The sequence below is a fragment of the Megalops cyprinoides genome, chromosome 12, assembly GCF_013368585.1.
Source record: "Megalops cyprinoides isolate fMegCyp1 chromosome 12, fMegCyp1.pri, whole genome shotgun sequence".
Taxonomy (NCBI): Eukaryota; Metazoa; Chordata; class Actinopteri; order Elopiformes; family Megalopidae; genus Megalops; species Megalops cyprinoides.
Genome location: NC_050594.1, coordinates 20,881,040 through 21,165,793, shown reverse-complemented (window position 1 = coordinate 21,165,793; position 284,754 = coordinate 20,881,040). Strand labels below are relative to the sequence as shown.

General features: G+C 42.1%; 16 protein-coding genes and 1 non-coding gene across 33 annotated transcripts in view; 13 read left to right on the top strand and 4 right to left on the bottom strand.

Moving 5' to 3' along the window:
• The window catches only part of map4k5 (mitogen-activated protein kinase kinase kinase kinase 5), a 43,538-nt gene extending 10,473 nt beyond the window's left edge, over positions 1-33,065 (top strand). For 3 of the 5 annotated variants that reach the window (XM_036541773.1, XM_036541772.1, XM_036541771.1), the window contains exons 4-34: positions 7,029-7,119; positions 8,577-8,641; positions 8,874-8,929; positions 9,042-9,089; positions 9,797-9,839; positions 9,941-10,013; positions 10,529-10,660; positions 10,950-11,012; positions 11,432-11,513; positions 12,267-12,383; positions 14,936-15,014; positions 18,552-18,610; positions 18,920-18,987; positions 20,615-20,659; positions 20,742-20,784; positions 20,870-21,080; positions 21,506-21,594; positions 22,321-22,362; positions 22,648-22,732; positions 22,906-22,985; positions 23,318-23,378; positions 24,170-24,172; positions 24,783-24,897; positions 24,990-25,048; positions 25,285-25,388; positions 26,085-26,262; positions 26,347-26,415; positions 27,883-27,975; positions 28,127-28,197; positions 29,701-29,756; positions 31,260-33,065. In XM_036541773.1, coding sequence (XP_036397666.1) covers positions 7,029-7,119; positions 8,577-8,641; positions 8,874-8,929; positions 9,042-9,089; positions 9,797-9,839; positions 9,941-10,013; positions 10,529-10,660; positions 10,950-11,012; positions 11,432-11,513; positions 12,267-12,383; positions 14,936-15,014; positions 18,552-18,610; positions 18,920-18,987; positions 20,615-20,659; positions 20,742-20,784; positions 20,870-21,080; positions 21,506-21,594; positions 22,321-22,362; positions 22,648-22,732; positions 22,906-22,985; positions 23,318-23,378; positions 24,170-24,172; positions 24,783-24,897; positions 24,990-25,048; positions 25,285-25,388; positions 26,085-26,262; positions 26,347-26,415; positions 27,883-27,975; positions 28,127-28,197; positions 29,701-29,756; positions 31,260-31,347 — 2,468 coding nt within the window. In that variant the 3' untranslated portion in view covers positions 31,348-33,065. Of the gene's footprint in view, positions 1-7,028; positions 7,120-8,576; positions 8,642-8,873; positions 8,930-9,041; positions 9,090-9,796; positions 9,840-9,940; positions 10,014-10,528; positions 10,661-10,949; positions 11,013-11,431; positions 11,514-12,266; positions 12,384-14,935; positions 15,015-18,551; positions 18,611-18,919; positions 18,988-19,506; positions 19,546-20,614; positions 20,660-20,741; positions 20,785-20,869; positions 21,081-21,505; positions 21,595-22,320; positions 22,363-22,647; positions 22,733-22,905; positions 22,986-23,317; positions 23,379-24,169; positions 24,173-24,782; positions 24,898-24,989; positions 25,049-25,284; positions 25,389-26,084; positions 26,263-26,346; positions 26,416-27,882; positions 27,976-28,126; positions 28,198-29,700; positions 29,757-31,259 lie in introns of all 5 variants that reach the window. The other 2 variants (XM_036541775.1, XM_036541774.1) reach the window with 2 other exon arrangements.
• Positions 33,066-35,306: 2,241 nt separating this feature from the next.
• On the top strand, positions 35,307-45,630 carry cdkl1 (cyclin-dependent kinase-like 1 (CDC2-related kinase)). Of its 2 annotated transcripts, none has more exons than XM_036541791.1 (10): positions 35,307-35,364; positions 36,757-36,988; positions 40,211-40,332; positions 41,844-41,916; positions 42,335-42,425; positions 43,003-43,203; positions 43,561-43,643; positions 43,982-44,038; positions 44,484-44,645; positions 45,263-45,630. In XM_036541791.1, the coding sequence occupies exons 2-10, from the start codon at positions 36,788-36,790 to the stop codon at positions 45,362-45,364; spliced, it is 1,092 nt and encodes a 363-aa protein (XP_036397684.1). In that variant the 5' UTR covers positions 35,307-35,364; positions 36,757-36,787; the 3' UTR covers positions 45,365-45,630. The 2 variants fall into 2 exon arrangements, with proteins under 2 accessions (XP_036397684.1, XP_036397685.1); XM_036541792.1 differs by lacking the exon at positions 35,307-35,364 and adding an exon at positions 35,847-35,909.
• Positions 45,631-45,730: 100 nt separating this feature from the next.
• Positions 45,731-49,788, bottom strand: dmac2l (distal membrane arm assembly complex 2 like). Its single transcript, XM_036541803.1, has 5 exons — positions 49,742-49,788; positions 48,972-49,097; positions 47,332-47,540; positions 46,875-47,046; positions 45,731-46,729 (listed from the first exon to the last, which is right to left on the bottom strand). The coding sequence occupies exons 2-5, from the start codon at positions 49,076-49,078 to the stop codon at positions 46,615-46,617; spliced, it is 603 nt and encodes a 200-aa protein (XP_036397696.1). The 5' UTR covers positions 49,079-49,097; positions 49,742-49,788; the 3' UTR covers positions 45,731-46,614.
• A 117-nt stretch (positions 49,789-49,905) lies between these two features.
• On the top strand, positions 49,906-55,625 carry l2hgdh (L-2-hydroxyglutarate dehydrogenase). Its single transcript, XM_036541786.1, has 10 exons — positions 49,906-50,146; positions 51,318-51,433; positions 51,907-52,058; positions 52,391-52,522; positions 52,698-52,860; positions 52,988-53,022; positions 53,174-53,341; positions 53,436-53,593; positions 53,870-54,001; positions 54,441-55,625. Exons 1-10 carry the CDS (start codon positions 50,049-50,051, stop codon positions 54,634-54,636), a joined length of 1,350 nt encoding a protein of 449 aa, XP_036397679.1. The 5' UTR covers positions 49,906-50,048; the 3' UTR covers positions 54,637-55,625.
• Positions 55,626-58,433: 2,808 nt separating this feature from the next.
• Positions 58,434-92,152, top strand: sos2 (son of sevenless homolog 2 (Drosophila)). Its single transcript, XM_036541755.1, has 23 exons — positions 58,434-59,435; positions 71,871-71,996; positions 72,425-72,556; positions 73,212-73,376; positions 73,758-73,964; positions 77,059-77,202; positions 78,111-78,221; positions 82,168-82,266; positions 84,884-85,011; positions 86,313-86,968; positions 87,273-87,354; positions 87,622-87,744; positions 88,076-88,188; positions 88,542-88,764; positions 88,893-89,012; positions 89,096-89,258; positions 89,373-89,490; positions 89,605-89,777; positions 89,899-90,015; positions 90,552-90,810; positions 91,068-91,109; positions 91,255-91,358; positions 91,635-92,152. Exons 1-23 carry the CDS (start codon positions 59,352-59,354, stop codon positions 92,133-92,135), a joined length of 3,990 nt encoding a protein of 1,329 aa, XP_036397648.1. The 5' UTR covers positions 58,434-59,351; the 3' UTR covers positions 92,136-92,152.
• A 2,678-nt stretch (positions 92,153-94,830) lies between these two features.
• On the bottom strand, positions 94,831-103,382 carry LOC118786609. The gene is made up of 15 exons (XM_036541779.1): positions 103,168-103,382; positions 102,844-102,893; positions 101,436-101,600; positions 100,858-100,982; positions 100,653-100,762; positions 99,641-99,742; positions 99,089-99,209; positions 98,792-98,930; positions 98,606-98,701; positions 98,057-98,146; positions 96,854-96,999; positions 96,543-96,641; positions 95,362-96,121; positions 95,162-95,262; positions 94,831-94,967 (listed from the first exon to the last, which is right to left on the bottom strand). Exons 2-15 carry the CDS (start codon positions 102,883-102,885, stop codon positions 94,850-94,852), a joined length of 2,214 nt encoding a protein of 737 aa, XP_036397672.1. The 5' UTR covers positions 102,886-102,893; positions 103,168-103,382; the 3' UTR covers positions 94,831-94,849.
• A 1,291-nt stretch (positions 103,383-104,673) lies between these two features.
• Positions 104,674-108,720, top strand: cdkn3 (cyclin-dependent kinase inhibitor 3). Of its 3 annotated transcripts, none has more exons than XM_036541799.1 (8): positions 104,674-104,695; positions 105,838-105,923; positions 106,665-106,720; positions 106,828-106,872; positions 107,182-107,404; positions 108,155-108,186; positions 108,309-108,412; positions 108,513-108,720. In XM_036541799.1, exons 1-8 carry the CDS (start codon positions 104,675-104,677, stop codon positions 108,600-108,602), a joined length of 657 nt encoding a protein of 218 aa, XP_036397692.1. In that variant the 5' UTR covers position 104,674; the 3' UTR covers positions 108,603-108,720. The 3 variants fall into 3 exon arrangements, with proteins under 3 accessions (XP_036397692.1, XP_036397693.1, XP_036397694.1); XM_036541800.1 differs by lacking the exon at positions 104,674-104,695 and adding an exon at positions 104,705-104,768; XM_036541801.1 differs by lacking the exon at positions 104,674-104,695 and adding an exon at positions 104,747-104,824.
• Positions 108,721-110,019: 1,299 nt separating this feature from the next.
• cnih1 (cornichon family AMPA receptor auxiliary protein 1) lies at positions 110,020-122,483 on the bottom strand. The gene is made up of 5 exons (XM_036541806.1): positions 122,281-122,483; positions 120,944-121,012; positions 113,250-113,362; positions 112,327-112,470; positions 110,020-111,998 (listed from the first exon to the last, which is right to left on the bottom strand). The coding sequence occupies exons 1-5, from the start codon at positions 122,359-122,361 to the stop codon at positions 111,971-111,973; spliced, it is 435 nt and encodes a 144-aa protein (XP_036397699.1). The 5' UTR covers positions 122,362-122,483; the 3' UTR covers positions 110,020-111,970.
• Positions 122,484-125,879: 3,396 nt separating this feature from the next.
• Positions 125,880-130,713, bottom strand: gmfb (glia maturation factor, beta). Its single transcript, XM_036541807.1, has 7 exons — positions 130,488-130,713; positions 129,302-129,398; positions 128,946-128,995; positions 128,358-128,407; positions 128,101-128,183; positions 127,730-127,803; positions 125,880-127,651 (listed from the first exon to the last, which is right to left on the bottom strand). The coding sequence occupies exons 1-7, from the start codon at positions 130,488-130,490 to the stop codon at positions 127,580-127,582; spliced, it is 429 nt and encodes a 142-aa protein (XP_036397700.1). The 5' UTR covers positions 130,491-130,713; the 3' UTR covers positions 125,880-127,579.
• A 2,060-nt stretch (positions 130,714-132,773) lies between these two features.
• lgals3a (lectin, galactoside binding soluble 3a) lies at positions 132,774-142,334 on the top strand. 2 transcript variants are annotated; one of them, XM_036541789.1, is made up of 6 exons: positions 132,774-132,910; positions 133,609-133,626; positions 133,875-134,657; positions 140,087-140,175; positions 140,720-140,876; positions 141,286-142,334. In XM_036541789.1, the coding sequence occupies exons 2-6, from the start codon at positions 133,612-133,614 to the stop codon at positions 141,439-141,441; spliced, it is 1,200 nt and encodes a 399-aa protein (XP_036397682.1). In that variant the 5' UTR covers positions 132,774-132,910; positions 133,609-133,611; the 3' UTR covers positions 141,442-142,334. The 2 variants fall into 2 exon arrangements, with proteins under 2 accessions (XP_036397682.1, XP_036397683.1); XM_036541790.1 differs by lacking the exons at positions 140,087-140,175; positions 140,720-140,876; positions 141,286-142,334 and adding an exon at positions 134,959-136,564.
• A 1,806-nt stretch (positions 142,335-144,140) lies between these two features.
• On the top strand, positions 144,141-148,548 carry LOC118786626 (synaptojanin 2 binding protein). Its single transcript, XM_036541805.1, has 4 exons — positions 144,141-144,711; positions 146,723-146,859; positions 147,560-147,655; positions 148,331-148,548. The coding sequence occupies exons 1-4, from the start codon at positions 144,648-144,650 to the stop codon at positions 148,478-148,480; spliced, it is 447 nt and encodes a 148-aa protein (XP_036397698.1). The 5' UTR covers positions 144,141-144,647; the 3' UTR covers positions 148,481-148,548.
• Positions 148,549-154,504: 5,956 nt separating this feature from the next.
• Positions 154,505-171,206, top strand: LOC118786630 (deubiquitinase DESI2). The gene is made up of 5 exons (XM_036541809.1): positions 154,505-156,015; positions 166,596-166,668; positions 168,052-168,145; positions 168,650-168,791; positions 170,330-171,206. Exons 1-5 carry the CDS (start codon positions 155,977-155,979, stop codon positions 170,570-170,572), a joined length of 591 nt encoding a protein of 196 aa, XP_036397702.1. The 5' UTR covers positions 154,505-155,976; the 3' UTR covers positions 170,573-171,206.
• Positions 171,207-174,661: 3,455 nt separating this feature from the next.
• Positions 174,662-174,733, top strand: trnad-guc. Its single transcript has one exon. It is a non-coding gene; the product is annotated as a tRNA-Asp (tRNA).
• Positions 174,734-175,410: 677 nt separating this feature from the next.
• Positions 175,411-181,394, top strand: srsf5a (serine and arginine rich splicing factor 5a). Its single transcript, XM_036541795.1, has 8 exons — positions 175,411-175,473; positions 176,430-176,573; positions 176,680-176,750; positions 176,938-177,054; positions 177,432-177,501; positions 179,368-179,441; positions 179,621-179,728; positions 180,101-181,394. The coding sequence occupies exons 2-8, from the start codon at positions 176,448-176,450 to the stop codon at positions 180,378-180,380; spliced, it is 846 nt and encodes a 281-aa protein (XP_036397688.1). The 5' UTR covers positions 175,411-175,473; positions 176,430-176,447; the 3' UTR covers positions 180,381-181,394.
• A 6,446-nt stretch (positions 181,395-187,840) lies between these two features.
• Positions 187,841-240,222, top strand: pacs2 (phosphofurin acidic cluster sorting protein 2). Of its 4 annotated transcripts, none has more exons than XM_036541762.1 (25): positions 187,841-188,156; positions 224,010-224,097; positions 224,377-224,466; positions 224,754-224,879; positions 226,393-226,555; positions 227,111-227,184; positions 227,637-227,717; positions 228,645-228,701; positions 228,827-228,978; positions 229,371-229,461; positions 229,614-229,685; positions 229,811-229,935; positions 230,071-230,203; positions 230,319-230,423; positions 230,793-230,899; positions 231,280-231,434; positions 231,534-231,644; positions 231,984-232,092; positions 232,757-232,789; positions 235,686-235,728; positions 235,913-235,955; positions 236,200-236,335; positions 236,604-236,836; positions 236,972-237,085; positions 237,929-240,222. In XM_036541762.1, the coding sequence occupies exons 1-25, from the start codon at positions 188,038-188,040 to the stop codon at positions 238,045-238,047; spliced, it is 2,679 nt and encodes an 892-aa protein (XP_036397655.1). In that variant the 5' UTR covers positions 187,841-188,037; the 3' UTR covers positions 238,048-240,222. The 4 variants fall into 4 exon arrangements, with proteins under 4 accessions (XP_036397655.1, XP_036397654.1, XP_036397653.1 ...); XM_036541761.1 differs by having other exon boundaries at positions 228,642-228,701; positions 236,607-236,836; XM_036541760.1 differs by having other exon boundaries at positions 228,642-228,701.
• Positions 240,223-240,710: 488 nt separating this feature from the next.
• Positions 240,711-256,281, top strand: dcaf5 (ddb1 and cul4 associated factor 5). Its single transcript, XM_036541776.1, has 9 exons — positions 240,711-241,157; positions 243,514-243,657; positions 243,921-243,957; positions 244,371-244,510; positions 245,112-245,241; positions 245,797-246,010; positions 250,369-250,435; positions 250,572-250,699; positions 254,066-256,281. The coding sequence occupies exons 1-9, from the start codon at positions 240,950-240,952 to the stop codon at positions 255,515-255,517; spliced, it is 2,520 nt and encodes an 839-aa protein (XP_036397669.1). The 5' UTR covers positions 240,711-240,949; the 3' UTR covers positions 255,518-256,281.
• Positions 256,282-262,891: 6,610 nt separating this feature from the next.
• The window catches only part of actn1 (actinin, alpha 1), a 36,848-nt gene continuing 14,985 nt past the window's right edge, over positions 262,892-284,754 (top strand). For 4 of the 6 annotated variants that reach the window (XM_036541765.1, XM_036541770.1, XM_036541767.1 and 1 more), the window contains exons 1-5: positions 262,892-263,246; positions 280,210-280,324; positions 280,625-280,744; positions 283,733-283,819; positions 284,124-284,211. In XM_036541765.1, coding sequence (XP_036397658.1) covers positions 263,145-263,246; positions 280,210-280,324; positions 280,625-280,744; positions 283,733-283,819; positions 284,124-284,211 — 512 coding nt within the window. In that variant the 5' untranslated portion in view covers positions 262,892-263,144. The remainder of the gene's footprint in view (positions 263,247-280,209; positions 280,325-280,624; positions 280,745-283,732; positions 283,820-284,123; positions 284,212-284,754) is intronic. The other 2 variants (XM_036541764.1, XM_036541766.1) reach the window with 1 other exon arrangement.

The following is a 284,754-nucleotide window of genomic DNA, read 5'->3' as shown; positions in this document are numbered from 1 at the left end:
CGCTCAAATTGTGATTTACGGGCCATTTTCATGTGCTTAGGGATATTCAAATCATTTGTCCATGTCAGACCTTGCAAGTGTAGTTATTACCCATATATACCCTGCAGTCATGATAATGATTGTGGGTAAAAACAGCACCATAATTCTCAGTCATTATTGGCACCAACGATGCTCTTCCATAAATCTGCCCCTAAATGTCTGTTATATTATAATTAATCAGTAACCACAGGCTTGATCAAAGGTTGAAAGTTTGTGTAACATACTTTTGTGGCAGTTATAATTCCACCCTGTAGTATTTTAAATAAAAATAAATTAACTATGGCATTAAGGCATTAAAAATATGGGGAACAATGACTTGGGGTATTCCTGTTAAACCCATTGCAGAACTGGTGAATGGTGTGTTTTTTCCACAATAAATATCATCTTAACCAGCAATGCCCTAAATATGCTGTGTCAGTTCAATAGAAGGGTCTCCACATGGGACAGGTGAATCTCTCAGCCACATTCGTTCATGTGTCGTGAGGAATGTTCACCCTTTCAGTCAATACTGACAGCATCTAATTCAAGCAGCAATCTGCTGTGAGAAGACGCAGCGTACTGAGATGCGTGCTCAGACATGAGGTGTGCTCAGACATGTTCTAGCGTACCTATTTAAGATGTTAACATTCCTCAAATTAAGTAGGTAGTTAATAGCATTAGGAAAGCCCTTACTAATTTGCCAGTAATAATGCCAATACTTTTGCGGCAAACAGATTTCATATCAGTTTCATATTCAAATATGTGTATAAATGTTGTGTGTTGAGTGTTGTTTGAAAGCAACAAAGCTGACAATATACATTTACATTTTCTGTGTCTTCGGCAATAATTTTTGTTTCACTTTTGGTTATTAATAAACTGTTTATTAAACTGAATTACACAGTTCTTATTCAGTATATTGACAGGTCATTTCTTCGGCCTCACACTATGCTTTGTAAATACACTTGCCTTGTCAAGCAATTTGCACTTTAAAAGTGTGTTGTCTAAATGTACCCTGTTCAGCTCAGAGTGACTGCAAAAGCAGCGTTGATATATTTGAATGGCAGTAGGTATGTTTTAGGAGTCCTCTGCAATTATTGGTTGCAAATGAGGTGTGATTATTGTAGGGGAAGGAGAAGAATTCATTCCAGATTTAAACTACCCCAGGGGCATGTGTTTGCTAAAGCTTGACTCGCCCTTACCAAACACCTTTGTTGTGTTTGTGAGTTGTTGTTTGTGGCGTTCACTGTCTAAAAGTATGATTTTTAATTGAATTTTGGGGTCTAAGAGGATACAATACAGGGTTACTGTATGGGCTACTGAGTGGAGTGATGTATGGGAGAGAGCAGGACCCTTGGCAGGCTGTTCACTCTGTGACCCAGTGACAGAGTTATGCGGTCCAGATTAGTGGAATTAACCGAGAGCTTTGTGCCTTTAGCAGATCAGACAACGCAGGGGCTGATTAAGTGTCACTGAAGAAGATTTTCTGTTGTTTTTTTCTGCTTTCAACATAATGTATCAGTTTCCTTTTCAGGTGTGCAGGTCAGGTGCAGTCTGGTCTGGTTTGAAGGATTTGGCTGCAGCACACCACAGAATGGTCCGCAGCCTTTTCAGATCAACTCATTTTACTGCAGCTGGGGTTTTGGTGCCACAGATTTAGGCGGTCTGTGAATATTTCCCAATAGTGCGGTTTAAAGCGCTTATGTTTATCATGTTGACAGATGACCGAGAAATCCCTGCTTCTTGATCTCCCATCCAGATTTGTTATCAGGAATCCTAAGACAGGATGTAATACAATGAAAAGCAGGGATTAGAGACTCTCACTCTGGATCACGTACCTCGGGTCTGAAGTTGCACCGGTGAATCCTCATGTCTAGACTGTACAGTTGCCATGCAAACAGGGCACGGATATTGTGAAATACTGACATTGAAGAAGCATTTAGTTCAACTGGCAGCATGCAAGACATGCAGAGGCATTTGATTTAGATTGTAGGTGGCGTGTGGATTCTGATGTGTGCGTTCAGTGGGTTTGACTTGACTCACTGCTGCAGCTCCCGACATTCCATTTTTGCTTTTTGTGCCCTTTGTCAAAACTTTAATCTTTAAGACAATATTTTTGATACCTGCTGAAACTATGAGGGATAGTATAGGCCTGTATAGGCCTGTGCCCAGCTAGAGTGAAATGTGTTTTGAAAGGGTGAGATGAATATGACACATGAGCACACAGATGAGGGACGTGCAGGGAGTGGAGAGGGCCTCAGCGTTGACACTCCGTTACGGCGTTTCCCTTTGCGTGCGTGATGCGTTTTTGTTGCTGGAAGAAGTGAGTGCTGCAGCTTACTGTCAACATTGCGTGGCGTATGTGTATGTGTTAGGATGCATGAAACCGAGACGTCTTAATTCGCCTGTAAAACAAACCGAAGGTAATGCTTTTACTCTTTGCCGTCATGGCACAGAGCAAGCAGCCTTCTGTGGTCTTAAGATTTGGTTTTTACTGCATACCAATGCAGTCTCATTGCAGCCATCTCTTCTGCTTGGTTCTAATTTATCCACAGCAAGTTATTACAGAAATATCAAAGGTATTTTTCCACAAAACTTGTGCAAGAGAGTTTTTAGGCCATGCAGAAGCAGTTCCCCTCCCCTTGCGCAAATACCATGACTACAGAGTGCGAGACGTGTTGATTCAAAGAGGAAGTGGCTAAGCTTTGAGGCTTCTTCTTTTCATGAGAAAATTGTACATGGTCTATTTTATTTTTGGCATTTCTGTACAATAATTTGTGATTAATTTTGGTGCTGTTTTACATGCCATATGCAGTGTAGCTGAGCTAGGGGTTATTAACCCCATTATAATAAATATTGCATTGTGGTTTATGGTAGGAAGGTAAACACAACAGGATACTGGCATTTCCTCATTCTCAAACACGGAAATCTTTCATATGTGCTGCTAGTGGCAGCCAGTTTGTCATCTTGAGGTATTGTTAATGAACTGAAAAAAAGAAACATTAGTTATAAAATAAAGATGACTCACCTTGCAGGAAGTGACCACCTACTTTAGCGTGTAGTAAATCATATGTTTAAAAGCTGTCTCCTTTTATCCTGAGGGATTTAGCAGGCCTTGGGTGGCTCGCGGGAGGGAGACAGAAAACTAAGTAGATTTGCCTGAAGTTAAATCGAGCTTCTTCAGGTGACTGTAAAGGACCTATTTTTAGCAATTCATTAATGTCCATTACTCTCCAGTAATGGACAAGGCAAAACTGAGAGTGAAATGGATGAAAGTTTCCCATCTGCCTAAATACGCAAGTGAAATGCTGAAACTCGTTGTGGGTAATGCGTTTTGCAGAACCTGTGAATTCTGAGAAAAGTAGCAACCGCACATCCACCATGAATTACAATGTCTGATTATTTTACCAAACAACAGATAAATGTCTTGCAGAAAGGTGCGAGTAGGGGTGTTTACATCATGATAAACCTAATCATGATGTAAGCAAATTCTTGAGGCATTTTTTTCCTTATGCACACCTTTCTTTGCAAGGAATTGACGTTGTTGTTTGTGATTCTCCGTTGACATTTCTGTTGGTGCACAGCTCTGCGTACGCAGCCCGGCGGGTCACGCATGACTCCAGTAATCCGGGCGATTCTTGTCATTGTCAATCTGCGCGCTGATCAGGCTAATTGTGTGGAAAACGAGATGATGCTGCACAGTCCATTCAGAGGATGTCACCGCTCAGCTGGCAGCGGCACAGAGGCCCGTGAGTCAGGCCCCGCGAGCCGATCCACCGAGCTGCGAACTGCGCCGGCACTCCCGCGGAATATCGCATTACTCCTCCGCTCTGCGCCTCCCGTCAGGCCTGCCCATTTGCCCTTTCCAAAATAAACCTGTTACCTCATGCCCCGCGGCCCGTGCCGCCAGCTCGAAACTGCTAGGCCAGTCTCTGATGGGGCGTTCAACCCTGCGCGTCTGCTCTTCAGGGAATTCTCATCGAGCAACAGGAGCCTCTGGTCTAAAGTTGTAACGTAAAGAAAATAAGTAAGACTACAATGGGCGTTTGTTGTAAATGTTTATAGTGAGTTGGTCCACGCAGTGTCCACAGAAATCTCAGTAAGAACAAAAGAGGAGACAATGCAGTCATTGTGCAGGTGCTGTCGAGGAAAGCCCACGCTTCAGCACTGAGCTGCGGAGTGGTGCAACACTGGATCGTCTATTTCCAGAGACACTACGTTTATTGGGAAGAACTCTGGTCAGGAAGGAGTGTCGGGATGCTCTGACCATTCCCCCTGGTTGTGAAGTGAAGAAGGCTGTCATTATACTGTTTTGCAGTGGATTTAAAATGTCATTTTATGAATGATTGCAAATGAAATGTTTTTTTTTTTTTGCAAATGGAGCATGTGGAAAATCAGACTGTCAGAGAGAGGCAATAGTAGATGCAGTGTATGTCTGAATACCTGTTTCAGCCTCTGGTTAAAATAAGTTATTAGATTCAGTAGCACTTTACCCATTCCCTACCTTAACATAAGCTTGTCCCAATGTCTCAGAATGAATCTAATATGAACTATTTTTCAGTGAAAAAGTAATTGTGAATAAATTATTTTAATCGGGCCCGTTTACTGTTGCTGTTATTTGCTCTTCCACTACTGGATTCATGCAGGATGATGCCAGCTGTCTGCTGTAACCATGGAAATGGTACTGATGAAGGACTGAATCACACTACGCTTTTAGGACACAACTGCCCTCAACCCCTAACTCAGTGCTTAGATAAGTGGTGTGTGCAGGCCTTGGTACACAAGTGCAGTGTAAGACATCATACAGTAGGATTTACAACATAGCTAACAGAAAAGCTGCACCATACAGTAAAGGTAGACCGTTCTTCCTTTCTGTTGTGAGCAAATGACGCTGAGAGCCAGGAAGTGTCACACATGTGCATAGGGAAAAGAAGTACATGGCTCATAATACTGTGATGGAGAGTCTGGGGATTGATTTCTCATTTCAGAGTCTACACATATTCCTTGCTCTGTTTTATAGGTTCTACAAAATCAAACAACACTTTCACAGGACTGTAGGTATTATCACTGCATCCTCACAGACACAATCAGTATTGGTTTAGCTGTTGTAGCTCCTGGACTATGTCCTATTGAGAGATGGACAGGAGGCATAGTAGCACATTTTGTCTGTACAGTGATTGTGTCCATTTAGTCCTAGGCAGCTGTTTGTGGGCAGACCCTGTTGCTTACAACCATACATGACACCACAGCGAGGAGATAGAGGGCAAAAAGAAGATTCTGCAGGGAAGTCTGGCACCCACAATTATAATAAAAGATAAAGAATTAGAACAGCTGGCAAAATTACAGGTGTGTGCTAGGTTTAATGTCATACAAATCTGTGAGAAACACCTGTGTCTTGGTAAATATTTCTACAAGGAATGCTACATAAAATAGAAAAGAGCAGACACTAACGTCTGAGCTAGGTCCAACCTCTGTCCTGCAAACACAACTGTTTATACCACAGGCATAACAAAGCGTATTAGCAGAACGTCCGCGCGTGTTATGCTTGGACGCAGTTTTAAGGAGCGCTGTGATCTTGTGTCCAGGGCTCAGCTCTTCCACCTGGCCTGCGCTGTGTCAGGTCTAACAGGTCTTCTGTTATGACTGCTGCAGAAATTGTCTTAGGCTGCTGGAATTGGCTGCTCCCCAGGCAGGGGTAAAACCAAGGAGCAGGGCTGCACAGTAACTGGGTTTCAGTCCAAGGTACACAGTGTGCGAGTGGGGAGTTTCTTCGGTCTGAAATCCTAATGGAATGTAGGCAGCGCATAATATAAAACTACCTTATTTAGTTAAACCCACAAGCAATGGGAAGTCCCAAACAGCCTCATTAACAACATTTATCAGAATACATCTTTAATGACTCGGGTTTTGATGTGTTTCTCTGCAATATTTTCATTCTTTGTCCTTTCAGGGGGGAAAAAAAAACATAAAAACCTAAGCTTATTGTTTATGCTTTCCTTGCATATATTGAGATATTCACTCTCCTCTCAGAGAAGTACTAAAAAGTAGTGCGCTGGCAGAATAATGCCAGCAAACCAGGCCAGGTCCTGATTGATCTCGCTCTTAGACTAATGGGTTCCAGGGCAGAGCCTTGCTGTTGAATTGGTAGCAGATGGCCCTGCATATTTTTGCCTTTTATTGCCTACTGTGGAGATGTATTGAGCACACACTATGTGAATGAATGGCCTTATGGTGAGCAAAGTGATATACTGCTGGCCCACATTCAGTACGTACTCAGCCATTCCTCTTTTGATGACTTGAATCTTTTTCAGTAAACTGAATGTTGAAGTATCCCTCTTCCCTTGACCATTGCAGTGCATGGCGGCGGTTTGTTCAGTGGTTTTAGTTTGGCAAAGTAAAAGGAAAGAGTTACTGTTCTCTCAAAATTACCAGTGTACAGCATACTTTAAGTTCCTTCCCTAGTACTAGGAATAATCACTTTAAGAGTTCTGCCTGACACTTTTCCCTGGAATGACACAGCATTAGTCAAGCTATAATTGTGTTAATTATACATGTGGAGAGCATGGGTGAAAGCAAAGTTAATTTTTTTGTCACTAATAGCCATCTACACAAGATTTGTTCTGAACAGTGCTGGAAAATAACTTGCTCATTGTCATATTTATGCCACAGTTACTGTTGTTTTTGAATGACACCGAAAATATGTGTTTCTTTTGAAATGGGATTGAAGTGTATGAGGTAAGCAGCTGTACGGAGCAGGGGAACTCGAGTTGAAATTTATCCCGTTTTCTGTGGTGTGAAACAACTCATACATATGCAAATTGTGTTTTCTTTGTGTTTGTTCTAGATTTTTCAAAAGCAACTAGGCACAGCTTTGCTTAAAACTAGGCTCTGGGGTAATATCCCTTTAGTGTCTCTAGCCTATATCTGACTGTGCGTGCATCGTCTATGACCCAGTGAAACGTGATGGTTTGGGAAGCGCTATCACCTTACAATCTGTCTGTTCTTTCTTGCAGGGGATGACTTTTCCATCATCCAGCAGGAAATCTTCATGGTTAAGGAATGCACACACCAAAACATTGTGGCTTACTTCGGGAGCTACCTGTGGTAAGAGCCAATTCCGACCCCACGGGGGACAGTTCAAGTCAGAGGTGGAGAGAGAGACAGGAAGCAGAGAAGTCTGATATAGAACAGCGGCATCAAATAAAAAATGGCTCCCACACTGGGCTTATTTATCATATTTATCTGCATAGTCCCTAGCGGTGGTCGTTATGCAGTCCCCTTCACTCTGGGATGAATGTTCATATATTCTCTAGAGTGATGGTAAACGTAGGTAGTCTAATGTTTATAGCCCGTTATGCTGGTGTTTACCTGGAGCAGAGCATTGTGGTAAACCATGAAACAGGATTTTCTTTTGTAATTTGATCGAAAGTAAGTTTGAAGGTCGGAGTAACATTTGTCATTAAAAATGATTGTGTGATTAGTTAACAAGACTTTATTTTCTTTTAAGCAAGAAAATGTTTTCCTAGAAAATTAGATCATCTAGACAAAACTGCCAGGGCACTCCTCCCTTTCACCTTCAACTGGTTTTACTGGATGGAGTGTGTGATCTGTTACGTATATACTACAGAGAGATGGTGACTCACAGTAGACAGTGTGGGGCAATGGCTTCACATTCCGTCCTTAGGCAAGCTACCAAATAGTCATCCAATCACATGACCTCTCACATTAGCCGTGTTTAACTATACAAAATTGTGATACAGTGGTACAGTGTTTCTGAGTTTGAGTTTTGCTGTTACACCGTTTCTGGTTTTGATGTGTAAATATTTTAAAAGAGCAAATATTTGATGTGTCTTCAACACATTGTGTTCTGTGAGGCCTGGTAATGTTGGGTCATTAGGTTCATGGATGCTTTATTATAGGAGGGGCTGCATACATAGTTCTCTCTGCTGTCTCTCTGCTTACATTTTTCATTACTTATAACTGGTTGGGAATTAAACTGCTCTCCCATAGTTGTGCTGGTCAGCCAATAGGCTGAATATTTATGCATATTTAAGCTCAATCAGCTGTACGTCACATATTTTAAGTGCAATCTGCCTGTATACATGCCACCATAAACCATATTCAAAGTAATTGCACCATGTGGCAGTTACTTAAGCATAACCGTATGGAAATACACTAGCCACATTTTTTACATGTCTGTATTGCTTTTGTAGTGTGAGTTTACTTTTTCTCCATTGCTGTAAATGATGAAAAATATTGATTTTCATTACCATACACATTATTATTTTGGTACTTGTATGTGCTGTTTCATAGTTTGTGTGAGGTGTTCATCTGTGAGTTAATTATTTTCTTTTATGTTCTCCTTATATCATTCAGTCCTGTCTGGGTCTGTGAAATACTGAAGTTACTGGCATGTTGGCACTCCCACCTGCTTAGTGTACTTAAACATTTGGCTTGTGACAGCATTCTGGAGACAGGCCCTAGACCTTGCAAGTAATATAATGGGGTAAATAAGGTCACTTGTTCCCATGTGTAATTGTTCTTCTCTGTCCTCATGCCAGCCGAGAGAAGTTATGGATCTGCATGGAGTACTGCGGTGGGGGATCCCTTCAGGACATTTACCATGGTAACAGCCCCTTTTTTCAGCTAAGTAAGCTGCCAGGTTGACCCTGCTGCAGAGGGATGTTTCCAATTCTTGCGTAATATATGCAGAATGTTGCAAGTCTTAAACTGCCTTTGTTTCTCTGGGGTTTATCATCAGCATGCTCTTGCCATCTACTTCCTGACTTGTTAATTAGACAAATGCTTTTGCCTTAGACACAATGTATATTCATAACGTATTTGTTTTTCTTCTGTAGTGACTGGCCCTCTTTCAGAGCTCCAGATTGCTTATGTCTGCCGGGAAACCTTGCAGGTATTACAAAGAACATCTTGTTTCTGAAGTTAAGAAACTTTAAAAAATGGACAGGTTTTACAATGTGTGAATTTGCCTGGTGATTCATTTTATGTCTCCATCGCACCTTCAGGGCCTGGGATATCTGCACAGCAAGGGCAAAATGCACCGTGACATCAAGGTACCACAGACAGCTTTCCCTTTTTCTCTTGCTTTAAGCAGTGCACACAAGCAGCAGATAACTTACAATTGGTGGCAATCTTGATCACATGACTAAGGACAACATGGGTCTGTGCTTGCTGTTCTCATATCAGTTTCATTTGTTTTTGCTGGTAAACTGAACATAATGAATTAAAGGACATTGCTTTTGAGCCATTCTTCATTTCAGGTTAGAGAGGTTTTAAGTTCACCCACAGATGAAAAAGGCTTTGAATGTCTGAACATGGGTATTTGTGACTGGTGCCATTTAAGGTTTTGCATTCTGACCTTGTAGTTGTTCAGAGCAAACATTCCTTTCTTTGGTTGTGTTCGTTTATCACATAGTGTGGTGTTGGTCTGCGCTGGCCTATATCTGCGGCCCTGTACACAGAGAGCACTTCCTGTTTCCCTTGGCTGCAGGATGCGCGCAATCAGACCTGTCACTCCGCACCCCCACAGCCCAAAAAACTGAACCTCCTTTAGTCTGAATATACGACTGCCTTAAGATGCCTTTATACTAATTCACGTGTGGTCATCTTAGTGGACGTATCCCTCGATGCTTCAGTGGAAAGTTTTTCGACGGGCACATATATTTAAGAAGATAAAAAGTCATACAGATTGATACATCCCCACCCTGGCTCAGGCTCAGAGGTGTGAAATTCTTTTTTGTGTTTGTGGTCGCCCCTGCAGGGTGCCAATATCCTGCTAACAGACAATGGGGATGTGAAGCTAGGTGAGTTGTTGAACCGTCAGTGTGAAGTAAGTGGATACTCAGCTTTTTTGTATTAGTGTAAGAAACAAGATCCGAAAAGGTTTGTTGTCTTTTCTTTCCAGCTGATTTCGGTGTTGCAGCCAAAATAACAGCCACCATTGCCAAGAGGAAGTCCTTTATTGGAACTCCTTACTGGTGAGGGTTTTTTTTTTGGAGGGGGTGGGGGGCAGCTTTTGATAATTTATGTGTGGTGTGTCATGCTCTTGGAGACACTTACCCCCAACAGGAAGTATACATATGAAATTTTGGAAAGATTACTAAGTGAGAGATTTTCTGTAAAATAATCTAATAGGAAATGAAGGGCATCATAGACATTTACAGAGTACACTGGGCCTTTTAAGGTGTTTTTGGAATGATTTTACCAAAAGTGTGTGTTTAATTTTTTATTTTAATATCTTTACATGTAGATTTCTGCCAGCAGATTGAAACTTTAATATGGAGACTCTTTCAATTTAGTTTAACTGTAACAGTGGATATCTTACGAAACATGATAATAGGGAGATGCTCTGTCTGGAATATACTGCTCACCTGGCATACTTACCAGAGGAATTTGTATAAATCACATATTACCCATGTAGACATGGCTAATCACTGACGTGTGTGTGTTTGTGTGTGTGTGTGTGTGTGCGCGCGCGCGCGCGCGCATGCAGGATGGCTCCTGAGGTGGCAGCAGTGGAGAAGAATGGAGGCTACAACCAGCTGTGTGACATCTGGGCAGTGGGTATTACTTCCATCGAGCTGGCAGAGCTGCAGCCCCCCATGTTTGACCTGCACCCTATGAGGTACCCGCCACCACTTTCAGACTGCCTCGTAATTTCGCTCCAGGGGGACTTCCTGTTCAGGCCTGTTTAGGTTTTTCATTCACTTCCTGTTTTCTGAGCTGTTACATGCTCTCTTCTGTGTTATCCTTTGATCTCTCCCCCTAAAGAGGCTAAATTGTATAATTAACATTAACACAGTAATTTGAAGTTTTATGGTTTCTGCTGTGAAGTGAGCCGTGATGATATCCACAAGATGATAGCTAAATTGGTCAGATAATCAATTTCTTATCTAAAATGTAATTTCTTTCAGGGCCTTGTTTTTGATGTCAAAGAGCAGTTTCCAGCCTCCCAAGCTAAAAGATAAAACAAAATGGTGAGTGTATGAATATTTTTCCGAACAGGCATTGGAGCACATCATGAGCTTTTATTTAAAAGGCTGACAGAGGATTCAGAGAGGGTGTTGGAATCTGAGGGCACAGTTTTGGTTTTGCGCGCTGAGCACATTGGGCGTACCAGGAATGGGTGGGTTCGGGATGGCCCCGGGGGGGGGGTTCTGCTGGGTATGAACAGGGCAGCTGCGAGTGGTGCTAAATCAGCTGTGTCACGCTGGAGCCCGGGCATCCTGCAGAGCACTAAATCGGGCTGGGCGGCTTTTTTAACCACCGATGGGACCTCATCTCCACTCGTGACTGATGTGGGCTTGGCAGGGGTGGCGCAGGGTTCTGCTGCCACCACACCAGGCATTTGTTGGACGTGATCCATTCAGTGACAATAGGCTTGTGTCCCTTACAGGTCCACGGCCTTCCATAACTTTGTCAAAGTGTCTCTGACCAAGAACCCGAAGAAGAGACCTACAGCAGAGAAGCTCCTCATGGTAACCAGGCCTGAATTCTTCACACATACCGGGTCTTTTTAGACTGTAGGTCTGGAAGTGGGCGGGGGAAGAATTGCGGGGAAGGGGAAGGGAGGGGGAGGGTGCTGTGGTTCTCGGAAGAAGGAGCCGGGTGGTCTTGTTGGCAACATTAATGCTAAAGGCAAAACAAAACTGGCCATGAAACAACTTATTTTAGTGTAATGCTGAATTTTAGCCAGCTGTAAAGTGCGGCCACCTATTTTAACAGAGTGCGGAGGTGGTTACTCTAAAAAGGTAATTTCCCCTAATCCTGTTAAATGAAGAAAATGTAATACTTGCTTATGGACTTTCCTATACCCTTTGGTTGTGCTTGGTAACCCTTTTAAACTGAGGTCTGCCCTGCCCAGTGCTGATACCAGCTCCCACAATACCTGCCTCTCACAAGCATATCATATTCTTGAACCAGACATTTTTAGTACAGACCAGTCGCATGCCTCATGAAACATTTCTCTGAGAAAATTGACTCAAGACTAATGATGCTTAAATTATTAACTCTGTGGTAAAATTAGGCTTTCTATATCAGGGCATATCGTGAACTTCCTTGTGAATTCTGTGCTCTGACTTGGAGGGCATTTGTTTCAGTTCTGTTGCCACCCAAATCTGCACCCTTAGACACTGTAGAATGGCTGTAGGCTTGATAAATATGAAAGATCAGGGGTACCTGTGCTCATCAGTCCACAGACTGACCTCCTTCTCCTGCTCTCTTTATGAAAGCATGTGTTTGTGGCCCAGACTGGGCTGAACAGAAGACTTGCTGTGGAGCTCCTGGACAAGATGAACAACCCAGATAACCATCCCCACTTCAGTGAAGTGGATGATGACGATCTTGAGGTACCTCAAGTGTTTTTTTTTTTTTAAGTTGTTTCTCTGTTTTGTTTGTCTTGCTCCGCACCTTCCCATGTTCTGTCAGCCTGGATTCACATATACGCTACAGCGGTTTGTTAGCATTCCATCAGCCAGCATCAGCCAAACTCCCGTCTTTACGTCAAAGGAATGAGCCCTTCGCCTTCTCTCCGCTCCAAGGCTCTGCATCAGGCTGGAAGTGAGGAAGCCTGAGATGCTGTTGCAAGGCCTCATTTTCGTCCCCGTGCCTTCGCTTCGCCTCAGATGAATTAATGAGGCGCTGTCCTTTGTGCTTTGTTGCTCCCTGCCAGTGGCTGGTGTCAGTGTGTGAGATCTCAACTGTGTGCCGGTGCATGAGAAAGTGATGGTACCAGCGACCTTAAAGAGGCGCATTGTCTTTCTTCACCGCTATACGACGAGCAGCACTGTGTGGGCAGCAGTGGAAATTGCCCCAGGTTTACCCAGATGCTTACAGAGAAATAATCTTTGCATATTATGAGTTTGGGCATTGTCAGTTGTCATTATTTTGTACCATACATTATACTACCAGTCAAAAATTTGGACACACCTGATTAAGATAATGGGAAACTTGCATTCAAAGGCATTTTGATCTAAAGACTTAGGCTTAAAGGCTTGAAATTTGTTTCTTAGACAAATATAAATCGTGAAGTTGATGCCTATGTATGAATTTCTTTCCAAAAAAATGTAGTAATTTTTTTTTCTGCCTGTTTTGAAGAATCTACAATATAAGATGATTTTGATTTGTTTATAACACTTTCTTGGTCGCTACACAATTCCATTTGTGTTGTTTCATAGTTTTGATGTCTACTATTATTCTAAATCATGGAAAATGGTAAAAATAAGGAAGTGCGTGTCCAGGCTTTTTATTGGTACTGTATATCTGTCGTATTGTAGATGCCACATGTGTGTGCATGACTTGTACAGTCATACACGTCAAAGTAACGCAGAGGACGTGATGAATATGGTTTATTGGGGTCTTCCCTGCAAGGTGGACACTGTCATATATTATCTAACTTATGTGAAAGAATTGACTACACAGTTTCAGTATAAACTTTTAGTTTATTTTAAATCTGATCTTTGGTATCAAGAAATATACTGAGCAGTATTAATAAAAACACTAGAAATGATTTTGGCTCAGTTTGGAACAGGATTCAGATTGATTTATTACTTGGGCATAAAAAATGAACCGCAGATAATGTTGGGGCGCATTAGAGTTCTAACCCATTATGTTAATTAATCATGGTATAATTAGATCAAAGGAGACTAAAAACCAAGTTGGGTCCTGTTTCTTCGGTGAACGAGTACAGTACCTAATGTGTCCTCAGTTTGCTATCAGCTATGCTTACATGTGGAATTGATTTTACAAAAGCTTTTATTTCTCTCTGGGAAATCATTGTCCACTCGACAATAGATGCATACGGCTCAGCCAGTATTCCTGACAGCACACAGAGACACTGGTCCAGGCTAACCCACAAGCGGTCTTATGGGTTTGTAGAATAAGAATAATAAGAATAAGAAATACTTTATTAATCCCGAAGGAAATTTGAGAAGGTGAATAGGGTGGCTAAACTCATTATTCTGTACTAGGAATGTCTGACAGATGGAGGCAGTGTTTTTTTCACACACACTAAGATGCAGTGTGTGGTGTGGGAATGTTGTCTCTATAGTCTTCCACAGTCAAGAAAGCAATTAGTGAACACTAACAGTGGTGTCCATCTATTTTATATTTGCACGCTATGCTGTCACATGTCCACAGAGGTTCACTTGCACAAAGTAGCGTGGATGGTAGTACTTCGCATGTTTGCAGTATACTCTCCGTCTGCTGTAATGCTGGAACAGACTGAACAGCGATTTGTCACTGCACTTTGCATATTTCCAGTTTCTGATGGAATGTCTTTATGTCCAGGCAAATGTATTGCCCTGTTCCAGTTATTCAGAACTAAGCCAATCGGTACAGTAGGTTCTTGTTTCTTTATGTTGAAGATTGTTGGTTGATCGATTGTTTTGAAAGGAAGTGAATTAAATTATTTTTACTGATAATTTCTGATTGCATATAGTCTACTTATACAGAAATATTGGAGCCAGTATCATTTGTTGCATTGTTAATACTTTAATACATATATGGGTAAGCGTGTGCATCTTAATTGCATTCTAATACGTTGTAATGGGTGTTTGCATTTTTTGTCGTTTTTGGCCATTGTTATCCAACAAAATAAACATAGAGTATTCTTTAATTTTCTTTCCTCCTTTATGGATTTGTTAGGGTTTCCCTTTCATTTGCACGTAAAGTCCATTAAGATGGTCCAGCTAAAATGAGTCAGTTTAAGCCGTCCAGCTTGTTTTGTTCAATTTAGAATATGGTATCTTTAGCTTACAACCATGCGATGATGTGGTATGCGTGCGATATGTGTAAAACGAATCCTTTTGTGCACGGCTGAAGTAGTGTTGTTTGTTTTTGTGCAGCATTTTGTGGTGAGGATAGTGTAGCTGATCAGATGTGTGACTCATTCTGTCTGCAGCCCCTCTCTGCGGTGAGGCATACCATCCGCTCCACCAACAAGAACTGCAGAGCAGAGAGGACGCGCTCTGAGATCAACTGTGAGTACCACCCCTCGACATGGCACAGGCCTCAAAGGTCAGCCGGTTCTTCAGTGGCTCGCAAACCCTGAACGCACCAGTCTACCGCTCGCTCTTGAAATCATCCGTTGTTGCGACTTGCTACACCAAATCATCCTAGCGATCCAGCAGAACTGGCAAAGTTTCGGAGCCCATATTTTGAGCTGGTAAAAAGGAAAGGTAGATATTGGGCTCCGGAATGGCTGAGTTGGCAGGGCGCTCATCTTGAGTGGAGGCTGAGCCCTGTGGGCCAAATTCGATCTCACCCATTTCATCCAGCCCACAGTTGCACAGTACATTTGGGGTGAGTGGGTCAGCCATGGTTTCCACCTTGTTTCACCACACATACGCAGCACGCAGTTCATCACACACCCGCAAGTGCCTCAGATGATGTCAGCAGGGTAGCACATATCTTTCATTGGTCCCCAACTTAGCTGTGGTGCACTGTGTGAACAGTGGTGCAAAAAATAGGGGTTTGCTGTGTGCGAGCGTACTGGAGGATTGCATTTATCTCACTTCAGTGCTCCTGCACAACTGAGGTTGTCATAGTGAGATGAGCCTAATATATAATTGGCAATTCCAAAACACGATTGCCTAAAGGAGAAAAACATAACAAGTAATAGACAGGGACTGAGTGAGTTATGAAAGGGCTGATTGCAGTCTGGGCTTGTACACATGTCAACATCTTTTACCTTTAAAGACAGCTTGCGCTAAGTTGTCACGGTGCCGTATTTTTCTCATTGGTCACAGTCTTTTTCATTAGTTGTGACAAATTGAATAATCTTTGAAAGATCTCCTGCCACCAGTCAGCCAGCCCATGTACAATTGGTATTGCATGAACAAATTTAATTTGATTTTAACTGATTAATCAAGCTGAGTAGTGAGAGTAGGTGTGTGCCAGGTAGACTCACTCAAAGTGAACATCCTATCAGGACTGTTTGTTTAATGTCTTTGACACGGTGAAGCCGAAAGTGGGCCGAATCCAGGAAGTCTACTGCACAGAGGAAAGGGAGGAGACGGCCCATTGGCAGTGTGGCAAGATAAAGCACTTTCACAAACATAGTGTCACACTTTGTGAAAAGTAGATGAAAGCGAATAGCAGGAAGTTATGTGCAGAATGCATTTAATGAGTGATGAATAATAAAATTTTGTGGTGCTCTCTTTCAAGATATTGTCAGTGTGAGCTATATTCTGTTATCTCTGGTTGAGCTGTTCTCACAGCCATTCAGCACGTTAATGTTTTGCCTCAAGGAAGGTGCTTCGTTTTATGTTGTACCTGATTGGGGGGTTAGGTAGTCTTACGTCACTGAAGTGCAGATATTGTGACAATTAACCACTGATCTTGAGAAAAATATCCTCCCATTCACACTTGGTCTAGGGTCAGTTTTAATGGTCAAGTGAAAAACTGTGGTCAGTTCTAGTTTACATGTTGTCATATCCAAGTGTGAAAGTTGCATGATTTAGAATCATAATTAAGTAGATGTCCATGATCTGTTCCATTTAATTCCAGTGATGTTTTTGTATATCTTTGCTTTTTAGTCATATATCACAGATACAGGCGCTTTGTACTATATCAAATAATTTATAAGCAATTCATTTAATAACTGAAAAAGAAGAATGTTATAGAAATGAAGCCCGGTTGTAGTATTAGCGACCAGACTAAATATTGTGTTTTAAATATTTTTTATTCCTTATGGAAATCGTATTGTCCTTAAGATGTGCAAACGTTCCTCTGTTCTGAGGCAATAAATATTGTGCTCCAATTCTGTGAAATTATAAAGGACAAAGAGTAGATAAACACATTGCATCACTGCAAATTGTCATGGCTGTCTTATATATCAAGTAACGTACTTCTTTTAGTAGGGGTTTGGAATGGAGATGTGTTGAAATTAAATTGCAGTTGTGTAATCCTTCATTTTAATTTGATGCATTCATGACAACATCATCCGTTTGGAACTAAATAGAAGAAAAAGATTTTTATGAGGAACCGCATTGCCTCCAGATTTGTCCGTGATTATGGAAGATCTGAAAAGCAAAGCAATGTAATGAAATCACTTTCCATATTTCAGATCAGTAGCTGTGTGAATGCAGTTCAGTGAGACACACTACCTTTCAGATCTTCACCACCTTCACCTTTTTTCCTTAAATATCCCTGTATCTCAGACCTCCCAGTTCTCATTTCAGCCCTGGGCTTTGTGGAATTCTTTTCTTGTGTTACTGGAACTTAAGATGACTGTTCAAGTTATATTTATATAATAGTTATAGTTATATATATATATATGCATTTGTTGCTGCAGTTGCTGGACTGCTACACCTCTGAAGAATAATCTGGTTCATTTCCCATATGCATAGCTGGTTAGGCACAAATGACTGCTATTAAACCAACACTTGCTCAATAAATGTATAGGCAGATGGCCTTTTTCAAAATAATTTGCATTGGCTATTGTTAGCTCTGCTGCCAGTAGATGGAGTAGAGATTATATGACAGTTTTTCTCAACAGTTATCTGACAATAACTGGAAAGGTTATGAAGCAGTTTGGTTGAGCTGCTTGCCTTTTGTATCAGGAAGGAATTCACACATTTTAGGCCTGCTGCAGCAGCTGCCGTGGCTGCCAGAAGTATGTCCTGTCTGGTTCAGTCTAGTTCATTTTTTGTCACCTCTGTCCCTCTCTGAGGTGACATTCTGCTGTTCTTGTGCAGACTGCTCAGCACAGCATCCTTTAACACTGCTGATGTCAAGTCATGCCCTGTTTCCTTTTGTCAAACAGAGAAGACAGCTGGCTAACACTGCACAGATCCAACGCTTTCATCTGCTTTGGATTTTTCACTGTCAAGACAGAAGTGTCTGTATTGGTTAATTTTGTCTTGATTTAATATGAAGGAGGTTAAAAGGGTTTGTAAAGCTACATTAACGAAATATGTAAGCCTGTGAGGTCTACAGTGCAAAGGTTCCCATCTACAAATCAACATGTTTGCACTGTACTGGCCAGGTTCCTTATTAAGAGCAAAAGAAAGATCACAAAGGCTGTGTTTACAGAAATGAGCTCATGGTTTCAGGTCATAAAGGTGAGCGTACAGTCGTCTTTCTCCTGGTGAGGCCTGAAGGTGTGCTAAAGAGTGGAGACTGCACTGGTTTCACTCAGTACGAGTCAGTTTCCTGGCTTGGCATAAACGCCTCCACTGCACTCTAGCTGGGTCAGATTTAGGATGTTGCGTTGAGGAGCAGAGCTAACATTAGGGACGTCCTCGAGTGTCATCGGAGGCTTCCAAACAGTGTATAACCATTGCCAAGGAGCAAATGTTATATTGTAACATTATTTTTCACCCTAGATATCATGAAAAAAACGGCATTAAAAAGTCCACTCTTCCTCAGGCACTTTGTAGAAGGAAGTGTTTGTGGTCCCGGCAACCCTGTGGTTTTTCTCCTGCTCCTGTGAGGTTCTAGCATCCTCTAGTGTCAGAGGAGTGACATAGCAGTATGACGCTGATATATTTTTTTTGCTTCTTTCGTCCTCACAGTTGATAAGGTGCAGTTTGAACCTCCGCTCCGGAAGGAAACTGAAGCTCATTCTGAAATGGTAATAGTACATTCTTTCTCTGTCTAAGCAACTGAAATTTTAGTTATGACTGCACAGTTTTATTTTGTCCATATAGTGTTCCATAATTAATTTTTAGAGTTTTTTTTCCTCATTGGGAAATGTAAATGTTGAACATATAACAAGCGCACTCTCAAAGGAGATGTGAGTAGTGTTGTTATTATTATTATCGTATTTAAGTACACTCTACTGATGATTCTTGTTCAGTACTTGTGCGTGGTGCATGTTGGCAGTGACAGTGGGCTATCTTTGAAGGGAAGCAGTGACTCCATATCTGCCTCTGCTTTCCAGGACGTGACCAAAGAGAATGACTTCCCCTCCCCGTGGAGCCCTTTCTCTGAGGGAGGAATCAGTACAAAGTAAGTCATGGAAACCATCGACATGGAAATCCAGCCCGTTCTCATTAATAGTCTTCCTGCTGGGCCTCGTGTACCACTGGAAAAATCTGTAGCCCAGGGAACACACAAGTGCAGGGAGAGGCTCTGTGGTCTGCCAGCTTCTGCTTCCTGCCTCTGGGTCTCTCCTGCTCTTGGCAGAATGCTCGAAAAGTTTGTTGTGTTGCTAACTCACATCAGTAGTGCAAGCACACATCTGGTGGGGCTTTTTACTAGCTAGTCAAAACGTGTGAATTTCGTTTCGCACACCAGAACTAACCCGTTCCATTCACCTGTACTTCGGAGCTGCCTTGTATCTGGTGCCCCCTCCCCTGTCTAATTCGGAATGCTGATTGTTGTAGCATTCGCTGTGGAGGAAAGTTATCTCGTTGTTCTTTGATCGAGGTCCGCCTCCTGCATCCTCTTCTTCTGCTCCTTGTTCTACCCGTTTTCTTCATCGTCTTCTCCTCTTTTTTTCTCACTCCTCCACTGTCCTCCCCAAAGGAGCCTTCTCAAAAGCGTTGAGGAGGAGTTGTTCCAACGGTAACACTCTGTGTCCTCTGGCTGCCATCCACTCCATCCCCACTAATGGCCGTGTGGTGGTAGAGAGGCTGTGCTCGTGCAGTAATGTGTGCTGTGCTCCAGTGAATAATCATTGCACCCTCCCATGTGACATGTGATGTGACCAGTGACTGTCAGTGAAGCTTGTTTGCTTATTTACATGGCCAGACGGTAACTCGGACTGACTCAGTCGGACTGACCCCCTTTTTTGGCAAGCGTTTTTCCCCGTCTGGCGGCTCCTGCATGCTTAAATATGGCCCTCAGAGTTTAACAAAGAGTCCCGGCGCAGGGCATCGCCACAGCGCAGCTCTCGCTACGCAGCAGGTTTTCTCTGGGTTTCTGGGCACCACGAATAGGCCCATGGTGATTGACAGCTGCAAGTCCATGTGTAATTCAAAAGACTTCATAAGCAATAGTGAGGCACAAAATGTACGGTTTTACACTGAGCAAGAAACAGATAAGCCAAGAACTTTTCACTTCTGGAGAGAGAGTTGTTTTCTTCTCTTTTTACTGGGAACAGTGTGCTCATTTGCTCCTTTACTGGCATGACAAACTGCTTTCATTTATATTAAGGAAATAAGCAAACCAGTCCATCTCATGTAGCTAGATATACCATTGAACATTTTGTATTTTGTGTGTTCAGTCATCTTGGATGTGCTTGTTATTTCCCCATGCAAGCCACTTCATTTGCAAGACAATAAATACATAAACGTGGGAATGCTATCAAAATAATGATTATTACTTAATGCTTTCCTGACAAACTAGATGCTGACTACCTGATTTGACCTAAGGTATTGGAATTTAATTTGAAATTATCTGAATGTAAGAACCCTGGAGAGGCTGTGTACTTTTAAAAATGAGTTAACATTTCTTGGTAATGACGTTGTCAGCGATGTTCTCTAAATTAAACCAGCTGTGTCAGATGATTCATGGAACAGGTTTACTTCTTGTACCAAAGTGTTGACCCCATGACCACACAGCCATACCTAATTGTGCCCGTCTTCCCACCGACCCCCACACCACCATTCTCACGCCTACCATTCTCCCCCAGGGGACACATCGCGCATCTGGAGGATGCCTTTGAAGACGTGGAGCTGTAAGTAGAACCTGTAGTCAAAGGGCCCAATGAAATATGCTTCACTGCTCTGTTCTTGCCTGACTGTTATTTTCTGTTGCAGCAATACCCTGAAGCAAGGACTTCCTCCCCCACTACCTCCGAAGGTAAGGCCGGCAGTTCTGACCTCCGGGTGAATGCTTATTAAGGCTGGTTTTCTCTGTGGGAGCTAATGCTGGCTCTCTTTGACAGCCCCGGCTGAACAGCTGTTCGGACGAGATCGGCCTTAATGATGAGAGGTGTCTGACGGTGCGGCGCTTCCCAGGCTCTGAGAACGGGCCCGCCCCCGGGCAGCGCAGACAGAGCACGCCCGAGCAGGGCAGCAGGCCCGAGCACTCACCCCCCGACTTCCTGTCTGCCAGTGTGAGCAGCCCCGGCCTGCTCTCCCACTCTGCTGACCAGGGTAAGACCCCACTCACCTACTCTGTACACACATCTCCCACTCTGCTGACCAGGGTAAGAGCCCACTCACCTACTCTCCCCACACATCTCCCACTCTACTGATCCAAGTAAGACCCCACTCACCTACTCTCTACACACATCTCCCACTCTACTCACCAGGGTAAGACCCCACTCACCTACTCTACCCACACATTTCCCACTTCATTAACTAGACTAAGAGAGTATTCACCTTCACCCACAACATTTTAGTTTGTTTTAATTGTTTATAAAAATCAAAGTAGGAGAAGACGTCCCAGTACAAGTGAAGATATGGTAAAGACTGATGATTGTATCTTTTATATTGTGAAATCTTGTTCTAAAATGAGCTCTATTTTTTGATTTCATCTGCTGTGTACTTACTGTGCGTAACCCCTCATCTCCGCTCAGATCATGAGGACTCGGACAACAGTGTGAATGGGGACAGTGCCAAGCAGCCTCCAGCCCCACCCCAGAGAAAGGAGAGGAAGGAGTTCCCGGTGAGCCTCTCCTTCAGCCGGGGGTTACCGGGTTACTATGGCAAGCAGAGCTGGGTTACCATAGCAAGCACAGCCAAGTTACCATCGCAAGTGCAACCGGGCTACCTTAGCCAGCGCAGTTGAATGACTGTAGCGAGCATAAATGAGTTACCATAGCTGGTGGAGCTGGGTTGCTGTACGAAACGCAGTAGGTTTACTATAGTGATCACAGTTAATTTTACTGCAACAAGCATAGCTAGGTTTACCACAGAAAGCAGGGTTGGGTTACCACAGCAAGCACAGTTGGGTTACCATAACAAGTACATCTAGGTGTGCCATAGCAAGCACAGTCATATTTGCTATCATGATCATCGCAGACTATGTAACTGATCATACATTGTCAAAAAATGTAAAGATATTGGTTCTGCCTTCAGAAAAATACAAAAAGACCATTTAAAAAGTAGATATTTTCCATCCATTATGTATTTATCACGAAACTGATTGTATAAATAGGTCACTGAGTAATTCCTCAGTGAAACATGCAATTACATCTGGAACAAGAATATCCATGCTTTTATTTGAATGCCAGATTGACTTAAAATTGTTGTGGTCTCGGATGGTAAAATAGCTGTGGTTGTTTGAATGTAGAGTATGGACTGTTGTTTCCACACAGCTGAGGTTTGAACAGCATTTGACCTCAAAACCAGCACTCAAGCAATCTTGTGTGTTATGTGTCTCTTCCTGCAGAAGCCAGCAATCAATGGTCTGCCACCAACACCCAAAGTCTTGGTGAGTGCTGTCTGCATCCCTCACTCCTTCTTGTCTCGCCTAACATTCTTGGGGATTTGTGTGGATGCAAACAACATTTTTATACTTCGCTTGACCCCTGGAACATCAAAGATGTCTGCTCTTAGGAAATGCAGCGCCATCTTCCTGCGGACACAAAGTGGTTTGATGAGTAATATCCTACTCGCTTAATCCTGTGGCCGCAGTCAGGAACAGTGATGAGCTCACGCGCTGCGTGAGTCCTCCCATGCCTCTCTGACCTCACTGAACCCTATGTCATTACTTCAGATGGGGGCCTGTTTCTCAAAAGTGTTTGATGGCTGTCCCCTGAAGATCAACTGTGCCACATCATGGATCCACCCAGATACAAAAGGTAACCCCCCTGACTCTGGTGAGGAAAGCAGATGTATACTATGAATACGAGCAGATGCACACAGATGTAAGGAGGAGCAGGTCGCTCGTGAGAGCCGTATGCAGATGTGCATGTGTTTATGAACTCTCAGTGACAACTGACTGACAGAGCCAAATGCTGTTTGGACTTTCCAGACCAGTACCTCATTTTTGGGACTGAGGACGGGATTTACACCCTGAACCTGAACGAGCTGCATGAAGCCACAATGGAGCAGGTGAGTGTGATGAGATTTCTGGGATTTTCTGATTCACTGAAATTTAAGACAACCCAGGGGAAGTAGCTTTAATGGTATGAAAAATGAGGTTGTTCATAAAGGTAATACTAAAGTGGTAATGTTAAGCAACCTTTTGTAGTATGCATGGTTACGAATGTTGAGCAGTGGTTGTGGTTTCAGGTCTCAAAGTAAGAATGTTATTCTTGGTGAGGCTGATTCATTCTGTCTGAGGAGATTGGATGGAATGTACTTAATACTGGCTTAAAATAAAAAAGACATAAGTATGTTCAGTATGACCTCAAAAGCTCATGTGTTTCCGTATTCCCTTTCAGCTGTTTCCAAGGAGGTGTACTTGGCTCTATGTTATCAACAATAACCTAATGTCTTTATCAGGTATGTAGGTTTAGTTATCAATACTATCCACTCTATTAGATGCACAGTTAAGCCTGTTACAACTTTCTTTATTGTATGCACTGTTATACCTCATGCGACTTCCTTTATCTGTCTGTACCTGGGAGTAAAGCAATTACTTTTATCTATGTCTCATAAATAGCTGCATTTATAAGCTCTTACAAGCCCTGCTACTATAAATGGCCCTCTGTCTGGCGTGTAGTGAGCGGTAAATGCTAATTCTGTTTATGACCTGTAATTGTATGGCACAGTTACAAAGAATTATAGGCCATTAGTTATAGAACCTGACAGATACAGTAGTAATATAGAACAGTGAACATTTTTCAGCTTAACTTGTTTAAAACGAATATAGTCTAGCTGTGCTTTCATTAAAAAGTGTGACACACTAAGTTAATGCACCATTTAGTGGATGTAATTTCAGTGGTGTCCAGCAGGTGTACTATATCCCTAGTCAAGATTTTGGATTGGTTGCTTGTATATTCTGGAGAAAAAGTTGTTTGTCTTGTCTGCAGCGTTGTTATTGTGGATTACTGAGTGACAGTATGAATTTTTTCGCCTGGTTTCTGTGTTTGTTAGTGTAAGAAGAAATCATTGTGAAAATTGCTGCAGCGAAATAATATTTGTATACTGTATCATCTTTCATAATACACAATCATTTCTGTCAACTGCTTGAATGGAATGCCTGATTTCTCTTTTCTTTTGTGTGACTTGTGTCCCTCACGTCCTGATCTGGCTTGGCTTGATGTCCTGCTAACTGTCTTTTGCTTCAATAGAAGGTAAATGTGCTTTCCTTTTCCTCACGTCTGTCCATCATAATTGCTCCATCTTTCTTCAGCAGTCAACTGGAATTATGCCAGAACATCATTAATCCTCTAATTTCTAAACAATCACTTAAAAGGTCTTTGATCATATGACCTGCCACAAATTGCTTCAGTCCATGTAGAGTATAACCCATGAGACCTTCCTTAATAATGAAGTAACCTTTGAGCTTAGAAAAGTTTTTCCGACATTTATTATAAATATTTAGCAGTGTTTTCATAGTTTGAGTGGTAGGCCTAGAGTTTTGTCTTATTTGTGTGTGTTTAAAGACAATTCCTTGTCTCTTTCCTCATTTTTCTTTCTACATTGTTGCAATCTGATCTTGTCATTTTCAATGATTTGTTTATTAGAGCAAGAGTACTCACAGTACTTGGTTGTGGTGATTTCAGCCTTTTACTTTATTGATAATTGAATGTTGTGTTTTTTTTATTATGACTGTCATTGACTGTGACAAAAAAATTAAGCTTTTTACTTCTTAATGATTACGAAGTGTGCCGTTGTGCCGTTGTAGTACCGTAGTACCGTTGTAGTAATGTCTAATCTCCATCTCCTGTGTGGTTGTTCCAGGAAAGACCTTCCAGCTGTACTCCCACAACCTGATTGGACTCTTCGAACAGCTCAAGAAACCGGGATTGGCTGCCCAGTTTCAGACCCACCGTTTCCCAGACAAGATCCTGCCAAGGTAAAGAAATGCTCGACATGCAATCCCTGCAGCCAGAGGTCACCTGTCCTGGGGCATCTTTTCACAAAACCTCTCCTTATTCTGCCTTGTAGGAGGTTCGCCTTGACAACAAAAATCCCAGACACAAAGGGCTGCCACAAATGCTGTATAGGTGAGTTCTGAAGGTCCTGATTCTCTCAGTATCGTTTTCTTTTTGCTTTATCACAGTCTCTGTCTTATGGTTTTTGACCTTCCTTTTTTTTCAGATCTGACAGGATAAATGTGTTCAGTTGCGCAGCACTAAAATGCAATCCCTGAACTGAGTGAAAGTGATAGGCTGTGCTGCTTGCTGGTCTCAGGACAGGTTTCTATCTGTGCTGACAGAGCCTCCTTTGTCTTCCCTTCCAGTGAGAAACCCCTATACAGGACACAAGTACCTGTGTGGTGCACTGCAGTCTGGGATAGTCCTACTCCAGTGGTACGAGCCCATGCAGAGGTTTATGCTCATTAAGGTCAGTATGTCTCACCATCTTTCATGCCAGCTGCTTTGCTCCAGCCTATTCTATAGGTCCTATCTGTCCTATAGGCCTTGCCAGCCAAAACTGTGAACAACACTGTTTTAATTGCAGTATTATGTACCTAATAGTGATAGTAGTAGTCTTAAAATTGTAGTTGTGCTGCTTGTCAGAATTCGGTCTATATCAATAAACGCTACTACATATCGAATCTTTATCAGCCTTTTGACTCTGAAAAATGAAAGTGATTTTCGCTCAACTTTACAGGCTCTGTGGAAAGTGTGATAGAGTCCTTTCTTCAGTGTTGATTTTAATCGTGCACGAAATCTTCAAACAGATAGTGTCCTTGACAGAATTGTTCGAAACATCTTCACCTGGAACACACTTTTCTGATCTGTCTGTAATAGAGGCTTTGTGCAGCAGATGGGAGGAGTGAGCATGATAACATGCTTATCTCCAGATGAATGTGGCACACTGCAATTCAGACAGTGCAGAATCAAAGAGGCGGATGTGACTGTTCTTTAAAAAAAAAAAAGCTGACTTCTAAACCCCCACTATTCTTAATGCAGATAAGCCTTACGTGCCTAGGGAGCTTAGGGATTTCCTCAGGCTACATCTTAACACCAGTTTTCTCCCCAGCCTTCCAGCCTGTTTACTTGTCCGTTTTTGTGTTTCATGTCTTGTTCTGTGCAGCACTTTGACTTCCCTCTGCCCAGCCCCCTGAAAGTGTTTGAGATGCTGGTGGTTCCGGAGCAGGAGTACCCCATGGTGTGCGTGGCCATCAGCCAGGGCAGCGAGCCCGGACAGGTGGTCCGCTTCGAGACCATCAACCTCAACTCCTGCTCATCCTGGTTCACCGAGATAGGATCAGGTACAGATCAGAGGCGACCACGCATGTACAAACGCACAGCAGTCAGGAGAACAGCTGAGTTGATGTTTATTTTTAACTCTACAGGTGGTCACCAGGTGGATGCCATCCATGTGACCCAGCTGGAGAGAGACACAGTGTTGGTGTGTCTGGACAGTGAGTATAATGTTGTGAAAACACCCTTGGCGTGGATTGTAGGACTGTAAATATTTGGACAGTTTGCTGTCTCTGAGACTTCACAGAGTGCTTTCTAAGGATAGCGCACCACATTTTTTCCACACTAGCTGTTGCTGTCCTGTCAAATGAGCATTGTAACAGGAAATGCTTGAGTGCAGGAAATGACTCATTGGCTCTTGTACACTGCTTATTGATGTGTTGTTCTCAACACTTTGTTTTTAGGTATGTGGTTCTCATAGCAATTGTCTAGCAATGCCACACTTTTTTTTTGATAAGTCTAACAGTTCAGACAGCTGTGTAAACTTAGTCTTCAGTAAACACAGCCTGGCCAGCTAATATAAAGGCAGAGTCAGCCCAGTGTGTTAGAATCACTCAACTTCATACGGTACATCATCCGCACCACACCATTTGAAGTGTTGCAGAGTTGTTAAAATAAGACAGACCCATTCTTCACTTTGGGTAATAATCTGTGTCACACTGATGTCTGGTTTTGAATAGGGTGAAGAGGGGGGTCTCTTAAGTCTGTGTATTAGTCAAGGGCTTAGCCTGAGGCCACCAGCTTTTATTGTGCTTATTTAATTGATAAAATACTGAATTGTTCAGAAAATGTCACAAAAATTAATAAATTGGATCCTGTGGTTAATGCAATCTTCCCTGTGTTTGACACATGTTTGCATAATCTACCAGTTCATCCATTTTGATGAACTGGTTGTGAAATAAAAAAGGGATCTGGAAGAAGAGGAGACAGGTGTTTTCATTTAACTGCAGTGCCCTTCTTGAATTGAATCTGCTTACTGCTGTCATACAGGTGACTGTGTTGCAGGAATAGCATCAGGTGGCTATCAGGGAATGTAAATTCCCAGATGACTTGCATTAGAAACTAACTTCCTGAAATATTGGTATCAGAATCAGAGCCAATAGACATGGTTGGGCATACACTGGCTATTAGCATTGGCTCAGAGTGCTTCTTTTATCATGCATCTCTGTTTATGAGTGGAAGGATACATGAGAAATTGGCTTTACTCCTTGATGTTGCCTTTGGGTTGGTTCACAACCCATTGCTCTATACCTTTTATAAAGGAATTGAAATGTGTTTTATCAATGATCCATGTGAAATAAGCAAACCTGATTTTGTCAGTTGTGTGTTTTGGAATTTACATTTCTAGTGCTTTAAATCCAGCAGCAAAACAGAGAGGGAAAAATGGCTACAACCTGCACTAAAATAAAGGTTCAGCACATCATCTTGATGTGCTCTTCATACAGCAAAGCAGTCACTTTTTACAAGAGCAGCACAGTTTGTTAATAAAATATATGGATTTTATGTATCATATGCAGCTTTAGTGCCCCTGATAATGTACTGTATATCTGAAATCCCTCATCAGGCATTGACTGCTCTGTTTTTTGAGTATTTCAAATAACTGTCTTCATAATCTTTTTTTGTTGCAGAGAATTTGAAAATTGTCAATCTCCAGGGAAAATTGAAGTCCAACAAAAAGCTTGCCTCTGAACTGAGCTTTGATTTCTGCATCGGCTCTGTGGGTAGGTACTGACAGCTCAAAACATTATCGCAGTTTGCTCATGTCCTTCTTTCATTTTGAAAAGCAGTAGTTCTTTGTCATAGAAGAGTAACAGCTCCATGGTTGCATGTTTTATGACATGGTTGACCCTGTTGTTATCTCTATCCTCCCAGTGTGCCTTCAGGACAGTGTTTTGGCCTTCTGGAAGCATGGCATGCAGGGAAAGAGCTTCAAGTCGAACGAGGCGAGTACAGCACCACGCCCTGCTGGCCTGCACTCCTCTTGTTAGAATGGTGTTCTGCATGAACCTGCTCACTGTCAACACTGACACTGACTCCTGTGTTCATAAACACCCCTGTCTAAAGATTAGCCCGCAAGATTAGCCCTGAGATGAAACATAAAATGAAGGCGCTCCATTTTGGTATGGTGTGTCAACCTTTCACAGGACCTCATGTAAACTTGATCACAAGCCGTACACAATAAGTTCAGAGATCAGAGCGAGGTGAAGCTTTCTTATTTTTGAAAAGTGATATGGGCCTGCCCTTTTGAGTTGTCAGCCCGTCAGATGAAGCCCAATGGTGATGTGAAACAGAAGTCTGCTGGCTGGAGTCCTGACTGTCCCGGCATGACAGCTCTATCATGGGCGCGCTGCGGATGACAAAATGTCAGCGGCCATGCAAAATTCATGCCCAATCAGAAATGAAACAGCTGCACAGAGGGAGCGGCCCTAAATTATTCAGCGTTTTTCATATGATTCTTTTGAAAGGCCGTCAGTGAAAGCACTCGAGGAGGGAACCTATTGATATGGGTCCGCTCGCCCGGGCGCCTGGTGCCTTGTTTTTCGGCAGGCTCAGATCAGGTCTTTTCCAGGTTAAGCGTTTATGCGGGGGCAGGTGTCACGGGTCGCCTGTCCGCTTTGTTCGTTGCCACGCAAAGCGCGAGCATGTTTTGGGGGAGCCCGTGCCCTCTGTCCTGTGGACAAGGCAGCACCCCCTGTTCCACACACTGGAGGAGCGTGATGGATCAGCCACGGAAACAAGAAATGTCATTATGCGTATTTGTTCAAGCGCACAGTGGCACAGCCACCGCTACCTGTCTGAGCTCAAACAGTGGCTCTTCAATACCCTTCAAGCTCAATTTGCCTTTTCAGTCACAGTCCTTGTGGAGCTCACTGTGCCAGCCAAGGCCCTGAACGCCCAGCTCAGGACTGTGTGGTTACACTGTTGACTTTCTGTTGAGGACTCTGAGCATTCAGACGCTGTGCTTTGTGGTATCACTTGGCCTGTTTTCATCTGCTTAAACAGCAGTTTCAGTGATCTGAAAAAAGACACACATTCCATACGGTTTTCTCACTTTTACTCCTTCTTGTTTTGTCTTGTTCTCTCTTGTTGTCTCAGTCTTTGCCTCTTGCGCTTTATTCTTCCTGTTTGTTTCTTCTTCCATCACAGGAATCCTGCTGTAACTGTTGAAACTGTAAACCTGATGAGTGCGTGCGTTTGCTTAATCAGTATAACGCCCTCTTCTATCTTTGTAAAATGGAAAACGTGTGAGCTTGGCCAAACAGTGTGGCCTTCTAATGGTGTTGTATGACAGGCCCTATGCAAAGCAGTGTCTAGACTGCCTCAATTATTAAAAACCCTTTATATCCATTGTTTTTCCTTCTACTTGCACTTTAAATATCAGAAGCTTCAGGCCCTGTTTAGCATTCATTCATAAAATAATGAACGTTTCTCCTCTTCACTCGCAGGTAACCCAGGAGATTTGTGATCAAAGCCGGGTTTTCCGTCTGCTGGGATCTGACAGGTAGAGAATGAAAGGGATTCTCTCTTTCTGTTTGTCTGCTGGAATATTCATGCAGCCCCGTCTGACGAATTTGTTAACCTGGCTGGTCATCGTGGAGCAGTGACTCCCTAGCCCACACACACAAGACCAAGTCTGGAGACTTTGCAGTCCCTGGTAAACAGCAGTGTGTCTGTGAATGGCTGAGGAGGGAGCTCTCCCTCAAGGTTCCCATGTTTTTGCACTGCCTGGCAACAGCTCCAGCAGACTCCTCCTCTGAGACCTGTCCAACCCCAGAGATCTGACTGAATGAGACATCAGGGAACTGGGAGTTGAGTGGCTGAGTCTCTGTGCTGATGAAGGGAAACTACTACTGTTGAGTGTTTTGGTGCAAACCTGTTTTAAAGCATTGGGAAGCCTGGTGTAGAGTGTGTAGTGAATGGATTTGTTGACTGAGGTCTGAGGACCTCAAAATATGGAGCAGAACTGCTTTTATGCGATATCACAGTTCATGCTTTGAAAGAAGATTACAGCATTGATTTTTCTTTCAATTAACAACTACAGACAGATAGGGCTTTACAGAGGCATTCAGCTTTTCACCTGTAATACAGCTGCTCCCTATGCAGTACTGAAAACTGGGGGCAACATTTAGACCTCATTAGCCCATTGTATTTGTTTGCATTCAGCCTGGCAATTTGAAAACACTAGCCCACAGAGAGATTAATGATGGTGATGTCATCGGCCTTGCAGGAGCACCCACACCAGGGCTGCTATTTGTGACTCTTCCTCGGGGAGGGAGGGTGTTTGTCAGAGTCACTCCCCAGGAAGCTCAAACACACAGAGAGAGGCCCGTAAACCCGCCGATCCTGCGGCGCCTAGCACCACTGCGGTGATTGTGGTTGTCAGGCAGCCAGGCGGTGTGGCAGTAAATCTCTGCCATGGAGACAGAGGGAGGTGATTTATACGCCCTCCCTCCCCCTCCCACGCCGATGCGTTATACACCTTGCAGAGAGATCTCCTAGCAATTCAGAGAGACGGGGAGCATTCTCCCAGGCCCCAGGGGCCCTGGACCCGGCTCTGCCACAGGGCTGGAACGCCCTCTCGCTCTGCCCAGTCACATGTTTTATTCACTGTATTTGGGCAGTGCCAACCTGACTAGGGTGTCTTTCTTGTGAGCCTCTGAAATTTCATCTGATGGTTCAGACAGTACAGAATAACAGACTGTACCTTTAGTGTACCCCTCTCATCTGTCACAGTTATGGGATGGGTCATATGCGGAACCCCGCCCCGGGGTGAAGAGTTGGCTTTAAGTTTGCGATTGTTAAACCCGTTCTCGATTGTTGTCATTGACCGCCTGTAATTGTGATATTCAAATCTACTTTAAATGAACGTATTGTGTAATATCTACCAATTCCAGTTCCTTGTCTTTACCACCCCTCTTCTTAAAAAGTAGAGGAAAGGGAAGGGGACACAGTGAATGTCTTTTTGTGTGATCTTCTATTCTGATGGCTGTTTTCATTCTGACAGGGTTGTGGTTCTGGAGAGCCGGCCAACAGACAACCCCACAGCCCTGAGCAACCTGTACATCTTGGCTGGCCATGAGAACAGCTACTAACCCAAGTCAATGGCGTCAGGAGGAACGGATGCTGGCTGCAGACGTATGCCGACCTGCGTCCACCATGAACGCGGCTTCATGGCAGCAAAGACGGTTACGAAGGGCGGCCCGCCCACTCCTGACGCTCTAAACTATGACAAAACAACAGCAGGGGACGTCTGGGAGAGGGGCTGAACATCGCAAAGAGAGAGCGCATGTGGTTCGCCCCTCCCCACATATACGCCCCTCTCTGTCCTCCATCCACAGAGCAGCCTTACAACGCACGCCCTCTCAGCTTAGAGACGGGGGGGCAGGGCTGGGACACCAGTCTTGGGCAATATGCGGACAGTGGACTGTCCAGCCCAGAGCCATTGTGTGGATAGTCCAGCCCCATGGTTTCCCACGCACACCTCCAAATGTAGCAGTGACGCCACCCCACAAGCTAAAGCAATAAAACGCCTTTTAGGGTCAGCATTCACTTTTTATTTCATTTGAGAATGTGCCATAAAAAATTGCTTTGGTTGGTTTGTTTCCTTGATGTTTGCAAAAAAATGGACACTTGTATTGTAGAAATGTCCAGCCGAACAAGAGACTCTGAGGGAAACAGGATTCATTGCAACTGTGCTGAGCCTTGAATTATGGGAGATATTTTTCCACTCCGTAGAAGTTTACCAACTGATATTGAATGCATAAGAGTAAATGCCATAGAATTTGCTTACGTGGGCTATTTAAACCTTATTTATTAATCCGCGAGTAGTAGAAGTATTTTACGTTAGCTGTGTTAACCAATGACAGGCGCAGTCCTGCGAGATGTGGGACACAGCTCCTCCGGGGTTTAACTACCTACCGAAAGGTTGCTGAGCAGCTTTGGGTCATTTTACCGCTCTGTAATATAGAATTGCTTCTCTTTGCTTGGGTCTTTTTAGATTTTGAATATAATGTAAAGTGGTAAACTTTTTTTATTGTTACTTTTATTCAATATTTGCACCATGTAAGCACTTTTGTACATTTATTTGTTGTTTTGTATTTAAATATGACAAAAAATGGGAAAAGTTTGGTTTTATAACATCAGTATTCCCTTAAAAAATGTAATGAATGCAGTTTTTGTAATAAAAAGCTATTCTGTTAATAATAAAAAGTGTAATACTAGGTTTTGTTGAGTTGTTAATGATTGGGCCTTTAGGGTCAGTTAGAGAATTGACAGTTTTTGGCAAGTGTTCAGTGCTTCAGCAGTATTGCATTGGCTCAGAACATAAAGGCAGACGCAGCAGGGGTCTATGTGCTATCCACCAATAGCCGTAAGTCCTCATTCCATGTTGAAAATAGCGAGTGCAATTTGCATATTGGCTAGAGCCCAGTACAAATCCCCTGGTAAGGATGAGCTCGATATAAGATACTCTGATAAAGTTTCTGTACCGGGGTCTGTTTTTTTTTTTTAACCTTTTGCTGTGTGGCAGAGATCCTGGCTTATTGACTTGCTGGCTGAGGAGGAGTCACACGAGTCGCCAACCTCAGAACCACGCTGGTTCGGATCCAGATCTCCTCCACCGCAGCTCATATTTCCCGCTGCGATCCAGCCAAATTAACAAAAGAAAAGAATGCGCTGAAAATACCTGTTATTAGCGCCAATTTTCCCCGCTGTGAGAAAATAATGGGACCGGTACAAATGTGAATAAGGGGCATGAATCTCCTGTGATCTTTCTGTACCAATTACAACAGCTGCAATTTTGCGCTACAGAACATGCCATTCAGAGGTCTTTGTGACATTTGAATAGCCAAGAACATTATGGGTGTCTGTTTATCTGCCCTTTCACATTGCTAACCCATGCACTTGTTTGTGCATAGAGCCTTTCGTTGATCCTTGGCAAATCTGAATGCTGGGTATAATGTGTGACATTTGTTATATTCGTCCAATTAACTTATTGTAATAAATTTTTATATACATTTTAGACATTTGTAAAAGGAATAGACTCTGCATTTAAGTGAAGAGAAATCAGTTATTTATGCATAACTGATCCTTGATTTATCAGACCTGTTTATCACATGGTACATTAATAAAGCATATTCTATGATATCAGTTTAAATTCCCTTGGTTGATAATTTTGTACAGTGACAGTCCACAATGTAAACCATTGGAGTATACTGTAAAAGGAAGAAAAAAAATAGCTTTTAGTAGAAAGGAAGATAACCTCCATGGCTGTCATCCCTCAGTCTTCAGGGGACCAACAATAATTGGTTTCACAGAGGCTGCTGTCGCAACACAAGCCATTATCACCTTTACTGTACCGTCTTTCTTTCCACAATGAATATGAAACTGTGTCTACCAGATGCCAGAGAGGGACAATGTGTGTGGCTGGGCATGGAAACAGGTGTTTGCTACACCTTTGTTCACCCCTGAAGGGAAACTTAAGACAAATTTAACAGTGTCAAGGCTTCAGACAACAGTTCCAGGTATTTAATCAGCTATAAAAGATGTACTAATGTTTCAAGGTTTTGTGTTTCTTGTATGAACAGCACTATGTTCAACTTGGACGTGTTTGTTAAACAAAATCTTCGAAAGGAGAGACACATTTGAACTGCCAAATATAAAGTGAAAAGGACAAAATTATTTCCCCATTTCTTTCCAGACAAGATGCAAATGTCTGCTTTCACAGTATTGTTACAATCTAGACAACGGGAAATGTATTGGTGCCCAGAGGTGCCTGTGTCTTCCTCTCCATCAGGGAATAGACTAACTGCAGTGCCTGATGTAGCCATTGAGGCTTGCATAATTCTTTCTTATTGTGTTCTGTTAAGGGCATGTAGGTAGTGTTGATGTTTTTCATTAAAACCTCTGGTAGGGCAAAGGAAATAATAATGATTGTAACTATTTACAAACAGAATAGATAGCAGCATACTGCATTAATACCCTCAATTTATGGTCATATGGTCAACATATCAGCAGTAAAAGGTTTTATAGTCTACATTAATTTACACACTGACTGGTAACAGAAAGAAAAAAACATTTTCCGACTGGTCGAGAATATCGGGTTAAACCTGTTTGCATTTAAAGCTTATTTGTAAATAGCCGCCCAGTGCATGCAGAGGAGTTTAACTAAAGCATTCAAGGTTTTTTTTCGGTCAGTGCTACGTATATTCACCAGCCTATATAGTGTAATGGGTAGGCAATGTCATGTGATTGAAGAATAGGATGAGCCATCCAGATGATTAAAAATCAGTGAATGTGGAGCTGATTATGAAGCCCACTGACATTCTTGCAGTCAGTACATGCCCTCTGCTCATTTCAAAGTCAAGGCATTTTAGTTTGTGTGTCTAAACTGAAACTTTGTCCGGCTTTTTATTACCCATGGTCAACAGTGCGTAACCAGAAGAAAAAAACACGTGATGCGTGTGCCTCTACTAGGTGCCTCTACAAAGACAACATCATTATGAGGAGTTTCAACAATTACCAGTGACAAAGGCTGCTTTCATGGATTTAGTGAATCTAATATGAGGGGTTGTAAACCTGCACTGCAAGTTGGTCAGTGTTTTTGCTTTGTAATGTTTTGAGATCATACAACACACACTTGTGGAAACGGTGAAAAGTTTTATGCCCATGCAGGCTTCAAAAATATTTGGCTACCTTTAATTTCATAAACAGTCAGCAGCTGTTAACGAGAAAGACGAGTGATAAGTGGCAGGGTTTTAGACCGTTTCTTATCGATAAGCGCACAATTATTTGTTTGAAAGGACGTCCGTTCCGCTAAGCGACCACCTGTGGCCCCCTCCTAAATAGCTGCTCAGGCCAAGTCTGACGCTGAGTGTTTAGATTTTGCTGCGCTGTGTGAGGGGGTGGAGCCAGCACTGTAGTTCCTATGGGGACGAGTCAGTAAAAGCTGAAGCACTTGGTCTGCAACATTGCCACCCGTGTGAGCATAGTTCTCCGGAGATGCACAAATAAGCCTCTTTTATTCTCCGGATCTGCATTCACACCACCATCAGCACAGTGACGGCTCAGGAACTGCGTTGCTTCGTAGGTTGAGAAAGACCAAGCTCAAGGTAGCTATCCAACTTACCTCTCTTGAATTCAGATGTTGTCTTTTCGATCGATTTTTTGAAGGCGAACAAGAACAATACCTTCCCTGTTGTTTTCTTTTACCATTACTTAAAACGTCATTGAAACAAGACTAAATGTGTTCTTTGTTTTAGTGTTTTTGTATTACGTAACAAAATGGGAAAACGTTAGCTTTATATATGGTCTTAAATTTAGGGTAACAGGTGCTCGGTAGATTCCAGACAAGACTTGAAATCTTGTTTTTAGTCTTAGAGGAGATCATTGGTAACACATTGACTATTTTGTTCATGTCACCATCTGAAGTCTGACTAACAGCTTGACTGCATAATTTGTAAATAAGGACGTTACATAAGAGTCATGTCCCACGACAGGTACAGTTTATCCTTCAGTTCATCCTTTGCTTCGGACTTGGGAAGGTGTGATTTCCGTCAAATGTTACTGCTGCTATACGTGGGCTAACCTGCTTTACCACGCACAGCTCTGCCGCTGTGTGTACCTTCATTTCACGAAACGGCTACAATTACTGCAGGTAATTGTCTTTTAAAAGATCCCAAAGAGGACAGAGGAATAGCCATTTGTACAATTCACATGTGTAAAATATTCAGCAAGTGCAACTGCGAACATGTTTCAACGCTGCCTGTAATTCAACTCGTAACAATTGAAAGGATGAAATTTGCTATCATATGAGCCGGTTAATTTGTCGCTAGATTGAAACAGAAATACGTTTAACAGTTCCCAAAAGGTTTTCAAAGAAGGCTGCTGCGAAATCAAAGTAATTCAGTCTCAGATACATTCAGAGCTGAGCGCGTTCACTTTATATTCAAAGAAGTAAAATTTAAATCTCAGTGTGAACGTTTTTTTTAAATGAAGTTTTGTTGTTGTTCATGAAAAATCGTACATTAAACTGAAAAACAGGACTTTTGAATTTTTCAGTGGCGAAAAATATTTGAAGGCTAACTCCGTTCGAGGGTTTAGCCTTATGGCAGAAGAACTCTGATTTTCTGTTAATTAGGTGAAGCTAATTAAAATTTTTAGCGTGTCGCTAGTACTTAAAAATCCTCTGTGACTGGAGTCTAGCGCAGCCATAGCACTTATATAAAGGGAGACCAACCAGTGCTTCAGTAATAAGATATGGCTGCAGCCCAGGCTTGCAGTTGACCGGGTCAACTCACCTTAGGCGTGATTGCTTTCACCTCACTAAAAGGTGCAGAATCATTAGAATCAGTGTATGAACAGAGCACAGAATATAACATATATCTACACTTAAATGCTACTTAGTGTGAATTCACCAATTTATTTTCAAGGTAAGATATTTTGAAAAGAGTAAGGTTGGCCCACATGTAGAGGGTTTGATGCTGATGGTTGAATTTTCAAAGGTGCACGAAGATCAGGAGAAGGGGCTCATTGATGCATGCCGAAAGCTCCCTGTCCCGTGTCAGGATGGAGAAGTACGAGAAGATTGGGAAGATCGGGGAGGGCTCCTATGGCGTCGTGTTCAAGTGCCGGAACAAAGACACCGGACAAATCGTAGCCATCAAGAAGTTTGTTGAGTCAGAAGATGATCCCGTAATAAAGAAGATTGCACTGAGGGAAATCCGGATGCTGAAGGTAAACACAACTGCACCAATGGACTTTCCTCATCTAGTTGAATTGTGGGGTAATTGGCAGCTTTCTTGTGGGGGCTTATACAATATGATCTGGAGGCTGCCCTGTGTTTCATAATTGTTCATATCTTATGTGGATCCTCCACAACCTAAATTCAGTGGTAGCAGCTTGATTTTTATCATGTGGGAGTGTCTAGGACCTTTTACACAGTTATTCATGTCCTGTTGGAAGATATGTGTTATGTGGTAGCTGTGTCCTCTGCTTTATTCCTTTGTGGCTGAGTAATGAGCTTACTGTATACCACAGTTGCTTTATAGGCTGTTATAATTGATGACACATTTTAAATGTTTATTCAAAAGCTGTGACACTAATGTACTATGTGTATGAAAACTGGCACATTATATTCACAGCTCATCCTGTTATATCCATAACTGTGTGTGAACACAAATATATCTCTCCATGATGCTTATGGTAGATAATGGCAGTATGTGTAAATGCCTTCCCAGTGTAGCATGGGAAGTGGCATTCCCAGGAAACTGCAAGGGAGAAAGAAAGTTCTATGCAGAATCATGTGCATTTCCTGGAGGAAGTAGCTTCTCAGTGGGTGTGGCAGACAGTCAGTAGTTGTTTTTGTGGTAGGAATTAAATAGGGAAGCACTGGGACTAACTTAAGAGACTACCTTAGTAGTTTATTATTATTAATAATAATAATAATAATAATAATAATAATAATAACAACACACCTCTTTGTGATAGACAGCATTCATTTTGCAACAGAATGCTTGTCATATGCGGAGATGGAACAGGGAATCAATTCAGCTACTTACATAGGGTAACAATTAAATGAAATGACAATTTTTCCCAGGACACCTGGCAACCCCTAAGCCTTAGCGAGAAATACCATGGGATCCTTAACGATGCCAGTCTGTCAGACCCTGGGTTTGCTATTTCATTTGAAAGACAGCACCTGTTACAGCGCAGTATCACTGCACAGTGGCATCAGTTTTATACTTGGTCCAGGAGGAAAACTGTTGCCTATGGGCCGAAAAGCACCACCTGCTGCAGCAACCCTTTTTTTTCAAGAGGTCTTCTATTCCAATTAAAAACCAAGCCCAGGTACACTTAGATTCAGCCTTTTGAGTAGAGAATGTTACAGGATGTTATGTGTGCTTGCTGGATTCAAAATGAATCAAGCTGTCACATTTCAGACAAAAGTACAATCTCAAAAAAACTCTTACATCATCATCCATTTCAGTTAATGCAAACCTGCACATTGGCTAGTCCTGATTCCTCATCTGCCTACTCTAGGAGCATAATAGCATAATTCATAATTTGAATGCTGAATGCACTGTAAAGGAGAAAAACACGTAATGTATATGTGAATTGTCACCACATTGCTGTGAGAATGTCCCTCAGTCTGTGTGGTCATGTCTCTCCCAGTAAAAGAAGCTGCCTAATGACTGTGCAGTAGAGGGCTGAGGTTAGGTCACTAATGGGTCTTATAGAAAGAACACAAATGATCAGAGAAGAGGAAGAAATTCTTTACATTACAGGTTACCATTTTTAGATAATACATTTTTGATCCCCATGGGGATTTTAAAATTAGTTCATTGTCTGGTTATGTTTTAATTGTCATTTGTAAGTTTTTTTTTTTTTTTTTTGTATTGTGCTCTTTGATAATCAGTTTGCAGATCAGGATCTGCATTTAAATTACTTTAATTTGGAGCATCTGTGTGGGTTTTTAGCTGTAGCAGAAATGTTGATACAGTGACAGTCTCACATTCAAGGTTTGCACCACCCATTAATCTGAGGGAAGATTCTTGACATGTTGTGTTTAACACAATAGGACATTTCAGTATCCTGAGGCAGTGAGTGGTGTCACACAAAGAAGATTGCCTCGGGGGGCAGGTCTTCCTGCGTTTGATGGTGATGCATTCATAATGTCTACTGTGACTCCTTTAAATGCTGTGAGGGAGAGCCATGCGAATGCTCTCTGATGTGGTGCTGGCAAACACTGTGCTGTATATATTCTGATCTCCTCTTCTGATCCTTCTCTAGATATTTTTTTTGTGAATTGAACACTAGAATGTAAGTATAATCATAATAATGGCTTTATTTAATATTGAAGTGCATATAGCATATAGCATTCATTCATGCAGTTCAATTCAATTCAGTTCAATTCAAATGCGTGACAGAGGATAAATCATCCAATTGACTCCTAGTGTGTACCCTTAGCTGTAGCAACCACCTGGGTGGGGGAGGGTTGCAGTAGGCTAAATTACTCCTCCTATCACTTGAGGTGAAGAGGACAGTATTTTTGTTAATACACAAAAGAGTCAGACCAAAAGATTGGTAATGTGTCTAAGGTGAAAGGTGTATTGTTGTGGGGTTGTATGTTGGGGTTATTAGTACAGAATATTATTTGTTGAGAAAACATCCGCGTGCAATTAGAAACGCATGAGTCATTAGTCAGTGGGGAGAGCCGAACATGGCCAAATTGTTTTTCTTCATTGACAATTGTATGAGCTGAGATGCGACGGTGATTGGCTCAGACCTCCTGTTTTCCAGTTGTGAAGTGACTGATTGAATACTCAGGGGTTAAGTGATCGCAATGACATTGCTCAGCCTTTCCATTACTGCTTACCTTTCTGTAATGAGACCATCATGGTTATAAACAGGTCCAGGTGACGACAGGTTGCCCCTGGAGATGGGAGCATGTTTGCCACTGTTTGTTTGCGCCGTCTGTTTGATAAGACGTGTGGTAGCTTGCCCCGCAAGTGATGCTGAGCTCCAGGGTAAACCAAAGACACCAAACAGAAATCAATTTCATCACCAGGTGCTTTCCAGTCAGCCTCAACTGTATGTGTATCTTGATGGAGTAGGGGTATATGTATAATTTTTTTATACTCAAACTAGCATAAGGGCAAAAATCACTTTCACAATGTCCCTTAGAAAGACCTGTTTCTTGGGTTTTAAAGTGCATATTTAATACTGATAATTGAAATAAATAATAATGTATAATACAGGATAAATAAATCAAAACACACTTTCTTTACTCTGGGCACCATATTGTAATGGATAAAATACAATTACATTATTCACACCAGTACAGTTAGAGATTGAGATAAAGACAGATTTATTTCCTGTGAATGTGATTGACATGTTGTTTCTGAAAAGCTAAAGGTCTTCTCTGTTTGTAAAGAGCCGTGTTTTGTCTCTGTGCAGCAACTGAAGCACTCCAACCTGGTGAACCTGATTGAAGTGTTCCGGCGGAAGCGCAAGCTGCACCTGGTGTTTGAGTACTGCGACCACACTGTCCTCAACGAGCTGGACCGCTACCCGAGGGGGTAAGGCCGGCCTTGCTGTAGCACACACAGCCGTCACCTGTCCCCAGTCGTGTTTTCCCTCTGACTCGGCATATACTGAATTATGCCTTTGAAGTTGGTGCTACACAGTTGTTTTGGATTTGAGTAGCCCATCCACCCCAAAAAAAGACACGATTGCATTGGTACCACTGTTTGACACTTTAGTTGGGGGGGGGGGGGGGGGGGGCGGCATCATGTGCAGTCTGCCCAGCACTGGCTGCTGATTTGTTTTATTGTCGTCTTGGAGTTAGACCTGTTTGTTGTGGAATGTTGACAGCGATGCTGTCCCAGAATGCCGAGTACCTGGCAGGAGTTGGGACCAATGAGCCCCTTTCCTCAGAACTGTTGTATCTGGGTCCCTCCAGAGCATTAGGCCAACCATTCTCTGCAAGGAGGGGGTATGGGTTGCCATCAGGGGGTGGAGAAGGGTGTAAATCGCTGATCGCAGGATCCAATGCAGCCATTTCCCTGGCAGCAGTGACAGATGGGCTCTGAGTCAACAAAGCCACACTGTTAGACAGCACAGTTTAAGATGGATACGTCAGGCTTGCTGTTGTCTTCTAAATACACTGAGAAGAGAAGCGAGGAGAGAGAAGGAAAAGAATACATTTTCAAGTTAAATTTCCAGTGTCTCTGTCAACATCCAGATTTCTTCACCTTGTTTAATTATTATAATAAAGCTGGGTTCCATTTACATGTAAGAGAAATATATTCTTTGACACTGAACTTAAATAATTTTTAAAGCGCAATTTCAGATAAAAATTTGCTTCAACTAACATTACAAGTGTAGTGTAAGTGTGTACTTGTGAAGGTGCATATCTAAGCATACTGTAAGCGTGGGCGCATATGTGCATCCAGTGGGGTCTGTGCGTGCGTGTGTGTGTGCGTGCGTGTGTGCGTGCGCGCGCGCGTGTGTGTGTGTGTGTGTGTGTGTGTTTGTGCCTGTCTGCCTGCCTGCTCTAAGCTTTATTTTTGTATGATATCTCCTCCCTGAGCCCCAGCTCTTAGTGTGGGCAGATTTTTGAGGACTAGAGACAGCTCCCTGAAGGCTTTTTACAAGGTTTGTCTGGGAGGGCTCAGAGAGAGCTGGAAATGACTACTGTGTCAGACTGCCTTTCACTGTACAGCTTTTCCCAGAAGAAAAAACACACATAAAAGTTTACAGCCTTGAAGACTTTCTTATTTCCTGTCTGGCCTCTTTAGAGTTTGGGTGAGGCAGAGGGGGGTCTATTTGTAATTGCAAACAGTTTTTCTGTCCTGCAGTAGGCCAGCTGGGCTCTTATGTTTGCGATTCACCCTTTGAATTCATCTACTGAATTGGTGACATGTTGTTCAGCTCACATCTGACCTTGTATTCTGTCTTTATACCTGAGCTCATATGGGTCTGTGCTTTCTTCTTATCTTTACTTGATTCTCTTGGTCTTTTTCCTTTCACTCAATGGAGAAGGCCTCTCTCCTGACACCTCGGGCTTAGTGTACGTTCTCATCCTCAGGGTTCCAGAGCATCTGGTGAAGAGCATAACATGGCAGACTCTCCAAGCTGTAAACTTCTGCCACAAACAGAATGTGAGTCCTTTCTGCACCAGTGCCTTCTCTTTCCACACCTGTCCTCCGCTTCTCTCTGCCAATGTTCTTTTCAACCAGTGTGCTTTCCCAAAGGCCCACCCCCCCATCTCTTCCCAAGTTGCTGGTTAATAGGTTTCTTTTACTGGAATTCCTTCTGCACAGTTAATGTAAGACAGTGACACAACAGTCACCGCAGGGCCCCTTTAACAGGCCCATGTGTAAAAGTTACAGTCTGGCTAGCCTGCAGCCTCTCACACACAGATTTAAATGGCCAGCTCTGTTCAGGGAACTGTTAAGGACATTGCAATGTCTCATTGCAATGCCTCTTACCTAAACTGTAATTGGTTTGAACGTTCACATACACTGCAAGTCAACTGTAAACATGGTTTAACAAAGTGTTATTCCTGGTCCTGTGCAGTGCATTCACAGGGACGTGAAGCCAGAGAACATCCTCATCACCAAACACCAGGTCATAAAGCTGTGTGACTTCGGCTTCGCCAGGATCCTGAGTAGGTGTCTTTGTGAAGATGCACTCTCACAACATTTGCCACCTGTTGGTCCCCTCTTGTCATTACGCAATGTATCTGTGAGTAATTATTTTAACAGGACTTTAATAGGTGGGATTTGATTTATATTCCTAAATAATGATGCTCCGACTGCCCAGCGGAAAACATATGCCATTACTCTCCATTGCTTTCCACCAAACTACCTGTTCAATTATTCTCACCTCTGAATGGAATAGCCCTAGCATGCAGAAACACAATTTGATTGAGTTCAGTTGATTTGATTGGTTCAGTACAGTTGTCTTGATTTCATATATTGACAAAGTTGAGCAATGAGGGAGCTGACAAAGATTACAACCTCCTTTTCTGTAGAGTTACATAAGTTTCCAATTTGATGCTTAGTTGTATGTAGGGCACGGTCTGGGGAATTGAGATATTAATAGTTTGTTCCCCTTTGATATGGAAACAGTACCTTCTTCAAACTGTATGAACCTTTCAAGACTGACAGCTGATAACCTAACTGTTGAGGTGACATACTGAATGTGGGGGAGTGTCTGGACTCTGATTTTCCTGTGGTCCCCAGCCGGACCCTGTGACTACTACACCGACTACGTGGCTACGCGCTGGTACCGGGCCCCCGAGCTGCTGGTGGGAGACACACAGTACGGCCCGCCGGTGGATGTCTGGGCTATCGGCTGCGTCTTTGCTGAGCTGCTGTCCGGCGTTCCTCTGTGGCCAGGAAAATCAGACGTGGATCAGCTCTACCTCATCAGGAAAACACTTGGTATGGCAAATTACTGTGCAGTTCGGGAAGAGAGTGTTAAAGACTGAAAAATTTGTCTTTTCTTTATTTTCACCCTCAAAATTAAGTTAAAAATTGTTACAACTAATACACTGTTTCGAAGATGTGACATATGCCACCTGAGATATATATTGCACCATAGATTTATATTTAGCCACATTTCCGATAACGTGAGCGCTAAATTGCATGGTTCAAATGAGGTTTGCTTTTAATTTTCTAGGGAATCACCTGGCAGAGGTTATTGTCAGGATTGTTCATCACGCTCTCCCATGTGTGGGAAGTCGTGGGCGTAGCAAGGCCAAACTGAGATACAGTAAGAGCTAATTCTGTCCTCCACAGGAGACCTCATTCCCCGGCACCAGCAGGTCTTCAGCAACAACCAGTTCTTCAGTGGAGTCAGCATCCCTGAGCCGCAGGAGATGGTGAGAAAACAGCCCTTTGGTGTCCCCTCTCACCTCTCATCATGGAAAAACTAGCTCATACAACAAGTGCAGGCAATGTGACTCTTGAGTGGCTTAGCACACACATTTTTTGATGTGAGCGTCATCATCACATGATGAAGGATCAGAAAATTGCAGTTAATGAACTTGCTGGAAATATTTCAGCATGTTCACATCCTGAAATAGTGGAAAGCAGCTGTTCGGATCAGGTTGTGTGAAATGATTACTCATTTACCTTGCTTTTAATTAGGCAAACAAAAGAGATGCATTCTCTGGTCATCTGTATTGACTCAGAAGTCTTCTCCTCTTTGCATATGTAGGAACCACTAGAGCAGAAATATCCAAACCTGTCACATCAAGCACTGGGGCTGATGAAGGTAAGCCACTGATTAGCCTGTAATATTTATGTATAGTTTATAATTACACCTGAATAACATTTGAATTGTTTTGATATATAATGTTATAATATTACATTGTTGTCATTTAGCAGATGCTCTTATCCAGAGCAGCTTACACACAGTAGGTTACAATTTTATCCATTTATTCAGCTGGATATTTACTGAGGCAATTGTTGGATAAGTACCTGGCCCAAGGGTACAACAGCAGTGCCCTAGTGAGAAATTGAACCAGCAACTTTTTGATTACAAGCCCTGCTCCTTACAACTACACCACACTGCTGTACACCACAATGTGTATTACTTATGTAGTAATACACAGCAATAGTGCCTCTCCCAGGACTGCAGGTGTGTTCCGTGTGGGAAATGTATTTCACCAATGTGTAATGTCTCTTTCTGTGCTCTTTGCCTTGAACTTTGACCCCAGGGCTGTTTAAGAATGGACCCATCTGAGCGCCTCACGTGTGAGCAGCTGCTGGAGCACCCTTACTTTGACAGCCAGCGAGAGGAGAGTGAGAGCACATCCCGGGAGCAGGACCGCGCCTCCAAGAGGAGGTCCCGCCAGCCCCGCAAACACCTCCCACCTGGGGTGAGTTATCTCCCTCCTGATCCCCATGACAGTCACACAGCACCTCCCCGAGGCCACCTGTTCTCAGGAACATATATGACATCACATCATTTCATGAACATTTTATAAGTGAAACACATTTCTGCAGGAACTTACACAAATGTATATTCATGGAATACTTTTGGACCAAAGTCCAAATGTTGTCCTCTGATTTCATGCAAAAATGCCAAAGCCAATTTCCTCAACTTCAAGGTAAACTTATTAGTATGCTATAATGCTATGCTGATTGATTTATACATGATCATTCATGCTGTGTTCTTTGGGAAAACATTTTTTTACCCCATATAGAAGTCATATTGATTGATTTTTACAGAATTTGAATGCTTCTCCAATTTCATTTCTGCCTGAAATATATCTATGGAAAGCTCACAGTGGCAGGACAGTTTGCCAAAGTTGAATCCACAAAAGCATTCAGAATTCTAGAGTAAATTGTCTCTGACATACATGGCTCCGCTTCACTTAGAATATCCAAATCACAAAGAAATATTGGCAATGCAGGTGGCACATGAATTGAAGTTAATCTGAATTTTATAATCAAGACCTTGATTGTAAGGATTGTCTCATGTTTTCTCCTCCAGTATTTGCCTCAACTTACCAGCAGCAACATTTTCCCAGCCCTGGACAACAAGAAGTACTACAACAACTTGCGAAAATTCAACTACCACTTCCCCAATATCTAAACTCGCATCTTTGGATTTGGAAAGGCAAAATGTTTGCAGTAATCCGTATTTCCTGTGCAAAATTAAGGAAAAGCAGCCATTGTGGAGGTCCATGTTTTCCCAGTGGACAGGTAGACTGAGCCAAGGTTTCAGTCATGTGACCAGTTGTGATGTCCTTCTATGCACTGTGGCAGCTTTTCCACTGAGACACTTTTGTCTGTGGTTTTGCTTCTGTTTTGTTTGACTTTTATGTCTGTATATTATGACAAGGAGCATCTTGTAGCTCCGCAGGTAGACCCACATGCAGAATGGGGGAATATAATTAAGATATATACTGCCTTACCCAGTTTGCCAAATACATTTTTAATAGTGAATATATGCATTGGTTGTGTTTTGTTTATTGTTGCTACTCTCAGTACTAGTTTTGGAATGTGTAAAGACATTTTGTTAATCTCCATTAGTCAGCCTAAATAGAGGTGGAACAGAATATAAGAAATGATTCAGCCGAAGTTTTATTTGCTTTTTGCTGTATGCGAATGTTTATGAGCAGTTCCCTCCTCCCTTGTTAGCTTGCAGCAGTTTCTCCAAAGGGCCTGTTGAAGATGTCGAACTAAGAATACGGATACTTTCCTCTTTGTGGTGAATAATACAGTAGCACACATGCAACAGTCCATACAATATGACTTCTTGGCTTTTAGTCCCCAAATTCAGTTTACATTGTTTTTCTCTGATTATTTCAAGCCATGATGTTGGTACTCAAAACAAGAGAAAGAATATGAAAATGCAGTATATTTATGGAAGTAGCACAACTTTAAAAGGAACATAATATATTTATTATGAATAAATATTAAAATAACAACTATTTCCTGGGACTGGTGCTAAGAATATTTATAGTTATTCCATCTCCCTCTTTCACATATACCAAATGCCAAATTATAAAAAAAATTGAAATCTTAACCAATGAACCACTGAAACTCTCCACCTTCTATGTGTGCACAAGTGTACATAAAGTAAATATAGTGTGTCTGTATTTTGTTGTACTTTTCTATGGAGTAATATTTAATACCTAGAATGCTGGAAGATAAATAAACTGTAGTGGAGAAAATCACAAAAGTTTTTGCAAATGGTCAAAATAAACTGCTAAAACAACATTGTAGTTTTTTGGGATTTTGAGTGTCTTCCATACATTGCTGTCCTTGGCTGATGGTACTTCTGAAACGCCAGGTGTCTGCCATGATGGCCAACATATCCAGTCCACGATCATGGCCCTATCATGGCAGGTCAAGCTCAAGGACCAGCTGGGGCAGGGCTGTCTGTAGTCTCTCCACAGTTTTCTCCTTCTCCTTCACCCCTGGCAGGTCGCTGAGAAACAAGTAGTCCAGATTCCTGCAGCCAGCCACATGAGTAATGTCTTTTAATAATTTGTTCCTCCTCACACCAGTGTTCAAAGGGCATTTTTAAGTCTTTCAGCAATATAACAGTTGGCAGTGAAGAATCAACAAAACGCCTACAACCACCAGGCTGCACTCACCTGAGATGGTGAAGGGCGATGACACCCCTGTCTGTCACGTTGCCGCAGGAGATCAGCTCCAGCCGCCGCAGACTGGCCTGTAGGTTCTCAATTTTACTCAGTCTCTCCATACACGTGTCTTCTATGTACATACACCTGTTGAACTTGATCTCTTCCACATGTTTCAGACCATCTGAAGAGAAAATATAAATAGGTTGGACAGGGAAAGTAGTGTCAGACTGCAGCGGGTGGATATATTTCCTACCCTATGGATGCAGTACAACATGCAAAAGAAGTATTACAATTAAATACAATAAAGTACTCTTAATTGTTTAAAAAAAACCCAATCATAATTCAAAAATGAAATGGCAGCAGGTACTTGTCTGCATCAAATTACACTCTGTAATGACACAGGCTTTAATCATACTACCCAAGGCATGGATAAAACCCTTGAGACTCCAAACTCCTGTGTACTCACCCAAGTGGTCAAAACCCCGGTACATAATGCAGGACTCTGTAGCATCAATGGCTTGGATCTTGTACCTGCCCAGGGGGCCAGTGGGCAGCCCGTTGTAGTCAAACTGCCAGCGGTCAAAGCCCTGGTACCGCACCTTGGCCCCACAACGCAGAAGCCACTCTGAGGCTGCCCGGTCAGGACCCACTGCTTTAATCCGCTCATAGTCCACTCTGGAAAGGAGGAAGAGGCCAGAGTTCATCTTAAACATCCTAACCACCACATATGCAGTTACTGTTGTATTTGATCACCATGTCATTCCAAAATTCCACTTGAATACTGAGAGCACCCACAATAAGTTACAGTAAGATGTGTTCTTTCCTCAAATAGTATTTTTATTAGCAACAAGGCCCATACTATACATATATATATATATGAATATATTTTAAAGAATATAGTTTTAGCTCAACTGAAAATATGTAACTATGTAAATTATATTTTAAATGTATTTGAAATATATTTTTGGGTTGAACAACATATTTCTCAATATATCACATAAATTTTCATATGGGGGGGGGGGTTCCCACAGACACAGATGAGCACAAGTTGTGATTTACAAATTTAGGTCATCAAATCCACGAGTAATGGCAGTTCCTTGACTGAGAGATGGCTGCTAAATTACAGATGTGACCTAGTCCATCAATTTATCATTACTGAGCCTGTACATCGCCTTTTGAGGACAGACAAAATGTTGTTATGCAGATGCTTAATTGAAGACATTTCTTCTACCCGATTATCACGATTATCATGCGATTTCCTTATTCATGTCAAAAAAATAATTAAACGTCACGCATTAGCTCGCATGACATATGTTACATGAGAAATCAATGCAATTTTGCTTAGCTAAATGGCTTGACCACCTTCAGAGATGCCACATAAAATATGGAGGGCAACTATCTTGTTGCCAGCGATCACCTTACATTAATTTTGAAATGTACATGGTCATAGGAAATAAGAGAAAAAGAATCACAGAACACCATAATGATTGCCAATACACTATTACTACGGACTGTTTTTTATATACATTGGACATTTATGTTTCTCAAGTTTTATAATTGGAAGAATTGCGCATTAAGTCTTTTGAGAAGGTAGGGGGGTAGCCAAGTCATTTTAATGTCATCGTAAAATGAATCTCAGAATGCCCAACTAAAACATAGCAAGGACTGCTTCTGTTTGACCAATTAAAGCCACAACAAGAATATCTCCATGGAACAGAGCCAGGAAATACACCCAAGGAATATTCACGTAATTGTGAATAATAACCCTGCCCCCTTCCTTACAAATTTTTCTAGCTTGCTCTCTCCTCCATCCTTTTCTAAAGATAGGAAACCTCAGTTGGAGTCATCCAATGTGTAGGTAGTGTGAGACCTCAAATTGACTGGCTTTATCACCTAGGATGGCCCACAACTGTCCTTGAAACCAGCTGTGCCTGCCTTCCTTAAAGAGCTCTAGTGCCACTGTGACCTCCACCAGACTATTTACCTTTTCTGGTACTCTGTCTTTCAAATGTCTTAAATCTCATAACTATTTACATGTGATACATGAGTGGTTTTGTATTCTGAATCTCATATTTACATGCGAGCTAAATATTTTGGACCGCTTACTTGTTGAATACAGCATTAAGCCATCCCCAGAACTGTCTGCTGCCTCCTGGTGACGGAGTCTTCTGTAAGGCATACAATGTTTGGGCAGTCTTTGCCAACAACTTCATGGTTTCGCCCTGAAAAACACTGCAATGCACAGCATTGAAGACTATTCTCAGCTGACCCCGACAAGAATTTGGGAAATGCTGCACTGCACACTGTGTACATCGTCAGTGTTTGTGTAAGACACAAACTCTGATCGAACGAAGTAGGCTAGTGTATCAATGGCTGGCCTGGTTTAGTGCGTCATGTGTGATAAATTACTAATCTGAACTGACTTCGCGTTGTTTTTTTTGTTTTTTGTTTTTTTTTAAGGAGACAAGTGAGTCCTCTGTCATTGACTTCACAAACTGTATCGTTGACATCCATAGCTATTTTTTTTTATCATGGTAAGATGTACGTCTTTCCTGATATAGGTTATTGCCCTCGACACAATGGTCGTTTGCTTGTTGACAATCAACTGTAACCAAGCTTAGGTGGCTTTAGAAAATGACAATTTTGTTTTCATTGGGGAGTCGCTTAGCTAGCGAGCTAACCTATTTTGGTGATCATCTTGTCATTCAGCTATCTAGCTTGCATTAGTTAAAATATACATCCGCATTAAATAACCAAACAAGTAACCTCAAAAATGTCATTTAGTTGGTTAATATGCACTTATTAGACTAAAAGTTTTCAGGGAAACAAAAATAGCTTGCTAGCTATATTGCTGGTTTTAAGCAATCTACACTCACCTTGCCTTTTCCTCTTGGTGAAAGGCGTTATTATTTACAAGTGTACCCATGCTGCCTCAGCGACCTTTCACCCTAAACGCCTCACCATGCTGGTCCGTCATTGGATTCCAAAGCGCTGTCACGGTAGGTAAAGGGTCACGGAGGCGGAGATTTGTAGTCTGCTACCTAACTAACTAGCCTAGCGTTAATTCTGTTCCCTGTGTGACTGTAGAGGAAAGTGGAAGCGCCGTGGAAACAGCAATCCGCGATATGTTTTCATGACAATCAGTGAGACACAGCAAGACAAAAGCAGCCTCATATCGTGATAATGATACGAACTGTAAAGAGCGGTTCGAGCTGTGTAGCGCTGCTCGCTAGATGCACAAGGAGGACCCCGAAGTTCATTGCTGTCAGACATAAACACAGGTGAGGCATTACGCTCAGACCGCCTGGTAAAACAGTTTCTTGCTCGGCACAATGCCAGCTTTATTTGCTGATTACAGTATTTATTTGTCCCATGCCGTGAGAGATTCTAACCGAAGAAGTTGCTTGCAACCCAACCAACGACTGCCAGCAATAACAACAGCTATTTTGGTTTCAGTGGTCTGTAGAACGGTTGCTTCGGGGTCATTGTGGGCAAGTTGTTTGGCAGACCGATAGGTTTATTTGCTCTTTTCGAAACTATCAATGAATGTTAAAGATCAGCTAGATTTGGCGAGGTACAGGATAGCGCCTTCCTGAAAGCTGTCCATAGTGTCCCATCTGAAACAGATTTGACGCCCAGTGTTTTTCCACGTTAATGTCAATATTTCGTGAATGCTTCACCAGCTTTAATAACTGATTGCTGATTTTTGTGAAATTATTTGGAGCTGTAATTAGATATATATGAAGATATTTAACCAAGACAACTATGTGTTTTTCCCTTGAGAAATTTAATGTGAACGATTCAATAAAGTTTTTTTTAGTGTTTACAAAGCTGTAACTTTGCTCTTGTTTGAGTGTCTGATATGCATTGCACTTATAACCATTTCTGTTTTGCTGGGCCTGTTTTTTGCATTTACCCTACAGGGCAAGCTCAGCTTGCTCAGCTAGAAAATGCTTGCCGTGGTAACAGGTGAAGAATATTAGAGGGAATGGGTTAGAGGGTATTCATGGTTCTGTCTAATGGGAATAGGCAGTGTAAAGTGGATAACCAAATGTCTTCATGTTGTCTGGCTATTAGGGAAGACTAACCTGAGTTCTGGAATGCATTCCTCTAAATTTTACAAGAACAAATATGGTGAATATGGTCGTAAGTCTGGTTTAAGAATCCATGAGTAGAGTCAGTTTGTCTTTCCTGATTCACACAGATAATTACTGGATTAGTTTAAGGTGTTTCCCGTCTACAATAAAGTGTATAATGACTGTATATCGATTTAAGCTAGATCCCAAAATGGACTGGAGTCAAACTGTGTTGCTAATCCGAGGCAGTGTTTGCGAAACTTAAGAGGAGCTTTCGTTCCCACTTTTTACACACAGTTGCCTCTGTGACAGTGAGTGCTTTGGATCTCCCAGCCACCGTAACTCAGCTGGCAGTAATGGTGTGTTTGTCTTGCAGCTCGTACGATGTGGCCATCGTGGGAGGCGGCGTTGTGGGCCTGGCCACGGCGAGAGAGCTCATCCTGAGACACCCCTCGCTGAGCTTCATTCTGCTGGAGAAGGAGAAAGAACTCGGTATGAGGGCTGGAGGGGAGAGAGGGGACCGTGGGGCTATGTGAGCAGATTTGCACGGGTTTCTGGGTTAATGTGTGAAGAAGTGGTTTGAACTTGTTGAAATGTGGAGTCCAGGATGTCAGTCAAGGCATATGCCTGTCCTTGTATTAAGTTCCTGATCTACGGCTGTCCTGGTAACATGTGGTAATCTAGTCAAAGATGGGTTTTTGAAAATTACGACTCTGTATGTGAATAGATTAATCAAATCCTTGGAAAACTGGTGATCACACGCAGCTCTGGCAACAAAAATTCAAAAAAAATTCTCAGAAAACCTTTCATATATTATAGTCAGAATCTCCTGTTTTTTCATTGCATGAATTTTCAATACATTTGTCATTTGACAAGAATGGAATCAAAGCAACGTACGTTAACTCAACGTCATACTTCTCATACCCTTTGCACCTTTCCGTACTGTGGCTCTGCCTTGTTTCCAGCTCTCCACCAGAGTGGACACAATAGTGGTGTAATCCACAGTGGGATCTACTATACTCCGGGGTCTCTGAAGGCCCGGCTGTGTGTGCGGGGAGCCACGCTGGCCTACGACTACTGTGAGAAGAAGGGCATCCCCTACAGGAGGTGTGGCAAGGTGCGTCCTATCAGCAGCAACGGGGGTTTGCCTGAAAAAATGCCTCCTGAAGCATCATCAGGCCAGGATTTATTCGTCTGTCTTCCATGCTGATTGTAGTGCTCAGTGGCTGGACTGTCCCCATTTGAATAAGCCATAGCCATGTTTACCTGTCAGTGGACTGTGCATTCTTGTGCTGGGAGTTAACCAAAAAGGAGAGTGTGTGTGTGTGTGTGTGTGTGTGTGTGTGTGTGTGTGTGTGTGTGTGTGTGTGTGTGTGTGCACGTGTTGGGATATATGTGTTTGAATTCGATGTTTGTGCTCAGCATTAATCAGGCTATGTTTGTTGTCAGCTCATTGTTGCAGTGGAGCGGGAGGAGATTCCAAGACTGAAGGCACTCTATGAACGCGGCCAGAAGAACAACGTGCGTGACCTCAGCATTGTCGATGCTAAAGGGATCCGGGAACGAGAACCTTATTGCAGGGTGAGAGAGACTGTAACAACATCCACTTTAAATCCAGTATCATTATCTAAAGAATGGAGTTACTTGAGTGAAAAATTTCTTCTGGCTAAGAAAAAGTTACATATAATCTTTTTGCACTACAAGGGCTAAATTTGAAATGAAGGTTTCAAGCCGGGTTACACTCTCTGCTTCTCAGGGTCTCATGGCTCTTGACTCGCCCTACACTGGCATTGTGGACTGGCGTCTAGTTTCACTCACATATGGAAAGGACTTCCAGGAAGCAGGCGGCACTGTGGTCACAGAGTTCGAAGCCAGTGACATCGCTGGAGTGACAGAGAGCCCTGCTGGCAGTGCTGATGGTACTTGACTGTTGTGCTTCTTGTATCTGTGTTATCCGTGCTCCATGTTATGTTAATATAGTGTGGCAAAACATAGGGCCTCTCTCACGTACTTTGGAGTGAAGTTCCTCTTTCCTTGCTTTTTCAGGAATGAAATTTCCTATAGCAATCAGAAGTTCAAAGGTAAGACAGTCTCAGGCCTCTTGCGGAGGTATGTGGAAACAGGATATGATGATCCATTAAGCACGGTTACCTACTCTGTCCAGTGGTAGGTGCTGTGCAGTCCTTCCAGTGCTGATGGAAAATAGTGACTCTCATTTGCTGTCATTCATAGGGGGAAGAGGTGCGCTGTCGCTATGTACTTACCTGCGGAGGCCTGTACTCTGACCGCTTGTCACAAATCTCGGGGTGCAGTCCTGAACCTCGTATCGTCCCCTTCCGAGGAGACTACCTGGTCCTGAAGCCGGAGAAACACTACCTTGTAAAGGGCAACATCTACCCTGTAAGTCTTTTTGCAACAAAACTGTAATATTTGTGGTTTTCTATTTCACTTCAAAAGCAATTTCCTAAGCTCTTGATGCCCTTGTAATTTTTAGGTCCCTGACCCTCATTTCCCCTTTCTCGGGGTTCACTTCACCCCTCGAATGGATGGGAGTGTGTGGCTGGGACCCAACGCTGTCCTGGCCTTCAAACGTGAGGGCTACCAGGTGTATGACTTTGACACCAGGGACTTTGTAGATGCATTGTCCTTCAGGTACATCCACTTGCTCCTCTGCCACAGTTGGTTAGCTTCTGTTTGTGTCTCATGCTGTGTCAATATTTCTGCTGCTTTCAGTACCTAGCATACATTTTTTTCAATCCGTCTATTGGGTGTTGGAGAGGACCAATTGGTGATGAAGCTTAGGTGGGTGATGCTTATTTGATGGGAAAAATGTCAAAAACTCACCAAACATAGGGCTTATTGGGAACTAGAATGAGAGATTTGAAGGTATTGATAGTTTAAGATCCAGCCTCTCCCTTTACCTGACAGGGGTCTTCAGAAGCTGGTGATGAAGAATATTGTTTACGGAGTTGGGGAGATGTACAGAGGAGTCTTCATTAGTGCCCAGGTGAAAATCCTGCAAAAGTACATCCCAGAGCTGTCTCTCAGTGATGTACTCAGGTAAGCAGTAGGCCTGGTGAGCTCTCCGTTTAGTTCACTCTTTGATCCTTGTTTTTATCAAGAACTTTTAGGGCTTTGCTGCAAATAAAATAATTTGTGGTGATGGTATCAAATCAGCTGAGATTGAGATCCTCTAGTCCTTATGAGAAAACACAGTATATTATGTTTGCAGACATGTTTACCTTTTTTACTTCTTCGTGGCATTCATACAGCTGGGTTTGTACTAGAGAAAGATGAAGTACCTTGTTCATGTGTATACTGTATATAACAGCAGTGTCCCTCCTGGTACTGAACCTGGGTTTCAATTGAAGTTTGCTGTCCCTGAGCACTAGACTCAGTCTACACTACAGGGCACGTGCCTATGTTATATTACATTTTTGTCATTTAGGAGATGTTGAGTATGTGTAGACATAATTGTATTGTATTGTGGTTTTGTCAGGGGTCCCGCGGGGGTGAGAGCGCAAGCTCTAGACCGCGGCGGCAACCTGGTGGATGACTTTGTGTTTGACGGAGGTGTGGGAGATGTGGGCAGCCGAGTCCTTCACGTGCGAAACGCCCCCTCTCCTGCAGCCACCTCCTCCCTGGCCATCGCAGAGATGATCGCTGATGAGGTGGAGAGCCGATTCTCTCTATAGAGATGCCCATTGGGCTATGCTAGCACTACTACTGCCTTCAAAGACTTCCAACAAAGGGGGTGTCACATAATCACTCTGACACCCCTCCCTATACTCTGAAGGAAAAACCATGACACATGAGCTCAGGCAACACAAGTCTGTTTGTAGTGTCACCAGTGACTTTGTCCAGCCCTTAAGACACGCCTCCTAGAATTGATGAAGTCACAATGACATTTTAAAATCTGTTCTATAATCAAAAATGATGACTGAAATAAACCAAAAATATAACTGTATTTGTTTAGCTGTGGCTGTGTAGCTTAATACCTAATTAAAATGGCACTTTAGACAGTGCTCATCGTTACTTTTCAGAACAAAATTTAGCGTTCTATCTAACTAAGCCATTGCTTGGCAGCTTTTACATTATAAAAAGTTTGAACTTTCTCTGTCGTATTGTGTTTAATCACCATTGGCCAAAAAAAATTGTATGAAAGCAATTTTGTTTGCAACAGATGCAAACTAATTTGTAGTTTTCTTTGTAAGGAGCATCATTTCATTTATATTTATCATGGAAGAGAAACCCCTAAATTCATAATATGATCTACCATGTTTCCAGATCATTTGTAAATGACTGTAGTCATGTCCAAGCTCTGAGGTAATATTTGCTGATTGCAGATGTTATTAAATATCTTTAAATAGATTAGAATTTTTACATGAAACAAGCTGCTAAAATGTATGAAATTTGTGATGTTGAAACTTTTTGTGAATGTTTTGTATTGTCTTCATATACAGTTTTAATTTTGTAGAGATGCCCTATTTCTGTGTATATCTTTTTGATAGCCAGATGAATGAATCTCTCTCAATGATGCCTTAACTGTACCATGCAGCATTTAACATGGTCAGTCCAGTTTCTACCACAAACTTGAATCAACTGTCTAGAAACCATTACTGATATGTTAACAAGGTGGTTATCAAATAAAAAATTAATAAAACAACTTGGTTTACATAAAAAATCTAAATCTCAGTATTTTGGGTGAGCTCTTGCTAATTCAGACCATAATTTTACATAACTGTGTTTGATTCTATTCACTGAACAGTTTAATGGAGCACCTTGTCATGTAGGCACTTATAAGTAATTACTTCTTGTCTTAATATAAATGAAGAATTTTGTGACATTTATTTGAGTTTTTTGTAGTAATGAAGGGACATTGCATTGCGTAATCAAAATAAATTACAGCCGATTGCATCACCTTCAGTAGCAAATTACAGTCATTCACCGTAAGAAATAGAGAACACTTAACTGTCAGCATTTTAGCTCACTCAAAAGTGCATTCTTTTAAAGTCCACATGAGGGCAGTGTCTTAAAATGGACAATTCCCCAACCTCACGCAGGCATGCACAAAGTGACTTCACTTCCTTAGCAAGTGCTTGATGACTACATTTCCGTGGATCTACAGCCCTTTCCCTTTTCCATTATTTTTGCCAGTACCAATGTTTTGTTGTTACAACTGTGACAGAATATAGTCTGCCTCCCTGCCCTGTCTGGAGAGGGTTGTGATGTTAACATTTGGCCATCCTGCACTCTGACCATGCTTTTTAACACAAGCTGTCTGATTGGATATAGTCCTATCAGTCACATGGCACTGGGCAAGGGAGGGAAAAGGCAGAAAATGGCTAAATTAGCCATAGCAATTACACCATGGCTTGGAAAGGTAATCCTATAAAGGTAAGCAATGCCCTCAGGCTGAACTATGAATATCCAATTTATGTTACAAAGCAGGGCAAACTGAAATTGGTTGACCCTCCCTAGACTGAGATTTAAGTGTCCTACATCTTCTGGGAATTTGAGGGTTGCACTTTATCCATATATACACAGAGGGAAATCACCACTGCAGTATCATGTACTGTATCTATAATGATTTCCAAACCAGTCAGAACCACTCATCCTGAAAAGGTTGGAGCCAGGTTATAAGGTTATGACACCTTATAAAGGTTCTTCTTTAAAATTCAATATAGCTACACCATAGTATATTGTATGATATAATAAATTAATAGGTAATACAATTCTGTATGCTAATGTGTCACCCAAACAAATGAGTATAACAAGAATTTCAGATGACTTCGAAGCAGCAGTGGTCTAATTAATGGAATAGCTGAAGGGTGGTTGGTAAAAAGCTGCTGGACATAGCTTGCAAGCTAAGTTTGACAACAATAACAAGACCCTCGCCAGCTAAGTTCAGAGGAAAACGTCAGTAGGAAGGACAACAAAGTAGCCCATTGGCTACTGTAGTTGCCAGTTAGTTGCTAGCTAGCCAGCAAACCTTCCTTTATTCATTCACATCCAGTTAACTCAAAAATGTTTACTGTTGCACTAAATGTACAATCAGTTGCCAGTTAGCTACAATTTCACAATTAACTCAGTGTAGCCTGTAAATGTAACTGACCAACTATCTAAACTGAGCCACAGATTGTTTTTAGGCTACTGTCATAGCAGCTAAAGACATTTTTCACTTCATGTAGCAAAGCCATTTATGAATGGAAGCAGCTGATTATCTGTAAACAGGTTCCAAGGCATTGATTTAAATGTAGTCACTTTAGGTCAGGTTGTTGTTTGCTTGGTTTTTTTATTATTTGTTTGTTTGAGGTTTTTTTTGCATATACATTCTCCACCCAAGGTTGTGAGGTTTGTCCACAGGCTCACATCTCGATGGAGTTCCTCTTTCTCATGTGCTGTATAAGTGGGTGTGAATGCTTGCAAGACCATTTTTTTTACATCCAGTTTCAACAGGTTTCTCTGAAATCAGTCAGTCTGAACCGGTTTCAAGTGTCAAATGTGAAGACATTTTCTTCTACACCATATTTGCTAACATCTGTCTCCTATGCAGATCAACAAATATGAAGTGTGACTTTTAAAAAGTCATTACTCAGTTTTTTTCTCCTTGTTTTAGAGATATGGTATGTGATTCAGTGGCCAACAAAAATCAACAACTTTGCAATTAATCATTAGTGAACTACAGCTCCTGCAATTTTGTTCAGAAATCAGGATTGCAGTGTAACAATCAGTACTGAACTTACTCATGCACATTTTACATTTTACTTAACAGTGACTATTGTAAAGAAAAAAAGTATGCCATGTAGTGTAAGAAAAAAAAGTAACGTATGATGGTGTGTCTGACATATATTACTATATTACACACTGGTACTGGGGGGAATTAATGAAAAGGGAAGCAACGGTGAATTCTAGGGGTAATAAAATAATTGATTAATCCTGGGGGAGTATTGGCACCATATTGTTGCTAAGGAAGCTATCAAATCACTTACAGGTATCTCAGAAATAAAATAAAATATGTTAAGCAAATTCTAAATAACCACGACATAAAATCATTCATCATACAGTGCTCAGCGGTGAGTTAGATATTTCTAGAAGTGAAAGCTGCCATTGCTGAAACTTACTGTTCTGAATAGTAGGCCTAAGTTCAAACAGTTAACGATACCATATTTAACGGAAAATAAAAGTAGACACTAAATAAAACAAACACTCGTTTAGCTGTTTAGCTCTGTATTTTACATCTGCCTAACTAGAAAGACTACACAGTGCAGCCACCTCTGACATGAAGTTACCTCAAGCAAGTGGAGCTATTCTAATGAATTAACAGGTATATTTCGGGAATTTTAGCATCGATCCACAGATGGCCATAGCACACCCAAGAGCGAGCTGTGCATGAGTGCATCAGACTGGAATCCCTTCGCCCTCTCGGCGGTGATCCCTCCCCTGCTCACCACCCCCCACCCCCCACCTTCGCGTTACGCAGACGCGGAAAGTGTGGCGACGCTGGAACGCAAGTGAGGGGCCGAGATTATTTCATACATGGATACTCAGACGTGAAGTGGTGGACCGAGAGTCGGGGACAAACAACAACAAAAACAACGCACTCTCGATTCGCGGGACCTCCGCCGAATTTACGCACTGTACGCGCTTGGACGTTTCCTCGGAGTGCGCGATTGTCCGACGCGGAAAAGATGACAGCCTCTTACATAAACAGAACCGAAGAAACTCTTCCTCTGGAATTGAATGAAGAATTTTTTGCCACATTACATCTTGGTGAACACCAAGGCCACAGAAACAACTAGCTAGATACCTTGCTACTGCACACATAGTCTATGTGTGTGTGGCTAGCTAGCTATTCGACGCGCAGGAAAGCAGTTGCGTGTTAGCGATCTAGCTCGCGGCGGAGGCAAATCTGACGCAAATAAATAGCAACTTTTTTCAAAGACATGGCATCCTGTAGAAATCTAAGCGATTTCTGAGAAGCTAGCTAGCGAGCCAGCTAACTGGCTAGCGATCGCGACTGAAGTAGTCAAACACGAACTAGCGAGCTACCTAGCTAGTTTCGACAGCTAGGCAGCTAACTTAGACTGGCTGTTAACAAGTTGTAATACAGACATCTTACTGGCAAACTAAACCTGAAGTTAAGGCCGAACAAACAACAACTGTTGTAGTCGCTAGGTGTAATATCTATAAAAATACGAAGATCTGACGTTCTCATTCGGAGAAAAAGGAGCAGTCGTGTGTTTTGATTCAACTGCGACTCCATTCGCTTTGGGGTGTCGTATTCGGGTAGCTGAAGCCCTATTTTGCACAGTACTGGGACTGATCGACCCACCCACAAGGACTATCCGGGGCCGATGCGGACAATCCAGCCCGGTTCACGGCAACGCGAGGAGCCGCCGCAGCAGCCATGCAGCCGCAACAAATATACGACTTTTCCAGCGACGAAAACAGTCACAAATGGAGAGGCCTCTTCGTACAAGCGCTGCGAAAGGTAACGTCAATTCTTGTTATGTATACAGTGCGACTTCGGGGAAAAATCTAAAAAATAATGTGATATTAGTTTAATGTTGATATTTCCTTGTTAAATAAGTTGGCTAGGTTTCAATAATGTGGTAACCATAACGTTTGCTATCTGAATTTGTGTCTAGTTGGCTAAGTGGGTAATTAATGATGGACGCAGTGGTTAAGCTTTCAAGCTCCATGTTAAAGACCCTGAATAATACTATCTCGTTGACATTTTTTAATCTTTTGAACTGGAAGAATGCATTTATTTAACCAACAATACGTGATGTCTTTATCTGAAATTGATCACTTGTGTGTCGTTCAGTTTTCACATGAGACAGCTATCCTATAGCGTGTATTGATCAAAGGTGGCCAGGGAATATCGCAGTGTTGGTAGGTTGTACAGTACAGAACAGCTGTAAGTATTCGCGGGTCATATGTTATCGCGAGTTACACTGTTGTAAGTATTGTTGCTTCGCAAATAAGTATACTGTTTTCACTTCATACGTTTAATCACTTTTCGGATAGCAATTGACAATATTAACAGTATTTACGTAGCCTACTTGTAGCCAGTTAAGTAGCATGTGGCTTACTGAAGGTAAGCTCACATCTGTTTGAGGTAGTAACAATCTTGTCAAGTCATCCTAAAATGGGTGTATTTCCCTTATTCTGGACCTTGCTAACGCGTATTTAAATTCTGTATTTTCAACAGTAGGCGTAGCCAACATTTTCTCTAAGGCGACAAGTGAAATGAGGCAAACACGTTGAACTACTGTAAATTAAGATTACAAGAATGTGGACAGTCTTGAAAGCAGAAACGCTATATTACTTGATTAACATTGATAGACAGTGTGATTGTAAAGAATTCCAAGAGACATGTCTGGGCTACGTAATGTCTTGCCAGATTACTGACTAAATTATTGTTTTTAACAACAATGTGTGAGCCTGAGCGCTGTTTTTTTCTGCAGGTGTACTGATGTTCCAGGAGATTACTGAGATTCAAATTATGTCGGGGCTTTAAACAAACACGGTGTGGAATAGGAGACATGCCTTTGTCGTTATTTCATGCATCTTCACCTTCTTATGGTGGTGTTGAGGAAACTGGATGAAGTTCATAATGTTTGCACTTCACCAATGGCATAACAAAGAGAAAATGATGTTACCAAGAGCTGCTCAGCTATTGGCCATTTTGTCTCACTGAAAGACAAGTTGGGGTGGGGGGTTAGTTAAGGGTTAACCCTGCTTGTTAAGGTTGTAATACCTTCTACTTGTGTCATTGGCAAGAAGAAAGAAAGAATTCCCCGTGTAGTCCAAAGACACTTCATTTCCTCAGTCTCCCTGACCACCCCCTTGACACACCTCTCTAATTTGAGAAAATCTTGTCTTTCTGCCAAAAGCTCTGCCTTCCTGAGGCTTTATGCACAGAATTTGTTGGTGCCTTTTTGTGTGGGCCTTTTTGCATTGTGTATTTGTGTGTATATGTTTGTGCGATTTCCAATTAACAGTCACCTCTTTGTCCTTTTCCGAATGTTACCTTCTCAGGCCCGCATACCTCAAACGCAGGTCCAGCTTGCACCAATGTGAACTCGGTCAGGACAGTCTTCATTGTTCCTTTACATTGTAGAACAAGACTTTCATTTTCAGTGATGTTTGCAAGCATGGTTTCAGTGATGTTTGATGTTTTGGTATCAGAGAATCACTTTTAGCAGCGGTGTGCGGGGCTTGAGATTCTTCGTACATGAAGTCACCAGTGAATGCACATGCCCTGTTTTAGACCCCCTCCTAATTGAGCAGGAAGCATCAGCTGTCCAATTGAGGAGTTATGTTGGGTTTCCCCTTTTCTAAATTAAAAAAAGCAAACTTGATTTTTCCAGCCTAATTCAGGCTGCCGAGGGGGGGACAATGGGGCCTGCAGTTCAAGGTAGGACTTGTCTAGTCTCCCCCCCTTGACGATGTCCCGTGGAATCTCACCAGAGTGTCAAGGTCGGGCCCGAAGCAGTGTCTTGCATATGTGCATAGCCGAGGGAAGCTCCGCACCTAAGAAAGGTGTTTTTATGTGTTTGTCGTCTACGCTCACGGGTTGCCATGGTATCTTGGCAAAGTCACAACAATGGGGCGAACGCAAGTCGGTCATCAACAAAGTGTAACAGAAGCCATGTCCCTCCTCCCCTCTCTCCCCTTGAACCTGTGACCCATGAGTGCTCACAGCCCAGCTGAATAAACAATGGCCCCACTGTAGTTTGCTACTTTCATTTTTTATTTATCCATCTATGTTTATTTTTAGAAATGCAGAAGCTGGATTGTAATAGTGTTTGGTAGTTTGTTGATTGCTTAATAACTTCACTGCAACCTGCCGTGTTGTGACAGAATGACTCAACAGATAAATTTGTGTGAGAAAAGATGCATACACATAGTATTTTTTTTTTTTTTTTGTGTCTTCAACTTTGATAAAGTTTGTCTCGTATGATGTGCCCGTTGCCTGTAAGTGTACACCTTACTGACAGTGAGTTCACCTTAAAAATGTTGGCTAAAATAACTGCTATATTTGTTAGTATCCCTCAAGACTACTGAAAGACTTAAGTGCCTCAAATTGGTTTAGTGTTTAATTGTAGTCTTCCAAAGCTGACTTATGCTACACACATTTCTCGGCCTGTTTGGTTTTACTGCTTTGTAAATTTTTAGTTCTAGAATTTTCCTCTGTGCACAGATCTAAATTGGCCACGGATAACATGGTGTCATTTCCCACTGCCAATAGGAAGGGGTTGTATGACCAGTGCTGTCCATATTTTGGCATCTGTTTTGGCTAGCACTGTCCTCAGCCCCAGGGCAGGGGATGCAGAGCTGGCAATGTGTCATAGCTTGTGCTGTGGCAGAATTTACTCTGTCTTCTCTTAGCCACATTAATAATATGCCTCTGTTCACACAACTTTTTTGGAATTACTGAAATTCATGGAGAAATAAAGGTACATATGTGTTCTACTAAAGGAATATATTTATGCATTGAATGCCCAATTCCCAGAAGAGCTCTGCAGCTCTGTTACAATCATGAAAATGCTGATGTGAAGACTGAAGTGGCCCTTGAACGAGATGCACATGTAGGGCGAAGTTTGCCCAAAATGATGGTGTGTGTCATATATTGTCAAGATATGCATATTCTGATCCGACACTTAAGTAAAGTTTTACTGTGTTTGTACTCTACACAGAAGAAGTTACAAAAACCGCAGTTGTACTGGTTATGATTGTTGATAAAAAGATCAGATGATATTTTGAGATTTTTCCTGCTTTGCAACAGCAGAGTCTGCCAAAAATACCTAGAAAGTCACATACATCTGCCCTCAGTTATGCTGAAAATGACCTGCGTTCTCTCACTCTACCACTGGGTCATTGGGTGATTGCTGGGGCACATTGTCAGTTGTCCAGACCAACTTGTCCAGACCAGTACATTGGTTGGCTAGCTAGTGGTCTGGACCCTTTTTCTGCTTGCTCAGAAAGCTGAGTGGTCCTAGTCAGTTCTCTTGCTTCGATGTATGTGCTCCCCCACATCCTACAAGCATTTAAATATTTCCCCTTTACGCCTTACATATACTGGACTGTATATTTATGCAGTTCATATCTCATTCATCTTAAATTACACCTGTAGATAATTTGGCTATTTGAGAATGTACTGGTTTAATTTATTTATCAATACAAAACTCGTAAAAGAATATTTAGGCCACACTCCTACACATTGCAGACACATTGTAATTGTATAGACCTATTTGACAGACCTGCTTGCAGCCCACTCATTCTTTAGCATTCTCAAGCTTTACGAAGAGAGATGTTTTTTTGCAGTGAGAGAAGCTGACTGTAAGAAGCTCCAGTCTGACAGATGAGTCACACCATCTCCTCTCTACTCCCTGTGCTGTTTGAACAACCTGTTTTTTCTCCTGCACCTACATGAAGAAGAGGAGCACCAGAGGGTAGTCATCTGAGTGGGAGGTGCTTACCCTCTCTCAGCACCCCTCAGGTGGATCCTTGGTTGCTGTTTTGGAAGGGTGTCCCTATTTTTGCTCGTTTCCCCCCTTGTGTTTCAAAGTCGTCTTTGTCACCCTAAGCATCTTACCTCTGCTCTGGTCTGGTGTGTCGTTGCAGTGAGGAATAGTAACATCCCTGTTCATATGTGATGCTTCATCACCCTTCACTCTGACATAACCCGCATTCCTGCAAGTTGGATCGTTTTCTTTTAAAGGTGCCTGGCAAGCAGGCTTGTCCATACAGATCATGTGTCCTCTAGTGAAATGGGTCTAATTTCATGTCTAATGACATACTACCCCTCGTTTCAGATAGCGCGTAAATGGGAAACCATGCTGCCGCAATGATGCACACGTAGTCTGCAGTGCGGAGAGTTTGTCAGCAGTTGACTCCCAGGCTTTCGTATGTTATATATTTGCTTTTAGCGGTTCTGTGCACTATCCTGATGTGACCTTGCCTAGTTTTACTCTCCACAATAAAAAGCCTGTGAGGCCGCTTGAGTGGCTGAGATGAGGGGAATCACTCTGCCTCTGGCCTCTGTGGAGCCTCCCGCCACAAACTCTCACTCTAAAAGGCCATTACTCACTGAAATTCCATTGTTGTCCAATACATTCTAAAGACCCCATAAAAAGCACACTGGATACATGGGTCCCAGGACATTTGCACAATTTAAAAAAAAATAATTGGGGGGGAAAAAGCCCTACATGGAAGCAGCTGTTAAGTAAATGAATTACTAGAACGGTGATCTTTTTGGAGGGAGATGAAGGCTACACACTGGTCTTGGATGGGATTCTAAGCTGAGATCTGAGGGAAGATGCCTTTACTTGCCTGCATAATGTGGTCAGTGTGGCACTGCTTCCCAGTTGCCTAGGCGTCACTCCACAGGCCCTCGACTCACTCAATGTCATGTCTTATTCAGGAGAAAATAAAAGGTAGCCAGTGACATCAGCCTGCATGCATTAAATCTTTATTACATGTGGAGTACTGCTCCTGCCTGATTGCTTTCCGAATGATCACCTGAGCTGTGTGGTCTTTCTGCAACTTTTTTATTTTACTACCATGTACATTTGTGTCTCTTAAAAAATGTTTTGCCTACAAGATGCACGATCCATCTAAGATTTAGTCTGAGGTAAATTGCAAAGGTAGTGACTCAGATCATGCGATGTACAAAGAAGGTTTCTTTTGAAATATCAGTTCAGCCTGGAGATCACGTGACTAGATGTGATGTTTTTGAAAGGAGAATCATAAATCCAGGAACAGGTGGGGAAGAATCATGTTTTTCTGAAACTTGTTACTCAATTACAGTGGGTAGGACATGCACAGTATTGTCAGAGGGGTTGTTTTTGGTTTGACTAATGATGAATCACAGTTTTTACTGGTGTCTGGAGGGGTTTTCCTAGTCTGTTACCCGAAGGAGTATCAGCTTGGTTTCCTTGTCCCAGTTCACCTGCGCACCTTTCCCACTGGAGAGAGTGCCCAGCTCCAGACCTTTGAGGCACTGGCCCTATGACATACTGTCACCCTAAAAAAGAACACAACTACATGAAATCCCTCACTGATGGGAAAATATTTGGCAGATCCCAGAATACTTGACCTTATAAGGTATGTGAAATTACCCACTGGTGCGTTTGGCAGCAGGAATATGCTACTGAAGACCTTAGGCCCATTGGAGAAACACAAGAAGGCCTGTGGAGTTTCCCCAAACATTCTGGTACAAGCAGGTATTATGTACACCAAACTGCATTTGCAGTGCCTTGAGGTGTGTGAATTTATGGACTCTGGTATTTTACTGTGCAAAGCGCACGATGGAGGCAGGAAAGTGTCTGGGGCTCCTGTCTATTTCTGACCCTGTGGCTCGTGCCTCGCTCTGAGCCACGGTAACATGGAGACACTGATGTACTGCTGTTAATAATAACTGTGCATTCCATGCGGCTGCCATTTCAGCTGAGTGGACCGAGTGTTGAAATCGTTCACGGGTCTGGTTTCAACCTCCAGAATCGAATGTGCTCAGTGGGTCACGGGCTGATCTGCCCCTCCCTCTCCCCTTTTAATCTCACCCTTAATTTGGTGTTGGAGGTCTCAGTGACGTCAAGCGGAGCGAGCTCAGTGCATTGGTCCCGGTCTGAGGGGTCAGCAGCACAGACCCCACAGAGGCTCACAGCTGCGTCATCTCCTCGCACGCAGTGACGGTGACCTCAGGGTCTTGTCCAAAGTTAGATGCTGCTGGTGACTGCTGAGTTTGTGTAATGTGCAGTATTTGCAGAAACGCCGTAATGCCACACGGCCAATCAGAGAGGGCACAGGGAGTGAGCTATTCTCACGCAGTTCTCTGGTTCTCCCAATGGTAAAAATCAGACAGATGCATTCACAAACACGCTCACAGCTGTTCAGTGGTCACCTTTGTCTTTTTGATGCATTCTTAGAGGTTGATGGATCAGGATGTCCTCAGTAACCCTGCACTTTCCTTGTCTCTCTTTCCTGTACACCTGCCATGGAAGTTCCTCAGAGAGAAGAAGAGATTGGATTTAATCAAATGGGTCTGTTCTGTGTGCATTCCTCAAGCCCTGGCTGACCCTCTGCCTCCAGGTGCACCTCATGATTCTGAAATAGAACTGACCTGGACGCAGGGGGGTCAGTTGGTCAGGGCAGAGGTAGGCGTCTGGCCTGCGGGACCATCACCTGTGTTTGAGGTTGTCATAGACTGTGTCCTGCTGTGTTCAATGAGGTGGGGTTGATGTGTGAGATTTTTGCATTGTGGATGAATCCCATTGCTATGTGTAGCTACCCTATGCAGTGATTCCCTAGACAGCTTGGTCCTAATGGCTCGGTGATGCAATGCTCTGAAACGCAGTGGGTGACACATCCTAGAGGCTGCCCCCCCACTCAGCCCCTCAATACGACCACATTACCTGTAACCTGAGCCTTTATTCTCCTCCTCCCCACTGGTTCGGGAACACACTCGGTTACACTGAGCTGTACACTCACACCCCTCCCTCCGCTCCTGAAACCCCCTCCTCCTGCCCTTGTGGGCCAGCACAGACGGGACTGGCTATAAGCCAACAGATGGTCAGCCAAGAGAATCCGGCCAGTCTGTCTCGCGGGTCGGTCATGGAAGGATATGGTCCTGAGCCGCTACCCCTGATTCTGACATGCAGAATTTTGGTTGCCTGTGGTCAGATGGTCTTCATCTGCTTAGCCAATCAGAGAGCAGGAGGACACTCTGTACTTCAGCTGGAAGTGGACGTTGTACCAGGAGCAGTACCGGCAGAGCCTTCAGCATTAGGCTATTTCAGCACTATTCAAAAATTACAGGAAGCAACCGCCACAAATAATTGTAAACATCAGTCTCAGCAACAGTACATTTGCAGGGCTTATGTCATCAGAACTGTAAAAATTAATCAGATTGACCTGTTTAAAAAGACTGAAATTATATCTCCCCATTTTGCCATTGATTGTCAGTGTCTTATTAAAAAGGGGGACCACTATCAATAGGCATGTGGGTGTGTCCTAAAAAACTTGCGTTTGAGACAACATAAACATATTCGTCAGTATTTGTTGTCACATTCATATTCATTGGCAGGTGGTCCCTGTGACTGAATCACAACTGAACAGAACTCTGTTACAGTGTTGTGTGCAAACCCCAGCTCTTTTTTGTATTAATTTGGCAGTTGTGTGAATATTTTAAAGATGTGAAACCATTGCTGGTCTCATGAGCTGCATTCCCTCCCCGTGTTACAATCAGTCATTCTGAGGGCCTGGGCCATTGTGAAACCTGAGTGAATCGAAACCATTTGATTAAAAGAGCAGCAATAAAACATTTGCTGATCAAGTTACTTAAACAGATTCTTATGTTAAACTACTTTCCACGTCATTCTAGTTTGAATGCATTTTCGCAATGCTATTTCTGACAGCTGAAACATGTAAACTGTTGTGGTGATTATAGCACTGTGGACGTCAGTACTAAAGCATAAAGCGATGGAATGTGTTCAGTCGTTTTCCTCCATTCTTATATTTTTCCTGCATTTATTAATCACAGTTGGGTTCCTGTGGCCATTCTTGAGAGTCTGCTCAAGATTATAAAACAAGTGGAAGCACTAATGACAACACAATTATGCTGCACTCCATAGGCCATAGTTCCATAATGGGCTAATAGAGATAAATATCAGATTACATGTGGGAAAACTACATTTTAGTTGCTTGTTGCATTTGCGCAGCTCGATCACAACAACTGTCAATTAATACAAAAAGTATTATTAATTCCATTACACGTGTCTTTTCCGGAACAGTATTCAATCTTTCTGTCGCCCTGGCAAGAAATACATACATTGGAAGGCTAAAGAATTCTCCATGCTCCAGAAGCAATCAGCGCATTTTTCTGTTGAAAATGTAATATTTCCCTTTGTAATTTGACTATATTACCGGGGACTGTGACCTGAGACATGATTCTGGAATCTTCCAACAGACATAATTGATTTATGATAGCTGAGGCTGTCATTCATATGTGTTCATATAGCAGTTGTATTGCACAAGTGACCTCAGGCCATGTCAGTGGTTTGGTGCTCCAGGCATCAGACCAGGCTAGACGATGGCAGTATTGTCCCTTAGCGACACCAGGGGCGGTGTGGGAGACGCCACTGGTTAAAATGGAATTTGACATTGTTCTTTAAACGATGAAAAAATGATTTATTTGAGAACTTTCTCCATTGTTATATGGCAAACTTAAATGTTTTTAAATCTGTTTATATTTTTACATTTATTTACTACAGCTGTCTTTGTTATTTTTAGTGATATAATTGTTCTTGTTGTATACTAAGCACCATAGGATGTTTTGAGGTTATGTTAAATACCAGCAAAACAAAAGGCCAAGATCATGACCTGTTCTCATCAGTACAATATTAATATGTTCTATGTATTGCAGATTACAGTGTGTTTAACTTTACTGCTGATGTTTATTGAAAACAGTGCAGTTGCATTGTACTCTCTGTGTGGAAAGGAGTAAAGCATACATTCTTTACGTTTGAGGTTGTAAAAACCTTCCCCCTCCACGATATGATTGAATGCATAAGTTAATGTATAGCCAATTGGCGCAGCGTGTGGAAGGAATCCAAGTACATGTGGTCCTTTGCAGTGTGTGGCCGCGCTGTGGCTGTCGGAAGCCTGGCCCTGCTGCCAGCGGGCCCACATCAATACCTCTCAGCCTGCTGTCATGCTCGCGGGTCCTGGGGGAGGAGGCTGCACCGTGTGCGGTGGGCAGAGTGAGAGCACTGCCGGTCCCTCTGAGCTGGCTCCTGTTTCCTAATGGAGGGGAAGGAGGGAAACCGTACACCCCGCGGTGGAGGGGGGCTGACATCCCAGCGGCGGTCAGAAGGGAGGGGGTTAAGCAGCCCCTGTCAAAGGCACAGGTTCTCTCTCTCTGCCCTGTTTGCTGAGTCTCCTCCTTGCACCCCCCCATCCTCTCCCTGACACCCCGCCATTCTGCCCCCTCGTTGTTCACTCCTGGTCACTCTCTGCCATCTAATCTCCATTTCTCTCTCGTTCCCACTTTCCTCTGCTCTTGTGCATCCTGTCCGTTATCTGTCTTTCATCTGTCTCTCTTGTGCTCTCCCTCGTGCCCTTCTCGCTCTCTCCACTGTAGTTCTCATGGCGCCAGGCATCCTTGCCCCGCCCTCTCACCTCCCCACTGCCCCCCCCCCCCGCCCCCCCCATTGGCTGTCATGTCCTGTTGAAAGCTAATAGCGCATCAGCCGCGGATCACCATCACCACTCAATATAGGGAACAGTCACAACCAGCGCTGGTGTTCCCCAGACCCAAAAGGACAGATATACAGAAAATGATAGGAAGATTGACTGGTTGCTACTTCACTTGTTTTCTCTGCAGATATATTTCATTATTTGATATTACATTTCAAGAACAATGCAAAAAATGTAAATGTATTTAAAAATAATTTCAAATTAATTATACTGTAAGCATAATTATTTGGAAATAGACTGAGGAGTGCTGAAACATACCCTGTTGAACAGTAATCTGTGTGAGTTACTGTGTAGCAGAGAGTATTGGAGGCAGCGTTGCTATTGATTTCAGACGTCCATAGTGTATCAGATGCAGGCCAATAACTTATTGTCGGGTACATACGTGTATATGTACATCATAGTCTGGAAGTGGAATTGGATAGCACTGTTCCTGTTACTGTGAATGTCATGCTGTAGCTCTGCTTTGTCTCGTCATTTCTTTTTTATTGCGTCATGCAACATAGATATATTATTAATCTTATTAATATATTATTAATAATATTAGCCTTCCCTGGAATGTTGATCAACAATAACGTGATGCTGTGAAATTAAAGGACAACTCTGATCAGCCATAGGATGATATTTAGATAAAAGAAGGAAATGTAATGGCTTATTTAATAGCTGACCTACATTCAGAAAGCCACATTTGAGTGCAGTTGAGAAGAGGGCACAACCTGTGTTATTTGTACAATGTTTTTTTCTGTTCTTTAAATTTCTGTCATATATATTCATATATTTCTTCTCTTGTGCTGTGTAGTTTTAAAGGCTGATTTCTCACTGTCTGTGCCATCATGAATGTGGCATGGGTATTAAAGAGTGGTTTAAATAAAAGATGTGAGGGAACCATCATCATTATCATCACTCTTGTGGGGTTTCTTTAGTTTGTGCTGCATGAGAAAAGAGCCTCTTACATGTTGTCGTTCTGTCCACTGTAAATTATCTTGTTCTTTCTTTTTCGCGTGGTTCTCAAGTTTTGTTTGAAAATGACCAACAAGAGAGCAGAAGTGTGCAATATGCAATTAGCTTTTAAAAATGGGAACATGCGCCTATCCCTGTTGTAATCTTTGCAGAATCCTAGTACAGTAGTAGTTTTGCTTTCTGTTCTCCAAAAACAGAGGTGCTGTCTGTTTTGTAATGATTTCCAGTAATCAGAATTTTGCTGGGAATAAAACAAATGTTTTCTTCTGTTGTCTTTTTTGGAAGTACAACAGTTTTCTCTCGGAGGAAGTTATTTTACTTTCCAGCAGGAAACATCCAGGAAGAGTAGGAAAACTGTAGATGGGAACAAAGCAAACATCAGATGATTTGGAGAAGCATTAAAACATTGATGCTATTTCACCAGTTAGCTGAGGAGAATAACACTTTGTCCATTTATCTCCGGGCCCAGACCGCAAGAATGCTTAAGAGCCGGTCACCCGACCTCTGAACTTTCCTCACACATTCCGCAGCCCGGGGGCGACGCATTGTCATCCGAGGGGCGAGCGCTCGTCCCGCACAGGGGTAATTCCAGTGCAGCCGTGTGAACAGCCCGGCTTTGTGCAGGCCCGCTGTCTCCAACACGGTTTCTGTTGCTTTTGCATGGCAGGCCTCACAATAGCATCTCAACAGACAGCATTCCAGCAAAAGCAGACAGCCTGACAACAAGCCACCGCAGTGCCCTCTCCTTTCACTTTTACCTCCCCTCCGCATGCCGCTCCAACATGCGGCTCCCAACGCAGACCGCCGGGGCCACACAGAGGATATGAGAGTAGACCTGGAGGTGCGACATGAAGTGTTATTCTTAAAATAGGATTAAAAAAAAAAAACACCGCTGTAAAGTCTGGGGGGAGTGGTGCTGTTTGTGTGTCTGTTGTTAGGCAATGATGTCATGTCTGTGTGTGTGTGTGTGTGTGTGTGTGTGTTTTTTTTTTTTTCTCCACTCACATAGTTGGAGTTTCACAGAGACTCGCCTCACCTCGCCTCATTTGGAATGTATTGAATTAGCGCTGTTTGATGTATCTGTGAGGCTGGGACAGGCTGAGTCTCAGAGGTTGGGCCATACATAAGGTGCCTTGGCTCGTTTCTGTAGGGTGGTAAACCTCAGTTTGAATGTGTGTAATTATAAGGCCATCTTAGTTGACGTGCACTTTATGTTCAGTTAAACTTTGTCTGGAGTGCATTTTCAAATGCTTTACAACAATTTCCACCAAAGAAATTCATTTCAAGTTCAAATCAGATGTGCATGCTAAATGATAAATGTATGCTGCAATATTTTTTGACGGACGGCTCTAAGTGCCCTTTAAGATGCACAGTCATTAATGGTGACACTGACAATAAATATGATGAATGAATGAATATGATGATGAATGGTATGACGGATCTCAGAGCCCCATGCTGTGTGGAGCATGCAGCTTTGAGCCTGTAAAATAAGGCTTTCTTCCCTTTACCTTTCCACTCCACAGAGCATAGTTCAGCTGAGTGTTCTCGTGACATCACTGGGATAATACACTCATCTGACAGCGAGATCAGTTTGTGATGTTAGAGTGCTGCGACTTCCTGACACATCTGTGGTGGCGGTCGCAGCGTGACTCTGCCGTCACCGTGACGCGCGTCTGACGTGTCTACGCGGGGGTCTTTTCTGCAGGTGCAGCTCCAGGTCCACCCTCAGCTGTCTGCGAAAGAGGATGCCCTTCAGCACATCGAGGAGCTGATCCTGCAGCTGCTCAACATGCTGTGTGTGGCCCAGCCGCGCTCCGTGCAGGACGTCGAGGTAGCACACGGCTTCTGATACTCAGTGAGGTTTCTTACCTCCCCCTGCGCTGTCTCCTCCTCCTCCTATTCTCTGTCCTCTACCTCTTCTCTCTCTTTTGCTCTCCTTTTTTTTCCTGTATCATTTTCTGGACTATTGTAGCCTGTACTGTAGACTATTTGGGCTGTTTTGACCACATTTTCTCACAAATTGTTTGTTGTACTTTTTTTGCAGAAATATAAGGATTTTATTGTAAGCAGTGCATTTCTGAAGCGTGTGAATAATTAGAGGTTGAGTTGTAATGGGCTAATGGCTAGTTTTTGCCGTTTTAAATGGTAGGACTTCATTCTTCTGCAAAGACGTTCTATGCTACCTCCTCCCAGTTAAAACATCCACTTTTGGGATGAGGTTTTTGGGGTTACCGCTGCTTTTTTGTGTCCTCCCCCCAGGAGCGCGTACAGAAGACCTTTCCCCATCCTATTGACAAGTGGGCCATGGCTGACGCCCAGTCGGCCATAGAGAAACGCAAGAGGAGGAACCCGCTTCTGCTGCCAGTGGACAAGATACACCCCCTGCTGAAGGTACACCTCAGAATGCAGCCATTCCCCAGCGGGACAGCCACCGCCAACGCAGGCTGCTTTAGAGGTTCCATCCCCACAGACTATGATCAGTAAAGTTAATGAAAATAGCATGCGTTCCCTCATGATGTAACTTGACTGTCATGGAGGTAGCCGGATCACTGAATTCAGATTATTTTATTAAAAAAGAGAACGGACGACACACCCCCAAAAATGGAGGGGGGAAAAAATCACTCAAAAACTGCAGTTAAATGCAGGCTTTGTACAAGCTCTGATTTATGTGTCGGAGCATGAACAGTATTGCTATAGGTATGTCACGGAGGATTTAGGGGTGTAGCAGTACTGCTACAGCTATTTCGCAGAGGATGTAGAGGTGTACCAGGAACAACATCACCAATCATAAGCGAACTGTAAATAGATGAAGCACATTTTATTTAGTGTATTCTTTTTTGTCTTCTTTATGTTCTTTATGTTATTATTGTGAAGTTATTCTTTCAATGATGCAAATACAAGACCTCTCACAGACAAAAAATGACCGATGATGGAGGAGCTGCTGTACCCAAAGTGGTGGTTTATACACCACCTTGGTAAGACATGTTAATTAACAGGAGATCACTTTCCAAGAGAATAATGTGAATTACCCTTGTTTTGCTCCCAGGAGGTCCTCGGTTACAAGATTGACTACCACGTGTCTCTGTACATCGTGGCCGTACTGGAGTACATATCAGCCGATATCCTCAAGCTGGCAGGGAACTACGTGGGTAACATCCGTCACTACGAGATCAGCCAGCAGGACATCAAGGTCTCCATGTGCGCAGACAAGGTAGGCTGGCTGGCTGCTGCCCTTGTGCCTCTGCATGTGTGTATGGCGCCTTACATAGTTAATATTTGTCACATAATACATAGCTGGAATTTTACTGAAGCCACTCAAGTGCCTTGCTCAAGTAGATAACAGCAGTATCCCACCTGGGAATCAATCCTCCTGCCTTTGGTTACAAATCAACTTTCTTAACCACTACTAATTACGATTGGAATTTGATCTATATAGACGGGCAGTTGGTTGTTCAGATGGCTTGTTGCCCGGAGGCGGCAAACTCTCCTCCATCTCTCCCCCAATTAAGCTCTGCAGCTCTTGACCGAGTGAGAAATTCATTGAGGATATATGTGTGTGTGTGTGTGTGTGTGTGTGTTTGTGCGCTCACAGGTGCTGATGGACATGTTCGACCAGGACGAGGACATCGGTTTGGTGTCTCAGTGCGCAGATGAGCCCTCCACCTCGGGGGAGCTCACCTACGATGACCTGGTGCGCCTGGAGATCGCTGAGGAGAGGCAGTACCTGCGGGAGCTCGACCTCATCATCAAGGTGTTCCGCCAGGCCTTCCTGTCCAACAGCAAGCTCTTCACAGCCCACGTGAGTCCTGTCAGAACTGTCCATTACAACACAATACAGCACAACAGCTAACAGGCTCTCTTCAGCTGTTTCATCTGGAACTGTCTGCCCATTATCTCCCATTACATATTTTTACATCTCAATTTGTATGTTTATATTCTTCTTTAATGTGTTTACTGAACTGCAACTTTTTTTCCTTGTACAACATGGTGCTTTGCACATCTGCTTATACATAGTGCTGACAGAGCACTTTTTATTGAAGTGAAAGAGAAATATACAGGCTTAGAGCCAAATGGAAGTTTGAGGCACAGAGAATAAGTTTAAGCTGAATGATCAACGGCATACCTGCAGCAAGGTAAAAACAGTGAAGCTGCTTGAGGAAGGATACATAGAAAAAGATAAAAAGGACAGGAAGACGATAAGAGAGGCACATTCAGTGCAACAAAGTGAATCCTTAACCCAACTCCGCCTTCTGCGCTGGTTCCAGTTAGCACCAGTGGTGTGGTGAGACCATCATGTGGTTCTCATTCAGCCCAACAGTGAAGACAGCGGAAAGGCACTCAGACCAGAACTTCTGAGCACTTCCTGGTTCCAGTTATGGCTGTGGTGGAAGGGGACAGAGGCTTCTCTTTCTGATTCCATGTTACCAAGCTGTGGAAGATCAAACCTCTCACCCATACATAATGATCTGTACTGGCAGAAAGCGGCCTTTTTCGAATGTTTGAATCGGCTCCACAACCGCAGGACATTAGAAATGGAGGCAGAGCATCCTGTCATTAAGATGCCACGCTGCTAGATATCTGTCAGGCCTGCAGATTTACAGCTCTGAATTTTTAGACACGGGAAGCGATGTTTGCCAAAGCATTGCCCTGCCACTTACCACAAGAATTAAACAAACTTTGGCTGCGACAAAGAGTGTTGTTGTTTGCATTTCTGGATATTTCAGGGAGTAGAAATGAGCTGAGACATGAAATGAGGTGTGAGATGATTTATAAGTGGGCAGGGCTCTTGCGTATTGTGGTTTGGTGGCCAGTAACGTTGTATGAATGAGGTGGGTAAACTGTTGGGGCCCATCAGAAGCTACAACTGATAATTATGTTGTACAACAAACTGAAATGACAGGAATGGGTTAGTTGACTGCACATACCTAATGATGTCAAGGAAGTAGAAGGTTAAAGAGGATAACCAGCAATTACGCCTAGAGAAAGGACATGTATTATCACTGATTATCCAGTAAGTTGTGGATGTTTCTGTCGGTTTCCGTTGTGAGTCACACAATGTCTACTGAACCCCTTGTATTTAAAATGTGTAAAGTGTCTAATTCAAGCAAAAGTGTAGTTTTTAAAGTCCCTAATCTATATTCACCAATAAAAAGCTTGTTCTGATTTCATCTTGAACTTGTAGACATTGTGAGTGTGAGAAGACTGCGCATAGGATTCATCCTGTTACCCACTCATTCTCCACATGCAGTTGCCATTGTCATTGTACTCAGGGAGTGCATGCAGAGTAGAATCTGGAGGAATCCTAATGAGTTTTTAAGAGCTCTGAGTGAAGCGCGTCCGTCATCCTCTTACAGAGACAGCAGCCATTCCTCTGCTGGCCTTTGTGTAGGACTGGCTCACAACTTCCATCAGTGTAAAAATAGACTAATGGAGCCTGAGGTGACACAGAGCCCTATCATTATTCACACAGAGCCCCCTTCTAAAATCTTGGGACGTTGAAGGTGGGTCATTGTGCGAGGACACATACATATTCAGTTGTAGGCATGTGCGTTATTTGTTTGTCAGTTTGAATATTCAAATAATGTTGTTTTGTCCTCTTAAGTACTGCATACTTCAGCTCTCTGTAAATAATGTCTCACTACAAATACATCTGCATGCAAGGCTTCTGAGTGGCTCAGGCTGTAGGGTGCTCATCTTGAGTGTCAATAGCTGACAATACCTGGGAGCCCATGACAGAAACTGGCTTCATTCCATGGTGGGAGGGGCTGGGGCTTTTTTTAGCAGGGTTTCCTCATCTCTGCTCTTATGCATACCGTGACTCATGAGGCACCTATGAGTCTTTCAAATGACGTCTGTGGAGCTACATCTGTCCTCCGACTGGCAGTTACCTCACGGCAGTGCACCGTGGGACTTCTGCTGTGAAAAATACTGGCGATTGGCTGCATGCAAGTATATTGGAGGGTTTTATTCAGCCTTCAACACTGCTGCACGAGTGCGGTGGTTGTCATGGTGAGATGAGCGTGTGCAATTGGCAATTCCAAAAAAAGGGTGTCATAAAGGCTGAAAAAGCGTAAGAGAGATCTGCGTTCACTCACAGTAGGTAAAAGACAATCTGTTATTTTATTAGATAGTTTAGAGCCTCCATAAACATTAATGAAAATTAAACATATTAAAATCCTTTATAGTTTATCAGCATTTGAATACATATTCAAGCTGATTGGTGATCTCATGCTCCGTTATTGGAATAATTCACGTAATTGGTTTTGTCCCTTGTTCCTTAGATATGTACTTGCAAGTACATAGCAAGTCTTCTTTTCTGTCTCAGTCCTGCTCATTATCCATACAGCTCTGAATGTAGACAGGTACATGCATGTCCTTTCTGTGGATAAAATATGGTGCATGTCATCAAAAAATTCCCCAGCTTTGGCCAAGACCGGTGTAGCTGAAGCAGGCAGTGCAGCCCTCGCTTAGCCGCTGCTGCGGAGACTGCCGCAGAGGCTGCTGGGAGCAGCGGAGCCCGGTGATGAATGTCAGAGTCAGCGTGTGTTGCGTGTGAGGCTGAGCGCCCCGGGGCCTCTCACACAGATACACACGCCACGGAGCACCTGGCGCTCCACATCTGTGGGAGTGACGTCACCGCCTCTCGCTTCCCCCAGCTGCACTCGTGCACCGCAGAGCCGTTTCCACATGCTGCAGTCAGCGCCGCTCACTGGGATTCAGCACGCAGTCCAGCGCAGGGTTCCCTGCACCCCGCACGCCTCAGGGCCGGCCCCACATTCATCTTTCGGTTCAGTTAGAGGAGTTCTGCGGAGGCTAAATCTGGACGCACGGGTGAGCCGGAGGGCGGCTGCAGTGCTGTGTGTGTGTGCGTGACATTACGGTGTGGCTTGCAGGACGTGGAGGTGATCTTCAGCAACATCCTGGACATCCACGAGCTGACGGTGAAGCTGCTGGGGCTGATTGAGGATGCGGTGGAGATGACCGCGGATGGAAGTCCTCACCCGCTGGTGGGCAGCTGCTTCGAGGACCTGGCAGAGGTAGGACCGCAGTCACCCATGCACTCCCTGCTTCTCCATCACCAGCAATTTTTACCTTTAACACCAGACAGAACCCCTAAACAGTTAAAAAAAAAAAAAAACCTGTTGCTTATGTCCCGAGAGGCTCAATCAGCAGTGCATTTGCTTTAAATGCAGGTTGAGCCCTATGGCCCGGGTTTAAAACCAGCAGTGTCTTTTGCAGACAGTGACTGGGATCCCAGCTACAAAAATTAACTTTGCTCCACTGGGGAGCAGGGTGGGTCAGTTAGCCAGGGTTCTTCGTCTCACTACTGTCAGGCACCCTGCAACTCATCATGCCCCCGCTGGTTGCATTGATGACATCAGTGGAGTGGTGCCTTTGCCCGAATGAGCATCCCTTCCATTGTGGCGCAGTGTAGTGCAGAAAGAAGCCATTGGCTGTGTGCGAGCGTGTCAGAGAATCGATTTCCTTTTCCCTCAGCACTCCTACACAAGTGCAGAGGTTGTTACGGTTAGATGAGTCAAAGGTACAGTTGCTGATTGCAAAAGCAGTGTACATGTAGGGGAAAAATCATAAAAACCTGTTGCTTATTATGTTAAGTACACTTCCAGTCACCATTCACAGAGACATGATTTTCTTCTACAATTTTAATGTTTCACAGATGCTGTTTTCACATCTTGCATTAGTTGAAGGTGTCCGTTCATGCATGTATGTACTACGCACAGTCAGTTCCCGTGAGGCTTCAAACCCACAGTTTTACTGACATACCTCAGCTGAATCTGTCTGAATACATTCAGATTAAAAGACCTAAATAAAAAATGAGAACAGTTTGAGTACAGAGAAAGTATAGTTTCCACATTTAGGCTGATCCCAGTTCAGAGACTGCGTAGTAGGACGCCTCCCTCACTTACCATTTGGGTGTTTGCAGGAGCAGGCCTTTGACCCCTATGAGACCCTGTCCCAGGACATCCTCTCCAGGCAGTTCCATGAGCACTTCAACAACCTGATGGCCAGACCAGCTGTGGCACTGCACTTCCAGGTGGGATCTACAGTCTTAGTCCTGATTAGCTGCATAGCTGTCCAATTTATTATTGCCATTGACTGGCTGTCAGCTCACATGTTTTGATGTCCAACAGGTCTGTGTATTCAGTGTTACCTTTGTATGAAGCTGACGTGAAGAATATCACTAAATATGTGAATATTAAAATCAAGGACACCGTTGTTGGAGTCAATGAGTGCTTGCTAAGTACATGGTACTTAAAAGGCTGATCTAGCTGAGGCTATAATCTGGGTGCATCCAGCCAAATACATTTTTTGGCTCTGTGTGGACTCAGTTTAGAAGGCTCCATGCAGTAAGATGGTTAGGGGATGTTTTCATAAGAAAATATTTGTTTTAACTATTTAGTAGTTGCCATGATTCAGCATTTTGAGCGGAACCAGGAGGAGTTTATCCAACATTGTGTATGTCTCAATCTAATGTGATCAAGTTTCACTTGCACAAAGAGCAAGGAAAAAAGTCAAATGGGTTAAAAAAAAAATTAAGGAGCAGGTAGAATGAAGATGGTGGTTATTACAAAAAATCCTCATACATTTTTTGAGTGAATCCGCTTCAGTGGATTTATCTAGCATCTTCATAGCATTGTTCAGATATTGCATGTTTTTATTGAGCTACTACTTACTTTGATTTGATTCATCCAAAACCAAGTTGGTTTAGACTAGGTCATCATGGTAAATGATATTAATTACATTTTCTCATCGCTTGCACAAAACTGGCAAGTTCTGTTGGCTTAGCTAACTTTTCCTGGTGTGTTATTGCCTTTATAATGAGTTTTGAACAAGCCAGGGCAGGTGGTTACATGTCTGCTTAAAAACATTCAGGCACTGTTGTAATAGGACGTCACAAACTGAAACCAGTTATTTTTGGTTTGAAACTGATAACCAGTTCATATGACGTTTGCAGTTTTATTTTAGAAATGATTTCATATTTGCATCCATACTGTGACCATGAGTTCATATTTTTATACATCTTCAGATTTTTTAATGTGTGAATTTTTTGTCTACTTAACCAAAACATACTGCATCAGTAGCTTTACTTGTTCCCTTGTCATGCATGAATGTACAAATGTAGTTTGTACTAGAAAAGCCTCTAAACCCTTAAACAACCTAAATGTATGTAGACAATGTTGCTTAGGATGTTTGTTACTGCAGAGTTGGCAATCAGGCCTTCATATATAACACTTTAACTACTTTGTAGATGCTTGGAAACTTTAATAAGAGTCAAATTAAATGGAATTCATTTTCAAGCACCATTCTGACTGTGTTTGTTCAAAGATCAAGGCAGGGTTTAGGTTTTATGGGCTTCTCCTAAAACACCCATGAACATTGTTGTTTGTAAGGGAGGGTTTCAATTGCTGGGTCAGCCCCATGGTTGTGCTGGTGTTCCAGGGCCAGTCAGTGCTAATTTTGTGAACTCATTATCCCTGTGGTAACATCCTTAGCTTAGCTCTGGGTGCTGATTGTTTATTTTTGTGTCCCTCCACCATGGTAAAATAAACAGTCCAAGCACAACAGCGTCTCAGGGCTGATTGCACGTAGGTGATGTTTATTGGAATGTGATGTCATTCAGCTTCCAGCAGAGAATCGGGGGCAGTGAAACTCCTCCCCTGGACCCTTCAGTAATTCGTCATGTTTTGTGGTACGCGTTGTTTTGTCCAGAGTTTATGTGCTGGTGTTTTTGAATTGGATGAGGTTTGGCAAAGTCAACTTGTCTCTAAGCCGGACATAATATACCCGTTTGCCTGTTTACCCATTTGTTATTGTACTGAAATAATTTATAAACCATTTGTATATCTTACATCCCTTCTGCACTATGGTTTGCAGTGGACTCAGTGACAATTGTGAATGTCAGTACATGATACACAGTACTTAATTGAATATTATATTCATGGTTCAGATGTCTGTTTGAGGGCCCTTTTGGTCTAAGCTTGTTAAGGCTTGTAAAATCTGTCTTGAGGATAGTCCATGGTTTCATTTCTGAATGTGCTTTCATATGAAGATGGCCATCTGTCTGGAAGCCCTGGTGTACATCCATCACCATATGTCACTTTTTGATGTTTCCCAATATGCAACCCAACCTTGTCAGCCTTCACCCATCAATTATGCACTGTTATGCATAAAAATGAATACAGATCTTCCAATGCTGAGCGTATGCCAGCTGGATAGATCCAAGTGTGCAGCAGAATGCTGTGCAGCTTCTGTCAATACGCTGAAACGGAGAGATGGAGAGCTCGGAGAGGGACTCCTCTTTCCTTCAGCCACCCCTCCTCCTACATGTCCAGAGCTCTTTGTTTTAATACCCTCTCCCTCTCTCTCTCCCTTTCTCTCTCCCTTTCCCTCTCTCTCTCTGGCTCTCTCTCTGCTAGATGAATATGTCTGCAGAGCCCGCCGCTGCACTTTGCAGTGTCTGGTATTGTGGGTAAATTACATCGCTTTTTAAAAATAGAACAGGCCAGGCTTTTTTTTCTCCCAGAGAGGAGGGCCTTGGCTGGAAACATTTCAGGATTAGAATAAGCTGTAAATTAAGACAGCAACGGAACATAGCTTGCATTCAGTCAGTTCAACACAGTACCACAGAATACATTCATACAGCTCTATATGCGTGTATTATTGTTTTCAGTAGTATTTTTAGCAAAATGATGATTGTTTCTTACCACGTTACATGTTTTGTAATTATGAATCCAGTCATAAAAAATTACAAAAAGAATTCCTTCATAAAAAAACAAATTCCGCAACCTGTTCCTTTTCAAGTAACTTCCCTGTCCACAAGCCAAAGTCAGTCTCCATAAATAATATATATGACTGTACCTTACAGTGCAGTGTTCTCTGCATTATGGTGGAGACGACTGCCTGACTGTCTTTCAGGGTTCTTCTGACCCCAGGGCATAACCCCCACCTCTCCCCATGGCCATCTTGGCCTTGACTCTGTGGGACTGTTTGAAGCTCACAGTGAGATATGAGGCAGAGATATAACCATGTTTTGGGAGAACCTGAGTGCGTGAATGTGTCTCCACAGCATTGCAAAGATACTTTTCAGGATTGCATGCGTGTGTGTGTGTCTGTGTGTGTGTGTTTGCGTGTGTGTATGTGGCTCCCTACACAGACAGAATAGACTGGAGTGTGGAGTCTGTGCAGCAGGGTATTGATTATCTGTCGACTGTCTGAGCAAGGGAGGGGAGTTTTTAAGAGATACAATGACCCCTCTTCTCATGTTACCTTGCAGTCTGCAACACCCAGAGAACCATTGCACACTCTCTCCACCTCCTTCTCTCACTCTTCTGAATATGAAAATCTTAGATGAATATTCCAAATATACTGTTTCAGTGCCTATGAAGTTACTGCTGTATGCTCATTTATAATCTCTATCCTAAGGACGCAGCAGCCATACATTTGATCGTTGGACAGTATTGTTTCAGTGTGGTCATACACTGCACTCCAAACAACTGAATATAGATACTGAAAGCCTGAATTTGAGGCTTTTATTGCTATTATGACAAGTATCGCTAAAACTAAGCATCCTGTGTTGCTGTCCTGCAGGTGTTTTTTGTGTGGAGTTATTCACAATGTTCTCTGTTTCTTAAGAATTCCAAATATGGTGTTTGCATGGCTAATGTCCTGTTGTTATCAGGAATATTAATGGAATGCACCACTTCTGTTTTTCAGCATTGTCTCAATTGGAATACAGCCACATGCTGAATATTTTGTTGCAAATTAGCAATTTATGCGTGCCGGTCGAATTCATAGTCCTTTAACGTCCTGAATAACAGCAAGAGTTCTGACATGCGTTCTCTGGCTATGTTTGCAGGCACCGTAATACTGTCTACATTGGTGTACTGTGTAAACACGGCCGTTGTGTCTGTTCCCCTGTGTCACACGTTGTTCCTTCCACGCCTGACCCACTCTCTGCTCTCCGCTCTTCTCCCCCTCAGTCGATTGCCGAGGGCTTCAAGGAGGCTGTCCAATACGTCCTGCCCCAGCTCATGATGGGCCCTGTCTATCACTGCTTGCACTACTTCGAACTGCTTCAGGTGAGTGCTGTTTTCTGCACACACAAACGCACACACCCGCCAGCATAATGTGTGTGTGCGCCTTTCTGCCCTGTCTGCCTGTCTGTCTATCTCATGCATGCACACACATACACACACAGTAACGGCATCCGCTGGTCCTAGCTCCTGTGTTAATGATGATGATCTCCTGTGTATGTGCACTTACATTTCTCTGCTGAATGGAGGGAGCTGGAAGTCACAGGGAGTCTTCAGCACCTTTCTCATAGCAGGGCAGTGTTGGACAGTGCACATTTACTTCCTTCTGAACTGGGGTCCTCTCTTGAGAGGGCTACAATGTGAAACTCTGCTCTGTGACTCTCACTATGTCACCATCTAGTGGTGGGATGTAGAAATACTTTGTTACTTTATTTGGGAAGTTTGCCTAGCAGGCACTCTTATCCAGCAACTTATGCAGCTTTTTCATTTTTACAGCCGCATATTTACTGAGGCAATTAAGCGGCTTGCCCAAGGGCACGATAGCAGTACTCCACCTGGAACTGAGCCAGCAACCTTTGGGTTACAGACATTGCTCCTTATCTATATCTCTGTATATCTCTTACCTGCTCCCTACAGGTGAATTACTTTTGTCATAGCTCCATCATACTTTTAAGAACTGAAAATTGTCACTTACTTTTTCACATATGGGGTCTAAATGATGTCAGATTATAAAGAAAGTACAGTTTTCACATGTTAGAGTATAGACCTGCATCTGTCAAATGACATTGTCAACAGTATAGAACTATACAGTCCACTACTCTAGGAACTACACTTAAAGGGTTTTTTTCCACTATCTGTGTTTAATGTGTGTCATTTAAGTCTATTTAACTAAATATGAACAGGTTGTATCATGATAGTTGCAAATTATGACTTAAATTGATACTGTAATGTACACATACCTCTTCCATGTATGACTTGAAAGCGGAAGAGGGCGGAGCTATCTGAACTCTATTAGATAGCAGTGGTATTCCTCTCCTTACCACCCAGTCCCTCAGACACAAACACAAACAAGAAAATGTGTTCAGGTAGTTTTTATACTGTATGTACAGTCTACAACTCCTATAAAGAATAGGTTGGTGCCGCAACATAATTTCCCCAAGAGGATTAAAGTCAGAATAGTCTGGTCTGGGTAGCCTTTAGCCTTGATGGGATGGACCTTTACATGGTCCTGAGTCTAGTCCTGAGTTTAGTTTGAACTGTAGGTGTATTTACAGTGAGTGGCCAACCAGTTCAGCGACATCTGAGTGTCCTCTCTTGTTTTTAGTAGCGCACAGATTTCGACGGGAAGAACGGAAAAGAACAGAGAGGTCAGAGAGTTAATGACAATTAGAACAGATACATTTTATTTACATAGTCTCAAAATTTCAGAATACTAAATAAAAATAACAGAATTGTGAATTCCCTCCAGATGAGATCCAGATGCTTTCAGGATGAGGTGTGTTTGCTTTGGAGGCAGGGGCGTCATTTAAATAATGCAAAATAAAGGCCACCTACATTGTGAGATGTGTATAAAATGAGGTTATGTGCAGGATTAAGCATGGAACCACCAGTGAATTCTGCTAATAGGGTAGAGTCGAGAGCTGTCTGAGTATTTCGAGCAAAGCTGGGCAATGGCCATTATCCAAAGTTCAAAGGCATTCGGTCGCTCCCTACATTGCTAGGAAGTGGACTTAAGTAAATTTTACTCCAACATGTTGAGAGAGAACTCCTTCATGGAAAACTCAGACCTTAGGGCAGCGATTAGAGGACTGTGTTTTATGGACATGCTTATCAACAGTGTGTTTGGGACTGAAAATCTGAAGCTCATGTCTGGACAAACATTACCGGCTGTTTGTATGAGCCATTCTGTGACTGTGTGTGTGAGTGAGTTATTTAGTGTGTCAGTGTGTGAGTATGTGAGTGAGTGCGTGAGTAAGTGAATGAGTGTGTGAGAAAATTCAGTTTGTGAAACTAACTTTGTTCTGAGGTAGAGGTTCTGCACCAGGTGTGTTTTGCCAGTATGCTTGCTGCACCTGAGTGTTATTGTAACATACAGCACCTCCATGGAAACATGGCACAAGTGAAGTGGGTGTTTGTCTGTGTAGTGCTCTGTGTCTGTGTTTGTCTGTGTCTGTCTGTGTATTTATGTATATGAGAGAGAGAGTGGTTTAGGGTGGGTTGTGCTGCTCTTAAAGTAGCAGTTGTTATGCTGCTGTTCTCTCTGTTGCAGGCCTGTTGCACTCACTGCTTTGCTACAGGACTGGGGGAACTGGGAATTGAGTGTTTTGTGAATTTGCATGGTTGATATCATAAAACTGGCTACATTGTTACTTAACGCTGCAGTATTAACGCTGCCATCTCCATGCATCAACACTCTACACTGCCGTCTCCATGCATCAACACTCTCCATCAACACTCTACACTAGTGTTTCCCAGTCCCCATTTGAATCAGCTGTGTTAGAGCAGGGAGAGATCTAAAACATGCAGGACAGGGGGTCCTCCAGGAGAGGGTTGGGAATCGCTGCTCTACACGGCCGTCTCCATGTACATGCTGTCTGTGCTGCTGTCTCCGCGGCTCTGCATTGTACTCTGCTGCTTTCTCAGCCTTGCTTCTTCTCTATAGCAACTGCAGGAGCGCAGCGAGGATCAGGATGACCGGGAGTGCCTGAAACAGGCCATCACAGCCCTGCTCAACTTACAGTGTAGCGTGGAGCGCATCTACAGCAAGCACCTACCGCGCCGCAAGCCAGGGTAAGTCTGCACAGTGCCCCCTGGCTTCCCTTAGCCGACTAGCACTGCCGCTGTATCTGCGTCACTGCAGCGGAAGGCCCTGCTCTGTCTTTCTACTACTGTTATAGTGATCGAGCTGTCACCTCTGAAGACATTTCCTGCTCTTGTGACACCACTGGCCTGTGAGCTATTCATGCTGCAAAGCATTAAGCATTACATTACATTATTGTCCTTTAGCAGGCACTCTTATCCAGAGCAACTTACATAGGCTACCATTTTTACATGTTATCCATTTATACAGCTGGATATTTACTGAGGCAATTCAGTAAACCTTTCCCAAGGGCACAGCAGCAGTGCCCAACGGGGAATCAAGCCATCAACCTTTCAGTTACAAGCCCTGTGCCCTACCACTCTACTACACATATGCCCACAGCAGTGCTTCAATACATTTTTGTAGCTCTGACCAGTAAACTTACACAAAAAATTTGGCAGACCATATTTAAATAGAACCGTACCTGTGGGTGTGGCTTTTATATGTTCAGACATACAAGTTCAGAATGTGGAAAATAGGGAAGCATGTCTTACTTCATTCTCTATTATCTACATCTACATTGCAAATTCTCTGGCGAATGTACCAGAACAACAATAACCTGTTACCATTTAGCATCCCAGCTAATATTTTTACTAAATTTGATATTTCCGTGCAGACACAATTACATGTGTTGGTAGATAGAATTTCTCATATGAGTATGCTGCAAGTCCTCATACTTGTCTTCCCCAAAAACATAATGCCACTAGACCAGGGCTGTGTTTCTACAAGCTGAAGTAAACCTGACAAGAGGCATGTGTTCTTGTCGCATGCTTTTGCTGCTGAATGAGTATCATAGGCCATTAGCATGTTGCAGTTTGAACTGCTCAGGTCTCAGATACTGACTAAACATAGGCATTTGTACCCACCTAAATCAGAGAACGCACAGAATGCATGTCAGACTGTCAGCAGTGACGTGGCTACCTACACTATGAACATTTACCTGTACTAAGTAGCAATAGTGCATATCGCAAAAATGTCAGTAACAACTTTCAGCAAAACTGACAGTGTATGACAGTGCTGCAGTAGCCATAGTGCTTTTGTGGAGAGATTTTACAAGACCTTATAAATGATGATCCAGCAGGCGTTATGCATAATTGAAACTTGAGACAGGAGTGGCAGCCAAGCCCTTGTGGCTCAGTAATGGAGAACTCCAGCTGTAAAGCTTCTGATTTCCTCTCTCCAAATGGGTCACGTCTCATTCTAACCCCTCCCTCTCTCCCCGCGTCTCCAGGGAGCCCATGTACCGCCTGTACAGCCGGCAGGTGCGTAGCAAGCAGCTGGCCATCAAGCGCATGAACGAGATCCAGAAGAGCATCGACGGCTGGGAGGGCAAGGACATCGGCCAGTGCTGCAGCGAGTTCATCCTGGAGGGGGCGCTGGTGCGCGCCGGCGCCAAGCACGAGCGCCACAACTTCCTCTTCGACGGGCTGATGATCAGCTGCAAGGCCAACCAGAGCTCGCGGCTGCCGGGCGCGGGCAGCGGCGCCGAGTTCCGCCTCAAGGAGAAGTTCGTGCTGCGCAAGGTGCGCATCGCCGACCGCGAGGACACGGCCGAGCTGCGGCACGCCTTCGAGGTGCTGGGCAAGGACGAGAACTGCGCCGTCTTCTCCGCCAGGTCGGCTGAGGAGAAGAACGCCTGGATGGCGGCGCTGGTCACGCTGCAGTACCGCTCCACGCTGGACCGCATGCTCGACACGGTGCTGCAGCACGAGGAGCAGGCCCAGCCGCTGCGGCTGCCCTCGCCCGAGCTGTACCGCTTCGCCGTGCAGGACTCCGAGGAGAACATCGTCTTCGAGGACCGGGTCCAGTGCAAGACCGGCATCCCCATCATCAAGGCCGGCACTGTGGTCAAGCTCATCGAGAGGCTCACCTACCACATGTATGCTGGTGAGTTCACCTGGGAGCAACACCCCAGGCCTGACACCTGGGCAACCCATCATGTGTTGGCAAGTGCAGGAATACCATCTAAGCTGCAGATAGATGGTCTGGCACATTGTACATGTGTGTAATGCTTTCAGTGCCCAGCCACAGACAGAACTCTGGAGTTGTTGCTCTATGAACACATTCATTTGTACACAATAGTATAGAGAAGCCAGTGCTTAACTCAAAGTTATATATACAGAATTATTTCTAATAGAAAATGACTGCAGTCCTGTGATCATCTTTACTCTGCTTAACCCTTTGTTTCTAGATCCCAACTTTGTACGCACTTTTCTGACCACATACCGGTCCTTCTGTAAGCCACAAGAGCTGCTGAGCCTGCTGATTGACAGGTACGGAAGAGCTGGCACACATGCATGCTAACGAAGAATAACCAGCAAATTATTCTGTCAGCAGTTGCACTGGGGCTTTGGCTCTCTCCAGTCAGTGGGTGTCTTCACTTTTGGTACCCTTAACTCAAATGCCTGGATTGAGCTGGGGAGTATGAGCACCCTTACCAGTTAGATAGCTGCTGGCTATCTCTGATGCTGTGGTTTCCTCCCTGAAATGAGTGGGAAGTGAAGTGACGTGGTTTCACCTGTGTTCCCATGATGCTGTAGGATTGAAATCCCAGAGCCGGAGCCCACCGAGGCAGACCGACAGGCACTGTGGAACGGAGACCAGCCAATGGCAGCGGAGCTCCAGAGATTCCGCCGGGAGTATGTGCAGCCAGTCCAACTCAGGTACTGCCAGCCAGCATTCAAACAGTCCTGCTCAAATCACATTCCCACTGCACAGGCCGCTCTGTGTTCGCAGCCCCTCTGCGCAGATGCTCTCTGCTCACTGTCCCGCTGCGCAGACACTCTCCACCTGCAGTTCCTCTGCACAGACACTGTCTGTTCGCGGTCCCACTGCACAGACAGCAGTCAAGCAGTTCCACTGTGCATATACTCACCACTTTAATGTGATGTTAGTGTAGACCTCAGCAGATGCCTGCAGTAGATACCTGCTGGTCTTTGTGGAAAACTCAGAAAGGTCTGCAAATGAGGTCTAACACTGGCATCTCCATCACAGGGTGCTGAACGTGTTCCGTCAGTGGGTGGAGCACCACTTCTATGACTTTGAGAACGACCCAGAGCTGCGCACCAAACTGGAGGAGTACATCACCAGTATCAACCAGCTCCGAGGTCTGTTTCCGTGCCTGCGTCAACATTAGCATACATGCATGAAGAAGTGTTCAGGTTTAATTACATTCACTCTTAAGTGTTTTTATTCAGCTTGTACATAATTTAAACTGGAATGAAATCAAAAATATTAATTAGCCCAGATCATCACAAAGTACAGACTTTGTGTTTATTGACTGCCTTTTAACATTGTATAGAAGCAGAATTCAATTCCAAATCATACCACGTCATGTACAGTTAACATGGACGTTGGATTGGTCATGGTTTTGATATAATCCTGTACTCCACGGTTGCTGGTATTACTGTTAAATATTTGTAGCCCATGTCCATTTTAAAGTGGTGTTTTCTTCTGACAGGTAAATCAATGAGAAAGTGGGTGGAGTCCATCAACAAGATCATCAAGCGGAAGATGCAGACACAGGCCAACGGGGTCAGCCACAACATCACCTTTGAGAGCCCGCCCCCTCCCACAGAGTGGCACATCAGCCGGCCGGGGCAGGTGGAGACCTTTGACCTCATGTCCCTCCACCCCATTGAGATCGCCCGCCAGCTCACACTGCTCGAGTCTGAGCTCTACAGGTGCGTTTGGGTGTCAGAAAAAGGCATACCGTGTGGAATGAGTGTGCTGAAATGGCACAGAGGGGTTATTTTATCGGTGCTTTAGTGGTGCTGGTGTGATTGTGTTGACCCCCTCTGTTTCCCTGTAGGGCGGTCAGGCCATCGGAGCTTGTAGGCAGCGTCTGGACCAAAGAAGACAAGGAGAAGAACTCCCCGAACCTGCTCCGCATGATCCGGCACACCACCAACCTCACGCTGTGGTTTGAGAAGTGAGTGCCTTCATATACCCTGCAGCGCTTTCCCAAGGCTTCCCTTCAGGATGCGTTACATTCCCCCTTTCCCTGCGTTTCAGGTGCATCGTGGAGGCCGAGAACCTGGAGGAGCGAGTGGCCGTGCTGTCCCGCATAATCGAGATCTTGCAGGTGTTTCAGGAGCTCAACAACTTCAACGGCGTGCTGGAGATCGTCAGCGCCATCAACTCTGTGCCGGTGTACAGGCTCGATCACACCATCGAGGTGAGCGCGGCACACGCGTCTCCCTTTGATGTGCGTGCTGGATGTACTGCCTTTTGTACCTCCATTTCCTGCCTTTCCCCAGCGAGAGTCCGAGCTGTAATCCTCTCTCTGCAGGCTGTCCCAGAGCGGAAGAGGAAGGTCCTGGAGGAAGCCGTGGAGCTCAGCCAGGACCACTTCAAGAAATATTTAGCGAAGCTCAAGTCCATAAACCCACCTTGTGTGCCTTTCTTTGGTAAGGCCCTTGGTGCGATCACACGGTTGGATGGGGCCTAAAATATGCATTTACGACGCACGGTCTCCATGCCTGCAGTAGTGTCAAGTCAGCTCTGTCTTTCCATCTGCTTAGGTATTTATCTCACTAACATCCTGAAGACCGAGGAGGGGAACCCCGACTTCCTCAAGCGCCACGGCAAGGAGCTCATCAACTTCAGTAAGCGCAGGAAAGTGGCAGAGATCACAGGAGAGATCCAGCAATACCAGAACCAGCCCTACTGCCTGAAGATCGAGCCCGACATTAAGGTAGGCGGGATCCAGTCTCTGGCGTCGCTGCGGGATGCACCACGCTGCTGGCGAGATGAACGACTGAGCATCACTAATGAGGCTGTGTGTGTGTCTGTGTGTGTGTGTGTGTGTCCCACAGAGGTTCTTCGAGAATTTGAACCCCATGGGAAGCATGAGCGAGAAGGAGTTCTCCGACTACCTGTTCAACAAGTCCCTGGAGATCGAGCCCCGCAACTGCAAGCAGCCCCCAAGATTCGTAAGTCACACGACTGGGAGGGGACTCGCTTGTGCGGCGAGCCGGGGATTGTCTCAGTGTGTGTAATTAACAGAGCGCGTGTGGTGGAACGGCTGCAGCCCAGGAATGACAGCACACCCTGGAGCCTGTGATAACAGCTTGCTCAGCCTCCTGTGTAACTGATCCTCATTATTTAGCATTAGCAGACTGAGCTTCTCTGAGCACCACTCGCTATAAATACCACTGTCATACCGTGCCAGTTTAAGCCTACCCACTGAAATGTGCCTGTTTTACATAAACGTCTGTTAGATTTGCATTTACATTTATTCTTCCAGAGAGACTGATGAAGCAAAAGGTACATGAGTGCATTTAAGGTCACATGAACAACAGTACATACAATAAACGAAAGGCTACATCAGAGCATGTAGCAGCCCATCACAGTGCTCTGATAATCAGCTATCCTGAATCCAGAAGCATTACGATAAATATGTTGATATTACATTGAGTGTAGTGGTTGTTTTGCTGTTGGTCATTTCGGTGTCCCCCACCCGCTGCAGCCCCGGAAGACCATGTACCCCTTGAAGTCCCCGGGGATCCGGCCGGTGCGGCACGCCTCTACCTCAGGCACCCTGAAGGGCCACCCTGTCCCCCTGGAGAGGGAGCCCCCACACAAGATCACCTTCCGCAGCATCGCCGAGACGGAGCCGGAGATGGCCGCCTCCGTGCCCACCTCCCCCAACACGCCCACGCCGCCCCAGTCGGCCTCCTCCGACCTCAGCTCTGTCTTCATGGAGCCGGACCTCAACAGCTCCTACAGTACGCTCTACCCTAACCCTAACCCCCCATCTTTCATCCCTTCCCTTTATCCCACTATCAGTCTGCTCTTACTCTCCTCTCCTTGACCCCCCCCCTCCAGTTCACCTCCCACTTCTCCCCAGTGTGACTGTTACTGTCAGTAGACAGCATCCACTGTTTTCTGCATCGTCTTGTTTTAACATCCCGTCTGCATAACTGAGGTCATTGACCCTTCCCAAAGTGCATTGTCTCAATTATCAACATCTTATCAATTACAGGTAGCAACAGTATATTCGCTCCAGTTCTGCTGCCACCTTCAAGTAAGTGTGAAGCTTTGTTATTGAGTTTCAGTTTGACTTGTGATGAGGGTAGCCTGAGTGTTTTGGAAACATGGCAGTTTTTCCAGGCAGGCTGCATGTCCTCAGGTGCGTTTGTGTGACGTGGTGTCCCGTGTTTGTCCTGTAGAGTTCCACTCCGTCTCCTGTGGGAGTCTGCACCAGCTCGGGGAAGAGCTGCTCAAGCCCCCTCCCCTCCCCCCACGCAGGAAGGACGCCTTCTCTGAAGCCAAGGTAACCCACGTGCATGTTCACTCAGGCACTCTCATCATTCACCCGTTTATATTACACTTATTCTCACATTTACTCATGGATTCACTCACTCACTCACTCTCACACTAACTTATTCTTGCACACGCATTCTCAGATTCCGTCAGACAGTTGCGAGCACACAGTCCTGTGCCTGGATGTCTTCTAGGTCATTTGGCTTAGTTTAATTTTTGAGATACCATTGGTTTGAAAGCCTCTCTAGCAGGTAAAGATTGACCCGTTGGTGTGTTTGTGTGTTAGCTGAGCTCCAGGTCTGACAGTCCTCCAGTGGTCCCCCCCCGGCTTCCCCCGCTGGTGCCCAGGATCCAGCCCAGAGTGCCAGTCTACAACGGCCCGAGCGAGGGTCCTCTCCCCAGCCCGCCGCCCCCACCCCCTCGGGACCCCTTGCCCGACACCCCGCCCCCAGTGCCCCAGCGCCCCCCGGAGATTTTCATAAACTACCCCCTGAATCTGCAGCCTTCACCCGGGGGGCGTTTCCCGTGGGATTTCGGGAGCTCGCCCAACTCGCCCAACACCCCGCCGGGGACGCCGTCCCCCAGGGTGCCCCGTCGCTGCTGCCCGCTCAGCGCCAGCCAGAACAGCCTCTGCCAGCTCCCGACACCCGCAGCCGCGCCCCCCATCCCACCCCGCCACAACTCCAGCCCCCAGCTCCCCAAACTCCCACCAAAGACCTACAAGAGGGAGCTGTCACAACCTCCGCCACAAACCCTGCCATTGGTCAACACGGACAGTAACCAGTGAGTCCCGCCCCCGGTCGATGTCTCCCTCCTCCTGACCGCATCCCCCATGTGAACAAGCCCTGCCCCCTCCCACTTCTCTCTGGCGCTGCAGTGAACATGTGGTTTAAAACGAGACATGAAACTGATGGTAATCAATGGCCTTTTAAAGCTCATAGTAACAAACCTTTGGAGGAAAAAAAACTGAAACACATTTTGAAAAAGCTACTGATCGTAAAGAAGACTGTGCTCCTCTCTGCACTACACCCTTCCCACCCCGTCTCCAGCACCGGCAAATGGCGTCATGCCTCTCAGGGGATCAGTAGCTCTGCCTTCACTTCAAGCCCTCTGTGCCAATAACTCCACACCAGTGTGCCGGTAGCTGCGCACCACGCAGGGAGCTCCTCAGACACCGCGCACGTCTGTAAGCGGATCTGCAGCCCACAGTGTTTGCGTGCGTGCGTGTGTGTGTGCATGTGTGTGTGTGTTACTGTGTTTCTCCTCCACTGTACAGAGAACGCGCTGTACCCAGGGCGCTGTACGCAGGGCTGCACGTCGCCAGAGTACTCCCCTGGAACACAGCGTATTCCAGCCGCGTACGGACCCCCGGTCAGCTCTACAGTATTTCGGCTGAGTCGCAGCTGGACACGGACTGCGCAGTCCTCATGCGATTGCGGGCATTGACTCTGTGCTGTGCCAGTCAGTGTGCACTCAGGCACGCCTGCTTCTGATTCTCACACAGAACTGCGAGTGTGTTCAGGCCGCTGTCGGTGGGACGTGAATTTACCATCACAAGACTGTTGTTTGTTTCGTTTTTTCTTCTGTTTCTACTCGATAAGCCAACGCACCACACACAGATGGCCAAAGTCTTACTTATGCATTACAGCTAAGGGACAAAATAAAAAAAATAAAAGGAAAACATTTCTGATTTTGTTGGAATTTCCCTTGTATTCCTACTTTGCACTGTAGCTGTATCAAAGTGGACTTGTCCGAGTTTTAGTTTGTTGCACTGAGCCCTCGGCAGCAGCGCGGTGTCCGAGGGGGACCATGCCTGTATCCCCTGCTCTGCTTCAGTAGTGGCCTTTAACTCACAGTGCCGGCCTTTCTCCCTGGGCAGTGCACCCTGACACCTTCAGAAAGAGAGAGAGACTGAGCACGAGTCCCCCCGCCTTCCCGCGGGAACCCAGAGACTAGGCAAGGACGAACTCTCGGTATACGTGGCCATAATTCGCAAGACTCCTTAAAAGCCAAGATGATGTCTTAAGTACAAACGTTGTCTGCTGCTGTTTAACACTACAGAACCTTCAGCATTACCCCCGGCTTTGACCACTGAATGCCAACCCCCCCTCCCCCTGGTGAAAAAAAGGAAAAAGGAACAAAGCACTAGTTCCAAAGTCCAAAGGATTTTTTTTCAAAGAAGGGGAATCTTCTAACCAGAGAGCAGTTTTCCTCGATGAAATAATGGAATTTTATTTTAATGGACAGATAACTCATGCATCCTATTCAGATGTGCCTTTTATTTTGTTTTCTACTTTTCAGAGTAAGTGAAAGTTCTCTAAAATGCTAAAAATCAGTTGCCTATATTATGCTGAGAACAAAGCTATACATACAAATGTACAGGTTTGTGGATACTGTGTATATAGCATGTATACACTAACTAAATAATCTGTATAAAGTGACTTCTGTGTCTGTTGTATAATGCCCCCCATCCGCCTCTTGATATTATTTCTCATTTCGCAATCTAATGCTGCTACAGTCTTTGAAGGAGTACAGTACGTCACAGATTCCTCCTGACAATCCCGCTTACAAAATTTGTTACAAAACAGATTGGCAATATTGAGGATGATTTACCACTCTTTGAAAAACTTCAACCACTCTATGGAAAGAGTGAGTTAGTATTTCTTTTGGAACTACAAAATGGAATTGATTTGATGCCATAACAAAATGTGTGTGTGTGTGTGTGTGTGTGTGTGTCCCTGGAACAGGACACTGCTACCACCCCTCGCACCTGTGTGTTCCTGTGCTCCTCACACTTGTTATGCTTTGACACACTGTATCAGGCCTTGCAGGAGCCGCCTGCCCTCCACATTGCAGCTGAGAACAGCTCCACAGGACTCTGCAGCGTCAGGTCTCAGACGCTGGCGCTCAGGTGTGCGACATCTTGCGTGAAGTCGCCTCCCACTTGGGTTCCGAGGCCGTTTCTTTAACAGTCCAAGAGTTTCACTGTGCATCAAGGGTTCTAACTGGGTCATCGTTTGGGTTAAATGCACACGGCCCTCCCACTCTGCAGAATTCCCCAGATCCACCCCTGACTGTACTGTAGCAGCTTTTTTTGTCCAGCAGTAAATGCCACCTACAAGTTTATTTGGTGATCTTTGGCCTTTTAACTGTGCTTTGTATTAATGTTCTTAAAGAGATTAATAAATCACCCCAGTCTTATTTTGTACTAATTACACATTCATTGTCTTTTTTTGATCCCGAAGTCTGGCATTCATAGTTCTCTTCTCTCAGTTCAGGTTGGTTTTTCAAATCCAAGTTTTGGGATTTGGGAGGTTTAAATTGAAGAGCCTCACTGGACTGTGTCTTGCATGGGTAATGGAGTGCATACTAACATTGTTGCTCGTGGGAACTGGCAGTAAATTTGCCATAGGTCGTGCTGTGCCTGGTAACAGAAGAGCAGCCTTCCGTCAGTGGGTCTGTAGGGGGCAGCAGAGTGTCACTTTGAGGCGGTCCCCACTCTCACACAGTGCTGCAGGGTCCTTCGTCGTCACTGTCATCCCACGCACTTGTGCCGCCTGCCTCTGTCTCTCTGCGGTTGCTAGAGTGAGCATGGTAGAAAGCCACCCCCAGCACAGATCTAAAAGCATAGGATCGGGGAATTGTGTTATGGAAATGTCTCACGCTATTACCAGTGAGTAACTGAATCTCCTGTCACTCCACATCTACTAAATCTTCATTTCTCTTAATTTTAGGGTTAATGGTATTAGTAGAAGATATTAATTTGAAAGAAAAACAAACATATTGCCACAAGTAGACACCTGTAACCCTCACCTCAGAGTGCCTCTGGAAGGACCTCTGGAAGCTGACAGTCTCCCAGGATTCTCCTGTGTTTTGTGTGGTATTTTTCCATCTGTTAGCAGAGTAGAATCTCCCTATGTGAAATGAAAAGTCACCATTATTTTGTGCATTTGATATACCATTACTTGAAATACAAGGAATAGAAATACACAGAATTATAACTATGGACGGACCTGCTGAAGTGACTCTTTGGAGATTGTTCTGATAGCTCTGATGGGTAGGTGCTGTGATGAGGGTTTTTGGGTGCTGCTGAGCCTGTTCCCCGTTGTGACCCCTGGCCCAGGTGTTGGTTGGTTAGCATGGGCTGTACTGGGCTTACCGGGAGGAGGGTGAGGAGGCACTCCAGACACCTGCCCCTTCAGACACACAGAGCCTGCTCTGAGGACAGCTTGCAGGGGCTTGGTCTGTCCATGTGTGGGCTTCAGAAGAACAGGTACTTGGCTGTCCTCCTCTTCCTCCTCCTCCTCTTCCTCATCTTCCTCTTCGGTGGAGCTGCCATCCTCTGGGTCACCCCCGCCCTCACCGGCAGCCCGGTTCTTCATCTCAAGGGTGCCGTCCAGACTGCACGACGTCACAGAGGAGTAATCGAAAACGGAGGTGTCGCCCAGATCGTCTAGGTCTGTGTCGCAGTCATCTGAGGCCCCCTTCATGTAGCGAGGCTCAGGAAAACACACCCCCTCCGCAGGAGGAAGGCTCTGACCCGCGCTGCCGGTTCCCTTTCCCACAGCCGGGTCTGCGGCTGCCAGGAGGAAGCTGCCGGTTCCACCGCAGCCAGTGCTGACAGTGTGGTGCGGAGAGGAGAAGGGAAGTAGAATATTGTCTCGACTGAAGCTCTTCCTCATTAAGCTGTACGGTTTAAGCTGTTCACCCCCAGAAGGTGAGGCCGGGCAGTCTGTGGTACCATGGGAATGTGCGTCCAATTGCAGGTCATTTCTGTGAAAGGACAGCAATTCATGAACATCTCATATGAAATATACAACTGAAATATGTCTGACAATGGGTCTGTTTTTACAAAGGAACATTTTCTGACCTCAAACATCAAAAATATTACAATATAAAATATTATACTTTTCATATTTATACATTTGGTAAAATTATAAATAGTAAATTAATAAATTAATTTATAACTTATTAGCATCATTTGACTGATTGTCTGCAGGGTTATGAAGTTCTCACCCTTATCGGGAACACGCCACAGTTTTATGTGGTAACTTTCATTTTGTGCAAATGCTGGGTAGTTCTCCATTTCACTCATGCCTGTGGAAGACTATGTGAGGCCATCTACTGGCGAGACAGAAACATTGCATCCTGTGCATGTTTTCTGTGGTGATGTAGCCTGTCATGTAGCCTGCACCTGTTTGTGATGCTGCCTGGCTCGCTCTGCCTGTTGCTTCCCCTGGGAGTGCTGCTCTGACAGGAGGAAGGAGAATACAAGGGAGGAGAGGAGGTGTTGCTGAAACAAAGACAAACCCCGTAAGCTGGAACACTCCGTATTTTCTCTGTTTAAATTATTAGTGACCATATCAGAGAGGGGTTTAAGATATGACTGGAAACTGTAACACTGACATTTATGCAACAACAGCAATAACAAAGTTACTTATGAATCAAACTGCTTAAAAGCCTCGGATATTTCTGTCACAATCACACAGTGGAAGTAAAACCAACCTGTACTCTGCCACTCTCTTGTCACCCTCCAGGCCATCTTTCTCCAAGATCACATGACACTGGGACAGGAAGTGCCTAAGTGTCCTCTCGCTCACCTGGAGCAAGTAGTGGTCAGGGTGCTCTCTGCCCGTCCACTGCAGCAGGTCCTGGGTAAACATAAACTCAAGTACCTATCTGAACACAAATCCTCTAGACCTGTTCAGAAAGGCATGTGTCATAGGGATGTGTGACGGAGTGCCGTCACTACGGTTGAGTATGCGCTTTGACTGCCATACCAACGAGCCTGGCTCTTTGGCGTCGTGGTCAAAGTCGCATGTTTGGTACCCTGTAGACCCGGGTTCAAGGCCGGGCGGGGTGACTGCTCTTGCCCTTCGCTACAAATGGTGTCAGAAGTGGGATGGCTTGCCGCGAGGCCATCGGAGGCGTGCCCGGTGTGTGAGCCGTATGAGGGACCCCCAGGTTCAGTTGACCCCGGTGTGTGAGGGACCCCAGAGATGGGTGAAGCACAGTGTGAGGGACCCCAGAGATGGGTGAAGCACTGGTGAGTGGGGCACCCTGGGATGGGAGAAATACGGCAACAGGATGCGTGAGGGATGCCATGGTGTGTGAAGCGCATGGGCATGCTTCCTGAAGGGGAGGGCAGGGGTCCCTCACACACTGGGGTCAACTGAACCTGGGGGTCCCTCATACGGCTCATAGTTAATGAACAAGAAAGTATTTTGAAAAAGTAAAGACCTCGGCTATAATCAACTTGGAGAGCTCTACGATATATCCAGTGTGTTCAGTCATCACGCATGGGTTTCTTTGCAAGTTTTACAAACATTATTCATACATTCAGAATTCATCTGATTCTGTCGAGTTCTGATTGCTTCCCCAAGCTCATGGGGATGGTGCTGAGATAAAGTGACTAGTTAGTATTTCAAGGTCCATTAAAGATTAGGGGAGCTGATGTGATATGAACTGCAACATAGAGAGTTATCAAGAGCATGGTCCACTATTTCTCATTTCTAAACAATGGGTTTAACAGTAATCACAACCCTCAATAACGTGCAGTTGATCGTGTTCAAATTCAGGTCAAGGAATTTTTTTCTACGGCAATTGTGAAATGCGTACCATGAGTTTGAGAGGTGCACTGGAGAAAGTGAATATTGTGTGGTAATTTTCACTGCCTCGCTGCCTGTGCTCCCACAGGTAGACACTCACCTGCATGCAATTCAGGTAGCTGTGGATCCTTAAGATAGGCGCCAGGAGGAAAGAGACCTGCTGAAGCTCCTCCTTCTCCCCTAGACAACCCTGTACACACCACACAACAACACTAATTATCTGTGCTACATTAAGCACTGGGGCGTGTGCACCACATAACACTTGATTATGTACACTACACTAAACACCGACAGTGTACACCACATAACAGCATTGATTATATGCACAACTGTAAACACTGCATGCAATATACAATAACACTGATTATATACACAACAGTGAGCAGTGTGTGCAACATATAACAATAGTGATTATATACACAAGAGTCAACACTATGTACACAACATAACATCACTGATTATATACATTAGATTAAACACTGGCTGCACACCACATGACAACTTTGAGTACGTAGGTCTCACTAAACATTAACAGTATGCACCACAAAAGACTGAACATACACACTATTTTACAATGGTAGCCAGGTACAACCAGGTAGGCTATTGACATAGTGAATGATCCAGATACATTTTCAACTTAAATCCATACCTGAAAATTATGTATTATCCCATCTGAGTGGTGAAAAGATGAAAGGACTTCAGGGAGTTTCCTTAGATATCCTAGGTACATGTCGCTAAAAGTACACTGGGGAAAAAAAGCACAAATAGAGGATGTCAAAGTTTTTTCCTACATGTTCTGAAGGTGAAATGAAAAGAGTTCCACTCTTCAGTTTACATCATTTTGGCAGGTGAGTTTGGCAAACATGTCTCCCAAAAGTCCCTGCCAGCGTCTGCCAAACAGACGATCCTCCAGGGCATTCCTGAACAGTAGATGGTGATGTGACAGTTGCTCCAAGCATGCAAGAAATGTCTGACTGGAACACATAAAAAAGAGACAATACATTATCATCAGCGTTACTGAGTACAGGAAAAGTGCTTTTACAAGTATACAAGTATATATAAGTTTGCAAGTATAATACTGTTACTTAGCTAATTTTGTGGCTTGGTATGGTAATTTCTGGTAAGTGCTTACCATGACTCCTGGTTCTTTGGCATTGCAGACAGTACTTTGTACTTGTTGTGTAGCTGGTACAGCGTGGACAGGTATTCCTGCTCTGAATGTAGCAGGTCCACGGCCACCTGCTGCCTCCTGTCTGGGAGACAGGAAGATGAGCGGAAGGGCTTTTTCAGTAGAGACTAGCCCTGCCACTTAGAGGGTTCAGACTTCAAGTTTTATACATAGCACGTGAGTTAACAGTCATCTTCCAACCTTTATTAACTGTAATTATATAATTGCTATAAAAATTTCTGAAATTGCTATTCACAAAAATATACATAATTAAACACAGCATTACATAAAATAATAAAATGTATGAATATAGGGACCTTACTTAGGTTTTGACCGTGGCCAGCTTGCAATGATTCTGATAAAGGAGTCTGCATCGTGCTGCACTAATTCATTGTGTACACAGTCATAAACTGCATCAGTTCCAGACCAGTACAGTTCAGTACAGATATAAAATTTAAGTATATTCTCTCATCTGAGGAAAAAGGAACCTGTAAGTACTGAGTCTGTGTGTCATACCCTCAACAGAAGAGTCCTGCAGGAGATCAGTATTGCAGTGGTTTATCAAGAAAGAAGTAGGTCCTGGTGGCTCAGGGGACACCTGAAACATAGCAGGAGTCTCTAGAGAGATGAGAGATAAAGACCTAATTTTCTATGAAGGACATACTGAATACATTCAGACTTGAATAGATTCCTTAATGAAGCTGTAAACCTGTTTCAAAGGTGACTTCAGAAAACAAAATTGGCATAATTATACTAACATGACATTTCTGGGGACAAACAAGGTTTCAACAGGAGGGATTTTCTAATAATTGGGCCACCTTGTTCCACCAACCCAGCCTTGTGCTGTGACACTACAGCTGCAACTGTCTTTTAGTAGTGTTATACGATCTTGTAGTGGTTTTATTTGTCTGTGCTATTGGTATAATATTTTGTCTTTGTATTTGTATTTGTCTATAATAAGTAGGTCTTAGGGTTAGGGTTATGGATAAGATTTTTAGCCATTGGGATAAGGTTAGGGTATTATTGTGATTATGGTTAGGCTTATGATTGGGTAGAGGATTGGGGGTTAAATTTAGGCTTAGGGTAGGTTTAGGTTTAGGAATAGGCTTACATTTATCCTATTTATTATCATCCAATTATCTGCTTCATCTACTTATTTTTTCAATCTGACATGCAGTGATCCATGTTATTATTATTATTACTGTTGCGCCATCTGATTTTATTAAAATTTATTTTGTGCCTTTTTTGCCTAAATTCTATGTGTTAGGTTTTTTAATGTCACTGAATAATATACTTACCTTTATTATTTCTCTGCAATCACTTTTCTTTGTGCTGCCCTCTGAAATCTCTCTGAAGCTGTTGCAATGCAACACTTTTGATAATAATGCTATACTACTTTTTCATTATAATTTATTGGTTTGGTTGATCATTGGTAATGCTGATTATAAGCAAGTGCTCGTTATTCTTTTGAAAGCTGCTCCAAAAGGAAATAACACATAAAGTGACATCTTCCGTGCATTGCGCCCACCTGTCCTCGGACATCGCCCAGCCTGGAGGCCCTGCAGGTAGCCGTGGAGGAGGAGGTTGCCTGGAGCCACGCTGTCACGCTGTGTCCCTCCCCCAACACGGCGCTCGCGGCTGCAAAGCACTGCAGTCAGCAAGGCCGCAGACACAAGGCTTCCCGCCAACACTCGTAACGCCGGCGCGAACTGCCTCCACCCCTGTGCTCTCACCTGTTTCTCTGCGTTTGTGTCAACCCCAAGACCCTGCCCAGCTGTGCCAGCTGCAGGCCCTGCTGCAGCTTCTGCTGGTTGTCATGGAATTGACGCATCTGCTGCCGCACCTCCTGCAGCTCCACCTGCAGGGGACAACCCAGGAACTTTTATCTGGCCCAAACATTGCCTCTGGATAAGATCTTTAACTTCATCAGTAGTGTTTTTATTTATTTATATATCTAACACCAGTAATTGGTTTATGAAATTGGGGCTGTGCTGATCATGTAATTAATTATCTGATACAGTTTATCATGGAAAATACCCAAGTGCGTTGCCCCTAAATATTTTATCTCAGCTGCCAACTCTGATTGACACTGAATGCAAGCAGTAAGAAGCAAAACTAGTCTAATGGGAAAATATGTTTGAGGTGAAACTGTGTTATAGTGGGGATCCTAATGTGTTTCCCTTCACAACTGCACCACAAATACTGCTGCTGTAGTAGTAGATGTACTAGTAGTACTAGTAATAATATTAATAATAATAGACATGGTTCCCCATCCATCTTCCTGTGTGATCTGCGATGTGTCCTCTCAAACCTTAAGAGAGTACACCTGGGCCTGGAGGTGAAGGGCCTGCTGGTTGCAGTGCTGCTTGGCCTGGTCCAGGTCTTCCCGAAGGCGAGTGTCTCCATTCTGGATCTGGGTCAACTCCAGCAGAGCCCTGGAGAATCCACCCTTCAGCTCTGACACCATACTCTGCAGCTAAGGAGGCACCATGCAAATAATTAACATTACTCTGGACTGTTCTGGAAAAAAAATCAATTGTAGGTATACTATGGTTTTACATTCTCTGTATCCAGTTGGTTTTCACGATACATTTCTGTATGTCTTTAGAAGTCAATAGATATTTGAACACTAAACCGAAAAACACTGGTATGATGCTATGGCTTAACGTTAGCAGCATAATATACCAAAAATTATTGTGGCTATATAATACATAATTTTAATACAAATACATGTAACTTCTTGCCATAGTCTTGATGATAAAAGTCATCGATGATGGAAATGAAAGACAATGTACGCATTGCCTTTCATGTATACAGTGGCTGCATGAATTGAAAAAAATAGGTTTTGCCTGTTGTCCTGGAAGATAAGGCCTGAGCAAACCTATGATTATATTCCATGTGTGAAATGCACATGGTCTTTATGGATGCTGGATATTGATTAAATGTTTTTGGCATTAGTTTGATAAATTGACCACTCATGACTGATTGTGACACATTGAGGTGACTTTGACTTTCCCATGAGTGCTGTATCACCTCGTTAATGATTTGAGGTGTTGAATATCAAGCCTGTTTGAAATAACGAAAATCCAGGCAGACAAAAGCATGAGGGAACCAATATCCCCCCAGTTATCAAAAGAACAAGGTCTTCGTGCCATCAGTACGTTAGAGGCTGTGCTATGTCTGCACCCTGTTGCTTACTGTCAGGAGTGTTCACAGCCAGCATGTCTATGGTAAGTGTAGATGCCAAAAACCTTTAATCAGGCTCAGCTGGTGCAGGATACCGGCTATGGTAATTCCCATCATTCTCCTGGAACCACGATGCAAATAAAGGGAGCTGAATGCATTTGTGGAGATAGATGGCTGGAGAGGATTGTGTCCAATCTGGTAGCATTACCTTTGTGCACTTCACATTAGACCGAAGATATCAGCATACATGGAACAGCATGGATATACTGTAACAAAGATTTTTTTACTTCAAATATTTTTTTTCCTTATATAAAAATGACTGCAGGTGAAGCTCACAAAGGCAGAACTAACACATTATATGCAAATAAATAAAAAAGCAACCAGCTGCTAGTGGGTTATACCTATTTAAATCAGAATGCTTGCTAATCATGTAACGTGTTCAGGAGAGTTATCAAACACAGGTAAGCTCTCCGTCTCCCCTATCAGCAGCTCATCAGCTGCAGCTGAAGATGAGCTGTGCAGGGCTCGGGTACCTCAGAGATCTCACGTATCAGCTGTGCTTCTTGAGGCTTCATGTCGACTGCTGAGAAGAGAACAAGAGATTAGTGTCGTTTACAGACACACACGCAGTGTGCCTACACAAAGGCACACAAATGCACACCACCTTCACTCTTCCACTGACATTCTCTAAAATACACAGACAAACACAAAAATTGCATACCATATAACTCCACAGCTTTCTACTCAGTATTTCTTTTCTCAGCTTTTCTGAGCGCACAGGTCTGTTCTCCTGTGCAGATTTTGGCTGCATATCACCTCCATGTCACCTGTTGCCTGTGTCCAGGGCAGCGCCTTACCTTGAGAAATGTGCTCCCCTGGGAAAAGCTCACTCTCCTTTTCTCTTCCCCCGAAAAGCGCCAGATCAAATGTCAAGGAAACAATGGTAGCACAGGGAGAAATTCCAACATGTTTTTCCCTCTGTTCAGTACGCTGTTATAGCAAACTCCAGCCTGGCTGTTCATTATTAGAGGAATGAAGTTCAGGAGCAACGCAGTCGTTTTCTCGCTGTACGGCTTTCTAGTGATTCCTTGCTGTATTCTGTTTATGGCACCAGAGCAGAGGTTGCCCGTGCCAGCACGGCCCCTGGTGAGGGAGAAGGAGGATTCGCCAGGGAACTCAATACTTCTGGGTAGCAGGCAGGGCTAGCTTGCAATCTCCTTTTCAGTCTGAAGGATGAAGAAAGGCTGACAAAGCATCAAGGTGCAAAGAATCTAAGGTAAAGATTTGAGCAAGGCTTAATTAATTGTTACATAATTTACATACATACTTCCATACATACAAACAAACATATGCACATATATATAAGAGGATTCTGTAATTACAGTATTTTATGAAAATCAATATATCAAGTCTACTGTAAAACTCAGAATATAACAAATAATGAATCTATTATATGAATCACCAAATTGCAACAGTGGCATGCAAAATATTCCCCCCTGTAAAAACAAGTAAATTGTAACATATACTTGAATTATTTATCTGATATTATTTAACAACATAAATCTTACCTGTTTCTCAAGAAGTATTTTTTTCTGAGTCTGACATTTTTTTGCTAATAATATCTATTAGTAGATTAAATCCAGATCTGGTAGTCTCCTTTCTGTGATTCTGGCACAGTCTTGTAAAAGGCAAACTGGCCGCATAGGGTGTTTGAATGAGCAAATTGCATGGGGACAGTCACCTGATACAGTCCCAGCCTTGTTCCCAGGGACATCAACAGAAGGAGAATGGTTGGTTGAAGAACCTACTTCCCATGGTGGTGAATGCATCCATTTTCTCAAGTATTTGAATAAACTGAAAACTGTTGTAAAATGTCTTAATATTACTAAAATGTGTATTCAGTAATAAGGTGGAGGTCTGTAGAATCAATATGTTAAATTGTGCTCTGTTCAGGCAACCTCAAGCAAAGTAAAAACTGCAGAACTGTAGAATTGTCCATCTTCGTTTAGAATTGTGTTTTTACCCACAAAAAATTTGTTCACACACCATTTTCTTTGAAAATTCATTGGAATAATGATTTGTAAAAATATTAGAGAACGAGGTAACCTGGCCAACATTGTACAATTCAATGAAAATTACACCGTGATTACGTCCGTGGATATGTTAAAATGTACACCAAAGACGGTTGATCCTTGCTTCTTTTATTTTTCTGTGAAAAAGTTCCGGGTAACATGCAAATTTAACTGAGAGAACAAGTTCCGGAGATTGCTGCTTAGGGTGGAGTGTTCAGTGCAAAGTATCGACTCTTGTTGCTGTATAGAGACTCTTTGTTGTTTTTCCTGAATGGGCGTGTCTGGCTTGTTTATGGGTCTGATTGGCTACAAGGTGCAGTGTGAGTTTTTAAATCGGTTCTACAGCAGCCTTCAGAGACGCCTGCTGGAATAACATGGTCTTTTTGGTAACTGTGTCATCTAGAATAGCTTTTGATCGCTCGTAAATTTCCAGATAACATAGGTACCAGGCTAGAATGCATTTAATGTATTTTGAGTGTGCAAAAAGTATTTTGTTGCATTATGTAGTTAGTTAACTTAGCTAACTTACGTTGCTTTTCTTTAGCCAACTGTTCCAGCTATAGTTTAGCTAGTACTGTTAACTGACTAGTAACCTATAAGGTTAGTTTATCGAGATGTAGTTAGCGTTAACTTGAAGCTCAAAAACAGCTCTTACAGTTACCGAGTTATTTGGTTAGCTGCTAGCTAGTAACGTTAATTATCTAGTTAGTCTGACTGTCGTATCGTATCTGACGTTATGATCATCTTCACGTGTAACGTTAGGTTGATACTCCTATTAGTTGCTCCTTTTAACTAGCTAACGTTAAATATCTTATCAATCAAGTAAGCTGCACTTGTCATAAAGTGTAGTAAAGGGTAATAGGAGATTAACATGTTGACCCCTGTTTTGCGTATTTCAGTTTAGGTTACATGGCTACATACAATACTGAGAAACAGTAACTCTAACTCGATAACTGTTTTTGTAATGTGGCTGTCTAGTTAGCTAAAAGCTGAGTAGTTTTAACTCCTCAGGATTGGAGTGTTGGAGGTGGAGTCTATAGATGCCCGAATTCCAGTGTATAATGAAACAAATGTTCGCTCTGATGTGGTTCCGCACGTAAACGCGCGCGTGTCAACATGTCTGTTGCTGTTGTTATCTAGATAGGATGTCCACTGAGTTACACCCTAACACCCGAATGATCTATGTGTTACATCTTGTGTATTCCCTCGAATTCTAGGTTAGTCAGCGAAGAATCATTCTGGATACTGTCAGTGACATTGGTTCCATGCAATACTGGTGTAGGAATATAAAATAAGGACAAATCCTAAGGGCAGAGGGCACTCGTGGAATTTGTGCGATGTCTCCCACTGCATGGAAGAATGTGGATGAATTGCGTGTTCCCAACAGATGCCCAGAAGAAAAATGGCCCTTGTTAAAAGAAAGCTTTCTGAAAGATGTATCGTTCTCTCCTGCAGCCGGAGGCAATGAGAACCTGTGAGTTTGATTCGTCTGATGAAGAGGAGGTTGGGGATGAGCAGCAGACTCCTCTACAGGTCTCTTGGTTAGTGCTGTACCTGGGGCATCAGTAAAGAGCTGGTCACAGGGCACACCGTTCCTGTCTGAAGGTTTTTGTTCATTTAAACCCCTGGTGGTTGAATGCAACAGTGGATTTCAGCTGCATTAATCACGCAGACAACTGGTCAACAAGTAAACAACCTTGTATCAGATAAGAGCACGTGCTAAATGAATATTTGGAAAGTAAAGTTAAAGAGGCTCCTCAGATGGGCGCCTACTGAATTCACTCCATCCCTGGGGAAATATTTCCTTTTACATATCCTTTTCCTTGTATTTTTAAAAATGAATTTTGTTAGACATTGCCTGCTGTCACTCTCATTCATTGGGAGATGCAATAGATAATGGCAAAAGGATATAACATGATGACCAGCTACCAAACTAAGAATCAAACAGCGTCAAGGACTTCATTTTCTAATTTATTCTTACACACCCTTGGTTTTTGATTATCTCTTATACGTCACCCCCCGAAGAAATATATATGTGTTAAAAGAAGCAACAGACACATGAAGTGTAAATGTGGGGGAAAAAATATTGCATTGAATGGTTTATGGTAATTGTATTCTTATATTTTAAATTGTGACAGCATTGTTTGCCAATTAGTGGTAATTAAAGTAAAAAATGTTGACTCAAACGTAGCAGAGTTAGGCTCATGTTTATGTTTGCCTGCATGCCCATCTTTGGGTTACATACAGAAGCAATAACCTGTAATTTGTGCATCTCTTGAAAGGTTGCCCCTATCGGTTGTGGAGTGCTCCCAAGTTCTTGGAATATGTCCTCTGCCAGGTAAGATTTGCAGAAGGAATAGTGGGACATTCACAATTAAATCAGACATGGTCCATCTCTTTAGCAGTGCTGGTCTTTTGAGCACAATTCAATTTCATTTTTTACAGGATGCAAATTCAAAGATGTCAGAAGAAACCTACAGAAGGACATCGGTAATGTCTGTTTTTGGAGTTACTCCACTGATTCACATGGTTGAAATTTCATGTTCACACAAGAAGCATTGACATTATGAATAAAAGATCTTCATTTGGCATTGTTGATTATATATCCCAAAGGGTTGAGTTTTAAATTATATTATGGAAGTTATTGACCGTTCACTGCATTTCATTTTCTTGGCATTCAATTGCAGTATTTATTATATGGCAGCACTGGAAAGGTTCTGAATGGTTGCAAGCACTCGGTGCCAGCATGTAGTCCTGGGCTGTGTGAGTATGCCCTTAGAAAGTGTTTCCCTTTGACAGGAGAGTTGCAGGACCAGGGTGTGCAGGATGTGTTTGTGTTCTGTACGCGGGGAGAGCTCCACAAGTACCGCGTCCCCTGCCTGCTGGATGCATACCAGCAGCAGGGATTCAGGGTGCACCACCTGCCTTTCCCAGATGGTGGCATCCCTGAGCTGGCACAGTGCTGCCAAATCCTGGAAGAGCTGCAGCACTGTCTGGAAAACAACAGGAAGACTGTCATTCAGTGAGTCACAGCTCACTGTCCTGAAATGCAGCTAGCAGCATAATTCTGCCGAGAGATTGTCTGCTTGTCAGCGTTGTTGCATCTATTCTTGCTGTAGATGGCTTGGTGGTTAGAGCTCTGGACTCTACATGTGAAGCTTTGGGTTCAAATCCCAGGTGGGATTGAAGTCAAGGAAGGCACTTAACTTAATGTCTCTTATTAAAATCAAGAATTGTTGGTTTTAATAAGAGCCAGAAATGTTTATGTCCTGGAAAAAGGTTTTCTGCTAAGCAAACTACAAGTGATAGGCAATGTATTCTAAAAATTTTCTGCATTTTTCACGTGTCACAATTTGTGAAGAAATCATAACTTGAATCAAACTCAAATGAAATGCAAAATAGAAATGGCATTATGTTACAATACTACATGCTACTAAAATACTACATTTTGCACAAAAATAGTCACCCTAAGGTATATTTAACCTCACTTGTATTGAAGGATCTGCACCCCCCTCCCACACGGTAAAGTGTGGGGCTGAAGTTAAACTGTTTTGGACTGTTTGGTGGCAAATTCCAAATGTGAGTGAGGGGTGAGGGACCCCAATGTTTTGTGGAAAGTGCAGGTTGTGCTACACATGATAGCAGAGTCAAAACTAAGCATTTTTTTTCTTTTCTAGTCAAGGTCAGTGTTTTTCTTTCAGCTGATTTTTGTCACATCATCATTCTAAATCATGGTGAAGTCATTCCTTTTTATGTTCTTTTTTTCTTTCAGTTGCTATGGAGGCCTGGGCCGCTCTGGATTAAGTAAGGAAGCTATCCTGCTTTTAAATAAGAATGTAGGGCATCTTCTCTGCCACCTTGTACCTGGAACTCTTGAAGTCCCTCCATTTCCCATTGTTGCTATTGCATGTCTCCTTCTCAAACAGTGGCTGCATGTCTTCTGCTGAAGCTCTCCGTCACCATGACACCTGACAAAGCCATTGACATTCTGCAGCAGCTGAGAGGGGGTGGGGCAATACAGACAGTCAAGGTGAGTTGTGTTTTGAGTTTTGCCTGGATGAACACGTCAGGATGTTTTAACTTTGCAAGTGGCTTCAGAAGCAATTAATTTTTTTTCTTTTGTTTTGGAGCAATACAACTTTCTGCACGAGTTCCGGGAGAGATATGCTGCCTATCAGGAGGTCAGAGAGGCATCAACAGAGCGATCTTTGTCTCGATAAATTTCCTTAATTGTGGAGTTTTACATCTGTTGGCTGTTGTGGATTTCATAATGATCTGTTTTGCAAAAACAGCAGGATGTTCAAGGGGTGTGATGGTTTAATTTATCACTGGCTTAGCTGGGGGGGGGGCTTCTTTGCAATATAATGCTTTTTTGATTCTAATGTGTTTTCTCTTATGGCACTTTACAAAATGACTTGATAGTGTTCTAAAATAATTTATTTTCCTTTCCTTTAAGCATTTTAAATTGTTGGAGATTGTTTATATTAAATATTTTTCTCTTAAGATAGGTGAATTCTTAAATGACACAACTCCATGATGGTAAACCTCAGTGATCCTTTGTTATATGGTAATATGCTAATACGTCATAGAAATCAGTGGTTGGGCATGTTTAATTGGGTTTCTTCATTAAATTTATATAAAATGGTCTCTATGTTGTCTTTGCATTTTAGCATTATCATTGTCATTCAGATGGGTTTGTTTGTCAAAATGTAACTTTCTGGAAAATATCAATCAAGAAATTTTGATGGAAACAATCAGTACAAAACTGAATTTGTTAATGTTTACTAATGGTAATATGAGTAAACCTTCTTATAAATAATCCTCTGACTCGAATCTTAAGTTGAATTCAAGCATTGTTGTTGGTGTAAAGCCCCTTCACTCAAACCTGTGCCTCCCAGTTCTAGTCCTGGGGATCCCTGTAGATGCTGGTTTTACCTCCACCAGGAAGGGACCTTTGCCTAAATATTTAATAGCTTCCTTGTGCATAACTCCTACCAGCAAGCAACATCCTGTGGTCTGCAATGGTACATTTTCACAGTAAAAAGTAGGAAAAAATAACTGCTGAATTTAACAGGGGAGCTGCTGTTACCCTTAGACACTTGCCTAATGTTGGTGAGGTAGAACATCACATCAAATTCTAACACCCAAGTGAAAGGTCAGTATTTCCTTTCCCCCTCTCTAATTCTTTAAGATTTTTATCTGCATTTTTTAAAAGGCAGCAGGATGTCTTGGACATGGAAGCTGTGTTAGGGTTGTCTATATCATGTTTAGCTACGTAGTAACATTAGTTGTTGGCTTGCCAGTTAACATCTCTCTATGTTGTATGGTTTAAATGGCAGACTATAAACACTGTTGAATTGGATAGATATGTAACTGCAATGCTAGTTATTTAGTTTAAAACTTTTGAATTATGACTTTTGACATTTAGCTACTATAAATTCCCTATTAAAGAAACAGGCTGTTGAGGGTAAATCTCCAGAAATGTAAAGACATTTTTCTTCAACTTCTAATAGGAGTGAGCAGTAGTTTACTATACTTAATTGTTCTAGCTTCTAGAAAACAATGTAACCAACTTATCCAATTTAAAGTACCTTAAAAGTCATATATTACTGAAGTCAGGCAGAAATTAGCAAAGTGGAGAAACCTTTAATTTTCACTGTTTGGTAGCATACACGTACGTCTGACTGTACAATTCTTCAGCATACAGCAGATGGCTATTATGTGGTGTACTCAATCAGGTAACAGCAGCCACTGCACCTGATTAATTTAGGTCAGTTGGAGAAAAGACCAGCAGGACCCTAGGATCAGGACTGAGAAATTCTGACCTCAAAGAAAGTGATATGCAATAAAAAGTAGGCATGTGACTTGCCATTAACTGACTTCCCTGAAGAACTTGCAAGATTGGCCATGTTTGCATCAGCATTTTCTTTAAAAAATCGACTTGTGTAAAGAGGGGTTTATTTAGTTGCACTTTAATTGATTTCAAGTTCCCATCTAATTTTATTCAATCACATTCATATCTGGTCTAAGGAATTTAAAATAAGACTATTTTTCACATTTAGCAGTTCCACATGTATTCTAACATTTTTCCTTTATTTCCTGGTAAATGGCAAGACAATGTCACAATGTTTATGGCGATAAAAGTTGAGGGAAGACCCTTGTCATGGGTGATTTTTGTGTGGTTCCCTTCCCTTACCAAGGAAAAGCCTGGCCAAGTCGCTAATGGTGCACCTTTTCAAGAGAACAGCCACGACACTGTCAATATTCCAGCCAGAACAATTCAACAAGAAACATATAGGGAGTGTCAAAGAGAAAACTGTGGGGGGGAAAAAAAAATAGTTGAATGGTGCTTCAGAATGAAATGACTGTATCCCCTCCACTTCATAATGTAGGCTTATTTTAATGATGGAGTGTTTGCATGACATTGGGTTCCACAGCACCAAAGTATCTTACTGGCTCTACTAGTTACTATATAAGCTTTGGTATGAGCCATAGCGCAGACTAATTGTTTTGATAGCAACCTGTAGATTCAACTGTCATCGCCCTTTAGCTGTATATACTTGTTACATAGGTCTTGAGTGTACAACCAAATCCTTCAGTGATATACCACATTGTCAAGCCCATAGTAATCAAATGCTTGGATGACCATTTAACAGTAGTAGATACTGACAGACATCACAGTAGATGGGGTTTTGAAATGGTAATCAAGTTTCAATACAAAGGAAGTCTGGCAAGACTGTTCTGATTTTGGTTCATTGTAGACTGGGAATTTAATATCACACCAGGCTCATCCAGGAGGGTTTAAATTAAATTCTTCACTCTTGACTCCTAAAAAAAACCTATAAATGATATAGATTGTCACTGTGCAACATTTAATCCGTCAAGTGATAATCACTACAAAATGCGTTTCAATTGTGTGTTGCCTTTATTAACTTACAAAAACAGCTTAAGTCACATAAAACATGAGGGCCAAACACATCAAGTCGTCACGTAAAAGACCTTAATTCAAACACTCCTGGACAATAAAATATTTCCATTATTACAGCACAATAACTGCCTGTGTGGGTTTAGTACAGCTTGCAGAACCGGTTGGCAGAAGTTTGATTTTAAGGAGCTAGGCCTCTTAATGTTCCAATACAGTCAATTCAATTTAGACAATATAAAAAAGAATGACTATAAAAACATTTCTGTAACGTTCAACAGCTAACTGCCTATATGAGTTTAAGCAAAATGTCTGGTCTCCTTTGTAAACAAAAGTGAAAAAGAAAAAAAAAATAGAACAAAAAAGTTAACTGTTTCACTTGATTCATCACACACACAAAAAAATGTCCAGGCCTATTATTGGTTGTCCTCTATTCTGTAAATGCAATAGGATAGTTGTAATAAAAAGGGTAGTTGTGGCAAAATATTTGAATGGGCTTAACTTTTCAAGATTGATGCTCAGGATTATGTAGGGCTGAGTGTTCATTATCCTTTTTATTGTACGCCACAGAAGGGAAGTCGTCCACAGGTCTGGTTTCAGATCCTAGTTCGTCAGTTGTAGCTTTTGTTTCCTGCATGCAGTTCCCCTGTCAGCAGTCAGATCAGTTTAGGAGCTCACCAGAACATAGATCATCCTAAAATGAAAGAAAAGGGGAAGAAAAGAATTTAAACGTGTTAAATTCCTGGGCATACAATTTGCCTACATTCCCTAATACACAAGGCATCCTAGAAATGAATTCAGATAATAGATACTTGAGGTTTTTAAGGTGGTTAATTCATTCATTTTACTCCACAGCATTCAAGGGAAGTACAACTTAAAGGAAATGTTCCCCCACTACCACCACTAAAAAACTAGCTATAAAAATGAATGATACTGAAACAGTATTTTAAATCACCATCATGGTATTACTAAAGCTATTATTGCCTTTCTAGGATGAACGAAGGCATGCTTAACAGACTCACCCATAGAGATAATAGAAGAAGGACAGCAGGTAGAACGCAAGTTTGCACCAGCCTTCTTTTTGACAGTATGCCAGGATATCAGCGTTCATGATTGTAGTCGGGTCATAGAGTCCTGGACCACTCATCACCGGCCTGCTCATGTACCTGAGTGAGAGACAGGAAAGGGATCTTAGATTTACAGGAGTTGCACTGAGTTTAAAATAGTTGGAATAGAAATAAATGTAAATGTATACATATATAAATATTTCTTTTAGGATTTGCTAGATGTTGGGATTCAGTGAAGGCCTTTGTGAAAACAGCCAGTGACTGGCAATTCTTCTCCAGTTAACTTGTACGATAGTGGCGTTTTACTGGATTTAGATATATAAAGGTTGCCAAGAGAGTGTGTGTTCAGTGTGCCGTGGAGAATTTCACAGTAGGGAGTAGCTGAAACATCTGAATCTCCAGCCCCTTCTGGAAAAGGCCCGAGCACTAATCCTCTATGAATGTAGTCACTGAGTGCCAATGTTTTCATTGTTGTGTGCAAAACAAATTGTGGAGGCAAATGAAAGAAAAAAAAAAATTCAGGCGGCAAACTGAATGAGACCTCATCAGCTAAAGGGCATCAGACTCACTACGTGTCAGGTACTGCAGCCAGCACTGCCCCATCATTCATTTCCAAGCACCACATAGACTATTACGTTGTACTAAATCACCATCAAGACATGGAAATGTCTAGGAAATCTATACTTTGACTTCAGTGTTGTTTATGTCAGAGCAGGGCCCATGTATCATTGGAAGGATTTAAAACCGTTATTCAGAGAGAGTGGAACAGCAGTAACAGACTCCTGTCAGCACAGTGTGACGATGCAGAGTACAAACTCTTCAGCGGCAGAATGGGTGCTCACACAGCTGGGCAGATTAGGACTGAGTAGGACACCCACCTCCAGACGTGGTATGCCAATAAGGGCATGTTGAGCCCCAGGGTGAGCCACTCCGCTGCGCACAGGAACATCACACAGAAGAAGACATGGATGAGGTACTCTGGGAGCACCAGCTGAAAAGATGCAGCCACCATATTAGTCAGGAACACCCAGGAAGTATGTACACATGCTCTAGGAAACCTCCCTCTCTCAAACGCATGTGCACCCCAAAATAACCATCTCCTCTAGCCTGGCACATACTTTCAAGAGAAAGTGAGGAAATTTCTTCAAAAATATTAAAATAACTGCATTTATATTTTCTCTCAGGCCGCAGCAGTTGAATGCATTACAATTTTGAAGACTGTTTCAAATATAAACTTGAATATTAAAATAAATGGAATAGCCTAAGGGCTGCAGCTATCAAATATATGAATCGAATCATTTAAATGTACATAATAATACTGGTAGAAGGAGTTGTATGTAGCCATCACTCATATTAAGAAGAATTTCCTAGCAATGACAGTAATTCTCATTATATACAGTGCTGGCCAAAAGTATTGGCACCCCTGCAATTCTGTCAGATAATGCTCAATTTCTCCCAGAAAATGATTGCAATTACAAAAGTTTTGGTAGTAATATCTTCATTTATTTTGCTTGCAATGAAAAAACACAAAAGACAATGAAAAAAAAATTAAATCAATTATCATTTTACACAAAACTCCAAAAATGGACCGGACAAAAGTATTGGCACCCTCAGCCTAATACTTGGTAGCACAACCTTTGGACAAAATAACTGCGAACAACCGCTTCCGGTATCCATCAATGAGTTTCTTACAATGCTCTGCTGGAATTTTAGACCATTCTTCTTTGGCAAACTACTCCAGCTCCCTGAGATTTGAAGGGTGCCTTCTCCAAACTGCCATTTTCAGATCTCTCCACAAGTGTTCTATGGGATTCAGGTCTGGACTCATTGCTGGCCACTTTAGAAGTCTCCAGTGCTTTCCCTCAAACCATTTTCTAGTGCTTTTTGAAGTGTGCTTTGGGTCATTGTCCTGCTGGAAGACCCATGACCTCTGAGGGAGACCCAGCTTTCTCACACTGGGCCCTACATTACGCTGCAAAATTTGTTGGTAGTCTTCAGACTTCATAATGCCATGCACACGGTCAAGCAGTCCAGTGCCAGAGGCAGCAAAGCAACCCCAAAACATCAGGGAACCTCCGCCATGTTTGACTGTGGGGACCGTGTTCTTTTCTTTGAAGGCCTCGTTTTTTTTCCTGTAAACTCTATGTTGATGCCTTTTCCCAAAAAGCTCTACTTTTGTCTCATCTGACCAGAGAACATTCTTCCAAAATGTTTTTGGCTTTCTCAGGTAAGTTTTAGCAAACTCCAGCCTGGCTTTTTTATGTCTCTGGGTCAGAAGTGGAGTCTTCCTGGGTATCCTACCATAGAGTCCCTTTTCATTCAGACACCGACGGATAGTACCGGTTGACACTGTTGTACCCTCGGACTGCAGGACAGCTTGAACTTGTCTGGATGTTAGTCGAGGTTCTTTATCCACCATCCGCACAATCTTTCGTTGAAATCTCTCGTCAATTTTTCTTTTCCGTCCACATCTAGGGAGGTTAGCCACAGTGCCATGGGCTTTAAACCTATTGATGACACTGCGCACGGTAGACACAGGAACATTCAGGTCTTTGGAGATGGACTTGTAGCCTTGAGATTGCCCATGCTTCCTCACAATTTTGCTTCTCAAGTCCTCAGACAGTTCTTTGGTCTTCTTTCTTTTCTCCATACTCAATGTGGTACACACAAGGACACAGGACAGAGGTTGAGTCAACTTTAATCCATTTTAACTGGCTATAAGTGTGATTTAGTGATTGCCACCACCTGTTATGTGTCACAGGTAAGTAACAGGTGCTGTTAATTACACAAATTAGAGAAGCATCACATGATTTTTCAAAGGGTGCCAATACTTTTGTCCGGCCCATTTTTGGAGTTTTGTGTAAATTGATACTTGATTTGACTTTTTTTTCTTTCTCTTTTGTGTTTTTTTATTGCAAGCAAAATAAATGAAGATATTACTACCAAAACATTTGTAATTGCAATCATTTTCTGGGAGAAATTGAGCATTATCTGACAGAATTGCAGGGGTGCCAATACTTTTGGCCAGCACTGTACAATAAATGTATAAATAATAGAAAAAGTCATTACATTTGCGGGTGCTCTTATCCAGAGAGACACATATATCTTATGATCACACAGCTTGATTTTTACTAAGGTAATTCAAGTCAAGTACCTTGCCAAAGGTTACAACAGTAGTACCCCACCTGGGAAACCCAGCAGCTTTTAGATTACAAGCCCTCAAGTCATTTTTCAGTTTTTCCACAGATTGCTACTTCACTTAAGGTATCTCGGTTAATTAGATCAGATCAAGAGAAGCACTCGAACATAATGGTCTCTGTGGAACAGCACTTTGTAGTGGACCAGCTGGGCATCAGCAATCTGATGATGTTAAAACTGCAAAATACCAAAATGCACACTTGGTAAACACAGCATAGCTGCACAAAATAAACTAAACTGATATGACATTTAGTGAGGTCAACATAGCAAATATTTAGCAGCAGGTATTCTTTTCCCCTGAATAGGTATGCTGTCTGCTCACTGTTACCGAGCACAAGCATGAACCATGAAATATGTGATCACACCATAACCAGCAAAGGTGCCCAGTCAAAACATTTTACCTAGTTAAATAACTAGCTAGCTCCAGCGTGCATTCACATAGTAAACTGTCCTTGGATTGTTAAAAAAGACAAATGAAGATGGTGCGAAGTAACTTAATAAATAATATTAATAAATAAATAAATGAATTTTGGCACAATGTCTTAGTGCTTTGTTAAGTACAGTGCATGGCCAAATTAGTTTAATTTTGCAATACCCAAGAGAAACCTTTCAGCTACCATAACTACAAAGGGAGAAATATCTTACCCAATCAGGTCTTGCAGTGAATGAACATATGAAGGTGTTTTCTTTTTAGATGATCTATTAACATACTGGTAGTGGTCTTGTGTCAGATCAGATCAGCTCCAATTTCATACACTCTGTAATATGTAACTCTGTAACATATGTATCTCTGATTCTACCCTATTTTACATCAGGGAATCTATTTTGTACTCAGCTGTAACAATAAATACTGAGCATTCCTTCACTTAAATTTTTATTCATGTCATGTAATTTGATCATCAATCAATTTTGTCAAAGATACAATTCTCAGGTACATTCTAAGTAAATAAATTGATAAATAAATTAAATAAATTAAGTAAATAAATTCTAAGTAAATCATTTTTTCAATGATTTCTACATTCTCTTAAACAATAAATCAAATAAGCAACTCATCACAAGCTGGGACTCAACACTACAAGTGTGCGCCAAAGAAGTAATTGTAATTACAATAATAGTATGATAGTCATTCAAGAAAAGCTTGTGAAGACTAACATATGTGATTATAATCTGATTTTACACCTAACAGTCCAGGATGCAATGTTATACACCCATCATCACACACTTGTAGTCCAGAACTGAAATGGTCCTGTGGCTAAGCAAACTCCAGAAACAAATCAAAACCAAAAGTCTAACAACTTCAAAGGTAATCCTCTGGTCCATATTGCAAAGTGCATGCCCAGGGCATTTGGGCCTAGCAAGTAGGCAGACAGGGAGAAACTCTGACTTTGACTCTTAAGTGTCCCTGTGAGCTAACCAAACATGTATGCCCAAACGGAAAAGTACATCTCTGAAATGTTTTTTTTTTCTAAAGCAATAAGTGAACTTACTGGGGAACAAACAAGTTTGATTAAATTCTGGAGCTTACCATGCACTGGCACCACCTCTCAATAACAGATTACACGTATCTGATGCGTAGTAAATATTACAGATTTAACCCTGCCCACCCTGACAACTACCCCTCACCCCAGCAGGTAAAGTGGAATTATGCATTCAATATAGAATAACAATCCTTTTCCTGCCCGCACTAGAGAGAGTAAGGCAATGCAGACAATGCACACGGAGAGGACACCATGCTGTGTGTGATGTTCAGAGTCAGTGATAAACCTGGACTGTCAGTATGAAGTCTGGGACAGGGCTGGAGAAGGCAGATGGAGTCACCACATGAAAGCCATGCACTGGACAGTGAGGTTCACCAACAGCCCTGGATGCAGCTCCGAAACAGGAAATGTGGGATGGGGAGGGGGTAGGTGTGTGTGTGGGTGTGTGGGAAGGGGAGGGGGTGTCTCAGCCACCCGAAAAGGGTTGAACACATCACTCCAGACCACAGTCAGAGGGAAATTTACAAGTTTGAGGAAATAAAACTTGGAACTGAGATTAATGCAAAATGTGGCTAAATACTTCTGTGAAATGGCAGAAAACTTACCACTGCCATAACTGCCCTACTGCCAGTGACAGGTGACAAAGTCCATTGATCATTATCTACACCCTCATTAGTCCTGGAACAGCTAACCTTAATAAATGCCTTGATATTTCATATAAACATTTTTTGGAGAAAAGTCTGTTTTGACCTGATACAAACTGCCCCACAGAATGGAAGGTCCCACACCTTTAACTTAAGCTTATTTGGGCCATTTATCTATACTTGTACAAAATAATTGATCCAAACACAAATAGGAAAAACAGTGCATAGATAGGCCATTTCTGTCCCAATATAAAAACTCTACAAGGAAGAATTTGCAGCCGTTGATAGAGCTGTTATATTTAGGCCCTCCTCTTGTCTTTGCAAACTAATCATTGGCCCCTTTAAGAATGCTGAGCATTAGACTGTAACAATTCTGCAGCCATCTGTTCTGAGCCCCTAGGTGATATAGATTTAAGCTGAGGCCTGGCTGTATATCCAGATCTTTTCCTCACATCTTAATCCAGGCAACATTGTCAGTCTGAGACAATGACCTATAGAGCAAGAAAAAAATACAACAAAAAATCCCCACATGATGTGTGTGAGGTCATTTTTCTACAATGCTTGGAACATTCTACAGAAAACCGGGTTTTTACATTAATGTTTCCATCATTTAAGCAGTGGTTGAAATTCATACCTCCCTGATAAAACTCAAGACCCAGTATATTTAAGTATGTTGATTCAACACACTTAAATAGCTTTGACAAACACCAATAATAACTGAACTATCCACCTGCAGCTGAGACTAGTCCCTGTAATGAAACATGCCTACAATTCAAATTCAAATAATGCGAGCACAATGATGTAATCCTGAATACTTGTAAATCCAGGTTAAGTGAGTCCCATGAAATCCTATTTCCTCTTAAAGCATAGTGACAACCAGAAGGACAAATAATTAGCCCCTTTAATGTGGTTCACTCTGTTATTAAACCGACTTTTAGATGCTGTACTTTAGAAATGTGTTAGCAGAGATTAATATTATACACAAGCTTCTTCTTACTCTCCATAAATTTATGAAGAAATCTATTGCTCGTGTTTCTTGTAGCCTTGACTTTCCGGTCTCTGATGTGCAAGCACAGGCACAACACTCATCAAGAGTTTATTTCTGCAATCTGGCAAGAACCTCAGGTACTCAATGCCTACTTATTCTTTACACATCAGTTGTGCTTCTTAACTCCTTACTAAAAACCTGTATAGCTGGTTAATAAAACAAAACACAAAGCTCCTATGTTTTATATGGATTATCTGTCCAAACAATAAATGCAACTTTCTGCTTTTATTCTTGTCTTTTACAGATGCCTGCTTTCAGTTCTTAGTCGGCTACGCAACTGACATTGTATAGCCTGGGATATTGACAATAAGTTGATGAAAGACAATTTTGGGGATGGCTGAAAAATCCAGCAACTTGCAGATGAGCTATCCACTGCTAAATCTTAAATGAGTCCTTTCTCAGCATGTGCACCTATGTATCTGGCACGAACACAATGAAAATTACATTAAGTCGTTACGTTTGATAAATGCACACATGATCTAGCTATGTGTGATTAAATTATGGCAATTAGAGCAAATAAGCCCCTTTTATGTGTAAAAGAGAGAGAGCTCTCCGTTTTAGTGGTCTTCTATCACTTGCCAAACTGGACATGCCTCTGAGATGTTGCATGTGGACTGTAAGATTACATTATAGGCAAACAGAGGGGAGGTTATTCAAAATCATGCAAGCTCTGAGCATTTGCAAGTCTTTTCAGTTAACACCTGTTCTTTCTGGAAACTATAGTGCCATAAATAGCCATCATACAAAAAATAGCACAAGGATGTACCTGCCTTTCAGTGAAGCAATCCTTTGAACGACTACTAAACCTTTTTAACATGCTCTCCCTGTAACATGCAGGTGGATTTTATTCCTGACTGCTTTGTGTTATGCAAGTGATTCTTATTTGCTTTAAATCTTGAACACAATTGCTTTCATCAACTTTCTTCATTCCAAGTGCTTCACATACAAAACTAGGGCAGTCCCAGATGGGGAATTTTCCCCTGGAGCACTTTTGTCATTTCAAACCAAGCTTCGAACCTTCATACCTTAGCAATCAGCTCAGTGTTTTACCTGACAACTCAATTATTTTTCATAATACATAAAAACATTACTTTAAAAGAATGCTTCAACATATGCACATTTCTGCAGGACATGTCATGGCTGTTACAAACTTATTCAACCATGCAGAATTATTGTGTTACACTAAAGGAACAGTCACATGTGGCCATCTTGGACTGGAATATCAAAGCAAGAACTCATCAGATCATGAGAACTAAATGCTATTAAGGCCACTAACCAAGATATGCTGAAAACAAACAAATAAACCCTGTGTTCGGACCAACCTGAATGGTGACCAGCTTATGACTGATGCATTCGTGGAAACTGCAACGCGAGCTTGTCTTGTGCCTCAAAGGAGGCGCAAGGAGGAGGCGGCAGCATTGACCATGTGACACCAGTCTGTATTGACCAGTCTGCGTTTGTCATGGCCACTGAATGGTGGAACTACTGCAAATACGCAGTCAAACTCATTCAAGGTCTGCTGCCGTGCAGAAGGTCCCTTCCACATACAGTGAGGCAGGAGACAGTCATGCAAATATCTCACTAACAGAAGCATAAGGTAGTTGCCACACTTCTCTGGACACTGCATGTAAAAACAGCTGGCTCGTGACATTCAAATATTTCAAAAAATGATGGCTGTCAAAATGAAGGTTCGAAGACTTCGGGACTACACTAGCCCTTCACACTTGAGCTTCTTCATCTCACAGCTCTTGTGTATCTGTGATATCTGTACAAACCACCCAAAGTATTTAAAAATCCACATAAGAAGTTAAAAACCGATTCTTTTAGTTAGTTAACTGAAAAAACATTTGCAAACACTCCCCCGTGCAAATGGCAGACTGAACTGAAATGAACGGGCATTTTAACTGAAAACTGGTACAAACCTTCAATGCAATTTTGACTCTTTTAATCTTTTTGAACTTTTCAACTGTCTTTGTGCCGTAAAACAAAGATGTAAAAAGCAGATTGGAAAAAAGTTAGTGTCGGACAGCTGACAAGATCACAGTAGATTAATAACAGTCAGAATATCAAGCATAAGAGTGCAGAGAAGTCAATAATGCAAATAAAGGGAGGGTAAAATGACAGAGAAACACTCATCAGAAAATAACAGCAAATCAGCATGCTTTAAAAAGATACAATCATACAGAACAGCAACGACATCTTACCGGATTCAATGTATTACACTGATCTATGGGATTCTTGTAGTCTGTCTTCAGTTCATCAAACGCTATTATCTGTTGGTTAAAGTAAAGTGTTTAGAAGCAAATAATTCTTTCAAGTAAAAATAAATAAATAAATAAAAGTTTGATTCCACTGAAAAAAGAAAATCGCCCTTATGTAACTTAGGACAACATATAAAATACACAGGAACATACTGGCTTTTGACCCATACAGTATCAAAATCCATTTCCCATACCCATGATGGTGGGTCCAGTTTATAACCTGGTCACACCAATTAATAAATTCTCGCCAGCTTATCCCTTATTTTTGCTGTAGCCAAGCGACAATTTAGCTAGCCTCTTGGCTAGCTAAGTGTTTTGACTTCACATGACTAAGTTACTTGATATTTTAGAGAAATATTGCAGCTGGCTAATGTTAGCTACTTCATCTCTAACATCGTTTCGCTGACATCAGCGCGCTAGCTGGCTAAAAGTAGCGATGTATACAATTCAAAGACAATAAATCTATTCGCCAGCTAATACAGGTAATATCCAGTCGTAATAATACATTTTTGTGTCGGCAGTGCGCTAGGTCGCTCACTAGATCCGTGTTTAACGCAAACACAAATAACGACTTTAGGGGCGAGGTTGCTTGCGTAAGATACAGAGCAGGCTAACTGGCTAATGTATTGCATTGCCACCAGTTTGGCAGTCGACTGGAGTGCTAGCTAGCTAGTGCTAACCGTTATCACAGAAGGCCTAGCTAACGAACATTGCACTGCACCAGACGTTGGACGAAAGGGGCGTAGCAACATACCCAACTCAGCTAACTGCTAAATAACTAGCTACCTAGTGCGATAGCATTAATTAGCCATCTAGCTAACTAAAGCGACCACAAAACGCCAAACACCGCTGCTAATAACCTAGCGAGCTAATGACACTTGTCCTTTCATTGCATCACCCGAGCACAGTTGGCGAGCTTCATTTAGCAAGCAAGCTAGTCAGATGAGGGAACTAGCACCGGCAAGAAATGGTCGAGATTCGTCACTAGCTAAATTATTAGTCTAGCCAGCTAGCCACATATGTGAGTCAGTACAGTACCAGGCTAATCTATACCACTAACTGGATATGTCTATTTATTTACACCAGCGAAACATCCCCACTCGCCTTAGCCAACGTGTGACTTATGGGTGTTTTCCATTCATTCCGAGGCTAGTTAGCTAGCTAGCTAAGGCGCTGGCCTATATTACTTGCTGGGTATATCCTGTCCAGCAAAATAGCTCTCGCAATAGACACACTTCACCCTAAGATCGCAAGGATGTGAACATTTCTGTTTTACTTACGTGCCAAATAGCGAAGAAAATGAGAGCTGCGGTTAGGAGTAATGCTAGCATATAGCAAAAGGCCGCGAATGTGAACGCCATCTTTTATTTTGCTAATGTAGCCTGGGGACCCGTCGCCCGATAAGCGAAGTGCGACTCTGCGCTGGTCGAGCAATCGGTGAACAGCGCAAGGCACTGCGGGCTCGCACAGCAAACGCAGACAGCTAGCGAGAGGGGCTTGCGCATGCGCACCACCGCACCGCTCTTATTATGTCTGTAGTCCGGTGAGGAGCTGAGCGCTTTGACAGGTCCGAACGGAAGATGCCGTACCTCAGAAGAAGTGTCATAAAATGCTCATGAAACCGTAGCTACGGATGTTTGATGACTTGTCCACTTTTAGATCGTGTAAGCAAATTCCTCTGAGAGTAAAAAAAAACAGATAAACCGTCATCTTATTAAAGCTGAGGGCAATAAAATCACATTTTTGGGAGTCAAAAATTACAACTGTGGGTTGTATCTAAGAGTAGTCTCCAGTCTCCAGCTGCTTATTGTCACGGGTCTTTTGTATTGAGTGTATTGCCGTGGTTATACACTTCAATGTAGGCTTTATTTGCATCAATAATGTTTTTCTTGCTGCCAGTAAAGGTCGTTGTATAGACTAACGTTACAATATCGTAAAGCATTCTTTGAACAGCAAAGTAGGCTACATCCTTTTTACTCTCAGATAGGGTGAACAGTGGTATAGTACTGCAACACATGTAAAGTTAGAATTGCTACCATATTGACAGAATAACATCTAACTACATAAAATGTTACATTTTGTCACTTTATCAACCAAGATCTGACTTTGTAATACAGATTCAATGTGACTGTCAAATGAGTATTTGCTTAAAGTATAATGTGAGTGTTTGTATTTTTGAGCATGGAGGTTCATTTTTTGCTGACAGAATATCACTTTCATGTAGCAACAATTGTTCATCAAAACTAGGCTTGCAGTAGTGCACCTAAAAAACAAATACACATTATACAACTGAATACTTATGCATGTTTTCTCACTTTTATTGGAATATTTGCATTCAATGACGTTGTACAGAAGAAGGATTAATACAGCTATTTCACAACCAATTCACAGACTGAAGGTTCACTTGGCAAAGAGAAAAATGTCAATCACATGATTTAAAAAAAAAAGAATATTACACATTATATTTCACAAAGTTGTTGCTCTAATGTAAGAAAAATATTTAGAAAGAGATTAAGACGCAGACTCAAAAGGCCGCAGATAAATGTAGTTCACAACAAAGAAAACTTATAAGCTTGTAATGAATGCAGATGAAGCTGCCTATAGTAATGTTTAATTAATTTTTCAAGAATGAATGTAGTATTATTGAATTAAAAACACATTACATGAATGTCCTCATCTTTCATTTTCAATTTGATCGGTGGAAGTAAAATTAATTAAAAGTTGTTTATTGACATGATTATTCTGCAATTTTTTCCATTGTACACCGTCCTGGACTAAACCTGAAATCAAAACCTGATTGTTGGTAGTATGACAATCCACTTGAACTGGTAATTTGATTGCTTTCTGTGAAAATACAATGTTTATGACTGAATCCAACTCTAAATCAATTACAGGAGGAACACTACATTTTTGTAAACAGAAATATTTTTAGCAAGTTATTGCTTGAATGAATATAAACAAATGTTTAATTTTTTGGAAGTCAAAATGCATTTTCCGTGTAAACAAGTGCCATGCATTGGATCTCTAAGCACATGTTACCCTGCCATGGCAATCTTAACTGCTGACATACGCAATACAATCAGCATAATCAGATGCCTACACACGCAGACACACACACACACTTATCTGTGTGTCTGTGTGTTCATATATGTATATATACATATACATAAACACACCCACATGTTTAGAGTAAACTGCTGAAAAACAAAATTTATTTTGTTACTTTGTTAGGAAGTTCTCAACACAGATCATAAAGCTTTCAGATAATCCATGGGAGATCATTAAAAATGCTGACAGTTTTCCACATTGAGACCTGTTAGGCACAGTAAAAATTAAACCATAGCTATGGTACAATTTGCACAGACCTAAAATCATACATATATGTAAAAAAAGTGTTTAAATTATTTGAAATTCATTGTTGTTTGTAAATATGATGAATTACAAAAAATGTAAGCATGATACAATGCCCATTATGAAGCTAAAATCTAACATATTCATGCTTCCAACTGAATATACCTCAAGAGATATTTAAAGTTGTAGTATCCTCTGTTTACTATAAAGGTATACAGTAACTAGTAGCTTGCACTCCCAGTCTTGCTTTTGTATTTTCCAAGCTGTAATTTGCACTATATATTAACATATTATTTTTGTCCATACTGTCCCAATTATTAAAGAAATAAGCACATGATTACATATGAAACTATAGGCCTATTTTTGAGCAAACAGGAATGGCATGCTTTGATGCATGTTTCACCACTTCACAATCAAGCACTACATAGTATAATTTGTCTGACATTCATTTTTCTCAAATCTACAATAATAGTTTGAACTTGAGTTAATGAGGAATAGATAAAGAAAACAAAGTTCCTACAACCCTTTAAAATCCATACATAAATGCTAACAATAGCCCTGTAAATTAATGATAGCAGCCATTACCACTCAGTAGGTTTGGCTAGTCCATCTTTCAGACACTTGTTTGGTCTTATGCTGATACACAAAAAAAAACTGTTAAGAAGTAGTTGTGCCTAGACATATTATTTTTTTTTAAATCATAGAAAGAAGCATTCTTCTTTAAATTTTTAGACACAGTAGGACACTATGAGAGCTCATTACCTTACCATGGTGTTTATTTCAATCAGGTTCTTTGTTTTGTTTTTCCATTACAGATATATGTGTGGACATATACAAAGGTGTGCTTTATGTCGCTCTCCAAAGCTACTGCAAAGAAGGTCAGATGTTAACTTGTAAACAAAGAACCAATTTCTCTGTCCTGCTGAACCCTGGTATTGACACTGCAGAATCCTTAAAAACATTAAATTACAGAATACTCCCACTGTTTAAAAACAATTACACATTCCTCGGTTTTTAAATTGGTCCCACTTTAGTAAAGGCATTCACATTTGTCAGTCAATGCCCCCTCATCCCATACTATTCTATAGTAACAGTAAAACCCATGGCATCAGACAATGATCACATGATCAGCAACGGATGAAGCCTTGTTTCATTATAACAATACACATAGGGAACTATCTTGATTTGTCTGATTTGTCAAACAGGTTGAGATTGTCCACGTCAGTCTCCCAGTTCTTAGAGGTGCCTATGAGGACAAAGAAGTTTAATGATCCAACCCGGTAATTTCAAGTCTATATGATTCCCACTGAAATTCTGAATTCACTGACAGAAAAACCATTTCCTTCTTGTAATGCATGCTTATACAGTTCCAATGGACAACTGCAGCAGACTGAAAATACAGGAATGAAACAAAACAATAACAAGGAATTGTAATAGTGTAATACAAGTTAAGCATATTTATCTGGGAAGAAACAAAGAAAATAACTTTTTCTACTTTCTTATTCGAAACACAAATTTTAATTCCCCCAAATTACCTAGGTATTAGTGTAGATACATCAAATAACTTTGAAAAGAAAAAAAACGTAACAATAGTACAAACAATAAATACTGAGCTGAGTTTCCCAAAAGCACTGTTAAGAAGCACTAAATGTGTTTAAATATCACTATAAATTAGCACTGTGAACCTTTGCATTAATTGCTTGAATTGGTATGCGCAAATTTGTTTCAAATTTCTCAAGATTTCAAGGCAGAGCATTAACAAATTATCCAGTGTTTACCAGCTTGATAAACATACCAGATTTCCAATTTTACAAATCTGGAATGCTGCAGCTATATGGTTGTAATGTCCTAACAGAGTCCTCAGATAACATTAATCCCAATACACCTTAACACTAGCAGCAGTTTAACAATTATTTGGACAGCAATGGACCTTAACAGTAAGGCATGCTCAGATTAAACTTTCAAAACTAAAAGTTAAAATTCAAAAGTCAAAACTAAATTTTCTTGGTCTCACAGTTACAGTCACAGTACTTAATAAGAGTACAGATGTTGAGTGACAAACATCATTTATTTATACGTTACTCCCATTTAATAGAGACAGTACAGGAAAAGTTCAATACCACCACAGACTGCTATTACGTGTCAATCCTACTGATGATTCTGGCATTTGGAGGGTAAAGGATATATCTCTGCTTTGTGGGACCTTTGATATACTGATCAACCTTTGGAAACATGGAGATCAATCAAGTGAATTCCATGGTCTACATTCCAAAAATATGTGCTATATGTATGCACCCTATACTTTCTGTAAACCCATCTGCACTTCATCATAGCTTCTAGGTCTCTTCTGAAAACCTCATAATGTGGTGATTCCCAGTTGACCAATTGATGGTCAAGTGACTTGCCACAGTCCCACCCACCAATCAAAGTGCAGTTATTATATTTACGCGAAAACTGTGAAACCAAAACATTTTCCCATTGATTAAACAAGACTGTTAGCTGCACTGTGGTTCCAATGCTTTGACCACAACTTTTAATTTATAATGTAGATATAATTATGCTGGGAACAAAATAACTATAAATACTAACAGAATATATTGACTGATTTAACTGACTCTCATTTGGAGAAATATATCTAAGTAGACAAGAAATAGCATTAAGAGGTATCAGTGTAAAATTGTCTCACCAATTATTCTGTCAAGATTAAATGTTCTGTTCTTCCCGTTTGTGTGTGGTAGTGGTGTTAGTGGTGGTAGTTTTAGTAGTGGGGGTTAAAAAAATTCAACAGGAAGCACAACTACCTGGGATCTTTTATGTGTCAACAGTACTACAAAGTTGAGATGTGATAGAAAATGAATACTGTGACTGAAAATTGAATTTTAAGCACATTAGTGCAGTCACACCTAAACAAACATCTGGTTAGTGCCTGATTAACAACAGATTTGGAATGTGTCTCAGCTATCAAGATTCTTCTGGAATTTGGAGGAAAACAGGAAAAATGTGCTCTTTCAAAATTTTTCCACTTTTCATATTCTTTATAAAATCAGGATGGGAATGCAAAGATGAATTCTGGAAAGTTACCAAATGGGAAGGCTGGGGGCCATGGTCTCAAACAGAAAATGGGAAAGATACAGTGAGACATGGACCATGGAATTGCCTCCCCACAGAAATATCACATGCTGCCTTGGTCAACTTCCTGACATCTCTGTCCAGTCAGATGAGAGGCGCCTAACGGAAGAATCCCAGTTTCTCCCGCAGCCACTCCTCTGTCAGATCCTCTGTGTTCCTGATCTCAAACACCTGGAAAAAAGTTTTTGTTTCCCTTTATGTCCTTTCTTCATTACGCCATTTCATGAAAACAAAGTTATGGACACTCACCTTGGTCAATTCCACAGTCTTCACTAGCTTGTTTTTGCTCCCAGCGTACATCATCTGCTGCTCAGGTTTGCACCCTGGACAAAAGGACATATTTTCCAGCAAACAGAGTTCCAGTTCATAGTGCACTGCCATGAAAATGCTGAACACTAAAAAACAGCCTTGCCTATCCTATCGGAGGCAGTCATTCCATAAGACTAAGTGCGACCTTTTCTGTCAGTAATTAACTGATCGTTTTTAATGTAACCTGACAGACGCACATTCGACTCCCCTTAGTTTCCCCAACTGTGGAAATTTAACTATAAGATTATGTGCGATTACGTAATATGTCCTTCTTGTGTTTTCTTGGTAATAATAACTAAACATTTGTTTACCGACTGGGCTAGAAAAGATGAAGCAGAGAGGGTAGGAAACACGGCCGTCGTCATGTTGGTACTTATAGCTATAGACCACAAATGTATCTGTGATTAAGGACAATAATGTTATTATTAAACACATCAAAATATTGTACTGTTCAATATAAAAAATGTATAATTCATTCATTGTATTAATGAGTATTGAGTTTGAAACTATCTAGACTAATGAGCCCAAAACAACAGCGTTATTCCATTGTGTAATGATCAAAGGATATCTTGGCTGTCTTTCAGGCAATTCATCCTTCAGATCATCAGGAGATATATCCTATGACAAAGAAAATTAATGTAAATATGATTTAATATTCAAAGTATCTGAATTTTTTAGACAGAAAACTAATAGCTTGATTTATGACCCTATTTGGTAAAGTTGGTACAATCTGAAAAGTGGAATTAAATATTTACAAACTAATGTTGTGATTGTAGACTTCCTTAATATTAGCAGCTGCATACTATTATACATACTATCCATTACCATTATCATTTACTGTAACTCAATTTTACATGAACCATTACATGAACAATACACCATATCATTGAATACTGACAGGTATGACATTTATTTCCTCAACTCAGCTGAAAACATTACATTACATATTTTACAAGTAACACACCATTATGTGAAAACTAAAACCTCAGCTGCACTTGTCATTGCAGTGGTTAAGCACACATCTTTCTTTCTGATATCCAAAACCACAACTTCTGGCAATGAATTTAGCACCCTTACCACTTCACTGTGCTTATAATTAATACCTTCCTTCTGAGAACAGCATCCAAATAAACACTAATAGTAACCAACAACTTGCCTCATGTTCCTCATCAAGGATAACAAGCTGTCGCTCCTTGTCAATCTTCACTGAAAGGGGAGAGTAAACAGAATATGTGAGACTGTGGGCGGATAAAATCTGGCTAACACACGCTGTTTAGGCGCTGTCTAAGGAAAGGATCTGAAGATCAGTCATTGTCTAGACACCCCCAATAGTGTACTTATGAGCCCTAGAACAGGCTACCTCTTCACCATGTGGCCAAGCCTTTATAACAAGATTTTATTTCCTAAGTACAGTTATCTCCACTACATTTTATCTCTATATTACTAAAATTATTCTTACATCAATTGTCATTTGTTCACTGATGCAAAACGTACATTGAAAAAAATACTTACTGATAATGGCAGCATTGTTGGTTTCTTTTCGGAACCGAAACTCCCGCAACTTTTTTACTAATTCTCCATCAACATCACATACTACCAGTGACTCACTCTACAAAAAGAAAATATTAAGTTCAGCTATATGGAAATGTAACGTATATCTAACTACCTATTCATCTTAACCGAAATCCATTGTGCAGCGCTAATACAATGGCAAACCAAAGGCCAGTAAAGTACATTATTTCTGTTTGGCATTTAAAATGAGAATATAGGCTAGTTTCTTAGAGGCCAGACTGAGATTGACGTTAACTCCCTGGTTTGTGTGGTTTTCACCGTATCGCCAATGTGCAACCGCAAAACTTCGTTCGCTTCCGCTTGGGACCAGAGTGCAATTCATAATCAACACTAGCTCGCTGGCTAGCAAGACAGCTAATTATGAAAGTTAATCTAAGGCGTCGTTTAGATAGTTAACAGATTGGTGGTGGAGACAAGACAGGCTCAAATGTGTGCATGTCCGTTGCTGTCCAAGGGATTCACTTCCTTTGTTTTACTTGACTGGCACAGCTAGCTACCTAGCTATGATCTGAATAAACATCTGGATGAAAAACAAATAGATGGGTAGCTAGTATTTACAGGTCTTACCAAAGCTGCTATTGCGATAGCAATAGCCAATTTCGTAGCAGGGATGCCAAAGGGAAAGGGCTTGCCAGCTAGCTAGTACAATTGTGTCCACAATGTCTCAAGCTAGCTAGCTACAGGAAACGCATATTTCTTTGCTGTAGCGCTGTGCTATAGTCACAATACTATAGTATAGCTCGCTACCAGTCAGTTCGCTAGCTAAATGCTACAAAATTGACAATGGATCCTTCTACTGACGTTACATTTTACAATCAAAGGGTTTAAACATTATAACGGGGAACTTTATCTAAACTGAAATTATGCCACTGGCTAGCTAGCTAGAATGCCCCGTACCGTGCATTGACATGTTGCAGCACATCACAATGGAATGGGAGGAACTGCATATTTCTGCCTTTGCACTGCACTAAACGAATCCTTGTACAATGACAAATCCCGCCTTAAAAAAACCAAAGACCCCAAGTTTTGACAAACTAACGTTATTATAAGGACTACAAGTTGAATATATGATCAAACAATTTTCACTTTTGTGTCATTTAGCCACCCCGCCTCGAACCACACTCACCATTTTCCCTGAAGCGCAGACTCAGATTGTCTGGAGCTGGCTACACAGTTTATTTTCCCTTCGATCTTGTGACTCTAATCTGACCAATCCAATCTCTAGCTGTCCTACCCCCACGTCCCTTGGAAACAGTTCCAGAAAGCGCAACAGCATTGGAGTGAGCTAACCAGAGCGACGAAAGGCAACGTTTACAAAAAAGAAAAAAGAGAGGTGAAAATGAAGAATAAAAAGCAGTTAAAAGTGATTTTCACTTGCATCAGTTACATTTACATTCACGCTGCAAATATTTAATTATTATCTGAATATCTGCGCACATAATGGTAGAAACACGCCAATTTTTAATCCATCACAATTCCGAGAGTTCGGGGTCTACCTAAATGTGTGTGGGTGTGTTTTGATCATGTGTTTGCTTGTGGTGATAAAAAAATAAAAAAAAATAATAATAATAAATAAATATCAGGTTACGAAAGTACTGTGAGCTGTTGTTGATTGGAAAGTATTTGGAGTGTGAAACGTGACGTGGGAGTATTTGTCGAAATGAACCATAGGTTAGAAAAACGACTACTGCCTTGTTTTCATATCAAAGTGTTCTGTTTTACTGAAAACGTATAGGCCTACTAAGAATCTTTTGAAATCATCCAGTTCCAACGGGCAGCAGAAGAGCACTAAAACGTTCTATAAGTTTTCAAATAGCCAAAATTAATTATTGCTCCCAAACTAGGGCTAGCCTGTGTGAACGTTTTACTGCCTTCCTGTGCAAACAGTGCGGTATCAGATTGTTCAGAAACAATTAATTGTATTTCAGAAAGGATTGTTTTTATTCTCACCTTCAGTGATAAACACCAAAAACAAGTCTATATCAATATTCTGCTATTTAGGAAATTAAGCTTCGAAAACAACTACCATATAAATGAAATTCTTTAGTAGCGTGTCATTATCGTGATTATGATCAGAGAGCTCCCCAAAAACTGAGCGCAAAGGAAATGCTCTCAACTCGTCATCTGAATCTCCAGGTATCAGTCAAATCAAATATTTTGGTCTGAACTCAAGCAAACCATACACAAACAAAATCCCCAAGATGTGTCAGAACCTCATACAATACTTGATAGTAGTGTTATCAAGATCAAAGTCCAGCAGTCAAAATGATCCAATAAATTTGTTTTTATTGTTGTATAATATTTTTGTTTTTTTATTTAATAGAGAGCAAAATTCAATATGGCGAACAAGATTGAAATAGAATCAAAGTAAAATGCCCATTTAAATTGACGTGTGTATTTCTTGTAGATTTTATTTGTGAAATCACAAAATGCAACAATTTGTTATGGACTTTTGTACCACAACCTGTTATTGATGTCAGGTTGCTTCTCCTGTTTCATTGATGATAATGGGTAAGAAGGCGTGGTATCCACAGGATCCAGGTAAGATGCCAAAAGAACATTGAATGAGGTCTTATTTTCCCTGAATTAGTGGACACCCTCTGTGTTTACTATTAGTTGCATTGCCCTCGCTACATTTACAAATAGTTCTGTTATGTTGTGGAACAACAAAACCTTCATAGACAATTATGTGGACTATTATTACATACTACGATTACGCAGAAGGACAAGTTTGTAATTATTGGTCCAACAGATGAATCTCGGTGTGCTGTATGTTTTTTAATTTGCATAGCCAAACCCTGCCATAAACTTTAATATGGCGTAATTCATGTATCTCCTTTAAAATGGCGCCCGCGGTAAATTCCATCATCCGTTCCTTGGGAAAGTGTACGTGCAATTTCAGAGGCTCTGGGTGTTTTCTCTCCTATCACTCGATCCATGCCAGATATTCCAGGCCTAATAAGAACCTTGACAATTATGTGAAAATACATTAAACTCATTCAGTCTAATTGATATAGTGCAAAATCTACCAACATCGTCGGAGACATTAGAGTGAAATACGGTATGGAGAAACAGGAACCGGAAAACCAAATTAATGCGAAGTACTGTGCTTTATTTCGCCACATACTTTCAACACGCAAAACACCAGGAAAATAGGTGTGTCATAGTTATGATTCTTTTTTTACCACTGACTGGATTTCACTGGCTGGTTCTGCGGATGTCTTTTGTTGTGGCGTGGCGTCGCGTTCTCCCTAAGACGCGCATAAGTACCACTAAGAGCTACGTATTTATTACCGGAACTTTTACTGTTACACCATAAATAAGGGATCGGAACTTGCATCCTAATAAGGAAGGAGAGCAAAGTGCGTGCTCTCTGTACTGATAAAATATATCTGGTTCCTCCCTCTAGCAGAAGTGAGCTCAGTGCCTACAATAAGTTTACGCTCCCGGAGAAGCACTTCCTTTTGACAAACTAGTGTTTATTACTTTCTACATTATTTTGAGGGGTTCGCTTTTCTCGAACATTAAAGGAGGATAACTTTTCGCTCGGTAAGATGGCTAGGTTGCTAGCTACTTCATGAGTATTTGACATCTACTGTTGGCTTGCTACTTAACATTACCTCTGGTACCAAAAATGCTACCAGCAAGCTAAAATTAGCTAGCACAGCTCATTTTGAATCTAAATGCATAACATTTGCTATCTGATGTGGTTGCTAGTAGTTAGCGAGGTAGACAACAGGCCCGCTTGCTTAGGAAAAGCGGGGTGGTGCGACAGTCGGACATACCAGAAGACAACCTAGCTAGTCAGCTAATTTTAGCTAGCTGAGCAGCTAATTGAATGGTGCATTGCTGAGGAAATGTAATATATGTACTAGGTAGCTAGATAATACTGAACAATGTGTACGTTAGCTGCATAGCTGTCATTCTGTCGGCAGTCGTTTAGTGTGTTGTCCCAGAAATTAATGTATTTCTTTTAATTTATTGTGCTAATATACTGAAATTAAATAGTTAGCTTCTCCGTCTGTTAGCAAGGAATTATTTGCTGCAATGAAACATTTGATAGATAGGTAGCTGGCTAACTGTGTATCAGTAAGCTTTGTTGATGATTCCATAAACCTACGTAAACTTTAACCTATTTAAACAACGAAATACACGTGCTGCTCATTAACAACAATTCTGTTGTCAGTTTGTGGTCTTCCTGTCCAGGGTAACTTACAGTTCTAACTCACTTTCGATTTGTGTTGCAGAATATGGATGACTTTTCTGTAAGTATCCTTTTTTAGCCCGCTTTCAACAACTATAATTAATTAAGAATTTACTTTAAATTTACACATTTTTAACGTTATTTTCTTGGCTGTCCTTTGACGTGCGCTCTGCCGATTCCCTGCATTTTCACACACATTCACAGCCCAAATCATGATCCCAACCAAAATACAACTGGTAAAGTTGCTTTTGAGTGATTGTGTTCTTGTGTTGTGAACCAGTTTGTAATGTGTGTCTGTGTTGTACATAGCTTGCTGATGCCATAGTGGACGATGTCCCTGGCAAAGCACCCAAAATGGGCAACACAAATCCAGCTGCCCCAGCCAACAGTGCTCCACCTGCTGTAAACCCAGGCTGGCCTGGTGCTGCCCCAGGAGCCCCAAGCTTCCCCCCCTCTTCTGGTCCAGCCCAGCCTTCTGCTCCAGGAGCATACCCAGGGGGATCCCAGCCTTCTGGTCCCGGGGCACCTGGTCAGTACCCTGGAGGTCCTGCTGGTCCTGGACACTTTCCACCTGGACCTGGAGCACCTGGGCAGTATCCTGGAGCACCTTCGGCCCCTGGAGGGTTTCCCTCTGCACCTGCAATTCCAGGGCAGTATCCCTCTGGGCCTGGAGACCCTGGACAGTTCCCAGCAGGGCCTGGGGCCCCTGGACAGTTTCCTTCTGCGCCAGGACAGTACCCTTCCGGAGGAGGCGCCCCACTCCCCTTCCCATCTGGAGTCCCCGGACAGTTTCCTCCTGGCCCTGGTGCTCACCCAGGACCATATCCTAACATGCCCTATCCTGGAGGGCAGCCTCCAGCAGGTCCATATGGCCCTGGAGCTCCTGGTGCCTTCCCCCCTGCGTCCAACTCTGGCGCTTTTCCTGGCTTTCCTGGTGGGGCCTTCCCTCCCATACCACCTGGTGGCTGGGGCCCACCTTCCAGCGGAGGATTCCCAGCCCAGCCCGGCCTCCCTGGCTCTTTTGGAACGAACCCCATGGCACCATACCCAAACCCAGCATTTGGTGGACCTGTTGCTCCTGGAGGAATGTTGGTGAGTACCCTGGGACCCTGGGTCAAATCTCTCCACTGTCTCATACTCTCACTCTACTTTGGGCTACTTTGGTGTGGCTCCAGTGGTCGTCTTTAGAACCCTTCCACTTGCTGTTGTTCTTTTGGAGCTTTCTGCAAAGCTTTTAAATGGTGTTTGTATAGTGGGGTTATTCCAAGTGCCAGATAAGTTTTTTGATAGTGTTTGTTTTGGGGTTTTCCTGTTATGCTCAGGGAATTGTTATGGGTGAAGGTGTAACATTGGAATCATGACAAATTCAAAAATATGTATTTTTTTCTTTCAGCCCAGACATAATCCACCATACTTTTGAGCGCAGCGATATATCTTCAGCTTTTTGTCGGATGAAGACATCACTTCAGTGCTGTTGCTCTGTGTTGCTGGGTCCCATTAAGCTCAGTTTAGTTCCCTAGTGATCTGGGTTAACTGATGATCACAAAAAGTTGGCCCACACACAATCATGGCTGACCAGAACAAGGACCGCATGCTTTCAACCAATTGTAATAAATCATTTAACCATATTTGCTATGTTATCCTTATGCTGTCTTAATGAAACACATGAGTATATTGCCAAACAATTTTATGTGGGCTTATTTAATAAAAACCAAATAATGTAGTTTTGGGAGGAATCAGTGAAGAACCTGTATATTTGTTAGCATCAGTGTCAATGGTTCATCCATTGACTTGTATTGAATAATTTTTGTACAGCAGTAAACAATCTTATGTTTTCAGACCAGAGCTAAGTGATCATCTGTATTTATTGATTATTGGGTTTTTTTGGCTGTGAATGAATTAATGATCTCATGTATGTGGGATCGATTTATTAATTTATGGATTTTACACAAGACCAGAAGTCTGCACAAAGATGGAGTCAACAAAAGTGAAATTTGTGGAAGATAATTCTTGGGAAAGAAGAATATTGTTGACACTTCTCCTGGCCTGGAATAAGTTGAACAATGCGTGGAAAATATGATGCTTATAGGGAATTGTAGATGGAGATACTGAAAAAATCATGCAAGTTTTTGCATAGATAAGCAAATATGTAAGTCCTGAATTTATGGGTATGGACAAACTATGGGCCTGAGAAATGCATGCAATATAAAAAGGGTAGGAAAGATACAGAAAGAACACAAGACATTGGCAATGTAATTGTTTTTTGTATCCCAGCAAGAGGAGACAGGTGAGTTGGTGTCCCTGCACAGTTGGTTCATGGTGGGACTTACAGTGGGCTTGTAACAATATATCATTGGCTCTGGAGTGTGGTACCACAGAGCCTGAAACAATTTGCTGAGCTGCAAGAAGCTTTTTTCCACAATACCAGAGATCTGCTCATCCCACGTGAAGTTAGATGTAATGTCCCAACCAAATTTGTAAAACAGAAAATTTGTCTTTTATTGATTAGTGGTTACATATCAGTATTTTTCTGTTGTTTTACTAGATCGATCCATTATCATAAACATAACCTGGTCAAGTTTAGTCAACACTGTAAACATAGTTGAGAGTAAATATGATTTTCTTTATGTACAGGAAAAACTGAGTGGGACACTAGCATGGATTTAATGAGCAGAAGATTGAACATTGTCTACAGCAAAAATGTGTCACACTAGCTCAGTGTTTGAGATTAGTTCAGAAAATATGAGTTGCTGACAAACTCATAAGAGATGAGTCTTCTTCAAAAGCCGGAGAAGTGATCCTATTCTGGTGTTCGGTGACTATATTTACATGCATGCAGTTTTCTAGTTTTTGGTCCTTACCCTGACTACTGGCAGCAGTATGGTGAGTGGTAAGGAGCAGGACTTGTAACCCAAAGGTTGCTGGTCCAATTCCCATGTAGGCCACTGCTGTTGAATCCTTGGGAAAGTTACTCAACCTGTATTGCTTCAGTAAATATCCAGCTGTAAAAAAGATGTAACATGTAAAATTTGATAATTAAGATATATAATTCATAATGGATGAGACTAGATAAGTCTGCTAAATAAATGTAGTGTAATGGTTATGGTTATATTCCAAATAAGATGTTCACATGCACCATGAAATATGATGAGCACTAATATTACTATATACATCAGAGTATCTTGAGTAAGCTGTGTTAGGTACAGGTAGATATTTTTTCTAATTATCTTATTAGAACAGCTATGAAAATGCACCTTTTTCATTATTTTGTGTGGTTTTATCTAAAAAATAGCTTATTGTTAAGTTGTCACCTTGGTACTCCTAAAATTCAAGTTTTTTAAATAGCCATTACAGCTATCTACTTAGAGAATTGTGACCCAAGATTCCTTGAAAAATATTGAACATGTGCAAATATAAGCTTGTAGGGGCATATAGGAGCTTGTAGGAATATTCTAAATAAGGTGTTTAAATGGGTCAGGATTCTGTTTAAGAAAGGACAATCATACACATCTTATTTGGGTTTCTTAAAAGGGGAATGCTGGCTTATTATGGTTATCGGAATTAGTTATTTACATGACTTGTATCATAGTCGGAATGCTTGAATTCAGGTAAACATTTGCATATTAATGTAAATGTAAATGTAGTCACTGATTTTTGAAAGATCTTCATCAGTAAACTAGACGGGCAATAGACAAAGTGGCAGAATCCGCATTGAGCTTCAGTTCTGAGGCTATGCACTTCAAGACAAATTGTAAACCTAAAATTTAATGTAAAAAATGGATTATTAAATTAATTTGGAATGTTTAGACTTTATGCAGAGCCCTGAGGAAGGGTGTATTGATGTTGATGCCTATCAACATGTGTATCCACTAGGGTGGATACACATGTTGATAGGCATGGGTGCACATCTACAGAACAGTTTAAGGAATTTGATCACTTAGGGTGAGATTTTAAATCTGTAAAATCTCAAACTGTTAAATTATGATCATGACAGTCAGTGTGTTGCATTGATATGGCAGGTACCAGCCAGCAGTAAGTGAGTATTTGTAAAGTATTTTAAAACTAGATGTCACTTCTACCTGTGAAAGTGTTTCAGAGTACATCTGAAACATGTCAAATGAAACAAACACTTCTTAGTGAATAGATGTGCTCAGGAGGTTTGGCAGAGGCCTTGCCAATCAGGAAGCATCTCGCTGATTGTCAGAAGACAGACTGTGCTTATTCCTACACATTAATGATGTCCTCTCAGGAACTTGTATTGTGCTACAATCCAAGCAAGTACAAGAATCCAGCATATGCAAACACATGTACAGTGATGAGTGTTATGGTATTAAACAGAACAAACGTGCACTTCATATGCCTAATATTAAAACACTGTAACGGTAATTATTTATGTCAGCAAGTTGAGCTGTATAAAGGTATGTAAAGAACATTTTCTTTAAGATCGGGTCTGTCTTTGTTCTCATGACACTGTTAAAATGCATCCACTGCACATTTATCACCTGAAGGTTCAGTGACTGGCATTAGCAGGGTTTACATTTTGACAGGTCTACACTCCTTCTAGAGACTCAGTCATGAAGTAAAGCTATCAAGATCGCTGCTAGTATAGGCAAGGTAGTTCACCTAACCCATGGGTCAGATACACCCAGTCAGATTAAACTTGTTCTTGTGTGGTGAAAGCAGATACATATACATATACACACACACACATATATATATATATATATATATATATATATATATTACAAGAAGAAGAATATTAAATGAGTTTATACTTGTGGCTCTAGCCACTTATTAGTTATTGAGTAGCAGCTGAATGATTTAAAGTGAAAACCCTAATCCCAAAGTTTTACACAACTTTCATTCACTTTCAGTTTGAAAATGGAAATTTAGTCAGCCCAACACAACCACAGTTTTTGTTATTCTGAAAAGCTTTTGTTCATGCAGCAAAGCGTCAATATCCGCACTGGCCTTTTTCATTAAGAACAGGTAGTGCGTCTTCTGCTCTGCGCTGCAGTTGTTGAATGGGTGTTGAGCAGAACAAGCTAACAGATTTCTTGCCTGCCACCTTGCCGTCCCTTGCATGGGTGTATCTCACCACAGCTGACGCAGTGGAAACTGTTAGCTGTTCTTGAGTTGCTGGTCAGGGCCTGTCCTGTAGCCATGCGGCCACCAACCTATGGAAAGTGAAGTCCTATAATTTGTAAGTTCTGGTTTTCATTACACTCCTGTCAGTGCATTGCGTATGTGTAGTCATAGTACACAGTTTCGGTGTCCTGGCAACCTGTTAATTACTCTTTGTTCCTCAGCTGCTTATATTGCTACATTGATGTGACTCAAACGCATTGAAACCAACTTTGATCTTGTTTAGTTAAATACATTAGTTTGTCAGTCATGGATATTTACTGTCTTTAGAGTATGACTTCTAATGATATACTGTCCTAACATCATAACATTACAAGCATCTGAACAAGGTGACTAAATGTTTATCATCTCTGTATAGGAATATATGTGGTTTCTAGCTAGGCAATATCTGTCTTCTTTTACTTGGTCTAAGTAACTGTTAAAGCATGTTTTGTAGGGTGGCAGTGTAGTATAGTGGTTAAGGAGCAGGACTTGTGACTGAATGGTTGCTGGTTTGATTCCCTTCTGAGGCATTGCTGCTATACCCCTGGGCAAGGTACTTAACCCACAATTGCCTCAGTAAAATATCCTACTGTATAAACGGACAGCATTGTAAGTTGCTCTGGATAAGAGCATCTGCTAAATGCCAATAATGTAATGTATTTCCGTTAGCTAAACTGTGAAGTTTTGCAAGTGTGACTTCACTGAGTTGTTATCATCTAATAAGTGTTCTCTTGAAAGTCCCAACCCACCCCTTACTTTCTAGTTATGTGGTCAACTGATTGTTTTAGAAACAATGTTATACTGAAAATTTCTGTAAAAGGCCAAGCCAGTCAAAACATATTTCTTTCACACTTATCCATGAAAGGTTATCTTAATTTGGCATTAATTCATTCATGCCATTTTCGCAACTGTTTAGGTGGACTGTTGAGATTATTCATGTATTTGAAAACCTCGTTTTCATTAGAAATCTTCTGCTGCCTTGGCCGTGTGCAGCTGAGTCACTAGGCAGGGCTAGCAGTTGGAATCTGGGCGGGACCACCCTTTGGCAGCCACAGTGGAGTTATGACTCATAATGAAATGCTAGTTTAATAAATATAGAGAGGAGGCTGTAAACTACTCCAAAAAAGATTTTTTTATTTAGGACATGGAACCATCAAATAATCTAATTAATAATAGTAATTTGAAAACAATTAATGAATTTGACACCTGAAAAGTAGCTTTCAACTGGGTGATGAACGTGGGCTCTTGCCTCTGTTCTGGAACAGTATTGTGTAATTACACTGAAGTATTGAAGTATAGTTTTTTTATCCATTTGCCTTTTGATAGGCTTTAATTAATTTGTCTGAATACTTATTAATACTCTTATTTTATAATTTGTTCAATCTGCTTTTCAGCCAGTGCCATATGATCTTCCCTTGCAAGCTGGAGTGATGCCGAGGCTCCTGATCACCATTGTGGGAGAACCCACCCCAAATGCAGACAGGTAACCGTGGCAAAACACGTTTCTCATGCTCTGCAGTAAAGCATTCAGACATCCTTCAGCTTTTCTCATCCACTCAGAGATCATCCCTTTCAGATGGCTGTACTGAGCACATAAAATCCCAGTGTAGACAAAAATAACACTTTTCATCTACCATGCTAATTATGTAACAGAAGGACAGTCATTTTTCCTCATTTCTGTTCATTTAACCATATGAAAAGTAACTGAATTACAAGACTTTGACTTTTGGATTGGAAAGCCTCTTAACACAGAGAGGTGTTGGGTTCAAAGAACACTAAATCACTCTCTCACTGCCATACTTGCATCAGAGGTATCAATGTCAGTTGTTATCAAAAAGTACATAATCCATAAAGGTGAATAACATTAGGGCCTGGTTGAAATCAGCAATACTCGATAAATAGATGTAACGAAAGTTTTGAACTCCAAATATCAATGTCATTAAGTACATTTAACAATGTGCATCGAACAAACTACATAAAAGCAGATTCTTCTTTCATTTCAGTGTTTGTTTTGTTTTCTTTTATAGGTTCCATGTTGATTTTGTTAAAGGCCCAGATATCGTTTTCCACTTAAACCCTCGTTTTAATGAGCACACTGTTGTCCGCAATTCTCACCTGGGTGGATGCTGGGGCCCCGAGGAACGAGAAGGAGGGTTCCCCTTTGCCCAGGGGAGGCGCTTTGAGGTACAAAGGAAGGAAAGATATAATCCATATCAAGCCACTGTCCTGAGGCCTTTGCTCTCAGTAACATGTTAAAGATGGATTCCAGTGGAGTAAATATGCACATACTGTAGCAGCTTTAAATGACCTTTGCTTTATGAATATATCAATATTTCTTTTGTTTCAAGCCCTTATCTTGAGTGATAGACATTTATATAGCTGTGTTTATTGGATTAATTGTTGCTAACCCCATCCATACCACAACCCTTGGACCCCTATTTGTAATATACATCAGTTTCTGCTGTTTTTAAAATAATTTACCCATTTCTTAGTGTGATATCTTAATTGTTATCTGTCTTTAATCATTTCTAGCATCATGTTTAAAAAGAACCACCTTCATAGTGGTGAATTTATCTCTCATGGGTTCTTGCAGCTCAAGATCCTGGTTGAAGAGGGCATGTATAAAGTAGCAGTGGATGGAGCCCATCTGTTGGAATTTGAGCATCGGATTGGAGGGCTGGAAGAGGTGACCCTGCTTCGTGTCGTGGGTGATGTTGTCCTCTACAGTGTGGCCCCCAGCATGATTTGACACTCTGTGGCTCGGGGGCTGCCCATCCTACTGCAACAGCGACCCATGCAAGACTCAACAGAGCACATGACACACACCCTCGAGGGCTGTTGTGAAATGCTGTTTTCACCACGACTGCATCACATCGTTGCTGTTTTTCTTCTGGTTGCCATCTTTAGACTGTGTGTTATATCACCTAGAAGTGCTGCATGTAACATATCACAATCGGGGAGAAAAGCATATAGAAGCCATAATGCATTGTGTTCATATCTGTCTGCATGGAATTGCTGGACTAAGTTGTCCAATGCTTTTCAAGCTGTTTTTCTTTGAGTTTTACGATATCTGTTTACTGTCTTGTCCTCGTCTGTGCCCTTAAACTCACTTATCACATAGTATATTTTTGCTGCATTTTACAATTCGATAGATTATGCAATAGAGCAAAGCAAAGATTAGGGTGTGTTTTAACCATATCAAACACAGGATCCCAATTGTAAAACAGCTTTGAACTTAATGGACTTCCTTTTTAGTATTGTATGACTATACTTGACTGGACATACCAGGCACCTGGACTGAGTGCCACACTCTAGTTCTGTATGATATATGGTACTTTTTTTCTCTAATCCAAACACAAGTAGTCTAGATCTCAGTATCTATTACCCAATAGGTAATAGTAACAACAGAAGCCAAAATTAGGTTCAGTTGGTACTTTTTTTTGAGAAGGCAGCACACCAGTGTCCAGCTGTGAGGAATCAAAATACAGTTCCTGTGACATGATTTGATATGACATTTGCATGATGTTTTATGACAAATTTTTTTGTTGATTGATTTGCATGATGTTTTATGACAGTTTATGTTGATTACAACCTGGAGCCAGTATTACTCCTTTTAAAAAAACTGAATCAAGAATAATCATCCTGGAGAAAAAAAATCATAATTTTAAGTAACATTAAATAACTGTTCACATACATAAACTTGTTAAAGTACCTCTTGCTGTTGCTTTATTATTATGGGAATATTTAGTAACAGCTTTGTTTGGATCATATATATCAGGGGTATACCGATAATTGTGTATAATTCCTATAAGGACTTCACTACTCATTTCATGAAATTACTTCCAAACAGAAAAGTAAACAACTTTCCTGAGATTGTTGGGGGTTTAAAGACATGAAAAAGAACTCCACTAAATTCTTCGTAGTAGCTTGATGTGGAATAGAAATGAGTACAGTCCACACCACTCCTCTTCACCAGGAGATTGCGGAATAATTTGGAGGAATTATGTCATGTTTGATCAATGTCAAATCTCTTATAAATATGTATTTTGATGGAACAAATGAAATTGTTTTTACCATTCTGTACCTACAGAGAAGAATGAATTACCTTAACAACTCAGACCCACGTGGCTTTAATTGATATACTGTTACATGAAGTCAGAGCTCTGGGTACTTTTTGCACTTGCCTTACCATGAGGGTTAGCTAATGTCGACACACCCACTCCCATACCTAACCCAAACACGGAGTGTACGTGGAGTTTTGATTCTTTTTCTAAGGGTAAATGTACATTACAACTAGCTGGGCATCATTCATGAAAAGGAGTACAGGTGGGATGACTGGATGTTCTAATAAAATTTGGAGATTCCCAATTAATAAGAATCTGTCCCACTTGAATATGATCATAGTGCTTAGGTTAATTAGGTCAATTTAATTAGCATAGAATACAGAGTAGATACTTGGGTCACTAGGTCTACAACATATGAAATGTACCTTGTGGACATGATCACAGGAAATAATTTAAATTACCTTGAGGTCTCACTCCTTCCATACATATGAACACAAAGAGTTCATATGCAGCTTCATTTGGCTGCTCACAAAATGGCCGAACTCTGTCCACTTTGTACTTTCTTCTGCATCATTTTCTGCTTCTTCTCTATCTTACCTTTGAAGCCACACTACACAAGTCCCCCTACAATTATTTTTTACCAATGGCCCTGCTAATAATTTTTTTTTTTTACCAATGGACTATCCTATCTGAAGGCCTATTCAGCATTTCAGCATATATCTACACCTGATCATTGTCACCTGTTGCAAAGAACTATAGATAATACCAGTTATAGACACAGTTATAGATACAAACAGATGTCGTAGTAACACCTCAAGGTTCCATTTAGATGTGTTTTTTTTTCAGAAATAATTTTAGCAGAATACCTTTGAACTGATAAAAATGTTTTTGTTTTTAAAATGTAAAAAGTGAAACTTCAGATTGAGGTGTTTTGTGTTGCCAACTGTAAATCCAGTAACGCCTTGAACGTGTAAGGCATCAAAGATAATATTAAACTTTAAGGCATGGTGATTGTACGGCCACAGCATCACATCAGAAGGATTTTTTAAACTTAACCAGTCCAGCCTGAAGAAAAATATAGAGTGACATATGTATTGTGCTGCTTTAACATCTACTATTTTTTTTAATATAAAATTCGTATATTTCAGCATAATTTGTAACATTATGAATAGCACTCAATGTATGCATGCATGTTTGTGTACAGTTTCTTGGGTTGAATTTCACATGTTCATCTCCATACCATTGAAGTGCACAACAAAAACATGGTATCGAAAACAAAAACGCTTTTAATGTACAAAAAGGCAAAGTCACCATGTGCGCGTGTAGGCGCAAAAGACATTGTATTTTAGCATCCTCTAGAGGGCAGCACGAGATATTAGGACCTCTGCAATTGGGATTAAAAAATAATACGCAGCTGCGTATTAATGTCTTTTCGTTGGCATTTCAAATGACCGAAACAAGTCAAACATTTGTTACAGTTGGGTTTCTCCTCAAAAGCAAATGAAATTCATTTGCAAATACTGTACTGAACCAAAACATAATGACAACACAAATATTATTATTGTCTTGCGGATCGGCTCCAACACCTGACATTTGTCAAACATATGTGAATCAATTTACTGTGGAAAAAATACAGCGTTTTAATCCCTGGATATAGACCAAAGCCAGCCAATTCGCAACTAACCCGTGGTCACACACTATCTTCCTAGCAGAACGCACCCGGGGCATTCTGGGAAGTACTATTTGGATCCGGTAGAGGGCAGTAAAATGACATTTCCCAGCAGCTACCGCGGGATGCGGGCCGAGAAACCCTGCATAACTTACTCACCTTCATATCTGGGTTTTCTGATAATAACACTTAGTTTTGTATAGAGTTCATTTCCAGGGCGTTATGAACGGAGCTATGCACAGCCCGCCCACTGTGTTGGACATCAAGCTTAAAAGAGGACCAGCAGGTGAGTACATATATGTGTTCTTTTTGCAAACAATGCAGTTCATTTCAACTTCAGATGACAAGCTACCAGGTTAGCCTCATCCGAGTTAAGATGGGATGCCACCGTAGGGCCTGTGAACTTGCCCGTTGTTGCCTTCGGATTTCCCGTTTTCGATTGTTACCAGGCATCATTTTAGTTATGCATAGCTGTTATATCGGTAGCTAATGTTAGCTAGTTTGACGTCGTTGACACGTTGGTGAAAATTTTGCCAAGGAATGTGCATGCAAGTGTTTTATCCCAGTTCTAGCTACTGAGGCTAACGTTACCCGACCTTAACCGCAGTAGCTAGCCAACGTTAATTAAAGGGCTCAAGAGCCATAACACAGCACAATACTTTCACGTCTTTGAAGTGCATTCAGCAAAATTTTCATATTTTGCTTGTGAGCGTCTGACAACGTTGTCAACTAGCTGCCATGCTAGCAATTTGAATGTAAACGTTATCGACTTAAGGAGCATATGGCCAGCCAGCAAACTCTGAATGACTTTGTTGCAGATACATAAGTTTAGAAATCCACGTTAGGAAACGTTATATACCAGAATGGTCCTTAGCTGGCTAAGTAAGTTAGAGTTAGACGCTTAGTTAGCTACCTTCATTTTCAGGTAACCAACTGTGGTCTAAACAATCTGACGTTCGCTAAAGTACCTGCGTAGCACTTTTTGTTTCAGATGACTGTGGGTAGCAGTGGGTAGCTAGTTAGCTAGCTGCGCGAAAGTGAAAGTATTAGTGTGGGCGAAGCGTGAGCGTTAGCTAAGTTAATTATTTTCTGACTCAGAAATTATTCCCATTTGAGTGCTCACAGCCCGACCTCGGCTAAGTAATAGTTAGCTAGCTAGTTAGGTAACTTATCTAATTTTAATGAGAGCAAGGTGTCTAGTGTGGCTGGCTAGTTAGGTCTTATAGCTAGCCGTTGAATTATTTTATTTTGCTGACAATCAGGGCAGAAAAATACCATTGGCTTTATGCTTATCGGTAAGGACGTTGCTAGGTAACTAGGCTTCCTTTCACAACCTTTGAACTCAGTGTTAGCTGGCTACTTAACGATCTAAGCCAAGTAGTAGAGGTAATAGGTCCGAATTATTGATTAATCATGATAATACAGAATTATGTTAGAATCGTTTAGCTATCTTTTGTCGCCATATGACTTGTCTTGCATGTAGCTTGATAACGTTATCGAACTGTGCCCAATTATGATGAGAATTTGAGCCGTTGGTTTGGTGAGCGAGTTTAGTTAACTTCTAGTTCAGATTGTTGGGTTTGCCATTCCAGTTCAGACCTGTAAACTAGAGTGACGATTTAGATAACAAATTGTCACGTCATATCGTGGTTCAGATCATAATATGAAGGTAAAGTTTTAAAGAGAATCATTATATTATTGTCATTTAGCAGACGCTCTTATCCAGAGCGACCTAAATAGGTTTCAGTTTTATCCATTTATACAGTTGGACATTTACTGAGGCAATTCTGAGTTAAGTACCTTGCCCAAGGGTATAACATCAGTGCTGGAATTCAGCCAGCAACATTTTGGTTATGAGTCCTGCTCCTTACCATTATGCTACACTGCCACCCCATCATCAGCTCATATTAAACCTGATCTAGGATTACAGTTACAGTATCACCAGAATCGTGTATCCTGAACAGCAAGTTTTCATGGTGCCAGAAGGCTGACCGTCCAGTCATTTACTTGAGTTATTTGAGTGTAGAATCTAGAACTTTGGTATCAGCCCTGTGGCAGCTACTCATGTGAATTCATTAATCACATACATTGAGAGTCTTGTATGCTCTTACCTGTAGGGTGTTGAAATGCATATTAACACATAAAAATGAAAGCAGATTTTATTCATATATAAGACCTCTGCTGTCTACTGTATTTGAGTTCTGTTCAAACATCTTAAGCTATACACATGTAAATATCAGTGTCTGGAATGTAGTGCACAGACTCACTCACAAGCTCTGTCTTCATGTGTTTTCCAGGCCTGGGGTTCAACATTGTGGGAGGGTTGGATCAGCAATATGTGATGAATGACAGTGGAATCTACGTGGCCAAAATTAAGGAGAATGGAGCTGCTGCTTTGGATGGCAGACTACAAGAGGGGGACAAAATCCTGGCGGTAAGTAAGCAGGAGACCTTACACAAACATGATTAGAAAAGCATAGATAAAATACAGAGGAACGAAAAGATATCATTTTAAAGATTAGAAATGGCATAGGGAAATTTATGCTTAGGCTTACTAGAGCCAAAGATTCATCTATTCAAATCTCACGTGGGAAGCTGTTGGAAAGTGTAAGGTTGTTGCATGCAAAGGCACTGTCACCCACTGAATGCAGAGGAAAAGGAAGAATGGTCAGGAGGGCAGACCTGGAGGGCTGCCGGGAACAGCAGGGTGTGTGCAGGGTCAGTGGGTCAGGGATTTAAGAAATTGCCTAATTGTGGATGGCATCATAAGTGTTGAGCGGTTTATAGTTAATCCAGGATATTGTAGGGAGGACATTAAAAACTGGAGTTGTATGACTTCTGTTTGACCTTTTGAGGTTGGCTACTCGTATGACTTTGTATTAATTTCTTCTAAAACCAGAGGACCATGGAAAGTGGAAGGAGTCCTTTTGCTGATACAGTAAAACATTGGAAACAGAACAGCACCTCACCTAGTTCCAGGCATGGCTGAATAGATGTATTAACCTAAAATGAGATCAGTTTGTTATACTAATTTTTGAACATAGCTCAAAGCACCCGATCACTATTACTACTATTGGTATTTTCTTCTGTAGCATCTGTTCTTTGGTGTGGTAAATCCCTGTTTTGTTGCACAGATTAATGGGCTGAAGCTGGAGAACCTGTCTCACAGTGCTGCTGTGGAGCTCTTCCGATCAGCAGGGGAAGATGTGCAGCTCCTGGTGCAACAGAGGGTGAGTGTAGCTGCAGGGATCTCTGCGTGTCTGTGCTGGGGACCATGCCTCAGACATAGGAGTCTTGACTTTATTATACATTAGAGGTCCTGCACAGCTGCAGGCCAATGTATTGTGATTTGAAGAGCTTACCACTGATGTCAGACTTGGTCATATGTTACCACAGAGCACCCAGGCTGTCCAGCTACTTGCATGTGTTACCACACACAGTACTTTAGAAATCTTAAAAGGCATGGTATTTTGATTTCACAGTCCAAAACAAACAGCTCACTTTTTTTGTCTTTTTTCAGAAAATATTGCATGCAGTAAATGTCCAGATAATTCACCCTGATCCTTCTTGTAATGTACTGTGTTGTTAGTGGCTGCCACTGAGCAGATGACTGACTGAGCAGTTTTTCAGAAATGCAAATTTGGTACACTTTCCATCTATGATTTTTAAGAAATGTTAGTATATAGGTCATGATTTTCTTATTTTTTCCAGTATTGTGTAATTAATTTCTTATTCTGTTTTGTAAAAATGAATTTTTTTTCAAACCATTTTTGGATTGCGTACTGAAATCACCACAGGAAGAGTTCCAGAAAAAAATTAAGTAAAAAAAAAAAAAGAGAGGAGAGCAAGGTTTAAGGGTCTCACCTTGTCCCTTCCCCTCTCTCATTTTCTGTCTGTCTCCACAGCCACTGGCGTCCATGAACGGTCCCTCGAAAGCCCGGTCTGACAGCGATTCATCTGTCTTTACCTTAGGAATGGCGAGCTTCTTGGCAGCTGCTGTAGTTCTCGCTTTCCTCTATGTGCGCTTCCAACCCCGTATTCGGAGACACTTTTAAATCTTATTCCCTTCTTCATTAATATTTTAAGGACAGAAATGGAGATGGAATTTTTTTTTTTTTGCTTAGGGCCAAAAAAGTCTATACAAACAAAGCCATTTTTTTCCATATTTCATTGTGGTTAATATTACTGCATTAGAATAAATGTTTAGATTGTAATATTCATAGCTGCTTAACCCAAATTGTGAAAGTTGCTGTTTTATTACAGAGCTATGAGAAATGAGATTGGAAAATAATTTTCAAAAAGAAAGATGGACAGAATTCCCTCTTTACTGATCCATACTCCCTAAAAAGACTTCTTGGGCTGAATAGTTCTGTGTCTTGGGGAATGTATGAAGCAGGGTTGACCGGAAAAGGGGCTTAGACGCAGAATTTCATGTGTCGCAATTTCCCCTCCAACTTCCTGTCTTACTTGGAGCGTGTTCTGGAGCTGAAAGCCAGAGCTCTCCTCTGTGACCTAGAGGGAGATGAGTCCTATTAGAACAGCAGATCTATGGTGAGACTTGAACTTGCATGTTTTTGTCTGGGTTCTACACAGGTGCTCTTATGTTATATGTTTCTCTTCTGTCAGCCTGAAGCACCATATTTCCATATATAAGTATGTACAACCACATGCTTTGCCCGTAGTTTTCTGTAGGGTCATGGTGAGGGTTATTCTGAAGTGGTACGCCAGACAGCTGTCAACCACCACTGTGCATAAAAGGTGAATGTTTTGTATTGTTAATGTAGATATTTTGTTCAAATGCATCCACCAAATTGTCCCTCATTCTTTTCTTGTGCACAACTGCACCTTGACTTATGTCAGTAAATAGCATAACAATAACATTGGTGTTTCTAAGGTTCATATTGATGAGAGCAGTCCCGTGTTGGAAAGTGAATTTTTTATTTGGAAATGTTTTCAGGTAAGTGAAAGATGTTCCCAAAACATATTCCTGGCAGTCTGTGATATCATTTTGAGCCCTTTTGAGCAAGATCTGTCTTGAGCAACAATTCCTGCCACCTGGTGATTGGTTTGCAGACCTGCAGTTTATGTACTCTGGCAAACAGAATGGAAGGACTTTAACAGTTTGGGGACAATGAAAGTGAGAAATTTCTTTTGCAACAACATGCTTTTGTCTGCATGTCTGTAGAAATAAGTGTCATCCTCCACATTTTTGTCTGAATGAATAAAGTGTAGACCCTTTCACTCCAGATAAAAAAAAATCTGCCGCAACACTTGATAATCAGTATACAGTATATGCAATGTGAAAGATGCGCAGTTTCCAAACAAATTCAGGTCGAATCTGTAAACCTTATGCACAAATCGCCAGTCTAAATTCAGGTAATTCTTACTGTTAAGTTCATGCAATCTGACACTTCCCACAATGTGCCTGGATCGGCTGTTCTGGATTTGTGGTTACATGGTTGAAATCCCAAGGCAACTACAATGGTATTACACTGGGGTAGAAATAACAGTATATTGGACATATCAGAGATTAACTGAACCTTAAACTGAGGCACTGTAATAGCTGCGTCTTCAGGCTCGTTGGTTTATTGAGCTCTACTGTGAATTTCCACCAGAATTTCCAGTTCAGGTAACGTGTAATGAACTCTTCATAATAGAGGACACTTGAGGTAGGGATGTGGGTGTGTGCTTTCAGATGCCAATGCAAACGGAATGCTTCTGTGTGTGTGAAGACGCAGTTTGAATGCCGCCACCTGTTACTGCCCAACTTGTGTTAATTGCTGATGTTTCGGAAGGGAAATTTTTGAAGAGTACTCAGCAGGCTGAAATTATATAATTACGTCTGTCATGTTGTTGTTTTTTTACAAGTATTTGTCTGTAAAAAGCATACAATATATTGTAACATTGTAATATTTGTGTTTTGCCTCGAGTTGTCACAGGTGGACCTTAAAGAAAATGACAAAAGGCATTGTCCATGCCGTTCTGCTCTGTGGCTCAGTCATTTTAAATAAAATCATTAATCCTTCAGTTGGAAGATGTAATACATTTGGTTGGCATGTAGTGTTGCATTAATTTGGATATGTTATTGTCAAAATTTAAGTGAGTCACCATCGGAAAGTTAGAAATGTATCTGGTTGAAATGAGTGCCTTTGATGAAGTGGCTGGTGATGGGGAGCAAGCGCACAGTTAGGGCCTAATATGGGAGGCAAAGTTTCAGGACAAATGGAGAAAGGAAGGGAGGGACTTATCCAAAGCTATACTGAGATTTTAAGCACACAGTGTGTCCAGTAATGGTTTACCATGTGGAAGGAAAGGGAAAGGAGAAAGCAGGATCATAATTCTGTTGAAGTGATGGAATCCTTGCACTGTCTTAGAGAAGGTGTATCTGTGGGGAAAAAAAAGAATGTCAGAGGCATTTAAGCATTTGGGAATTTGTCTATTGTTTTGTCCATGAAATAACTTGTAATCAATTGAATAAAACAACCAATTGTTAATAATTATGTTGTATCCATACAGATGTGTCCATGAACTCCACATTGATCTGAGGTCAATCAGTTGTGTGTCAAACTTTGCCTTAAAATTATTTTTACAAACTGAAAACAATCAAAAATAAATCTTGATGATGTTGAAAACGATGAGTGTTTTTTTTTGTGTGTGTGTGTGTGTGTAATTTCCCTTTCTGAGAATACTCTTGGTATGTTACATTAGACAGAGGTGACCATGTTCTCAGTAAGTTAAACTCATTAGACAGACCTATAGTAACTGTACACTTGGTTTGTTGAATTAAATTTCTCAGTATGATGTAGCCAAATTTAAGTTATTCTGAAATAGTTTACAAAATAATAATTACATTAAGTATGTTTTTACAATGTTATCTTTTTATATAGCTGGATATTTACTGAGGCAATTATGAGTTGGGTACCTTGCCCAACTATATAGCAGTAGTGCCCCTGTGGGGAATTGAACTAGTAACCTTTCAGTTATAAGTCCTGCTCCTTATCCACTATGCTACACTGCCTCCACAATTAGTGTTTAAGAATGAAATCCACAGCCATCTTTTCTCAGGTCCCCATCTTTCCATACATCCTATTGACATTTGGTGATGTACTAGTTACTAACAATGTTTTTTTATTATTAATATTTAATTGTTATTAATAAGAAATAATAAGACCAACCAGTCTGAGAATAACCTGTGACTTGAGTTGGAAGTTTCCATTCTCACATCTTTCTTTACTGATTACAGCCTTGTGGGTTATATGCAAGCTCTTACATACTGTTCCCTAGTACAAGTAGGTGTGTCTTATGTTGCATGGCAACAGCTTTAATATTCTTCTGGTGTCAGAACTGAGATGACTTGCTGTGGTCCTATGATACAGACTCAGTCTCTCATTATGGGAGACATTGAGTATATCTGTGTAGATAGTATACTTGGATCTAACATATTGAAATCAGGCCTGAATTTGAATAAATGTTACCTGTGCAATACCAGCAGATAATAGCTAAGATGATGAAAAACATTTATGAACTAATAAGTCCATTGAGATGTTGAAGCTGGAGCTCCATTTTCCTCCTCTGTTCTGGAGGTGATCTGTTCTGCAAACAGATCTGTGTGTTTCAGTCAGTGTCTTATAAAGATCAATACTTTCAGTCAATGATGCAGCCGTTCCATTTAGAGAGATACTGTTTGAAGGTCAAAGGGAAAAAGATGGCACACTTAATTCACTGAAAGCTTTGAGCATCATTTGTTTGGCACAATGATTTGTTCTTTAAGGTTAAACGTGGTTGTATTTGTTGGAGTGATTATTGATGTTTTTTTTTGTAATTGTATAATAAAGGAGCCCTAGAGTGCAGAGTCTGTTTATGCTGTCTAATGTTGTGTACTAAAATGTAAGTGCCCCACTCCATTCAGGTTTTATTTAATACATTTGTCAATGACCAGAAATGGAACATCCTGTGGTATAAAATCCAGCAAAGAAACATTTATGCCTGGATGACACTGTTTATGTTGAGTTTCAAGTTCATAAAAAAACAAACAAACAAAAAAAAACATAAAGACACCATCTTCCTCTTTCACACATGCTGACATTTCAGAAAATCAGTGAGATGATGCAGGGTTGGACTGGAAATGGCCCTTAGAAAGTCAGGACATTCATGTCACTTGCCAGTGGTTCAGTTTCTAAGGGAAATCATCATTGATGGACACCTTCACTATGAGCTCCAAGGACAGGAGAAGTCAAAAATCTGCACATCAGATAAAGGCAGACATGGGGAAATGCTTAAGTGGGCCAAATTAGAGTCAGAATGAGACCTCTCCCCCAAAAAACAGGGGGACATGTGAGTAGAAAGTTACTTCATTTGTATTACACATTTTGTCTATTCCCTTTACATTTAAATCCAGAACTGAGACAGAAAGTTATCACTTATGCTTTAAGTTTGAATGTACATATCCATCTATGCAGTGAGTTATCTGGAAATGAACATCTCCATATGCAGGAAACTAAACAGTCATACACCATATGTGACTTTCCTTCCATTACCCTTTGCTCTGGATTCTGAAGGAACAAAATTACATTGCTGTACATTACATTTGTAAATAGCTTCTGCTGAGTTCATTATATCACACTACTGATCTAGAAATCACACATTGATTTATATCAGTGGTTAAAAACTATGCAGCATAAAAAATATATGTGTAATTCATATATACAAATGTTTGCTTTTCAAATGGAATTCATCAAAATCTTTCTTGTTGCCCTTCAGATATATTCATTTATCATTGATTCTCATTCCATTGATCTATGTGGTCAATATGTAATGTGTGTCAGTTTACATTTGCTCCTCTAACAATGGAATTACTAACAGGTTTTATTTACTTTCTCCCTCTAGCACATTTTCTGAGAATGAACTGTAACAGGTAAAATAATCCTGTACATTTAATTCGCTTATCTTCTTTGTGAAGTCCAGTTATGTTGGCACTGTTAAAAAAAATTCACTGGAGTAAACTGAAATAACTGCAGACCCAGCACAGTCTGAAGATTGCTCTGAGATGTAGGAAGGGGGATCTTGAAGTGCTTGTGGTAGACACTAAGACCCTCTTTCACATGACATTTGATTGCTGTATCTATGCAGCTGATTGTCATGCAGCCGACATTGGGACTTCTCACAAACACATGCACACAGCCACCACAAACCTATTCTTGGAACAGTGGGCGGTGCCAAATCCTAAGGAACCAGTTTCTATGAGTTGACACAGCTGACCTGAGATGCCATGGCCACAGAATTCTGATTCTGAGTGACAGTTAATGCCCATGGCATAAAAGAGTGCTATCTTGTGATCAGCCCTCTGCTTTAATATTTATTTTAAAGGTATATTTCTGAATATTCCTTTAATATGTGTGTTGTTTTATAAAGGTTTGATTTTAGATTGAGGTACACAAATGTAGCTTTAAGGTTGCTTGGTCAAGAAAAAAACTGTTTTATGTAGTGACTCTGAGAAGCAAGGAAAAGTTATCCATAGATTTGAACTGAGGTGCCCTCTCCGCCTCAGGTTTGGTATGTCTGAATGCTCGGGTACACTAGAGACATTGTCTGCCTTACTAAACCAGGCTGAAAAACAACTGTGCGTCAACCTGACTGACACACCGCTGTTAATCGGGACTTCACAGCTGAAGTTTGCAGGAATGTTAGCGACAGATATGTCAAAGTATTATATGCTTTCGGTTTTGCTGTACACTAATGTGTACTTTTACTATTAGTATCAAAATCCGTTTCTTAACGTGGCCTTGTTAATCCGCTTGTTCATTTCCCTTGAGTGTAAATGAAAGGTTTGAAAAACCAGAGTGAACGTATGCAATGATGAGCAAAGGCTAGAACTACTGCCAGCTACCCCCACATCCCCCTCTCTCCGTGACTGTCAGTTGTTCATCGAGAGGGATGCTAGAAGGCTGCCTGATGATGTAATCAAATTTCTCCGCACTCATTCTCATTCAGTGCCCGTGTACGGAGCCTCTATCAGCAGGAGAGCGCCACTGGTTTGGGTGATGTCATCCGCCGTTCCCTGAGAAGAGTTTCGGAGGCAATCCGACTCAAGTCCGAGGAAGCCCGACTCGGCGCTTCTGCCGGGGCTGCCGTTTGAGTTAGGATAAGAGAGAGGAGCCGAAACAAGAGGAGGCGACTTCACCTGTCATCCATCCCTACTCTTCGGATGAGGATTGGACAACTAGCTATGCTAGCTAGCTAGCAAGCAAGTGATGCGAGAAGAGCCTATTGCACCAGCATCAAACCATCGCCAAACCAACCTTTAGCAGGCTAGCCGGGTTCTATCTGGTCAGCGATAACTGTGTTATCTGCGCTTTAGCTTGCTAGCTAACTTAATTATATTTAGTAGGAGAGGACCTTCGCTGCTGGACGCTTGAACTGCGGGCAATAGCTATCCAGCTGTGTACCATTCTCGATGTACCTGCGTGAATTTTCTTGGATCTCGTGTTGCTAGTGAGCTAAGTGGCAAGCTAGCTGTATAGCTTGCTAAATGCCTCCCTCTCTTCAAGTTCGACCCTTGACGACAGTTCCACCCGCGGCTTCGCGCATCTTCATGAAGCATTTCTGCAAGTGACAATTCAATGATCTCCTTAATACGCATCTCATCACCTTCGCTAGCTGGCTAGGCTAGCTGGCACTTTCGTTGACGTTACACGAAATAATTGCACGGGAGGTTTCTAGCAGGCAGCACCATTACTAACGAAAACCTTTGGCAAGCTCATTAGCTATTTCGCTAGCTAGCTTCAGCCTCAGTAATTTGCTGAGTATTTATAGTTAGCAGACTAGCTAACTCCATAACCTTAGTAAAATGCTGTCTGATAAAGGATATAGTAGGAACAGGTGAATTGGAGCAAATTATTTTCCAGTACGCTAGTTAGCTAGATAGGTAGATTGCAAGGTGCCTCTAATTAATGAAACATATTACGACATATTAGCCAGCTTGTTAAAGCTACATTCTTCTTTTGATAGTTTGTTATTGTTCAGCTGGCTATCGTTCTATACTGCTGATATATGGAGGGCAACATGTGCCTGTTGTCAGCTAGAAAACCAATTATCTGGGCTAGCTAGGTAGCTAGCTACTGAGTGGCTATTAGATGTCCTACTGCCTTCCCCCCGACTGATCTACCTCTGGAATTGTGTTGCTTTTTTAACCTTATTAAGCCTTCAAACCGAATGAATGAGAACGTTGACTTATTTGTTTCAGGGTCCCGAAGAATGACAAACGGAGGATTAAAATCCAATATATTTTTATCATAAGTGAACCTGTATTGATTCCTCGTTGAAGGAATGGAAAAAACTCCCACCATGCCATTTGCGTTCTGCGTGAAATCGGCAGAGTAAAGGCAAAGCGTAGCGGAATTCGGTCTTCTATGTTTATTTATCACGGACTTCAAACAGAATCCCCCTCAGTGGACGCAACTGGGGCACGGGGGCTCGAGGTGCTGCTATTCCGAGAGCAATAACGTCACTGGACGGGACTGGACACTGGCCTTTCGACCTCAGGACTAAAATCATGGCCAATGAACCTGTCATCCTTAACGTTTATGATATGGTAAGGAACATGGTCTCCCACTCACCTCCTTTGTTCATGCATAATTTACAGATGCGCGCGTGTGATGGCTTTAACATTTCCCCGTGGACCTTTCACATTGTGTGTATTATACATAGCTGGTTTTGTTGTTTTATGTCTGATGGTTATTTTCACGCACCTGTCTATACAGTGGTTGTTAGTATAGAATTGTTATTGATGGGTAGGTATTTACTGTGGGTAAATATAATAACCTGTGGAAAGGTTTGATTTTAAAGCTCTTACTATAAAATTTTTGTTAAAGCAACCATGTGGACTTGAGTGGAGTGGAGGTTTTTAGGGCACGGTTTCCTCTACAATACTGTACTGTGTGCTCTCATAGTCTGACCAGACTCTGACCAGACAACAGAGCTTAGATATGCCTCAGAAGTATTTTTTCAATACTTGCATACTAATTTTGTTCAGAACATGTGTCTGTTGTCGTAAGCTCTGTAACAGATTCCACTGCCCTTTTTCAAAATGACCCCCATAAGGCAGAATCCATGTTATAGTGTCATACTTAAAGACATCACAGTGAAAGTGTGCCAGGTAGTTTGTTGGACCCTGAGCTGCAGTATTCCAAGACAAGCTAAGATCTATGAGATAACAGCACAAATCTGAATACATTGCAATATAAAGAAAATAAGTGTTATCTTGCTGAATTAGCCTATCATTTGAAGTTAAATAGTTTAAGCACATTATTGTGTTTGTGGCTCTGGCAAATAGCTGTTAAAGCCTTTAAGCATTACCCATAGATTTTTAGGAACAATCCAGGAAAGTATTAAATTCCAGTCTATAATGTACATTGACACTGAAAAAGAATAATGGGCATAGTAGACTCCCGGGCTTCTGTAGAGACTCACAGCAGTTGGTGAAATGAATCCAACTGGTTGATTTACAATGATGAAGAACAAACCAGCAGCCTTTTTGTTTTTTTTGGGGGGGGGAGGATTGGCATTAAGACCTTTGGAAAACGCTGAAGGTGCTTGGCTTAAAGATCAGTGGTACTCAGATCTGATGAATAAAAACCAAACTGTCCATGCCATAAATAAACTGTCAAGGACATTTGCAGACAGCACAGAGAAAATGCTGATATTGACCACAGAAGAACACTTTGACCAAAAAGATTGCTAAAGCAAAAGAAAGAAGACTTTTCACATTAAGAGTAGATGGGAATAAATAATAAAAGGTCCCTTCATGGTGTGCTGATGAACAGTGTGCCATGTGGACGTTGCTGACATAAAGACTTAACTTGAAATGAGTTAAATATTTTTTCACTGTGTGTTGTTAACATCTATGCACTTATGAACTTTTTTTAGCCTAATAGGTGCTACCTGCTTTCAGAGATTTCATTTTCCATTTGATGGACATGTAAGTTAGCCCAGATGAGCACATCTTCTCATGACATGCGGAATAAAAATCTGCATTCTGGATAAAGCACACTTATCTAAGGCAGAATGTTTTCCAAGCCAGATAGTGCTTTTCACCTGTTGGATGGCACCAACCTGTATTGAGATACCAAGCTGACCAAGCAGGTAAATGAAAGAGGTCTGTCCTGCTCATAAATGATGGGCAAGGGTTACCATTTGAAGATCAACTTCTCCCATGTTCTGTCTATCTGACTGGTATTTGACAGGAGATGATCATCACACCAATGGAAAGCTGTATATACTCCTCGTGTTATAGCTCCTGGATTCATTCAGAATGAAAAGTGTGTGCATACTAGATATTCTGGATAGGTTGTCTACACTTTTGTAAAGTCTGCTGTGCTCAAGCATAGTGAAATATTACAATTACAGAATACATCCTTTAAATATATTTATTTGTTTACTATATTTTTTTCAACAGTGAATTACAGGCAGTCATAGTTTTAGAAATGTGGTCCATAATATTATAGAGGACGTCTAATCACAGAATCAAGTCCACCTCCTTTTCCAGCGTGATTCCATCATTATAGTTTAGTTTGGTAAACTGTGATCTCTTATTTATTTCTGTAAGGCAAAGCTTTGTATGAGATGTGTATGCAGCTTGGCCCGTTGATGATTCCTGTCAGTTGGACAGTGTAAAAGCTTGTTATTCTCAAGACTCTTTCACAATGAATTATGTCCCTCAGGTTGATATGTAGTGCTTGTTGTACAGTGGCATTTCGTTTTTCGTGCTGAACAACACAAACTGTCCTTCACTGCACCTGCTTCAAATGGCCTGCAGGAATTCCAAACCTGGCAGGTAGTTACAGAGCCGTCAGTGGAGACAGGCTTGCTGGTATGACAACATACAGTCTGTAAGAGGCTGTGTTATATAACAGCTGCAGCACATCACTTGTGTCTGACATGGAATGGTTCACGAAGCTGTGTTGTGGGAAAAAAAAGGTAATCTGATAATGTGAACACATACAACTGGAGTACCCTACCAACTACCTAACTTCCTTATACCAACAAGATTATAAGGAAATTAACTTGAAGCGTGTACTGCTAACTTTGTGTAAACCAGTGTTTCATTTCCCTAGCTTTATGGACCTGTGAATCCACAGACACATCACAAGGTAGAGGTTTCTAAATTATTTCTACTTCAACTTGTCAATCAAGGCCCCTCTCACCTGAATTGTTTTGAAGTAAATAACATACACTTGTATAATACACTTGTACAATGTGATGCAAAGCACCTGCTAAAAATGATGGGGATAATCCACCAAATTTATGCAGTTGTTTGCTAGCTTGGGATGGAGGAAGAAGTCCTGCTGTTTGTGCTTTTTGCCATTGTTGTTTTGCAGAGACCACAATTTTAAAAAATTTTGCTAATTCTGTGCAGAACTAGGGTACAGCTCTGTAAAATATTTATTTTCTGGCATGAACTACTGATGATATATGAACAAAAATGTGCTACAAGGGTAGGAGTAAGCATTGAAAAATACTTTCTAGCTGTGGTATTTACACAGCACAAGCTTGCCTGGGCTCTAGGCCAACTACCTATTGTGTCTGGAATTTGCCAGCACAGTGCTGGCACAGGTCAAGTTTCTGTGGAATCACCTCTGGAGCACTCAGGTATACCTGACCTATAGCTAATACGGGTCATTGGAAACATGGCTTAGATACAGTCTGTTAGATAAGATCTGTGCAGAGCTGAAAGTTACAGTTGGTTAAAAACCTGGCTCACTTTCTGCATAGTTCTGTGGTGCTGGCCAGTTATATTTAGCACAAAGCCAAGTCAAAAGGCCAGGAACCTCATGTTAACATGGGGCAGGGGGGTGCTGCCAGGAAGAACACAGCTAGAATATACAGCTTGTATAGATGAAACCCAAAATAAGCATGGTTTTTCTTGTTTGTTCTCACCCTTGGTGATGAGGGTTCTCAGAGAATTTATGCATTTTATTATTTTCTGTCTGGCCACTCTCTGATTCTTCTTTATTCAGCAGACAGCACAGAATGCATTTCCAACTTGTCCCTCACTGCACTGGACAGCTTTGTTATAAACATTCTTCGGTGTGGGTCTGCATAGACCCTTATGGCTGATCAAGGTTGATTTTATTAAGATTGCAACATAACTAGCCAAATCAAGCACCCAGTCTGCTGAAATAGAGATGGTTGTATAGAGATGGTTGTATATCTCTGTAAGCAACTGAATATATGGAAATGCATAAGCATGTACACAATTTACCTTGCATGCAAATATGAGATATGGTTACTTTTGTAGAAGAGAGGTACAGTCACTGGAGCAGATGCAGTGAACTGTGAGATTTCAGAGTGACAGCACAGAGGGGTAGTCCTGAGAAACCCCATTCATCACAAGTTATGTGACTTTGTGATAGAAACCTCTTAAGGAAATACTGATTCATTTCTTTAATCTTTTGATGATGGTCGGGCTGATGTAGGCCTAAATACTTTGTTAACCGTGCAGTATTGGTAAAGTTCATCACTGATGTGCCAACTTTTTGTTCTTGCTTCTGAGAGTCAAGTTTAGCAATATGTCTTCATGTTTAATTTTCATTTTCAAATCAGTTTTGCAGTGTGACCCATTCGTTGAATGTCAGTTTTCACATCCAGCAATTTCTATGGCATCACAGCAATGCAGAAAAGTTTGAAAGATGCACATGTTACTCATGTTACCCATGTGAAGTAAGATAGCTTGTTGACTAGCTAATTTAGCTAGTTACAGTGGCAAAAAGAGTCAGATTATGTCAAATCTGTGTACCTATCTTGTTAAATAGTCCTGTTTTTCCAAATGACTTATTGATGACTTTGACAACTGTAGTACTTGTGAATGGCATTCTGTAACTTTAGCTATGTAGTTTTGCTAATGCATGACATTGCATTATTCATTTAGCAGATGCTCTTATCCAGAGCAACTTCTAGCACAATAGAACATAAGTGTATCCATTCAAGTTGAATGAGCAACAGTGTCAGACCAGTGAATGTGAGCATAACACTATTCAAGCCCTACCCTAAGTTAACTTGTGCAACCTGACTAGAGAAAGGAAGCCAAGTATACTACCATACATCAGTCATTAGATCGCAGAATCTAAAACAAATTGCAATAAATACTACACATAAAATAAACAGCAAATACTAGTGAATTGCCAGCCACCATTATATGAAAATGCACATCCAAATTGTACATCCAGACACACATAGAACTTATTTTGTTACCTAAACTTTTACCTGACCATATGGAGGTGTACTGCAGATATTTTGGAAAATATGTATTTTCATTGATACACCCCAGCACAAAAAAAAAACCATTGGCCTTCTCTTTCCTTGAAAACTCCCTCCCCTATCCCACCTACAAGATATGCATCTCTTCCCCAAACTATAAAGAACATAACAAGAAGCAAGGGAGGACAGTCTACAGTCCCTAGGGGTGTAACCAGAGTTTCTGCAGCTCTGCTGCCTCTGCACAGGCACACCACAATATTTAATTTGCAAACCAAACATATATTTGCGTTACCCAGCATGCAGCTGGGCAGGAATCCACAGGCTGATTCTGTCCAGTTGCATTCTTGTCTAACATTTTCTGATGTTAGGCACATGTCTGGGGAAGGAGGAGGCTGTGTGGGTGCTGTGCCTGTTCACTTTACACTGATGTGATTGAATATCTCTTTCCACGTTGTTATTGGGAGGTCAGTTTCTTGAACAGCGGCTGTCTGTAGACCACATGTGAGTGTCCTGTTTCCAACCCCCAGTGGTAGAGTCCATTTGTAATGTATATTGTGACTGCAGAGGGACAGTTCTTTTCTTTTGAAGTGGTGGACAAGATGGAAATACTGTTGTTGATTCTTTTTGGGCCTTGTACAAACTCACATGGAATATAACATGGACACATATTTTACAAAGTGGAGGACAGTGACCAGTGTCATTGGTTACCTATGAGATTCTGTCTCTCAGGACCCTGAGATATTTAGATTATGTTGTCAGGGAGGTGAATCTGACAACAAAATTTAAATTTATGCTGTTTGTAGAGAAATACTGTTATTTCCTATTATCACTATTATTACTAATTTCCTGGAAACAAAATTCATTTAAACATGAGCATCAAGTGCGGAGTCAGTGTATATTTGAGGCACCAGTAGCTCTCATAATCACTTTGATAATGTAAATCATATGCAAATGTTACATTTGAATCCAGGTTCATTTTGTGTTTTGTATTGCTGTCAGGCAGGAATGTTCAGTTTAATGTGGCTTGAGGTAACTTCTTATAAGACCTTCCACCTATGGTCTCTTAGGTCAGAAGATATAAACTTGTAAATGGCTCTGTGCATACCATGCCTTGCCAAAGTATTCAAACCCTGGTCCAATTTTCACATTTTACAGAATTACAAATGATACATTGAAATTTCACAAAAATTAATTATTTTAAGGTGACATTAGTTTTATATAGAAAATATTTTAAGAAAAATAAAAAAACTGAAATATGCTGTTTGCATAAGTGTTCAGCCCCCACACATTAATATTTGGTACAGCCACCTTTTGCTGCAATAACAGCTTTAAGTGTTTTGGGGTAAGCATCTACCAGCTTTTCATGCTGTTTGGGGGTGAATTTTGCAGATTTGTCATGGCAGATCTGCTCCAGGTTGTTCAGGTTGGTTGGATGAGGCCTGTGGACCACAGTTTTCAAATAATGCCGCAGATTCTCAATGGGATCAAGATCCGGACTTTGACTGGGCCGCTGTTGGACATTCACCTTTTTGTTCTTGAGCCACTTTGGTGTTGCTTTGGCTTTGTTCTGGGAATCATTGTCCTCCTGAAAAGTGAACTTTCTCTCAAACTTCAGCTTTTTAGCAGACTGAAGCAGGTTCTCTTGCAGTGAAAAGCATCCCCACAGCATGATGCTGGCCTAGTCAAAGTCCTGATCACAATTAGAATCTGTGGCACTATTTGAAAACCATGAGCATCATCATAAACAGCATATTTCAGTTTGTTTTTCTTAAAATATTTTCTAACATGAAGCCAGTGTCACCTCCAAAGTAATGGAGTAAAATATCACACAGAATAAAATTTCATTGTATCATTTGTATGTCAGTAAAATTTGAGAATTGGTCAGGGGTCTGAATACTTCTGCAATGCATTGTATATTGTTTTCATCATATACATTTATGTAATTACTGAAGTTGAGTAATGGTTGATTTACCTTAATTTAATTTAACTTAAATACATTAAAATATTAATGTAATTATTTGAATTATCAAACTGGGAATAAAATTTCAAAATAACATGCCATTATCTTTACTACGTGACTGTACCACTGGTGTTCTACTGAATATGAATGTAAGCCAACAGACCCAACACAAGAATTCCGCATGTAAACCAAATCCCCACAATACTAAGTGTACAACATCCCTGCATCAGCCAACTTGATTAAATATTGATGAGGGACAGCTGGTCTGGTCTGAATGGCTTCTAACACTGCTCTCTCAAGGCAGTCTTTTAGACCTGACTCTTGTTGTGAGGGTCGGGTAAAGAGGGGGAGTGGTTTTTGCCCTCCTTTGAGAGCAAGGGATTACCGACATCCCTCCTCTCCTTCCTGTTTGTTGGTGGGAGTAACAGCAGCTTGATGGATCCCATGATTTGTTCAGGATGAGAGCACTCTGGCTCCTAGACAAATACCATGCTCCAGGTCTGTGTTTGGCCACAAATATGGTTGTTTGACTTGGGGGGGAAATGCTTTCAAGAAAATGATGCACAGTGTGATACAAGCATGCTGTTGGGTACAGAATTTGAAGTGTTCAGACTTAAGAGACATATGGCTAGAGACTGAACTCTGAAATGGGTTCCCTCTCTCTTCAAAATGCGATAAGTTCTTAATAATGGAGCCACATATGGATTTGCTAAATAAGTAGTCAATATTGACTTAATGACTGTAGATGTCATGTCAAACTTAGTATAGTGCTCTACCTCAAATCACATTCAGTAAAGAGAAGATGGGAAGTCACCAGATTAATTACTGTATTATAAGCATGAGATTTTTTTGCTTATTCCATGGCCACATTTGAGACAACAAACCTTTAAGACTGTGATGGTTAATAAACGTTCTACAGATAAGAGAGAACCAATTCCCTGTGAGAATGCTTTCAATGTTTTGTGTTAATGTAACGAATGTGAACTAGGTCCATGAGTGAGACCTGAACCAATGTTCTCACCACACAGCTCAATTCTAATGGCCAGCATTGTCACCAGTTGAGCTAAAGGCAGTTTGCCCCTCGCTCTGTCGGCAACAATGCCAACTAACCAAGTTTCAGGGAGTGACGTCGCCACTGAAACCACTCCGCTACCTATTACGCAGGACTCACACGAGCTAATTTCAGCTCTGCTACGTAAAGAACTTTGAAATCATACACCCTAAGAAACAATATCTTTAGTAGTCACTTTTGAGGTAATTCATGTCAGAAGAGCCATTTTACCTACTGTGTGAATGATGGGAGCGCAACAGTGACTCCTGGTGAACCAATGAGCAGCTCTCACTACTACATCACCACTCCTCCCTACAGCTCAGCTCAGCACTGCTCAGATGATTTTAAATGATCAGGCAACATTTACAGGCAGAACCATAAAATTAGGACTGATAGTTAATTTCTATGAGTATAATAAACAAATTGAATCAAATTTACAGTGTTTGATGTTCAAAACTAATTTGTATTGGAATATTTACTTATTTGTACTTACTTATTTGTTGTTTTAGGGTACACATTTTAAGTACATATGGCAGCCTGGTAGTGACTAAAACTGTTCCATTATCTGTACAGCAAAGGTTTGACAAGCCAAAATTAAAGTGCTTGAAGGATCCCTTCTTGATTATGTTAAATATGACAAAAGACTATAGAAGACCAGATAACCGTAAACTTCAAGAAGAGCCTCCTTGAAGGTCGGGTTGCAGACTTCTGATAGACTGAACCTGATAAGGATCTGCATATTGCGTTGCTTGCTCAGTGCAGAAGAAAAGGCAACAAAAAGGAGAGAATATTCATGATCTTGTAAGAACTGCCATGCTGAATACTGCCTAGATTAAACAGCTACATGGGTATTCATTCTTTACAAAAAAAGCATTTCAAAGCATGAGTGTTTTTTATTGGTTTAGTTGTTAGTCCGTAGTGTATACAGATATACAGTCATCTGCGGTAAATAAGTAAATGAAATGCATCCTGGAAAACTGTACGAACTCACATAAGCTTTATTTGGGGAGAAATGCTGTATTTGTGAAAGACAGAACAATTCTCTTCAGATGTGGCAGTGTGTGACATTACCATTTAATAGCTGGACACTAACAAATGTTGGCTTCAAGCCTTTAAGCAGTGGTTTTAGGGCTCATCACCATTTAGGCCAATCAGAGACTTTCCTCCACTGAAATATATATGTCTCTTTTTCACAGTGCTCCTGGTTCAGTCTTGAAGGCGCACCTACACAAGCTTAGAACTGCCTTTATGCTTGCTGAGGCTCTGTGAGCCAAACATGCTGACCTGGCTCAGTGAAAAGATTTCATTTTATTGTTATGGATCGCACCTCTGTTGGTGAAAGCAGAAGAGGGATTTGCTGGCTCAGTTTCTCTCTCTTATGGGGTGACCCATACTCCCCATTTGTACCTCTCTTTTTGTCAGCACCCCTGAACAAAAAGCATTTTTCTTTTTTTGTGTGTGTCATTGATATCCATTTTTTTCCCCCGATTTTCATTCTTGTTCTCACTGATTTTCTATCTCTGTGTTTTGTCAAACTGTGCTGCAAATCACTGTTGTCATCCCTTGCTTTGATTTAGACATGCGCAACCAGCACTTACAAGTGAGCCGCATGGAAATCAAACCTCTAAATCAAGCCTTCAGATAATTTTCTGCAATGCAAATGACTGGGTTGCGGGCACAACAAGAATGGTACTGAATCAAAAGAAAAAAACAAAGGTTTCACAAAATGCTGAAAGGAGAGAAAATTACAGATTGAACTCTGCAAAACCCTGGAACATGACTCTTTGCTTCCTCATGACACATCCATTCTTTGTTTTTTTTTTTCATCATTGCACATAGGCTTTCTGGCAAACACGTGTCATTCTTAACGTATTTCAGTCAGAGGGAGATTGGTAGCCTGACTCTCCATTACCATCCCCAGCCCTGACAGCATCAATATCGTGCCGAGAGAAAAAGCATCCATTTATCAGATGCCGCTGAGAGCGGCTGACTGGCGAAACACAGCATTGCATTACCAGTCATACTTAACCCTTAATTCCAGGGGAACCAAGGCTTTGGGGAGATTTATGAGAGAATTGCGTCAGCATCCATCACTGTGGCTAAATTAATCCCTGGTGTGATGTCTGCTTTTACCATGCAGTCTACGGAAGGACAATAATACAACAGAGTGGTGCTCTGATTCTCATTTATCCTCATGTGATCCAGGGTTTGCTCAGATTTCTTGCAGATATTTCAGGAAGCATTTGTGGATATTTTCACACAGTGTATGGCATTATCTCCGGCATTACATTCTCACAGTGTTGACTGTAACTGCAGGCACTTATTAGACCTTCTGTTAGACTAACCTCCAGCACTCTCCTCCTGACCCCATCCATTTGGATTCAGCTCGATCAATATTCACAATTTCTGCTCTACTCTCTTTCCTCTGTGGCAAGCTCAGCTCTTGTATTTATTTAATTCTTTCTGCGTGCAATGGGAGAGAGAGTGTTTGTGTTTCTGCTTGGCACAATTCCTCTCCTGTGTCCTGGGACAATCTTTTGTAGTATTGCCCTTTTCCTGTTTATTACACTTAGTCTAAAAAAAGCAAATCTCTGCAATCTTGTTGTGTGTGTGCATGTGTATGTGCCTGCATGTGTGCATGCGTGTGTGTGTTTTATAGTGTACTTGCAGTGCAGAGTTAGCAGTAAGACAGGCACATTGCTTGATGATAATTCTTATTTAGACAAATGTGGAACTAATTTACTGTTTCAAAACAAATCCATCTATGTAAACCTGTCATGAAGGATGCCAGACCTAAGGCTGGTGTATACCCACCTCCACCTGTGACAAAGCGAATGTTTACCATTGCTGTTGCCGCTCCCTGGCCCATCGCCCTTGTCCTGAACCTGTCCCTCCTTCTCTGCAGTACTGGATCAACGAGTACACCTCCACTCTGGGGATTGGAGTCTTCCACTCAGGCATCGAGATCTATGGCAGAGGTACAAACAGCTTTTGTTCTGTTTTTAATGTTTTAATGCTGTTCATTGGCATGTTTATTCAGATCAACTTATTCTTGCACTTGTATTTCTATTAGCTAGCTTGTACTTTGTCTGGCCAGCTATTGAAACTTGGTCATGCAGCGCTTCTAATATTGTTGACTCCTTATATAGCTACTTGTTTGTGTTCTCCTCTGCCTCACTTGTAAGTCGCTTTGGATAAAAGCATCTGCCAGATGAGTAAATGTATATGTAAATGTAGATTCTGCAGCCCCCTTTGGAGTGCTACAAGAGCCTTCTTAAAAGGAGCAGAGGTGTCCTACCAGAAATAAAAAAAGCCATGATATGCGAAACAAATCTTGACCCGTAAGCACTACCTTACCACGGGGTGATGTGATGCAACAGTATGCTAGTGTCTGGAGGAGATAGGGAAGAAAGGCTTGCGCCTTGCTTCTCTCCCTCAGTAATACAGTAGTAATGGAGCGCTGTGAGGTTATGGTACTTCAAGCGCTGTTCCCTCAGCTTCCAGCCCCCCTTAGCCCTGACTCATCGTTTGAGTCATCAGAATGTGAACAGAATGGCACGGTGGCGATGGCTGTAGACAGGCTGCCTGGGCTTTCAGCACCCGCCCCCCCCTACTCCCTGTGCCTGGCAATAGCATGCTAGCAGCAGCCAGAGTCTATCAGAGCCGGCTTACAGCGAGTAATCTGTCCTGCTGCCTTCTCTTCTGAGTCATATATGCTTCTTGGAGGCTAGATAAATTACTTTTTTTTGCACCTCAATCCTCTTAATGCCTGTGCAATGGTACTATGCATGTGGTGTACGTCAATGATGATGTCACATCAGAATAGCAGAGTTAGGAAAAAGGGGAGGTGAGAAGTGATTACTGCTGTCAGATTATGTCAGATGACTTGAACTAATCATACAGCAGATTCAGTAACAAAATGCTAATGCTAACAGTCGTAGAAAAGCACTATCAATTGCCATTCCAAAGAGCCAGTGTCTGTCACCCCAGCAGAGTGATCTTTATTATTTTACATAATATTGACATCAGTTTTTGTAAAGATTGATAAATCCTTTAATTCTTTTCTGGGTTACTGCATAAATACTTCCTTATGAATTTATTATAAATTCTTGTGCTATTATGAAAAGAAATCTGTGGGCGGGTGGGGTGGGGGGGGCATCATTTACATCCTGGTCAGGAATAAGAGGAAAGATTAATTTTATTGCATTTTGCAAGTTTACATGTTGTTCATGTGCTTTAAGTCAGTGGTTTAACATTTTCAGAATTTTTAGTAGTGGTTCCAGGTTCTCTAGTGTTCCTTTCAGGTCCATCCTAAGTGTCAGACTCCTGTAACTCATGCCTCCTCCCTTCTCTCTTCACAGAGTTTGCATATGGGGGGCATCCATACCCTTTTAGTGGGATCTTTGAGATCACTCCCGGCAATGCCAACGAGCTGGGGGAAACCTTCAAATTCAAGTGAGTGTCATATTGCTCCCAGAACAACACTTATTACCCAGAATAAACACCAGAGACCGGAGTTTATCAAACATACACAGGGAGAATGACAGGAAAGAAAGGATGTGAAGGGTGACTCTTTCAGTCTGTGTTTGATTTCATCTCTTTTGTGTCTGAATAAGAACATGTCCTTCTCTCTCGCCCATTCGCACAGTCCTGGGCAGTTTCTGTTCCACCATCCCATCTGTTAGCACTCCTCCTACTGTGTATGAGCAAACTTAGCTCCATTGTTAACCAATGAGCAAATGAAGAAATTCACATTTAACATTTTCTTGAGCTGGCTAAGTTTCTTAGCAAATGGGTATTGATTTGTGTGAATACAGTTTGTATGTAGAGGGATTATCAAACGCATATTTGTTCTTGAGTAAGTTTAAGGTATAAACATTGAAGCAGTACAGTATAATGGAGACTACGAGGCAACTAGGGTGAACTGAAGAGAGGACTCAGTTGTCTCTGTACCTGCAGGGAGGCTATTGCATTGGGAACCACAGACTTCACCGAAGAGGATGTGGACAAGATCATGGAGGAGCTCGGCAAGGAGTTTAAGGGCAACGCCTACCACCTGATGCACAAGAACTGCAACCACTTCTCCTCTTCACTCTCCGAGGTTAGTCCATGCATGCACTAACACAACCAACATTAAATCTAGGGTACTGTCTTACGTTTAACTATTATTTATTGTTTGAACTTTCAGTCCTGCTAGCGAAAGACTGCCTTCCCTGAGTGGCAGACTCATTTATACATAGTACTAGCAGGATATTGGATGAAAGTTAGCTTTTATTTGTAATAAAAGGGGATGCCGCATTCTATACAGAAGATCAATCTACCACTTTAATTGTATGTTCCCTTTGAGTATTTAACTAGATCTCATAGTCACCTTGTAGTAGTATTATTTAATTTGCTCCCACTTGGCACTGACATTGTTCCCTAAGTCCAATTAATGGATGCCCCTCACAGCAGATCTGAAATAGATATCTGACTAGATAATAGGTCATGAACAAGGCATTAGGGACATCAATATACTTCTCACAGAATAAAGCAAGCACTAGCAAAGAAATCACAAAACTGTATTATTCTTTTAGGACTGAATGCCATATACCTGTGTATTTCATGTAACTTTAACTGAGCATTTTAAACATGTTACCTGTTAAAACTGAAATGTACCAAATACTTAATACGCTGTAAAAATCTATTAGGCCATGGATTCACAGATGGGAGTTGTCATGGCATATATCATATATAGAATGAAGAGGTTTTAGATTTCATTGTGTCCTCCTTATGCCATCCGGGACCACACTAACTGACAGGGTTAAACGTCTGCATTAGTGAGCTGAAGCACTTTAAAAAGATAAGGGATGACACACAGCTGACAATTATATAATTCTTTTTGAAGTCAGAAATGCCATTGTTGTTGTTGAAAGCATATTAACAATAGTCACTGACTCACCCTGCCTGCTGCCATGCTGAATGTATAGCAGTTCTTAAGTGGGCCACAATTCAGAACAGAACGTCTTCGTAACCATGTTAACGTTTATGTATTTCTCAAGCCTCCCAGCTCTTGCTGTACTTTGCAGCATCCTCCAGGAATGGGGTGTAGCATGTGGCTTTGAACAGCATGCTACAGCTCGTTAGCTTTACCGCCTAGTTTGTATCCTTGCCTGGCCAACCTTTGGAACTTTGTCATGCAGTGTTTCTAATATTGTTGACTCTGTGTGGTTTTTTCGCTTGTGTTGTATTGTACCTCACTTGTAAGTTGCTTTGGATAAAAGCGTCTGCCAAATGAATAAATGTAAATGTAAATGTAGTCAGCTGTACAATAGAAATAAACATACCTTGCGTCTTTGAAATACACAATATTTTAGTATGTTGTATGTGCTGCTGAAGCAAGCAATAGGACCTAAATGTTTTAAATTAGAAAGTCCTCATATTTTACCCACATTGTGTCCCTTGTGAAGCAATGTGATCACTAGAACAATCTCAGCCCTCTATTTGGTACTGAAGAATGAATGAGGTTGCGCATTGATGTTTTTCAAAGTCAATATATTTCAGTGGCATTTCCGTATGCATTGCCAAGGCTTACTACATCATTTATCACGGTTTCTGACTCAGAGTGGATGACTGTGTGTGTGTCTCTCTGGTCCCCAGCTGCTGTGTGGGCGGGAGATTCCTCGCTGGGTGAACCGGCTGGCCTACTTCAGCTCATGCATCCCCTTCCTGCAGAGCTGCCTACCCAAGGAGTGGCTGACCCCTGCGGCCCTGCAGAGTCACATTAGTCTAGGGCTCCACAAGGAGGAGCAGGCTGAATCGAGCGATGAGGAGCCCCCCTCTGCCTCGGGGGCCACCGCCGCCTCAGGCTCCTCGCACAGTTGCCGCCACACGCGGGTCTGAGCAGCCGCAGGCTCTCTGCCTTTTGGACCCATCACCTTTGAGGGGTAACAGCGCCATCGTCAGGCCTGGATGACCCCTGACCTCATGCCCAAACGAAGAGGCGGGAATAGACTCTCCCTGATATTGCAGGGATCCCCAAAGACTTTTTAAACGACTGATCTATATATTAAAAGCCCTCCCAAGAAGTGTTTTCTCTTTTATCTTCCACCCTGGAAAGTATAAAGGCATTTTTTCCTTCAGACAGAGGTGCCAAATGAGTGATGGACAGCACAGACTGACCACTATTAGGTCTCTCTTGCATTTTTTTTTCCTCATGGAACTTCTTTATAACCTCAGTCAGCCTTCGCACCTGCCCTTTTCTCAGAGTTGTGAGTGTAGCTTAGCTGGATGTCTGATACCCCTGATAATGATGGTAGACAGAGGTGTGTTTTGTTTCTTTTTAGAAGTACATGTTCAGCAAAAAAACTGCTTGATTTAAAAGAAAAATCCTTCAGAATAGTGGACTTGTCATGGGTGTGTCTTGTCGTTTAGTAGGGCAGGCTGTTATTTTTGGCTTTAGGACATTTGGGGTTGGGGGATGGGATGGGGAATGGCAACCCTCTTCTATTGTTTTAGTCATCTACAAAACGGAAAACAAACGTGCCAATTTTATCTAAACTAAATGCTTTATTTTGGAATTTAAGTTATTCTTAATTTATTTTATAGTCTTTCAGGCTTGTGCAGTGTTTTTTCTACCCATGTGGTATTTGAGCGTGTCACACTTTACCTTTTTAACCCAAAACTAAACACAAATTGAGTAATTAAGACCACAGAGGCAACTGTAGCTAACTGTCCTCTGATCAGATATCAGATCTGTGCTGGCTCTAACTCTGAATAGTATACAGTAGGTATTTGCTTAGTGATATGCGAAAGAGAAATTCTAATGGTGCATGGAACGTACATGCACCCAGTTATATACAAGTAGAACTGATTTTTTTTTTCTTGAGCCTTTCACTCATGGGTTTTGCAGAAACAATGCCTTTGTGTTTTTTCTTTCATTGAAAACAATGATTGAATTGATGTGGAGGTTGGGGGAAGGGGACTGGGAGGGGATGGGAGAGAAGCCTTAATGAAAAGGTTTTGTGCAGAAATGTCTTTGAATTTGTGAGGACGTGTGTCCTATTATTCGTAGCCCTGGAATGCATCGGATTTTCCATGATTTTTGAAGCAATGTTGTGGGGAAGAGAGGAGAGTGATGTCAGCCAACAATGATTTGCCACTAAACCACAAATCCATCCAAACAAAGTGTACTTTGTTATATCCCATAGAGGTGTTCATAACCAGAAGCTTGGAAAACATTTTCTGCCTGCTATGCCTTGGTACTTCTCACAATGGTGAGAATAGTTCTTGGATCGCTAGCCATCACATTGCACATATTCTGTTGTTGATTTTCAGTTTGTACCTTGGAATTGTCAGAGTTACTACCAAAATGTGTGCAGTTGCAATGTCTCGCATATGTGGCAGTGATGCTAAACTTAGCAAGTTTGCTTAACTCCATGCATAGCATTACACATGCCTCTCTTGTGTACCTCTCCAGGTCGTCTCCAATTCAATTTTATCTTCCTTCATTCGAATCTACCTGCCATCCTCTTCTCAGGTGAACAAAAGGAAGTGATATGAAGGAAGGAAGGTGTTTCACAGGTGTTCCACAACCTATACAGCTGGAAACAAGGAAAATGGAAACATGAGAAATTTTATCTTTTTTTTTGTACCTCCAACATGATTTTAAATTTTATTTTATTGTGCTGTATTGTCTAATGGGGTTATTAACACAATTGTTGTCATGATTATTTTAATTATTTATCATTTCAGTATTTTTGATGAAAGGTGAGAATCTTTAGGCCAGTGTTGGATATACACTTCTGACATGTCAGCACTTTATATTGCTGATTTCAGTAAGATAACTTTTTCTATGGTACAGTGTCAATTTAACCTTAATTGGTACATACATTTCTGAATTACAAGACAATGGCACCAATTTTAAGAACGGATCCAAAATAAAAATGGTGACAATATGTTTCTTTTGTCGTAAGCTTTGTTACAAACTCAACAACTCCCGTTCCAGTTCCAGTTACTGGAACATTCCATCACAATCCATACTGCACATTTATGTTACAGTATGCACAATCTCCACCCAACCATAATACATCAAGACTCAACAGTCAGAGCTGTGACCTGATGTTGTGAGTTTCCCTCCAAAAACTCATTTGTGACTAACTTAGGCATTAACTATGACTTCACACTGAAAAAAACACTGTAAAAGATTACCACCTACAAGCCGAGACCCAATCTGATGTCTTCTCTTACAGACATATGACATATTCATAATATATGGATTTGAGCCATCTACAAAAAATCTGAGAAAATTAGGACATTATGCATTCTAGCACTGAAGGCATGGGTCTATTCACTTCATGCCTACATTTTGGTGCCTTGTCTTGGTAGCAAGATTAAGTGGAATGGCAGTCCTATACAGTGATCTGTGTTACATTTAAGGGAGGATCCAAGTGAAGCAAGTTGCAGTATGTTTTCTAATCCCACAACCATACAGTGAGATGAAACATATTTTCAAATCAGAAACCTACAGAAATCTGAAATTTTGGTACATCTGAGTGGTCATGGCACTGTGGTTGATGACTGTATAATAATCATATAATACCATTTTATAATAATCTATTTATCAGATGATCAAAACAGCCCATGTATCCTGTCAGTGTTGTTAAGTGTTATTCATGGCCTAATTATTTTTCGACCATGAAACAGCCTTTTGAGGATTTTACTGTCAAATTAACTAAAGACTAATATTTCATAGAAGACTGATGTGATAAAAATACGGGTTCTGTGCCACCTCTCTTGACTTATTTGTGCCTGGTGGAGTTTCTTTGACATTTTATTTGGAACATTTGAAGAACAGGAATAAAATGTCTTGCCTCTCCCTGCTCTATGTCTGCTTTTGCATGGTCACCTCCATCTTTTGTCATTACAACTTTCCCTCAAACAGTGACTCAGTTATACATTTTTCATTCTCACATTCTCACCTGTTTTACCCCGCAAACCTCCAATTCTTTGTTTTAATAGTGACTTACATTTAATCAGATGGAACATTCGCAAAGATGTGATAGTTCTCCACTGCTTGTGTTTTTCATCTCGTTCAAAGGTGAGTATTAAAGCTCTTAGAAGTGGTTGTTGCCATTTGAGCAGTAATCACAACTGCCATTTGTGCTGTTTATTTGCTTGTGCAGCAAATGCTTTCACTCAGAAAGGCTTACTTTTTTTGGTTATGCATTTATATAGATGGCTTTCTGCTGCAGGTATTTTACTCAGGGCAAGTACCTTGCCATGTCATCCTTCCTCTCATTATCTTCACCTTCCTGTGCCCCATAAATACAGATAGTCTTGTGACCACAGCGGTTAGTCTTCGCTTTTGACCATTCACTCCTACAACTGGAAGACTCTAATAAAGAACACTATCAGAGAAATTACCATGTGAAAAATGAAAGATTGGTGAAAACAAGTTTTTTTTTAGGGAGTAAGGGTCCAATTAAAAACAAATAAATGTACATACTGGCATCCCATGGTAAATCATTTATTGGTAAACACCATTATGAAATACTGTAAGACGACAAAACACTACACAGTCTGATCCAACAGTATGAATCTAATTTTAGTACACCGCGCTACTTTCTTATGTGTGTTCTAAAGTCAAATTGCAAGTTGAAGTTTAGCAGGGCCTAAGGCTGAGCAAAAGTTCAACAGATTTCAGTAAGCTACTTAAAAATAAAGTGGGAAAAGTGAAAATAGCTATCAGCAAAACAGATCCCACCTGAGGGCATCTTGTGTTTTTTTTTTATTTTAAAATGTATTAACAGCAAAATACACCTTATGTGGTACCAGAAATCCAGCACCTCTACAGAATTTAAGAAACGTGCGTTTGGTTCCATCACTAAGAATGCTTTCACGTTTCCAGAATCGACTATGAGACGGATTTTCAACCAAGATATATCCGCATTTTACTTTTCAGACCACTAATTTTTTAGCCAAACATGCTAATCCTCGTTAGTATAGTGGTTAGTATCCCCGCCTGTCACGCGGGAGACCGGGGTTCGATTCCCCGACGGGGAGGCCAATCTTTTCTTCAACCATGGGGCAACTGACTCTTACGTCCCGATGGGGTCGCTCCTCTCAAACACGACCTCTGTCTGTAGTGGTGGAATGAACTCCCCACGGGGGTCAGGACAGCGTAATTACTGCCCATTTCACCTCTTCAGACTGCACCTCGGTTCCACCTCAATCCCTGCCCCCTAACAGCTACTACTATTTTACGTGTAGTATTGCGATGTGTTTTGGATTCTGTGATCTAGTGACTGATGTATAGTAGTATACTTGGCTTCCTTTGTCTAGTCAGGTTGCACAAGTTAACTTAGGGTAGGGCTTGAACAGTGTTGTGCTCACACTCACTGGTCTGGGAGTGTTAGCTTGGTCTCACACTGTTGCTCATTCAACTTGAATGGATACTTACGTTATTTTGTGCCGGAAGTCGCTCTGAATAAAAGCGTCTGCAAAATTAATGTAATATATGAAACCTGAGGTTAGCTTATTCTCCCATTTTAGAAATGCTTGAAACGGTGGCAGCAGTTCTTGGCGTTACATTACTTAGGCTTTATGCTGTGTTTTTAAGAATGAGCGGTGGAGCTTTATGACAACGCGCATGCGTATTTCGCTGTGACCATCTCGGCACCGTTGGACGCCACCCCTCCCCCAAGCCCGCACGCTAGCAGGATAAAGCGACACACATTTCCGCTTTCTCCCAGCCTACGCTTACAGTTATCGCCATTTTGTAGCAGAAGCGCAAGGAGAAGCAGGTGAGTTAAAATAAGGCCTACATTGTCCGTATCTCGTTTATAGAGCTGTTCGGTATCATTAATTAAAGTATAGTTTACTAGCCAGACATTCTGCTCTGCAAACGAGGGTATTAAAAATCCGATGTTTAGCGATCGTGAGCGAGCAAATCTGTAACCAACCGACGGTTGTTTATCGTATGTCAGAATCAAGCGCAGTCTACCGCTATCTAACACTGTATACGCAGAGAGCCAGTGTATTCGCGTGTTTTGTATTTGGACTTTTTCTAAACGCATCTGGAGGGGTGAACATGTATGAGTTACAATTTAAGCGATGTAACATGTTAAATGTAAAATGCCTTAACGTTACCTTATTCGCATTCCACCCCCTGACTGAATTGCTATATGGCCTATGTGTTGCCCAGGCCTTATTTGAGGCCTAGAGCGTGGCAATTTGGCCAGCTAGCTAATACACTGACGATTTTTCAGGCTTATATATTTATTGTGCCCTATGCAGCTGACCAACTATATTGTTTGAATGTAGTTTCCTAAATTAATGTTACAGCTAGCTGACCCAGGTTAACGAATCAACCAGCTGTCCAGTTTTGAAGAGTGTAAATGCACATTGGACCCGATGTTGTATATCAAGTTAACGTTTAATGGCAGAGATGGTAATTTATTTGTCCATTCACAGTAATTAGGAGGGCAGCTATGAGTGGAGTGACTTGCGCATACCTTTAAGATGACCAAATTGTTAATCCATAGTTATTTTACATCCATGAACAAGGTTAGCTAGCGCAAGTTCATTAAGTGGCTAGCTAGATTGGACTATCGCCTCGAAGCGACAATCTAAATGTTTGACCAGTCATCGGATTCACACAGTGTGCATCTGAATGGGCAATCCTTAATAATCTAATACCCGTTGTTACCCCAGACGAAACCCTTGGTAAACATGTCCTCCTGTGATCGTCTTGCCTCAGATTCAGAAAAGACAAACCATGAGTGGATGTCGGGTTTTCATCGGTCGCCTGAGCCCCCATGCTCGCGAGAGAGACGTCGAGAAGTTCTTCAAAGGATATGGGCGGATTCGGGAGATCAACCTGAAGAATGGGTTCGGCTTTGTGGTACGTTAATAAAATTTGCTCACACATTTGCGCGTTTGGCCTTTACTTTGCTTTCGAATTTGCATTTGTTCTGAAGTAATTCTTTTCATCTGTTCATTTTTTTTAGGAATTTGACGACCACAGGGACGCCGACGATGCTGTATATGAACTGAACGGCAAGGAACTCTGCAGTGAAAGGTAGCGCATGGAAGCTGGTCTGTGTTTGCATTGCAAGTGTTTTTAAAACTTGTTTTCAGTAATAATTTTCATGGTACAGGGAAAATGTTAGCTACGTGACCATGGAGATTTATGGGAAGTGTTTTGATTGTGTAATGGTGTACTCTGCGTCCTGTGAGCTGGATGGTGAATGTTTACCTGTCTGCAGGGTGACCATCGAGCACGCCCGCTCCCGCAGGGGAAGAGGTGGTGGACCTGGAGCAGGTGGCGGACGATTCTCTCCACGCTTCAGTGGCTACCGCCAGTCTCGCAGCAGTGGCTCCAGGTACAGAGCTGACTGTGTGGTTAATGTTCAACCTCATGTTCAAAGTGCTTAACAGGAACAAGACCAGTGCTATTACATAAAGCTGAAATTACAGGCCCTACCTCACTTTTAAAGTGATGTGGTTTAGTAAGAATCTATGGTATTGGTTCACAATACCAAAATCAATGTGATCCAGGTATACTGTACTTGCCTAGCATGTTGTGCAAGTTCCAGGTTTGCAGAACTTGATGATTGTAACATACACTTTAAATCACATTACTAGTAATACTTCCTTACCTGTTTACACTACATTATACAATAGTCACCCTGTAAATTACCATAATTAAATTCTACAACAAAAAACCAGGCAACAGCTGATCACTCCTATTGTGTATTAGGTACGGCCCACCTGTACGCACGGAACACAGAATCATTGTGGAGAATCTGTCTTCTCGGATCAGCTGGCAGGTGAGAATATACCTCTATTTGCATCTACTCCAGATGTCAGAGAAGTATCCCTTAATTGTTCTTTAAACTAGTTTTCTAAGGACATACCATCCCATTAATAACAAATGTTAGACCTAACTGGTCTTTTAACATGTAAAACATAGATAAATTATATGCTCCTTTGTTTATATCATTAGTTATTTTTTATCTAAAAAATGGTAAGCTTCCTGTGGCTTCACATGAAACCAGTAATTATGCCTAAACCGGGCAGTCTAACCCAGTCTGGGTAGCTTTTATCTTGTCTTAAATATTTAAGTACCCTGTCTAACAGAGTAAATACATTTCTTTGATTCTGCTGAAAGGTTATCTAATCAAGTACATCTTAAACCTTCTTTTTTAACAGCTACTCTTGTCTGGTATCTTGTTGCGGAGTTGCATGCACAGCCCCCTTCCCCTGCTAGGACCAGTGCACTGGCAGGGGAGGGGAGGTGTCTGATGTGCATAGCGCCTTCTGTTGGTTGTGTTCTGAATAGTGTCCATTTGGTGCCTCTCCCTACACGCAGTTGCCGGTGGTCTATATCTTGGCTGGGCCCCGTAGCGGGTGAAAGTGGTCTAGCGCAGGATAGCCTTAGCTGGGCCATAGCCACAGTCTGGAGGGTCTGTGGTCTGGCATCCCCGCCTGCTGTTTACCCCCACGTCCCCCACACTACCGTTTGGGTCATATTCTGTTGCTGACGGAGCGGGGGCGTTGACAGTTGGGCGCGCCCCCCCACTTGCTCTCTGGTGGTTCCTTACTTGTGGAGGTCGGATTCCGAGACAAGGCCAAGGTCGTTTCTCGAGGGGCTTAACACTGCATTGGTTCCGATTTGCTATTTGGACAAGTGGCTCTTTGCTAATGTCTTCCTGGGTATGGAACGGTAAGTAGCACATCACTCGTGATTGGGTTTTGTTATAAAGGGATGGGAGGAAAGAGGGTTTATGTAGGAGAGGTGGGGAAGGGGTATCCTTAAATGGTTAATGTATAGTTTTCACAAATCTAGATTCTCTTATGGTGTATAAATTAGGGTAGTTCGAAGACTGAGGGGAAAATTTTTTTAAATTAAAATCGAACCCTTTAGATTTTTCATAATTTATGTACATGGTTACTCAGAAATTTAAAACCTTTAATAATGGGGGGGAAATGGTTCAAGATATTCCTCATGCGCCCAATGCCACTTGCATTTTGCTGAAGATGCTCTAAGTCAAAGGATTTATTACACCTATTTGGCCAGTTGTAACTGAAATATCCGAATACTAAGAATTTTAAATCATGCCGTATATAAAATTTTGAAAAATTTAATTCTATATACACCATGGACACATTCAAATAAATCAGTCGCTATTTCAACAAATGCAGATTTTGCCTTCCCCCTGCTCCTGCATGTTCTCTGGCAGCAAGGGGAAGTTTTTTTTTTTAATAATCATAACGCCACAGGGCTCTAGTCTGGTCTTTTACATGCTGAGACGGGATGGTGACCCAGTCTTGTCTCGAGATGTAGGAGCCAGCTGCATAGCCCGGTGAATGACTGTGTGAATTCTCTGTGATTCTCAGAGAAAACCCACTGTTCTGAATGTTGGGTGAGGTGGTACTTCGTCCACATTCTTCAAGAAGCTGTTCTGTGGGGGCAGTAATATGTCATACCCCTTTATCCTGTTGAGCCATTCCTTATCCAATTACACTTTTTGTCACAGAATTTTAGAATGTACATTTAGGTTGAAAATTAGTTTTGAGATGTTCTGTTCATTGCCTTTCTTTTTTTTTCTAGGTGTTAACGTTTTACTGCTATGTGATTACGTCTGAGCACATGGTCTGTTTTAACTGACTCCCATGTTCAATTTATGACACAGGACCTGAAAGATTTGATGAGGAAAGTCGGAGACGTCACTTTTGTGGATGCCCACAGAACCAACAAGAATGAAGGGTGAGTTGCTTTCGTGTTGAGTTCCCAACTTTGTAAAGTGAAATTCATGAGCTTTGAATACGGATAATATGACTGACAATGACACGTGGTAGCTGAAAAGGTTTTTGTTTGGTTTGCTGTGTCAGTGCTGCTGCTGTACTAACGCTCACTCTGCCATTTCTGTGTCCCTCCTTCTCCAGGGTGGTAGAGTTTGCATCCCACGGCGATGTGAAGAATGCCATTGATAAGCTGGATGGGACAGAACTGAATGGTCGTAAGCTGAAGCTATACGAGGATCGCAAGAGGAAGTGCGTATAATTCTTCTGTCACAAATAGGGCTGCACTGCCATGGTGTGATTGGTCAGTACTTGGGTGACATTGTAGCATAGTGGTAAGGAGGAGGGCTTGTAACCAAAATAGGTTCAGTTCCCCACTGAGACACTGCTGCTGTACCCTTGGGCAATGTACTTAACCCAGACTTGCCTCAGTAAATGTCCAGCTATATTAATGGATGACATGTATAAATTGTAAACTATGTAAGTCGCTCTGGATAAGTGTCTGCTGCTAAATGACAATGATGTAACTTGCAGGCAGGTGTAGTTTACTCTTTAGTGAGTGGTAAGCAGGAGGGTGGCTGGGATTTGCTGATGTTGATTCTCTCTCTCTCTCTCTCCCTGCAGTCGCAGCAGGAGCCGCTCCAGGTCCCGCAGCTACTCTCGTTCCCGGAGCCGCTCTCGCTCCCGCTCCCGCTCCAAGTCCCTGAGCCGGAGCCGCAGCCGCAGCCATTCCGGAAGCCGTTCCCGGTCCCCGAGCCGCACCCCGGAGAAGAAGGGCGCCGGCAGGGTCGCGCCTCGCTCGCCCTCCCGCTCCCCGTCTCGCTCTCGGTCCCGGTCGGGCTCGCCGGTCCCTCAGAGGAAGCAGTCACGGTCCCGCTCGCCTTCTGCTGAGAGCCAGCAGTAAAGGGCGTGTTTCTGAGGAGACCGTGGCGTATCAGAGGCACTGTGTGGCTGCTGCTGTAGGGGTCTAAACAACAACCTCACTGCCATTGGTTGTTAGACTGGGATCTGAAAACCTTTATGCGAGCCATTTTAACTATTCCTTTTCAAGGCCCCAGCGTGGGTGCCTTTGCTGGTGTGTAATTGCACCGGCTGTGGTTCAGACCTTTTCCGTACCCCTGCAGTTTTTTGCTTTTGTTTTTCATTTGCCCAGATTTGGACACCGCTCTCTATTGAATACATAGAGAAGTGGCTCTTCATTTTGCCCAGAGGCGTTATTAAATTTTTATTGAACTTACTGAACTGACTCAGATGTGTACAATGTCCCCTTGCCTGTTCAATGCAGCTTTCCATGTTGGTTATAGTTTGATTGTAAACCTGAGTGTTCAGTCCCAAACTTTAGAAGGAGGGGAGAACGAAATGTCAAAGCCTTCACTTCCTGAAGTGTTGGTGTGATGTGTATCTTGTATATCTGCTTGTAGTGTTCTCTGGCCATAATCACATGAGTGTTGTGATTGTTCCCTTTGTTTATTACCCCCCCCCCCCCCCTTTTTTTTTTTTTTTTTTTAAGCGTTAATGCTGTGTCAGGGATAACATTGTCTGGAAAGAGAGTGTGGGAAGACTTGTGGTGACAGAAGCACAAACCAATATTATGGCAAATTTTGTAAGAAGGGCAGGACTGCCTGCAGTTATAGTTAAAGTGCCCCTCTGCCTAACACTGCCCAGGTTTATCTTGGAAGCATGACATGCTGTATGTAGAGGGATGGTGGGGCAGAGCTTGATCATAGGTCATTATGCACTTGATTAATCTTAAATGGGTGCTTGCACATATTATTCATATTAGTCCCTCAGCCGGCCAGTCTAGGACATAGTTGTCAAATAACATTTACTGGTACATTTTGAAGAGGGGCTAGTTTGCAGTTGAATGTGTGAAACGGCTCTGTGGATGGTGGGTGGCGTTGGATCTACATAGACGGATCTACATAGACGGATCCAGATGTGTGTGCGGGCCTGTTGAGATTGGCCGGAGCTCCTCTTCAGACCGAGTGGCAGCTGAGCTCTGAAGCAGTCCTGCACCAAAGTGCGGCCTCCCCTCCTCAGCGGCCTCACAGCAAAAACGATTTATTCTGCCCGTGCTTGTGGAACTACTCGAAGGGGAACCTTGTGGGGGCACTCACAGGTGGAAGGTGGGTGAATGTCATGTGGAGTAATCTACCAATTCTGGAGCTGATTTGCTACAAAAATAAAAATGTGATTATCCAGAAAGCTCATATTGTCTTATTACATTTGCCTTGGGTTTCTGTGTGTGTGTGTGTATGTATGTATATAATTTGTATATAAATAGCAGTTGAATGGGTTCTTAAGGGGTCATTGTCTGCAAAAAACATGATCTACTGTGAGATGTTGTAAGCTAGTGGCCACAACTTGTGAGAGCAAGTCATACCTGACATTGCTTGCCCTTGAGTAAACATTAATAATGTAAATTAAATGGACAATAGATTAATGCAGGATAAAGTTGGAAAAATAATTATTTTGATTTTAGTGCAGTGTTTGAAACTAACTGAATGCAGGGGTCATGAGGCCTGTGAAGGACAGGTGTGAATGTTCCTGCTGATTGTCCTCTTCACATGCTGCTTGAGGTCAGTGAATTCCTGAAGAGGTCAGTGAAGGTTCCTGAAGAGGAGGGCTCTTCAAAGCTGGCCTCACAGCTATTTCCAGAAACGCAAATGTAGCTTTATGGAATTTGTCGACTTGGCAAAGGGTGGCACCACGTGCCTCCAGACTGGGCTCTTGTGATCTGTAGGGCCCCTTGAATCTTAGGCTGTTTCAATGGAAAAACTATAAGCATGCACACAAATATATGTACTGGTTTTTGCCAGCTTTGTTTGAATATAATTTTAATGTGTCCCAATAGTCAAATACAATAGAAATTGACATACTGGATTCTTGTTAGACGTGTTTTAATTTCTATAAGAAAGTTACCCAATGAAAACAATACTTTTATACTGACAACACAGTACTGTAGACTGCTAATGCAGATATGACAGCTTCTTTTGAATAGGATTTTGGAGAGATTCAGAATTAACTTGCTTATGACATAAACAAATTGGTTAAATATAGGTAAGCTAGGGGTACAATATGCAGCTAAAGCATGTTTTACAAAAAAATGATGGTAACCGCTTCTTATGTGTGTTCAGATTTAAATGCCACCACATTACAGCAACAAAGACTGAGTATGGTACATTATATAGTAATTTGTATAGATGTGTTCTTGGTTGCCGCTAGAGTTGATCCTCACAAATGGATAACTGCACTGGCTTCAGTCACCAGTGTATGGTGCTCTTATTTTACTTCAGACACATTGCTTGAGTCTCTCTAACCTTAGCCGAATATACTTAATCTTAGAGAATTTGAAGTTTATTCTTGGTATAACTGTTATTCATAAATACCCACCAGACAGAAATAAATTGTAAAGATGGGTTTAGATTATTTAGAAGGATCTACTCCAACAGTATGTTTAAAAGTCTAAGGCTGTGTTTACGTGTGTAGTGGGTATAAGGATAGTGTCTGCATCTGAAAGGTTTGTTCTCCTTTGCTCCATTTTAAGTTTGAAAGGATATATTTTCCTCTCAGGTTCTTTGGAAGCAAGCACTAAATTGTCCTTTGGGCCAACCGAAATGTATGTACTGTAGTATATGTGTGCTGCTTTCTGCATCCACCAGGTGGTGCTCTAGCCACAAGTTTTCGTCTAACTGTAGGTATATTTGCTTGTAAACTGTACCAGTTTTATCAATATTGTACCATGTCATTAGAACTAAACACAATAAAACACTTTGAACTGGCATGTCATCAGTCTGAAACACAGTCTGCAGCTCTAACAATTGATCTTGTAGGCAGTGATGGAAAGTCTGTAGGTGCACCACACCTCAGGTTGCATTGTGTGTGAGTAGATGGATCCTTCACAACATCACATGTAGAAATATGAGAAGAATTAAATACTATGGCAGAAACAAAATAATATATAATTTGACAATGTTTTAAGTTTTGATTTTTATTACTTTTCTACCCCCATTATCTCATTTTTGTCTCAAATGAGTATAAGGATACTGCCGAGCAATTCAGCAATTTATCATAGAATTATTTTCCAGACATTTTATGCAACATGTTCTGCCAGCATAGGTCAATTATTTAGTGCACTGGTAGCTAAGTAGCTAGCCAAATTTGTTGATTGATGTTTGTCCGCTTAAATGTTGATGATTATGCAAAGTGAAGTGAACCATGAAATGCATGGTTAATGTTTATTAACCTTGTAGCAAGCTCGAATGAAGAAATTGTGTAGGGCATTTGTAGCAAATCTTTGTGACTTTGCATCATTTATTTCATTTAAAATGTATCTTAAGTATTTGGTTGCATTTCTGAGGCATTACTTTCAGAGAGCAGATTTACGTGTTGGGTTTTCATACAAAAAGCTGATGAACAAAAGCAGGAAACAAAGTTGGTCTAATTTCTTAATCCCCCACCCAATTAACACAGAAAATGATAGTTACAATCATTACATTGGTGACTGTGACTCTACATGCCCTCAAACCAACAACAACAAAAGACAATGCCAAAACTAGCTGAGATGCCTTAGTTCTCAGATACAGACGATTATAGCATGATGTATTTAAGGCCTGTAGCACTATACACCATCCTGTGATGTGGAATATAAATATTAGACTTGCATGAGACAAATAAGTGGCTGTGAGTAGCTCTCCCGGGAAATTTGCATATGAATATTCGTTGGTGCCCACACACCTGGTGCCCTGGGCATTGGTTAGTACACAACAAAGACCAAGATCAACATGAAGGAGCAGAGATCAAACAGTTCATGGAATTTGCACCAACAGAGAGTTATAGTTTTTGCAGTTCTTAACCTGCGCACAATCAGATTAAACGTTTTGTTTTTGTGCAGAATTTTGTCTGCCCAGCAAAAATTGTTCAGGGAGGAACCCAGCTGGACTTCTTCAGTATTGATTTTCGGCTATTTTGTGATAAAAAATACATCTCTTGGCTCTAAGTTCAATGTAAATCCCCTTTTCTGTGTTATTCTTTTTATTTGTAGCTTCCTTGGGCACAAGTGATTACGCTCTTCTCATAGTTTTCTTTCATCTATGAGAGGTCACAGTGTTGTATCATATATGTCTCCACATCAGGGTTGATTATGGTCTTTTAATGTTCTTCTTTAGCAATAAATACTACTTAAATTGAGGACTAAATGAAAATTCCCATACGCAGATAAAGAAATCTATGGTATGCCAAAGGCTCCTGGTTTTCTTCTGGGTTCTGTATGACCTCAGACCCAGAAGGTTTTGGGAAGGTCCTTTTTTGCAAAGTCCTTCAACAGAGAACAATTTCCTTGTAATTTCCCTTATACCGGCGCACATGTCCAGTAAAAGTTTAAAGAGCTGAAAGTTTAAACCGGAAGTGCAACTGTCAGACAACTGACTGCAGTAGTACTGCTGGACTTTGACCTACAGAGGACACAATCACTTCAGTTCCTCTTTCTTCTTGTGATTTATGACAAAGTTAATCTTCTATTTATGAGTTTATTTATATAACCAGCCCTACTTGAGCACTGTGCTGTTATTATGGCCTGGGCTATGTGTTTTTCATTTTATGCCTGAAACCCTTTGGAATTTGTTCGCTCTGTAGGAAAAAAAAAATCAATCATCATCCATCAACGCAATAACCACAGAAAACAAAATAACCATTATGTTTCAGTTGACTGACTGATATATATATATATATATAATAAATCTGATGTACTGCTACAGAGCTTTTTGTATGATCAGATTTCTGTTGCTATGAAGGTCCTTGACAACAGCTGAACATATTCAATTAGACTGAAAAAGCTGCGTTTTCTGTCTTGTGTATCTGGTCAAGGACAAATAATATGGCTCTTTCTGGTTCTGTCAAAAAAATTCAAAAACATAGTAATGAAACTCTAACCATTGTAAAGAATAACCAGAGAATAAATAGCCCTGTGTTGTTTTTCCAAGGTCATACCAAAATACATTATATAATGTGAAATTTTATAATATGAATTAAAGAATTAATTATTTTGAAAAATGTGTGGTTTATCAGCAAAGCGTGGCTTTGTCATGTTCTTAATATACTGCATCATTAATATTTAAATACATTTTATACTACGGTTCCCCACTAACACATTTAACACTGGGTAGTGGGCCTACAGCTTTAAAGCTAGAAAGCGTTTCATTCACGCAATGTAGCCTACATCAAACTTAACAATGTCACAGTTGTCACAATATATTCAGGATAGTTTGCTATGAATGTGTATGTTTGATGATAAATAATACCTTTAAATGCATTTATTTAAAAACTATATTTTCTGCCATGTGCACATTACAGTATGGCGGATGTATCCATCGTTGCTTACCAACCAGGCAGTCTGAAAATCTACCAGTTGTTCCTTGTGCTTTAATCAGGAGTTTGGAAAGGCTACTTCAACCTCACAGCTAATGCATTTAAAATAAAAAAGGTATTACGTGCAAAAGAAGGCAATTTTGACTAGCTAAACGTAAGAGCTCTCCTTTTCCATCTTTCCATCCTTTTCCACAGCGTAATTTTCCTCTGTCGTGTAGGCTATAACGTTGTAAGAATAATATGATGGGTAAAAGCCGAATAGTCTGGGTGTCACTCAATTGCTTACTGAGGTTATTTAGGCTACCCAATAAAAATCATTTCAATACCACCAACAGACAAAGTCTAATTCCTCATATATTCTCTGTGTACTGGAACGTGAAATCGCCACTCAGTTAAACCTTACACTGAACATGTATCTCACAGTATATTAGGAATGAATTAAGGCACTTATAATAAATCGATTAATTTCCCCATTTCCCAGATGCTTCGTATTTCCCGATGGTAGCCCGTCACGAGGATCCATCCAGGGATTTAAATCTAGCGCGGCTACTGTCGTCGAGCAGGAAGGTTGTTTTGCCGCTCAACATATTTTGTTCCAAGTAAACATTTTGAAGAAGTTTTGAATTGAACGGGTACCTAAGAAATTTCAGTGGTGCACTAAGCGTTAAAAGTCTGTCGGACCCTTTGCTAACGTAGCCTACTGTCGCACACTGGACATTACTGTAAAGGATTACGCAGGTATACTATTAGCTAAAATAATATTTATGTATTACTATGAATGGTGCTCTCACATACAATGGAAAGTTCTTGTTTATAAACTGTAACAATCGAATTATCTGGTTAGCAGTACTCTTATTCAACGTAACCTACACATGACATTTTGCAGATTATCCTTTAATAAACCTCGATATGGCAGGCTACGACGCAAATCTGATTACCTTGCTCAAGGATATAACAGCACTATCGGGCCTGGGATTCGAACCTGAAATCGTATGGTTGCATGTAACTCCACAACACTGCTATTCTCCAAAATTAAATATCAAAGCAATGATTATGTTTGAATGTCCATGAACAGTATGCACGAGATGTCTGCCAACGTGCATTATTGCTTGTTTTACATACGGTAGGTATTATTTGTCATACAAAACACGCTACTGCGTTTTATTCCCACCATTATGGGCTTAATAAGAAAAGTGTGCGCGTTATTCCGTCGATCCCGGTAGCAAACCCAGCACTGCTTTGCAGAGTTCTGCATCGCACCTGGGCGTAACCCACTAGATCAGCAGATGTTTCGCTGGGAACTACACATTTACGCACTATTTAGACCTACACGGTTTTTATCTCATGTTTTTTTGGAACGGAAGTATATTCTGATATTGGTTTAATCACTCTAATGCGAACGTTATTAGTGTGGGAGGAGCAAATTGGCGCCCACTTGGGGCACAAATTCTTTATCTCAAGAGGGGTTTATACGTCTCCTTTCGTAGCCTACATCCTTGCTTTAACAAAACCCGAAAGTTGAAGGCGCTGGACATGCAGGCTATGTGATGTAGATATTGCCTTTTGACAACACGAGACAAATCGTACGTTTGATTTTGAAGAATTTCACGGCATTTCCGATGTGCAACACTCCCTAAACTGAACCTATAATTTCCACATATCGGGTTCATTGTTCCTACCACACGTTTGCCGCTCGCTAATTCATTTATCAACCGCCGAAGCTGGCTTGGACGCATTAGGCTATTTACGGATAGCTATTTGCATATGAGACTTAAAATCTCCTCCCAGTAAAGTAAACATTTTGATTAGACATCCATATCAACCAAAATAATGTTATACAGCAGGGCACACACCAATCAATACTAAACTCTCCCATGCGGTGGGTGAATGTGCGATTTACTGTGCTGGGCAGTGAATAGTTGCAATGACGTTATTTCCTGGGGGTGGCGGTGAGAGCATGGTACTGCGGTCCTCAGCTCTGCAACAGTGAGAGTCCGACATGGAAACAAACACGAAGACGTGAGCGTGTTCTGGGATACTGCACGCTATAAATTGTATAAGCCTAAACATCAGTGCGTGCCAGTGATCCCATTTATCAATTGGTGCACAGTCAACTAAGATAGTCAATACGTTTGCTCTTTTTTTTGCGTTGCACTGGTGTTCGTGTAGGTAGATAGTTAGCTACCTTACGGACCATGGCGGAGAGAAGTGGCCGGCTAAGCTTCCCCGGGAGCGGGGCGCTCAACAGACCCGTGCCGATGAATCTGTTTGCCACTTGGGAAATAGATGGATCGTCTCCGAGCTGCATTCCTAGGTGAGTCATCTTTTCACGTTCCCTGCACTGTTACAAGTAGTAACGTTCGTTTTGCACCTTGCGGTAGGTGCGTTTACAGTATATCATAATTTGTTGCAAGTGCACTGCCTTGAGCTAGCCTTTGGGGACAAATGACCGCTGCCAGAACCGCTTTCCTAACTTGGAAGCCGGCTGTTTTGCACGCATAGGAATGCAGGCAGATTACCATGTTTACAGTGGCAATACTGGCTTTTAACACTACTCACCCGCAAGAGTACAGATAAATTATTGCAGGCAGTGATGCTGGTAAATGGAATTGAGCCACTTACTAAGATAATGACACATTGTGAGAGACTGATTGTTGCCACTGAGGTCTATTTGTTGGCCAGCTAAATTGCTTTGCCGCCATTTAGTATTTTATATGCCAATTTCTCTAGTTAGTGGAGTAGCTAGCTAGCGTGTTAGCTCAGTTCAGAAGTGCAGCAAGCCTTCTTACACCTGTGTTGCAACTGGAATCTGTACTGTGACTCGCTAGCTACTCCCATAAAGCGCCGTATTTCAAACAACAGCAAACGATGCACCTAACATAAGCAAGCTAACTAGTTACTTGTGCTCTCCAGCTGATAGTTTTTGGTTGCTAGCCTACTCTCAGATCTAACTACTTGTCTCTTTTTTTTAATTCGATTGGGATAGCTAGTGTAAATCAAAGTCATGGCTAGCTGGCTAACACAGGACGGCAAAATGTGATCTTCCGGTGACATTTTTATTCAGGTAAATTATAGGGAGGCTATTGGTATGTCTGTAAGTGCTTTGCTGGGAGAAGAACGACATTATAAACAGCTCCGTAACTCATCTTTTAAAAATGCCCATATCAGTGTCTTGAAAACAGCGCTTATGAAATTTGTGCGGGCATACTTATACATTTTTATTCTGTTAGTGACACCGAACAACCGGATCCTGAAGTGGATATTAAAGAACCAAACACAGACATTTGCACAAGCTTGTAAAATGGTTTTGGTCCTTTTGTTAATGTGTCTGAGTGTGGGAACCATGTTTTTTGAGGGAGGGGTGAGTGACAGCCGGTATTTCCTAGAGATTTTTGGTCCTTCTATCTTGAAAAGGGAGCTCTGGTGTGACTGTATTTAAAGAATATTTCGTTTGTGCAGCCAAATTTTCAGCCATTTCAGGCATTTAGAGTGAGGTCTAAGGAGTAGTGAAAAGTAACCCTATCATTTTGTGAGAAAACATCATGTCAGCAGTACACTCAATTATTTCAGCCAGTGGGAGTTTTGAAATGTTTGGAGTAGAGTAAATAGTGAAACTCATATGGCTTTGAGGAGGTTGATTTTATGGAGGATTCAAGAGAAGGAACAATTCATCTATCAAGGAAATTGTTACTAGAAACCTTTGTTGCAATTTCCTTTTGGGTCCATGTTTTAATCTTTGCCTCTCTGTCAAAATATGTGGTGATCAAAATGGCTGCCATGTATCACCCAGGATGGTGTTACACATTGATCCCCTTCAATCCCATTGTACAGTGCCGCAATCCCATGAAAAGGCACTATATATGTGCTTTTCATTTATTATGTACTCAACACTGTCCCTCATATGGCTGTGCAATGCTTCTACAGGCAGCATCTTGACAGTCCTAAAAAAATAAAATTCTGACTGTAATTCATCCTTAATAATAGCTGTCTAAAATGATATTTGGAATTAGACATGTGCATTATTAAATTTTACATTGATGTAACATTGTAGGTTTTCTAACAGCTACAATACATAGTTTGTAGAGTACCACACCATGCATCATAATTTGGATGAGGTACAATGCTTGCTCTTACAATTACCTACAAAGTTGGTTTCATTTTCTGGCGAGTCAGAAAAATTTGTTGTCAGTGTCGGATTTTATGAACAAGGCTGGCTGTAAGGATCGCCAACAGCCAATGTAAAACTACCATTCAACAACGTAATCTTCCTACAACTGTTTTGAGCAGGAAGCATTGATAGAGCCTTAGAACAAGATAGATACAGTGGCAAAACATGTTGAGCAGAAGGGGAAAATTAAGAACTTGGACTGAAAAGAAAGCACTACTGCTTAACTGATTCACAGAGACCTAGTTACCACAGCAAACAGCAGAATCATAAATTTTGAAAAGAAATAGGTGGATTGTTTAGTATAAACAGTGGGATTTTATGTTTATATGACTCTATGTTTCCTGGTGGGCACAAACCTCGTTACCTGTACAAGCATCATTGCTTAAATACTAAAAATACTGCTTTAATATGGGATATTGACATATTCATTAGGTCACACTTGCATTGAACCTCTTCTGCAGAACTGTGGTTACAGATTTTTTTTTTATTTTCTGTTGAAAATTCCTTTTTATAAAAGGAGATTGGCACAGTAACAATACTATAATAGTACAGTACTTTCCTCCTTATGTTCTTTACATTAAAACCTTTGATCAAGCTGGATAATAGCAAGCTTGGTAACACATGTAGTAACACTGTTCCAGCAGCCACAGCCTGTGCTGGTGATGCATACCACGTCTCATAGATTTAAAACACATGTGATATGTTTACATGGACTCCTGATTCCCCAGTAATGCACTCATATAGTATGACAGGTACACATGATTACGACTTCCAGAAATTGTACTGTGTGTTCTAGGTTTGACACCGCATCAACAGAGCCACTAATAAACCTGTGGTGCTTTGTGGCACGAATGGGGCCTGTCACTGGGTGTCACTGGGTGCTGTGACTTGATAGCTGGTGCTCTGATGTGAAATGTCTGGAGTGTTGAACTGGAATGTCTGCTAGGTCTGAGTTGCACCAAGATTGTCGTCACTGTTCTCACCATTTGAAAACAAAACATTTTCTTGCAAAGGAATCAGCAAAATCACTTCCAGATGTAGGGTTAAAGGGAGAAATGGCAAGGTACAAATGAGTGAAATATTCAGAGATGGGTTACTAGTTACTACTAGGGATGTAACGATATATCGAATTTTGTGATATTGTGATAAAAAAAAATGTCTAGATGCCGTCGTGGGACTATGACGAAATCTACCAGGATATTACATAGTTATTTCTCTAGTATAGCTGCATTCTACTATCTCTCCTTGTCGAAAATAGTATTGTTTTTGTTTTGCAATTGTACCAGCGGTGGTTTATTCCTTAGAGCGGTCGGGCGATGGACCACCAAAGGGGGAAAGGGAGGGAATTTTTCTTATCACATTCTACCACAGTGTTACGCTAGCTGTGACTGTTCTATACAGTTTGTCCTGCTTCTGAATATCACAGTACAATCAGCGTCAAGTCGTGTTCTGTGGAGTACCGCTCCTTTTGGGCGATTTCAGTCTGGTTGAATCGCCGAGATCGCTCTGATAGACTCTCATGTTAAGGCAATTTTTTTCGACCATCAGGCACTGCAATGCAATCTGCATGGGTTCCGGGTGGGCTTGCACTAATGTGCTTTCGTCATACGTAACCCGGTGTAGGGATCGCTGGGGCAGCTAGCGATCTTGTCACATTCAAGGTCAACATGGCTAATGTTACCTCAACTCAGATCAACTCAATTGTGTCATTAAGAGAAATACCATTCAGTTGTTGTAGTAATCAGGATAAATTGGCAACTAAAGAATTAGGACCACCCAGACCAAATTTAAACATCAAGCAAGTATGTACAAAGGGGGGGGAAATCATATAACCAGGATTTTCGCGGAGCTGGTACGAGCGGAAAGTGTGGCTAGCAGGCTGCAAAGCAGCTAACGCTTTGTTTGCAATGTGACAATGTCAAGTTAGCTAGCTGTTAATTTACCCATTGAACGGGCCACCTTAGCCATCATCACAACAATTGCCCTCCCGAGAGATTTGGCAGGAGCCGCCACTGAATTGTGTACATAGTTTACTCATTCATTGCCAAAGACAATTCATGCCAACATTTGCACATGCTTAGGTCATGGCTGGGTACTTTTAATTTTTTTTTTTTATTAAAGAAGGAAAGCAGAAGCACTTTGAGTTAAAAGGAAAAACAAATATTATACGAATAAAAAATGCTGATGTATTATTTAATAAAGGACATTTTTTCAATTCATCATTTTTCTTGCTTTTTTTAATATTGCGATAAATATCGTATCGTGGACTTTTTATTGTGGTATTATCGTACCATGAGTTTTTGGTATAGTTACATCCCCAAGAATGTTCTGTTGCAGGTGTGTTTTTTTTATATTTTTTAAAGTGTCAGTGTTTGTTTTTTTCTTTCTCTTGGTTCTCCCTTCAGTTATCATATATTCAGAACTGTGGCACACACTGTAAATATCTGCATCTGAGTGGGAAGTGTAGAGCTCAGGAGCTTCATTATTCTTTTGCATATTTACTGTCCCCAGTAAACAGCAGAGACAATACAGACAAAACAAAATTTTCCTCAAGTACTCAGAGAGAAATGGAAGCTAGGTTGTCAGGGAGTTGGTTGTTAGTGGGACTCAGTATGACATTCACAGTGAGCAGGACTTGGAAACTCTGAGGAATCTGAACTCTTTCCACAATAATCACTCCACTTGGATATCACTACTGAAGTCACAGGGATAATTCCAAACATTACAATGCAAGAAACAAATTGTGTATAAACCAGACAATCTAGTGACCTCGTAAGCATACCAAAGGACAGCATCTGCCCATTGCAAGGGAGAAATTATACAAAGAGTGGCCCAAAATGATGGAGTGGTGGAGCTCTGATCCATGCCTGCACTCAGAAGTAGGTCAGTGGTTGGCCAGATATGAACTGTAATTGACCTACTTACTTCCATGCCGTGCTGGTTTTATTTTTGAAAAGTTTTTCTTTTTTTTTGTTCTTTCCCTTTTGTGGCCTCTCCCAGCTGTTTTCGTGGAGTGCCAAATGCATAAGATATGCTTGTTCTGAATCTGATGTGCTAAGTTTACCCCCCCCCCCCCCCTTCATTTTTTGAAGCAGCACTGTGTTGTCAGTACTGTTGCTTTGTTGGCTGCTACAGTTCTAAAAAGGGACATGACGAATGTTACTTTTTCTAAGAACAAACATCAGAGAGATATGTTGCATAAATGTCATTAGTACACATTGCATGGATTATACTAGAAATTCATTAAAGTATTTCCCCCAAAGGATGTGTGCTGCAGCACACAGCCCATCCATACAAACACAGACAAGGGGCAAATGGGTGCATTAAAAGAAACCATAAAGTGTCAAGGTTTTTAGAAGCAGTAATGTTGTGGACTCCCTCCCTATTATTAGCTTCCATTTTGACATACGATGGTTCTTAATGAAAGTAAAAGCTTTTTACTGCTAGCTGAAAAGTTTCACATGTGGATGCTCTCCTGACACCTAATCCCACAATAAGAGACATGGTACCTCCATAGTCTTGAAGGGGAGTATGGAGGAGGAGACAGTGACAGAGGAAATGGTGGAGAGGAAGCTTTCTTGTTATCCTGTCTCAATCCCCTGTAGTTCAGGTGCATCACTCTGGATCAGTATTGATCCAACTGCCATTCAAGCTTGACAGCCGCCTTGCCTTGTGGATCAGTGCTGCTCTGTATCAGTCAATTTACTTATGTTTAGTGTTTTTATGCTTCATTAAAGGACAGCAATAAAAGGGTAGTGTAAGCATAAACTAGACTGTTAGACCTTCTTTTCCCATCCCTGAGCAACCACACCATACCATTTCCCAACTATATTCTGTATAGATATAAAAAAAACAAACCTTTAAATGTTCTCGCTACTTACATTGCGTGTGGTCAACGACAACAATTTGGATAGGACTTAGGCAAGACTGTCTTGCATAAGATTGGCTTTACTGTGACTGTCCAAGATTTCATTTACTGTTTTTATGTGCCACCTAAAACTGGCAATAAAACAAGTTATTCTGGTTGTAAAATTCTCTGTTGACAAAACCACACATGACAGGTGAACCAGGTTGTGTACCAAGAGATCCAGGGTCTCACTGGTTTGTTGTCCCTACAGCAAGCTATGTGTATGTATATAACTAGGCTATATCCAGACACCAATATGTAAATCAGTTATGGTTTAGGTGTCTGTATGAAATGAATGCATAACTAAAAGTTCCTCTGGGAAGGGGTGCAACATGCACCCATTTTGTGCTTTCAGGAAAATAAATCAAGATATACTGAAAAGAATATGTGCTTTGAAGATTTCACTCTTTAAAGTTTGCCAGAGAAAATGAACATGTGCTTTCATCTTGCATTGTAGTTGTTTTATCTTTATTTCCATGCCATGCAGCCATGTCCCCGCACATATCAATTATTGAACATGGACAACAACAAAGAACATCATAGCTTTCGAATTGTGTTGAAATGTTAATATTTTTAAAAGCTTTTTCCATTTTACTCAGCCCTGTTTTGCCAAATGGCAGCTGCGTAGCAGAGCTGAGGCAAGAGGTTCACACAAGGCTGCCCTTCTCGCATGCAGCAATGGCTGTTTTTCGCAATTTGTGGTCACGTAGTGCGCCACAGTGGAGCAGGCGCTCATTGGTAGACAGATACTACTTCTCTGATGTCATTTGAGCAGGTGCGTATGGTTTGCAGGGTCCCTAAGAGTGGTGAGACAAGAAAAACCCTAGTTGACCTACTCACCCCTTTCCTCGGCAGAACCAAGCCAACTTGTTCTACTGGTATTCATCTTCCAACAATGACTGGGACACTGGCTTTCTTCTGTTACTGTGGGCTCTTCCTCATTGTCAGATGATGACATGAGGTGAATCCCCTGCAAACCTAGCCATTAAGGAACCCTCAAATTGTATAGTTAATGAGCTAAAGTGTAATCCAGTATAGTATACTGTGTCTTTGCTTAGCCTGAATGTCACAGTTGCTGTTGTTGCTAGAAGGTTAAGATAAATTAAGAATTATTGTTTCTCTATTATGTTTGAAGAGTATAGCATTCAAAAGACTTTGCCCTAAGAGGAAAATGTTTGACTCACCTTGTAAAATTGGCATGTAACAGTGAGGTTTCTCACATAAAAGTAGGTATACACAAGGACATTATATTCTGTTGCCTTTAAGTTTTAATGTAAAACCGCAGGGTATGCAATGTTAAATACTCTTTATCCCATGTGACTGTGCCAAAGGGAAACTTGTCACACACTATTGATGTGACACCCTGCTTACCATCTGTCATTTTAATTAGACAATTATGACTCTGTAATTGATCAAATACCTTGAAACGTGTTACAATGGCCTGTTTGAGGTAGCAGACATTGAGCTGTCCTATTGCTGTGATTGTTCCTGAGCTAAAACAATGTTGTGTGTCGCTTTGCCTGGCAATGCAGCAAGCCGGCGGTAGATGTACATTGTGTCATTCGAACGGATTGACTTCTGAATCAAACTGAGTGCTGGGCAGGAGGTGCATTGCTTGCACAGATAATATGCTTTGGCCCTTTCCAGCCAGACCAGACCAAAAACAAGATGAAATCTACAGCTGAGGCGGTCACTGTTTTATCACATGTAATAGTACAAGGACGTAAAAGCGGAGTGAGATTTGACCATTACTACTTGCAGGAGTGTAATGACTGTTTGAGTTGTCAGGTTTCAGAGCATTTACGGGCTCAGGTTCCTCTCTTCTTGGAAGCTGTTTGTGTGCTGGTGTTCCCTAGAGAGGGCCAAGAATCCAACTGTTACAGCATGACTGCATACGGGTGATATGTAAACCATCTGAAATGAAATTGTAGGGATCTGAGTGCCTCTGCTCCAGCTTGTGTGACAGAGGCATAGTTGTTCAAGTTATGTACCTTCTCTTTAAATAATAAGGCCTGCAGGTTATATGCTCCTTGTCATGGTTCATAGGTGCAGCTGTCTACCGTATACCTTTGTTTCCTAGGTGTGCACGTTAAAGTTCTGTTCAGACTGGCTACATTAGACTTGATGGTGATAAGTGGAAGTAGAAGTAGAAGTAGCTTTATTTGTCACATGCATGTTGTACAGAGTACCTCAGCAGTGAAATGTAATTTCAATGTTCCAACTGTGCAAATAAGTGACACACAACACAACACACCAGTAGAGAGATAAATAAAAATATAAAAAATATAGAAATACAAAATAGAAGAAAGTATGAAAGAAAAGGAATATACACTATTTAGACAACATATACTATGTACAGAGCAGATAAAGTGTCCTGAGGATATAATGTGACATTCATGTTATACAGTGAGATAACATGATGAGCAGCTCATCATGGAGTGCTTTGAGCTAGTCTCATGTCAGAGGAGACGTGGTTCCAGCATACGGCTATGGTGTAGGACATTGGTACTGGGATGCTTGATGGGAGGGAAAAAACTTAGTAGAGGTGTAGAGTATGAGTAGAGTATGATGTAATGCACACTTTGACAGTATGAGTGCCTGAGTGGTTTTGTGCATTTTGTTTTTCTTTGACTAAGTGTCGGGAGGGATTATTTTATGGACCCATGTAAGGATTTTGAGATGTTGAAGGGTTGATATGAATCAGTATGAATCGGGTCTTCAGCTGTATCCACAAAGTACTTGAAGTACAGTACTGGGCAAAAATATTTTTTTCTCATGATGCCTCCACAGATCAACACATCAAACTTAGTATGTAATCATGCTCAAGTACAGAGTTACACAAGCTTGTCTGTAGCTGCCATTGCATCTTTCCCAGTGTTTTGCCCAGTAGTAATAATCTCTCAACTGTAAAAATGTAGGTGACAGATGTGATCTCAGATGACTGAGAAATTTCTTGTTGGCTGACAGTTCTGTTAAGTTTTGTATAGATAATTATCTGGTTTTAATTGTAAATGCAATAATAGATAGTAGTATTCCTTTTTTCCAAAAGCCACATCTATAATTACATCAGAGGTGTGGAAATGGTAACCTTTGGTAGCCTTTGCTTACCTGATTTTTTAGATTGGTAAGACTTCGAGTTGTTTATTCGGTGGCATGTCGATTCAGTTCTTCAATGGTGCATTATTTTTTTTCATAATCCACCCTCACAAGTTCATTAGTATGGCTGACTCTTGTGTTAAAAGCACCATTTATCTAGCAGATTTTTTAAGATATTTAAATACCGCTGCCCCAAGTGTAGTTAATGTCATACAGAAATTACAAAGAGAGACCCAGACAAGAAAAGCTTTCTTTGATTGGTTTAAGACATCTCAAGAGAGTTGTTAATTGGTAAAACAAGTAGTCACACTCTAAAATGAGGAAAGATGATCATGATGGGGAGGCTGTGAGTGATTATGAATATAAATAATGGTTTGAAGCATTGCGGCCTGTACACAGACAATAACAAAATCGTCAACAAACTCCCATCTGAAATTAGATTATTTTGTGCAGTCAGATGACATTTTCTGCCTGAAGAGGGCTATTATTTCTCATTTTCATTATGTTGCTGGTGTGTGTGGCCTTATGGTTATCTATCACTTCATTTCCACTGTTCTGTCTACAGACTACTGGAAAAATTTACAACCTCTCAGAGCTGTTTTGTTGCACAAGCTTACGATTTATAATCCAATAGACAGGTGCACTTTCACTAAAAAAAATAATATAACTGATAATATTGTTATACTAAGGATTTACAGGGTCTTGGTGGTCTAACCCAAAGTATAACAGTGCACCTTCAGTCAATTTACTGTGTGATAGATTTTCCATTGGTTGTGAAAATGCATGTGTTTGTAATTTGACATGGGTCTACAGAGGAGGTGAGGGGGGGTCATACATTTTCACAGATTTTCCCGGCAGTACATAGTTATGGTTCTCGATGTTAACATGAACATACTGACTTGCTTGTATACTGTGCACATTCATGCATAAAAATGTCACACGCTGTCATCATGGCAGAGTACAGATGTGCCGAATTATTCTGTGGCCTTGACTCACATAAAGAAGCAAGAGTGCCTCACTTACAGGGACAGCTCTCACTTGCCTGCTCTCTACCCATTTATTTTTTCTATCTTTCTTTCTCAACACTCCTCCATTCCCTCTTTTTTCTCTGTACTCCTTTCATTCTTTCACGCCAAGTGTCAGTGTTTTTATGTGATGCTTCATTACACAGTGCAGTATCCCCCTCCCTCCTGTGCAGTTTGAGCCTGTGAAACCCTATGTCATCAGACAGGGAACTAAAGGAAGGCCTGTGTTTGAATTTGTCTCCGGGAGTCACTTCAGGACAAATGCCGCTAAACTGGGAATAAACACCATTCACAACTTGGGGGTTTGTAATAATCACCAGTTCGAATTCCAGTTCAGAACACTGCTTCATACCTCAGGGGAGCAGGTGTAATGGTGTTGCTTTATAACGAGGAATGCAGGGAGCACTTGCTAACAGGACAGAAGCTGTCATTCCCATTAGAGCCGGTCGCACTTCAGTCGACTGGCCCATTTGTCTTCTGAGGCCAGGGGAAGGCAGCAGCAGGCGAGCATAGATGCTTTGGCTCAAGTTCTGAGGGCATCTTGGCGGTGTCGTCATTGTGGTCGGTGTTGGTGTTTTACCGAGAAGGAACCGGCAGTGCTCTCTGGAACAATGCGCCACAGCACACAGCACCTTGTAGCTCCCGGAGAGAGGCCGCGTCCTGGAACAGAGTGGTGATTGAGCAAGGCCTCCAACAGCAGCTGGCTGCAGTAGGCTGTCATATTTGGGCCTGTTGGTGGGGAGAATGCTGAGATGTCACTTTGAGGCCTGGGAGAACACTCAGCTCTTTGTCAAACACCGCGCGGGACGCTCGCGCCCTGAGAATTTTGAGTAGGACGGCGTGGTGAAAATAACTCATTGTGTGGCCTTTAATGTCTTGCTAATTCTGTGTGCAGAGCGTAGTGTGGCTTTTGTGTGTGCATGCTTTTTCTGTGTTTTGTTGTTTGTGTTTGAATCTGTTTGTATTTGTGTGTGTTGTGCCTCACTGACATCTATGAGCTCAACGCACTCTTTGCCTTTTGGGCTTAAATATGATAGAAGCCGGCAGATGAGATGTATCTCTCTTTATTTACTGATTCAGCAGATTAGATCAGATGGAGGACAGGCCAGGGGCAGCCGCCATACCTCTCTTGTCCCGCCCGAGTCCGCAGGGCCATCGATCGTACTTTCAGCTGAGTCGTCCCGGTACAGTGCTGTCCTACACAGGGCCCTGAGGGGCTGTGTCTGTGTCCCCAGCTTGGTTCCTCTCCAGTCTTTGTAGTATTTTCTGTCCCTTTTCCGGGACGTGATCCTCACCCCACTCGCACTCGCAGTATCATGTGGGACAATATGTTAGGAGACAGCAGACAGGCAAATGAGAAAGCAAAAGAAATTACCATGTGGCTTCTGTCTGCATCTTTCAGGACGGCAAGAAATTGTCTCTTCGCTGTCTCCTGCTGTCCTCTCAAAAGGCACTATGGGACCTGCAAACGATTACTTCCTTCATTGGATGCCTTTGCATTTGATTACTTTGTTATTGTGAAGCAGTGTACTAAATACTGTCAAGCATGAAAGTGCCATCACTGCCTGCTTCCATAAACCCAGTATTTAGCTGTCCATTTCTTGAAAGTAATGCTTATTACCTAGCAAATTAGAAAAGGTAGAGCATCAACAAATGAACAAATGCTGTAATAAGAAAGGAGCCCTTTATTCAGCTTGCAAAACTTACTTAATTTTACTTGATTAATTCAATTGTCACGTTTCTGTCTTCAGACTTAATGTTTCCAAGCACAGAGTGGTGGGTCATTAGCTAACTAACACAGTTAATTAGCTTTGACACAAACCCCTGCAAAACCAGTTTCATGAAGGAAAAAAATGATGGCCACCTAGAAAATTAGAATAGAAATAGAAAATAAAAATAAAATATAAAGGACTTTAGAGAGGCAGTAACATATGGTACAAATGAGGAGGTAAGGAGGGCTTGCTAAAAAACCCCACTGTTGGGTTCATATTTGGCCAGTTCTTTCCATGGTTCTGCGCTGGCTGCTATGGCTGGAATGTCCTTGGGCACAACTGAGTTTTGGTTTTACACAATATTTACAACAGCAATCCGTCTGGGGAAGTGAAACGTACAGGCTTTAAGTGAGGAAGTCCCATAGCATTTGAAAGGAAGTGAAAAAGGCCAGAACCCTGAATCCTATCAGGAAGAAAAACATTGTGTTCAGCTTGGCCTGGCCTTCAGTAATGAAATCCTATGATTGGCAACCTATCCTACATTTTTCCTCAGCATTTTTTCACCTTCTGTTGTGGTGACTGTGTGTGTTTGTGTGTGTGTATATGCGTACGTGTGGTTGTGTTTCACTCTGACTGTATACATTTGTGTGTTACGCTCTGTGTTTGCCTGCCCATCTGTCTGTCCTTGGGTCACCTTGACTTGGTTGCACTGCTCATAACCCAATAAAAAAGTCAAGGCCTAGTGAGAGGGGAACTGTGATAGCTACATCAAAACCATCACGGTGGATAACAACCGCAGCTTGGAGACACAGACCATTACTGGGTATCTGTTCTGTTCCAGGGCTTCAGTGTTGAATTTAAATTGCTTCCATGTCATGTTTGCACAATGATTCATTATTTGTACAGAGGTATTTAAAAGATATTACACCAACATTTACTGACTGGTAAAAATGTTGATGACAGAAAAAATGACAGCCTCTTATGCTGCTCCTGGCATCAAACTCATTAGTGGAACTAAAGTACAATAAAAGGCCTGAAACAAACCTGAATAGTACAAATGGGTGTTTAAGCTCTTTTGCCCCAGTGAATTGGTGCCGTTTTGTCTGGATTTTTGCTCATGTTCAAGAAATTTGTGGTTTTGGAGAGGCACCTATCACAAATCAATGCTCTAAATCCATGAGGCATGTGAAGCATAGCTTAATTGGTTTATATTATTTTTTATTTTATTGTAATTTATTGTGATATATTGTATTTGTAATTATTTTACAATTTTATAGTTTTGAAAAGGATTTTAATGTGAAAAAGTCATGGTTTCAAGTTCAAGACATCAGTACCAGTAGTACCAGTAGTAAAATATTTTTCGTGGATAATAAATTTGTGTTCCTTCCCTCCCTCACACTGGTACTGTCTCAGTAAAATTATATAAGGTTGGATGTGAAATGCAGAATGTATTTGTAATTTAAGTTCTTCCAAATATCTTCAATACCAAATATACAGTGATAGATACAAAGATACAGTGACATAATGCACCATATTCTGGTAGAATAAAGTCCATTATGTACTGCTGCTGACACAGTCCACATTGAAAATTCTTATATCTTTGGGTGTAAGCCTAGACCTACAATCGGATCAAGTGCTTTTATCGACTGAGCCACTTAGGAGCTACCTCTCTACCTGGCTGTGGTTTTCCTTCCTCCAAAACAATGATTAGTTTCCTCTTTTACATCAGTCTTACCATTTATCCCATCAGCTGTCCTATGGTTGTCCTCTATAATTGACTTTACAATGGTATGAAAAAAGTTCCCATTTCCTATATGTTGAAAGACCAAAGTCGTATTATGGGCATTGGGTAACCTCTCTGGACCACATTCTTATTTCATCCTTAATTACTTAATTGACCTATGAGATGAAGCTTACTTAAAGGGTAATTTTGCTTTAAATTTAAAGCTTAATCTGTCTTTTGTATTAATGCAGATATCCGTAATGGAAAGCTCTTCATTTGTTTTAATAACTCATAACACAAGCTTATTTAAAATCAATTTCCTGCTTAATAACCTTCTTCAAGTTAGCTGTCCTTCAGTGGCCCAGAATATATTGCTTCACCTCACCCTTCCGTGAATTGTAGAAAAGTACAAGTGAAATCACTTTCTTTTCACTCATTTTTTTAAAAACATGCTTCTCAAAACTGTTTTCAGTCAGTGGACTGGTCATGCCACTCGATTATGTAGGGATATCAATTTCAGAGCGTGGTGTTATTTGTATCAGGGGCTTGTTAGGCAAGGGGAGAGTCAAGATAGAGTCTAGACAGGCTCAAAGAAAGTAGTGGTTTGCTTACTACCTGCAAGCTAATATAGCCACTAGGACAGCATGAACCTTCAACTGTCAAAAAAGGAAATAAAATGGTGCACTGATAGCAAATGTTTATTCCCCTTCTTTTTCTTTCATTTTCACTTTGCCCAAGAGAAGATTTTCAGTGTCATACTCTTGATGAAAAAAAAAGTACTGCAAAGACAGTATTGGGAGATTCCTTTTTTAAGTTGAGGTTTGTTCACATAATCAGTGCAAAATTGCTGGTAATGATTAACTAAATACTCCTAAATGTTTGAAATGGGTTAGCTGAGTGCTTAGTTAACCGTTATTAATATCCAAATGGCTGAAAGTGCAACTTTCAGGTCACTAGACCTTCTGTTTTCACTGTCCCAGGTGTTTGCCTTTTTTGAGTGTCAGGAGGCATGATGACATCATGCAAATATCCTTGAGAGGACTGACTGAAGAATCAGTGCACATGTGTGTTTTTTTTCTTTGCATACTCCAGGCAATGAAGCCAGGTGTAGCTGGCTACAGCCATCAAGACCTGGCGATCAGGTTGCAAGCAATCACAAGGCTTTCAGTCCAAATGGATGGTGATTCTGCCACACTTACACATATGCCACATAGTTCAAATAGCATTTCAATGAGGGAATGTTGATTAAAATAAATGTAAAAGTCTTGTTTTAAGCAGTAGAGCACTATATTGTCTGACCTAGAGTCTAGACCAGCGGTTTTCACTTCAAACCATGCCTTGTAAGTGGCCCAGATGTAAGGTGAATGAGTCAATACCATGGGATGTTTTTATGCATGAAAACCACAGTTGGCCACCATATTGGCTGTGGCCTTTGGTGAAAAGTTGCACATATCCAGTGACTATGACCAGTATGTTTGGTTAGGTGTGGAGGAAGAACTGGAAGGAAGAGAAAAAGTACAAGAAGGAACTCAATCAAAATGTCAGTCTTACAGTCTTTTCTCAAAGACTGTATCTGTAGGTTAACCATAGTTAAGCAAAGCTTTACACTGACAGTAGACTTGCTCCTGCCCTTTGATTAAGGCAGGCATCTGTTGGATCATATCCCTAATTTGCATACATGTTCATGTGCAGTTGAATGGTGTACAAAATGAGGATAATCCAGTTTTACCTGTAGGAATTTTCCATTTTCATACATTGTCATGAAATTCTGTTTGGAGTGCATAGTGAATGGAGCAGAAAAAATATTTCATTTTGTGTGTGTATCATCCTGCTTCAAGGTGACCATGTTTCCATAAGAACTTAGTTTGTTCATAATTGTCACTAAATAATAAAACAATATGAAAATCTGTTGTATGTGTATTCTAGAACGTATAACCATTTAACCAGGTCGTGACATTATGATGTTGTGAGTCTACTGTGTATTACTTTCGTGGGATGTTTGTCAAGAAATGCCACTGTGCTTATGCATCGTGTCCTCTTAATTTCGTCAGTTGAGTTGAGGCTGTACTGATCAAAATAAACTCAAATGAGTATCTTTCGTGCTTTCTTATGTTCTCAATATCATTTTTGTCACTTGCTTGTTATCAATGTCTGTTTATTAATTGGTTTCCTACATCAATACAATTTTATTTTCTCCTCGTCTTTGTAGTGGTGTCTAGTCCTAAAGGGCAAATTTCAGATAGCCATTAAACATGCTGCCAGTGCTACCACATAGAAATTAGCCACATGCCAAGTTTCATCATTGACTCTGCATGTGCTACTTAGGCTGCTACATAAAGAGATAAGCTTTACAGAGCCTAACTAGCTTCATGAACATAAACATGATGCAGTGAAACGCATTGCTAATGTCTCTGGAGTCTGCAAACACTTCCCATGACGAATGCTGCAATGATGGGCCTGTTAAGTGCCTGGGAGAGATTCTATTCCAGTTTGCACCAGCCATGATTATTGCATTAGGCAAATGAGTGAAGTTTCTTGTGAAAGCCACATTGATTTTGTAAAAAGCCCAACCTGGTCTTGCCAAGCGTGAAATGCTATTGGGTGTTTTTTAACACACTCTCAAGTGCTGTATCTCAAGTGGGCTAAAACTCACCTGAATGAATGTTAGATTTCAGTGGCTGCTATCAGCATAGAGAGAGAAGCCGCACCACAGGAAGATTTAATAGATATGATGTCAGCTCCTTGAGTGTAATGTATCCCTTTGGAAACCCCGTCATAGGTGGTATGTGTTCCAGCTTCAAGAAACACTGTATGAGTTCAGTACCACTTGTACCCAAAGGCAATGGAATATAAGTGGGAACATAAGTCTAATTCCTGACCCCGTTTAGACTTTAGCCCCTAGCCCACAGCTTCCCTAAAACGTCTGGCACGCTAAACCTCACCAACTGGTGCTTTAGAGTGCCACGGGCTGTATTTGATTCCTCTGGGCCACATGGTAAAAAAATGTGCAGGGGATTGCTGTGTCAGAGAGGTTATTTATTTGCTTGGCCAATCCCCTTGGACAGGGTGACTTCCAATGCTTATGTTTTTATGTATGATCCATTTATACAGCTAGGTATTTACAGAAGTGATTTGTGGATTATGTGTAGTACTTTGGGCAGGGGTGGGGTGGGTTGTAAAATGGTAGTGCCTCATTTTCAGATGGAACCAGTTATATTCTGGTTACTATTCCAGATCCTTAACAACTACTTTACACCATGCTGCTTCCCTGTTAGAACCACTGACCCCTTCCCCCCCATTGTGGCTGTAATTGTGTCCCACGGGATTGTCTTCTGTTGTTCATGAGCTGGTCTGTCTCTGAATCTTTCAGTGGACCTTAAGTTTCTTTCCCCTTTTTCACGCTGTCACAGTTTGCATTTCATGATGTGTAGTGACAGTGGTGATGCCATCAGTGTGTTCGCATCAGTGCTGCTTGCTCACAAACTACAAGGACCATTTAAACTGACAGAAATGCTCTGGTTTTCATAGACATTTTAGTAATTTTTTGGACTGACTCCTGAGAGCTGTGCACGACTATATACAGGCTCTTAACAAAACAAGTTAAAATATTTGTGTTCATTTGCAGACAAAGCCTCTTTGGGTACTTTTTGGACAGAGAGCACTCTATTTTGGTCCAGCAAAATTACAGCCTACATTATATTTATTTTGAATATATGTTTCATTCTGACAGTGTTTTAATCTCAAAGTGTTGTGGGAATTCTGATGCTGGATAAGTGAAATGTTTTTGCTGTCTTAGGACATTTCGTTTCAGAAGTCCTTTAGCTGTGATTGAAATAAACTCTTAGCTAATACAGGTCAATTGAATGGACTGCCTGACAGGCTGCCACTTTTACTTATATTAAGTATCATTTATTTTCAGATTAAAAAAAAAAAAAAACAAAATTGCAGAATTTCATCTGTGTTTATCGTTCTGATTTTTTTCCCTCTACCCCAAACATTACTGTCATTATTCAGATTTTAGGGCTGTTGCTTGCCAGAGAAGTGACCTTATTTCTAAACATGGTTTAAATTAGCGAAATAGCTTTGTGATTACGGATATGCTGTAGTTGAAGCTGGCATGATCTTTAGTTTCTGAAAAGGCCCTAGGAGTTTGCTTAATGTGTAAAATTAGGTTGATGGACTGGAAATGCTGAGAATCTGGTTTGTTTAGCTTTGAAACCATCCAGAATTATTTGAGTCCAAAAGAACAATTGCATTGTCCTTCTGGTTTTCTTTTTGTAGCTGCGACACTTCCATGTGTTGTTCTGTGTTGAGACACATACATTCCTGCTTGTGTAGGTGTTCAGTGGTAACATATGACTGCTGCTGTGACAGATGGAGTATCTCAGAGATGAATGGAATGTTTCCTAGTTCTTAGAACTTCTTAGAATTCAGCTCACGCCAAGGTCATGTTCTACGCTCCCAACTACATTAACTACTGTCATCTGAGTATGCGTGGTTTGTAAATTAATAGAGCAGTGGGTATTTATGAATTTGATGTATTTCAGTATTTGTCTGTGCGCTGCGGGTGTTGTGGGAGAGAATCTTGGTCCAGCATCGACTGTATGCTGCTTGGTTTTCAGTGTCCAGTTAGGATTTGAAGGCAGACATTTAAGGTTAATACTAGCATGAGTACTGTCATATGTTGTCCCAAAAGATGTTCATGGGACACGCACATCTCATAAGTTTCAGGCACATTTTTTTTAGCACTCTGAATAATCATATAGAGCCTCAGTATACAGGGTTTATTCTGTGCGTGGTATGAAAAATTGATTAAAAAGCCTACAAATTTATTATTTATGCATGTGGTGTGTATCTGCTTGAAAAAATGTGTGTGTGTGTGTGTGTGTGCGTGTGCTCTTTCTGTGTTTATATACAGAAACACTCAATAGCTAAGCAATATTCTTACATGGAGTGATGATGCCTTTTTTGCTATTTTCTCCCCATTTGGAATGCCCATTTTTGTCATGGCCAAGCTGCCCATTGCTGCAACCCCCCACTGACAAACTATGAGGGTGCAGCCAAACACGTGCTCTTCTCCATATGATGCCACTGTGGCTTCTTTATATACTGCAGTCCCTTTGTCACGCTTGTGCAGACATGAGGAGGAAAACATTTCATTTGCAGCTTTATACACGCACATAGCAGGTGCATTATTGACCGGTTGCTGATGAGCAGTGGGAAGGACGAACCCTTGACTGACCTACCCACCCTGCTATCCCTGAGCAGACCGGAGCTAATTTGTTTCGCCACTGTGGGCTTGCAGTCATCATCATCTGATGATACAGTAAGGGTCAATCCTGGGTCGTGGGGCTCAGCCTGCACTTGAAACAAGTGCTTTTACCATCTAAGCCACTTGGAAGCAACTGAAATGATATTTGGCACATTTTCACATGTGCTTACTACTACTTAGTTGGTGTAATTTCCCAAAATTTTTTATGGATCGTATCCTACAGTGATACACTTTTTAAAGAAAATGTCTAAAGGGCAATAATAAAATAAGAAAGTGAAAGAAAAAAAATAATTTGCGAACATGAAAATTATTCAGTTATTAGGCTATATAAGAGCAGTATTTGAAGCAAACAGCAGCATACTTTGGGCCCTCTAATAACTGAGATTTTGACTTGCCTTGGTTAAACAGCACCTAGTGGTCCTTTAATTGGGGTGGCCAGAATGCCATTCGCTAACTTACAGGTTGGGGTGTCCCGCAGAAATAACCACAATGACCCTGATGCTTTTATCACAAACAGGTGCCATCTAGACTGCTTTGAACACACATTATTTCAGATACAGCATTACATCACCACAAATCATCCAGTACCCTGTGTTGTATATTGTATGTTTCATATTCATTCTGTAACTGCAAATGATCATGCGAGTCTATTGCAAAGAATTAGGGGTAATAACTACTTACAGGTACAGTCACCTTGGATGTGATAGTCAGGCCACAATATCTCATCAGTGGTTTTGCCTTTAACCAAGCCAGAAATCAGTTGGAATCTGAAAAGCTTTGGATTGATTTTGAAAGATCTAATGCAGCATTATAATGTTGTGCAATGCAATATTTTTTCAATTATTATTGCATATTAGATTAAAAGAGGACACACCAGTGACCTCCCAGTGTCTTTTGCCAATGGCATTGTATGTCAGGCCACTGAGTCATGATACCATTTGGATCCCATGTGCACACATTTTGAGGGAGTAACCAAGGTGATCGAAACGTGCTGATAATTTGTTAATGTTTTGATAATGTGTTGATCTTTATGAAGTCTCGCAGCTTATAGTTTGAAATGCGTTGACTTTGGTATTGTGGGGCAGGCAGTGTGTTGTTCAAGGCATTATTGTGTTGATTGTTGTGTAGGGGTGGGAGGATGTTGTGTTGCATGTTGGGTATGTATGTTAGTTGGTTGGGCTTCATTGGTTGTGTTGTTTAGGATTGGGTGTATGTTGTGTTCTGTATTGTCTAAGGCTGAGCGTCTGCACTGTGTGTTAATGGTAATTTGTCATTAAGATTCTCAGACGTGGTGCGATTGCTTTTTCTGTTTGCACACAATGTGTGCTTAAATGATTGGCCTAGATGTGTGACAAGGGTTATCTATACAGTCAGTGGAAAGGGCATGTTGTGCGCAAAGAGAAAGGAAAGAGGACCATACTGGTATCAGTGCTTACCTATTGATTCAATCAATTACAATTAGATGGTGATTCAGTGCAGTCACAAAAGGGTTTCGTCTTACCATTCAGTAATGCCATGGCTCACTTAAACAAGTGGCTGATCTAATTGTCAGTGGCTAACAGGTGGCCCCACTGCTTCTGAAACGGGAGCGATGCAGAAAACAAACTGAGCGGGTGCTCTGGAGAACGGAGGGATGTAGAGCACTGGGTTAGAATGTGCCTGTCTGAGATGCTTTAAGTAGGGCACCATTCATGTCCTGTTCTGTGATTGTGTGACAGCTGCCCACTCATCTCTCCCAGACTGCCTGGCTGGCTCGCCAAATTAACCAGCAGCACACTGGGGATGTACCACTTCAGCCTCCTCGAGGCCCACTGTCCTTTTCCAGTCTGCGCTTTCCACAGTCCTCGTTATCCAATGATTTGAATTTGTGCCTTGGACTCCCTGCTCTTTGATGTCAGGTTTGCTGATTTTTTTGAAGGCTCTTGAAAGCAGTTGCCAGGCTGAGGGATCTGGAAATGCGAGATCACCCCAAGAGAAATCTCACTGGCATCACATGAGCTGTGCTCTGTGGACTAGCGTGGTGCAGAGTTCTGCATAAATCTCCCCTCATTACATCGCTTTGCCCAGGGAGGCGGATCGCGTTGTGTTTCCTATGAAACAAAATATACACACATGAAAGTCTGCGTTTTTGATAATAGTGAAATATCGTGTTTTTAATGCTGTCGTACTGAAGCCCTTCTTCTCTTTTCTTTGTTCTCATTATGTTTTTTGTATTGACAGTCTCCCAAGTCAGTCATTTCCCCCAGCTTCAGAGCCTGGGGCTAATCCTCTGGATGTGAATAGTTTATCAGCAAAAAAAAAAAAAAATCCACATTGTAAAATAAAAATAGTCTGCAGACGCACAAGCTGCTGTATAATAGTTTCTAGGTCACAGACTCAATCCATGCTGATGAAGATAATTATATTTCCTCTCAGCCCTGCATTTTTAATAGATTATATTTATTATATATAAATGGATTGTTTCTGTTCTTTTCTATTCTTCGTTTCTTTTCACGCCATTGTCTCTGCCGCTGCGGTAGGTGTGTGCTTGTTTTGTACGAGCTGAAATATCATTGAAGTACTTTTGAAATTCTCTCACTGGAAGTGCTTTTGTTCTCTTTTGTTGTCGGCCCCTCTCGTCTGGGAAGAGGTGAGCGCGCGGCCGAGGGTTTGCTGCGGTGGAGAGCGATGAACAAACCACAGCCCTCAGGCTGCAGTGTGTGTCGGCTGTGTGTGAAATTGAGAACTTTGATCAGCTGAAGCGTTCCTCGGTACGATCACCCTGCTGGGTGCTCCTGAAAATACAGTATATTATTTTTGGGTATTGTTGAACTACCCATCCAGACAGGCCTTCAGTCTGTAGCTCCCAAAAACAATTTATTCTGGTAGTTCAGAAGGGATGTTGTTATCCTTGGTGGATCGTCATCAGAACGAGTTTGCTACACAAACACGCCTGTATTAGTAGGTTTCACACGTTCAATATACTGTGATCTACTTGTTTCTAAGAAAATGTTTTTTTTTGTATTATTAGGCTCGAGCCATTAACACATAACTAGTAGGGAAGAAAGAAGACTTAGGAATGTTGTATTGCAATAACGGATGGAAATTGAAGTTGAATTGCCATTTATTTTAGAAGTGTGAGGGGATTTATTTTTGTGTGCGGTGGTTAATATATGCAAATATGGATGTAAAATGCAAAAATTCTGCAGTAACCTGACCACTGATGGAGGGCAAACTAATCGGTGTGCTTCCACTGAAGTTTTCAAGGTAGTATCATCAAGTTAAAACAGGTCAAAACAGCCAGATTAGATCAGCAGAGTTACAGTAAATCTGCCTGGTGACAAAAAATGCACCGCCGTCTTTGTCCAATGATAGCAATGAATAGTACGAATTGGGTAATTTGCATCTGCCAGCAGCCTTTTCAGGACTGGCCCCCTCTGTTCTCCCCTCTTTTGCTTTATCTAGCTGTGTTGGACGGTATTCTGCTGGAGTTTTCTGGCCTTTTCCTGGCCCAGTCTGCAGAGCTGCAAGATTAAACACTAAACCTGCTAATGTTTCTCATTAGACATTTTTCTTTGGTGTGCAGAGTCCCGCAGGACGTGGCGAGAGTCTGAGGCTCTCGGAGATGAATATTCCATCTCTGCGGAATCAATCAGAGTCAGGGAAGAGGAGAGATTTATGATGTGTCCCCTTTTTCCATGTAAAAAATGACCTGAATAAAGGCATAATTAACGTTGATGTCCTCGTACTCTCATTAGATGACAACTTTTTTTTTGCTGCTTTGTTTTGCTTAGGAGGAAAACTTACATTAATACTTAAAGTCCTGTCTTGGACATGACACAAACAGGCACAAAATTACTTATTTATTGTTATACAGCTCCTCTGAAGACGGCTGCGAAGCCAAGCTGGGATGTACCCATAGCTGCCAGACCTCCTCCACAGAGTGATTAATCAACCAAGCACAAGGTATAGTACAGACAGATGGTGATAGGCTGGTGTAGGTAAAGGACGGGCCCTAACGTTTAGCTTTGTCTTTGAGCTTAGACATGCAGGGGGGAGGCTGAGGGATGACCTGTCGTCCCCACACGGGTGCACCCCAGATGTGTTTCTGTACCTTAATGGGCTCCTCTATTAATAAATGATAAGAAGTCAATTACAGGGCTGTCGAGATGTACCTCAGCAACTGGATTGAGGTGAGACGTTGGCCTTTGTTCTGAGTTTCATGCTTCACTTATGGAGGGATTCTCCCCTCCCAGGTCACGTAATCTAAGGCACAGAAATAGCTGAGGACACCAGAGGCCTCTTTAGTTTTCCTTTTTTTCCTTCTCACCACACAAGTCTTTACAGTTTACCTGATCTAGTGTGTTTGCCTGGTGTGGTGTGCGGCCTACCTCACCAGCTTGACTGCCCCAGCCAGACTGACCTACATTAGCCTCTGCTACGTTCCTTTCCTGTTCATAAATGCTGCAAAGTTTAATGATTGACTGACACACATCCTGAGTAGAGACGGAGGAAGGGGGGTAGTTGGGGCAGTAGAGGAGCAGACAATCCTCTTGGGAATGATTGAATTTTATACAGTACTGTTAATCGAACCGTGTGCTGTCAGCAGTGGGGGAGGGAGAGAGATGCTTCGGTGAGGGGCCGGGCAGGTAGGGTATGAGGGCAAGGGCAGGATCTTTGTTTTCAGCGGTCAGATTTAAATTCGTCCCTGATGTGAGTATTATGGTGGAGAGTGTGTGAGTGCGGCTCGGGATTGTGTGACGGCGGGCTCTGATGTATTCCCCTCCTGGCGGCTGTGTCTACCGCTCTGTCACATCAAGACAGCGTCTCTGCCCAGGCGTCAAATCCCGGGGATGAATATTTCATGAGGAGCAAAGTGTGGTAGTTTGAGCAGGCGCGGATAATAGGAGCTTGCAGGCAATCCACAAGACTCTGTGGGTAAACTACTGCAGGCTCCAGCCGGCCTAATGAACCTCTCGAAGCTCAGGTGAAAGCCTGTTAGGTGAGGTGGGCTCAGGTGAACTCCCTGGCGTGCGTGTGTGCGCGCGCACGTGTGTGTGTACGCGCATGTGTGTGTGTGTGTGTGTGTGTGTGTGTGTGTGTGTGTACACACATGTGTAGGACGCCTCTCGCCAGTCTTTGGGACCTCTTTGTGAGGGTTTGGCGGAGTCACTGCACCACCCATGGGAGGTCTTGTGTCCTTCCTCCTCCAGTGGCATAGAACTACAGTTATTTCCTTGTGAGACTGGCAACAAAGGGAAAGAGAAAATGATGCCAACCAAAGCTTTTTAGTTTTTTGAACAGCTACCCACCCCACTCCTCCCCCCCCCCCCCCTCTATTCTCACGCTTCCAGCCTCTTCCACTGTGCGCTGCTGGTGACTGGGCTGCCGGCCTGCGCTGGGGAGCTTCCAGGGAACGATGTCGGATCAGGGGAGGGACACGGGGGTGAGGGGCGTGAGGGCCACGCAGGTCCTGCCCTTTCCACAGGCAGTTGTCCAGCCAGCACCCTGTTGGCAGCCCTCTAAAAGCTGCCATCATCTGATGCAGGCCTGGAAACCGAGGCGCGGGCAGAGAGGGGGAGCCAGATGCCCCTCCGCACAGTATTCAGCGCTCTGCCGCATTTCTCCCCGGGCTCCATGTTCTCTGCATGCATTATTCATGGGCGGCACACAGCTCTGTCTTCCACTGAGGCAACTGTTGGAAATCAAATTTAAATGCGATTCAGAAAGGGTTTTTTCCCTTTTTTTTTACATCATGTGAAAATGAATGATGAGTTGTGTTTCATTCCAATTACATTTAACACAGTCATGCAGTCCAGAACCCCTCGTTTAGCGACCATGCGGGGAATTACTGCTAAATTTGGTCCTGAATTACAGATGCAGACATCTGAATGCGCAGAATTTGTATGACCTGCATGAGGAGGTATCTGTGTGGTAATTAATGAGGCCGGCTTCTCAGCTCCCAAGTGAGGAAGCCTGGGGGGGCATGAAATGGCAAGAGGCAGTAGCTGTAGGGCTGGGCCGAACGCATCGGTGCACCGAATTTTAAAAACCGTGGAAGCACAAAAGACACTTTAATTTTTTAATAGGTCTAGAATGTGTGTTGCAAAAAGACTGCAGACATAATGACGAAACGTGTCCTCACTGTTGGAAAAAGACACACATCACTTTTTAATTTTACGTGTAGATTTCTATTTTATTGTTATAATACACAGAGTAAATAGATCTAGAAATAAGCTCTTCTAATATACTTCCAGTGAAACATAAGTGTTTGAGAAATGTGTATATTAACCTTTATGACACACACAACCACACTAGACTGCTGTCTGTCTTTGTTTTACACTGCTTCCCGCTACCTGTGAGTCATATCTTGAAAGTAACTCACAGTAATGTGTAACACTAATCTTCTGATGTCAGCAAGTAGTTTGAAGGTAGTCCGTTGTGTAGTGTACATACATGTTAAGATTAATTTTAAAATTAATTAAATGCTTATGATAATAATGCATTTATTAAAATGCTAATGATAATACCTAATAATATGCTAAATGAAGTGGTGCTTATAAGATTGTTTTGATTTTACTTTTTTTGTCATGATTCAGTTGATGCATCAGTGTGTTGTTTTTCTAAGATTATAGTACACGGATGGTTTGAATAGACCCAGCCTTAAATCGGTGTGTTCATCCCTCTTTCTCCCTCAGATTGTCCTCACAGTGATCCGTAATGAAATTATTGCATGGAAACCGGGTTGGGTTTCATGCTCGAGACGTTGCATTAAAGGGATCAAAAACTATGTGCTCTGGTTCCATAAGTGACTGTATTATACAATCTCCAGTGTCAGAGCTGGATTGTGTTGCCGGTGTAATTTCCTGTTCCTGTGATAATGCGGTTTTAATGGAGAGCGTGGTGTTGCATTTCAGGGCTGCTTGGTTGCAGCGCTCCGGTTGCACCTCTGGCCTGCAGCTCTAGCGAGCGCGCCGATCTGCATCCTTTTGTCATTCGGCCAGGTTGTTTAGGGAAAGGTCTCTGAAGGTCGTGAATCAGCAGAACGTCTTTATCTGCCTCCTCACCATCGCTGCGCTTTTCCGTTCTCCTCTAGCCATATCAATCTCAACGCTATCAGCCTGACTGGTACACATAAGTAATCAATCTATTGCTGCTGCCACTCTTCTCGTTTGCAGTTGGTAGTGAATCAACTTGAGCTAAATGTCTTCTTTCTTTTGGTGTATTAGAATTATTTTTACTCTTTGTCACCATTCATTTCCTTTGCAATCATCTCCATACATTGGTTAACGGTACCATTACATTAAGGCCTTATGTCGCTGTAGCAGCTGGATGGACCTCCAGCAAGCCTCTGCCCACTCCCCTGGACTCTTGGCCTACTTTCTGCTTCCTCTTTCTCCCTGCAGTGTTTTCTCATCTGACCTCACAAAAAAAGTAAACCCAAGGAAAGTCTCCCAGGCCTGGGGCAGGATCCAGGAGGACAAATGGGAATTCTGTGTGGCTTTTTGTGTCTCCAGCGTGATGATGCGGTTTAAACAAACTCCACTGAAGTCACAGATGGGATTTCTCTTTGCCTCCTTTTTTGTTTTGCCTCTCACTTCTCTCTCTCACTCCTCTAATTTGGTGCAAGGCCTGCTGGCAATATGAAGACCTATAGAGGCACCTGCATAAATAGATTCTAAATTATGAAAATGTGTTCATTATTTTTTCATGTTTTAGAAGAGTGAATGTAAAAATAAATTAATGCATTTAATGTTTTTTTCTTTCAGTGCATTTTTATGGTCAGTAAGATGGAGACAGTCAGTAAGATGGAGTTGGTAATTATCTGTGGGATTTTTCGAGCCCGTACATGCATGGTGTTGTTTACAAACCGTGCTGTAAAGCGGGAGGCATGCAGGGTGTGTAGCCCCCACTTCGGTAATGGCATGTGTGTGTACCCTCAGTCGGCTGGGTGCGGGACAGCTTGTGTGCAATCCGCAGAGTTTGTGTTGGAGCGCCGCTGTCCACCCTTGGGAGGGGTTTAAAATAGCTGGCACGCTGAATTCTCCTGTCATTTCTCCCTCTCGGGTTTCGGCCTTCTGCGGACGCCCCGTAGGGAGTGCCATGTGTGGCTTCTTCCTTTCTTGGTCTTCGATCCGACTGTGTGGGAGATGGAGTCTGTGTGTTTGCATTAGCTCAGTGTCTCTCAGCCCGTCTTCTCTGTGACATAACACTGCTTTAATCAGGGGAGTGTTTACCGCTGGTCCGGCGTGGGTTTTTCTTTTGGGCTATGGCCAACAAGAAATGACATTTAAATGGCGTAGTTGATTTGATGGACTAGCGTCTGACTTTGTTTAGGTTTACACTTAACAATGTGTGGAATTTTAAAGAAGAATTTCTATAGGGAGATAGAATTGCATGGCTTGGACTGTTATGGAAAGACTGATGCCAATGGAACAGGACCCACCATGAACTACACCCGCCCTGTATGACATGGAAAGCACTGGTGAAAGCAACTGGAAATTATTTGTGGCCTAGAACCATCTTGTATCATAATTAATGCCAGGTGTGTAAATCAGGTCTCAGTGTCTTATTCCCCCTTACAGAAGTGAGAGGGTCAGGAGGATGAACGGCCGGGGGGGGGCAGGAATTAAACGGCCCGCTCAGACTCTGCTGACTGGACACCCCGGCGCCTCCTTGCAAGGTCACATTCCTGTCGAGGCCGTTCCCAACACGGGAACAGGCCCGGCGGCACCATTCCCTATCCAGCACTGCTCCCACACCTCTACCCCTAAACCCACATGAACACAGCTGTATTTTAAGGCTAACAGCAGAATGATCATCACCTTTTTTTAGAATTGGCAAAGGTGGCAGATCTTGGGGGGAAAAAAAAAAGTAGGCTTGGTTAGCAAGGAAGGACGCATAATGTCTGTAGTCTTCGGAAGACACCTGTATCCCAGCACTGAAAGCTGAGGTGATGGTACACGTTGTCCCGAAAGCCGTGCAGAAAGAGGACAGGGACGGGGGGACCGTCCCAAATAACAGTCCCTCCAGGAGGCCAGTGTTGGTGCATCGGAACGCTTTCTGGGTTAATGTGAGGGGGGGACCGGAGCCTGACTTGCACATTGGGTTGCAGGTTCCCATGGGGGGCTGTCAGGAGACTGGGGAGGGAAGAAAATAGGTCAGCTGGCAGTATGCTGGCCTTTGCAGGGAAATTCAGGCTAAAGAAGCAGCAGAGATGGAGCATGGTGGTGATCTGCACATGCTGGAGTGCAGAGCCGAAATGCGTTCCTCCTCACTTACGGACTCATGGAGACCACAGTGGTGGATGGAGCACCTGTGGAGCACATTTGTTTCCCAGAATTAAACAAGAGCATCTTAAGCTACTATGACACCATGCAGTGCCTGTCCTCATTAGAGCTGTGACCAGGAATGAGGAACATGACAGTTGTCATGGATAATTTTTTGTTTGTTTCAGTTCAGTTTTGTTCTGACTTGCCATCTGTCAGTTTTGCCAGTCAGCAGCTCATGACAAACTTTGCTGCATGTGGAGAAATTAAAGTTCCATAACTCTAGGCTAAATCCCTACAGCAGTTAGTCTTGGAAACACATGCAAAATGCGTCTTTGACGTTGAACCAACTATCCTTTGCTGAATCTCGCTTTCAATTTTTATGCAGTTCCATTATTGTTGCACTGCTAGGTAATTGAGAATAGTAAGTGAGCCTTTGTTCAGCCTAATGAGAGTGTGTTATGTATAAGCAATGATGCTGAAATGCCCCCCAAAAAATGTCCTAAGAAACAAAAAATGCTTACACTTGCTTTGATATGAATTTATTGAAATGGCATTGCTTTCACAAGTTGGATGCCATTTTTAAACATAATTTAATATTGATTCCATATCAAACAGGATGGTGAAATTATATCATAATGACCTTAAGAGTGAACTACCTGCTATCTGGATTCATGAATCCCACAGCATTGTGTGTGTGTGTGTGTGTGCGCGCGTGTGCGCAGTCAGTTACTCAGTCTCTCAGTTACCACCACTATGTAGCACCCACAGGGGTGACAGCCATTTTGCACAAGAATGATCTCCATACATCTGCTGAGGTACAGAGAGAGGAATTCATTTAATGAGTTGAACAGTGTAGCCAGAGGGCCTGTTTGAGGCAGTTTTGGAATTTTCCCATAACATGCAGGAACCTCCTTACTCTTTTCGATAAGTGCCATAAAATCATTCATGACCATAATGGGTAGGGATAAACATCTCATCCGAAAGACAGTGTCTTATTTCTATTCGGTCCAGATTGAAGACCACCCCCTACAGGTTATCACCAGCATTTCAGGCAGTAGCTTGGTTTCTCCAGGAGGTGTTCAGTCTGAGAACCAACCAAGCTCAGTCCTTGGCTTTAGACATCAGGCATCAGAAGACTAGAGTGTGGCATTTTAGGAAGTCGTGTCGTGTCCTCTCTTTTTAAACATGTCTACCGTCAGCCTTTGACATCATTTGATATATTTAAAGTTTGCAGCATTGTGCATGCAGAAAAGGATTTGAAAATTTAATAGTTTTTCTAATGAAGACACATCTTAAAACACCATCAATCTGTGGAAGCCAACCAAGAATGATCAAGCTTACCCAAGTTAACAAGATCAGAGTAAATACATGTCTGGGAAAGTAAAGTATCCTGCTATTAATGGTGATATTAACTCAAGCTAGACTCTTACTAACTGCCATCGTGAAATGAGTCACGGTGTAGCCTTCAAGGGGAAGTGAGGAGCTTTTTTAGCTCTGAGATTACAGCGCAGCATGCCCCTTTGCATTACAAGTTCTTTCACACCAAAAGTGCTGATGGTCCCTGCCCCCTGCATGCTCCCGTCACTGTTAAAATTCAGCACGCATCAGAGGAGAAAGCGGAATATACACCACATGGCGCAAACTGGAGGAATATTCGCTTCAGTTCACAGAGAGCGACTGAATTTTAATGCAAGGCCCCTTCAAAGTCACTGCAAACTGATGTAAAATGTATCGAATGGATTTTTTTTCCCTATTGCTCTCCCCGACTTCCCGGGATGCAGGAGATACACAGAGCTCATGCTAAAGTTTGAAGTCTTCCCCTCAAGTCCCAGCTGTGATTTAAATAACACTTTGACGCCGTGGGGGTTGCTCAGCTGCTTCCAGCGTGCTGCTCTGTCAAACCTCCAGACACCTGTAAGCATTACTGTTGGCTATTGTCTCCCCTGTGACGCATTGTGCTGGCTCACACAGCTTGTCTGTGGGAGCTGTCAACAGTTATATATTCATATGGAAGAAAAAACGATGACCCACATTTGATTTGTATCTTTTTAATCACACGATAACAACTTCATGTTGGGGGAAAAAAATATCTGGCAAGCCATTAAATGTCTCCTCAGTCCTGTCAATAAAGCGAAGTGAATGTGTTTTTTTTTTTCCCCATTAGCCCGCAGTAGAGCGTGGCCAGTCACGATGACAGTGACACATTTTTCAGATTCACACTGTTTGGTGTCGGTAAGAACCAGACAGAATGTATTCTAAAATATGACAACACTGAATCACAGCTTGCTGTGTTTGCACATCCATTTGAGAGTTATGGTTTGGCAGCAGTGGGAAGTGGTGTTTCAGGGCACTGGCTCTGTGGGTGCAGAGTTCTCATCATAATGTTCTACCCCAAAGCCTCTGCAAACAAGAAGTTCAGCAAAAATACTTTTGGCATGAGATGGGGGTCTCCTCCTGTTCTTGGCTTTGCTTGATCACATACACCAAAAGAAACCTTTCTATATCGTGGACTGTCTCTCTTAATGCCCACAACTGCTTCTTTTCAACGGCTCACCTTATCAGCAGCAGTAGTAGCTACAGTGCAGTGAGGAACAAAAGGGTGGGGTATCCACATTTATGTGTACGAGCAGCAGCTTCCTCACTGTGTAAATTTCATAGGTCATTCACAAACAGAAGGCAGGATTGGCCAATTCATTGAAAGATTGTAGTGTTGGACTGGGTTACTGTTTGAGGGATGTGTAGTGTTGGACTGGGTTTCTGATTGAGGGATGTGTAGTGTCCAACGGGGCTGCTATTTTAGTAATGGGCAGTGCTTCCCCTGCTCTGGACTCACTGTCAGTACTGAGAAGAGGCAGACTTTGCTGTCTTTCTTGGCCAAGAGTCATGGTCACTCTGATATGCACACCAGTTACACCTGCCCCAGACTGCAGATCTTCATCAAGGACTCTTGATCATGGCTCTAGGGTAAAAAGCTCTGTTGGAGGCTGCTGTTGTGCCCTTAAGTATGGTACTTAATCTGAAATGCTCAGATGGGAAACACAGTCCTGCTCTGTGAAGGTATGGTAGATTTTGCAGAATGAAACTTGCCAAGCAGGCCAATACTGTAATGAAATGCTGAGTGTGACTGAGCATGGCTTCTGTGTCTCACTCCAAATGCTATTGTGGAGGGCAGAGTTAAGTTCTGAGAATCTCATCAGGGACCTGTCTAACTGTGCACTTAATCTGGTTTCCCAATAGCTAGTATTGGGTTAGTGTAGGAAATATTATGATTCTCCACTGATGTTACTGTGCGCTGTCCATTCTCCATGGTAATTCTGTGTAGTTTTGCCAGTGACTACAATATACATGTGTCATTCATTTGATGTAATTTTTTACTCTTTTCATTAAAAAAACATTACAATAAAATGTCAACATCCACTCCACTTGCTGAGCAGTAGTGGAAACTTTCCAAAGTTTCCGATATGTGGTATAGGCTGGTACCATTATCCATAGGGGAAGCTGCGACAGTGTGTTCTCCCCAGAGCATCTGTGTAGAGAATTAGAGGCCTACCATCTCCCATGCAAGAGGAACCCAGGGGAGATGGGTACTCCCTAATCTATCTTAATCGCAAACTGGTTCATAACTGGTTCATGTTGTTATTTTAGAAGAAATGGGACCACAGCAAAAATAATGGAGTGTTGTGTGTTTACATGCCCTGGCCTAAGCATAATCTATGCAGTACTAGGCTGCTTTTCATGATTTTCTGCCAAGACCTGGAGCTTTCAGCAGGCAGTGTCAATATGTGCAGCCAGTTTGCAGGCCTGGTGGGAGCTGGTCTTGGCCTAGCTGGGCACGGTGCCTGTTAAAAAAGTACAGTAAGTGCTGGCTTGCAAATAGCCAAAATTGCAGCTGTGCCCTGCCTGAAGCGTGTTTGGGGAAAAAAAGAAAAAAAAACAAGAGGCAGACAGAGATGGTATCAGCCGCTGACCAAACCTCATCAATTAAAAGCACACAATATAATCGTCCATTGTAACGGTGGGAACAAACAAGAGCTCCCCACTGTTCTCCATTGTTTTGCGTCGCACTGTGCTGGGCATTGAGGGCCCCGTGTGGGCTCAGGACTGTTGGTCTGTGGATGGTAGAGGGAGTACTGAGGTAGCGGGAGTACCAGGAGAGGGAACGCTCTGCTGATTTTTTTTTTTTTTTAATCTTTTACACAGGTGGTAGTGCCTTTATTTCAGTGTGTATCTTAGAGAATGTGGTTTTATCGTGGTCTCCATGGATTTAAATGGAAGTGTGTAATGACAAATGGAGCTTCTCAATAGCACTGCGAACCTGTGATGGACAGCATCCCCCTTCCCGACAGTACATGCGGGGGTGGGATTGTATACTGATAATTGGCTTGTGACTGGGTGAAAATTAGATTGGAATATCAAACTGTTTTGATAAATAAGGAAGTCATTGTTCTAGACGGGGAAAAAAACCGCTTAACAATGTGATCCTTCATCCTGTTCTATTCATTGTGCCTCAAAAATTCCTGATACTGTGCCCTGTTGGTGGAGAAAGCCATTCATTCATCTGTGTCTTCTTCAAACCTACCATTGTCACTTTGCTGGTTCCGAGGGTTTTTTTCTACTATGTTTGATCACGATTTCTCCAGTGCTGTAATTAGTATTAGTGTAACAATAGTAATGGTAGCTGCATTAGTAGCAACATTGTTGACTCCTTTTAGCTTTTTGCTTGTGTTGTACTCTGCCTTACTTGTAAGTCACTTTGATTAAATATGTCTGCCAAATGAATAAATGTAAAAGTAAATAAATGTAATGGTAATAGTACAAATTTGGAAGACGCAAGCTGCAATGCTTCATGATCTTTATGCCCACCTCATTCCAAAATTATTCCTCGCTTTTTCTTCATGTTATTTTAGTTCCTATTTAGATCTGCATGTAAGATCAGATACAAAATTTACCCAGACCTCAGGAAATCCTCTGTTTTTGTTTGGGACTGGGTATCACAGGTGGTCCTCTAGGGCTGGAACAGTCTGTTCGGTTCTCTCAAAAAAATAATTTAGATTAACTGAACCATTGTGTGTAACTTCATTCCACATAATACTGCTAAAATATTTTTTTCTCTAATAATGCCTAAGTGATATTGTCCTGAAAAAAAAAGAGGAACGCAAAAAGGTACACATCAATTTGAAGGAGATCATGGAGCTTTAATAATCCAGATTAACTATTCACCGTTGTTGCAGGGAACCCAGGAAAAGGGGTCATGCTTCTGGAACGTGAGCAGGTTATATTTGAAGCAGCTCTCCTTGTGGGAACTCATTCTCAGAGGTGCCAAGTGGTATTTTAAGAAAGAATGGATAAAGAAAGAAAGAAATGCATTTTTTACTCAGAGTGATTAAAAAAAATCGTGACAGGCTTATTAAAGCCACCTCCAGCCCCAACAATGCAACTGTGCACAAAGCCACGGTTGCCCTCTTTCCTTTTATTTTCTGTATTTTGTAATGTTGGCAGTGGTCCTTCCTGTTCCCAAAAAAGAAAGGATTTAGCCCGACACCCTTAGTTAGCATCAAGCAACACTAACAAGTGCAGTGGCTTGAAGCGAGGTTGTGTTCCATGGCCAAAAGCTGTCTCGTTTTCTCTCAAGGATCATTCCCCTCCTCTTCGCTGTCTTTGGCAGAGGCTTCTCTTATTCCCCCCCTGCTTTGTGCCTGGACTCTGTGGCTTTGTTTGTTATCTGAATTATGTCTTTAGAGTGAGAATTATCTCTCAGAGATTCAGAGAATTCATTAGGAAGCAGACAGAGTAGTCCAAACAGACACCATGTTGCAACCATGCTGGAAAAAAGGAGAACTGCATTTTTAAGACTGTAATTTTAAGGAACAGTGTGTGCTTGTGGCAAGGCTTCCTCACTTGTAAAAGTACAGGAAATAAATAAAACAATACTGGCCATGTCTACACAGACCTACTGTGCTTGAGAGCTCTTTTATAATTTGCCCCATGTTTCGGATGAATATCAAGACTACCAGGAAAGTATGAAGACATTGACATGTTCACCTATCATTGTTTTCACACTCAATGCCCAAATGTTGCTTTGTAGAGTTGGAAATTTACAAAATTTTTAGCAGTCCAAGAACAATAGGAACATCATGTCCAGAAACTCAGACATATTACAGATAAGCAAAGGTCTTCATTCTGATTCACTATTTCTATGTAATATGTGTGCAGTGTTTGTTTGTATTTATTCTCTTTGGTGAATTAAATTGACCTTCATACATGTATGTTGACTTCAGCCCCGCTGACAGTTTCTTGACTTGATTCATATACAGTAGATATATCAATTCTTATTATTGTTTTTTGTTCCTAAAAGTTACCTATACCTTGGAAGTGCTTATCAATTGCAGTTTAAATTCCAAGAATCCTTAAAATTAGTGCAGAAGAATGTCTAGTCATATCAATTTGCATATAAACAACAACAACAACAACTGTGTCTTTCACATGGCAGGGTAAAAATAAAGCCTGGTCAATAAGGCCTATTCATATCCACCCTGAACCGCTGATGGAATGGAAAGTTATGGCATTTGTAGTGCTGGGCTTAATAAATTATTTTTTTATAAAAACTTTTTTTCGGTATTTGGATACTAAAAATAGTTGAAAATTAAGCTCAAAACATTAATGTCAAAAGTCATGTAGGCTTACTGTTAAAATAAAATGAACTGTTTTGAGAGTTATTTTTAATTATTTTTAATTAATATCCAGGGTGGAGCTTGTTAATTGTTTAAACGTAAGTAGCCAAATTAGCGGTAACAAGATCCAACCTGTAAACACCTCAAATAGCTGCCATTTTTCATGCAGCAAAACAACAGTTATGCTGAAAGCTTGCAAGAGGTTCAGACCTGGTTCCTCTAATAGGAGACGTCAGAGTGTCATAGACATTTTCATTTCCATGCCAAATTAATGAGCATGTTACTAATGGTATACCAAAGGCTTTTTGCCAGAATTAACATCTGATATTTATTAAAAAAGGTCTACAAATCTTAACAGACAGTACTGGGTCCCATAAGTTTAACAGTTCAACTCTTTAAATGTTTCTCCTTAACAAGCAGTTATTCCCATCTATATTTTTCACTAACTACTTTTACCATGTGAAAACATTTTGTATTAATTCAACATTTTGTACTAATTTTAACTTTCATTAAAAGTAAAAGGGATGTGGTAACTAGCCTGGTTCATCAGCTCTGTGTCCAGCTTTCCTCATGCACTCAGCCTTACCAGGTTGACTTACAGCTTGTTAGCAAGGCTGTGATCTTACATGGCCATTTGTATGGGTTTCATGTGAAATTAGCCAACACAAATGCTGTTTTTGAGTTCAGATAGATGCACCATACGTAGGATCAGCAGAAAACTACTGTGTATCGGGATAGGGAACAAAGCAGAATGTTTTGCATTCAGTTTTGCTTTATTGCTACAGTGTGTACACATGTGAGTTACCGAAGGAGCTATACACAGTTTAAAATAAGTTGGTGAAAGTGTACCTTTCAATGCTCAACTTATGCAAATTTATTTTTAAAAAATCTGACACTCTGAATTGTTAACTGAAAACGCCACCGTGTTTGTTCGTTTCATTTTGTTTATGTTTGAAACACAATAAAATGGGTGCTTACTTGTGCACTCATCCATTTTATTTCCAGTTGTTTCCCTTCAGTGCTCAGGTGCCTGTAGAAATGTCCCCTTTTGGATGCAGCTGTGTTTATCCGTCTGTTTTCTGCTTGGTTTTGTACATACTTTTGATTATAGAATGACTTTTTAACTGCTTAATGGAGGCAGCAATATTTGTTGATGCGAATAAAAATGGCCCAATAAAAATGTCAGCTCCAGCTGTAGCCCCAGCCACCGGGTTGGCATGCCGTTTGTTTGTGTGTGTGCGCACGCGCCTGTGTGCATCTGCACGTTCATGTCTGTGTGCACACTCACACAGTGGCCGCTGGAGCACAGTGTGGAGAAACGCTGCTTCTTTTCTCCCCTCAGGTTGTGCAGTCTGACCCTGAAGAAGCTGGTGGTGATGAGGGAACTGGACAAGGAGCTCATCTCTGTGGTCATAGCTGTGAAGATCCAGGTATGCATGCAAACAGTTGTAAGCACACACACACTCGCATATACTCACATGTATACACAAACACACACACACACACACACACACACACACACACACACACACACACACACACACATAGAGCCCTGGTTTGATTAGATTGTGGGTATGGTTTGCTCAATGCGAGTATTTTGACTTGGGTCATCTCTCTCCAGTGTATACTTTCTTCTGCTTAACAAGACTTTATAAATTTGTTAACAGTGCTGTTGCTTGAGTTGTGTGTGGTTGAAACTCTGCACGCAGGGCTCAAAGAGGATCCTCAGGTCCCATGAGATAGTGCTGCCACCCAGTGGAGTGGTGGAGACAGACCTGGCTCTCACCTTCTCTCTCCAGGTAAAAATAAGTGAATAGAATTGAGATATTTCTTGTTTCATTGTACTGCACTTGGAGGGAAAACTTTTTGAAGAGACATTGTTATGTAGATGAAGAAACAACTAAATATGAAGTGTAAAGTCAACACTGAGATGAAGATTGAACAAAGGTAACAAGTTCAATCAAGGGACAGCAAGCTGTGCCCCAGCATTCAGCCTGTTACAGAGCATCATTTATAGTGTGTGTCATCACTGTGTTAAATAAATCTGAAGTCAGCTCTCCACTTTCCTCCCTGCCCCCCCTCCCAGTACCCCCACTTTCTGAAGCGCGAGGGAAACAAGCTACAGATCATGTTGCAGAGGCGGAAGAGATACAAGAATCGAACCATCCTGGGCTACAAGACTCTGGCCGCAGGGTCAATCGACATGGCTGAGGTACCATTGAATTATGTGTGTATAACTGAGGGGCCCCTTAGTGGGGAACTTAGGCACTTTGTTTTTAACAAATTCTGTCATTTTTAGGCAGCACAGTTTACACAAGAGCATTCAAGATGAATGATTTGAATGAGAGGGAGAGGGGGTACATCAGAAGGAGTTTAACCGAAGTACAAATACCCTAGCCAGATTACACTGAGGTGCCAGTTTCGGTGGATATTTGATGAGGGTGGAGCTGGAGACTTTGTAAGGAGGTGGAATTAAAGTGGGAGTAGTTAGAGAAACAACCCATAATAATCAGGGGCTCAAAAAATGTCCACAGTTTTGTATATCTCTCCCTAACCAAACCGAATCTGTTGTGTTATTGGTGTGCCAAAAATACATTTAGGTTGCCAGTGTATTTACATAACTGCTAATAATAGTGCTTTCCCCCCCTTCTCTCTCACTCTCTTGTCAGTCAGTTCTCATTATAGAGCTGTCTGTGCACACACACTCAATAAAACATCCACTGCGGCCACTGAAGCGTGGTATTTATTGATCAAAATGACTGGGCAGCATTGTGGAATGGAGACATTTATGGAGGCCCAGACATTTCTATCACAGGGTTCTGTGTTCAAGAGTAAGAAGTGCCACCTGCACACTGGGTTGCTTGTGGATGAAAGACAAGAAGATATGAATTATCATTAATGGAGGTTGTGTAAGTGTAACATTGTCATAAGGTGACACCCTTAGTTTATTTTTGGACTTGTTTGCATTTGGACCACATCTGGATGTACCCAGCTTTTATCATGGAGCTGATTTAGCAATCTGGAGAATGTGGGGTTCTGTCTGGTTCTTGTTCCACCAGACATAAAGACATTGAAAAAGCAGGTGTAACAAGATTTCCACTGTTTCTTTTTCTTGTTCCAGAATTACAATAGCGAGTGTAACCAGAATTCTTTGAGTTTCTGAGTTCTTTTTTTGCCAGTGGAAAAGCTGAGTCTTGACTTACCTCCAGCTATTGCCTAGGACTGGCCCTCCCCCACTGCCACCTGGGACTGCAGCCTGGCAGTCATTTCCTTCCTCTTTTCCTCTTCTCTTGATCCCTGTCTAAACAAAAGCATAGTTTTCCCCTGTATGAGAGATGTGGTGACACATATGGTGATTCAGTTAGGCCTTTCCAGTCGGGCAGAGGAATAGGATAACATCTGGAGGAGTGTCGAACACTCTGCATATGGGAGCCTACCCAGGGACATGAACGTGAAAATTTCACTGCCCTGGGTGGAGCACACTCATCTCAGGGAGATGTCAGCACTGATGAAAGGAAAAGCTATCCTCATGGAAAAGTACATGGATGTTAAGGGATTACATAAAAGGAAAAGATTTGGCAGTTGTTGTAAAATAACAACCCTGTCAGTGTCAATTGCAGAAATTTCCATCTGATCCACTTGCATCAGGGTTTATTTGCATATCCAGGAGCAGGTAATACTGGAGACTCTGAAGGAGTGTCTCTCCTCTCTCTCTCTCCCCCCAGGTAATGCAGCACCCCACTGAGGGGGGACAGGTGCTCCCACTCTGCAGTAACCAGAAGGACATGCTGGGAAAGGTGGCAGAGATCTGGATCTTCTCTCTATCCAGCCAGCCTATTGACCATGAGGAGGCAGCACTGCAGGGGGGGCAAAAGATCAAGTGCACAGGTACATACCACACCTTGTCTGCACAGGTACATATCACACCTTGTCTGCACAGGTACATACCACACCTTATCTACACAGGTACATATCACAACTTATCTACACAGGTACATACCACATCTTATCTACACAGATACATATCACACCTGAGATGTTAAGCAGCAGTAATCAAAAACGGCTTCAAGCAGTAGATGTAGGGGATCAGGCCATGCATGCTCCACCCTGAATATGGATTATTTCTCAAACTAAGGTATAGCGATGATACATTGATGGCAAAATGTGGAGAAATTGAACTGCATTTCGCAGATTTGAAAACTTGACCTCGGCATCAATTCAGCTTAGAATGAACTTTATTTTAATATATATTCATATGTTCATTTACAGTTTTTTTCCCCCGGATGATGCATCTTTCTGTATTGCTTGGCCCCTTATATATGTGTCAGAATTGGGTGTATTTTCATTACACTTGACTTCCACAGTTACTTCGAGGCCAGAAATCTCTCACTATGGATAATTATTGAAGAACAGTATAGACTAACATGTCGTTTCTGACTCCAGATAACTACTCGGAGGAAGAATACGAGAGCTTCTCCTCAGAGCAGGAGGCTAGCGATGATGCCGTACAGGGACAGGTGAGGAAACATCATCAATGGTGGCAGCTCCAGTCTTAGGAGAAAATGATCAGATTGATGCAATGCTGGCACTCAGTTGTTTGCCACATTCATTTACTGTCTCTGCTTGTGGATTGTGTTGTGATCAGAGCTGACAGGTTCCATAATCATCTCAAGAGGACAGCTTTTAAATTACAGCTATTACTTGTGGCAGAATTACGGCTGAACGCTAGACTGCCTCTGATGTCTGAGAAGAAAATAAGGTTTCAGCAGTTACAGTGTCATCAGTGACTCTAGTGACTGTGATGGTACAGTCATCATCAGCCCTGTACAAGGAATCGCTCTGATTTGTGTGTTTGTCTGTGTGTTGGTGCGTGTATGTATGTGCATCTTCATGTGTCTATGTGTGTGTGTTTGTAAATGTGTGTGTGTGTGTGTGTGTGTGTATGTGTGTTTGTGTGTGTGTGCCATAGGATCTGGAAGATGATGAGTATGATGTGAGGAAGCCTAAGAAGCAGAGGAGGTCCATAGTGAGGACGGCATCCATAACCAGGGTAAGGATGGGGACTCTGCTGTTTATCCTGTCCTATAAAAGCTGCACTGCATTGTCTGTATTCCAGTGTACTACACCATGCATTTCCATGTCCTTGGAGTTTAGTCTAAAGTAATTCAAGGTCTTTTCTTTCATACTGTTTTATGTTGTTTTAATTCATTTCCTGGCATGTTGGTTAGTTGTCTGTATTTTAGAAGTATTTTTGCAAAGTGTTATTAAATTAGTATTTATTACAGTACATTATTGTCATTTAGCAGATGCTCCAGAGCAACATACATAGGTTACAGTTTTCACATGTTATCCATTTATACAGCTGGATATTCACCCTGGCAATTCTGGGTTAAGTACCTTGCCCAAAGGGTATAGCAGCAGTGCCCCTGTGGTGAATCCCTTTTGGTTACAAGCCCTGCTCGTTACCACTATGCTACACTGCTGCTGTTTATTAAAAAACATTTTAAAAAGCTGCTGTTGTATAGGGACCCTGAGGTCAGTGTGTTGGGTGCTCTGTATGTCATCAGAGATGATTTAAATTCCATTCCAGCATTCCCCTGCTCGGTTTTCCTGTGCAGAACAGCAACACATGTTGGTAACACCTGGTACTGCAGTAACATTTGATGCTGTTCTGAGAAATTTTTAGGAGATATTTCCAGCAGTGGAGCAGAGGTCATCAGGGTGTCTGCCAATAGCATTACTGAAAGTCATTGATAGATATGGATGGGACTTGAATGGCCTTGTTGCAGTGAGGAATGATTCGATCTTGGGGCTGCTTTTCAACCGCTAAGGTTGACAAAGTCATACAATGATATCATATGAGTGCCACTCTAGTTTGCAACAGTTGTTGTGCTGCTTAAGGCACTTTGCAGAAGATCTGTAGCCTACCTCTAAGGCTGATATGCAGGGATTGACATCTTGTTTTATTTTTTAGCAGCAGAACTTTAAGCAGCGGGTGGTGGCCCTGTTGAAGAGGTTCAGAGTTTCAGATGAGGTGCGCATTTTCTTTTTTAATGCCTTACTCACGACTCCACTATTCACAGTTGATTCACTTTTATCTTCCCACCCCTTTGCACTGTAGAGCTCTGTACAACTCTGCGTATGCTTGTGTGTGTGAAGGTGCTGGACTCGGAGCAGGACCCGGCCGAGCCTCCCCCTGAGGTGGAGGAGGACCTGGACCTAGAAAGCCTGGATTTTGAGAACCCCAGCGACAGCGGACCGGAACTGGATGATGACGACAGCGTCCTCAGCACCCCAAAACCTAAGCTCAAGTCAGTGCACTCTGTGTGTGCATGTGCTTTATATAAGTGTGTGTGTGTGCAGGTCTGTGCATTTGTGTATTGTGTATTTATCAGTTTGTTCCTTTAGTGGTGTAACCAACATATCAGTGTATTGGGTGGAAGCGTTATATCATCTGTGTGTGCATGTGAAAATGTATGGCATTTGTATGTATGGGGCATAACAAATGTATGGGGTATAACTTTAGCGCTTTCTACTCTGTGTGTTTGATACTCCTATCTGTCTACTAATGAATGAGTGATTATTTATGCAGGGCTTTGAATGATTTCTGATGATATTTGCATGTATGGAATTTTACAGCCTGTAAGATCATATGTATTGTTATGGTAATGTGTGTGCATTTATGTCTGTGTACGTGCTGCAGGCCATACTTCGAGGGCCTTTCCCTGTCCAGCTCTCAGACTGAGATTGGCAGCATCCACAGCAGCCGCAGTCAGCGTGAGCCACCCAGTCCAGTGAGTCCCCGTGTAACAAACGACACGCTACACCCAGCGAAGCGCCGTCACATGACCTGCGTGGCCTTACATCAGACACCCGTATTAGAGGAAGAGAGTTCTGGAGCCTTTTATGAGGCAGCCTGGACTCAGTGTTTGTCTTTTCCCTGCAGATGGACCCTGACAAAGCCAAGAGCACTGGAGCAAAGTTCCAGGGGGACGACGCCGCAGATAACACCTCTTATGTGTGTATTTTTCACCTCAGTGATTGTTTTAAAATTTAAAGGAACTTCTCTGACTGTCTTGCTTTTTTCTTTGGATTTTAATTTTGTCTCTGTTTCTCTTTCTTGTGCCTGTGTGGGGCCCTTAGGAACAGACAGAGGTCGTGACACCCACCACAGAGCTAGAGATGGACAATATGGACACATTCTTGGAGAAGCTGCCCCCTAGTGGCAAAATGACCAAAACTGAGTCACTCATCATTACATCCAATAGGTATCACTCTCTCTCTACTCTCTTCTGGACACAACCTGCATGCCTCCCTGTCCCCTCAGCATATCCCTGACCTCTTCCCCCTTCTGCCTCTCTTAAACATCACTTATTTACCCCTCCCGTTCCTCTCACCTCCAGACAAGAGCCCAAGATAGCAGGACGGAGAGGCAGGAGCACTTCTCTCAAGGAGCGGCAACCCAGCAGGCCACAGAATGAAAGGGCCAACAGCCTGGACAACGAGCGCTCCCTCGACACACGCTGCCACCTTCAGGTAGGAGGAGAGCTCCAGCCACAGCGAGGGCCCTGACTGTTCGCCCTTCTCAAACTGAGCTGTGAAGTATATTGAGACACTCCTTTCTGTTTTTCACGTGTTTGCACGTCTTCAGATTCCAAGGAAGACGGTCTATGACCAGCTGAACCACATCCTCGTGTCAGATGACCACCTTCCGGACAGCATAATCCTTATCAACACATCAGACTGGCAGGGGCAGGTGAGGAAGGAAGACTGTTATGATTATTTTTTCTTCTGGGAATTTTATAAAGCCGTATGTACTGACTCCCACAACAGGCTGCAGTGGGTGTTCTAGTACACTGTGCTCATATTGCTGCCTCAGTTTCTCTGTATTCCCCACTCTCTGTTTCATTGTGAATTCAGTTAAAGTAAATTCACTTGGCTTAATTTGCATGGTAAGGAGTTATTTGTGACAGTCACATTTAAAATGCTATGAAACTGACTTAAAAAGCATAATTCACAAGTAACTCAAGCACAAATAAATGGTTATATTGAAAACGGATTGAAAGCCAGTTGGTCAGTGAGGTGAATAGACCCCTCTCATTTTCGCTCTGTGTGTCTCTCTCAGTACCTGTCAGACGTGCTGCAGAACCATCACCTCCCGGTCGTGTGCACCTGCACTACTGCAGACATCCAGGCCGCGTTTAACACCATCGTCTCTCGTATCCAGAGATTGTAAGTGGAGTACGCTCCATCTGTTCCCCCTCCTCTCTCTCTGCTCTCCCTCTCGTACACCCAGAGCTGCTTTTCTTCCTCCTCCATGCTGCTTCTCACAGCGGTGCCCACAGGGGTCCACATCAGCAAGTCATGTAAAACTTTAACCCAAATGACAAGCACATTAGGTTGAAATAACTTTTTAAACCAAATATGTAGTTTTCATGTGTCTGTTTTATATGGTTCTGTGTTGTAAAATATATTTGGTACTGAAATGGGATTATAGGGGAATAAAATAAGACTATGTAATGCCTTTTGTCTTTCTCATTTAATGGTCCTTCTGATGCCTAAGAGTGACCTCTGATGGCCTCTCTCTCTTCCACTCTCTCTCTTCCCCTCAGTTGTAACTGTAACTCCCAGACCCCCATCCCCATCAAGATCGCAGTGGCTGGGGCGCAACACTACCTCAGTGCGGTACTTCGCCTCTTCGTCGACCACCTTTCCCATAAAACCCCAGACTGGCTGGGCTACATGCGCTTCTTGATCATCCCCCTGGGTGAGAGCGGGGGGTGGTGGACGTCTCTGGGATGGGGGCCTGTAATGTGTGTTTCAGTATGGCTGTGCAGCCCGATCTCACTCAGCTGTCTGTGCTCAGGTTCCCACCCTGTCTCCAAGTATCTGGGCACCATCGACTACCGATACAACAGCCTGTTCCAGGATGCGGCCTGGAGGGATCTCTTCCACAAGCCAGAGGCCCCTGTTGTGGGTAAGACAGACACTAACCGCTGCTGTCGCATTCACTGCGGACAAGCAGACCATGAACAAATGAAGAATTTTCTCATGTGAACACTCTGTACTCATAATCAATAGGACAAGGATGTCATCACACATAATCAGTGTCAACCAGTTTGTTGCACAACAATAATTTGATCTTTGTTTTGTGGAACGCTTATGTAGAAGGTTCGTATGCTGATGCGCTAAAATGAAGCCATGATTTGGAACTCTCAGATGTTGACGCTGTAGAATTAGGCTGTGACAGTGCAGAGAAGGGGCTGTTGCAGGGTGAATGGATGCCTAATTTGGAGTGTGTCCTGTCCCCCTGCAGTACAGGAGAGCCCAGATGTGGTATCCCGGGTGACGCAGTACATGGTGGGGGCTAATGGGGCGCATCAGCTGCCTATCGCTGAGGCCATGCTCACTTACAAGCAAAAGAGGTGAGACATCAATCTCAGTTCTACTCTGTAGACGTATTCAAAGATTATCAAGATTTAAAGAAAAATATTCTTGATGAATTCTCCTCTGAACATATATTTCTGTGATAGTTCAGATACTAATTCTCTCGTTTTTTTGTGAAAGTGCAGATGCTGTATCTCTTGTCTTATGTATTGATATGGCTTGAGTTAGATTAGGTTATCATAGCATTGAAAATTGGCATGTGTAGGAGACACAGGACTCCAAAGGAACTACTGTGTCAAAATTTAGCCTGCACTTTTTAGAGGAAGTTAACTGCTGAGGTAGAGGCTCTGAGTCTTAACGGCTGAACAGGCTTTTCCTCACAGTTGACCTTGAAGGCATCCATTGTCACCATTTGGTGTCTTTTAAAAAGTATATGTTTTTACTACATTAGAAAGAAAATATACAACTGTGAAAGGGTGGCTGGTGCCAAAGGGTCATGTTTGATGATTATTTGATTCTGCAAAGGTGTCTGTGAACCCAACCCTAGTGTTGCAGAGCACCGGGAGAGAGGGAGTGCAGTGATATAAACACCTTCGAAACACAGGCCTCACTGTCTGTCCATCTCGTGTGTGAATAACACCTGTGTTTCTTTTGTTACTTTCTTTTTTGTTCTTGTTTTGTTTTTTTTTGCTTTCTTTGAAGGAAAAAGAGCTTTCATTTTGATTTTGCAATCAGGTATTGTGGTCCGCTTGAGTCTCGAGTGCTGTTCTTGGTGATTCAGTTGCTTTGTCTGTTCCATACCCTGAATCGGCAGCCTTTACCACCCAGTTTTGCTGCGTGCCATCTGGAGGAAACCCCCCCTTCTGGTTCAGTATACTAAAGGCAAAATGGGCAACATCAACCATCCATGTCCCAGAAGGCTTTAGTCCATCAGATTATTTGGATGGGTAATCCCTCAGATGGGATGGAAACTATCCAACTGTAGCCACCTAGAACCAGGGCTGGACAGTAATTAATATGAATGCTCAGCAATATCAAAACCGAATTCATGAACTCTTGCAAACTAATAATAGCTTGCTCTCACAGTCACCTTACAAATCACACAACTTTGGACAACAGCATCAAAAACACACGCATATAGAAAAATTGTTTTTATATGCCCTCTCTAAAGATCTGATGGAAATGTTCGTTTCTACTGATGAGACACTACAGAGCAGTTATCAGTATGATGTCGGGTGAAGAGGTCATTCTTTGTGTCAGTGTTGAATGGCAGGGTAGGGTAAAGGCTGGCCTCTCTGCTCTTCCCCCTCATCTGTCATCCTGTTTTCAGGTCTCTCCCCTCCCTTAGTCTATGTGCCTGTGTGCTGAGGGCTGTCTGTGCCTCTATTCATCCTCTATTCAAATGCCACTTAGCTACACATGTAAAACTTGACTATGGAGAATTGTGTGTTGTATACTGTAAATACATGTACATTCATAGATGTATGAGCCATACATGTAACTTCATTAATGCACATATATTGGCATATATGGACATTAATACAAGTTCAGCAGTTTTATGTATACAGTATACAAAAGCTGCACATATTTATACACATACATACATATGTACATATGTATGTGTCTATTGTATATACAGTATGTGCACAGTTATTTTCCATACTGTTTATTTTTATATTCTGTATTTGAGGTGTTTCTATTTAAGACCTCAGCCAGCACACACTTGGAGCTCTGCCACCTCGCTGCTTTTATTTCTCCATGCGGCTGTACAGAGTCTGGCTTGGGCAGGGCGGTAACTTGTAGTGAAGGGATCTGGACTGCATTGCTCCCCTCTGCTGCACTGGGAATGTTTGAAGTGTTTCCTTTTCAGCTAGTGCTCTGATCTGGTGGATCTGCTGCCCCTTTAGACATCTGCATCCAGCCTATGGCTTGTGGGGTGGGGTTGGGTGGTGGGGAGTTTGTGTTGCGTTATTGGGGTGGCATTTGGGGGTGGGTCTAAAAGCGTAAGGCTGTGCCTGCATGTCTTGCTCCTGCTTCTAGGGCACCAATCAGGTTGAAGTTGTCGGGATTGTAATCAGTGGTTCCAAAACAAAAAGTGCAAAAAAATTAATTACGCAGAATTATGTTTCATGTCATGTGACATGTTTAATTTCACCAAAATAAAATAACAGCAACAGTACTGCTTTAAAATGTGGCTGTATAAATGTAACATGTAAAGGTGGGAACCTTGTGTCAGGTATCAGATCAGCTAGGAGTTGTTGTTGTTGGGACCTCTGATTGCTGTAAGTCAAACCAAGGCTTGGATACAATCGAAACATTGACCTTTCACATGTCACCGTGTACTCACGGGAACTGTTCTCGGCTACATTTTGGGGGGGTGGGGGGGGGGGATGTTGGTCGATGCGGTGAGTTGGTCAGTGTTTCGATTTAATCTGATCCACAAGGGACTCCTCAAGATCTGTCCTTAGAATTAATGATTATTTAATGCTCTTTGCTTCTTTGCATGTCTTCATGAAGGCTGGTCAGAGTGTTAACACCACTTACAATCCTACTCATTATGTCCTTACAGACCATTCAGTCTTAAACCATTTAAAATAAGTAAGACACCACTGAGGTAAAACTAAAAAACCTAAAAACAAATAAACTATAGAAATGACCTATAGAAAACACCTATAGCTCTAAGAGAGTGGTAATTACTTTTTTGTCTTTGAATTCTGCGGCACGTGTGAACAGCAGCTTGTGGTGGAGGAAAATGGAGGAAGCTGCTTCGCTTCAAAGGGTGGTTTGAACGCCAGGCTTTGCATCCTGCAGCCCTCCCCCTGGCTGTAGTAACGACACTTTGTTTCTGAATATGTCTAAAGAAACTGAAGTAAAAATAGGAGGGGTCACCCTTTATCTCTGCATGATGATACAAATACCTATTTATACCTTTACATTTAGTTTCATTGCACTAAAGCATTTCAGACTTATTACAAAGATAAATAAAAACAACAGTGGAACAATTACCCTCAGAATTCAAAGAGAGTAGGAAATTGTTTATATATATGAATGTAGTCCAAAAGGGCAACACCAAGACATTAAAACCAGACCTGGGATCAGTTAAGATAGATCACTGCCACTGCAGTGGAATCCTTCTTTATATTGATCGTGGGGCTTTTTAACAATGGTCTGTAATGGTTGTCAATGGGAGCTGTCAACAAATGCTTCTCAGTAGGAGTATTTTGTTTGGCTGATTATTTAATAATGACACCTCTGTTGTAAGTGGCCCAAGCCCTGGTACTGATTCCTGGGCATCCACCAACACTGCAGTCCTTGAGTTCTTTTCAGGCCTTAAGCATGCTGCCCACTTCCCCTGGTACAGTGATACTGGTAATACTCCTTTTGTGGGACACTGTCTCTGTCTGCTGACAGACAGAGCGCTGACCAACTGTAAAATCCGCCAGCATGTTGAACAAAAAGCAAAGAAGCACACATTCTGAGATTCAGTGACACTCTGACCAGGGCTTTCAGGGGAACCTGACTCAGAGACATGGGGGTGGGGGAGTGGGAAGGGGGGAGGCTGGGTACCCATCTTCTTGCTTTACGCCCCTCTTCTCCTTCTCTGTGTCCCTGCACTGCTATTCCAATACAGCCCAGACGAGGACTCCTGCCAAAAGTTCATCCCTTTCATTGGGGTAAGTGAAGCTTTGCTGATGAAAAAAACATGAACTGATACGAGACACATTCTGATGACCGTGGATCCTAAGCCAAAAAACACTTTGATTTCCCTTGAAATGTTTATTTTATGTTGAAAGAGGCATTGTTTTCAGCGATTATGGAAGGGCCAGTATCTGACTGTGATCTCTGACCCCTCACCAGGTGGTGAAAGTGGGAATCGTGGAGCAGTCATCTGCCACATCAGGTGGGCACAGCAGAAGGACTAAGAGCTATTGCTGTAGTAATCCCATCTGCATTTGTTCTGTTGGACTTAACCTGAGCTCACTATTAAATTAATTAAAGTAATTAAGTGCCCAAGTTCTGAACGGTAACATTCATCGGGCATTCATAATTGTCTTTAGTCACAGATGTTAACATCATCAGTAAAGCAATCTCTCTCTCTCTCTCTCTCTCTCTCTTTCTCTCTTTCTTTCTCTCCATGTCACCAGGGGACTCTGATGATGCAGCTCCAATAGGAAGTGGCCTTCTTTCCTCCACTCCTCCCCAGGTGTCCCCCGCCCTGAAAGAAGCGTCACCCACTCCTCCCTCTTCCCCTTCAGTCAACACCAGCTTCTGTGCTTATAGGTAGGCTGTCACATTAGACACATTCACACGCAAACCTCACAGCCTCAGAGAGGCAAATTAAAACTGAAAATTTGCTCATCATAAACAGAAATCTAGGGACAGGACAGCGTGTAGACAAAAAGAGCCTAAGGCAGGGTAGAGACTCTGAGGCAGATACAGTACAAGTTGGAAAGTGTTATTACATTTTAATTACACACTGTTTTTGCTGAAGCATGTTTCAGAATGAATGTGCCCTGGGTTCTGAATGATTCTCTCTCCCACTGTGTAGCAGCAGTTCACCAGGGAGCAGCCAGGGGGAGCTGATGGGCCTGCAGGTGGATTACTGGGTGGCTCCACTGGAGCGGAAGAGAGACGTGGAGAAGCGGGACTCCTCTTCCAAGAACACGCTGAAGTGCACCTTCCGCTCTCTGCAGGTCAGCCGGTTGCCCCTGGCTGGCCCAGAGTACGGCCCCCAGCCAACCATGTCCATGACTGTGGTAACTAAGGAGAAGAACAAGAAAGGTGAGGAGGCGGAGGCTTTCTTTACAGTTTATTTCAGTCCTATAGCTGGTATATATTTATATGTTTATTCACCACTTCTGTTGGTTATGGTTTTATGCATGCTGATTTGTGTGTGTTGCCCTTCCCCCTCCGCAGTAATGTTCCTGCCAAAGAAGACAAAAGACAAGGACGTGGAGTCAAAGAGCCAGGTGATCGAGGGAATCAGCCGGCTGATCTGCACTGCCAAGCACCAGCAGACCATGCTGAAGGGTGAGAGGCACACTGCCCTACACCAGCAGAACACATGTGGCCACAACGTAACACGGTCTAACAGCTAAAGGAGCCACCACGAATTACTCTGTATAACAAGTATGGGGGTCTCTAAAAGAGAGGAATTAATGTTGCATCGTACATAACGAGATTTCAAATCCAGCTTGAAAGTATTCGAGATGCACATGTGCCAGGATAAAAACCTGGACTAAAAGAAAGATTATCCAGTGAACTGACCTGTTAAGATATGTGCCCTAGCCGCATTAAATCAACAGGAGATTCCATCAGTGCATGCCACATAATCCTGTCGCATTTCCTACTAAAAGTTACAAACACTTAGATTGAATTTTCTGTGGTAAATACATTCTCTTAAGTAATGTTGTTTTTAAAGCCCATAACATTGTAAGCATTTTTTTCTAAAAAATAAAATCCTATCAGATTAAATTGGTTTCACAAGACAAAGATACATTTGAGATTTTTATGTGTGCTCTGATTACAATATTAGATCACAACAGCCACAACAGCCTACTAGTAACTTTTCACCAGTTATCAAAAAAAAATCAGATTTCATACATTTTCACTACATTAATGTCTGTGCCGATGTAAGGGATAACCTGCATTGTTTGACACTGACACATATAAATCTGTCATTTCAAACCTGCAACATACACTCATACTCACTGTATATTGACTTGCTCTAGAGTTCTGCCATTTCTGCAAGATCTGTCACACTATAACCAAACAACATTTTAAAATGCATCTTACTGATCATGGATAGCAATTAAAATTATTTTTTACCCCACAAGTAAGTTAACCACATGTTATGTCTCCTTTCTCATGCAGTGCTAATTGACGGCGTGGAGTGGAATGATGTCAAGTTTTTCCAGCTGGCTGCACAATGGTCGTCCCATGTCAAACACTTCCCCATTGGCATATTTGGACACTCGAAAGGCCCATACTAACACCTCCTGGGGGCCTCATCTGCAACTGTGGACAGCCCCCCATGTGCCAACAGCCTTCAGTCTCCCCCAGCCTACCTTCTTTGGTCCTCGTCCTGCTCTCTTAATTTAAGACTCCGCTTTACCTGTTTCTGTTTATTTCGTTTTTTTTTTAACAAATTTTGTAAGACTGAAAGGAGGTAGAGCTGTCGAGGGGAGATTTTTTGTTGTTCTGTTTTCCCCACTGTGCTTTTTAAACACTTCCCTGCTAACTTTTTATAGACTTTTGAAAGAAAAAAGAAAAAAACAGAGCCTAATGAAATAATCATTTGAAATGATTAAATTAACTCCTAACAAGCAAGTGCTCAGGCTTTTGGCTGCTCACTGTGTCATCATAAGGTGAATTGTAAGTTTCAAGCACTTCACTTGTGCTGTTAACAAGATAAATCCTTTGTGTAGGATCATTTCATAACCAAATGGCTTTTTAGGTTGCACTGACTGCAGCACAAATGAAAGGACAAAGGTTGTCTCTCTCCTGAGAGTTGAGACATCTGGAAGAATGGGTTGGTTTTCAGATGGAATGATCTTGGTTCTCCTTTACCCCCAGTATGCCCCCTTGTTTAGGAAAGCCTGTCATCCCTGATCATAAATGCTCCATAATTCTTCAGTGGACTTGCATCTCAATGGAGACTCACCGCATTCATCTAAAGGAGACTGAATTGTGCAATAAACTGTAAATAAAATGAACATACTCCTTGTAACTGAACTGACAGGTGTTGTCCTGTACTGATGTCCCTGCAATATCTCTCTGTCTCTGTATCTGTTTGTCTGTAAGTGATGCGAGTGAAGTGGGGTAAGGTGTTGGGTGGTGAGGGTTTGGGGGTTTTGAGTGTAGTGGTTGGTACGCTGGATGTACCATCTGTGAAGTGTTAGAATATAGCCAAATCACATGCACCGTTTATGCATTTTTCTCTCTCATCATCTTGTGTTTGATATGAGCTGGTCTATTTTTCTTTGTCTCTGATGTGCACAAACACTCCCCTGTTCCATGCTATGTTTTTCTGTTTCAGATCAGTATTGATTTCAATTGGCACTAAAGGCTGCAAGGGGAATGTTGGAATAGTATTGTGCGGCTATAAGGGGCCGTGCTCTCTAGCCCATCTTTTCCTAATGTATCAGTAAACGTGCTTTAGAAAGGTACTTAAGATAAAAAAAAAAAAAAAAAATTGCTCAATCCATGTTTTAAAATTCTGATTTACTGATTCCCTTATTAACCTATATCCTTTACATATTGGACAACTGGATTCCACTGTTTTGTTTTCACCAAAGCTGAAGAGTTACAAGGAGGAAGAAAGTCTCACTTTGCTGGAGTGGATGGTACGAAGAACAATGTCGTGCACCTGTGTATTTGTAAGGCTTACGTGTTTATCAGCCATACCATATGATATTGAAGCCTGCACATTGGGACTCCATTCATTTACTTGATGTCAAGGCTTCTCTAGATGCCAGTTGGGTAACTATGAAAGTTCACTAATATATAAAATGGTTGACTAAAGCAACTTGCCCCAAGGTATTTACCAGGTAAAATACAATCATTTTACTTTGACTTAAACCCTATCTCTGTGATACAAGTAGGGCATTATTTGAAATTAACTAGTGAGAACCCAGGTGCATTTCAAAACATCGCACACAAACAGCCTTGTCCAGTGTCGTAATAAAATGCGAAGAATTCAAGGGGGGCTCCCCACACACTGCCTGGTTCAAATATGGGGCAATGTGACAGGAAGTATGGATGGTTCTACCTCCAGTTTCCATGTTTGTAAATGTACCACTTTAGTATTGTCAGTATTTGCCTCTGGTGTGGTATGTCTGATCTGAATGTAAGGGGAACAGTCTTTTAAAGAATCTTTGTCAAGCTGAATGTCAAAAAGGGGAAAAATGTGCTTTGGAATCTTGAGAAGACCCCAAAGACCTCTTCGTTTTGTTGGTGCCACTATAGGGGGGTTTTCAGGGATCCAGTCTTCAAATCCCCCACCCCCCAGACATCTGCAGATCTTTGTAACCAGAGTACAACTGAAAATGTACATTTGTTCTGTTTTCCTGTGGGATTGTGGGGTGTTGTTATGGTTTCCCTGAGGAAAAAATGTAATTTGCAAAATACTACCACTGTAATCCCTTCATTGGGAATAATAAAACTAGAAACACTAAATGTGGTCTTTGATGTTTTATTAAATGGGGATCTGGAGAGAACATAATTAAAACAAAAATAGGGGATGGAAACTTTTTTTGTAACATTTTATATCACTTCAAGATGTGCTGTGTTTTGGTGAGGTGAAACGTGAAAACAAGAGACCCTGGTAAGTGTATAGGTACAAATAATATTTATCGACTGCAGAGGAAAATGAGTATCTGTCGTATAAGGCCAATGAAGCCAATACATGCAACTGCCTGACATGGCTATCAATGTGCATAAAATGAGTCGCATTATTACCCATATAATCGTTATTCATGAGGATGGACGATAGTTTCCATACCAGTTTGTTTCACACAATGAACATGATATTATATAATTAATGTGAATTATGATACAGCCATCGCCCCAGATTACGGTAATTCCGTAACATGTACTGTCGTAATCATATCTTCGGCGACTTGGCCAGGGTCAGCTGGGTTGGTGATGTCGGCGACGGAGGAGGAGGAGGCTCGCGCGGAGCAGGAAGCGACTCGTGTAGAGTGTGAAATGCACGCAAAATCGTCGCTACACCGAGCAACATTTTCTCCTCTGTCATCATGTAGCCGCTAATAAGCCAGACACGAAAAAAAACGTCTGCATCTTTAACAATCGGACAAGATCCACGTATGTCTGCGACACTGCGCATATTTTAAGTAAGGGCAGTTAGCTGGCTATACGAACAGCCAAAGAAATATGAAAGAGGTGAGGGGCTGCGGTATGCGCTCTTCCGTGGGGTTTCTGTCCCGGAGAAAGATCACCGGGCACCCCCTGATGAAGGAGGAATTTCAGAGACGAAGACTGGCCGGGTGCACAAGTCTTTACAAGAAGGATATGTTGGGGCATTTTGGATGCGTTAATGCCATAGAGTTTTCCAACAATGGAGGAGAATGGCTGGTGTCCGGTAGGTTGGCACCTCTTCCGTTTCCTCTCTTCCGTGCAATTGTTGTTATTCATAGCTAGCGAATGTCGTAGGGAATAGACTAATGTAACAGCTGTAGATTTCTCCACAGAAATATGAAAAACTGTGTTGTTACACTTTTATATATGGTTAAGCTATATATATGCATTAACTGATATATTTCGAGCTAGCTGTAACATTACCCTAATATTTTACAGGCCATTTAGCCGTACTCAGCTAGCTAGTTAGCTAATGTTAGCTAACTATGGAAATGCAGAGTGGCTGGGCAGCTAGCTAGCTAACATTAATTAGACTAATAATTTTGGAAATCCACGCACTATGCATGCACCATTTGTAGACAGCTAGCTAACTTATCTATCTACTTACACAACTTAAACACAGGTAGCTAGTCTATATGTCATCACTGTTTTCATTCCATTACAGTATGTTGCTGTGCTGACTTCTTGCTAGCTAGCAAATCCAACCCCTGATTAGTAGCTCGCTAGCTAGTACTGCTGTGCGTCATTCTCAACCTGTAGCTAGCTAACATTAGCTTGTGTAATTGCAGTGTCAACTGTCGAGGTGTCTTAGTTTTGATTAGTTCAGACCAACTAGCTAATATGACACATTTTGAGTTTAGCTATCTGAAAAACGCTGTCAGCCTTTCAGAATGCCAAGTTTCTCACGTAGTTAGCTACAAATCATATTCTCTTGGTGTCAGTATAGCTAGAAACGTATTAAAAATACCCCTCGCTCTGTAAGCATTAGATATCAATATGACGCCAACTTGAAGTTGAGTAAGTTAGTCCACATTACCTCACACACTAAATAGAGCGTTTCAGACCCGATGTACCTTCAGTGTCACTTGGACCTGTAGTTTTTTTATTTTACCATTTGCAGAAAATGTGGTCACAAAAATTGTCATCAGAAAGCATGTGTGATTCTACTGCAGACTATGTATTTGTTTCACAACTGCCTCACTATCTGAAGAAATTATACTCTTTCGCACTCTATTCTCTACTGAAACACATCAGTACATGTCAGCTTTGAAGTCAAAGGTCTCTGTTTTTTTTTACCAATTTGACAGTATTTCCCTTCATATTCAGTGCTGTGGCAGCATTTCAGATAGTTAGTATCAAGAATAATACACCAGCAAATTAGTAACATGAATTTTCAACATTGGCACTATTAATACAAGCCATAAGAGACTGAAGAACAAAAAGCAGAAGAAATAGATTACTACTTATTATTTGCTACATTTCTAAACTGTGCTCCAGAGGGCAGTCATTTTTGGGTTTATGACACTGATGTCTTTGTTTCATTGTTTGCAACTTGGCATGTGTTAAAGGTGTTGCAGCCAAAATCTGCATGACTCGTATGGCCTGTATGTTGCCCTCATGTCATTGTAATCAAACAGTTCTTCACTGTATGTTACATAGACTTGTAAAGAATGTTGTATCAGTTTCCAAGAAATGGAAGGTAGCACACTCAGCCCTCTATGACACTAACTTTTCAACCAGTGTCTTCTGTTCCCATGAAGCAGTTCCTATTCTCTGACTGGCCACTTCACTGACAGCACATTGGGAAGACCGCACTGTCTTCATGTGGTAAAATAAAAAACCACAGGGCAACATTTCAGAAAGAATTGAGGAAATGTTGGGTATTCATTGGCACAGCGCCTCTTCCCTGTATGTGGGGTAATGTGACCTAAATTGTTTGTTGTAAGCTGTTTTGATATCAACACTTTGTGTGTAAGAGCTATTTACAAATGTATACTGACACACAGAGCACATGATTTGGAGGTGTGAGTAAAGTGGCATTTTTGTGAAGTTGTTCTTTTTTACCTCATTACTTTGAATGGTAGTAATGGTAGTGCTTTGAATTTCTGCAAGTGTGTAGGTGCTGACTGACACCTGTTCTACCTGGTAGAGAAAAAACCCTCCTGTGGCCTATCATGACCTAACACATGAGCAAATACACACACCTGTAATGTTACACACAATGTTCTGGTACACAATGTAGTCTGGCTTTGGCGTAATAGTTTCCGAGTGGTCCATTTGCGTCCAGTGTTGTATCTGAAAGTCCCAGTTTCACCTGCATGGAAGACCCCTCCAGCTCGCTACATACAAATGGCTGTAATGGTGAAATGGCTGGTTTGCAAACCAGCTCGCTACTAATATGGCTGTGACTGTGAAAGATGAATTCAGGAAAGGCAATAATTGATTACTTTGTCACGAGCTGCCCTAAAGTGGACTTCTCATAATTCATTAGTTATCTGTGCTGTTGTTGACCTGTGTCTGCTGCAGAGAGCTTCCTCCACATGTTAGTGCGGCATTAATGTGTTCTGTCTCGCCTTCAGGAGGGGACGATCGCAGGGTGCTGCTCTGGCACATGGAAAAGGCCATCCATTCACGAACCAAGCCAATCAAACTGAAGGGAGAACATCTCTCCAACATCTTCTGCCTGGCCTTTGACAGCACAAACAAGCGCGTCTTCTCTGGAGGTAACGGCAGACAGAGGGCTGGGGTGGTTAGGCTTAGGCTGAAAAGATATTTAGTTTGATATTTACTGACTCCATTAGTAGGCAGAACAGCTACGCAAGCATGACAAATGTCTTTTTTTTCCCCCTGTTCTTAGAATTTGTAGGAATTGTTTTGTAAATAAGCATGCCTCCATCTGGCAACCCCTGCTCTTCTACAGCTCCACTGGTGTCTGCATGCATTGAGCTGGGTTGCTAATGTATTGGTGCATTTTGTTTTTTTGAAGGTAATGATGAACAAGTCATTCTTCATGATGTGGAGAGGTAAGTCGTGAACAGAACGTCACCGTGATCATCCTTAAAATGCGTGCAGTTGTTTTTGTCTGTCCATTTTGTTAATTGGTAGATTTTTGTGCTCGTGACACCAGCTGCATTAGGCTAAGATGGATGAAAGGATGCACTTAAGACTGCCTAATAGAGAAAATGTTTTTGCAGGTTTACATGTCAAATGCATGTGACTTTTCAAATCCGTTTTCCTTGGTTTTCCAGTATGATAATGGTAAGGATTTACAAAAGAAGAATCTGAGAAATTCCCTGAAATACTGAACACATTATCGGCAGTATATGGAGTCGAAACTTCAAATAACAAAAATCGTAATTCTTTACATCGTTTCTACCTTTCAGTCAGTTTGCCTGCTAAGCCATATCTGTAATGTGATTTTTTTTTTCTGATCTAGGGGTGAAACATTGAATGTGTTCTTGCATGATGATGCGGTCTACGGCCTGTCTGTCAGCCCCGTCAATGATAACGTGTTCGCCAGCTCCTCTGACGATGGCCGTGTGCTGATCTGGGACACCCGTGAGCCACCACACGGAGGTAAATGAGGCAGACACAGAATGAAACAGATGATTATTTTATGACGGGTGTGACTGAATGAAGAGGAAATGTAATCTATTGCGTCCTCTCCCAGTACGATATTATGTCCTTGAGTTCTCCTGTAGGTACTACAGTTGATAAGATTACATGAAATTTGTATGGTGATATTGTTTCACAGCTACTAATAAATGTGCATGTGGTTGAATAAAAGTTGCTGACACTGGCCTAATTAACACTTACAAAACCCAAAGTGTATTGTATTTTGTTATTTTGTGTTTAAAGTATTTTTCAGTGGAGTTATGTGTTCTAGTGGTCCATTAGCTATCCCTGACAAAAGCCCATATGTACATAGTTATATATAGTTATAGGTAATAATTATTATTGATGAGATGGTAGGTTAAAATTCAGACCTAGCCTTGAGTCGTGTGTTAGTGTTTTATGAGCTGTACTCATCAGTATCCACAATAAAATACTTCTTGCAGACATATGATTTGGGTTGGTCTGGGTTTACAGGAAGATTTTCTGATGCAATGTATATGGATGTTCTCTCTCTCCACCAACCTGATCTTGCTTCAGTTCTAAGCTTCATTTTGTGTTCTAGAACCCTTCTGTTTGGCCAACTATCCCTCCGCGTTCCACAGTGTGATGTTCAACCCAGCGGAGCCTAGACTGCTTGCCACAGCTAACTCCAAGGAGGGGGTGGGACTGTGGGATATCCGCAAGCCACGCAGGTAGATTGGTTATGCTTGTCCTTCGTGTCCGTCACAACCCCAGCTCAAGCAGGGGCTGACCACTAGGGGGAGGTAGAGCACCACCTAGTAGCATAGAATTATTTCAGTTTGAACTAGCAGCCATTTGCTCATCACTGCTCAAAGTCACTATTATGCCCTGATGAATGCCATGTTCATTTAATTTGAATAAAATACAGTTTTTAGATGACATTACAGTTACTAAATGACCTCTTACTGCATAGATGGCTTCTATGTTCCAGTGTCGCACTGTTTGGAATAAAATGGATGTGGCCCAAAAACTGTTATGGCCATTAGTTGGAATACAGGTATACAGTACTCTGTCATGCTTTGTCGTTCATGTAATTAGGTGTATGTTTTATCATTTTCTCTCAGTGTTAAATGGCCTATTTTCTCCATTTTCCTCTCTTCGGCCCTTTTGGGTCCTCTTATCCCCTTTGTCATTTCCCCTTCCTGTGATTTTCTCCCCTTTACCCAATCTTCCACACGCCCCCCACCCCCTTGTATCTCCCTGTGTGGCCTGTGTGCACCCCTCAGCTCCCTGCTGCGGTACGGGGGCAGCCTCTCCCTGCAGAGCGCCATGAGCGTGCGCTTCAACAGCACGGGGACGCAGCTGCTGGCCCTGCGCCGCCGCCTGCCCCCAGTCCTGTACGAGCTGCACTCCCGCCTGCCCAGCTTCCAGTTCGACAACCAGGGCTACTTCAACTCCTGCACCATGAAAAGCTGCTGCTTTGCCGGCGACCGCGATCAGGTGAGCTGAGGGAGCTGGTTAGCCTGTGCTGGTGATCAGGTTTGGGCATTTGGAGCTTGGCTTTTCAGGTTATGCTTTTAAAGTTAAGATGAGACAGATGCTGAACTGAGAATTTCCCATGAAAAAGCTGATTGTAATATGCTTTTCTGAAATAGAACATGCTGTCTGTGATCTGGACTTGTAGAGTGTGAAGCTCCTTTGAAAAGCATTACGAATTAAGATGTACTGTGAGCAAACCTGTAGTTCCCACATTTCGCAGTATTGACAAATGATCTGTTTAGGCCAGTATTCACTGCATACTGGAATACTGATCTGCAATTCACGTGTTTTCTTCAGTGAATGTATGCATTCTGTGTACTGTGTACTGTGTGCCTTTCAAGGATTGCTGTAAATCACAGTGAGGGGACAGGGGATTGGGAGACTCACTTCAACCTTTGCAGATCTGTACCGTTCACCCGAGTGATGCATCAGAATGCACACAGTACCGCAGTGTTTTCAATCACAACTATGGCCAAAAGAAAAAGAGTCCATTATCCAATTAAACTGGGTGCTAGACCTTGGCTTCCCGAACTCTGAGCCCTCCCCCTCCTAACACTGTGATAAAAGCTAGTAGCTGTAAAATGGATGGCGACTCCAGCATGGAAGATGAGTGCCTTCTGGCACTTCGGGCTTTTTCAGGCGCAAAATGCTCCATGGTAAATGTGTTGTGGCAATACAGGCTAATGGCGGTTCAAACCTGGTGGTTGGAAATTGGCGGTAATACCTTGAGGTGATGTGTCTTACGACAGTACTTCAAGGATGAAACTAATGATTCAGTACCTATGCGGCTTCTTGCCTGAAGCTATTGAATGTGCTTTTTGTAAGTCACTCTGGATAAGACCATCTGCCAAATGAATAAATGTAAATGTAAAATGTGATAATTACAATTTCAAGACTGAGTTTGGGAATTTGGCCAGGGCACAGGGAAACATCATTAGTCTTTGCGATAGATGCCATGGGATTGGTATTCATCTGTTGAAGAAATCTCTCATCTTTTACATTTTTCTGGATGAAAACTATGTTCCAAAGTGGAATTATGCTATTATCTTGCATGGTTATGTAATTCTCCATCCATATGCATGGGTATATGTGTCTACAAAGTATGTCCTACCTCCAATCAGCATGCTATCTCCATTACACTAATTCATAAATGCAAAGAGTATTGTCCAAAGATTGACTTACCTTTTAGTGTTTTATGAGGTTTAGAACAAGGGTTTCAAAATTGCCAGTTCAGAGAAGACCTGGATATTTGGCTCATATTAAAGTCTGTCTAGAAAGGTGTGTTCTGATTTCAACATACCATTAGATTTCTTCATCAGGGTCTAAAAATAAGGTTTGTAATAATTTGAATATATTTTATCATTGTGAGTATATGAGTATATAAGTATTGTTTGAATACAGCTGTGTACAGCATGAATGATAGGTAAGACCTAACGTCAAGTCAGTTGGGACCAGGCCCAGCCCTCTTTAGATATACCTGTACTGTCAGAGAAAGCAGTGGGTTGTATGGCTGCTTTCTAAATGCTTGCACTCAGACATAATGGCTGGTGAAGGCAGGAAAGTGACATAAATGGAGTAGGGGGGATTCCTACGGGGCAGTGGAGCCCAGTGCTGCAGTGAAGCCTCCCTCTCAGCGTCTCTGCAGACATGACATCACTGTGCAGCCATGCTAGCTGACGTTAGCGCTGTGCTCGGGTGTCTTTGGAATGCATGGATCTCCTAGCCCCCTCCATGCTCCTCCCAAGCACAGTTTGTGACCTGAGGATTCCTTCAGTGGAGTGCAAGGCCAGGGGGGTAAACATTCAGAAGGTGGTTTCTGGAGAGGGTGGAAGGAAGGGTGAGAGCATAGTGAGTTTGTAAATTGGGCTGAAAGTAAGCAGCAGAGAAAGGGAGGATGGGGTTGGTCTTGTTATAGGCAGGCTGGGAGTTAGAGAACAGCCTAATCACATTGTGTGAGTCAATGCCAAAGCTGTCAGGAAGGTGAAATGGATACCTCAGGAATTTTTGGTTGATTTTTGGTTCTTTAGTTGGATGTTGTTACCTGTTCTGCCACTAAAACTTTGCATGTTCAAATCGCCTTGTAATATTTGTTCTGACCTGTATCAAGCATCCAATCATGTCCTCTCTAGTAAAAAAGGTGTTTACTCTAGGTTAGATCCCGATGTGCTTGTACATGGCTCTTTTTTTCTTTCTAATTTATGTTCACTCCAGGTTTACCTAACCCTGGGCCGAGACTTCTGTACACACAGCAAAAAAAATATAAAACAGCAAGCTGCTGTCTTGCATATTACTATCAGCTAGCATGCAGGAGTGGAGGGAAGAGCAGGTGAAATTGTTGGAATGGGTCCTAGGTCAGATGAACCTGTAAAGTATACTTGAACAGCCCTGACCCAATGTAGTATACTCTACCTACTCCTAAATGTGGACAAAGAGGCAGAGAGGGAAAGCTATGTGAAAGGTATACCTGTCAATGGCTAGGCTACATTCACATTTATCACAGAATGTGTTGGTAGCTGCATATATACAAAATGCACTACTCTGACTTGGATTAATACAGTGACAGTGGTATCATTTTACACATTTGCTATCTACTTCTCCACTAAAATGGAAAACCATGTGAGCTTTGTAGGTAAGGCCTGGCTAGGTTCCAGCATCACAGTTCTGTGAGTGGAAAAGTGACATTAGTGTCTGAGATGAGGGGTGCTGCCCCCCCCCCCCATCCTCAGTTCAGGCCTTGGCCCAAGTTGAGACAACTACCCTCCACCAGGTCCTCAGGGCAGAAAGCGGGATCTCCAGATGTGCAAGGTTTAACTGTCAGAGTTTCACATGTTTAAACAAATCATGTTTGTAGAACAAGCTGTGGTCATTTTGGATAATGTTTGAATAATGTAGGAAGAGAGTTACACACATGTTGCCTCTCACCACCGCAATAGTTTGCTTATTTTGTGGACTTCATAAGCAGATGTCTCCTCTGCAGGAAAAGAGAGTTTGGGAAATGTTGCATCCACTGATTGTGCATGCAGATCTGCTTTCCAGCAGCCCCCTTTCCCCTACCCCAAAATTTACCTGCGTGCTCAGGTACTGGGAGTGGCTCCTACTCCTCTGGGTAAATCGGAACATGCCGTAGTGCTACAGCCCTCTGTGAAGTTTCTGTGGAGTACAGATACTCCTGTCATACATTTCCCCAGTATGTGATGGTAATGTACCTTACTTATTTAGGTTTGAGCAGGAGCAGGCTTCAGCCTTACTTTACCTTTTGCCATCATTGGATAAACATACCGTTCTGGCAGCACAACAGACTTTACAGTGACCTGCTACAAGGCACTCCCATTTAACAACCAGCTGTTGGAAGGTTTTTAGCTGTGTATGTGTGAAAATCTGGAGCTTTCAGGCTCTGTCTGAAACAGACCTCCTCTGTTGGGTCTCAGAAAAATCTGATTGCATGCCTGGATTTTGCAGGAACATTTAGTGAAGAACATTTACTGGAGAGTCACTCTTGCATACACCTTCTGTTATCACAAAGTTGACTATTTCTAAGTAAATAGTAAACAGGTGCTTTCAAATTACCATTCAAAAGGAATCGTTTAGATTCCACTCTTGGCATTTTCATCAAAAACATGCCAATGCCGTGACCATGTACATGTCACGATATATTTCAGGTGTGACTATAATTCAAAGGCGGATCAAGGGAAAGAATGCATTACACCACTCAGTCTGATTTATGGGTCAAGCCATTCACCAGTGTTGTGAGAAAGTCTGTCTTCTAGTTTCAATGGTATCTTGCCTTTTATGGCCCTTTCCCAGCATGTTTTGCAAATACCGCAAGTCTGACTCAGTAATGGCACATTAATGCCACTTGCAGTGGCCTGCATGCAAAACATCAGTGTGGCTGTTAGTTAAAGCCTTTGTCGTTTTTTTTTTTTTTTTTAATCTTTTTTTTTTTTTTTATCTCTCGTTTGTGGGTTTTCTGTCACCACTCTGTCATTAATGCACGAGTTGTGTGGCTCCGGCCTCCAGGGAAATGGAGTCCTGGGAGGATGTGAAATGGCTGCCAAGTTTTCTCGGAATGCAGGAGTGTGTTCACAGCTGGAGCAGGGGTCTCCATAAATATGTGCCCTCTGGCTCATTAGACTAATGATGTAGATCGAGCAAATGGGTTTAATGGACGTCCTTTTAAAAGAAAATTAGATGCAACTTTTTTGTCGCCGCTTACTCTACGGTGTTTGATCCAGGCGGACATACAGTAGGCCTGAATGAGTCAAAATTTTGGTACACTCTGGATTGGATCCTGTGGCTGACTGACTATTTTTACCTTGCAGTACATCTTGTCCGGCTCTGACGACTTCAACCTCTACATGTGGAAAATCCCCAAAGATCCCGAAGCAGGTGAGCGTTAGACTTTGTGTGTGTGTCTGTGTGTGTGTGTGTGTGTGTGTGTGTGTGTGTGTGTGTGGATGCGAATGCGTTGGAGGGAATGGGTGGGGTGGATCTCTGCCTCTAACCTGTGCCTCCTCTCCTGCAGGGGGCCCGGGTCGAGTGGTGAATGGGGCCTTCATGGTGCTGAAGGGCCACCGCTCCATCGTCAACCAGGTGCGATTCAACCCCCACACGTATATGATCTGCTCCTCGGGGGTTGAGAAGGTGATCAAGGTCAGTGATATCGCATCACACTCCCAGACCTGACCTCTTGCCATTGGGGCTCCTATGCTCAGTGGTGACTGGTTGGGTAGTCATTGCACACATGTATTCTTTAACCAACAAAATGGAAGAAATTTAAGGTGGAGACTTCTAGTCAAGCTTATACCATTAGGGTCATGTAAAGCAGGGAAATATGAAAGAGCAGTTAAGTTAGAGTAGTGCTTCATAGTGGTAAGGAGCAGGGCTTGTAACCAAAAGGTTGCTAGTTCAATTCCCCTCTGGGGCACTGCTGCTGTACCCTTGGGCAAGGTACTTAACCCCCAATTGCCTCAGTAAATATCCAGCTGTATAAATGGATAACATGTAAAAATTGTAACATATGTAAGTCACTCTGTATAAGAGTGTCTCCTAAATGACAATAATGTGACAATGTAATTTGAACAGGTAGCCCCAATCATTGGTGGGTGTTGATGTTGGAGCCTGGATCTGAGACTGGGGTCCCGCTCTCAAACGGGCCAGTGCTGATAGCTTGAATCGGGTGGCATCAGTGTGACAGCTTGCCACCTTATCAGTGCCAGGACTATAGCGACCCAGGAGGACTGCTGAAAACACTTCTGTACTTGTGGAAAGTGCTCATGAATTAATCATCCCCTTTCCTCCACACGTCTCAGAACTCCCTCTAGCTATTATGCTCGTGTTGAACCCTATAAGGAAGATGAGCGGTGCTGCAGTCTTATTGTTTAAGGCAGTGTCTCCCAGCCCTGGTTCTGTGGGTCGTCTGCGAACGCTGGTTTTCATCCCAGCATTCGGTTTCATTCAGCCGTTAGCTGAACACTGCTCTTTATTTGAGTAAATACATACGTATGTATTTGTTTATGTATATCTCTATGTTTTGGTCATGTAAATTCTCTGTGAGCAAACCATGCTGTTACAAATATGTTTGTACTAATATGAAAACAGGGCAGTTTCTTCTGGCCTTGAACAAATTTGGTACAGCTGCCCCAATTAGATATAATTAGTTGTTCGATTTCTTGTTCTAGGCCTGACTGAACAGCTGATTACTCTTAATCATTTAAGGTGAATACTTGTTTGTATTACTAATTTGTTCAAGGAACTCGAACAAAAATAATTTACAGAAGCATCTCATCTATATATTTGTTATTTTCCTGTTATTTGAAGGCAAATAGTGATCAGTACTCATTTAACAGCTTAATCATACCTCATAAATTGAGAGTTCAGCTGGAATCCAGTGTGACTTGGAGAATATTAGCATTACAAGTGTAGCATGTGTGTAGCATGGTATACTGAGTGTTGGGGCATTCACTGGGAAATATATTCTGAAGATTATTGGTTGCTTGGCTCTGTGTAATCTGTGACATATTATGTTATATTCCTCATATTCTGTATTCCTGACTATTAATGTGCATTTGTTTATATTTCCTTTTGGTAGTTTATGAGCCATAGATTTTTTTTGCATGCATGTGACTGTGTTCGGGTGATATGTGCTGGAATGTCTACAGTGTGGAATGTCATACCGAAGTTAAAGAGGGGAGTGATTTAACTGAGGTATTACATATACTGTATATATTTGTGGCATTGATTTGGAGTGTTACTCTAAGGTCTGCTGTTGAGACATGTCATTTATATTGCTGGGTGATACAGAATCGTTTCTTTTATTTGAGTCTCCTTTTTCTGTTTTTCAAAAATTCAAACTGGCTGAGGACACAGTAGGTATACGTTATTATAATCAAAAACACTACATATCATTTTAGCTGTGTAAGACTCTTCAGTAAAATAAACCACTTGGCAAAAAGTAGCTTGCAAATTCCATTAAGTAGCAGCTCTTTAAGCTCAGAATAACCCAACAGCACATGTTGTGCAGTTGAGTTTATCTCATGTTGAGACCAAATATACAAAATTTAGTAAATGTCTGCTGGGCCTCAGTACTGAGTGGAAAAAAATTAAGTTATATCTACATGTTAGACTAAACATCCACTATTCATTATACAGTGCGGCACCAGGATCTGGCCTATGGCTGTCAAGGTAACTCAGCGTGCTTTGGACATGGCATTCAGTGCTTAAAAGGAAGTTCCACACAGTCCTGGATTCCTTTCACACACACCAACCTAATCACTTAAACAAAGTGGCAGACCTGTTATTTATTTGAAGGCCAGACACGCAAAATGAGGAGAGTTGTAAAATAAAATAAAAATTACACACCTGGTGTGTTCAGAAGCTTCGGTGTGGGCCATGCCACAGCCAGGACGCTCACTTTTGAGTGGAGTGTAATTTCCTGCAGGTGGCGCCAACAAAAAGAAGAATTTCCAATTGCAAGCTCAAGTCAGTTGAGGAGTTGAATGCTTTAGTATGGAGTACAATGGAGAACAGGGGGGGAAAAATTTTACTTTCAAGTCTTGCATATGTACCCTATGTATTTTCTCTCAAGTGATTTAAAGGTAATAACATACTCCAATGAATTTTATGACTGTATCAATGATTTGAATTCTCATTTTACATGTGTAACTACCATAGTATGGGATTACCGTAGTTTGTTATCCTGAATTTATAATTTGCATGCATTCCACCCACATTATACAATGTAAATAAAACTAAAATAAAAAACCATTAATTGCTGTAAGGTGAAATGTAATTTGCAACAGAAAACACAACTACCAAAACTTCTCAGGAATAATTGTACCCTGAAGCCAATTCTACATTCCATGTGAATCACAGGTCAGTTTACAGAAAATTATCTCGAGAAGTTGATCCTAGTTGTCCTGTTTCTGACCTTAACTGGAATTTTGGAGATCAGAGAGGCTGTGTGATGTACATCTGTATGGAATCCATGCATTCTCACAGGGGTTACTTAGCTTAATGAATGGACACGAAAAGTGAGATGTGTGCGTTCTACCCTGCTCTGACAAGCAGTGACATGAAAATTTAAAGAAGTTCTTTATCAGTGCAAGACTAGACTGCAGCAGCACATTCATAGCTGTTAGAATAACGTTTTTCGTTTTTTTCTCACCTGGTTCAGATTGTTCCCACTGACCAGACAAGGTGTGAAACTGGGAGATGTGTATTTAGGTGTGTTTATGGTAGAGGGCAGAGAAGATGGTTTGCACTGGGAGATGCATGGGCGGGGTATTTTTGTCCACCTATGTGTTTCATTCAGTCCTAAGCGGATAAGCGATCCAGTACCCTGGCTCTGTAGCCTTCCCATTGTGCCAGCACCTGTGTATGAAAGTTGATACAGAGGCCAGGTGCCCAGTAACAAAAAGATATTAATTACTGACTGAAGGATGAGAGACTTTAAAGCTCCCGACTCTTTAAAGCTGATTCTCTTCTCCCTCTCCCCACTGCCCTTTGTCTCCGTCTTAGGTGTGGAGCCCATACCAGCAGCCAGAGAGTGTAGGTGACCTCGAGGGCCGAGTGGAGGACAAGTCCCGCAGCCTGTACACTCACGAGGAGTACATCAGCCTGGTGCTGAACAGCGGGAGCGGCCTGTCCCACGACTACGTCAGCCAGTCCATCCAGGAGGACCCGCGCATGATGGCCTTCTTCGACTCGCTGGTGCGGCGGGAGATCGAGGGCTGGAGCTCCGACTCGGACAGCGACCTGAGCGAGGGCGCCATCCTGCAGCTCCACGCCCGCGGCCGCCGCTCGCTGCGGGCCAGCCGGGAGGGTGGGGCCACGCCGGCGCTGCCCGCCTCCGCCGCCGCCGGCTCGGGCCGCCACAGCGACTCGGACCACTCCTCCTCGTCCTCGCTGGCCGGGCCCGACGGGGGCGCGGCTCTCGAGGAGGGCGAAGGCCTCCCCCGCCAGGGCATGGGCCAGTCCTACCAGTCCGTGCGCCTGCTGGACCTGGTCAACGACTCGTCAGACTCCAGCGGCTTCTGGCCCGACCCGCTGCCCAGGCCGCGCTCCCCCAGCCCGAGGGACAACTCCAGCCTGTCGAGCCGCAGCTCCTCCCCGGCCGCCTCCAGCTCCTCCACCTCCTCCAGCTCCAGCTCCAGCAGCGACGCGGAGGATGAGGAGCGGCGCAGGGCCGACACGCGGAGGCGCAACGCGGCGCGGAGACGGCGCATGCGCTTCCCCTGCCGCATCGGGGACCGGCCTGAGCCTGCACAGGCCCTGTACACGGGGACGGACTCCTGCAGCTACCCCAAGATCGCCATCGAGGACCCCTCCTCCTCCTCCTCCTCCTCCTCCTCGGCGGACGAGGCACAGGATTTGGGTGAAATTGGACCCCAGATACGTCCCCCAAAGGACAAAGACAGGCTGCGGCTTAAGTCAGAGACCCCGCCTGCGTCGAGCCCTGTCCCCTCTCCAGAGAACGGGGCGGGGGAGGGACTGCTGGACAGGGCGGGAGGAGCAGCCGGGGCGCTGCCTGATAGAAACTCCAGCGCATCCTCTCCTCATTCTCATGGCAGGCTGGCGGAGAGGACAAACCCAAGGGCTGGAGACGAGGATGAGAATGGGACAGGAGCTAGAGCAGGCGGTTTGGACAGTGCGGAGGAGCTACACTCGCAGGGCGTGGCACAGAGCCCCGTCTCGCAGTCCTCAGGAAGCAGCTGGGGCGGCCTGGGACAACCGAGCTCAGAACTGAACGGGCAGCACCGTGAGGGCGTGGCCCAGGCCTCAGAGCCCGGGACAGAGGCCATCATCCACAGCAATGCGGACACAGGAGCTCTGGACTCCAAAACCCAGGGAGACACCCATCCCCCCGGGAGATGCCAAAACCCCGGCATCGCCGGGCTTAAACGGACTCGAGTCGGATTGGGGGAGGCCGACCCCGAGAGCCCCCCCGCAGAGAAGAAGTTCAAGACATGATGACACCTCGTTCTGGCAGGGCTGTTTTTAAGCAAAGCGCTGAACATCTTAGGGTGGTTCTTCTTTGGGTTTCTACAAACTGTTTCGGTTTGTTTTTTTCTTTGAAAGAGAATCGCATTCATGGAGATGTACCAGTTAGTGCTGTGGACCCCTGCAGGATAACGGAGTTTTCCCACACTGCTGTGGATGAGGGGGTCACTCTTCCAACCTTCCGCTAACTGCTCCTCAGATGGCATTTGGATTTGCAGGGCATCAGGGCGTCAGTGCGTCTTCCTGCCTGGACATTTTCATAACCCCTGCAGTCCAGTCTCACGGATGACGTTAAAATCAGTAACATTAATAATATCGGCAGTAATTATACTAGTGCATTTGCTAATTGTTCAGTTTTAAAATTTGTTTTAAATTCAAGTTTTGGGCTTGCTTTTTTTGTTTGATAAAATGAAAACTATACACTCACTAAAAGATATCTGCAAAGATGAGAGTCCATATGTGGACTGGATTTCGTAGCATTTTCTTTTATTATTATTTAAGCCGTTTCTGCTGATAGACAAAAACGAGAGGAGGGCCAAGAATCCCTGCGTTAATTTTTGCAAGAAGGCGAGGTGATGTGTGGTTCTGTGTTCAGCCCAATTTGGATTATCCCAATTAGCTGCATCTGTTTGAGTTGTGCGTTACAAGTTATATTTCAGTGTTCAGACAGTCAATGCTTTGTCTTTACCTCCTCTCTGCACCTACAAAGGTTTGCGTTTCAAAGAAAGAGAAAACCATGCTCCAATAATTCTTGTGATACTGTTTGGAACTGTTTGTTATAAACAGACATTAAAGGTTCCTGAAAGTACAAGCATGTATTTACTAAATGTTCTCAGTCTTTCGCATTCTCCTCTGTTAATGTTCCCAGTAATACTTAGTCTTATGGTAACATTCTTAAAAGTGGATGGAAAACCCCTGATAGGTGATTCTAAAGGTAAGGATTTCAATCTACATTTGGTGTAAACTGTATGAGAACACAGTGATAAGCATCTCTACATTTATATCTGAAATGGCGTTCATGTGCAAATGTGGAGTCATGCGTGCAGTTCCTCACTCATTAGAGCATTGCTATAGAGCGTCATGGGTCCTTTGTGCTACCCGATGCTTGATCAAGGTGTTTCACCTGAATTTATCCAGAAGGTGCATCGCTTACTCAATCTGAGTCATGTCTCTGACCAGACATGTCAGCAGAATAAATTACTCAGTCCTCAGACGCGTTCAAGCATGTGGCTTCGGGGCATCAGTACACGCTCGTGTCAGATCAAGTACTGAGTTCTGTCTCCCAGCTGTTCTGTAACATACAGCCAATAGGTGGGTCTTTAAGGAAGGTTTGCTGTTTCCTATTTCACTCACGTATATCAACAAAACAAGTCAGTGTGAAATATAGTGATAATTTCTGCTTTAGTCTCCCAACCTATGATTTATTATTTGCTTGATGGTTTTTCTCTCTTCTCTCTTGAGATGGTTAGGGGAGTTGCAATCACTGTAAACTTAAGTTTGGAAAATAAGGGGATCCTGTGCAGGACTTCAGATTATGCAGTAGTACTTCCATCTTGATGATTTTTTTAAATGTTACATCTTTGGAGAAGCACTGTAATTGGTGACATCATTTCTGTAGATGAGTCTGAAGTCCACGTAGGCGTTCAGGCATTGCTGAATAATTCTAGGAACGTTTAAATTCTTACAAAAAAACTGAAAGCAAACAATCTTCCCCATTCTTGGCAGATGTTTGTTCACACCCTTAAAAGGTGGTTGCACCAACATGACTTAACAAAGGCTTGAGATCCGTAAATGGATAAAGTTCTGTCTCGGTTGATGAAGCCACACCCAGCACTACTGCTGACCTGCTATTAGCCCTGTGATTGACCAAGGGGCAGATGATTTCATGACTGCTTCTGTGACTCTAATGTTATTCGTCTTCTCTCCTTGTGTTCCCGGGCTCCTTTCGGGAGGAAATGACATCATGGCCTCAGCAGGTCTCGATGGCCATGGTCCCAGAGAGGGGAAAGCACCGGATCACAGGCTTTCTCACAATGGTGCCAAAGTTACAAAGGCTTAACATATCCTTTGCTGCTTCTGGTAAAATGGTGTGATGAAAGGAGATATGCCATGTCATTGGTGATGCTGTTTGTCCTTTTTATCATTCCACTCAGCAGTGTCTAGTGTGTAAACTTGCTGTGCTGCGGTCACTTATCTGCAGGAAATGAACACCCTCAATTTAACATCTCTCTTCCCCTGAAGCTCTCCCTCTGGAGGAGGTCCATTTTTTCTTCATTTTTTTTCTTAATTCTGTGCTTATTTTTTAGGTGCATGGGGCATTTCAGCAAAGATATTTCTTCAGTTATTTTAAGAAATAACATAAGATGTCTGCTAACCCAAGTAATCAGTTCCATGGCTACACTGGCAGCCACATATATGTTTGCTTTAAATTGACACACTCTTAAAATAATATTTTGGAAAAACGAACTTAAAACTTGGGGTTAATATTCCTGTTATTCTCATTGATAGTCCATAGAAGGAATAATTCTGACACAGGAGGAGAGTAACATGAAAATATGCCATAATATTGCAGGAATGTGCTGGAAGAGTTCCAACATCCTATCAAACACAATTGGTTACATGGCCTTGGCCCCGAGTCTGAGCTCAGCTCCTTGTCTTACTTTCAGCAGGATAACCAAGGAGACAGTACCCTGTGGAATTGTGGTCAAGAACATAGTGATGGGAGGATTATGGATAAAAATCCTATGCCAGACATTAATGTTGCATACTTCAATCCAGGATTGTTGGCTATTACTATTGTTTATTTGTCAGATGCCCTTAACCTACTAGGCTATATGTAAACACAAATGTCTGATGTAAGAAATAGGTGTCACCCCAGTTAATGGCATCTGAGAACATGAAGAGTGAGTTGTGAGGCAGTTTAGCTGAGTCAAAACTCAAGTATGTTAAGTCTGACTTTGTATTTTTTTTTTCAAACCCCAAACCTGTTCAGTATAAGTTCTTCACCAGGCGCATCTCAGTCATGAACTGAAAGTGACTTCTGTTAGTAAAAAGGAACTGTGAAGTAAGTCACTGTAATTTCTAACAGGAATTGAAAAAGTATCTCATCAGTGACATTTTTCATACAGGATGTTCTCTCTAATGTGGTCTTTCTTTTAGTTTTGTGAAGGCACAGTGTTTGAACTTTGTCTCTGATCATGAATTGCTTAAACAATGTGCCATTGCTTTAATTTGTTGATTCTCATATGACCTTTACCCACAGTATACTGTATGACACTTACACTTCTCCATTTAGCATGGTGTATCCAAATTAATCAAACATCATTCAAAAAGTTGCTGCAACTTCAAATTGTAGCGTTTAATCACTGCTTTGTGAAGACATTTTGCTAGTCAGGTTTTATTGACATTGCTTCATTGGCAAGACCTAAGAGGAAGGCCCCTGCAAGAAATGTACTGCAGCATTTAAAAAGAAAATGGGCAACAAGCCCCACATTAATTTTATTCTTTCAGAGGGTCTACATACTCCTGCTCCGGGCTTTAGTCCAGCTGTAGTGAAAATGCGAGCAAATAAAAATCAAATAAGTGCTTATGAGGACAGCTTACTGAACACGACGCATCTGCTCCCTCAGATGTGTTCCTGCCCTTTAGAATGTGCCTTCTCTTCATACCCACACACACATGTACACACACACCATGCTGCCACCTCAGTTCTGAACAAATCTATGGTATCTGTGGTTTAAAGGCTGTTAAAATTGAGTGTGTGAACGTTGAGGTGGTCCTGGCACGGCTACCTCATGGAAAAAAAACTGAAATGTTTCCGACCGGGGGGGAAATAATGTACAGCACCGTCAGGGAATCATTTCGGTTATGCAGCCTTCTGGGCTTTGTGGCTCAGGCAGTCAGCATGACTGGCTGCACTCATTACCATAAACAGCTTGTAAAGGGTTGCCTTTAACTGGACAACATATATGCTAGTCTGTCTGTGGTGGCCCTCACACAAAAACTTCAGGAACCCTTTTCCTTGTTTGCGTTGGGATACTGAAACCACAGTCTTTCCTCCAGGTAGTGGTCTCCTCCAAGAGAAACCACTGTATTGTTTGTGCAAGGCTTGCTCGATCTGAACTGATTCAACTACTCAGTTCAACTACTCTTGAACTTCTGTTAGTATGCCCTCTTTTGAAAGAGACGAGTTTTCAAAGTATTTCAGTTTTTATCTTGCTGGTGATTATACTTTTGCATATGTGTGGTGTGATAAATTGTGTTTCATGCAAGAATGATAACATAGGAACCCCAAATAACTACATGGATTTAAATGACATAAACTGTGGTTATGCTAAATTTTAATCACATCAGACTACTGTAAAAGTGATGCTGATTAGATACTGTTGAAAGAGATGAGACATGACGGAGATGGAAAACAAGACTTTTTGGGCAGTACTAAATAGTTATAATTCAAATAAATGATGGCACACATTATGGCCTATTTCATAGTTCTATGTATTGTAACCTGGACAGATTTATTTTTTCTAAATTTTTTCCACTTCCGTTTTTTGAAGGGCATAGCACCAAAGTTGCATTGGCATCTTACTGTGATTGACTGCAGTATTGTTCTTCTGCCATTATGTCCAGATTAGATACTTTCAAAATTTGATGTACCTGCTGACGATGAACATTTTACTGACAATTTATGATGTTCCACAATACACTTAAAAAGACGAAGAACTGCTTCACCCATACAGTATGTAATACATTTGTTTGCATGTTCTTTAGGCTATCAGTGTTTAAGTTTTGTCAGGCAGACAGTTGGAAATTTTTGAGGCAAAGTGCTTAGCTTTGACCTTGAAGAAAATCTCACATTTGGTCCTTGATCCCGGAGGAGCGTTGGTGGAGGTATTTAAAATACCTCCTATGAATACCAACAGCAAAAAACAGAAACTTCTAAGGCGATTAATTCAAATGTCTAATTGAAAGACAGTGACATTAAGTGTCAAGTGGTAGAGATGGTAGAGACCTAAGTGCTCAGAACTGAGGTTATTTCAAAATGACAGCTGCTTCTAATTTGAGGTAAATCCATAAATGCAGGTCATTTGTGTTGTGCATTAGTTAAGTCTTTCCAATGTCAAAACCCCCACATGTGAGGAAGTGAAATATTGTGACGCATAGCTAAGGAATTTGACTGGAAATGTTTTTCATTTACAGTAGCTTGAATATGATAGCATATTTCTTCATGTGCTGTTTACCTTGTGTCATATATACTAAACATAAGAGCGGTGTGAAAGATGTCCAGTGGTTTGAAAAGCATTCTGTTACAGGGCATAAAAATATCAGAGGTATACAAGCTTTAGTTTTTTTTTTTTTTTCAATCTAATAGAAATATCCAGAAGAATACTGTGTTGGTTTTAAATGTTGTTCTCACTTACTTAGTCTCCTCCCTGTATTAGAGAACGGATGTGATTGTCAGAATTGTCTAGCTGCTCTAAGTTCAAATTTGCATTCAATTTCCCCCTTATTGCAGTCTGCTGCGGAAAAAACCCTGCCTCTTTAAACAGGGATCCCTCAGTGAGCTGGCAGCCTCTGTACTTAATCTGTGACATCACTTTCCCAAACACTCACCCCTTGGAAGTTTGTCCATATAAGGAAGAGGAGCTCTAGTTTCACCTTTCTGCTCGTCTGTGGAGGCTGGGGCTGCCTGGCGTGTTCCTCCTCCGACGGGCCCCGGCCGTACCGCTCATCATCGGAGATCTTTGGGCTTTACCTTACAAGGCAGAGAGACCTGGCCCGTTTTGCGCGCTCTTTACGTGACAGCGCTTGTTCCAACGGCCCATCGCCACTGTGCAGCCTACATCAGACTGCATTGGAATGTAAATTCAAGGCAGAGGGGGTAACGGAAGAAAGCAGTTTGTGGTGTTTGAGATGAAATGAATGGAGTTTTAAACTTGCGTGTGGAAAGAACGCAAGGATTTCTGCTGGAAAAAAATCCCAACAACCCACTCAGTGGCGCAACGTCAAGCATCTTATGAAATTATTTAGAAACTTATGCCATCTATTGTTAAACCGTAATTCTCCTTTACCAGAATTGCATTGTGACCTTAATTTACTTCTGGTTGCACAATTGCAAAGTACACACGCTTATTCGCAAAATACATGAAGGGAATAAGAGCAGCGACGTATGTAGGCTACAGCGATCTCAGAAGCATCTGCAATAGTAGCCTAACTATTGATACAGGAATTGAGAAATAACGATTTCAGACTCCAGCGTTGCTAGGATACCGGGCTAGAGCTATAAGGACACATTAAAATATGAACAAAAATAGATCTTTACCTGCGTTGAATGCAGTTATGGAAAAGGTATGCGCAGGTGTTACAATTTAATAAATCTGGACAAATTATTTGGTTTTATTTTCGGCTTTACACAGATTAATTACTATCATGCATTGGAAAATTCATTTAGATATCACTACTAACATTCAGTCTGGTCTGGCCAGTAGCAGAGCATCTTGTGCTATGTCATCTTATAGTAAACCATTCGGATCCTCCTTGAGGTTTGTGCTGTTGGACGGTGACAGTAATCATGCGGATATCGATGCATATCGCCACAGCCCTCAGTTATAGTAGGCTACCGGTAGAGTTGGAAAGCAACTGGGAAGTTCACCAAAATTCCCAGGCGGCCCCGTGACACCCGTTTCCTTATATATTAAGTGGTTAACTGATAGGCCTATGAAATTTAATTTCGTTCCAATGAAACATTTGCCGTCGCTTAGAATTCATTCTTCGATGAGTCTAAGGGTTGTTAAATGGAAATTATATGAAGAAGTATGTGTTTTATATTTGCCTTTTTTACGTCTGTATAGTGGTGATCGGCTTGAATATCGACATGATATCAAACAGCCAACGATTACAAATAGTAAGGGAGTGGCATCCAGATGGAAAGGTAGGCTACTAGCCTACCTTTGCATCTTTGCGACAAGTGAGATTCAGCTAGGAATGCACTCGAAGTCGCAGTTTGATCGTAGTTCTGTTTGCGTTGAATTGGTCTGTTTGCACTGCTCTCGTGGTTAGTGAGAACAATTTATCGACATAAACTGTATCGAACCAGTAACCCACTAATATACAGTACCAGATCATTGCGTTCCCTCACCAAGCGGTACTGTGCCTTAAATCAGTCAACCTATATTTTCGCAGTCAACCTACATTAAGCCCGTAAATTGGCAGCTAGATAAACCAGTCACGTTTGACTCCAGGATAAAGGGTGGGCTCAAGACGACACTCTTGCAGCCAATCAGACAGCAAGTTCCGTCATGGGTTTATTTTTTTTTTCTTTTAAGCAAAGTTTTTGGTCGGCGGCACACAAGGACCTGCCTACTTGCCAGTCTATAGCACCGTTGTGAAAAAAGACAGAAAAAAGAGGCCAGGAGTCGAGCGAGTGAGCAGAGAGTGAAAGAGTCAAAGAACGAGTCAGCAAGAGTAAGTGAGGGAGCGAGGGACCGTTAATTTCATCCACACCGTCTCGAGTGCGCCCGGGAGAATTACATTGTTGCAACATAATCGAGGAGGCAACGGGAATAGCTACTACAACTAAGGAAACAGAGATATAATCATGGATCATTATGATGGGGAAGACAACGATTACATGCAGCAAGAGGACGACTGGGATCGCGATCTTCTCTTGGACCCTGCGTGGGAAAAACAGCAGAGAAAGGTAAAGCGATCCTAAGCGGTGAATAATTGCTGCTTGTTGAAAAAGGAAGAAGGTGCTTGTGAGGGGGTGGCATATCATCTCTTGATGCAGCAGAAGCGCGGATGTAGCATGTGTATGCGCGGCAGGCAATCGATACTTCAGGAAAACGATACTTTCTCTTTGAAAGACTAAAAAGCCGTGTGCTGCATATACCATGAGAGCAAACGTTTTATTCCAGCCGACAGCAAGTTGCATCGTATGTTGGTGAAGATCGGCCATACGGTCATTGTATCATTAGCTGAAGTGTTGTTGTACTCATACATTCGCACGGTAGGCATCGTTTTGTGAAATATGACATTAAAGAGGTTGCAACATCTAAACTGATGTGCTCAGCCAAATATTTAATGCCTACACAACTAGAGGTTTTGTACAGTTGTGTGAGTGATAAGAATCTGTTATTCCAGAGATAAAATGCCTGTAATTAGAAAAGTAAAACATATTAAACACGAATTAATTACGATGTTTAGATTTTAGTGAAGACTTTTATTTATGTTCATTATATCCATGCCTTATTTCATCCCCGCCCCCCGTAAACAATTAAAATGTATCACTGGATAGGGTCCTCCCACCTACCCAGCGCAACAGATGTCAGACTCGCATACTTCTGACCAATGCTAACCGCAGACATCCTGGCCGAATACCTCCCCCATCCCCGAAACTTGAGCGATACACTGATCCTCTTTGTAACGGTCCTTTCATGAAAAGGGAGACAACTGAAGCTTGACGATCAAAGTCCCTATTATTTCAACAGGAAAGAGGAGCGAATATATTGACATCGCATATTGACATGGGGAAGGGTGTTGGCTCCTTGCCTGTACCTTTTACAGTGACGAAAGAAGAGAAGATTTGGTTTGCAGTGCTAACAGTAGATATTTTCCTGTCAAACAATGTTACAAATAATGTTAATTCTAAGCCCAAATCCTTTAAGTTACAGTTAAAACCGTCTCGGGCCAACTACTGTCACTACAGCTGTTAGCTTAAGTTTTACGGCGTGCGTTGCCATTGGCTTTATATTTTATTTCTAAAAAAAGTATGCTTTCATTTACGAGATGACTTCGAGATGACGACCAATGACCAATACAGCCATACAGGAATTTAGCAAAAGGGTGAAATATTTGTACTCTCACACCCGCTCCCACACTTTCCTTTGGTTCGAAAAGGGAAAAAAATGCTCTGGAATCCGAGTAAGCGGTGTGGTTTGGGCTGGGCTTGCATGGGAACGAGCTTGCCCAAAAATGGTAATAATCGGCCCCTCTTGCTGCTGTTGGAAAACTTTTCCCCTTTTTCTTTTTTTACTATCGAAAGCTGCGGCTCCTAATTTCCTGAATTATGTCATCGTTAGACAGCTACTGGAGAAAGTAAAAAAACACCAGTCAGGTATATGGGGTCAGAGTTCAAAAACAAATTCTTACGGATGCGCTGTTGCCTACTGACCTCCTCACTGTATAAAACTCGTCGTCAGGCAGCCCTGAAAGATTATTTTAGTTGTATGTTCGTTTTGTTGCGTAAAAGAGATATAACTCAATCGTTTTTATACATAGTGTCTACAGGAAACTCTTGTCAAACCTTTATTAGAATGAGTGATCATACAGAGAAAGCAGTAAAGCTGGCTCTGTAGGGACATAACCCAAGAACAGGGTTAGAGAGTAGTGAGCACCCAGTGTCACACGGACAGAAAAATTGGTCAGTGAGAAGGTGATAGCATTGAAGCAGCTTGGGAAAGTTGGGCTGGCAGAGACCCTTAACATTCGGGGAATAGAGGTGCTAGCATGGTGTAAAGGGTGTGTGTGGAGTGGATGGCTGAGAAACAGGAGAAGGATGGAAAGATCCAATATAGGTGAAGTGAAGCTTGAGTCGTGGCTGAAATGCTTGAAGAAAGTCAGTCAAGTGATTAGTCTTTTTACATTCTTTACAAGAATCAATAATGTGTCATTTTATTTCATTCTGTATCATACTTTGAAAAAAAAGTTTCAAACTGCAGGGAGTGCATTTTGATTGTATTTCAATTACAAAAATAAACTGGTTTTTGAATTATTTGTAGCCTACAAATTTTGTCTTGTTGATTCAAGCACCTCCCACTGTTATTTGATTCTCATTGAGAGAGACACACACTGTGTGCTCAGTGACAGGAGCACTGTGCCTGTAATTGTATCATGTGTGTCTACTTTGTAGACACAGAGCAGAGTTCAGGTTATTGTTCACTGTTTTATCAAGACAGCAGAGACGTGATGTGGGTTGGACAGAGAAGGGCAGTCCAGACTGAGCAGACAGATGATTCCTGGGGTGAAAAGGACAAGATTTTCCTTGCATAAAGTGCAGGAGTGTGATAATAACTGTAAAATCAGGGATGTACAGCTCATGTCTTTCTCATTCTGCTTGAGGGTTTAAAGGAAAACAACAAAGAAATCTTAATTTTTGCTCATTTTTAACCTTTTTTTCTGTACACATGTTGACATACTCTATATTAGTTTTTTTCAGTTTTATTTTAGTTTAGCATTTTGAGAGTTATATGTATACTTGTCAGTTGCATCAGCAGATAAAGTCTGGCTCTCAAGAGTTTTTATATTGGTCCTTTACCTATGTCAGATATTAAACAGTCACTCTAAAAGTAAAAGGATTTGACTTGGAAAGAAGCGTGGCAAGTAGGGTTGTAAGATCCTTGATAAGTTTGTCTCTTTATGTAGAGTTATCTTATATCACGTCTTATTTGATAATTTTATATCATGTCTTTGTTGATAATTTAGTCTGGTTGCATATTTTTTTCTCCTATTAAATCAAATTGCATTGCATTGAGTTTTACTATACTGAATTTTTCTTTCCCGACTCTATCAACAGATCTCTATCTATGTATAACCTTTACAATAGAGTGTCATAGCCTGTATATGGATATTCTTAATGCCAGGTATAGTTCTGATCAGATAAATTAAAAATAACTGTGGACATACTACTTTTCCTGAATATATTGCAGTTTGGCAATTTTGATAAGTAAAATGAGACAGAATTTTTCAGGCTCTCAAGTTTCACGAGCTCCTTAAGAACAAGTTGTTGTGGGACATCAGTGGCAATCCACATTCCCTCTAAATCCAAATTAGTTTAATTTGAGACTGAATCCAAAGTCTCTTATACATAAATATAGAGCCAAAGAGTACTTTTTAGTGTAGCCGTGTAATTGGTAAGAATTTGATTCTCCACTCTAATGGAATAGAACCAAACCAGTTATTTTCAGGAGATGTCATTATGAATACAGGGAAGAATAAATTAGATTAATTTTTTGGTGAATTTGTCCTTTAATGGCCTGCCTTTTCCTTGCTGTAGAGAAGCTGGAGAATTTGTGGCCTTAAGAAGGTTCAGAGTAACACACTCATATTTCGTATTACTCTGGGACTTCTTGGGGTTTTTTGTGGAGTGGCTTAATGAGATTTTTGTGACCTCAAGCTACAAGCAATCAGACGACTTTAAAATGAGCTGTAATATACACTTGTGTGTTGTGGCATGCACTTTGGAATTTCAGTGGCTGTGTCTCTGTTTGATATTGCCATTTAAGCTGTACATTTAGCATGAAGTCTGCCGAGAAGAACAGGCTTTGCAGGAATATGCTGCTCAGACGTTTCACATACATGTCTCGACTTGACTCAGGAGCATTGGCCTTCTTATCTTTGAATTGTAATGCCTCCAGCGGAATCTGCTTTGTGTCACCATTATTCAGCTTCTGGGTCGTCTGGTACTGTGAGCTTCCAGGCTTTACACCAGTGTCTGTGGTACAGCAAGCCGATGAGACATAAAGGAATAATTCTCCTCTGTCTTCAGAAGTTCTCACGTGAAGGAATGACCGGGCAGCCGGGAGAGGCTGTAATGTGAGACACGCATCCCACATTTCTGTGATTCCTCCAAGGAGCTGTTTGTACATGAAACGTTCAGATGCTGCTCTCTCATCTTCTCTTACTTTGCATGTCTTGTGTTGCACTTGCACTTAGATTCACTGATGTGTAAGATGGAGGTGGGCTGCAGGTGTTCATCTAGCTGGTGAGGTCATTCATGCATGCCCTTATTAGGGCATGAGAGATCCCTTCACCCTGAGTTGCCCCCACTCCCCACACCTGACACACACATACTCACACACTCCTCCACCCATCTCTCCAGTGACTAGGAGACACTGCCAGTGAACAGATAAGGTTAACTGATTTCACAATATCCTAAATTCCACAAAGAAATATACTAGACTCACTGCGTTTTTTTCATAACTGATTGTAGAATTCAGTAAAAAAAGGAACAGTATATTAAATGGGCTCTAACTCCTTGATTTGCTAGTGGGTTTCCCAGAGCCATATTAGGCAGCAATTTGGGGCTATGATCAGGGTGCCAATCATGAGACCACAGGTGTACAGTTTCAGAGTCTGACTGGGGCATTCCTGCTGTGCACTTAAGGAAAGTAATTTACCTGAGTTAAAAATCAAGTAAATGGATTCCACAGTATTTTGAAAATTGTATTTTCAATGTAATTATTTTGAAAACTGTTACTCACTCTGTATAAGGCCTAGTAAGCTGGTTAGCAAATAAATACTAATAGTAATAATTACAGTATATTATATAGTATTATAATAATAATAATTAACCTGCTTGTATGACTTGTTTGCAGCAAACTTGTTGCAGTTGTATCAGTCATCAAATTAATGACTCTTCATTAAGAATTAATCAGTAGGTTTTCTTGATGCACTTGTTGAATCATTTTTTAGCTCAGTGGTACTGCAGCCCAAGAGCATGCTGGGTAAAATACACCACTATAACATATCTATGTGAAAGGTTTTCATTGTGAAAAGGCTATGTTGCAGCAGTGTCGGTTGGGGGAATGCCACTCAAAAAATGCCCCTGGTCATCGGATTCCTCCCTGCTCCCTATGATGTTCCTGCATGTATATGGTGAAAACAAAGGTGATACATACCAGCGGTGACAAAGCCAGGAATGTCAAACGAGGGCTGTCATCTACAGACCAAATTCCATTCCTCCCTCCACCTCAGTGAAAGAGCCCCTCTCTCATGTGATGCGTCAGGTTCTCTTATACTCCCTTGGTCAGCCATCAGACCTTCCCCTATACTTCGGCTCTCATTTTAAGCATGGTCTGGTTAACTTTGCTGTACTTTTGGGGTGACACTGTGGGTTATTGATTATTTGTAGGGCGTTGTTCTTTTAACCAGAACATTGCAAGATCAAATCCCAAGCGAGTCACCACTGTTAGTCCCTTCAGTTAGGTACATAATCTGGTTTACTTTGATAAACTATGCAGCTGTATAATGGACAATATGTAAAACCCAAGTCATCCTGGGTACAAATGGTCCTTTTCATGGTTCTTGCGACTAATTCAGCTAAACACCATTTTTAAAGTTTCGCCTTTATTGGCCCAAGTATATGGCAGCCCCCTTTTCAAAGAAGACAATTTAAAAACAACAACAGAATAAATGTTAACAAATTAAAAGAAATGCAACCAGAGCAATCAGTGGGGAAAAGACAAACTTTTTCTCCCTCACGATACGAGGTGTCAGCAATGTGGTAGAGCTTGCGTTTTTAGGTTTGAAATCCAATAGCCCGCTTAAAACTGTTCACGTGTTTTACAAAAACGAAAATTTAATTTTCCTTGTCAAGTCTTATAGAAGTGTTTCTTGTCAAAAGGTCTCACACATTATGCCAATGTCTCACATCATTTTTAGTGCCGCCATTTTTTTATTCAGGTGTTTGATACTTGTCTTTCATTACATACCATAATCTTTAATAATGTCTGATGTCTGTTCCTAGCCAAACAGAGAAGAATAACAAAAAGCCTCTCCGGGATTTGAATGAGACTTTGACTGCTGTGGTATTGTTTAAGAAACCACAAAAGAATTTAAAATTGTCTTGTTTTATTGATTTGTAAAAGAAATTATCTGGAGTCCTTTGTGATATCCTAGTGTAGTGAGGCTGCTGAACAGCTCATGCATTTAAAAAATTGCAGCTGATTTATCCTTCATTCGTAATTCAGTTCCTCAGTATGGTAATTCAGGAGGAGGAGAAGCTGGTGAAAAGTGCACTGAGCACGTCCATATTGCTTGGGTCATTGTCCCTGTGCTATAATTGTAAATCCTCCAGGCCTGCTTTCAGATTCGTAAGTTCCGTCACGCTGCTCTGCCCATACCTCGTTCAGACTGAATGATGGGGTCACCCCCGCAACCCCCCAACCGGCGAGTGTACTTTGTGATATTAATGTCCCTATGCTGTTTCTCCCCGCACACATTGGGCCTGTCCCAGAAGGTTTTATGTGTCTTGGTCACAGTGTGATTATCAGAGCGGGAGCGATGGTGAGATTGAGCGAGTGTGACAGATGATCCCGATTCAACGCTCTGATGTTTCTAATGCCATAGTTCCATAGCTCAGTCATTCCTGATATGTTCCTCACCCCCTCCCTGCTCCGGACTGAAAGATGATACTGTATAAACAAGCCAAGGGCTTTAGCGGTACAAGTTTTATAATTAACCCAAATGTCTTGTTTTCAGCTGCTAATGAAAAGCTTTTAGTAAAAGAAAGCCCTCTAAGCTTACACCCCGAAGCCCTTCTTTGACATTTGGTCTGCAGATACTGGTCCGGCTGTAACTAAGATATCTCGCTGAACTCGTTTCTGTTGTGAGCTGGCTCTTCTCTCCTTTTTCAGGGAAGTTGATGCCAGTTAATTATTCTTTTCTGTATTGAAGGAAAGAAAGATGAGGGAATGGAGGCCAGAAGGTGGGTGCTTAACTTGCCATGTTGTTCACGTGCTATTGTCGATACAGAAGTGGTTTGACTTTTCCAGCTGTATTCCTCTTGTGTCCACTCAAGCGTCTATGGTTGTTATAAATGAAAGAAAGCTGCACTGGCTCACCCCAGCATCTCCTCCTGGAAGTTTACATGAGATGAGATGCAATACATCAAAGAGGTCATACAGTGCTAGAATCATCCTTATTTGTGGACGCCATTCTAATATCTCCCCTGTATTGGCTTTCGCTTCTCTGATTGAGCTCATATCTTGGACTTTTTTAGCAATTCACTTTATAGAAAATTGATCATATTTGAAGGGTCTAAATATTTAAATTTTATGTATTTATGTTTTAATTCTGGGGTCAAACTGCACTGCAAAGGGGATTTTACCTTTTGGTGCTGGTACTGTAGGCAACTACATTAGTAAATATAGAGTTTTTTTACTGTTTTTGGAATGAAAAATGTTTGGCTCTCTGTTCATGTCCCTGGAAAGCTTTGTATGCCTATGCATGCTTCTGGCCTCAGCCATCAAAGAGTTAAAACATTTTCCTTTACTTTTGGCCTCTTTTGACAGCTTGTCAACTTTATCCCTCGAATAGTTTTTTTGGGGGGGGAGGGGGGAGTAAAACTATTTTTCCCCATATTAAGTTATCCACTGTGTGTGAAGAATGTTCTGTTTGAGAAGTCAAATGTGTTCAATTAACCAGACCTTATCTCTAAACCTTGCAAATGCCAGGGCCTTGATGCAAATACAGTTTCACCTAGTGTTTCAGCTCTGGTTCCAAATTTGGACATACTTTTTAAATGAGTTCCAAATGTCATTTCTGTCTAAGAACCGCAAGCTTACTGAACATAACATTGGAGGGCAGACATGACCCTGGACAAAAGGGCTCCAGTTACCAGTAAAAGGCGGTATGTTTTCTCTCAGAGCAGCTGACTGTGTGTAGAAAAGTTAAATGACCTAGTTTCTGTGCATGGCATTCTAGTTAAAAGTCAAATCTCTTTGTTTCTAACTTTCAAACCAGAAACGTGCAGCAGTGCAGCAGCCATGATGGAAAGTTACATCTTTGTTGCACCCAAGTGTGAAGTATGAAACTGCTTAAGATTGGTTAGGGGTTAGGGTGAAAGGTCAAGAAGCACTTCCTGTATAGAAGTGGAGCGGAAATGGAGTGAGAGCCAGTATGTCATGCCAGAATGTGTCGGGGTCAGTGTTTTCTCTCAGTCATAGTCACATGTACTGTGATGGAAGGTGACCTGCTGTGAGAGGGAGACTGCAGCTTTGCATGCTTGCATAGGGCATACTCAGGGCTTTGTTCATGGTCTTGCCCAGCATCTAGTGGATAGGAGATATGGAAATCGGAGAGGGAGAGAGAGAAAGATATTGTGTGTGTGTGTGTGTGTGTGTGTGTGTGTGTGTGTGTGTGTGTGCGTGCGTGTGATGTTTTTAAAGAAGGACGAACAATGGAAAACTCTAAACAGTGAAGTGAAAGCAGATTTGAGTAAATAAAAACCACAACAGACACACCTCTGTTCGGCCTGCCGTGGGAGGGGCTGGGTCAGGATAAAGCAGGTAAGGCTCTTGAACAGAAGTCCATTCATTTCCTCACACAAAGAGAGCGTGCTGTGGAAGTCAGGCTCTGTCGTGTCACCGGGATGCAATATTTCATCTCTGCGCAGGTGATAAATGCTTTAGCCTCAGTGATTTCCTTTCTGATATCGCATGTCTCCTGCACCAACAACCCATTTTTTGCCTCCTTAGTCTGTTTTTATGTGAGTGCTGAAATCGCTTTCTATTGCTTAGTCACCAGGGCCACATGAGGAGTTATTTGTGGGCTCAGAACTGCTGGAATACTGTATATCACTGTCACCTGAGCACATTCAGCATGGTGTTGTAAACAGAGTCTGAAACTGTCTCTGACAGGGGAAAAAGAGTCCCATATTCTGGTACCGTATTGGTAGCAACCAATTAGCAACTGTGTGCAAGTGTCATCCTGAACATGTTTTAGCCCATCACAGCTGTTTTATTATAGCCGTTATCTATCCAAAATCCAACATGCATGCACAAGCATACAGCATTTGAACAGTTTTGAACAGTCATTACCAGATAGAAATGTGTGTATGTCCACTTTATCTGTGTGTACAAAAATTCCACAGTCTGTGCTTCAGAATATATTTAGCACTAATTCTATGCTTGATTTATAAAAGAGGCCCCAGAGTTTTTTTTCTTTGTAGGGTTGTGCTGTGACCCAGTCATTCACAAGCCTGGCAAAGGTCAATTTTGTCTACAACTCTAAACACTATTGATTTATTTATGTCTGACGGCCGTTACAATAGTTGTATGGTGTGTTTGAATAAGTGCTCCTTCAGGCCAATCATGAATTCTCTGCCAGCGACAATACAGCAATGGAGGCACATTGGCTCAACATTGTTTGCTGACATCTACATTTTTACTAGGAAGCAGCCAATCTGAACAAAAAACATCAACGTGTAGTCTATGTCACCACTGAACAATAACAGTTTAAGCAGTATCTTCTTATGTGTGCACGTGCCCCAAGGCCGGTATTCCCTGCATGATGGACACAAGGTGCTTGGATATCTTAACGTGTGCAAGCATTTGTTTTCTTGTAGTGCACTCGACCCAACATGCACCTGAAAGAACTTGAGAGCAGCCTGTTCTGAGCTCTAATAAGCCCAGCCCAGGAGAGAAGTGAAACAATCAGCAGCCCTCCCCAGCCAAGAGCGGCCGAGATTAGGCCCTGGCACTGAGCTCCCGGCCCTGCTGGAGAGAGGTCTGCTGACTAGGCCGTGTGTGTGTGTGTGTGTGTGTGTGTGTGTGAGCCATTCCCCTCGTGTTTCTGGAGAGGTCTCTCTCTCTTGCTCTCCCTCCCTGCCTTTGCTGAGCAGCTTGTGTGAAGTGCTGGCAGGTGTCCTGTGGCAGGAGCGCAGCTGGGTGGGCAGCGCTGGCTGTTGCGGGCGCTCAGCCGGCCGTCTGGGCCCGACTGCGGGGACTCCGGGCCCTGCTTGTGGGTTTTGTTGAGCGCGACTTCCCCCTGCTCTCCTCGGCCATTCCTGCAGCTGGCTCATGCCTGATGCTGGCCGGTGTTAATCACTGTTAGTATAATGACTACAATGCACCATTGTGTTTCTCCCCTTTTTTTATACTGTGCAAATCTGTGAACAGACGGCTCTGATTGTAGGGTATTTGGGGAAGTATGGGGGGGGGGGGGGGGGGGGGGTCAGGGCGGTGTGGTGCGGTGGAAAGAGGGCAATGTTTTCACTTTTGAAAAATGAAAACAACTGTGCAACACAGCAGAGAGAGAGAGGGAGAGAGGAGGGAAGAGAAAGTGAATTGTTTAAATCCTGGTGTCTCGTTGAACGTGCTGGCCGCCTTCTCAGGAACGACTCCATCTTTCCCCAAATCACATAATTATTTTCTCATTCGTGACTGGTCCCTACCTCCTGCGCTCACGCGGACTTTGACTCTCAGCTTCAGGAACTTGTGTGTCAGCACTCTGCTTGTGTCTGCTTGTCCCTCCTCACCTTTTTGCCTTGTATGGGGATTATGCTGCCGTTTGAAGGTGTTTGTGGTTCTGGTGTGCATGTTGGTTCTGTTTAGGCCATGACACTGAAACTAACAATAATATTTAAATTCCTTTATGGTTATGAACTGTGACTGGACATCCATGAAAGGAGCTGTGATATGTGTTGGGAGGGACGCTGTGAATGGAGCTCTGTATATCTCTATGGAGAGAGAGTGTTTTGCATATTTGATATCAGACTGCAGTATTCCAGTGACTTGGTCTCATGCAGGAGTGCTTCTTTTGAACCAGGGACTGGGTGCCTGTCAGCGGTGAAACACAGCTGCTAGCCATCACTTCAGTCATATCTCTTTGTGGGCACTTGAGGGCTTTGCATATTACGCCACTGTGAAGGGTGACGTACCCAGCCACATTTTCCCATCATGCACTTCTGTCTGGTGCAGACTCATCAATGTAAATGGTTCTGTTAAGTCATGACCCTGAAAATTGGTTGCTGTTTGTATATTATTTTTGTTACTTTCACACAAATGTCCTTTTTCCTCAGTCCAGCAGACCAACCCTCTCTCAAATCATGCTTTTTATATTGAGTCAGCAGTACTATAGTAAGGGAGGCTGGCCTCTTCCAAATGCCTGGAGGACAGTGGTGAGGCAGGCCTCCACAAAGTCTCCATTGTGTCAGAGGAACCTCTTTCTGTGAACTGCAGAAGAGACGGATTTCTAGTTTTCCATGAATGGATTTAAAGGTTGGCTTCACTTTGACAACAAAGTGCTTTTTTATCTTTGATACTTTGACCCATACATCACATTCTGTATGCACTTTAATGTAAACATAAATGTTGTAGATATACTTGAATAATATATATTTCTGTTCTATAGCACAGGAATTCTAAGTAAAATTCACAAGCAGGATGTGGAAAAATGACAAGAAGTTACAGAAATATGCACACTTAATGCAATAAGTTATGGAAATCTAGGCCTCACGCTTAATGCAGTTCTTATGACATCAGTAAAAATGTGTTTACATATGCAGTAAATTTTAAAATAGTAATTCTGCCTCTGACAGTTATTCTTTGTTGTGTAAAATTATCATTAGAGCTTACCCTATTCTGAAACTATATATTGTTCATATTGTTAAGTATCCTCAAGGAATTGTATCCCCTGCAGTCTGAATGGTTCAAACAAATGAACAATTTGAAGATAGTTACATTACATAGATAGATAGAATGATTGAAGATTAGGTGAGATTCTTTTCAAACAGACAAATATACTAAAAAATGCTTAGTGGCGCAAAGCCAAGAAATTTGACCTGGGTAGGATCAAAAGCTCCTCAGGTTTTAAAGGAACTAGCAGCTAATTATCAGTAACTGTTCTATCAAGCAAGTAAGTTTCTCCTTTTTTTTTTACAAGGGGCAAAAACATCAGTGGTGTCACTGAATGTCTTCATCTCAATCATTTGGCAAGCTTCCTTGTGCCTAATGCAGTTCTCTAAGGATGTTAGAAAATTGTATGAATGTTATATCTTGTGCATACATCAACTGTCATGAACTGTTCCATTTCACTATTTAGCCAGAGCTCCTCTCCCGATATAACAGTCACACAACACTCATTCCAAAGCACTTTTGTGACTACTATGATTTTGCCATTGTGTGTTCATCGTAATACAGTTGATGATGGCATTGACCCATGGGGTGGTCGATATATGCATGAAGTCGATGATAGCAGGGCAGCAATTGTCAGGTGGTTCAGTAGAAATCAAATTGACTGTAATGGAATACAACTTTTTTAGTTCAGTTGAAATCACCCGTGGTGTGGAGGCTCTTGTCATTTTGCTTCTCCTTGGCACCAGAAAATCAACCTAATCCTAAATTTATGTGAAGGGCATGCACCCTCCTTGTGGTAGACTTCACAGGAGATCTTAAAGGCAGCACAGTCACATACAAGCCAGTAGGAGAGAGGCAGCCCTCTTTTTTCAACTTTTTACTGCCCAGTTTAAAAAGACTTATAATTGTAGCTGTAGGTATCATGACTATATAATTTGAGCAGTGTTACTAATTCACTTTTTAAAATATTCCTATTATTGCTGCTCTGTTTCTGTTGTGTAACTGAACAAAAAAGTTGCAACCAAAAGTAAAACCACATTTATTATTTGCTCAGGCATTGCTGTTTTTGAATTGTTGGTGTATGGATGTAATCAACCTCTAAGTGTGCTTGTTGGAGAATAACACAAGAAATGTCTTCACCCAGAGAGAATGTAAAAAAAAGAGGCAAGTTGTGTGGACTCAGATTTCTGATGTAGAATTCAGGATTTGGAGAGCTGGAGGTTACTGTCTTGATGGGTGAATCGCCTGCCTGCGCATGTGGGTGGGTGTTTGCGTGTTTTCATGTGCGCGAGAAAGAGGGAGCAAGTGAAAGACGTGGGTTTTGACAGATGCAGTGCAGCAAGGCTGTTTGTTTGTAGGTTTCAACTTTTGTGGTTTCCATGGCAACCCCCGTGTCGCCGCTCTGCAGCATTTTCACAGAAGAGGCGGTCTTTGTTGGCAGGAAGAGCGAGGATCCTCTCTTCGCAGACTGCTCCCCGCGACACACAACCGCAAAAACAGCACCTTTCAACTTGGTACAACTTCCACACCTTCACTGCAGAAGTCACTGTCCCCTGTGTGGACACAGATACAGAGTGTGTAATTGTAGCACTGCGCGGTGCTGGTTTTGCTGGGGGGGGCTTGCGCACTGCTCTGTTCTGATGTTATTCCAGAATGCTTGTTTTGTGAGAGTCTCTGTAATTGTTCTGGGGCCAGATTGGCCAGCACTCAACAGGAAGTGTGCATATTTGCATATTAGCCATGCATGACTGTGGATCTGATGCGTCTCTGACGACCTCTGAGCCATGGGTACAGTGCATCTGTGGTATGTGTATGCTGACTCAGTGCTGGCCATTATAGTGGGTTACGTGTGAGCATGTTAGGCGCTTAACCAGGGACAATGGCTAGTGTGTATGTGTGTGTGTGTGTACTGACTGTTATGATTATGTAATAATACCTAGGTCTGGTAGAACACATTTACATTTATGTCTAGTCATTTGGCAGATGCTTGTATCCAGAGTGACTTGCAGATTAGTGCAAGTGAAGAGGCAGCAGGACAGTAGCGTAGATACGAAAAATCGTCCGTAACGCAACTGAAAAGGTGCTGTCACATTAAAAAACAATACTACTGTTGACACACAGCACCACAGTTCAAGTTCTCTACATCATTAACACAGTGCCCTTTCTCTGAAAAGCTCATCTTCCTCTGGCTGTATGTCGCCCATCCTCCACTCCTCTCCTCCTCTCACAGCTGGCTGAGAGATGGAGAGAGAGAGAGAGAGAGATGGAGGCCGCCCCAGAACGCCCGGGCCGCGGCCCGCAAACATCTGCAGAGCAGACTCGGCCCGGGTAGGGGTAGGATGATTTCTCCCATGGGCCGCAGAGGAAGAGGGGGCGAGAGATGAATGAATTAAAGCCCCCTGCATCCTCCCTGGCTCTCCGCTGCATCCCCCCTGTGCGTGGAGCTCCCCTCTCCTGTTTCAGCCGGATCGTGGTGACAGGGCTGCCGAGTGTCTGCTCCGGGGGAGAAGTGCGCAGTAAGGGTTCTGTGAGTGCGAGAGCAGGCAGTTTTTCCACTCGTGCTCTGGCGCGGCAGCCAGAACGCTGACGTGTTTTTGTAGGCAGAACAGTTTTAGTAGAACACAGAGGAAAAGTGGGATGCGGTTATATGCCTGTATTTTTGACCTCTGGTGCACATAGTCTGTCGGGCTGTTGAAAACGTGTGTACTTTATGCTCCTGACACCTGCTCTTCTGGAAGGAAGGAATTTTGTTTCATTGTGATGTGAACACTGGAAGCTAACTGTGTGCCAGATGAGCGAAGAAACAATGATCTAATGATATAAACCAGTACATACAGATGAGAGGAAGCCTCTGAAATACCAATTTCCCATCTATGTTTGTATAGCCAAGTCTGTATTTTTGTCTTTTTCTCTCCACTGTCTTGCTTTGTGACTTATAATTCCTTAAGAATGATAGTTGGTAAAGGTGAAGTGAAGAGCAATCAAAAGTGGAATTTACAGCTAGCCTCACCTATATTTGGAGAGATCCTTATGTCTGTTGACATTTTTGAAGAAACTGAGAGTCGTAAAATTGTTTCGCTTTTTTGTTCCTTTGTTTTCTTTCCCACAGGAGGAGATGGTCTGCTCATGAGCCCCATCTCACCTTAAAAAATATGGAAAGTATTTCAGTATCCAAGAAGCATTTTTGTATTAAAATGAAGCAGTTGGTCCAGCTAATATCAGAACCTGGAAGACAGCTTGAGGAATTGGCTGCAGCGATTAAAAACTGCTTTCCTGTGTCACGAAGTCTGCCAATATCTGCCTCCTCTCTTCCCAGTATGTGTGTATGTGTGTGGCAATGTATGCGCGTCTGTGAGGCAAGGGGGTTGGTCTCTTGTTCTTGGAAGTAGGATGATTTAAAAGGATTGTACTAATATGGAGCTGGCGAAGAGGCAGGAAATGTTTTGTGAGCTGAGGGAGAGGGAGAGAGGAAGACGGAGAGACGGGGACGGAGGGAGAGAGTGGAGCAGAGAGAGGGGAGAGGGAAAGGAGGATGAGAGGCAACAGGAGGCCCCTGTCAGAGAGTCCTGCCCATACAGACAGTAGAAGCAACTGCTGGTTTGACTCTAGTATTTCCAAATTTGTTTTTTTTTTGTGTGTGTTTGTCTAGTAAGCAATGCTTCATTTTACAGAGCCGAGTCTTGTTTGTAAGGATTTCGCTGGGAAATAGCTGGGCATGGTAAAACTGTTCCATGCAGCCAGCTTTCCCTCAGCAGTACTGGATTCCTTCTGTACACGACCCCTGCTGCTTTACTGCTACCTGCAGGTCCTGCAGACAGAGGAGGCGCATGGGGCTGGGGGTGGAGTAGGGAACAGGAACACATTTATGACCCTGAGATCCTCCCATTAAAATGTGCTTATGCAGTGCTGTGTTCCAGATTAAACAGTGTAGCTGAAACGCACACAAATACTGGGTAATCTAAGATTTTGTTGGTGCAGTGAAAACCACAGACAGCTAAACTATGAACCGTGGAATGTTTTTACCCCAGGCTTTTGAACGGCAGCATTAGCTCGCCGTATTTTGACGCCATGGGGGTACGTGGAAAGGCCCCCTCCAGGTGTGTGCTGTGTTGTGATTTTGGTGGGCTCCTGGCAACCTCGGACTGTACGCCTGAATTCCCGTTGGTGTCAGAAGAGACCAAACTGAAACCTCACACAACAGGCACACAATGCTCTGGTTACAGTAAATCTGAACATGACACAACAGCACAATGCAGCGCAGCCAGCTGTCCGCTGTCCATTGTGGAAGAGGGAGGGGTCTGTGTCAGGGCTTTCTGGAGGGAGCCGAGCGTCTCAGGAATCAGATAAGGGGACAGTTCTGGGGGTGGGGTGGGGCTGCGTGGATCAGGGCAGATAACCACTGTGTGAACAACGCCCAGGTCACCAGGCTGAACAGAGGTAATAAATATCCCTTTCATTGTTACGGATGCACTGAGCCACTCACGGTAACAGAGAAAGCCTGACTCATGCGGTGTCCTCTCTTTCTTCATTTTCGCCGACATCTGCAGAGGAAGTGTTACTAATGGCACACATCATCACACAGGGGCTGTGTGCAGCCAGCTGCTCTCTGATAAGACTGTATTGATCAGTTAAGGATTAAGGATTAAGGGTCTCTTTGTGACCTGACCCCCCTTCGCTGAAGTGGTTTTACAGGACTGCTGCATTGTGAGGTACTTAACAGAGATAAGAAGCAGGCATGGGTGATTACTCAGTGTGGAATGATGAAGAATCGCTGCTGACAAACTGAACATCATTCGGCACACTTCTGCCGATGCACAGTTATGCTAAAACACGTTCTTTGGAATAGCTATAGCCACAGCTGCAGCATGGGATCTGATAGCACAAGCTGGACCACAGGGAAGCTTTCATAGGGAAGCTGCAAAGGACACACATCAAAAAGAGCTTCCATATACTACGTCCGCCGCCACGGTTAGCACTGTGTCATTTTTGGCTGTGGTGACGTCATTGCCCAGGCTCGAGCTTTCAGAGCCACCGCGCCAGAAGCTTTCAAGTGGATTCTGGGGGCGCGTGCAGAGGAACAGGGCTGGGTTTCATTAGGAGCTTTCGGAGTTTGCTGGAGTTGGACTGCACACTGGAGCGTTTCTTTCAGTCACAAGTGGAAACACGGCGTAAGATGCGTGGCCATGTGTGCAATTAGTCCAGGATCTCGTTAAAAAAAAAAAAAAAAAAAAAGCTCTCTCCAGGGGTGCTCTGTGGGCTCTGTGCACGTTTATGCTCCTGTTTGACTTCTGAACGCCGGGCACAGCTGTTTCTCATCATATCATTAACATGCCAGCGATGTCTGAGAATCCTGGGCTCCACAGCCGCTACACGGCAGCTCTCTGTGCCTGGGCGCCATGGTAACTGGGTTTTAGAACATACCCGATATATTCAGAAAATGGAATCACATGGTGCATCACGCTCTGTGTAGACCTTCTTGTTTTTTGAAGCGCACTCTCCTCAGCTTTGCCTCTCCCTCTCCCGCAGACGTTCACAGCGTGGTGTAACTCCCACCTCCGGAAGGCGGGCACCCAGATCGAGAACATTGAGGAGGACTTCCGGGATGGCCTAAAACTCATGCTTCTTTTGGAGGTCATTTCGGGTGAGCATGCACCATTACCGTTGTCTGCTTGTGCTTGTGTGGCTGCACAGCCATGAGGTGGAGTCCAGGGGTCACGGTTGTCATGTTCTTAGAAATGAAGAGAGAGACACAATAAAAAACAGCCAACCATGTTATGAGTAGAATTGTATGTATGTAAGAAATGAAGAAAGGCCAGAATACTGTTGCATTTGTTGAATTTACCCTGGTTTTCTAAGATCTGATGCGACTGTAGGGCATCTGTAAACAGGCTCGGTTGTCCAGTATCTGCTCACTCTTGACCCCGCCTGTTTCTCTGTCCAGGGGAGCGTTTGGCCAAACCAGAGCGGGGAAAGATGCGGGTACACAAGATCTCCAACGTAAACAAGGCTCTGGACTTCATCGCCAGCAAGGGGGTCAAGCTGGTGTCTATTGGGGCGGAAGGTGAGCCAAATGCATCATGGGAGAACTGTTCAGTACAAATGACATCCATTCAAGCGTGAAGGTCACGGCCTTCAAGTTTCATTATGTATTTACACTTCATTGAGTGGGGAATCAATCCCAATTAGATTATCTGATGATAAACTATGTCACCTAATCAATGGGACCTTTTTTGTTATAATGTTGTTAAAACGCTCCTCTAGTTGTGGTCATTCAGAATGAGCTACAATACAGATTTATGGTCTCTATTTGGCGGATTTGATTTTCAGGAGGGTTTTATGCAGAGCTGTGCTAAGCAGTGCATTTTCGGGAGAGAGTACTGAGGATCGTTCCCCTTGGGGGCTGACGCTGTTCATTGTGCAGCACAAATAACTTCAGGATGTCATCCTACCCCACTGCACACAATGTAAACGAGTTCCCTTTATGATAGTAAATAGTGAGAAATACCCCCCAAAGCCAGCCAGTTTAAGAAGGTTTTGTTTAAGCTGTGTGCATGTTTGTGCGTATACATGTTTTGCTGTATTATTTTGAGTAAGGCCTCATTCAGACAGCACCCAAATGCTCTTTCTGCTATTGATATGATAAAATTCACACACAGTACAGTTAAAAGCCTGAGCAATCGGCTGTCGCTCCAAACAGAAGCAGGAGGTGAAGCCTGTTGTTAGTATGTTTAGTATGCTAATGTGCATTAACCTCTGTTTGTGATCTGGAAGTGTAGTTGACTGCTAGTAGTAGCTGAGTGAATAACTGCACGTATAGCAAGTGCTTCCATTATTCCATCCATGCTTATGAGCAATACGTTTATCAGTAAAGACTCTAAAGTGGTATCTCCAGTTACCATGATGTCAACATGTATCATTATTCCTATGTTTGATGAGTGAATCTATTATCAATGGGAGCAAAAATAAAGCAAGCAGACAGGGCATCCCTATTGCCCATGTTGTTTACAGACAACTGTTGCATTTGTGTGACTGCTGCCTGTCATGCTGTATTTTATGTTCAGTACAACAGGCAGACAATGCATTTATCCACTGTGTTGAGCGTATCAGGGAAGACTACAGCAATACCTACTCTGAATGGATGAAAGTGTGGGCCTCATCATGTGCAAAAATAAAGAGGATGCAAACCCACACGCTGTTTCTCCCACATGAGATTTATAACTGGAAGAGCAACATTTTGACTGTGATCCTCCTGAGTTTACTGCACCATTTGGATCAAACCTGCATAAACGGACGCATCATCAAACTGAGTGTACATGACAAAGCACAAAAGCAAACGACTGTCAAAGTATATGCAGCATGGGCAAATGAGTGGCTAAGCTGGCAAGGTGCTCAGTTCTAGCCTAAGCTAAGGCCTACAGCCCTGGTCTGAAACTGACCGTGTCATCTGTTGACAGTGACAGGGATGTGACAGTAGTGGAGAAACCTGGTCAAGCTAGTCTCGGCACCCTGAAATCGGTCGGGCACCTGCAAGTTGCTCAGATGGTATCGGTGGAGTAGCTTGTGTCCTCCAGTTGTGGCGCCCACTTCATTGTAGTGCACTGTGGGCACTACAGTGCATTTTAGTTAGATTTAGTTTCGGTGTACATAGGACAACGTCATACAGAATGACATCACAAACATTGTTGTGCATCCCCATAGTCTAAAACAAACATGGTGGTATATAAAAAAATACACTGCATTTTCTGTGGAACGGAAAGTTTGGATTAATTACCCACAACACATTAAAAATAACATCTGTAAGCAACAACTGAGGAGGCTGTACTCCATCTTTATGATGTCTGGGTTAATGGCCTCCTGTGTAAGTAGTCATCACCGGTTCTGGCTCCTCACCCCCATCAGGTTGATGCCTACGAGATGCTGAACGAAAGAGGTTAACCCTGGCCTTAGGCTTTCAATTGATCTGACCTATCTTACTCCCCTCCTCCCTCCCCCTTCTGCTCCTCCTCTCCCGCCCTCTCTGGGTTAATCCACACAGAGGCCTGAATAAAGGGGACTAAGCCAGGGCTGCATTCCAGACAGATTAGCTGGTTGGAATCCCCTCTCGGACTCGCAGCCCTGCTGCCGCGCGCAGGGAGCCGGGGAGGGGACTGGGACAGGCTGAGGGAGGGGCAAAATGGGCTGAAGATGTTCTCAAGTGGAATTACAAGGATTTCAGTCGTACTTCCAGATTGATCTGTCAGGTTCTGTACTAATCTGATTTATTTTTCCATGTTTTTTTTTTTTGGACCTTTTGTTTAGTCAGATTTCACAATTGTTACTCAAAATGTGTGTTGTCAGACTAAAAGCAGAGCCTAACGACACAGTGTTTACTCCATGAATATATGCTTGCACTTAAAAGGAACACGATACAAAGGAAAATATTGCTGTAGTCCTCTTGCATTCCACCTGGTCTTTATCTCCTAGCTCAGTGGTGCCTCTTCTGCGATTAGTGTCAGAAATTAATAATTGAAATGGTAAACACCAGGGGGGAGAGTTTGTTAAAGCACTGGAGGTAGATAAAAAAAAACAAAACCTGACTAAGCTATGCCTTGTTCCTTGGGTTTGTATTTTTATGTGTGTTTGTCTGGAACACCTTTCCATGTGACCCTGCTAGTGAGAGAGGGAAAACAAGCACTGGTGCCATAAACTGGCTACCTATTAGATCGATCCAGATTTTAGCTTTACAGCACTCCAACCATGTTTAATTAGCTAAGTAATTACAAAGGCAAGCCCACTTGGATTGGAAAGTAGTCATCCCCTCCTCCCTACTACAGAACTTGAATTCATCTTTATTGCCTTCTCCAAAAGCCAGTTTTCTATTGTGGAATTGGGACTGATAATAAATTATACTAGCGGGTGAAGTGAGGCCAAAGGGCTGTGGGAAATATCTGGAGAAAACTGTCTCAGTGAATACAGTGAAACAATTAAAGCAGCGCACCCTGTGACTAAGGAAAGGGAGAGACAAGGAAGGCAGGCTGAGCCAGCTCAAATCCGCTTCCTTTTCCCACAGAGATCGTTGACGGCAACGCCAAGATGACCCTCGGAATGATCTGGACCATAATCCTCCGCTTCGCCATCCAGGACATCTCTGTGGAAGGTACTGGGATTATCTTCCATCCTCCATCCCATGGGACCCCCTGCGACTGTAGACGTATCCAAAGACAGATCGACATATGAGAGGCACAGAAATGACACCAACATATCCCGTGATTGTACATGATCTGGTAATCAAAGTGGTTAGATGAAGGACATTTCAGGTGATAGCACTACGATAATCAGAGATTATTTCCTAGAACTAACAGTGTTAATCCAATGAAGTAATTGACAGCTTTTGAAAACACTGTCCCTGCTCCTTATGTGTATGTCTGGCTGCCTTTGAACTTTGACCTTTGCACCCACAGAGACATCAGCCAAAGAAGGCCTGCTATTATGGTGCCAGAGGAAGACTGCTCCCTACAAGAATGTCAACATTCAGAATTTTCACATCAGGTGAGGAATCCAGACCACATAAAAACCAGATAATTGGGGCACGTTCAGACAGAGCTAATGAAAACCAGATCACAGAACCAGGCCCAGACAGAGTGAACAGATACCACAGACACTGTGAGTTAATGCAGTCCAGATTGAATGAGCAGGGAAAGATGAGTGGGTTGAAAAAAGGTTAATTTGGTTGAACAAATGTTTCTCTGACAGAAGTTAGTTACACGAGTGTCTATGATGTTTAGAACAATGGTTTTCATGTCAGTAATGCCCTTTGATACATGGATATGGGCATGTACTGCAGCTTCAAAGCAGTTAATAAGATTCAGTTTTAGGCGTAGCTCATTTAATCATTAGGGTTGTAAGTGGACAGAGTGCTGTGTCAAGCCTCTGCGTAGTGTTAACATGCCTGGGCATGGTAATGATGAAAGCAGAGGAGGGTAAGGAGGGGTTATCCCAGGTCAGTGAAAACATGGAGGCAGTCCTGTCTGCATGGTGGCCTTGAGTGCAAGCATACAACTTTCTGAGACGGGGTGAGTTACAACACGGCTT

Excerpts from the sequence above, each read along its gene's own strand:
- sos2 (XM_036541755.1), top strand. The coding sequence starts at position 59,352 with ATGCAGCCGCAACAAATATACGACTTTTCCAGCGACGAAAACAGTCAC. Across the intron at positions 87,745-88,075 it reads GTGCAGCCAGTCCAACTCAG|GGTGCTGAACGTGTTCCGTC; the intron begins GTACTGCCAGCC and ends TCTCCATCACAG. Across the intron at positions 89,778-89,898 it reads AGATCGAGCCCGACATTAAG|AGGTTCTTCGAGAATTTGAA; the intron begins GTAGGCGGGATC and ends TGTGTCCCACAG.
- dcaf5 (XM_036541776.1), top strand. The coding sequence starts at position 240,950 with ATGAAAGAGGTGAGGGGCTGCGGTATGCGCTCTTCCGTGGGGTTTCTG. Across the intron at positions 243,958-244,370 it reads ATTCTTCATGATGTGGAGAG|GGGTGAAACATTGAATGTGT; the intron begins GTAAGTCGTGAA and ends TTTCTGATCTAG. Across the intron at positions 250,700-254,065 it reads GGGTTGAGAAGGTGATCAAG|GTGTGGAGCCCATACCAGCA; the intron begins GTCAGTGATATC and ends TCTCCGTCTTAG.
- cdkl1 (XM_036541791.1), top strand. The coding sequence starts at position 36,788 with ATGCATGCCGAAAGCTCCCTGTCCCGTGTCAGGATGGAGAAGTACGAG. Across the intron at positions 43,204-43,560 it reads CCTCATCAGGAAAACACTTG|GAGACCTCATTCCCCGGCAC; the intron begins GTATGGCAAATT and ends TGTCCTCCACAG. Across the intron at positions 44,646-45,262 it reads GCAAACACCTCCCACCTGGG|TATTTGCCTCAACTTACCAG; the intron begins GTGAGTTATCTC and ends TTTCTCCTCCAG.
- pacs2 (XM_036541760.1), top strand. The coding sequence starts at position 188,038 with ATGGCGGAGAGAAGTGGCCGGCTAAGCTTCCCCGGGAGCGGGGCGCTC. Across the intron at positions 230,900-231,279 it reads GTCTCTCGTATCCAGAGATT|TTGTAACTGTAACTCCCAGA; the intron begins GTAAGTGGAGTA and ends TCTTCCCCTCAG. Across the intron at positions 237,086-237,928 it reads CCAGCAGACCATGCTGAAGG|TGCTAATTGACGGCGTGGAG; the intron begins GTGAGAGGCACA and ends TTTCTCATGCAG.
- LOC118786630 (XM_036541809.1), top strand. The coding sequence starts at position 155,977 with ATGGCCAATGAACCTGTCATCCTTAACGTTTATGATATG. Across the intron at positions 166,669-168,051 it reads CATCGAGATCTATGGCAGAG|AGTTTGCATATGGGGGGCAT; the intron begins GTACAAACAGCT and ends CTCTCTTCACAG. Across the intron at positions 168,792-170,329 it reads TCTCCTCTTCACTCTCCGAG|CTGCTGTGTGGGCGGGAGAT; the intron begins GTTAGTCCATGC and ends TCTGGTCCCCAG.
- srsf5a (XM_036541795.1), top strand. The coding sequence starts at position 176,448 with ATGAGTGGATGTCGGGTTTTCATCGGTCGCCTGAGCCCCCATGCTCGC. Across the intron at positions 176,751-176,937 it reads AAGGAACTCTGCAGTGAAAG|GGTGACCATCGAGCACGCCC; the intron begins GTAGCGCATGGA and ends ACCTGTCTGCAG. Across the intron at positions 177,055-177,431 it reads TCTCGCAGCAGTGGCTCCAG|GTACGGCCCACCTGTACGCA; the intron begins GTACAGAGCTGA and ends ATTGTGTATTAG.
- gmfb (XM_036541807.1), bottom strand. Across the intron at positions 128,184-128,357 it reads TTGCCTGAAAGACAGCCAAG|ATTTGTGGTCTATAGCTATA; the intron begins ATATCCTTTGAT and ends AATCACAGATAC. Across the intron at positions 127,804-128,100 it reads CATCTTTTCTAGCCCAGTCG|GGTGCAAACCTGAGCAGCAG; the intron begins GTAAACAAATGT and ends CCTTTTGTCCAG.
- cnih1 (XM_036541806.1), bottom strand. The coding sequence starts at position 122,361 with ATGGCGTTCACATTCGCGGCCTTTTGCTATATGCTAGCATTACTCCTA. Across the intron at positions 121,013-122,280 it reads TTTTCTTCGCTATTTGGCAC|ATAATAGCGTTTGATGAACT; the intron begins GTAAGTAAAACA and ends TTTAACCAACAG. Across the intron at positions 112,471-113,249 it reads TTGGCATACCACGTCTGGAG|GTACATGAGCAGGCCGGTGA; the intron begins GTGGGTGTCCTA and ends TCTCTCACTCAG.
- LOC118786626 (XM_036541805.1), top strand. The coding sequence starts at position 144,648 with ATGAACGGAGCTATGCACAGCCCGCCCACTGTGTTGGACATCAAGCTT. Across the intron at positions 146,860-147,559 it reads AGGGGGACAAAATCCTGGCG|ATTAATGGGCTGAAGCTGGA; the intron begins GTAAGTAAGCAG and ends TTTGTTGCACAG. Across the intron at positions 147,656-148,330 it reads AGCTCCTGGTGCAACAGAGG|CCACTGGCGTCCATGAACGG; the intron begins GTGAGTGTAGCT and ends CTGTCTCCACAG.
- dmac2l (XM_036541803.1), bottom strand. The coding sequence starts at position 49,078 with ATGAAGTTGTTGGCAAAGACTGCCCAAACATTGTATGCCTTACAGAAG. Across the intron at positions 47,047-47,331 it reads CCGGGGTTTTGACCACTTGG|ATGGTCTGAAACATGTGGAA; the intron begins GTGAGTACACAG and ends TTTTCTCTTCAG. Across the intron at positions 46,730-46,874 it reads ATCGCCCTTCACCATCTCAG|GAATCTGGACTACTTGTTTC; the intron begins GTGAGTGCAGCC and ends GGCTGGCTGCAG.
- l2hgdh (XM_036541786.1), top strand. The coding sequence starts at position 50,049 with ATGATACGAACTGTAAAGAGCGGTTCGAGCTGTGTAGCGCTGCTCGCT. Across the intron at positions 52,523-52,697 it reads AACGAGAACCTTATTGCAGG|GGTCTCATGGCTCTTGACTC; the intron begins GTGAGAGAGACT and ends TCTGCTTCTCAG. Across the intron at positions 52,861-52,987 it reads CCCTGCTGGCAGTGCTGATG|GAATGAAATTTCCTATAGCA; the intron begins GTACTTGACTGT and ends TTGCTTTTTCAG.
- cdkn3 (XM_036541799.1), top strand. The coding sequence starts at position 104,675 with ATGGGTCTGATTGGCTACAAG. Across the intron at positions 104,696-105,837 it reads TGGGTCTGATTGGCTACAAG|CCGGAGGCAATGAGAACCTG; the intron begins GTGCAGTGTGAG and ends TCTCTCCTGCAG. Across the intron at positions 107,405-108,154 it reads AACAGGAAGACTGTCATTCA|TTGCTATGGAGGCCTGGGCC; the intron begins GTGAGTCACAGC and ends TTTTTCTTTCAG.
- lgals3a (XM_036541789.1), top strand. Across the intron at positions 134,658-140,086 it reads TTGCTCCTGGAGGAATGTTG|CCAGTGCCATATGATCTTCC; the intron begins GTGAGTACCCTG and ends TCTGCTTTTCAG. Across the intron at positions 140,176-140,719 it reads CCCACCCCAAATGCAGACAG|GTTCCATGTTGATTTTGTTA; the intron begins GTAACCGTGGCA and ends TTTCTTTTATAG.
- LOC118786609 (XM_036541779.1), bottom strand. The coding sequence starts at position 102,885 with ATGAAGCCTCAAGAAGCACAGCTGATACGTGAGATCTCTGAG. Across the intron at positions 96,642-96,853 it reads AAGAGAGTGGCAGAGTACAG|CAACACCTCCTCTCCTCCCT; the intron begins GTTGGTTTTACT and ends TCTTTGTTTCAG. Across the intron at positions 95,263-95,361 it reads CCAAAGAGTCACTTCAGCAG|GGAGATTCTACTCTGCTAAC; the intron begins GTCCGTCCATAG and ends CATTTCACATAG.